Below are 288,358 nucleotides of genomic sequence, written 5' to 3' on the forward strand. Positions count from 1 at the left end.
CTGTTCTTGTGTCAGAACACCCACTTCTGATTTCTGTGAAGGAAAAATGTTGCCAAATCTAGTTGAGTAATACAGAACAAGAAGAAAAATGTAGGAGGAAGGAGTTGGGAATGTAATGGCAACAGGGAGCTTGCTTTGTCTTAGTAACTGTGTAGGTAGAGAGTGACTCTAGATGTTAGTGGTAATGAAGGAGTATGGAGCAAAGGAATAACCTTATTAATGTACTAGTACGTCCTTTTGTACTAATATCGTTCATGGCTCATGGTTATTCATGAGCCGTGAACAATATTAGGTACAATTCCAGTGGTGTTAAAATCCTCGCCGAACTTCTGCAGGCTATTCCATTCATCAAATAATTTCTCTCACTTAAATGTGAGCAGTATTTTGCAGAATCAGGGGACAAGTTCTGTGTCTGAAAGTCAAGATACTTGACACAGTCAGTACTATGAGCCAGTATAAGTTTGTTGTGCTTCAGTATTTCATTTGCCAAAAAAGAAAAAGCCCTAAATCTATGGAATTTTAATAAGTGAAAAGATATCTGTAAATGTCGACTGTTACAATTTACCTGTGCAAACCACTGCTGAAAATCTCTATGAATCACACTGGAAATTGGTTTCCAGCTCCTTTTGCTGCCTACCTATATCCTCCCACATTCAGCTGAAATTAGAAAAGTTATTATTCATGTTCCCTTTGTTAGGTGCTGTTGCTACTGCATATTTACTTTAACAGTGGCTTTACTTCCACTTAAGATTAAGCAACTCCCTTCTGCATTTTCTGCAAAGCAGCTCACTAATGCTTTTGGATTGCAATTTTGTGTTGTATAAATGTTGTTTATGTAAATGCTTTCCGCAAAAAACTCCTCCTTCACGCTAATACAACAAAACATGATTAATCAAAAATCTTTCTTTATGAACTGAGCCTCTTATTCTATTAGAAATGAATCTATTAAGACAAGCATGGCAAAAAACCCTCTAATGTGACAAAAATCTCTGGAAGAAAAGCCTCCTTTGTGCCAAAGTGATTCTAAAATAGCGTGCTAATGATCTGGAATTGATCTACATTATTTTTAATAGTACTGTCTGAAACTGCTGTCATTTAAGTAGAACACTTCTGTTGTTATCACTGGTATCAGTGATACATGGCCTTTAATTGTCATCTGGCAAAGAGTGGAATTTGCCCCTTGAGATAGTAAAAGCACTTGACCCTGCTTTCAAAGCAGCCTTACTGATCCAGCAAGTGGCCACACCATCTTCCTTAAAAGCAGAGGAGAGCTGCCTGTCACAAGCAGCCTGAAAGACCCTTCTAGAGAAGCAAAGATCTGTGTAATTAGTCCCCGGCTGAATCAGTGCAGGAAGCAGAAGCCACATTAAAATTAAATCACTTGGTTCACATTACGTCCTGCACTGCTCATTAGCTAATGCAGTGTCAGAACGGAAGACCAATAAAACAAAGATATCCCTAAGTTAGTAGGAGGCACACAAAGCTCTTCTATAAAAAGAGTCTCTGTTCATCTGGAGAGGATTTAGGAAAGGACTATTCACAAGAGTTAACTTTTGTCCTCTTCCAAGTTCTCTTAAAATTTTCAGTTCTCTGGAACATCAGTATGGAGGCATTTTCAGATTTTACCTAGAATCCAAGTAGAAGCTGGCTGTAGACAGACCCAGAAATTGTGCAGAGAGAGAAAGAAGGAGCTTCATTTGCTCACTTCTGTTAGAGAAGCCATGGGTTTTGTCCTTGCCATGAGGACTGCAACAGTTCAGTCTTGAATGGGGCCCTGGTATAAGCTGACTACTTGGGTTTTGGAAACATGTTGTGGAGGAGTATTATTAGTAGCCAGCTCACTGTCTTGCATGTACTCCTTAAAGTTCCAGGAACTCTTGGAGCATATTACTTTTTAGAATTTCTTCAGCTCTGAAATAGCTCTGAACCTCATAACATGACCCAATGTCTTATTTCCCTGTCTTTTATCTAGGCTAGGATGTAAGTGCCCTGCTGGGAACTAGAAATAGTTCCCAGTGCTTAGTGCTAGGTACTCTATTAGAAGTGCTGTTTATAGGCCATTTAGGATACCTGAGAGTGATTGATTACATGCATTACCTTTTTACTTTAATAAATATAATACCTCACTCCCCATTCTCTTCTAATGTCAGCAGATAGCATGAATTGCTGTGCTGATAAAAAAATAGCAAAGGGCTAATTTTTAATGTTTAATCCATTTCTCTCACAGAGAACCTTCTACAGAATTGGCAACTGAAATCGCAAGAGTTTAAAAGTGGCTTTCAAGCATATACCGAGAATTCATTGTTTCAGCACTGGGTCAGCTTAATCATTTGAACTTGCATTGCTGAGTGCTGTGCAGAAAACTGGATGAATTCACATGAGTTTGAGAAACCATTGTTATAAACAATTCCCACATCTGGTCAAAATATTCTCACTCCTGTCTGCTGATGGCGTTAAAGGCCTTCTCCTCTTCACCCACCCAAAGGGGGAACTTCAGGGAAAAATTTTTCTTGAAAGGGAAAACCTTTATGCCCACCTACTATGAAACTTGGCCACTTTTTTTGGAGTACAGTTCTACTGTTCACTGTAACATACAAAAAAATGATTAGTATTGCCAATTGTAAGTTACAGTAAGAGCTAGTAAGTCATCTGGGCATGACCTACAAAAAAACCTAGGAATAAATGAAGAGCCTGTGTGTGAACATTTCCAGCTTCTGTGCTCTTTGAATTTTGCATCCAAATTTTGCATCCTGGGCTTCTCTCCAAGTTTGACAAATGTTAATTAGAAAAAGAAGGAGTTGGTTGATGCTGTGCTGCCACGCTGGCCGCGTGCCCGTGCGGGGATGTCAATGCTGCAGTGTACCCCCACAAGGCAGCTGCACGTGCATGCGCACAGGCCTGTGTGCACGCTGGCCTCTCCCGGGGCTGGCACCAGCAGCAGAACAACATGCCTGTGAAAACCCCGGCCTACTTCCTGCAGCCTCACTGCTTTCCCTTTGCTTGTGGATGGATTCATGTTTTAGGAAACGGTTGGGTGATACCTGGAAAAGATGTGAAATAAAGCTCAGGAAAAGTTAATCAGTATCCATGAGAGTAAAGTAAACAGAGGATATGAGTGCTGGCTTTTCTGCATGAATACTGCTTATAGGTAGGGACTTTCCACAGAAGGCTTGGAGATAGCAAAGGTTATTTTCATCTGCCATTTCCTCCCTTTCATGTATTTTTTCATTGAGCAAATGCCATTACCAGGGCTTTCTCATGTATAGGCTCATACTTAGCTATTGCTCCAGGGCTTGGTGTTGCTGGAAATGTCTGTCTTTCAGCTTCCTAGTAACAGCCCTACCATTTCACAATTATTCCCACGCAACACTGGAATGTGCAGGGTTGAGAGTAAGTAATGATTTGAATAATGCTAGTCTTTCACTAACTGCTTAGTTTTACTCTGTTCTTTTTCATTCCTGGTCTTAGCAGTTAGGATTGGATGTATTTCAGTACTCCATCCCAGAAGTAGCTGAGATACTCACATGCATCCTGTTGTAAAAATCAACAGAGGTGAATATTTTTAGGTCAGAACAGAATAATTATTTCTAATAATATTCCTCTTAATAATGCACTAATTGCAGTTGTTAATTCAGAAATATTTCCTGGTTTTGTGGTTTTCAAAGGATGACAATTCTTCAAATGACACCTTAGTGTTATTCAGTAGTAACACAAAGAAGTGCGTTAATTAAACTGTGAAGTGTAGGCATCCCCTGGACAAAAAGTTTCCCACCCCTCCTGTAGTTTTAGGGCAGAAGTTTCTTGTTGTATCTTGGTAGGGGGGGGCTCTTGTAAGGTTTTAGAGAGTTCTCCCTATCCTTCTTCAGCATGGCTTGTCCATGAGCATTTTGCTTCTCTTCAAAGAATCCATTTGGGAAAGAATAGAAGCCATTGGTCAGACCAAAAGGGACAGGCTGTTTGTGAAATTTTCCTGGAAATTAGTGCCAAAAAATGGTGCAGAAGGTTTCGAAAGGTCTGACAGCATCTGTTGAACATAATTTCCTTTGTTACAGGAGGTGTTCAAGTTCCTGATATGATGGCAGGAAGGATTTCTGCTGAGTTTATCAAATTCTGTCTAACAACAGTAAAAACAATGAAAACTGTGATCTTAAAAGCGTCTCATTATTTTGTAGTAATTTGTCCAGCAGCCATTTCACCACAGCTTTCTGTAGAGTGCCTGTAAACTCAAGTAAAACATTCTTGAAGATTTTCATCATCTTCAGTTATATAATATTGACAACGAAGAATAAAAAATACTGTTCTGAGAACACTTTTCCTGGGACAGATGATTATACTCTATGGCAAGGCGTGGCAAGTTTGGAGGGTTTTTTCTACAAGTAGTCCAGTCTGCTGATTTTTGTTTGAATAAGGACATCCCTGTTAATATGTTCAGGTTTGTGAGAACTCTTACTGAGAAAAGGAATTGCAGGTAACTCTATTAGAGAAGATAAACAACTGAAAGCCAGTTCAGTTTTCTCTCAGTTGTGAACAGGATTGATAAACAGGTAACAAATTAATGTGGACAGAATGAAAGAGCTTCTTTTAAAAAGCTCTTCTATACTATCTTGGTTTAAATGTACAAAACATGCCTTCGCTTAGTTTTATTCCATTTGCTGCTACTAGTTATCCTCATTTCTGAAGTGCACAGTGTACTCCTCTCTGATGACACTTCCTCCAAATAATGGGAAGTTTGACAACATGACCTGAACGTCAGTCTATCTGAGCATCTGCTAAGCTGGGTGGAGCTAACTTGGTGTGTCTCTGTAGAGTGCCACCTGTGAGCAGCTACGGCTGACACTGATCCAGTGTGGGTGTCAGGAGATAAGAAACAGGAAGCTGGTCCCACTTCCTGTCAGAGAAACCGCAGCCTCTAGGGTGCTTGTCTCCTATAAGAGACTGCAGAAGGTTGGACAGACTGAATTTGCTAGTACAGCTACATACAGAGCGAAGGTGAACACCATGGTGCTTGTCACCCTTCTGCTAAAAGCCACTAACCAAAACTCAGTGTCCCACTGATTGCTCTAATCAGGGGAGAAGGAAGTGGTGAAGAAGCCAAGTGATAACTTTTGTGCCTAGAATGAATCAAACAAACAGCAGAAAATAAGACACAGACCCTGCTCACAAATACATGTATTCTTCTATTGATCTCTTAACTAGTTTCTGGGGTCAGGCTAAACATTCTGAGTAAGGATAGGCTTTCCTACCTCACCTGTGTTTTTTCAGATCTTCACCACCTCTCTCTTTTATATGTGCAATAACTTTTATGCCTGAAGCCTCAGAATTTAGGCTGGATCATTTATCTCTGTCTGGTGGACAGACATTTTTATGTTGCACCTTTCAAAACCATCTGCATCTGGAAAAAAGCTTCCTTTTTATCTGCACCACAAAGAGTTGTATTGATACCCAGAGTTTCAAAGCAGTTTAACTTGACCTCTACCAGCATAAGGTAGGAGAAGAAAAGCTTTCATTTGTGAGAAAAAGTTGTTCTGTTCAGTGGTGGAAGAAAAGAAGAAATGGAAAAAGATATGGCCAGACAATGTATCTTCTAGAAAGCTGTAATATTTCCTGCAGCACCCAGATTTTTATGCTGTGCCAACATACTTTGTCTCTAACACCTGAATTTGCCATCCCTAATTTTAGCAGAAGGATCCCAATATAAAGCTTAAAGAATATAGCAATGAGCAAGACCCATGGCATACAGCAAGATCTTTCAGTGTTCAACAGTAACTAAGTCTGCATTTGAGATGAAGCATGTAATTTATTTTTTAGACACTCTGAATACAAAATACCAGTTTATAAGTGTAAGGGACCTTCTGACAAGCACCAGATAAAGCTTTACTGTGATGAAAGGTTAAGTCTTTTTATGACAATCCATCCTATATTTCATCCCAGAAAATGCTGATAGCTCCTTTTCACCATGTCTTAAGTGTGCCAGCTCTATTATACAGATCCCAATCTTTAAACCATGCTTTGGCAAATGTATCCTTTGTGGCACTTGTGTGATCAATTATGCTTTACTCAGTGCTGTGATTGTTTACAACACACCACAGTCTTCCACTGCATGTGAAGACACATTTATTACAGACAATGGTGCCAGTGCTGATCTGTTCTTATTGGCCATTTCAAAACAAAAGCCAGACAAAAAGGCATCTGTTTTCAGTGGCTGGTCAGGTTAGTACTGAAAGTCTCTTCCTGGTGCTTTTCACCCTATGTTGGAATACAGCTGTCAGTGCTCAGGGACCCCTTTCACTGAGGGCCTAGAAGAGCTGCTGTGGACTCAGACTAATTCTAGCACTGACCTGCCTTTCACAAGCTGTTCAGGCAAATCTTCACACTGAGTCATTAGAGCCCTACAAATGGTATACAGTTAAAACATCCAAGAGTGTCAAAATGAGTCATATTTTTCAAGTGACAGTTGCTAATTTGAGTGACTGTTTTGCATTACACTTACCAGGACATGCAGGAAACAACACCATTTAAGCTTTCCTGCTGCTTGTGGTTCCTAGCACGTGACCAGCCAGGGCAGTTATATCACTGAGCCACACCTTGCTCTTACCCAGAAATCATATTCCCAGGCATACATACCACTTTATCAGAAGGAAGTGACTCTGGACTTCTACAAAAAGTTGTTTCAGGCAAAGAAGGGGCTTGCTTTCAGTAGCCAGCCTGACTTGCAGACAGTACACCCTCTGCCTTGGGGACAGGTGAAAATGAACTGAGACTCTACAGGTATCCGCAACACTACCAGCATGTAGAGGGAAGAAGGGCAGAGTTAAGGACATGGTAGAAATGACCATTCCCATGAATTACAGACTTGGAAGACAAAAGCTGGGGAACATGAAGAAACAGTTGGACATGCCCATGCAGAAAAACAACCCCAAAAAGGAAATGGTAAGGTTGCAACATGGGAAGAGTCATCAGTAGGTGGAGGAGTATGTCTCTGTCATGAAGAAGGGCAGAAGGGATTTCTGATTTGCAGAGAAAAGCCAGCAAGGAAGAAGATAGCACTGGAATGAGCATATTTGCAGTGAGAGTGAAAAGTGAGAGAAAAGCACACAATCAAAAAAAGGTACAGATCATTGAAGGAGGTGAAAAGAGGTATTGAGGGTGAGGAGGACAGACTGATAAGAAATGAAAGTTCTCTACAGCGTTAAGGTAAACTAACACAAGCCATGGGACATTCCCACCAGGCTGTGCACACAGACAAACACCACAAACAAACAAACAAACCTGTTTGCCACAGCTACCTTTGGTGTCCAAAAGCCACAAGAAGAAATTAAATAAGGAGAGGAGAAAAAACAGAGGAGTTAAAAGGTTAGGTGAGGACAAGAGTCTAAGCCACTTCAGAAACAGATACACAAGCAAAGGACATTCTAAACGGAAGAAGAGAAAAGGGGGAGGAGGAGGAAGACAGAAACCAGTGAGCTGAGTATGTGGGAATAGTGCTGGTTTCCTCATAAACCTCCTTTGTTAGCAGCTCTTCCAGTTCTGGTCTCTGAATAGCTGGAGCAGTTCCCACTGTTCTGCAGGGAGATACTGCATTTTTTTGCTGCAGCCACAATGAAACAGTTAAACGCTGTGTAACTCTTGCAGTAGTACAAGTAAGGCCCTACCCATAACAGCTACAAGCCTGTTTTGTTACAGCCTTGAGGACGAGGGGGAAAAATTCTTAAAGTAACCCTTTCCAGGGCACTGTCTTCCCTCTTGCTTTTTTTTCTTTCATTATGGAGATGAGCTGCATTGAACTCCTGCTAATTGCTAGATAAACAGGATTTAACTATTTAATGTTGCATGTTTGGTATAATTTTCACAAGTCATAAGGGAAATTTCAAACAAAACTAAAGCTGTTTTACAGATTTTTTCAGTTGACCTGTGGTACCTCCAGTGAAGTTCCTGTTGGAACACTTCCCTTTTTATTCTTGTTTGCAAGTTCAAATTTGGTGTCAAAGGGAGAACCAACAATTATCACTTCAGGCAGGTTTAAAGACAGTTATAGTTAAACAAAACTTAGTTGAAAAAAGCATCTGTTGGAGACCTGCTCTTTGAGGAGAGCCATAAGCTAAATTTAAAATTGCTTCCTGTAACTCAGAAAATCAATTTCATCCTTGTTTCTTCTTTGTCCCTACTCCAAACTGAAGACTTGTGATGACAAGTTGGTTGAAAATACTCATGGATAGCTAAACTCAGGTGGAAAAATGTCCACATGGGGAGGCCAAAATACTGTACAAACCAGAGTGTTCCAGCAGAGTTCCAGCTAGGGTTCAGCTGGAACACTGTCTGTCCCTGGCATCCTGCCCCAGAGCCACAGACCAACCATATGTCTGTGTGCCCTGGGCCTGGGCCAATCTGCCTGGGAAGACTCCTGGCCCCACAGGGATCACCAGGCTGGAGATGGCAGTGCCTTGTGCACTGGCTTTGAAGGCCTCGGCAGCCCCAGCTCTTTAGAGCCACTCAGGCAGGTGTTGATGAAGCCGGTCGAGAGATGGAGCACTCTGCCGGGCAGTTACAGTGGGGAAAAGCAAACATGGCCTGGGACTCAAGCTTTCTTGCTGGGATAAGCTGAGCAAACAAAAAGCTGCTGTGGGTGTGTTCAGCTGCCCATTTTGTTTCCTCATCTGCACGTTTCTATCACTTCTCTGCACGAGTTGCCAATGCACAGCAGTGTGATGAGCCCGAAGAGCTCACAGATCAGGCTGTAAACTAATCTGGTATGAGCCCTCTCTGCCCCCCACCCTATGCAGTCAGCTCAGCAGCCCCTGGAGAAGACAAAGAATGGGAAACAGAGGCAAGGAAGGCATTGGGGAATTTTCTGTTGGGAATGCACAACCAGCTTCACAACCAGCTTGCACTGGTGGTCTAGCTGCCACCTGCAATGCCAGTCTGTGATTCTCCATTAGCCGTTATTGGGTCCTACCAGTACTGAAAAGTTTCACCATACAGACAGGCAAACATAATAACTAAAACTAAAATACCCTGCTAATTATCCCAGTAATTCATTTTTCTTTTATTTGAATTTATTCTTGAGAGGTTTTGTCAGAGAAACGAATAAATGATCCTACCTCCACCTCACAAAAGCTTTTACTTTCAAGACAGAATAGATTCCTTGCTGGTCACTCCTCTCTGGACTCTCATGAATATAATTTTGAAAGACCTTCACGGCTAAATAAAATATTGGGGAAAAGAATGGCAGAATGCCAGCCACTTTATCTCATACTATTATAATAATAAAGATCATATGTAATATTATTACCCTTTTATACTCATTTTGGCCTTTTCCCTGTTGTCTTGGAGCATCTGCTTTGTCATTCATTGATTTTATTCTTAATAATAGCATTGCATTGAAGCACAGGGTAGGCTGAGGCTCATGCACATAACCATACAAGAAGTCAGAACAATCACATTCATCCACAATGGTTTTCAGTGTGGTATCTGTTGTCTTCAGTACAAGTTGCATCTCCTCTCTCTCTCCATTGTGGGCTCTAATACATGCAGAAAACAGGAGCTCAAGGAGTCTGAGCTAAAATAGTCTGGACATTGAGGACCCAAGAAAGTAAGGACTATTGCATATTTGCCCTTGTCCCCAGGCACCCACATCCGGGCACTGTCACTACAGAACACGGGGCCAAACTGCTTTTAGGGCAGACCCAGCACAGACAGTTCATATATTCTACAGCACCTGAATTTGGCCCAGGTCTCACAGAGTTCTTGCCATTGACTGAAACTTTGTGGCTAGCAAACTACACATCATCACAAATCATGTTGCACAGTCACTGGGGAAACATTCCTCAGTCAGTCTCCCTGTTCAAACATCTTCATGTGCTACTCATAATGCTCTATAGAAGTAGCATAGATGACATTACATGTACATAAAAAGTCTCTAAAAATTAAACACTTGCTAATCTTGTGCTGAAAGGGGTGTATCCATCAAAAGAAAACCAATTCCATTTCATGCAAGCTTATCAAGAAAACATATACAATATGCAACCATTTCACAGCTGCCAAAAGAGATCAGTCTAATTTCTTTTTTTAGCTAGAAGGGGAAATTTAACCAGGCAAAGCTGTTGGAAGCCAAGAAGACTATTTTAAAAAAAAGTAGAAACCATCCACAATGTCATCCAAAGGCAGAAGAGTTTGTCTGTGAAATCAAACATTTGGCCAAGTGACATAGTTGTGACATTAATGTGGCTCCACGTGAGGTATGTCAATTAGTGAATTTATTGGTGGACTGTCTGTAATCCTGAGAACTAAACCTAGAGAAAACATTTTGTACAGTTCTGTTTCTGGTATTTCTCTATCCTTATCTCTCCCAACCTCCCTCCTCTCTATTCCCTTCTCATCCCTCTTCCATACAACAACTGGTTGCATGCTAACAATATTTTCCTTTGTGTCTCTGCAAATACCAATAGATCCAAGCATGTCTTATGGAATTTGAGGCCATCATCTGTTCATATGTATTGGGTAGTCAGCAACTTCCACAAGACAACCATTCTCCTCACCCAGATTTCATTTGCTTAAAAACATCTCAGGAATTCTTACGAATTATTTAACTGTTTCAAATTAGCACCAAAAGAAGCCCACCCACTTGCCTCCACAATTGCACCCAACCTGTATTTGGATGCATTAAGAATAAAATCAATGAATGCCAACCCGCATGCGATTAGAAACCATTCAGGCCAAAGAGACGCCAGATGTTAAAATTTGCCAAAAATAACTACTGAAAAAATAAGACTTTGTAGGGTGGCTGGATTATCCTGCCCAGTTGGAGACTGGAGAGCTGCTGAACCAAGATAGAGGGAGGATAAGGCTGAGAGTGTTGGGGTTGTCCAGCCTAGAGAAAAGAAGGCTCCAGGGAGCTGTTAGAGCAGCCTCCCAGAACCTAAAGGGACCTGCAAGAGAGCTGGAGAGGGACTACTGACAAGGGCAAGTAGTGATAGGACAAGGAGGAATGGCTTTAAATTGAAAGAAGGATTTACATTAGATGTTAGGAAGAAATTATTCGCTGTGAGGGTGGTGAAACACTGGAACAGGCTGCCCAGAGAAGCTGTGGATGTGCCATCCCTGGAATGGTTGAAGGCCAGGTTGGATGGGATTTTGAGCAACATGGTCTAGTGGAAGCTGTCCTTGCATGTGGCAGGGGTGTGATGGGAATTGGAACTAGATGATCTTTAAGGTCCCTTCCAACCCAAATCATTCTGTGATTCTAAGAGCTGCACAGTCCTTGCCTGGGCTCCTCTAAGATGCTTAGTGAAGATGGCACAGACTACTCCTGGGGATGGCATGTGAACTGCCACAGGAAAAGTGGTTCCAGGAGAAGTGATCCGTGTCCAGTAGTGGATCCCTATGCAAGTAGTCCTTATAGACACTATGTGAATATGCTTACATTTTTCTGTGTTTGTGGTGCAGTCACTCTTCAGGTCCTTGTGGCTTAATTATCCTCTTGGGACTTCAGTTACTGCCTCTGAGGGGGCTGATATGTCCCTGTCTAGGTATTCCTCAGATGAAAGCAGCGATGTTATTATTACTACAGTATCATCATGCTGCAAATGGACTGCTTGTGCTTGGTTACCTACCACAGATTTAATCCATGGGCATAACAGTCTTTTCTTTGTGTTTTCACAGCCTGGCTCTTCAAAGGAAGACCTTTTGTTTCCATCCAGGATGATAAATGGGTTTTAGCTTGATTTTCTCAGAGGGAAGCTTATGTGATTGTACTGTCTGTCATCTGTCTACACCGATAAGTTTTTAGCTGCTGCAGCCAATTATAATTATTTCCAAAGAAAAAACTGCCAGAGGCAGACATCTTCATGATAATTCTATTTCTATGGATTTTGTGAAAGCAGCAGACTGGGTTGGGGCTAAGGAGGAGGAGGAGGGAGAGGACAAAGCACAAGACCACACTGAAATTGTGCCATGTCAAGGAAGTCTAGGAGGCCTCAGCTGATCTTCAGCCCATCCTGGCTGAAGGCAGCCAGCCAGCCAGTCTGCAGCCCTGGAGAGTCAGTGGGCACGCGTGTCTCTGCAGACATCTCACAAAATGTACCGTTCTTGTCCATGGGTGTGACTTCATAGGGGACATCACTGTGGCTGTGGCAGCGGTGCTGAGCAAGAGCAGGCACAGCCGTTTTTTCTGCTGGCTGTGATGCAGGGATCTTGTTGTGCTGATGCAGGCAGTGGCACTGTGTTGCCCTGGGCCTGTATTTGTAGGCTGTAGAACCTGGGTGGTGGCTGGGCTGGGCTGCTAGGTGCCCCCAGGCAGGACAGACAGGCAAAGTGCAAGGCACGGTCAGCATATGCTCCATGCTGTGACTAATTGAACATAATGGGTGCACTACTAACAAAGACTCACTAGTGTGGAGGACAGTGTGTTCTCTGTGCTCAGAGATCTGCCAGCCACTAATGAAAGCTGCTAAGGCCAGCTTTGAAAATGCATTTAGGTGACTGAGCCAGATTTGAGGACAGGTAGAACCTAACTCTCTCTGACATCAAAAGGGACTCTGACTTGCACTGCATGGAAGTCATGTCTTTAAACAGCTTCAAAGCTGTGAACATTTCTCCTTAAATTGAAGAATAGAAGAATTGACCCTCTCTCTGAGTGAATCTGGTGTGAAATGAGAGGTTTTTAGAACCCTTGAGAACCAAGTAACTTAGCTGAACCTTTCCCTGGAATGAGACATACTGCTTCACCATTACAGGATGTTCTTGGAAGGAGCAAAATGCCTAAGATGAAAGCAGATCACCATCTTCACTGCCTAGCTACTGTGACATGTAATTCCTCTTGGCTTGTCAATAACCTGATCCAGTTCTCCACGTCTTATGTAAGTGGAGGACAGCAGCAGGTAACCCCCAGGTTGTCTGCCTGGCTGTCTCAGCTGCAGTCTGCAGCAGGAGTTCAGTGACCTGGAACAGAAATCTGCTTTCAGAAGCCCTCATGGCAGGAGAGTTTCACAGGCTGGAGTTTCGCCCCCCTTATCTCGCTGTTAGCTGAACCTTTCCCAGAGCGCTTTCTGTTGAGCAAGAGTGAACAGGATTTCTTGTCTCCCACATCCCCCATTAAGTCACTAATGTCACTAAGTTGCCTGATGAATCCCAGCAGCTACAGCAGCAGCTGAAGAAAGGAAATTGCAAAAAAAATGCATTCAAATATACAACAAGAGTAGAAAGACAATAAGCGAAGAAGGGGGAAGGGGAGGGTTGGGAGCATGAAAGAAGCACTGTTTCCCTAAAACAGTTTGTTTTTAAATGGAGGACAAATGACTGCATTTTAGCCCTACCAAACATCTGTGAAAGGTTAACATTTCTTCACAGCATTGCTTTATTTTTGCCTAAGTCTTCAGCAAGTATTACTCAAAGTTAATTCAGGCTTTGGCCCTTGGGAACTTATTTAATGTGCTAGTGCTTAGAAGTCCATTAATATTTATAAATGTCACTTGAATTCCATTTTTACCTTCTTATTCAAGCAGGAGCACTTGTAAAAAGATTTTTTTTCCTGTGTTTTTGTTGGGTTTGGTTTTGGTTTGGGCTTTTTTTTTTTTTTTCAGAACCATAGTAAGCTTAGAGTTGAGCCTGTTCTAAAAATGTCATATTCTATACAGCTGTGATACACAGTTTTGCTAGCCTGCCTGTGCCCCGAAGAAGGGCCTGAGAGTTAGATGTTAGGCCTGAATAAATGGAGATGGTGTCTATTCTCAGCTCTGCCACTGGCTAATTATGCAACCTTAGTCAGTTCATTTAACCTCAGCACGCTTATGTTTCCAGATCAGAAAGGAAAGGGATAAAAGGCTGCTCTGTGAATCCTTTGTGGAGCCTTAGGGAGAACAAGGTATTACCCATCACATTGTTGCCTGGTGAGCTCTGGGTGTGGGTGGTTACTTTGTTAGGGTAGGGTACCTGTGGTGAGTGAGTCCGGTGGAGGCCTGGCCACTGCATTTCTTGCCAAGGGAGACAGCCCTCACAGTCGGTTTGACAAGTCACAGCTACTGACACCCTTTGCTTTAGGCACTCAGGCTTTTATGTCACTCTTCAGCAGCTTCCTGCCAGCCACAGCAGCTACTGCCTCCCGTACATTGGCTTTTGTATGTGACTCGTGCCTGTTACAGCTTGCTGACCCCAGAGAGTGATCAATGGCATTCCAAAGAGCTGTAAAACAGTATAAAATGGCAGATCTGTGCCTAGTAGTGGTAATAAAATAAGTTGCCTAATTTAAAGACCAGAAGTGTGCCTTGAAAGTCATAAATGAGAGACTCAGACAGTTTTCAAAATATATGACCTCTCACTTTTGGAGCACTTGGATTTAAACACGGCGTTGCGACAGCAACTGTGCTTTTCACAGCTGCTGAGTTGTGTTTCTCTGTGAGCCTCTACAGCATGTACTGCTGGGCAAAACAAGAGTGATGTTAGAAAGTGGTTAAAAGCATGCAGCTCTCGTATTACAGCAGGGGTTGCTCTGTGTTCCTGGTTCAGAACAGAAAGCAGAGCTGTCCAACCTTTGCTTCAGTGGGCATCTGAATTGTCTTGTTCTGCACGGTCCTGCTGCCCAAAACCATCAGCAAGCAGAGGCATTGCAGACGTTTCTCAGCAGCAGAAGGCAGAGCATTACAAGACAAATTATTTCAGGTGCACACTTAGCTGGATGGCACAGCAACCTCCAACACAATCAGGGAAACTGCGTGTAAAGAGTTATCTTTCAGGGATTTATGAGACTTGGCTCGGTAGTACAGGAGGCAGCAGCACCTGAGAGAGCAGTGCTCTCCCACGCAAGGCTCCTGGCCCTCCGAAATTTCCCATGTGTGCTGTTTTGCTTCTAGGCCAGTGTGGGTGTGATATGTGTTACCTTAGCAACAGGGACAAGTGTGTGCTGCAGCTGTAGCCTTCTCTTTGCAGCAGGAGAGTATCCCTGGTTTTCTTAGAGAAAATGCTGCACAGCTCCCCACAAAGGGGACCCCGGTGCCCGTGGCTATCAACGTGCTGGCACGCAGGCCAGTTACAGATATGAGCTATGGCTGACGCAGACATGTCTTCCCTGCTACCCACTGCTCCAGCTTGTCTCTTCGGGCCTCCAGAGAACATCATCTGAGTCAGTCTGGCAGGAGCAGGATCAGCAGCTTTGTGCCAGCCCCCTCCATCACTTCTCAAGTCAGATGGCTCCCACACCTCAAGGCTTTTTACTAAACTTGAATGCTGGAGGATGTCTGAGTGCTTTATGAATATCTGGAGGAAACAAACGCGGCAGCCAAGGCATCAGTACCCATTAATCACTTTGGGGGTGATTAATTCGCCAGGGGAGAATTTAAGGGAATAGAGACTTAGGAAGCAGGGGGGTGTTTGTGGGGTAGACCCACCCAATAAAGCCAATATAAATGTTGCAAAACCCCATAAATGCAGTAAATCTGCATGAGACATAAAACCTGTGGAAACTCAGTTTCTCACAGAATTTTGATTCTGCCCTTGCTTTCATCCTCTGTTGAACTTTGGGACTTGTAACAACATTGTAAATATAAACATATCTATAAATGTACATACAGGTGTGTTCCCCAAATATATTTAACAGTCCTTTTTTTAATGCCTCACCAACACGTATGTTTGAGAACAAAGTATGCTTAGATTCAAAATTTTAAGGTAACTCTACATTAAAAGTTCTAAGAAGAGCTACTCCTGGAAAAAAAAAATCTCGCTGAAACATTTGCTGAAATAGCTAAATGTATGTATTATTGCAAACATAAGAAAAAGGAGCATTTATCCTCGCTTTTAAATTAGTTCAACAACCGATCACTTACAAGTCCTTCAGTGTTTTTGAACACTGTGTGTTTCACTTGCACTTAGTGCATATGGCTACAGCCAGGAGCAAACGTACCCCTGGCAAAGCTGGTCTCCCACAGGCTTTTAGCGATAAGGAGGACGCCCTCAGCCCCCGGCGTCAGCTGACTAAGGGGAAGGGACGGGGCAAACGAAAGCGCTCCCTCCGTCTCCTCCCGCCCTCGCCGGGCCGCGGCCCTGCCCACCCCAACGGGGTTTTTGCCCTTCAAAAAAATCAAGATGTTTCGTAATCAACAAAGCGGTGGAAGAGTCACTCTGTCAACGCTTCCCCTTTTATTGGAGCCGGCATCTTCCCCTGGCAGCCATTTTAAGCGGCCCCGAACGCCACGCTGTGCGTGCGGGGAAACGCGATCCAAAATACCGCGGCTCCGGAGCTCAGGCGGGCATGGGATATATGTCCTGCTAATCACTTTAAAAAGACACGAAACACCACCAAAAACAAGTCTTATCGCAGCGCAACTCCCGCGGGCTGCTGCGGAGTACCGGGGGCGGGGGGGAAGCGCGGCTGCCCGTGAAGGCGGCCCCGCCCCCCGCGCCAGAAGCGTAGCCAATCAGCGGTGCGAGAGCCCCCCCACCCCCATCCTCCGCCGCCCGCCCGCTGCGGCTCTGCTCGAGCTGCCGCTGTGCCGGGCCGCGCTACCGCCGCCGCTCCGCCATGTGGGTGCTGGCCGCTTCCGTGCTGCTCGGTGCCCTGCGCGCAGGTGAGTGCCCGCCGCGCCCGCCCTCCTGCCTTTCTCTCCCCTTCCTTCGTCGTCCCGACTGCTCCGACCGCGGCCGCAGCGATCGCCCCGAGGCGCATCCCGTGCAGTCCCGGCGCGAGTACCGCGGCGGTGTCTCTGGCGAGGCCGCCGGAGTGCGAGGCGGGTGCGAGGGAAGGGCTGAGCCGCCCTTCGAGCGCGGGAAGGGGAGGCTAGGCTGGCGGTGGCGGCGGACGGGGGCCGGTCCCGGGGCCAGCGGGGCGGAGCGGCCGCCGCCCGTCCTCTGCCGCTCGGTGAGGGGACATGCGGCGCTCCTGCCCGGAACTCCCGGCTGTTCCTGCTGGCAGTCGGCGCGTGTGGGACCGCGGGTCCGCAGTGGCAGGTCGCCATCCTTTGAGAAGGAGCGGGGACACACACACACGCCCGCAACACACGCTGTTATCCTGCCCCCGCCGCTCCCCGCATTGTCCCCGGCGCCGGCGGTGGGCTGCTCCCCCCAGAAGTTGCGGGGGAGAGGAGAGACAGCGTGCCCAGAGCTTTGCTCCTCACCTCCCTGTGCATTAGGGCAGCTCAGCTCCCTGTGCTTTCCTAAACTGGCACGCTGGTCCCCCGCTGCACAGGGTCTAGGGTTAGCGGCGTTTCTTGATCTCTAGTAGGTTTGTGTGCCATCGAAGTGCAGTTGGCATTGCACAGTCTTAAATTCTTATTTCTCTGCCTTGAGAAGAAACTCGGTGGGGGGACAGAGCTAAAAAGATTTCAGCGAGGTGCAGGTGCTGTAGTGTTGTTCTGTCAGTAAGCAACACATCGAAACTTGCTTGTTTAAACCTCATGTCGAAATCCCAGTCTGGGTTCCGGGGTTAGCCGTAGACTGGTTTAAATGTCAAGTGCCCCAGCGTGGTTTGCATGAGGAGCTGAGAAGGGCCGGCTCCCATCAGGTGCAGTGACCACACTTAACCAGTTCTACCAACTGTGTGCAGCAGTTCTGAATTTGCTCTGCATGTGCAGAGCCTTTCTGTGGCAGCTTCGCAACTGCAAGTTCTTCAGAAGCCCCCACGCTGCGTAGTGTAAGGCTCTAAAATTGCCACCTTCATGTGACACCTCTAAGATGATAATCTACCAGAAAGTTGGAGGCGAAGAGCCCACCCAGTAATCCACTGCCTGCAGGATATGGTAACTGGTGGGAGAGGGTTCTCTTGGTTTCCTCTTAGCACCAGAATTGTTGGGAAGTCGGTCGTGGAAGTACCATCTGCAGGAAGCCGTGGGACTCCCTTTGGTGGGAGAGCAGCCACACAACCTCTTCCGTCTAAGCAGCCGGGTCGCAGAGGACTGAGCCCGCGAAAATGTAAATGTGCTGGCTCTGAAAAAGAAGAAAAATTCCAACAGTTATTATCATGATTTAGTGTGAAACAGATGTGAAATTTATTTCACAAAGAACCATTAAAGGTTTTAATTGTATATGTTTGATTTTTATTAGGGCATAGGTTGAGGTTTGTGTATGGCTCCTTTGTCCTGCCTTTGTTACTTTTATTAGTTTAAAAATGCAACACAATGAGTAAACCAGAGAATACTTCTTCCTCATTGTGAAATACCGTCATGCATAATATATACAGAGCCAGTTTATTTTAAGCTTTTGTTATTCAGTAGTAATCCAGGAAATAGTGTTAGAATATTAAAGCAATATTTAAAACAGGAGTGGTTTTTTTAGAATGTGATCTGAGACTCTTGATTTGAGGGGAAAAAAAATTAAAGAGCTATTGCAAATAGTGACATAACTTTTTTTTCCTCTCCTTTTTTTTTTTTTTTCTTTCTCCCCTTGCCCTTATTAAGTTTAGTCATTAAATACATATCATCATTCTGAGCTGGTTTTATACATATGAGTATAAGTAGTTTCCCTGAAGTCCCTGGAGCTATTCCAGTTCTTAAGTGTCAGTGCTTACTGACTTAAGTATTAGGGGATTGTCATATCCTTTCCCATATTTGGTTTTATCAGATGGATGTAGTAAAGCATTTTGAATTATTAATGGCTCTGGGACTTTGGGGAGCAATTACTATGAAGAAAGCTATTAAACTTTGTTATGATTTCATACAAACAAGGAAAAATAGAGAAAATAGAATATTCAAAGCCCTCATAGCTTACATCCAAGCTAGTTTAATTAACCTATTTTTTCTGGTTTCTGATGTAATTTATATACTGCTGTTACAATTTTTGATATTCTTAAGAGCTAGTGAATAAATCTTCATTTCTAATGAAATCTTGGCATAGGGCTGAGGTCTGTCTTGAAACAGTTGTCAGTCAGTACTACTGTTTTAGAACTGTGGTGCCATGTGGGAGGGAGATGGGAAATCCCAGCAATGGTAACGTAATCCTTTGAGTTGTTTATTTTTCCTCACCTGCATTGAATGTGATTGTTAGAGACATTAGTCATGGTGATTTGTAGTACAGGTAGGTGATTTTTACAAATTCTCCATTTTCCATTTTGTTGTCTATGCAGTCAAATACTAGGTAGTAATCACAGGTAGGTGATTTTTACAAATTCTCCATTTTCCATTTTGTTGTGTATGCAGTCAAATACTAGGTAGTAATCTTATTTAATATATGGTATTGCATGTGCATGTTCTCCACTGGAAAGGAAAAGAGAATTTGCAAGAAGTGATCTAAACCTATGGGTATTTGGCTCCACCTTCAGAGATAAGAGGGAACAAGTGATAAAGCTTTCTTGATTAAGCTGCCCTGCCTGCCTTTCCTCAGAAGTGTAATAATGAGACTTTCTTCCCTGTGTCCTTAATGAGATGTAAAGGGAGCTTGGGTGGAGCTGATGGCTGGACCTCAGTTTATATTGTGTGATCAGCAGCAAAAAACTGAACATCAGTGGCACAGTCTATGGTTAATGTTATCTGTATGTTTTGCAGAAACCAGACGGTATTTGCTCATGTGAAATAGAAGTGTCCAAGTAAATAAATGGCAACCCAAATTTTTTTTTCAAGTGTATGATGGGTTAACATATCTATATATTAAATTATGGTGAGAATGGCTTGAGTTTGTGTAGAATTAGAATTGTGTAGTAAGTAGAATTATAATAATGTCTTTTTTTTCATCTTCTGTTGATCCCTTAAAGCGTGATTCTCTTTTTGTGGTTTCATGGGAGAGTTTGTTTTGTTTTCCCAATTCACTTGTTGTAATTATTTCTTCTTTGTTTTTGAGTATTAAGAAATAATTCTGAATGTGTCCATTTTCATTTTTCTTTGTAGGTTCTGCCCAGTTGACGCTTTCTGGGATGAGTATTGTAGAAAAAAATGACTGTAATGAAACCGTAGTTTTACCTTGTTACGTGACTAATCTAATCCAGAACAATGAAAATGTCATGTTTGTTACATGGACAAGGCAAGGAGTTATAATTTTTTCCTATCATGGAGGAACCAAGATTGTTAATACTCATCCCTCATTTTCGTCTGCAAGACTTCTATCGCCGTCGGAATTAATCAAGGGTGTGGCCTCGCTGGTGCTTGATAGTGCGCAAGCAACTGTTGGAAATTACAGCTGTAAAGTAACAGAATCAAACAGAGAAGGAAAAATAAAAATGCAACTTATAACCAGCTCAGGTGAGTTGCCTGCTATTGTTTCAGAACCTATTGGAAGGGGAAAGCAAACAAATCTTAAGGGAAAGAGAAAATAACGAACATGGCAATGTGATCCTTTAAAGTGAAATATAAAATATGTAGCACCCAGGCCTTCTAACTTGTAAGGTAATATGGCTTATTTAGGTTTAAGTTAGAGGGGAGTGCTTCCATGGGAAAGATCTGAACACATTTTTTCATTCTGTAATAATGTCTGAGCATCATTTAGGTCCCATATAGGAAAATTTATGTTTTCCCACATATTTTTGATTATGAAGATGCTGATATATTCAGCAGTCTCAAATTATTGTGTGACATATTTCTGATCAACTTCATAATACTGGAATGTATACATCCATCACAGTGTCTGCAGAGATCTTTTCTTGGAAGAATTGCTTCTTGCAACCTTTAACTCTGCTGGAAAACTACAGGTAGAACTAATAGAAATTCTGTTTTAAGAGCTCTAAAGCTCAGTCTGAAAGTAGGCAGTTTTCTAGCAGGGTTGAAAATGCTACTGCTAGATGGCAGCTTGTTGTGGTTTTCTAGCATTAAATGTCATCTTCAAAAGATGGTGTTTAAAGTGATGTTAAAATGAATGAGATTCACTAAATGAATTTCTCATCTAGTGAGCTGTTTTACTTTATCTTGCCAGTCCCAGCCCATGTTCTCCAGCACCTCAGCTGTTGGATAATGGGTTCTGCTGTACCTGTGTTGTCTGTCCAGTGCCATCTGTCCAGATGTGACAGTTTCACGGGACATAGGTGTGCCCTGTTCATCTGTTTTGCACAAGACTTCCTCTGGAGAGCTGCTCAGAAGCACTGAATATGTTGCATATATGTAGCACACGGAGCCTTACCCACGCACTCCAGAATTTTTTTTGGTTTTGCTATTAGTTTTTGCACTTTACAATAAAATATTTGTGAAGCTCAAACAGATGTTGTTTGTGTCCTCCTGCAGGCATTTGTGTAATTCTCATTTGGATCTAGTTGTTGAGTTAACCATATAACCTGCATAGCAAACGTGATCCTGAAATTGAGAAGGGCACAGCCACTGAAAGGGAAGATGCTAGAATATCATTCTTTTCTTAGAATGCTGCAAAAACAGGGAAGAGGTATACACGGTTTCTGTTTCCTTCATTCTCTTACAGCTTATTCAGACTTTTTTGACTGTTTATGCAATTCAGTGTTACTCTCCAGAAGAGGAAGCAAGGCTTGAGAATGTAGGAGAATCAAGTCCCATTTGCAAGTTTTATTTTCTTTGTGTTTATAATTAAGAAATCGGTATAACGACAACAGAGCAGGAAACTGATATAATTTTTCTAATTTCATTTTCTAGTTGTCAGTTGCGGCGATGAAACATCAAAGGAGAAATATGGTTAGTGAAAAACTCTTAGTTTTGAGGTTGCATTAGGTTTGAGAGTATATGCTAGAAAATGTAAAACTTAGGTTTGAGGGTGAAGGAAAACACAGTTGCTTGCTCTCTCTCTCAGTTCTTCTGCACAACTTTTTGTTGCTTGCTCCTCCTCAGTCTTCTAGAGAAACTCCTGAGACAATAAGTTAATCGAAGAAAGTTTAGTGAGTGAGTTTTGAAAAGGGTTAGTGGATAATGGAAATCCTGTACCAGTCTTCACTGTGTCATTTCTGAGCAATGAATTCATGCTGTCACTACTAGCATGTTCCAATTGATGCTTTAACAAAGATAGTCATACAAGAGGCAGCTATCCTCCATCTCTCTTAAAGAATTCCTGGATTCACCTAGGCAGTGGGTAAGAGCGTGAGCACGATTTCTGTGCAAGTGCCCTTGTCTTTGTGCACAGACACACTTTCCTGATCAGGAGAATGACTGTCAAGTTTTCTGTTTCATTTTCTTTTTCCTCTCTTCATCATCTTTCATCTTTTTTCTTGCTGCTTTTTTGCTTCTCTTCTTTCATCGTCCTTCTTGTTTCTTTTCTTCCTTGCCTTTTTCCCCTGTTTTCTTTCCCTTTACTCTTCTCTTCACTCTTCTTTTCCCAGTCTGGAAGTCTCTCTTCTTAGCTTGGAACTGACTGCCCTAAATTGGCTCTCAAAACACTGCTTTATGCCAGGAATTCAGTTGATTACTATGAAGCACCAGAGTAAGGGAAGTATATTTCCAGGAAAATGCTTTCAGCAGTTCCTCTTCCTTGCATGTTGCGTGTGTCTGCAGTATTGCAAACTCTTCTGTACAGGAAATTCTTTCAGACTCCAGGACCACACATGATTCTGTGTTGCATGCTGAAGCTCCAGCAGATAGCAGGCTTCTTGGTTGCTTTCTCTTTACGCTGGATGGTGTCAGCTGGAAATGCGGCAGAGGAAGTGAAGTGGCTCTGAGTCTCTGCTTGCAGTTACTTAAATTATTTTCAGTTGCATCAAACAACATTACTGGGATTTGGCTTATCTAGGGAGCGGCCACTGTGCATTACAAGTTACTGTTCAATATTAGTTGCTTTTTCAATATTGCAAATAAAGCAAAAAGCCTTGCATTAAACAATTCAGTGAATCAACCTTGTTTTGGTGAGTGTCATGGTTTGACGCTGGCACAATGCCAGTGCCCCCATGAATAGATACTCTTCCTGGTGTCTACTGTGAGATGTAATCAGAAATAGAGCAAAGCAGGCTCCAGCTTAGAAATAAAGAAAAAAAAAACTTTATTAACTGACAACTATATGTAAAAAGAAACACACATGGAACTCAGAATGAAAACCTTCCAAAAACATTCCTCCTTCCCCCACCAAATTTCCAATACATCACAGTAGGACAAAACCTTGGATTCTCAATTCAGTTACCAGCCTCAGATCACAAACTCTCAGTCCATCACCACCCTTTAGATAATCAATTCTCAGTTCATCAAGGACAGAGGAGTCCCTCTTGTGCCATAGGCTTCCCCTGGAAACACAGTTGAAACCTCTTATGTTTCCATGTCACACGTGGCACTGCCCGGAGGTCATTTGCCATCGTGACATCTTCCTTCCATGCCCAGTGCTTTCACCACTGTGCATGGACCAGAGCTGCTTCTAGGGTTCCCCTTTTAAGGATGCTTTGTCCAGTTCCAAAAAAGCACAGTCTCTCACTTTTGGGGCACCTGTCCCCTCACAAATTCACCCCCTGGGGCTGAGGGGTCTCGAGAACAGAGATCTTCTTCCCTGAAGATGGAGGGCACCACCATCACCCTCCTCACCCACTGTCTCTGTTCACGCACTCCTTCACATCACATCACTGCACTCTCTCAGCTCCAAGCCATTGCCTCCCCCCTAAATGCAGTCTATGTGTAACAGGAAAAATAAATAATTCTGCCCATGGCTATACAAGAAAAGTCCAGCCAAAGGCCACTCCATCACCTCCTCCCAGCTAGGATTCTTCTCCACCTCTTCTGACATCTTTCACTTGCACAAACTTCCATCACACTTGCCCATTTCCTTCTATTTCATCTCTATCTCTCTTGGATCAGCATTTGTAAGGTTTCCATCCAAGAAAAGGGTTAAAATCTTGGACTCTGCCTGTCCAGAACTCTCATGACTACCCTGCCGGGCACCTTCTTGCCGCCTCCCCCCCCCACCTTCAAGCTTTCAAGCTCTCTCTCTCTCTCCCTCCCTCCCTCTCCCTCTTTCTCTTTCTGGGCCTTCACCTCCCTTCTCTGTCCAAGGCCCTGGCCTACCTCACCCGGCCGCATGGCTGCCCCTCTCCCGCCCAACCCTCAGGTGGGCAGGGGAGCTCTGACCTCTTTCACCCAGCAGAACCAAGAGAAAGTTTTCCTGGGAGTTCTCTGCTTTTAACCCCCTGTGTTCTCAGAGGTGTATCCGTGTCCTCAGTGGCCACACCAGGTGCGAATATTCAAATCCATTGGTTTGACCACCAAACTCCAAAAAATCTCACTTCTTTTTCAAAGCAGGACAGTGAGTTATAAGTTAGAAGCAATTTCTCCATTTTCTTGCCTTCAGCTTAATGTTTGCCTTGTATTTCTGTTGTATGCGCTATATCTACCTTCTGTGACCTCTTGTGGGAGGAGGGGAGGGAAAGAGGGAAATTTGTGAACTTAGAAGCTGCCCTCAGGGTATTTAATTGGCATTTAAAATTGTGAGGTATTGCTGCATAATTACATGTTTCTGGAGCAACACAGATACAACTTCTATGTATGGAGAAAAATGCAACTAATGCATCTTAATAAAGACTAGAAATTTCTTTGGAAGCAAATGTGCAGGCAGAGGAATGGTGGAAAGTATAATGTAAGAAATGGAGACTTTGGATTCCACTGAGTGAGCCTAAATAAATATATGAGCAGAGATGCAAGAATTAACTGCATTTTCTAGTTCAGTGGAGATATTTTCAGAATTTTATGTTGGAAGGTGGCTTACAGGGTCTTAAAGCATGGCTGACTGAACAGCCTGTGGCATCCAAAATGCAGGGGGAAAAAATCTAGATGGATGATGTTGGGCGGACTTAAAATTGTTTCCCTCTCATTTGGCTAGCTCCTGTATTCCTTACCACACATCCAGATTTCTTCTGGAGTTACTGCCATTGAAAGTAGAATAGAATGGCTGAGGAGGCATCAGATCAGACCTTTCATATCTTCTCTGCTTAGCCTAAATACTGTTTTTTTTTTCTGATTTACAGAGATTTTTGTCATTCCACAAGTTCAGTAGCTTGTAGTGCCACAAATTAGCACCAGCATATTCTCTGCTCCAGTGGAAGTTAAAAGTTCCAGTTTGGAAAATACTGGGATGTCTGGAAGTGCTGAAAAAGTAGGTTGTCACACAGAAAAATACAAAAGTAGAGGACGTAGGTTTCTTAGCCTATTATAATTCTTAATGCTGAATTACATATAGTATTGGGCAATCTACAGCACAGCCTAAGAGGAATGATAAATACAGAGCAAATAGGCTCAGTTTTTGTTCTCTTCCTACTATTTTTCTTTGTTTATTTACTAGGATCATGGTTCCTTCTAGTGGAGAGGGCTGTCATCATATCATTGATGTGCTTACTTGTTATTTTATGTGCAGCTCAGTTAACTGTTATTGGTAAGTATTTACTCTTTAATTCTTTGCAATTGCTGATTTGTCCTGAAATCACTTCCATGCATAAAGGCATCCATGTAAAATGAAAGGTGATACTCACATCTAAAAGATGTGTGGAAATTGATCCACATAATACAGAGATGTGGTATGTGTGAAGCTTTTCTTCACAGTTGATTCACCATGACATTATTGAATAATTAAAAAATGTTTCATTATATGGCCATAAAATCAATATGATAGAAGGATGGCGTGCTCTCTTTTTAATGTAACTCTTTTCATTAGTCTTTTAGCACTGGCTTAGTTATAATTTAACACTGACATTGGTGCTTTTGTTAAATGTTTTTAGAGGCAGTACATCAATTTACCAGTGACAGACATCCTTAGATGTTCTTTATACTCTGTCGTCCAACATCTGTGCAATGCAGAGTGTGCTTTATGGTCTGGTCTTTCAGATGGTGCAATTTGTTACCTCAGTCTTTGAGGTTTTTCAGCCTTTTTCAATTTTTAGACCTCTACAAAGTAAACAAATTAAAAAAAAGAAACATTTCAGCTAAGAGCCAATTCAGTAAGAAATGGAAAGTAATTGCACTCAGAGTGATTTGTAATAATCACATACATATTCAGCTATCTATGTATAACTTCCTTTATTACTTTCTCATGAATCTCTGGAAGTGTTTGTTACTCTTCAAAGGTCTATCCATGGTCCAAGGTTGAAAAAAAAATTATTTTATCTCTGTATTATTATATTCCTGATTTTCATATTTTATAATGGTATAGGAGCTCTGATCTGTTCAGAACTTGTCATTGCCCTGCTTTCATAGCAGAACTTACAACATTTTTAGGAAAATAATAATTTCATGGAGAAGCACTGTCATTTTATAAGAGTAATTTTAGCATGTTTGGATGTTTTTGTACCTGGGCAATTCATTGAAAAGTCTTGGCTTCTGTGGGGAAATGAGGTGTCCTATCTCTAACTTTATAAATATGGGTGTACTTATTGCTTGTTGGGATTTTTTTTTGTGTTGGTGCATTTTTTTTCTTTAAATTTTACTCTTTTAGGTAACCTGGGAATCCACCAATGGTACTTTATGCCTTTAATTAGGTTTTTAAATTTGGCATTATTCTTCTGTGTACTATTCGTGAATGTTTGTTTTCTTGGTTTTGTGCGTTGGAGGGTGTTGTATTGGTTTGTTTGAGGTGGGTTTTTGGGACTTTTGTTTACATGATTGGCTTTTAGAATTTAAGTTCCTTTGGGGACAGAGGTGATGTGATGTGTCTGAGCTCACACAGTGTCATAAAGAAGAGAATGAAACCTGGAATTTCTAATCCCTCTCTTGACATCCACCCGAGTAACAAATTTACTGTAACATTTAAATATCAGCAGTGCATCTACCTGAATTAACCTGTACCATGTCCCAGAGTTATTCTGATAACATATCAGCTGAATTGCATGAAAGGAGAAAGTAAGAATTTGACTAGAACCCTGATGCCAGGTGTCATTTTTCTGAGTAAGCCATATTAACCATATCAATTAATAAAAACAAATTAAATCTTGGGAGTGGATATGGTTGTAAAATTTTAGGAATTTGAGTTTCTTTATTTAGGGATAGTCCAAGTCATAAATCTGTATTTCAGTGAGAGAATCTGTGTGTCTGATTGTTTTCCTCTCTGTCTCTTTAAGGATTAAAATATGAAATTGAATCTCAGAAGAAAGTGTGCATTATTGTAGCACTTGTCATCTTTGCAGTTGTAGCTGGTGTAGGTGCTGCTCTCTTTATCCAAGGTAAGTGATTAAAATTGCTCTCAATTTAAGGGAATAAGAGCGGAAAAGAATGTCTTCAAATCTGTAGTATGGAAGTTAATACCACCTATTAATTGCCATCTACTAAATTTTTAAATAAAAAGAATATACAGACTACAGCAGAAACAGCATTGGAGTTGTCAGGCCCTCAAGTGATCATAGGAAGATACTGACTCAAAATTTATGTATATTTTCTATCCTACTGCCTTGGGTGAATATTAGGGACTAGAGAGTGACTTCTGGTTCATTCAGTGGGAAATTTGGTGATGCCAATGATTTATGTTTGTTGCTTTATGCGTTTATCCAGCTAACAATTTTGGTTTTACTGATTCCCACATAAATGTTTGCAGATGGCTATACTGCACAGAATCAGGCTGGTCTTGGCCTCATTGTAATCCCTGCTGTGATTTTGGTACCGCTTCAGTACGTCATGTTTGGAATTGGTGAGTATTTTTTTACTCACTAACACATGGATTGAAGCAAACTGAGCTACTCCCATAATCTACAAAATATTCTAATTTTTATAAACAGGTGCTACAATAGCATGCTGGGTTCATCACATTTATAATATCTTGAAACAAAATGTTTAGCCTGTGTTTGTTGGGCTGAGTTGCTTCACAGAAGATGTAGGAACAGTGAATTTAGGGTAGCACATCTGAGTGATTTCTGCTCACCCTTCTTGGGTTTAGGGAGTGGGTTGGATAATTGGCTGTGAGAATGTGGGTTCCATTTTTTCTAATTGTGGTTTGTTTATTATGTTTTATATGTATATATATATATATATATATATATATATATATATATATATATATATATATATAAAATTGTATGTATACATACAGGAGCCTTGACTTGCAATGACTTGTTGACTTGTTACCATGCTGGTTGGCTGAGCTTAGAATTTAGGAGAATCTGATTTTTACCTTTATGCAATTATGCATAAAGATGTATTTGCAATTATGCAAATAGATGTATTTTACATCTCTGTAGTTAAATTTTATAATTTTTTTTCTTTTTTCCCCAGTTTTTGACAGTCTATTGCAGGCAACATTGGCTCTGATAGGTTTAAAACTTCTTGGATTTATAATTGCTGTAGTTGGTTTTGCACTGTGCGTCCCAGGTAAGCGCTTAAGTCTTCTGTGAAAGTTTGCCTTTTACTCTTGTTTACACCTGATGTTTGTTTATTTCTAACACTAAAACTTTGTGAAAATGGCTTTACTACATGGAATGTTAGCTAGTAACTTCTGTAAATGTAGTTTAGGACTACTGTGCTAATACTTTTATGTGGTGAAAGAATAATAGCCTAAAGGAAGTATTACATACATCAGTTTCATGACTGCATTCTGTGAGCATCTGCTTTAAAAAAAAAGTTAATTGTTTTAATTTTGCATGTTAGTGTTGATTTTGGGTGACTATTACTGTTATTCCTACTGGGGCCTAGGGTATTTAGAAATTAAATAATAATAATTTTCACATGTTAAGTGATTAAATCAGACATTCCTTGCTAAACTGAGTCCATTAATATTTCAATGAATACCATTAAAACACATTAAGAAGGTAAATGTAGAAACAGTAAACCTGGATTTGTTCTCAGGCTGTTGTAAGCGGGGTTGTGGCTGACCCTCTGTTTCATCACTGAACAAACTGTCACTGTGGTGAGGGAACCGCCACACACAGTGATGTCTCTTATCCCTGCCTCTGGCCTCCCTTTGTTGCCTCCCTGCCTTCCCCTGTGCCACCAGAGAACCCCACAGCAGAGAAAAGGGTCAATTTAGGACTAGTTGTCCTTGGCAATATATTTAGTAGGAGAATGCAAGAATGCATATTCGTGTTCCTTGTAGGCACTTTATGTTCCTGATTTATTGTTTTGTGCAGATACTCTTCATTTTAGTAATTGGTTTGGGGATTTAAGACCTATTTCTCCTTGAAGTGATTTCTAAAGATTTGTTCAATCTGGGTGAAATGACAGCCCTTTCAGTAGAGTTTTGATTTGAATTTTATGCTTTTTGTTTAGTATTTACGGAAGTATTTGTAAGTTCTGTAAGTTATAATAGTAAAATAAACTGATGGGAGATTTCTGGTAAAGCATTAATACAAGGATTTTTTTGAGGATGTTTTATAATGCTTGTAAATGCAAAGTGTCCCTAGTTTTTTTCAGGGTGTTCTTCGCCAATACATGCATTGTACTGTTACCTGTATCTCTGAGGAGTTCAGCTCAGTGACCCTGAACTGTCAGAAGAATCAGCTCCTCCTGGGTTGAGCTGACAGATTGTTGTAACAACAACAGTATTGTATTCTGTCATGTAATACAATTACAGGCCAAAACAGTTGGGATTGAAGATGTATCAGCTAAGCAGGATAAATCAGTAAATGCCTCTGTATCATTAAAGAATGTATACAAAAAAAGAAATATGCAGGAGTAGTTCTGGGCTAGCTTTGAAAGTGAAATTAAACATATGCCTGTCTGTATCAGGTTTATTTATTTTACTAAGCAGTTATATCTGAAAATAAGTGTTTGTGCTTTTTTTGTGTCAGTTGACACAGTTCTTTTACTGTGTTTTCCCAGCCTGTCCTCCGTTACATGGGTCTGTTCTGATTGCTGGCTCAGCTATTATGGCTATTGCAAGTTTGCTTAGTCTGGCTTACGTGTTTATTATGGGTAAGTAGCACCTAATATTCTGCATTATTTTCCTTTCAAGTAGACATAATTTATCTGAGCACAAGGTGTGATTTCATAGTTACGTAGTTTTAAAAATTACTGAGAAGTTCTCTGTATGTGTTGGCTTTGTTTCATAAAGTGTGTGGGGAATCTTGAGTTAAGAAACCCACAGTTTATCATCATAAACTGTTTCGAGATCAACACAGCCAGGTTTCTTAAGTAAGAGTGTTTCAGTTGTAGGAGGGATGTTGCTGTTTCAGTTCTGCATTTGCACAGTTGGCCAGCTGGATCTTAGAATGAAGAGAGCAAAAGGGTGTAAAGGATTCTGTGGAGTGGGTTGTGGGATGGTGGTGACAAAAGCTTATCAAAACATGGATTTAAAGAAGCAAAAATCTGCCTACTGATTTGCACTAGTTAGAGGTAGGTTAAAAGAAGAGCAATTTGAAGGCACACTTTCATTTTAGTGAACCCTGGTTTTCCTCCTGCTTAATTTTAAAACCCAGGAGAAAAGAATAGCAAGGCGTTGTTTCAGAAACTGATCTGTTCATCAGATCTCAAAAAGATGAGAGATTTAAAGATGTGCTAAATAAGCAAAACCCAGCAATGCTGTGTGATTGGAATCCTGGCACACCACAGCATAACATTGCATGGACTCTACAGCTTGGGTCAGAGTGGCTTTGGTTTCAAGCTGTGCACAGGCTCTTCAAACACCTCGTTGTTGTCCACCCTCTGTGGACAGAGAACTGTGCAACTGAGGATATGTTGCTTCCAGGTTGCTGAAGTGTTTGCAGTGAGTGCAGTCACAAGTCTGCCCTGAACCATGCAGTCTCCCAGGTTAATGTGTGCACACCATGTGTGGGCATGGCCAGAAATAGACCCTGAGACAGGGAGAATCTCCAGTAGAGAAGAAATTAAGGCAGAGTGCCTAATATTTGATATCCAGGTTAAATGAAGATGAGTCAAAAATATGGCAGATGTGAATCAAGCCTTTTAATAACAACAATAAATTTATATTTTATTGGCTTTGGTTTACTTTGATAAACTTGTATAGTATTCAGTGCTGTGTGCTCATGGTCTGCATAAATGTTGCATTTCTGGTTTGATTTTGCTGGATGAAGAAGTCAAATGTGACTGTTGGGGTAGATTCTAGCATGCCAAAATAAGCACAATGAATAGTGAGTAACCTAATTCACCTTTAGAGCTGAGTGCATGAGTGGAGCAATTCAGATGCTGTATATAATAAGATTATTTGTTTCCTAAACAGAAGAGTGCTTAGAGGCTCTAAGATTTCCAGATCATAGAATTAAGTACCTTTGGACAGGGAAGCTGCAATTCTGTGTGTTACAACTCTGTTGTAAGTTTTATCCGTAGACAATACCTTTTCCAAGGTAACAAGTGACAAGATGAGAGGAAATGGCCTCAAGTTGTGCTGGGGAAGGTTTAGATTGGATATTAGGAAAATTTTTTTCTTTTTTTCTCTGGAAGGGTGGTCAAAGATTGAAACAGGCTGCCCAGGACATGGTGAAATCACGGTCACTGGAAGTGATGTTTAGCCCCTTGGGGGACATGGGTTAGTGGTGGTGATGTTGCTTGGGTTGGGCTTGCTGGTTGCTTGGGCTTGATGTTCTGGGAGGTCTTCTTCAACCTTAACAATTCTATGGTTCTGTGTTTTTATTTGGTTAATTGCAACATTTATTCATCTGCTTGGTCACTTTTTTGTAATTATTTTAGGTTCCAGAATGAAAGATCATCCTCGTCCGGGGGTAAGCTTAAAATTAATAAATTTGGGGTGACTAGATGGCTCAGGGGATTGTAGTGAGATACTGAACCTTTCTTCACTAGTTCGAATTCAGACCAGGTTGGTAGCAAGCAACAGTTCTGGCTGTGTAACGGATGTCTAATGTTGAGTGAGTTGGTGGTCTCCATTGTCCCTATTGAATGTGTCTGTAGTACTGTAATTGCCGCCCTGACATAGGGTTACTCTGAATGTTGTGCCCAGATGGAGTTTCCATTGCTGTCACTGAAAGGTGGTGGAAGTTTGATGTTCTTTTACAATGCACTCTTCCACCTGAATATTTAAAAGCCATTTTGCTCACCTTATTAAAAAGCTTTTTCATTAACATGAGTGTAAAACATCCAGGTGGCTTGTAAGAAAGACTTAAAAAGTTTTTTTCTGTGGTCTTGTACACCAGAAACCTTTGGTATTCCCTTCAGTTCCTGGCTATACAGATGGCATAACCTTGAACTTTTTTCTGATTTTCCTATAATGCCCCATAATTTGATGAGACCTTCTGGAAAGAAAGTGTCTGTCTTTAGGTAACACAGAACAAATTGAAAAATACCTTGTCTTTTTTCTTAAAGAAGGTTTTTCAGTTGGTAGTTTTGAATTGTAGAATAATAATATTCAAAACCGTAATTTTCACAGACTTACACAGTGCTTTTGAGTGATCCATGAATGTGAACTGCCTGATTTCTGGTGTTTTCCAGAAGCAAGGAAAGAGGCGCAGCTGTAGAATACCAGTAAAACTTCTTGCAGCAGGGGAATCTGGCAAATACTAACTCATCCCACCTCCTGGATGTCAGCCATCATTTGAGACACATTTTCAGGTCTCCAGTCTAAAGCTTGAGACTCAGCTGTTGAAGGAAGGTGGTTTCTAACAGCGAGAGCTGACTGCCATTAGGACAAGAGATTTTTAGGGTTTTTTTTTTATTATTCCCTTTTGCTCATCCATTTTCATTGTAAGGAATAGTATTTCAGAGGATTAGTCTTTCTTTATGGAAGGAATATAGGTGCACAGAGCTTGAAAAAATGGAAGGAAAAGAGGTTAAGAGATGTTATAAAAATGAGCTTAGAAGTGAATTGAAAGTTTGCTTCATTCAAAATGAAATCTTGCCTTTATCTAACATCCTTGTGCTGGTAGAATGGAAGTGAACAGGGCAAGAGGAGGGTGGGGTTTCTTTCCTTAACTTAGTTTTGCTTGTAAATAAACTTTGCTTGTAAATAAAAGCATACAAAATAATCCTTTGATGGGAACTCTGTTCTCTTTATGAGCTGCTCTCCTCACAAGGTGGTCTTCCATGGCAGCAAAGAATTGAGAAATAAATAGCCACAGCAGCACAGGAATGAACATCATGTTACTCTCTGAATTTGGGACAGGAATGAAATCAAAAGAAGTTTTTAAAACTTAGATGTCATTGGAAACCTCAGCTAGTACAAATATATGCTTTGCAGCTGCAGATAGGTGAGGGCTAGATACAGAGGAATTCAAGTGATATAATTTGTGTTTGTGAACTTAGGGCTGCTAGGGAAATTCCTGGTGGAAACTGGAGTGTGTTAACATGCTGCTTGTTTCCATCAAGGGCTCTTCAGCCTATATTGCTGTGCTTTGAGGCAGTAAATAGGTTTGAAATAATTTTAAGAATACACTTTGATTCTGTGTCATCTAATGACTATGGAAAACTTAATATTGGTGAAGGGCATAATTTTGACACTGGGGCACGCTTAAAAAATTATTATTGAGATTTTCCTGAGTTGGAGGGCGAAAAGGTGTGTTTTTGAAATCTGCCATCTTAACCAAGTACTGATTTTTTTTTAGCATTTCTGTAGGTTGCATGTGTTGTTTCTGATGATTGTCTACCAGACTAAATGCACAACTGTCATGTATTTCTTGCTGAGGAGATTCCACTTGATTTGCTTGGCTACTAATTTTCTTTTCTTTTTTAGTTGTGCTGCTTTGTTACTAACCATTGATCAAATGACAGAAATTATCAGTTAGGTTTTAGAGATTAAAAGTAGTATCTGCATGGCTTCCGCTGTCACCTAGGGGTATCTAATCTGGGTAAACATTACAGTAAGGGAAAACTACTTGGAGAATGCAGCTATTGACTGATAATTTTTTTCCAGACCTTTAGTCATTAATTTGATTAACATTAAGCTTTCTTCATTTTTATAGAATCACTACTTACTGTATATGTCAATTAGAGTAATTTAACTGTGTCCAGCCAGAAATAAACATGAAGGCTTTTTATACATATATATATTTTTAAATGTTTTGCAGAAAGCTGTAGAAGAACCACTAAATGGTAGGTGATATTCAAGGTTTATCTTCTCATTAAGGGATTAATTATGGATAAAGATAGTTTTAGTTCCCACTACCACTGCACTAAGATGGCAGATCAGTGTGGCAACTTACGTGGCTCTGTGAGTCAGTAAGAGCTTGATGTCTCAATAAAAGGTTGCCTGCAGCTCCAGACTCCCTGTTTTATGCCACCATGCTTACTAGCCAGAGGCACTGTTTGACTGTTTTAGGACAAATTATCTCACTATTCTATGCTCACCCTCTTTGCTTTGCAAAATGTCCAGCTTTTAAGGGAAGAAGAGGGACCCGTATTGAAAACTGATGTTAATTGATAAAGATTTATTTGGGTGAAATACTTAATGATCACAGCAAAATCTATCCTTACCACTCTATTCTTTCTGTATTTCCTTGGGTTGGGGCAACTCTCATGGTGTTGAGAGACTGATAGCACTTAAGGTGAGGGAAATTTACAGTGAAAAAGGGATGACTTTGAATTTTTTTTTTTTTGCTATTGGCATGCTGAGTAGTAGCAAGTTCTAACCTGAATTTTAGAACTAACATGAATATTAACCTGTAAAGCATTTATTTCTGTTTCACTCATTACTAATCCATCTTCTTGACTTTTAAAGATGCAAAAGGAGTGATGTTAGAATGATGGTAAGTCTAACAGATGCTTGTTTTAATGGCTAAGCATTTGAGGGTTTTGATGTTTAGAGTAACCCAGTGCTATTTCAGTGAAATTTGGAGGACAGGTTTCAGGGCAGATGCTGTTCTTATTCAAGTAGTATTTAATTGTAAAGAAAGAATACATATATCCTATATCAAACATAGGGGAAGAATGTGTGTTCCTAAACAGTGAAGAGGATGAGTCAGTGAGAGAGCTGTGCAATAGTGTGTTTGTGATCAAGTGTGGAAAGTCAAATAGCTTTATGTTTCCTTTTTGCTCGTGGAATATTTAAGATGCATGGAATGGTGGTGGGTTGTTCTGTTTGGGTGTGGTTTGGGGTTTTTGGTTGTAGTTTGTTTTGGGGTTTTTGTTGGTGTTTTTGTTTGGTTTTTTGTTTTGTTTGTTTGTTTGTTTTATTGTTGTTGATATGACTAAGCTTTCTCTCTGCATTTTAATTGGTGATCCTCAGTGGATGACCACAGGAAAGTGGTTTAAAATTAACTTTCTCTCCCTCTCCCCCTCTTTAGATGTTACTTGAATTCTCTGGGTTTTGTTAGATTGTATTCCAATCAGATTTCACTCAATGTATTATTTTTCAGATTGCTCTCATTGAAGAGCTTAAATTTTAGGCTAGATGATAAGGTTTGAAAATGAAAACAGTACTATTGAGTCTTTTCTATTCAGCAGCTGTACTTTTCATGGGAATAGGATAAAAAAAAGCACTTGTTGATGCTGTTGTTATTTAGGTTTCTCCCTGAATACTGAGCAAGCTTGTCATGAGGTATCACTAGACCTTAGCCTAGTATTTCTGCATTAAATTACAACATTTTGCTACTTGGAAGGAAGGGTAAACTCACTCCAAATCTGTTAGCTCACTTGAAATACTTTTATATCATGCCATTTCTAGGAGGCGTGAATTGACAACAAGCAAATAAATGAGATACTAGTTAGCTGTAATTGGAAAAAGGTGTACAAGTTTTAGAAACAGGTTTCCTTGCAAATACCATGTGCTGTTCAATTTGTGTTACTTATGACTACTACATTTGGTTCATCCAAATATCCCATCTAATTATTTTCTAAACTAATAGGATTACACTTCTACAGTACAAAGGACAAGTGCATTGGTGTCTCATAAACACATTGGTAAATGTATACCAGTTAGTGTAATCTCAGGTGGATGGAGTGGAAGGCAGGGCCTGCTCCAGACTGGTTACTGCTTATTCTTGACAGAGTTGAGACCAGGAAACAAGTAGATATTTGCCAGTCCATTGCATTCAGAGCAGACCAGAAGGGAGATCAGGATGGGCTCTCTGCAGTTACCTCATCCTGCTGAAAAACAAGGCAGAATTTTGCTTGGAGATCAGTTTTAAATAAGTTGCCTGGTTTTTCTTGGGTTTCATTTAGGTTATGAAAACCTACCCTCTAGTGTTGAGCTGGAGCTTCCAAAAGCACAGAGATTGTCAACTACCTATTTATTTTTAGGGTAGAGGTAGAAGTCTGTCTGGTTTTTCTGCTCTGAAAGATGGCTCCTAACCAGTGACAGAAGGTTTTACAGATGGAAGGCAAATGCTCTGACTCACACGCTGGAGGCAGTAACCTATTGAGCTTTACCTGCTTCTATGTTAACCTTCCCTGGAAAATTCACACACAGACTGAAGCAGGGATGAATCAGATGCTGAAGCTGACCAGCTTACAAAATAGCATGTGAAAGTAAACTAGCATTAGAATATATGGACAGGGTGGGTCAGGCAGCTGAGCCTGTGAGCCACTTCAGCTTATTCAAATTCACGAGTGAAAGCTCCAAAACAGTGTCCACCTTTCTTTTGTGGAGAGGCTGAAACATCACTTGCTGTTAGTAACATCTTTTTCCACTATGTGAATGCTAAATGTGCTTTCAATTTTGAAATGAAAAAAAAATAAATCTGTAAGCTGTGACTTGCATAGCATTGCTGTTTTTCCCAAACAATATTTCTTTTTCTTTCTTTTTAAATTCCCAGAACTGCAGAGTTATGTGATGCGTATATAAAAAGTACACCGTTGTTGATACACCGTGGCCTTGAAGATGCACTACTCATCGAGAAGAAATTCAGGACTCTAGTTGTTTTGCATGTGTGGCAAAAGTGCTTTTGATATAAATGACATAATTTTATAGTCACAGCAGCTGTAGCAAGGAACATGTGTGTTTGCCCACATGTGATCTTTATTTTCTTTTGTTATGGTGTATATGGGATGGTTGAGGGTGAGACTATAAAAAGCACTATTTGCCCAGTACAGATTCTCCCTGCAGTAATCCTTAGTGGTATTATTTTCAAAAACTATCATTAGTCACTGCTTTGATAATGGGCTTGCTGAACCCAGAAATTGCAATACCATTTAGACTATTGTTTACTTTATTTGTGTGCATGGACAAAGTATGGTTTATTTGTATGATACAAGCAGGAAGTAGAGATTGTACAAATACATCTTTTCTGACATTCAGCAAATTTTTATTAAAGAAATACAAAGTTAGTCACAAAGTTGCATAAGTACAAAGTTTATTCCCAGCTCTCTTGAAATTACTAACAAAGTTCTAATTCCACGAGATGTTAGTATTCCTCTCTGTGGACAGTAGTCATGTGTGCTCTGGTGGCTGATATTTTTGTCCAGTGAGAGGGCTCTCTGTGCCTCCTCTGTATCCTTTGATGAGAAACTGCTCAGCTGTTGGAGCCTAATTCAGCACTGGAATTACAGAGCACAGGAGCTGGTAATCTTAATGCTGAATGTGGTTCTTGTGTGTGTTCATGTTGTGCAGTGTGTGGAATTGGAAGCAATTTCAGGCTTTCTTAACTCAGTGAATTTGTGAAAGTTGCAGATGCTTCATAAAAACAGAAGTTTCCTATTTAGTATATTTTTGACAGTTTAAAACCTTGTTTTCTTGAATGGAAAAGAGCTATATCGTTTCTGGCCCAGGTTTGTGTTGCTGCCATTACATCACAAATACATAAAATAAAAAATTGGAGGAGCTGATGAGGAGTGAGGAAGCTCAGTTTCTGTATATATGTAATGATATGGTTAAAAATCAGTTTACTAGGACTTGCACATTCCATGAGATTCTGCTATGTTTTACAGCTATTTTGAGAGTTGTTCCAATATAGTTGGCTGCTCTTGGACTTTGCGTATGCTTTGTAGAAATCTTGACACTGTTTCCTGTTTGTACTAAGGTACTGTATTTCAAAGGCACACACGGTTTTCTCCTTCTAACAATTTAAAACTTGGTTTGGAAAGCTGTTGCCAAACAGTCACATAATAAAATCCATGTTTTTAAAGATCCTGAGTAATTTGGCAGTTCTCAGAATTGAATGTTACAAACCAAGGTTCATATCCATTTTGTGGGTGCATGTTGCAGGGATTTGGGTCTCTGCACGTCGAACTCCGAGTCGCATTAAGAATTTAACAAAACAAAATTGAGGTGTCGTATTTTACAGTAGGTGCTGTCCTAATCGTCCCTCTCGCCAAGACTACAGGATTGAGCCATTTAAAGCAAGCTATGGGCCAGCCCTCACTGGGATCAGTGGAACTGGACACAGGGAAGAGGGTCACCCATGCGATAAAATATGGGAGAAACATGTATGGCTCTCATTTACTTTGCCAGTGGGAGTATTCACGTAAGGTTTGAGCTCTAACAGATGAATCTTTTGGTGCAGGTTTTTCTATAATCTCAGTGATACCGAACTAAAGATGGGAGATGGTTCTCCATTGCAATTCAATATAAAAATGTTTCTAATTTAGTATTGTGCAGTGCTCCCTGTTTATAACTAGTGATTCCCTCTGTCAAGTTGAAAGTCTTAGCAGCAGAGGAATAAAAAGCCAAATTACCTGGAATTCTGTTGAGGTATTCTGCCTTATAAAAACAATTATGTATAATAGCTTTATGTTAATTTCTCTAAAGCAAACTGCAGCAGAACCCCGCTGTGTCACCATGGGATCAGGCGGAGCTGTTCCTAGGAATTGTCGAAACCTGAGGAGCTCAGTGGCTGGCTGTGTGCTGCAGAATCGTGGCCCCAGAAATGGGAGAAACCCACCATCCTGTTGCATTAAGGGCTGGATTTCTTGTAGGTGGGAATTTAAAAGTGAGTGTTCAAAAAGTCATTGGTACACCTAGCCAGCCCTTTCCCACCAGTAATTTAAACCAAAGTTGTTCATAACTGTATGCTTTCCTTTGTGTGTGTACATATGTGTGTATATATAAATATATAGACATTTTAAATATCTATAGATCTATAGTCTTTACCCAAGAAACTGTTTTTATTTATGAAATATAAAATTATTTTGTAAATATTGTGCTAATATTCTTAAAAAATAAAGTCATTTTAAGTTGTTTTTGCAGGAGATTTTCTTGTTGCTAGCACATTGAACTTCTGTAGCTGCTTCCATAATTTCATAGTCATAGCTGCTCTTCTCCCTGTCTTTATGTATTCCTGGATCTACAGGAATGTTATCAGGGTTTCATAGGCTGCAGGAGATGATTTTGGGTGTGTTTCTTCTTAGAAAGGTCCAGATGGTGAAGTGAGTGTGTAGGCTGCCTTGTAATGACTTCAATTGTGCTCTCCAACATCAGCCATCAAGTGCTGTCGCCCCAGTGTGCTATGGGAGGAAATGAGGAGTAACAAGCTGCTGCTGCCACTAACTTCAGAAACAGCAGTGCAGCACCTCTCTTCAGTCTGTCTTCATAGCCCTGCAATGGTATTTCTGTGAGAAGAGGATCCCTTGTGTTACTGCTGAAGCACTGCTGGATGAGTTTTGTATTTCCTGAAGTTGTCTTTAATGTTCATTCGACTGCGGAGAGAGGGAGCTGCAAGTTGTGCCTGGTAGGCTTTCCACTCACACATCCTCTTCAGTGCAGCTAAGCTGATGGGAACAGTGGAAATTATTGGTAATTCCCTTGTTTGTTCAGGGTGACTTTTAACTGTGGCTGTTGAACTTCAGTGTCTCTACAGAAATGTTTTGTGACTTCTCTAGACACACTTTCCTCTCTAAAGGAGCCATGAACCACAATTTGAGCTATTAAAACAGAATTTTAACAGTTCTAGACTTTTCTGTGCAGGGACCCAACTGCAGCGTGAACTGCAAGCTCAGGAAAACTGGTCTTGAAGCTCAGGAAAGCTGCATGCTTGAATTTTGGGATGAGAGAAATTGTGCTCATCTAAATGTATGCGACTGGAGAATATCTCAACACAGAACCATCAGTGACGCTCAGTACCTGTGATCCAGACTGCTCCAGTCAGTTCAACCAGGAGAACCAACCCAGATGTGGGCTTCCAGTCCAGAAGCCTTCTGAAAGTGCTTGATCAGAGCTCCACAATTCAGCAGTTGCTACCGAGTTACCTGCCTAAGAGTAGAGGTGGACAGACAGCCTCTGGTTCATTTCCACTTTGCAGAAGAATTTATATTTATTTCCTATGGAAAATAATGTTTTTGTGCTCTAGTGCTCTGTGCCTTTGTCATAGATGCAGCCAATACTGTCTTGGACTTCAGTACCTCCTTGCTTCCTGTATCCTTGAGCATTCTTGCAAAGCTTTCAGGATGAAAAAGTGTGAGCTGGGCTTCCTCTAGTTTCTGTGTTGCTTCCCTACTGTGCCTGCGGCAGAAGCACAGCAGGGGTAGGGCATGGCCTGGGAGGTGCACCCCAAACCCTTCACTCTGCAGCTGGGCTGTGGGAAAAGGACAAGGAGTACTCAAAAAGTACAAGAGAAGGGCAGAACCAGACTATTTTTCAATGAAATGATGAATTGGCAAAAAAAATTTAATACACAAATGTAAATAGCACGGAGATAAGGATCATCTGCTCTGGGGGAGGAAAGATGCAGTGTTGAAACAAATTTTGGTTTCTTCTGTTCTTTTGCTTTTTTTAAGGACTACAGACAGGAGGCTTTTGAAATTGTTGGGCTGGAGAGTGGGTGCTGTGAAGGGAAGAGAGAGTCTGCCATGAATGCAAGTTTGGTGGGAGAATTAAAGAGCATAGGAACTTCAAGTTTGTCAGAAGAGTGTGAACAGTTTCTCCTAACATTGCTAAAATTGGTACTTTTGGACCCTCCAGAGTTATGGGAATAATTTTGTTTCTTCACTGAAAGGGTTGTCAAGCACTGGAACAGGCTCCCCAGGGCAGTGGTGGTCATTGGATGTGGCACTCACTGATACAGTTTTGTTGACAGGGTGGTGTTCAGTTAAAACTTGGCCTTGATGATCTTGGAGGTCTTTTCTGACCTTAATAATTCCATTATTCTGTATAGTGCTGCTGTCTGCATGTGACCAAGCAGCTGAGCACGTGGAGGTCCTTGGGGATGTGCAGTTGTCACATGAAGTCAGACTCTACCTCCACACCTCAGTGATGTCCCCTGGGTACAGCAGCTGCTTTGTGCAGAGTAAGGTCTGGCACACCTTCAACTTGAATTAAAGTACTGAATTTTACTGTCATTCACAATTTATGTACCTGCAGATTGTGAAAGATTTTGAAACTCCTCTAGTAATTAGTCTTCCCCCTTTCCTACCCCATCCCACACCCTCCCTGCCTTTCTTTTAAGGCTTCACAATAGGTGGGTGCAGGTTAAACTTGGAATGGTTACCAGACCTGGGGAAAAACAAAGGATACAACATTTTTGAGAATTTGGCTTGAGGGTACTTGTATTTGTTTGCATTAATCTAACTTTCCTTTTTTTCTTCCACAAGTGCTGCAGGAATTGCTTTTAGAGCAAGAACATTTGGTTGTATTTTTTTCTGTGTGAGAGCAGTATTCTTTAATAAACTAGGTACATGGGAAAGAGGGAAAAAAACCCAACCCAACAAATCAATGGAAATCCACTGTGCTGTTAAACAGAAGGGTGATCCAAGGACAAATGGAAGTTCACACAGCAGTAAGGAGAAAAGGGACCTTTAAGATGTATTCATTGCAATTAATTTCATCTAAGTTTGAGCATAGCCAAACTTAGTTTCCCTGAAGAAAAAGGTGATCAGGTTTCTCTGGCATTTCATACTAATTCATGTCAATGAAAAAGAAAATTCACCTATTGAAGATTAAGTAAAGGCACTGTGTTGTGTGCAGAGCTCTGCCAGGTATGGGAGTTAGCCTAAGTAGAACTTGGAAGCTTTGATTTGTCCCACATCAAGAAACACTGAGAATTTAAGGATCATAATAAAATTATATAAATTGTAATTAAAGGAGCCCAGCATGGAAATAGATTCCTTTGTATCCTGCACTGTAATTACAAAACAGGTTTTCAGAAAAAGTCACTCTCTTCCTGGAGTTAAGAATGAATATGGAGCCAGGCACTTACTGTTCTAGGAAGTTTGTGAGGTTTTGGCTGGCACAGATAAACAGGTACCACTGTAGGAACCTAAAATGTCCTCCCTTGCCTGGTCTGTAGGTAGGAAAAAAGGGTTTTTTAATAGAGTGAGCAAGCTGAAAATTACTGTGATGTTATTTAATGTGACAGTGTAAAGGCGTGTGGGTTTAAAAGGTGGTTATGGGGAGGAGGGCAATTGTTTTGTCTGTACAGTACCCCTTACCTGCCCTGTCCTCTGATGCTGTGGCCACTGGACAACCTCATCCCAGCAGGAGATTGGGCAGGGAGCACTGGGGCCCTGCTGCCTTTGCCTCCTGTTCCACCCTGGGTGCCTCCTCCACTGCTGCCACAGCAGCAGCATGGCCACTCCTCCCAGGCTGCAGGGAGAGGGGGACATGCAGCTCCTCTCCTGCCTCCAGCAGGGGCGAAAGAAGCTTCCACGAACAGGATGAGTGGGAAGAGGGGAATGGGTGCTCAGCAGAGCCTTGGAGCAGGGTATTAGATGTGGCACTGGCACCCTACCACCCTTAGAGCTCTGTTTATTTAACAAAGGTGATGCCTTGATGCTACCTAACTCTGTTAGGTTGCCCTTCACACTGCCCTTTATTCCTCATACCAGTTCTCTGGGAATGATGTAAACCAAATAGTAATGGGCAACTGGGGAATAGAATCACCATTTCCTGAACCATGAGGTAGCTGTTGGCATTTGCAGTGGTGGTACACCAGAACACTAAAGCATAAACAGCTTTAAATGTCTTACTGAACAGGAAACAAAGCTGGTTACAGCATCAATGAGGAAGTTCAAGTAATGTGAGATAAAATACGTCATGACTCTGGCAGTCACAGGGAAAGTGACAGAGGAGAATGTGGTTCCTGTCCCCCAAGGCCAGCTAAAGGAGCTACACCTATTTCATTGGTGACAGTGTGAGCTCTTGACATGCTCTGTGGGTGCACTAATAGCACAGTGCATGTCAAAGGCAAGGAGGGAAAAGATGCTAAAACAAAACAATTGGCACAAGAGAAAAGCCCTATGCTGAAAGGTACAAGTCACTACTTATTTATTTACCCACCATAGAAAACAGCCCATTTACCATGTGCACTTGGTGAGGGACTGGTCCATGCCCTGAGCCTGCTCTTAATCCAGATTGCAGCCTGGGGCTCTGAAACCTGAACAAAACAACCTCAGTGCATAGCAGGAACTTCCAGGCCAAGGGCTGGGGAGCAAAGAGAAAGTTCTGGGAGCTCACAAAGCTCACTAGTGAAGAGCAGGGACTGGCAAAAGGGAGGAAGACAGAGAGGCTGCAGCAGTATTTTCTCCATGCTGAGCTGGTTGTGGGGGTGTCACAGCAGTAGCTGTAGCTGGTACAGTTCACCAAATTGTGGGAAAGGCCTTCCCTTGCCTACATGCCGCTCCAACACCTTTAACTTCCCTGGCACTGTTCCAGCAAGATGCCTTTGGTGAGGCAAACCTCTGTCTTACTTTGATATTTAACCCCTGTTGTGTGCCATCTCCAGTTCAGCTCAGGTTGATTTCAGCCATCCTGAAGAGGAGAAGTGAGACCAGGTTTTTTGTTGAGCTCCTTCTTAGTATAAATGCCTTCATTTGGAAAGTTCCCCGTCCTCCCAGTGAGTGACATGGCAAGTGAGGCAGGGCCCATTGCAAGGCTTGTGCTTCACTTGAATCCCACGGAACTAGAGAGATGCTAAACCCGCAGGACAAAAGGGACTGCCCAGACTGCAAGCTCTGAAAGCATTGCCCTAGGATGGTCATACAAGTTTGAAGACCTGTGAACCTTTTGCTGGAATAGTTCCTAAAGGGAGCTACTTTCTGGATTTATTTTTTAATTTATTTTTTACCTTTGCAAGCCCAGTCAATCTGTGCTAGAATTTATTTTTTAGTAAAGCAAATGCATTTGCTGTTGTCAGCATGTCTTTAGCGTAACATTCCTCAACATGGTGATCTCACAGGTCTGAAAAGAAGCCCAGTGAAAGAGTAGCTTTGTCAAGGGAAATACTTTTACAACCATACATGTAGGTGACAGTCATACCCCACTGGACTCTGAACATCCTGAGGTGCCAAAGTTCCCTCAGTGCCCAAGAGGAACTGATGACACTTGAGGTCTGCATCATCTACTATCTGGATGTCTTGGAGAGAGCTCTGTGGCCATCTCTTACTGTCTGGATTCCTGAAGGTGTTCTGGTGACCCCAAAGGAAGCAAATCCCAGTTTTGCCAGCAAAGGTCTGAAGATGAGAGGAGGGCTGAGTGTTGTCATTGTGCAGTGACACAAGGGGTGTGGAGGGTGGCAGGGAGCAGAGCTCCACATCCTTCATCTTATTCATGGCTCCCCACACCTGCCACAAGAGGGGTCTTAACAAACTATAATAATGGCCTATCTGATGCAGTAAAAAGTGGCTTTTTGCCACAGCACTAAGGACCTCTCCTTTATAGTGGTGGATCATGCTTCCCTTGTCTGATTATACCAAAGTGGCCTTCTTTTAACTCTGGTGTGTGATCAGGTCACCCAAAATAAATAAAGAAGACCAGTGGAAGGGGTGGGGAAGACAACTGCTTTGAAGGTAGTGCCACTGGGTCATGTGGGTGGTTCAAGGCCAGTGCTCATTCCAGGCTTCTCAGTCCAAGAGAACACCTGGCAAAAGAGGCAGTCCCTCTTCCTGGTTCTGCAGAGTTAATCATTAGTAGATTTCTCTGCATTCTGGCCTAAAATAGTTAGGCTGGGGGGAGTGCTTTCCCCCCTTCCCTTGGGTGCCCCTGCACACAATCATGAGCCTCCAAGGGGTGACTGGTGGATCAGGTTCCTGATTTAGATTTTACTCCCCTCCAGTGGTGTAGTCCCAGACATGTTGTGATTTTGGGATCAGTTAGTGCTTTTGAGTCTGAAGTGAACTGTGGAGCCACAGAGAGAGAAAGTCACAAGTTGCATGGAGGAAAAGGAAGAAAAAAGGAATGTGCCAATGGAGGCCCCAGGCCACAGCTGGGTTTTTGGACCTCTTTGTTTCAGGGCATCCAGGGGTGCCCAGGATAAAAATGACCCTAAGTCCAGGAAAACATGGTCTTGGAGGAAGGACTGGAACTAACAAGTTAATTAAAAAAAAAAAAAAAAAAAGAAAAAAAGAAAAAAAGAAAAAAAGAAAAAAAGAAAAAAAGAAAAAAAAAAAAAAGAAAAAAAGAAAAAAAAAAAAACTGTGGCAGGGCATGAAAGGTGCAAGAATCACTTCCCCAGACCTGCAGCAGAGCAGACAAAAAGCTGACTCTACACAGGGATGGAGAGACAAGACCAGACACTTTTAAAACTCCTTTTGTCGGTGCTCATGTTAATGTTTCAACAGCTCAAGAAGAGCAACCAAGGAAAAATTTTCCACCATGGTGGTTTCTTCCCATCCATCTGCACAGGGAGCTGCTGCCACAAGCAGTGCTGTACACACAGGGAGGGACTGAAGCACAAGGGTGGGATGGACTGAACTCCTCACTCAGCAGGCCAGCGCAGCAGAAGGGGCTCCCACACATGCACAGCTCTGGTGACGCAGGACTCAGGGCTGCACTGATGCACCTCTCCATCCCAATGCCACGCTGCAACCCCATGACTTTATCTCAGCCTGCAGCAGGTCAGAGACATCTGTAAAAATGGTAATCAGACTGCCAGGATGGATGCTGCTGTTCTGGGAGCTAGGCTGCAGGAAAAACCTCCTGTCAAGATGGGATGGACATGACTACAGCTGGGGAAGTGTGTGAGAAAGGATGCAGTGATAGTCTGAAATAAGGTTTCATGGAAAGGGAAAAAGGCCAAACCACTTGTGATTCCTGGTATGGACAAGGTGTGCTTTTGGCTGGAAGAAGACTGGGGACTTGAGGACCCATACATGAGGCCAGATAGCGTTCTGGGTCATGAGAGATCATGGTGATAGTGGTTTGTGGCTCCTTTTCTTGGGTCCAGCCTGCAGCTCACAAAAACGCTGTTGTTTCCTGGGAAGCTCTGAAATTCTGTGTGTGTCCTGTGCCAAATGCCAAAAAGGCCAACAGCCATCCTGTGAGGAGGTTAGCATTACATTTTAATGACCAGTCCATGCATTTGGGAGAGCAGGGCCCATCTTGCCTCCAGAGGCTGTTTGTCTTGAATGCTCTTCAAACTGGCATGAATTCTTCTAGTGCACGGCATTGTATCTACTAAAATAAAGCTAGAAGAGTGCAATTGGGGAAAAATGTCATGATTATTCATAAAGACCCATTAGAAACTGTCTTTAGTGGTTTAATTCTCCCTTAGTGAGTGTGATTGTTGGGTCCATGCTTTGTTTTGATTCAGATGGTATCTGCATCAGAGTGAATCATTTGAACAGAAGCCCCGAGCTTTTGAAATTCTGCCATTTCTTTATGCAAGCAGAAAAATAGAGCCAAAATTTAAATTCAGATGATTAAAATAAGCAGTTTAAAAACACCTGCTTCAAATTTCTTATTTATTTTAACTTATTAAAGCAAAAAATGCTGAGTAACCAATCAATTCCTGATCTGTCCCATACCCCATCATTGCACATACGCACTACCAAGCTGGTGCTAGACTGGAGAAATGATCCAGATAAACCTTTTTAATTTTTAAGTGGAACATGTGAGTGCTTTTTTTTCCCCCTCCATGTTTCCTAGATAGGCTCTGCACCACGCTGTGTCATTTTTCCTAAATGGCAAACCATGGTTCTTTTACAGCTGGCTTGTAGCAGGGGGAGTATTTTGTCTGAGTCACCAGAGCCATCTGGTCTAGGCAAATATTTTAGTGAATGATCTCTCTTTCTTACTTAGACTGCTTTTATTCTTCTGTTTATGTGAAGACAAAGGCAGGGCGGTTTCTCACTGACTCGCTCACCCTCCCTCCACGAGCTGGCATTAAACCATGGCCTCATCCAGCTTCAACACCAGCAAACATTACAATGTCTGTGGGCAGATTTTCAAGCTGTGCTTGAACTATGAATTAAAATTTTAAAAGAAATGTTTTTTGCTTCCTGGGCATTTGCAAACAATTCTCTTCAGTTCCCTGCAGATTGCCCAGGGTGTAAGTACATCATGTGGGGGTGGGGGTTCCTCAAAACATTAACCAGTGTGTGCTTCCTGCAGCACTTGGCTATCACTCCAGGTTACAACTAGTTTCCTTGAAACAGCAAGTTCCTTCCCTCATTGCAATGGGGTTTGGGTGGCTTCAGTTTTGTCTCCTTCCCTTGGCTCTCAAATGATGTTTGCCGGTGCTGGTTCGGGGTGGTGTTAGACACTGGCTCTTCACCACCAGCCCTGCCATTCTCACACAACAAATACTTGATGTGATATAAATACCTGATCTGATCTGATAAAAACCTTCCATGGAAACAGCATGAGAAAGCCATAGAGCAGTTAGTTGCAAATAACATTTCTGAGCAGCAGTAGACTGGCTGCTGGAAAAGCAGCTGTTCCAGAGACTGCTGCATTTATTGAGTTAGCAGTGCTGGAGACCCCATGTGTGCTGATGCTGTGTGGATGCAGCAGGAAAAGAGAGCCCAGACTTGCAGCTGAAGACCACTCAGTGACATGGTGCCAGTGGAGACACCACTGCTGCTGGTTTTGCTCAGCCCTTGCGACCTGAGCACACAGACCCAGCCAGGGCCTCTGTCCCTGCTTGCACAGCAGCCACCAGACCCCAGCACACGGAGATGGGAGGGCTCTGGGAATGGGACGGAGAAAATGCTGCTTTTATTTTTATGGGCTGGTGTCTGCCCACAGTTTTATCACTGCTCAAAGCCAGCTCTGCACACAGAGTTTTGGTTTCCCCTTTCTGCGGCACAACCTGCACTTAAAAGCTGGGATGTGTTCATGTGTGCACCTGCTGAAGGGTGGCAAGGTTGGACTTTCACCTGTGCTTGCACTCCTTTGCACCCATGGATGACTGACACTGCTCTGGTGGCCCTCCTGGACAGGCCCTGAGCCCAGGCTGGCTCTCCCTAAGGTCCCTCTTCCTCCCTCTCAGCCAGCAAGGCAAAGCAGCATGACAAGGTTACACATGGGTGATTTTTCAAATGACTCATTAGCAAATAATTTCCTGCAATGGACTAAAACAAGAAAGCTGAGTCACTGCCTCTATCGAGGTTTCAGGGGTTTTACACACCACTGGGTGTAGCCTGTCTGTCTGTCCCCATGCACATGCACAGAAGGCTGGAAGATGCCCAAAGGAGGATCCTGTATGTCCTTCTTAGAGCTGGCTTGTGGTTGGTGCATGTCCAGCCTGGAGCTGCCAGCTCATTCCATGCCAGAAAAAAATTAATGCACATGCACCACCATCCCCCTGCCAGGAGGATCCAACATGAGCCTAAGCATTACTGAGTGCACCAGTTTTGTAGCAAATCTGGCACAATTTGATGGTTGCAAGGGGTCCCTTGGGTCTGAATGGGATTTGTCCCCCTTGCTGGGTGTTTTGGGTCAGGTCCACTTGCCTGTGATATAAACTGAATAATATCTGGTGTGGACATCAGGATAGAGCTGCTTGTGGCTTAGCTTGCAACAGCACCCAGTCAGTGTAGATTGTGGATACAGGTAGCTCTGACACTGCAATGTGAGTGTATTCACACAAGTATGTACTGTGCTACATGAAAAGCATCACTGGCTTGCCTGGGTCTGCAGAAGACTGATAACCTATGGGCACACAGTTTGAGAACCACTGAATTTCCTAAATAATTAAAATTAAGAGAAAGCTTTGGATTGGGCTGCATTATTTTTCATGATTCTGCACTGATTTTAGTGTTTCTGGAAGTTGCTCAATAGCATTTCTCTCTCCCACCAACACCAGGGTGCCTCCAGGAGTGTCACACCTGGTGTTTGATTCTGCTCTCAGAAGCATGACCCCTAAATCTTGACTGCAGTGTCAAAAAGTGATGAAACTACAGCTGAGCCTCAGAGCTTGGGTTCTTTATGCTGCACATACACTTCAAGTGTTTCGCTCGGGAGAAGCTCCACTTGCACCACCCTTCCTCCACAGGGCTGCTGTGGATATTTGCATTGCCACCAAATGCTGTAGCTGAACTCTGCCTGTACCAGCCAGCCAAAGCCTTTTCATGTTCAGCAGGGGTTCAGCCTGGATCACCTCACTGGCTGAAATAAGTCTGGGGAATAGCGATGAGGGTGAAATAAACTGGTTTACATTAACATAAATGGTGCCAGCTTAACAGCTCTTGAGAGCTGGAGCAACATAGGTGAGACCTGAGAAATATCCAGCATCTCCCTGGGTTTATGGCAATTTAAACTGACTCTGATAAAAGTTTGATGAGCCAGGTGGAAAGGGTGTGTCACTGCCTTCCTCCCTCCAGTGCTCCGGGTAGAGGAGAGAAATGATTTACCTTTAATGGCTAGTTATAAAAAAGGAAAAATAAAAGAAAAAGCTGCCTCAAAATTAGATATATTTTGGGAAATGTTTTGCTTGGCAAAGGGAAACCACTGGAGGTGCTCCTAAAGTCAAATGTTTTGGGGAGTGACAGTCCTCTGCAGGGACAGAGCCAGGAACTGGGTTAAACCTCTGCAATAAGATACATCTCCAGGCAGGCAGTAGCAAAGCATGGAAAGGGTAAAATAAAAAAAAAATAGCAATAATTAGTTAATTGGGATTATGCCTTTCAGTAACCCATTTACTGACTTGATAGGACGTGTTGGGTTTTATTTCATTAGACCATGAATATTCTCCCTGCTCCAGGTAGGGGATGTGGTTCCTCAGCCAATGTCAATTGAATTGAATTTGCACAGCACAGAAAAGCAGGAGAGCTTTCCAGAAAACTACTCACAGACCCCTTTTTGACCTGATCTGGGAGAAGATTGTGGGGCCAAGAGCATGTGCCCGGGAGCAGGGAAAAGCAAGCAGCATTGTCCTTCATCCTAAGTGGCTCAGTCAGGAGATCAGTCCTGCTCTACAAGACGCCAGACCTTGCCAGTGCTCACACAGACACCTGGAAAATAGGGATAAGGCTTGGAGCAGAGGCTGGCAGGGGGGGAGGGGAGGGTGGCAACACCCTGCAAGGGTGGGGATTCACACCCAGTGCAGCTCTGCAGTCCCAGCCTTTGAAGGCATGAACCTTCCATCAGGATTACTGAACTCCCACCAGGGATATTTCCCCTTTTCCCCTTCCCTCTTCCTTTTTTTTTTTCCACTCAGGCAGACACTTCCACTGTGCTGCAGGGGATCTCCAAAGTCAATCTTCTTCATCACTGGTGTTTTCTCAGAGCTGCTGGCCCAGCCCTGGTGCTTCTGGAAGAAGAAAGCAAAGCACATGGGAAATGGGTGGCAGCCCAGGCTGTCAGCCCTGGGGGGCAGTGGGGTGGCTGCTGGCTTCAGCCTTTGCATCCCTGTGCTCTGCAGCTTCTCTAAGGAAAACACTGAGATTTTTCAGACATTTCAGAGGTATTAGCAAGTCCAACTCCTATTAAAATCAACAGGAACTAGACATGCAGCCAGCTGGGGGAAGAAGAAAAGAAAAAGGGCATTAAACAGCCAGCTAAAACTGTAGTGATGAATCAACCGTACTGCAGCCCCCAAAGGATGAATCAAGTATATCACTAATCCACACTTTTCAGACAACTAAAATTTGCCTTAAAAGTCCATGAGTTATGAATACACTGGGTTTTTTTCAGTAACATGCAAAGCAAGGGAATAATTCAATTACACACAAATACATAGGAATATTTTCTGTTGGCCTTTAAAGGACCTGCTTGTAAAAATATCTTTTCTGACTGTCATTTACTTATACCAAGGATCTGGAGATTAAGAAAGCAGGGGCCAGGCCAGGCCAATTTCTCATGTGGTGAAACTCCACTGAGTACAAGTGCATTTAGGGTAGGGCAGTGAAAGCATCCCTCCCAGGAAAAACAGGAGTAAGAAATGCCTGGTAGAATTAAATCCCTCTGAGGGCTGCCTGGTGTGCTGCCTTCTGCCACATGGCTGAGGCTTTTCCACCAATCCTGCCATCTCCTTTATGGTGCCTGTTGAAAAGACCCCACAGCTAATAAAGGAGCAGCAGCTCACTGTTGGACAATGAGATGTGCATGCCATAAATCCAGAGCTCCCGACAGATGGCTGGATTTCTGTCACTCTGCTTTCACAGAGGGGTGCTCCAGACCCCTGGCAAAGTGATTCATGGGCTCTGGGTTGAAGGCAGCTCTGGCTTCCTGCAAATCACAGATCTCTGAGTGGATGGTGGAGATGTAGTGTGGGCCAAAACTGGCCTCTGAGCAACAGGGACACCAGGAGAGAAGAGCACCAGCGTGCTGCTACCACCCTGCCACACCACCATGACTTGCTTACATGTCCTGGGAGCTTGGCACAGTTAAATCTCATTCACTAAAAGCAGTATAAACACAGTAAGAAACTGCAGAGCTCCCCATCCCTCCTGCTGTGCACAATTGCTGGAGATCCTGGGAGAAAAATCTTCTTCCCAGGCTTCTTCTAGATTTCCCTTCCAAGGGAAGGCTAGCACTGAAAATATTTGGTTTTCCTTTCACATTTGGTTTTCCTTCCCCAAGTCTACCTGAATAAAAAATAATTGCTGAAAATTTACAGGCAAATTTCCTCTCACATGGTATTTTAAATCTCATGGTGTGCCATCAGAACAGGCTCTGTATCAACCATTTACAGCATAGAATGCTCAAGGGAGTACAATGAGTAAGACATATTAGTGACAAAACCCCTTCTAGTTAGCTAGAGAGAAGTAAGGACCAGAAAAGGTGGAGCACTTTGGTTAAGATTTTTCATCTATGAGAACCACTGACACAGAGGGTTCCTCTCTGTGCCTTGTAGTATCAGGCTTCTAATTAATTTAATTGTCCTTATGATGGGCAATTAAGTTCCAGCCCAAGTGTGTCCTCCACTCTATCTAAATGAAGAGGAAGCTGATGATATACAGTAAGGGGGGGCAGGAGGATGATGATTCCAGCCCCAAATGGCTCATGGTGCCCAGCTTTATTTATTTAATTTTTTTTTTTGAAATGACACAGATTTGAAGCTTCCCTTCACAGCCAGAATTTCAACACCAACCCCCCCTGGAGGATCTGACTGCTCATTCCTGGCTGGTCAGGAATGAGCCCCTGCCTCAAATGGTCTTGTTCAACCCAGCCCCTGTGCAGCAGATGGAAACCCATGAGCTGTCAGGATGCTCACACAGTTGAGCCCCAGGACTTGCAGGTGGAAACAGCGCCCATTTTTTGCCCTAAACCAGTTGTTTTAATTGAAGGACCTCTCCATAACCCTGCCAGTCAGATGTCCTGAGACTGCTGAGCTGATAACCAACGCTATTTCCTGAATCCACTGGGTTGGGGCAGCCTGGTGGGTCATCCCCTGCCTCACTCTGCTTTCACCCAAACCAAGTAGCTCCTCACTGCCATTTGTCAGACTTTGTCACTCGAAAGCATTTCTTCGTTCTCTGGGGTGCAAGATCTTGGCTTTGGCAAGCTGGCTCAAACTGTTCACCAAATGGTGCAACAAATGACAGAAGAGCTCCAGTCTATGGCTGAAGATGTGGGGTTTACCAAACCACAGCCCTGGAGGAGCCTGGAGCACACCCAAACCTTCCCTCCACAAACCTGGGAGCACCTGCTGCCCTGGGCTTCCTCTGAGGACACCAGGCCCAGCACAAACACAAACAGTTTGTGTGATTTGTACAGTACACAAACTGTACAAACAGTTCCTGTGATTACCAGCTGGACTAATGTGGAGAGAAAGGCATTTACCTTCCCCAAGTACCTGCAGTAGCCCTTCTTTTTGCTCATCTCATTTGTGCTGGCAAAAAAAATCCTTTGAGCATCCAATTTGCCCTATGGAAAACAAAAAACCAACACCCAAACTGTCAGTCATAAATATGCCCTAATTAGCAATTTTAAAAGGGAAAAAATATACAATACAGACACATGCATATAAAATATGCTTCATAATTGAGACTTCTCCAGTGCTCATTAGTTGCTGAATATAGATGTTGTGGGCTGCTGTACCCACTCAGAGCCACCAGCTTTGCTGCTGCCTACTTCACCAACTGATTTCTCCAGGTGGGATGTGAAAATGAGGCCAATTCCTGGCACAGGCATCTAAGGACATAAGAAGATTATTTGAGGGGGTCAAGGTCCAAGGGAGAAGCCTCACTGCTTAGAAGTGGGAGTGATCTTTTCCCCCATCATGCAGAAAGCACAGCAAGATGATGCCAGGCCATTGCCTGGATGCAAGTCTCTGGTTCATCTTCTCTGCTGATGCAAAAAAAAAAGAAAAAAAATTTTAAAAACCCATAGATACTTATAAAAAGCACATTTTTTTCCCCAGCAGGAGAGGTGCAGATGGTAAGGGACCAAACTGGAGGTTTGTACTTTTCAAGGGGTCATGTGCAGCAGCCTGTGCCTGTCCCCTCTCTCCAAGAAACCCAGCTTGTGATGCAGGGACCAGAGGTGCATAGGCAGGAGCTTGAGCAGGGCTGCACAAATACAAAACTGCAAAAATACTGTCATGTTCACAACTGCCACCATCTAGAACACAAGTACCCAGGGAAGATTCCATTATTTTAAATTATGAGTAAAGATGGACCAAGGTGTACTTATATGTAGCATGCACACATACAGCCACACAAAAAGCAGCAAAATATGTGAAGGTCAGAACTGAAACAAAAAAAAAATTATTTTGACTTACAAATGAGAGGTTTATACTGGTTTTGGGAAGCTTTTCTGTACAGGCAGTGCCACCATTTAGACTTTTGCTTCAGGGTGGAATGGGGCAAAACCAGCACCAGAAAATGATGCTGACTGATAAAGGCTGAGTTTTTTAGCAGCTTCATTTCCCCAGATGCTGAAGCTGTTTGTTTCTTAGGATCTTTACTGGGAGGTGGGTTTACTCTGCTCCCCCTGTCCCCTGAGCTGCTGCACAGGAGCAGGGCCATGCACCCACATCCCAGCTGCTGGAGAAGAGCTGGCTTGGTCAGGTGAGTGGCCTGACTGAAGCCCCTTGTGCTGCACTAGGGCTGTTGAGGGCAGGATAAAGCACAGGGTAGTGCTCTGTGTCCCCTTGGGGGGTGACACAGCACTAAGGTGGCCTCTGAGCAGCCACAGCTGAGGAAGGGAACGCAGCAGAGAAGGATGTGCTCCTCCTGCAAACACACCAAGGGTGCACCCCCACCAGTTGCATCTGGCTGTGAAGTTTTTGAACCACAGAAAAAAATCTGCCAGATGTCAGGAGGGAGGAACTGCCATGCAGAACTTGGTTCCCCATTCAAAGCAAAGCAAACCAAAGTAATGCAGACCCAAACAAGCAGATCAGGTCCGTCTGGGGTGCGAGTGTGTTGCCTGGAGCAGTGTTTCAGCACACACTGCCTGGCTGTGCAGCTGCTGGGCATGGAGGATGCACTGTGTAGGAGAGCACAGAGTGCCCCTGCTGTTACAGGACCTGAGCCTGGCATGAGCATGGAGCTCTGCTGATGTCCATTCCCAGAGGTGAAAACCCAGCAGCATGAGGCTGTCAAGAGAGGCAGAAGCTGCCAGTGACAGTGACAATACTTGCCACTGCTGCTGCTGTCCATGCCAGAGATGTAAAAAGGGTGGTTATGAGTTTAGAAGATATGCAGTGACTCTTCTGTGTCCACACGGGCTCCTCAAGGCTCTGAGGGCTCCTGGCTGCACTCCCTCCTGTGGGGCAGAAACTGCCAGGCTGCTGTCCCGGTGCCCGCCTGGGCCTTGGCTTCTCCAGCAGCAGAGGTGCCAGCTGTGCCCGCAGCAGCCCCGGCTCCCTGCGGTGCACGAGTAAGGAGCACACCACTTGGCTTCAAAACATACAATATACTTTATTGCCTGCTAGATAATCAAAGTGAGGAGTAAACACCATAGCTGGAAAAAGCAGAAAAGGACCAGGAGAAGGAAAAGAATATCCAGTCACCAAACAAGTTATCAGGCAATAAACCATACACAATATAAATAATCTGTTTCTCAAACAACTAAATCTTTATTTTGCTAATGGCCATTAATGGTTAATTATCAGTAGTAAAATCTCTGGATTTCCTTTTCTACACAGCATTAGTAGTAAGAAATATATAAGGGACTCTGCAGAAAGCAATACAAAGGAGTTATATACACAGGCACCTTCTGTGGAGCAAGAACAGAACCTCATCTAATAAGGAAGGGCTATCTACAAACCAGAAGACCATGGTAATACAATATTAGCTCAGACTTAGTTTAGCTGCAGCCTTTCCACAAGGTAGGCTAGCAAACTTATGTATACATATATATTTTAATATAGATATATATAGAGATTTATTATTTTAAAAATAATGTGAACTACCTGTAGTTCCTAGACTAATTTTAAAGAGGCAGTGTACCTTTCTGAAGCTTCATTTCAGGAAGTATATTAAAAATGGTATATAAAAGACTAGCAGACCCAAGCTCACATATCGAGTCCTGATATCTTCCCTCCGACTTCTTTGTCTAATGTTATAGCTGCCACCTGCATTGACAGCAATGCCTTTAGTCATCTGGATTGCTATTTATGTTGCTGTAATTGCTACCACTAAATTTACTGGATTATAGTGTTAGTAATTGTCGATTATAAATAGCAATAATGCTGCAGTACACTGTCAAAGCCTGCCGCGTTACGAAGATCTAGTCTGTATGTGCATGCAGAAATTTGTTGTTTAATCTAAAAGAACATTTCTAGTCAAAGTGCTTCCCCTGTCAATCCCACCATGCTTTTCAACCACATGGCAAGGGCTCCTCTCTCTTAAGGAGGATGTGATGCCTCTCACCCCACACCAAGCTCTCAGCAGCCCTTCACACGGCACCCATTCATCTGACTTTGCTTTCAGGACATAACCCTTTCCCTTTCACACAGCCAGTGCCCTTAAGGCTAAATATGACTTATTAAAATTAAAACTGACTATTTGAGGAAATACTTTTAACACGTTTTGGTCAAATCTCCAACTGGGCCATGTGAGCCTTGTGCTCCCCACAGCAGGCAGGGAGCAGAGCGCTGTGTGCTGCTGCTGCTGCCCAAGAGCCAAGCCCAAACCGCCAGCAGGGGAGGAGGAAGGGAGAGACATTTGCAGGGAGCACCATAAAGGCCCAGTAAGGCCTTGAGTGCCTTTTGTTCCACCCTTTTCCAATCTGCTCCCTGTTTGCGTCTTGGGGTCCACTTGCAAAGGCAAAGTGGGAGCACACACATGCAGACAGGCAGTGCCCCCTCCAATGGATTTGCTCCTAAAAACAGGGATGGGGAGGTGAGGCCCCTCTTCTAAGTGGTATCACTTTGCTCTCAGCCCAACCCTCACTGCTCACACGAGATGCCTCATCACTTTTGTTCATGACACAGATGTCACTTAACACACTCCTTGCCTGAGGGTTTCTAGAAGCCTCTTCCCAAATCAGTGACCACACCCTGACGCGCAGTTGCTCTGCCTCAGGTACCACACCAGTGTTGAGGGTATCCCCCACAGCCTGCTGCATTTCCTGCCAAACCAGGATCCTACCCGTGTGACTCAGCATAGTCCCACCTGCACAAGTGACCACTCTGTTCCCCTGGGCCCCCCAGCCAGGCAGAAACAACCTCCAGAGCAAGCTCCAACATCTGGACAAAAGCACACACTCAACAGGAGCCATCTTTGATACAGCACAAGAGATATATCAAGTAATGTGTAGCAATAAACAAATAGTTTCCCCTAATAATTCTGACATTTTGATAGGGGAGCTTAAAAATATGTATTTGAAAGAAGGATGCCCTGATGGAACAGGATGTTTTGCAGTGTGAGGGAAGGAAGGATGGTCTGATGCATCTTTGATTACAAAACAGTGAAGACAGAAAGTTCCTGACTGGGATTTCAAGCGAACTCAGAAGCAATCTTGGCTATCTGAGCAGCAGGTATCCTTCTTTGTCTCATCCAGGTACCCACTGGGAGCAGGCAGGAAAGTACCACAAGAAGAGGAGTGCACACAAAAGCTGGAAACTGAGCTTTATGGCTATATCAGGAGAGACACTGTTTAAAACTCAGTCACTTCAGTCTCTGCATCACCACAGAGCATCACTTCACCTTATTTATGCCCTTAGACTTTGCTTTGCCATTGACACTGTGCAAGCACAACACAAGAGAAATGCTTTTTTGTTTTTTTTTGTATTTTGCTAAGAATTTTGTGCATGCAAGGATCAGAGTTATTTTTCAGTTCTGTTAGAAATTCCTCTCCAGTTCTACAGGACTCAAATCACATGCTGATACTCAAGAGCAGGGAAAATGCGGGAAGCATGTTGTTATGCTGGGAGAAAGGGGAAAAAAAGGGCAAATTTTAAGTGAGAAGCAATTACAGTGTAAAATCAGGTGAATATTCATCTGTACTGGCTGGTCTTGTGTTTTTCACTACTGAGTAACAGGGTATAATTTGGAAATCATACCCTAGTTGACTCTGGTAGATCTGCTGTAAAGTCCAACTGTTTTTTTGTCACTTTTGTCTCCACTGTAACTTGTTTTTGCTTATTCCAGGTAGGGTTCCCAGGGCTGAGCAGCACTGAGAAAATCAAGGGGAGCACAAAGGATTAAGGGTCTACGAGAGCAGGACAAAAACTGTGAAACATGGAGGAAAACACTTTTCCTTCTCCAGGCATCACTAAAGACTACATTGATGGTGAAAGCAAGGACTACTGAACGTACTGGTTAATTTGCAACTGAAGTGCAGCCTGATAGGCATGTACCATATTTCACAGGAGCAAAAACTCCTAGCTCTAAGCCAGGGTGATTATTGGGCTGGGGGAAAATTAATTTCATCCCTCCCACAAGTTTGGCTCCCCCTTTTATAGTGCCAGTTCTTTCAATCACAAACTTGTTGAAGAAATTGCATTTTCTAAACTGCTCAATTTCTCCCTTTTCCTTTTTAAGCCATTAAATATTTTCTCTCTCAGCGCTTGGAGACTGCCACCTTCTGCAGGAGGTTGTCTGTGGAGATACTGCCCTTCAAAGTCAGTCTTTGGTCAGTACAGGGATTTCATCAAAGGCTCATCCTGGAACTGAACAGACCCGGGTGCCCCATCCATCCAAGCTCCTTGCCATATCCATGCCCCTAACTGGGGCCAGATGTCACCTGGAGCAAACATCTATAGGAAGCCTCAGCTTTGTGTCCTGCCAGTGGGACCACTTGTTTCAGCTCTTCAACACAGCCCACAATCCCTGTGCTACTTTGCTGTGACTCCCTGGGTGTCAGTGCCCAGCTCTGTGACACCACATGGAGCAGCTCAGTGGGACCTTGGGGTACCACAGTAGACAAGAGGCAATGAATGCCTCTGGCAGCAGGGCCCCCTCTGCACTGCCTGCAGCTGCTCCTGCCGAGGCCATGGGGCCATGGCTGTGCAGGGCTGGTGCTCGCAGCCTTGGCAGCCCTGGGGAGCGTTGCTGGCCCTGACCACAGCACTGTGGGGCTACAAAGGGCTGCTGCTGTGCACTGCAGGAGGCACCAGTGCCGGCTGCCATGGGGACCAGGGGGCTTTGCCATTGCCTTCTCCCCCTTGAGCTTCTTGTGGCCACGCAGAAGAGCAGGACTGTGGGGTCCCAGCACATGCCAGCATGGCTGGGGTGATCTCTGCCTGATGCCTGGACCAGGAGAGTGTAAGAGATTTGCCAACCCATTTCTTGCAAGCCTGCAACTTCTGGTGAACACGGCAAAGCCCTGGCACCAGGCACAGGGCACCAGGCACAGCGACCAGGAGTCCAGGCTGAGAGCCTCCTGATGAACCACAACAGGCAGAAAGGAAGGCAACTGCCCAGCTTGAGGGACATGCTCTACCCTTTGCTTCCCCACTGGGTGCCTATTTCCAGTAATGGGTTCTCAGCATGGACTGTCACCCAGAGACTCCTCAATAAACTGTGTCAATGCCCCGGCTAAACTGGTGCAGAAGTAACAGGGGAGTGCACAGCTCTTGTAACACACTGGCCCTGCTCCATTAGTCTCCAAACTGTTTCAAAATTATTCCACTAGTTCTAGTTTGGAGCTGGAGAGAGTATTGCAGGCACAGCATGGCTCCCTGTTTTAAAGCAGAGACCCGGGCATGTCATGGTTCCTGCACTGCCAACACCACTGCACGCAGCTTTTCCCACGTCTTAGGGAGAGGCTGCATCAGACCCCGGGCAGGGACCTTGCTGCAAGCACAGGTGATGCCTTGCCAGCAGCATCTCACCCGAGGACAGTAAGGAAAAAGGCTGTTTCCAAGGCAGGAGGCAACAGGGAGAGGACAGCTGTAGGCCAAGGCCATGCTGGCTCTTTTGGTCTGGCCTTTTGCTGTGGCTGGCACAAGCACTGCCTAAAGTAATGGATTATGCTCTCCTTTGGTTTCCTCCTTGTAATATGGCTTTACTGATGGCCTTGTAGTATCTGAAAAGGGTAGCAAGGAAAAAGGATGGCAAGCTGGGTTGGTTTGGGGCTGGGGATTTTTTGGTTTGGCTTTCTGTTTTTTCACTGTCTGAACTCTGTAAAAAAAAATTGAAGGCAACTACTGGATAGAAAACACAGCATGAGGAGAAAGGTCTCTTTGAACCTTTCTGATATGGCTATTAACCATCAACCTGACACACCATTTGAAGAAAGAGTTTTCTAAAGGCATGGAGGAGTCCTGTAGTGAGCAAATTTGGGCTGGTGCTCCTTGAAAATCTTGTCTCAGATTTTATCTGACCATTATTTTTTAGGTTGCATTTATAAAAACAGCTGAAATGCTCCTCAATCTAATGTCATTTGAGGGCACTGTCTTTTTCTCCTATACCCTAAAATTTTGTACTCTAGGCACTGGGGGAATAAACCACCCTCAAAAAGACAGTGAAACACTGGAAAAAACAGCATGGGAAATTGCTGATTCTCCACTATTAGAGGCTTTCAAGGACAAGTTCAACACTCACCCATCCACCCATCAGGTCTGTGCTAAGTATAGCTTAATCTGCCTTGGAAAATGTCTAGCTGATGTCTCCAAGTCCCTTCTGGCCCTGTGACTCTGCACCAAGTAAATAATGCCAAGATCTCATCCTGCCACAACCCGGGATGTGTTTAATATCCTGTCTGGCTGTTTGGTTTTCTGCCTTAGCTTGCTGTTAGTCCAGGAACACACACAAGCACTTCAGACATCCTGTTAAGAGTCAGCTTACACTTTCCTCACTCACCACCAAAACCCTGTCTAATTCTATAATCACTCTGAAAAAAGATGGAAATGGGGAGCAGCAAACGAAGAAGAATATACAGAAATGTCCACCCTGACATTCAAAAGCTGTCACAGAAAGCCCTCCTTCAGCCTTTTTCCATCTTTAAAAATGTTGACCTATCTTCTGACAAGCTGATAATGAACAAGAAAACCCCACACTGACAAGAACCACTGCCTCTTTAAAATACCCTTCACTGGCTCTTGCCCATGGATTGCATGGCTTGGGCATTCAAGGAGCATCTGGTTTCTAAAATCTGCTACAAGTAGCCCAAATAATTATGTGGTTTGCATGAAACATAATTCTGTCTTGAAAAAAAAAAGGAAGAAAATTAAAAAAAAGTCAAGCTAGGAGCCTGGGCATTTTAAAACAGGTGCTCACAAACATCAAGATGAAAGACCTTTAGGAAATACCAACACTACTGTGATGATGATGTGTGACGCTGTGTTTCACGTAACATGATTGCTCAAAGCTGACCTTCCACCCCCAGCTCCTCTCAGCTGGCTTATGGTGCACAATCAATGCAGCAATGTAACAGCAGTCAACCTACAAGGAGTGAAAGGATGTGAACAAACAGCAGCAGCCACACTGGTCTGCCATGCTCACCTACGGATGGCAGTGGGAATCCATCTGTTCACCATTTCTGCAGTAAGCAATTCCTTTAGCAACTTAGAAACACAAGCAGAAAATGCAGAATTTGATTTTTGGAGGTGCTGGTCTTTCCTTACAGGCCTGTCTGCACCCTGAGTTAATCCGCCCACCCCTATGTATAAATTTCACATGGATGAAAAAAGATCATCTAGGGACAGATTTAATTGTCAAAATCTGTGGCATCCTTCCCCAGTTCGTGTTTCTTGATGAAAGCAGTGCTCAGTAACAATAACAGGAGGGTAAAAAATGTCTTTACATCAGCAATTACGCCATGTGCACAGAGCCTTGAGACAACCACCATCACAACAGTATTTCAAGGAGATGGATGACGTTTACAACAGCAAGTATCTGGTGCTTCCACTGCCAATCTCTGCCTGTAACAACTCAAACCTGCAGGGAACTGTGCTGCCAACACAACCTCTGCCATGCAAAGTGCCTAGAACAGCTTTCAAACACAAGCAGGTGAAAGACAGAGAAATCAAAAGCAACATTTTACAAACTGACAAAACATGCAAGGCAAGAGCCCTTGGCTATGTGAACCCCGCAGGGGCAACTCGAACTGCAGTTGTCTGCAGCACCTGGCAGCTGGCATCCCTTATCCCAACCTTTGGATGCAGTGGGGCTGCTGCACAGCTTTCTGATGGCCAGGGTGCCTTCACTGGAGGGAAAGCCATAATGCTGCATGTCTGATCCCACAGGCTGCCTCCACATGTGCCTGCTGCCTTAGGTGAGGCTGTATGAGCAAAGTAACTGGAAAAACCAATATTAGGTTTATTTGAAGATTTCTTCTGTAATTATGGAGAAAAAAGTGTAATTGTCTGGGTGCTGCCTTTTCCTCCTGTAATAAAGAAATTTAGAAATGTGTTGAGTTTTATTTTGCAAGTTAAGGCTTAGAATGAGTTCTTTTGAATGTTTTATGTCTAATAGGCACTACTGAAGGGGGTTCGGTTTGGCTTAAAAAAAAAAAAAAAAGTGAACTTAAGCCATGCACTAAAAAATGAACCAGGCCAAATTCCCATAAACTGTGAATCTACTCTCACAATAAATTGCTAGGAGGAGGAAATAATTTATCAGGTTTCAAAAACCTGCTGGGTACCTGGCTCTGGCACTGGTGGTGTGCTTTCCCACAGTGCCAGAGGCACAAGAAAGGTCTGGGGAGCCCAGCTTTGCTGCTCTATCCACTTCCCAGCAGGATCCCACCCCCTCTGCCTATCTTTTTGCAGAAGCTGTGTTTGATGCACAGCTATAGCTCAGGAAAACTGTTGTTAAAATACTAATTAAAAAACCACTGCAGGTTTTTCAGAGTTATGCTTGGGAAGGTGTGGGATACTGTCCATCCCACTGAAAATCTGTGGTATGTTTTGCTACTGATGTCTACCAAGTGTTCAGCCTCTCAAAAAAAGAGAGGAGAGAAAGGCAAGATAATTGAAAAGCAAGGTGAAAGATTTGCAAGTGAAGCTTGGTGTTCCCAACTTCCTCCAACAACATAAAGAAAACCATCCAAGGAAGAGATCTCTCTCTACCAAATATAAAACATTTTCAGTGGGACAAAAGACCCAAGCAGTTCTTTTTAAACAGCTTTTATGCTGTTCATGTCCCTGGTATCTTGATGGAAATGGATTTCCAGCAGCTGAGATTTGTGGGATGGTGGTTTACTGCTGGATACAAATGAACATTCCAGGCACGCCACCACATCCTCCCACAAGGACTGTCAGGTGTGACAAGCCAGCACTGCTGAGGGACTCCCATCTATATCCGAGGCATCTAAAAAATTCCATTTGTCACTTTCTATTTATCTTAAGACTGTTGAAATAGCTATATTTGTGGTTTTATTTATCAAAAGTACTAAAAAATTGCTCTTCTTGCAAAGCACACTGAATATTTTCTGAGTGGTCTAAAAGCCCAGAAATTCCTATTTAAGAATACATTTTTATCTCATCATTAAAGATGCTTTTAAATCCCTGCTGGCAACCCTTGGCCTTTAACTAGAGAACCACCATGTCAAGGTGGAACAGGAAATATCTATTTTTTGGTCTAGGTTCTTTAAATTAGTTGTAGATTATCAGAATCCAGGAATATGAAACTAATGCTTTTATACCGACTCTTGTGTATTATGCTGTTTTCAAGGTTCTCACCCATGAAACATACCATGAGTAAAATCCTCATAAATTAGTTATTTCAAAAATGCAACCCTTCATCCCTAAGTGACTTCCTTGCTGGCATGGTTTTCTGCATGAGAAATAAGTAATTACCTTCACTTTGAAAGATCTCAGAGTTCAATTAACTATGTCCTAAATCTGGTGCACTACAGACAATTACTAGCAAAGATGTTTGGAAAAAAAATTACGTATCAAGATTTAACAGTCACAAAGCAAATCCTTCCCTCCATTACTTTCCAGTGTACAACTATGCCTTGTGCCAGCCAAGCACAGTGTATTTACTTAGGACAGCAAGAAGAATTTTCTGAATTACTGATTCAAATAAAGATGAGCACTTGATATTATTTATGATGCACTTGCAGGGAAGCACTCGTTAGCAACACTTACACCACGTGCCAAATACATCTGTCATCTGGGAGTAATGGGATGGTTTCAAACTGCATCACCCCTTAAGCAGCTCACACATTACTTCTAACTGAAGTAATGAAAAGTTACTGCTACAGTCACTCGAGCAAAACACAGCATCCATTCCAAGACACAGACTTAAACTGTAATTTCTGCTTTTTTTTGACCACTTGGCAAATCTTGCTCTTGAAATTGGAACCTCTTGAAGACAATGAATTGTCCATCTGTTGTGATGGTAACTTCCCTACCACCTTAGTTCTGCTAGAAAACTCTTCTCTTCAAAACAAAAGCAAACACAGCCTTGTTGCCACAACCTGTCAATCTCTGTACTGCCTACTGAAACCTGGAAACTCATGAAGGTCCAACTTCATCATTGAGTTCCCAACTGGGTTTGTTTCACTTTGTATTATAAAAATCTATCTCAGCAGCTGCAGGCAAGCACAGAGCCCACAAAAAGTTGCCGAGGCACTGACAAAGTTTTTGCCATCCTGGAGAGGCTTGTAGCAAAAGAGCCTCCCCCTGCCAGAGCCCACCTTCATGACAAACACCACAGCTGGGAGTCCCAAACCAGATGAATCACAAATGTAAAAGGGAATCATCTGTCAAGAGAGAGATGTGCAGTGAATTTGCTTCAAATGACATCACTCTGACTGATGCCAATGGCAATGGCGTGCTGCAGGCTGCCTGAATCAATGACATTGGATTTGCAAGACTGAAAACACACAAACTCCAAAGCCATTACAAAAGTCATTACTGGACATCAAAACCAAAATTATGTATCCTAAACTATTGACAGATTGGCACTATCTGATTTCCAAATTCTCCTTAACTCCTAAAAACAGCAGAGTGTTTTAATAACCCAGTTGTGCTGACCAGGTATTAAGGGAACCCACCCTTAATAGGAAGGAAGGAAATTGATGCTCAGATTGTTCTGACTGAAGCCTGATGGTCTGCTGTAACTGGGAAGCCTTTGGTGGGCCATATATGAAACTTGTACTCCAAAGATGTACTCCAAAAACTTATTTTGGACTGGAATGACACCTCCCAGGACCTCAGGTTTTCCCTTTCCCACCCTTTTTGTTTTCTTAAATTGGATGTTGTTTGATAGCAACCTGCCTTCTCTTAGTGTGCTGCAATGCTAAGCATGTCATTCTGACTCAACTGGCTTGACTTTTGGGTCTATTTCAATCAGTTCCTCTTGTTTCACAGAATGACAAATAAACTAAAGTGCTGCTCTATATGGACTACATGTTTTGTATTTTGTACTTCATATAGGCTGGATTTTCAACTGGAATTTCAGCTGGGCTTGCAGCAGTGACACTGTGGGCCAGTGCATTTCTGCTGAACATCTAATAATTCTCCAATCAGAAGACAACCAATAAAGCCTTGATGAAATTTCAAGTATATTTTAAATACAACTGTATTAGAGCTCAATTTCTTACTGTTGCTGTGGTAAGAAAAGTCCACCAAAAAAAAAAAAAAAAAAGAATTTGACACTGGATAGATGGTAGATGTTGTATCTTACAGGTTTTATTTCAGAAAACAAAACAAAACAGAACTTTGCAGCAGAGATAGGAACGCATCTCATATTTTGTTACAAAGTGCTAGTGTCCTACTGGAGAACTGACAGCCACGTGAGCTGGTGTATAGCATGGCTACTGCATGCCCAGGTATACTGTGTGTCTCACTCCATGTTGTCACATTGTAGGAAAAAAAAAGTCTCTCTGAAAGCAGGGTTAGCTGTACATTAAAAAACTCCAGAATGAACAATGAAAGGGACCCAACAATGGTATCGAGGGGAGAATAGCAGTGTCTAGCAAAGCATGGTGCTTGAGTTGGATGATGCCTTTCCATCCTGTGTTTTTCCAGAAGTATTAGTTGAAATTTACCTTACCTGACACTTAAGAGTCAGTGGAAATGCCATGCAGTTGGAAAAAGCAACCTGAGTGAGAGCTGGGTAACAAATCAGATCTAGATGCACTGAGAATTAGCTGAATTCAGCAGGTTTTTAGTTGGAAGAACCAAATGAAAACAGAGGAGAAAAGATGGGACTTCAAGGAATGAAGACAACTGTTTTAAGGTAATTTAGTAATAAAAAAAGGTGAATAGTGATTTCAAGGTCCCTGACAGGGCATTGGATACTGACAGAAGATGCATTTCTTAAAATTTCTTCCACTTTTTTTGCTCACTGAATCAGAACTTTCCTTCCCCTTTCCCATGACTTTTACATGGCCTTTAAGGCTGAAGCTTTTCCATTTCTGGTGTTTTTTTGCAGAGATACTGACGCATACCCAGTAAAGGCAGTGCAAAATTGCATACGTTTCTTCTTTCCTGAGTAAATAGCACATAGATAAAAAAACCCCTAAATGTTCCCCTTCTTCTGCTTTTGACTCAGAGACAGATCTGCTCCCACGTGAACAGCCAGTGTCTATTGGCTTCATGAAGTCTGTTCTGGGGTCTTCTGCGATCAAAAAATACATGGCAATCAAGGAGGTTTCAGGCATCCAAAGACAGAAAAAGAGAAGATCTCAAACGGTCTAATTTTCAAGCCTCAAGACTGTAAAATATATGGGCAGAGCAGACTCCTGGTTTAAACAAGTTTCCAAAGTAGTGGGAACCTACTACCTTTAGGTTTAGGCATTGATGCTTGCTACTTATTTCTAAAAGATAAACCATTATTAAGTTCTCTTATGTCCAAAGACTGAAATCATAGCAAGGGCTTCTTCTGTAGGATGACTTCTCTTTTATCTCTGTTATCTCTGTTGACTATAAACAAGCTTCCCAACTGTGCAAAGATAACAAAATCCATAAAAACGAAGTAGATACCTAGGAAGCTCAGAAGAAAAGGCAAGCTTTTCTTCAAAAGCCTAACTGCACTGAGTCCCGGCTCTCTCTCTCCCACAATCTCCAGTTTCATGCAATGTAAGTCCGCAGAATTCTAGGGCACCTGAATGGATCTGTGGATCTTCTAAGCAATGTCAACAGTGCTGAGCCAGGCTCAGAAGTTTTAAATAATAAAATGGAAGCTCCCAGTACAGACACATGTATGGAAGAACAACTGGGCAGAAGTTCTTTGCAAAGTAAATGACATCTTCACAGTCATTGTGTAGAAGCTGAGTGGATGATCTGACAGAAAACTACAGCATACAGTTCTGAGGATCCATCCCTGGGTTTTGGCATCTTCCATTTTCTGGTGAAAATGAGCTTGTTTAAATATAAACAACCCAACAAGTTTGTACTGTAGCTAAAAACAAATTCTGCAAATACTGCTAACTCAGCCATATGTTAAAGTAAACAATCATTTGATGGTAAAGCAGGTGAAGTATCAAAGAAGCTCATTTGAATAGTATTTATTTGCAAACATTAGTTTTAAACGGGAAACTGTTAACAGGCACACGCTAGATAACCAAAATAGAATGAACATAAAGAAATCTATTTAAAGGTCTTTATCAAATATTTCAAATATTTTATTAAATCTTTAATTCAGCTTCATTATCACAGTTTGATGTACTTTAGCATGTTATACACATGACTTAACATGTGCACTTAGAAGTATCAAATTAGAGGTTTTTGAGTAAAGTATGACATTCTATAAATGTGCTTACTGACTTAACTACACACAACTAAGAAGGCAGTAACTCTGCTATACCATTGATGGAGATGAACCATTGTAAGGCATGTTTACACCAAACTTTGGAAAGAATAAAACTATATACTAAGTCAAAATTCAGTGGAAATACATGTGAGAATAGAAGTTGAAGGATTGGGCTCCAAGAAAAAAGATCATAGCAAATCAGTTGTGTTGAAACTGTCAACAGATACTGGTTATTAAAAGCAAGCACTGCTGAGAAAGACGGTTTTTGTAGATCCAGGTCAGCAGGTTCTGTGCTTTTTTCAGATGTGACTTTTGAAATTCACACCTTATGCTGTTTAATGTGAAGAAAAGATACTAAAATCTAGCAAGGAAGTTGGAAAACTATCGTCTGAAAAACTTCAAAGTTGTTTGTTTTATGAGCAAACACAGGAACACTTTAGCACAGAGTACATGCTGGAAGTCACTGCACTCCACTGTGTGTGTGAGTGTATGTACACACACATGCAGACACATGCAAGTACATGCCTCTCCTGCTTTTGTTGCCCTCAAAGACCCAACCACTGATTGAAGTACAGCAGTACTGAGGGGCAAACAAGGTTTCAGCTTGGAACTGAAAAGAGCAGAGGAGCATTACATTTGGGAGCCCAGTCAGTTTTCCTGAACAGATGTGGTTTTTCCAGTGGAGTACAGTGCAGGTCTCCTAGTATATGCTAAACAGCCAAGATTCAGAAACTACAATATAATTCTTTGGAAGAACTCCATAGATGTTAAGCTATTTGCAGTAGTTTTAAAATTCCACCTCAATGAAGGCCCTAGGTCATGATGACATGCTTCCCCCAGGAACACCATGCAAGCCCAAGCTTAAATCCAAAAGCATAGTGGTCTGTGATCAGGGCTCCCACACTGTCACAATGACAACAACAATGCTGCCCCTTAAGAGGGGTTTCCAGCCTACACCTGGGTGTGTTGCTAAGTGGAGATCTCATGTCAAGTCTTCCTAGATTTCGGCCATCAAAGAATTAGTGGGGGAACATGAAATAGACATTCATCTTATAAGCTTCTTCAAAGTTGTCAATTCAGTACAGAATACTGAGTATATAAATGACTATGGTAGTACTTCGGTGAGACCATAAACCTCACTGTGCCTTTTTCTTGGGGAATTCAGGGGAGGAGGCAAGTAACCCTTTCACAGCCTAAATATGTACTTGTTCATGGCACTCAGTGTCCTGAAGGGCCTCAGCATCCTGGCAGCTGTAGTTGACAGTTCAAAAATACATACAGGGTAGGGAGAATGCCACGAGTATTGCAAAACATGGCAAAGGAGCTCTACAACCCATCAAACAAGCACAGCAAACAAACGGCATCTAATGAATAATGTAGGGTATACAACACCCAAGTTGTACAGTTATGCTTCCTTGCAAAATCAGGACTGTGAATGTAAACTCCAGAAGCTGTTTCAAGAGCAGCATGTAGCTTACTCGACACCTCTGGAAACATCACAAGTCCACCACCCTTCAAGCACTGCATCTTCTGCTCTTACAGAAACTGATCTCACTGAACCAAGCAGAGCTAGTGGGTCCTGCAACCCATAGGACTGTGGCAGAGGCTAAACAAAAATGCTCCAGCAACATAGTTTGGCTACTACTGTATATTCAGCCTTTATGGTGTCTGCGCTATATAAATGTTGCTCTTGGAAAATAAAGCACACAGCGATATACAAATGGTATCAATGGCCAAAAAGATTACATGATCATGCCTAAAAGCAAATGGAAGTTAACAAAAGTAGTCTTTTAGGAGAGGTAGCCATATTAGACTCAGCATTCAAAAAAAAAAGGAGTGCACTCAAAAGGGTCAACATACATTATAGTGTCTTGTAGACCCATCATGTTTCTGGTTTCCTACATCATTTTTTTGCAGAATGTACACACCCAGGCGCACACAGGTACACGCACACACACACACGCACACACACACACACCCACACCTATATATACACATCTAAATTCTTTTCTAATTCTCCTTTGTTGCCATAATGTTGCCATACTGAGAATAAAGGACAGCTTTCCTTACATGCTCTTAGCTGCCCCATGTCTATAACTTGCTTTCAGTTGGTTCAGTATCTGTACAGTAGCTAAACAGGCAGTGAAAATTAAAATTGTTTCAATTAATATCCTGTTGCAAAAGACAGCATCCAAACTATAAGGCATTCCCTTGTACTGACGTGACTTGCAACTCTCTACTTGATACAAACTACAGAATACTCTTCAGCCTTGTGCTACAAAGGCAGCTTTCACCCAAATAATACAGACCAAAGCTGGAATTTAAACACCACAAATCCACACACTTCTACCAGTCCCTTGTTCTTGGTGCCCCTTTCCAACAACGCTTATCACTTTAATTTCAAAGGTCATGCACCAGTGCTATAAAATAGAAACCCAAACTACCAAGAAATCTCTTGCTCCTGACTTTGGGATACCATATTAGTATAAAAGAGCATTCAGAGAGCTTAAATAAATATATTCTTTTCTGAAATCACAGCACATTCAAGGGGTACTTACTGCCAGAAGCAGAGCATTAAGTAATCTCCATAAATATTTTCAGAATAATTTAGTCAGAAAAGACCTGTAAGATATGAAGTTTTGATTGATTTGGTCTAATACCTGGAAAATAGCCTACTGTGGGGATAAGAATCTGCATCTCAAATGTTCTGCAGAACATAGTTCCCATATTTGTATACAGTACTAGAACAATTAAGAAGACATTACAGTAATTTTCTCCCAGCTTCTTAGATCTGTAGCTTCGGCTATGACAATGCATTTCGTATGCCTCAGAACTATGAAATACTGAAGATGACGAAATAAATAAAAGCCAAGTAAAACTGGGACAGTACTGCATTTTACACTTGAGACAAGATTCCCGCCTCCCATGGATAAGTCAGAGAGGACAACTACAGTAAATGCTTGTCTTTTTTTTTTTCAAAGAAAGATTTATACACAGGTTCAGATCCAGAAAATAATGTGAAATGCATAAATATTGATAGCTTTAGCTAAGTTAAAATGGGTTCAGTAAAGTATGATACAACATATTCAGAATAAACAAAGCAGAAAAGCATCATATTTTGGTTTGCTTGAGATATACATAAGGTGCAACAATTTCTTCTCTAGAGGCATTTGTGGACAATGTGTTAACAGGTAACAGTGTTTGCTGGTATACTGAAGTACACACAATAGCAGTAAGATTTTCCAAAATGAAAGCAGCTGAAATTAATAAAAATTAAAACAAAACAAACAAGGAAAAAAACCCAACCCAAATACAGTAAGATATTGGTCTGAAGTTTTTGTTGTGCTAACAGACTTTGTTACCTGAAAATACTGATACCCCTTCTAGTAGATTCAGGGAAAATTCTAGCTACTCAAATCAAGACATCACTCATAGAACCAACAAAGGCAAATGCCTAGTGAACTATAAAGCTTTGCAGGATTTCTGCTACTCTCAGTGCCTAATCGCTTAAAAATTAAGCATATCTACAAAAAGGTTTGTAAGTATCTGAAAACAGTCATATCCAGTAAACTGACCCAACCCTACCCCCTCTCTAAGGGAAAGTCAAGGAAAAGCAGATCAAGTAAGATATTAATTAATATAGAAAAAAGTAATTTTCTGTTTCTTTTAAAAAAGGTACCATTAATATACAGAAATATCTCCAGGAACAATATTGAAATTTAAATCGAGGAAGGATGGGGTGCTTTGACAAAAATATATCTACTCTAAAGGTTTCTAGAGAAATAAGTTAGTACCATTGTCAACGTGAACGGCCTGCACTGTAACATATTTGGATTTCAGCTAATTATAAAGTGGTCCAAAACTCCAAAAGCCACCCTGCTGTGACCCACAAGTTTTAAGTCTTTTAAATTTTTCCTGTCTTGTTAAAATAACTTATAAAACTTTAATAAAATCTTATTTAAAATACCACCATAAGCTGCAATAGCATTCTAGGGGCTCTTAGACATTTAGTCACCTGAATTTTTAAAAAAGCCTTTTCACTGACTCATTGGTTTGTAAATTTTGTTGTTCTTCTCTTGTTCCCTTCTTTCACCACATGCATCCTCAATGTTGCTGTTTCAGTGACACTTCCCCAGCTATGTGCCTTTTGTCAGACCTCTAATCCTTTCTTAAAACTCTTGGGGTACACTGTATGTTGTTTCCTGACACTGAACCAGAGACTTTCACTTAACTACAACAATGAAAGGCTAAACCTAGCAAGCATTAATAATTACTGTCCATATGGCTATTACATCAAATTAGTTACAAAATAACCTCAAAACACATTATCAATTCAGTCAAGTATAAATAAGAATGCCTGATAGAATGATGTAAACTTGCATCATTTAAAGACTTAATTCAAAGAACTTCAAACTCAATCTAATACTATCAAAAGTTCAGCCGGTATGACGAAGACTAATAGAAAATTATTGCTGGAGTCCAATTTGGTAAATTGTTGTGCTACAATGCAAAAAGTAGGGAAACATCTTGTGCTATAGAAGAAGTACCCTGTTGAATTTGTAGCTTTAGATCAATTACTAGTGATCATTTTGCATCTATTTGTAGGAATCAATGCTTGGTTAAACAATAGTGTAAGTCAGAATAGTGAAGGTAACAGGCCAAGTGATACACTTGGCCTGCTTTTGGGATGTATTTATGACAGCAAAACACAAAAATTCAACACAAGCAGAGACAGAAACTGGCAGATGGATCTGTTTTGTAGTCTGAATTCAGTCAAACGCTACTCTTCAGTTGTAGTTTAACTGTATACAGCTTTCCACTTTACCAACACAAACTGTAGTTGGCCCTTTATGCAAACTCTGAAGCCGATTTGGACTGTGCATAGTAACTACAACAATGCCAGTGTCTGTAAAATGCAAAAGGTATGTGTATTGGTGTACACTATATCGAAACGTCATGGTTTTAAGTTATTCAGAACTGTGAAATAATACTAAGGTCACTTTTGAAAAACGCATTTGCAGTACTTTTTGTTTACAGGAAAGTTTCACCTTGTCACTCAGATATCTATGCAAAAATAAAGGAACCCTCCAAGGCATGAAAGACAAGTCAATTATCTGCAATATTTTCTTTTCCATACACCACACCTTTTTCTAATGCACATCATCCTGGTTATTCAAAGCTAAATTAAAAAGAAACAAACCCAAACGTAGCCTGTCAGAACTTTTCCCAGTAAACTCTACCACTCCGGTGGCAAATATAAAAGTGCAGAACATCTGGACCACGTGGCTGCCCAAACACCGCTAACAATGGTACATCTGTCCAGGCTGCCTTGAGTTCTCTGGAACAGGTTTTAAATTCGTTCTACAATATAAACGTAGGCATAACCTATTAATATAAACCATCTTAGAACTTAAATCTTCATGTACAAAAATGACTAAGAATATCTAATAGTAACTAGTGCAGTGCGTCAGTGTTTTTGTTGGTTTTTTTTTTTTTCTTTTTCATTTAGAATAACTAGATATTATATGAAACTAGTTGTCGTACTCTCTGGTTGGTAAAAGAGATGCTGTGTGAGCTAACAGTAAAGGCAGCCTTTTTCACACCAACCACCCGTTTACTGTTTAAAAGCCTTCAATAGAAAGCAAGCTCTGGGATCATTCCACTCCATTTCAGTTCATTAATAGACAGTATCACCCTCCTACATACTGGGTTCCAATTTGAGGACCTGGCCCAAGTTGCTAATGTCTGGCTTCCAGTGAATTCTGGGCCACTCAGAGCAATAAGTACTTTATTGCAGTCTCTAGTTCCATCATATGGACTGACTAGCTTCCCTTGGTAAAGACAAGGCTAGGATATTAGGTAAAGCACAATGTTTTACAATAAAGTGGAGCTTCACTGGTCAGCGCAGGAAATAAGCACTGGAGCCTGAGACATTTCATTTGGCTGTCCATCATGTGGGAGAGGTGTGGCCCTCTGACTTCTGCAAAAGAAGAGAAGAAAAGCCACCCATCAATACTTAGAGCACAGGAGGTGCTGTTATCAGACCAGAAAAGACAGGAAGCAGCAGTTCCAGGGTTCAGCACCCGACACAGACACACAGTAACTCCTCACTGCTGCAGGTGCTCACATACTCTGGTTACACCTGCTTTCAGAGGAGTCCCTACAACAGTAATACATACAACAGGACAACCTACATCACAATGAAAAGGCAGGAAAAACCAGATGTGATGGTATTTGACTACACAAAGCAAAATCCAGAGCATGAGAGTAAGTTAAGAGCACACAAGTGCTGTGACTCATTTTGTAAGGGAGCTGCTGCAGCCCTCAGAAGCAGAGCAGATAGCATGTGTGGCAAAAGGTAAATGCACAGAGGCACAGATCATGTTAGTGTGAGTCAACAGACAGCTTTTAAGCAATATGGAAATATACTCATCAGCAGAGTTGCACTGGGATTCCTCCACGTTACCTGACTACATCAGCCTAGCACAACTCTTTTATTACTACAGCAGTGTTAATTTAAAAATGATCCCTTGGCACAGGGTATTGTAAAAATAAACTGTACCAGAATTATGTGCTGGAAATCAACATCAGTCATGGTATCAAATGGACTTGGGAGAATTCCTTTGCAGCTTGCCTTTTAAAAATACATACACCAAGCATGTCACTGCCTGTTATTTACTCTCACAGGTGAGGTTCTATTTTTGTTACAGTATTTGTCATTGGTAGCAATGAAAATCTGGGGCCTGCTTCTTATTTACACCAGGGACACTTTACCTCACTCTGGCCAAACTAAGATCCCCAGCAGAAACCCCCAGCAGAGGTACTCATGTGCTTCACACAAGGGAAGTGCAATGAAGTGGCCCTGGCAGAAAATACAGCTCAGACTCACAGTGCTTAATCAGGGCATGCACAAGGTAAATGAAGATAAGCAGAAGACTTCAAATGAAAACCAGGCTGCCAGAAGGACTCCATGTCCCAAGGCTCTATGAAACTATTAAAAAAAATACATTCAGACACTGAAGAAACACATCAAGCAAACCTCCAATTCTTTTCTTCACATTTCTGGATATTTGCAAATAAAGTGAGTTACAAAAAGTAACAACAGTTGGCAGAGTAGAAAACAGAGAAGCATCTAGCCTGTAAGATTTAGGTTTCTGTTTTGACTTCCATTTGCCAAGTCAGTGAGAGATGTGGCTAACTTTCTACTGGAAGAGTCCTCCCCCGTTGTCATTTCACATTCCTCAGGATGATTACCAAATGGCATTTTCAACAGTTGTGGGATATTTGCCCATTTGGTATTTTCAGGCCTTATGAAAGGTGCTGCATTGCCAAATCTACATAATGACATGACAAAAGATGGCATTCAAAGAGAAAGACCCAAGCACAAAGCTCTGCAAAACATTAGCTCACTTCAACAAGGACAAGCGGAGGACAAGAACTTTAAAGAGGCACAAGGAAGAAAAACCACAGCAGAGCAAATCCTGTTGCTTTTGTGCATTTCTGGTCAGTGTTAATGGCAGTCAATGAAACCACAATGGTGTGAGTGAGAGCAGAGCTTAGCACAGCACTTCCACAAGTTCCATTATGTGGCTTATGATGACAGACAGACTGACTGCAGTGTGAAATAATTTCTCACCCAACACTGCTTAAGCAAGACAACACCTTCTGCAGCGAGGAACCAGCAGATCTATTTCTTTTAGGGTTCCTGAGCTTCCAAAAAGCCTTTGAGCATTTGATGTGCAGCCAGAACACAAAGGACTGGGTTCATCAATGGGGCCCATGAGAGGAACAGTTAATTGAGGTTGTGAATGGTTTAATGAACTGCTGCCTTGAGGAGCAGCAATCATTAGGCAGCCAGCAATCTGTCAAATGGCATCTGCAGAGGCTGTGATGATTTCAAACCGGCCCAATGCTCCCTCAACAAGTTTTCATTGCAGGAGAGGACGGGGTTTCATATCCAGTAAGTTCCATGAAAGAACAACACTGGATAATCAAGAGCCAAGGAGGACCTGCTGTAATTTATTTACTCCCATCACAGGTCTGACCATTCCGTACCGATTCATAAGTAAGTAATTCTCCACCTGATCTGTATGGATGGCCTACTCAATAACTGAGAGGACCAACCTAAGCTACCATGGCTTTCCATCAGCCAGAGTTGTTCTACCCCATGCAATTTTGCAGATGCTTTGCCTTTTACACAGCAAAGCACAGGAGTAAGAATAACTAGTTAGCTTCCCTCAGCCATGTTCAGCACAAAAAAATTAATCTCAAAATGTATTAAATTTTCTCCACCATCTTAGGTTTTAGGCAACTGGAAAATGCGAATCATCATGCAGTAGCTATTTAAATCTGCTATTATCTCACACATAGCATCTGATAATTCTCAATCATTAGGATCTTAAGGAGCATTTGAACCTGTTTACATACAAAAATTGGTACGTAAGCTTACTGAGAAGGATCATTTTACTAACTGCTAAACAGATTACACTGTCATTTAGGTGAAGACTTAATAATACTAAGCAAGTGGGGCAAAGCAGACATTCATAGAAAGCTGTGGAAGGGGAAACGCAGGCCAAATTAAACAGTCTGCTATTCACATGCTTTCTGAACAAGCTGTCAGCCACATGCTATTTACTTAAGACAGCAAGAAGAAAAGAAATCCATACCTGTGTACGTTTTCCATGGCTGCTACTTCTGCCAGAGCAGCTAAGCTAAAGAATGCAGACACTGCTGGCATATCTGATGTAATACTATGATTTTCTTCTGTCTCTGTGTTTCTGGAGCATTCACTGTTGCAGTCTGCTTCTGCACTTGATGATTTTTGAAGAGTACTTTGTGGCAGCTCTTTTGGCTTCTCCTCTGCAAAGAAAGAAAGTTAAGTATGCAGACATAGTCCATAAATCCACTGCAGCTATTGATATGCTGACTAGTCTGGCTTTAACAGAACCTGTACCTTCAGGATTTTGATTCTGCCAGTGTCATTGGATTCATGCTGTAACCTCTTCTGAATCAAGCTACTGGGTCAGAAGCACAGTACTAAGGTTTATGAAGCAGTTTACTGATTTTGCATTCAACTGAATTTCATCTTTTCGCTCAGGCAAGAGAGCTTTTGTGTATGTTTTAGATACAGCAGTCCTGAAAGATTATCTTACTGGAGAACTCCAGCAGGGACTCTGGCATTACTGGAAACAAATTTTGAAAGGTAACTATTCTCCATTTCTCTCTGCATCAGTTCACAGTTCTTAGAGTGAAATACCCGGGGAGAAAAGATAAATTTGGTCATTCAAATAAAAGAAGTTGGCCATTATGGACTCAGTGGTTGATAGCTGTATATTAAATAATGACCATTCTAAGCAGGTAAGAAAACAAGTTAATTAAAAAATACTGCCCTGATAGGTTGCTTGTACCCTCAAACCTTCTCCAACCACTCAGTTTTAATGAAATTTTAACTCCAATTTCCTTACCCAGTGTCCCTGCTGCTGGTGACACTCGTCCATCTGCTGTTCGGACAAGATGTGTGATCTTAGTTTTCCTTGCTTTCCTTTTCTGGCTGCCAACTAAAGGCTCGTGCATCATTGCTGGCTCTGGAGTGTTTAGGGCAGATATAGAAATTTTATTCTTCCAGGCACTCTCACTGGAATTTCTGTCTTCTAATAGTATGGCTGCAAGAGAATAAAAACGCAACTTTAGATGTAGAATAATTCAGCCACTAGCTATGCTCATTTTGCATCTATCTGCATAAAACTGTTCCTCACAGGTACTCAAGAGCATAACCCATGCCAAGACATGATCTGAATGCCACAGATGTTTGCAGTGAAGTAACAGAATCCATCTTAAATACAATACTGAATGTTCGAGTTTCTAATATTTGCCAAGAAAACTGTGAGATTGGCAGCGGCACTTGAGTGAGAGCAGGGTATTGCTCTGTATAAAACATTCTGCAACAGAAGATGCCAGCAAGCGGCTAAGAGACAAAATGTATTTAAGGACCAACAACAAGGGTCCTCACATAAGCTTATCTTAGCTCACAGACGGACTGACAAGCAGAATTCAGCAATTCCTGACTAAAACCTAGTGTTACCTTTTTAGTCACTCTACATCAACTCCTCTAAGAAAGAGAAATACTGCCTTTTACAAAATAACAAACCTTAAAAAACACCCCAAAGGCTGCAAATAAAAAAGCATAACTGGATCACAGCTGAAGACAAGCATGCTAAAAAATAGAAGTAAGCATGGGATAGAATACCATGATAGAAATACTGCCCATATAAACTCAGAGAATGAGAAAGGAACAGCTTAAATCTTTCTCAGCAGCTCCAGTGTTGATGTTCCGAAGTAGTTTTTCACCCCAAACTGGAACATGATCCCAAATTTTCACTCAAGTAAAGAGTTTATTTTAATCTTGTTCAAAAAGAAATTGGTCAGATAGCAATCACAAAACATATTTAAACTTCCAAAGTCTGAGCTCAGTGCCTAGTAGTCAACTGTTTGTAATTTGCATTGAGTCAATAAGCCATTCTGCTGATCCCACAGGGCATCACTAGTACATAAAGGCAATCTGTGACATCCTTTTCCCTCCTGTGATAAAGTGCTATGAAGCCTGCCCCATCTGTGATCACTGTCAGCTAGGGTTAGAAAGAGGCTACAGGTAGCAAATGCTCAGGTAATTTTTTACAGGTGCCTGTCCAACCTGTTTTGAAATTGGGAATACTCATGATACCTGCATCAAGTTCTTGAGGTATTTTTTCCCAGTACATTGCCATCCTGAATGATAACGTATTTTTTCCTAATGCCTGCACTTCATCCCTCCTGCTGTATTTTCAACTCATTTTCTTTACTCTCTGTCAGGTTATACCCCATCTCTTTGCAACAGTCCTTGATATATTTTCTACAGCTCTTACTGTGTCTACAGCTATCTTACTCTTCCCTCCAGTTTCTTTTAATCTTTCTCCCTGTTTTAAAGACTTTTTAAATACACATCTGTCACTTTTTGGGTGGTTTGACCAGCAAAAATTACACTCACAGAACTGAAGCCAGAGTGCAAACAACTGCTCTTTAAGAAGGGCTAAGAACTGAACAATTCCAATCTCCTGCACTGAGACTGGTGGTGTCACACAGGAGCATCCAGCCCCAGAAACTTGCACAACAGCCTAACTGTTGGCCTAAGTCTGCATGGCCTTTGCCTTTCACATTAGTTTGAAACTATTTATTGTTAGTTTTGTAGATTTAATGAACTTTCTATATATTTTGCTGGCTTTTTAAACTGTTCATTGTGTGAGAATGTGGACTAGATGAAGAGAATAGCTGTAACACATTTCATCTTGTTAGCAGTTGCCCTTTGCTCTTCTGTTTGAATGGGAAGGACCTTTTAATGTTTTATTGTCTAAGAATACAATCAGATCTAGTACATACATGCACAGACATTTGAAATTTTCCAAACTTTAATCTGTTTATGATTTTAATTCACCTATGTTCTCCTGTAAAATATTTTTGAACTTGTTCATGTTGTTTATTTGGGAAAAAAGCACACAGTTTTAATTAGCATTTTGAAGTGCTTGGCTCTAGCTGCCAACCTCTCCAGAGCATAGCTTTGCCGTAAAACTGATTTTTTTGTAGAGAGTGCTCAAAAGAAAGCACAGGCAAAGATCCACCCTGTAACAATCTAATTAAGTAGAAGCACCAATGGACCACAAATGTGACTTTCAAGTAACTCAGCTGGGCCAACAGTGAGATTGTGCATCGAGACCAGGATGTTAATTGGAATGTATAATTAAATAGGCAGCCTTCTCTCCAGATTTCTTATTTGGGAATTCATAAAGTGTCGATTATATTTTAATGTAATGGTCTGGTTGTAGTCCAACACTATCTGTTAATTCTGATTTGCTCTAATTAGCACTTTGACACTGCTGTCTACTTCTAGCTTGAGTTTATAATGCTTTTAATCTTAGTACTACAAGCCACTATTTTATTTTTTTTACATTTAATAAAAACATTAAGACATGATTTCAAACAATGAACAACATACGATTAAAGGAGACTTGATTTGGTATGCATTTAATTAGATGTGTTGTATGTCAGGTCACTAGAAATTAACTTGATTGATCACTACAGTTGAGGTTCCCTTTTATATTTTTCTTTCTTATATTGTATGTGTCAAAAAATAAAGAGAAAAAAACCCTTGAAAGGTAAAATAGGGAATAGTGGAAGACATAAGGAGTATATGATGTTGGCATGTTTGACTAAGAAACAGAAGAAAACAGCAGAAGGTGGCTGTAAAAGCTCAGATGCAGTAAGCATATTCCCTCTCCATGTTTTTATATTGTTTTATATTCCCTCTCCCAGGTTTTTATTTTAATCTTTGAAATGAGACTTGAAAGTCATCTACTTTTCTTTTTTCCTCTAGCTCTAAAAGAAGCTCTTTATCACTTCAATATAACATTGCTGCCATACAGTCTTGAAGAAGGAAGGATTGAAGGTGAACAATGAGTATTTTGTGTGTGTGGGCACAGGGTGAATGTTGAAGGGAAGAGCATCTTTTTCTCTTCTCTAGCAGTCTTAGTGGACACTGGGTTTAGAAATCATTTCACTGACTTTTTTATAGAGTATTATTCAAGTAGACATAAAACCTGACTTGGAGATCACACAAAGGCTTGACTGGCAAGACCCTTTGCGCTGACCTCTAGAGGAGAAAGGAGTCCATGTTTCAACAACTCTACATCTAAACTATGTGCTCCTGCACCTTCTTCAAGAGGAACAGCATCCCACTGTTTCAAGTGACAAAGGTATATCCATACAGAAGTTCCAAATCAGGACCTGGTTTTGTTCCGCAGGAAGGATAGGACTAGCCAGGTTTAATTCCCTGTAGTTTTCTTTAATCCATTTGATATCCATTCTGCTTCCACACTGTCCTGCATTCAAGAACTGTCCCAAGAGGAACTCAGCTAATTTTCAGGGGAACATTGTCTAGACATGAAATGAGGTTCTGCAGTTACTGTGCAGTCCTGCCAACACGTCTCCATGACAGTGGCATGGACAGAACTACTATGCTATCTTTACAAGCAGAGTTGAGAATATGCCATGAAGGTATGGGCCTTCAGGCATGCCTACACCACGGTGGCAGAAATGACTCTGAGAGAGACATATCCAGAAGTCAATGCCAGACGGTTTCCTCAGCTAGGTTTGTTAAAGGTTTGCACAGACAGTTTATCCTATTCTGCAGGCATGCAGAGGACATGTAGTCTTATTTCCCCCCTATCTTTATGAACAAGAAAAACAAAGTCAATTGAACTGACTCACCACACCACAGCTTTTCAGATGAGCTTTCCAGACCAAGCTCCAACAAAACACAGACTTTAAGGAATTTCTTTAGTGATGCCTGTTATATGAAAGAGCTGCAGAAGTTTAACCACACTTAGTGGAGAACAAACGCTCTGTGGGTCTAAACATGCTGGTATCAAGGAAGAAAGGTGGGCTTAAAAGATTTAATTATCTTTATGAAGATAAACAGTGAAAATCTAGGCAGACAGAACATTGCTTCAAGTCATCAGTGTCTACAGAACCACTTTACCAAGGAAGTGATGCCAGACTGACCTGGCAGAAATTCCAGCTCTTCTCACAAGAGGAAACTGCACAATACTGCTTTGGGGCCAGGCAGCACACAGAGATGCAGCAAGGTCTGGGGACTAACAACAGGGATACAAAGCAGCAGATGGTCAAACCAGGTGTAAGAGAGAGCGGCCTGGGTGGGAAGCTCCGCTGCAGGAGCCTGTCCTGATCCAGCCCTCCTCCAACCAGAGTGGTTGCCAAAGGCATAGAGCTACTGGTTTCCTCTGGGCTGCAAGTGCCACAAAACAGGGCTCTGATGTGTGTGGGAGAGCTGCTGTAGGAGCAGGCACAGCGACAGGGCTGCTTCACGTGTGAGCTGGTGTTGAGACCAGTGCATGTGTTCATCCTCTCTTCTCCTCTTCCTGTGCCAAGGCCAATGTTACAGCTGGCTGCTACACAGACCATGCAAGAGCCTCAGCACAGCTCACTAAGTGTACCTGCAAAGATGCAATCACTGTGACTCGTTATTTTAAGTACTGCGTCCTATTGAAAAGCCTTTCTGGTGTGGAAGAAAAATAAAACTCCCAGATGAGTGTTAACTTTCCCAAACAGGCATGGGTCCAGCTGTGCTTCTGTCAGCCTTCCTAAGGAAGAGATGTATCTATTGACAAATTGTATTACTCTGTGCTCTCTGTAGCATTTCACTGGGGTTTAACTGGGCTGTACCCTGCTCTATGAACAGCTGCAAATTCTTAACATGGTGACGTGCACTGGTGCTGCTGTGTACAGTGTGGTCAAAATTCACTCAGATTTTCATATCAGAGACACATGGACAACACAACACAACACAATCACATTAAATCTGCCTCTACTGCACTTACTTTCCTTCATTCCTAACAGATGCACACAGGCACACACACTTTTCAAGATAAAAAAACATGAAGCCAGCATGACCTCTGCTGACAGCAATCCTTCCAAGTGTCTCCTCTGCAGCTATACAAACATACAAGCTCCGTCTTTCTGCAAAATTAACTTCATAAAAACCAAAACTGCACATTAGTTAGACTTGTGACGCACCACAAGTACAGACTAACCACAGAAAAGAGTGGAAGTTTTCATTTATTGTTTGATTCACAAAATGCTCAAATAAATATTATCTGAATTGAAATGAAGATTCTGGGATTCCCATCTTGAATGCTGCAGAATATGAGACAGCTCAGCCACACAGTTAGGGCCTGTTGCCTAGGAACTCTTGGATAAAGGATGAAGATCTGTAGGCAGCATATGAGAGACAGGCTGTCCAGCACTTGCTGAGGCCATGCCCATACTGCCCTTTGCTGATCAACATTTTGGTTTCAGTCTCTAACAGTACATTTCAAAGTAGGCAAGACTCCAAATTTTTCTCCCCTCTGTAATTCAGGGGAAAATGCAGTTCCCCATCAATATACAGACATCCATTGTCTTTCCTCTGATGATTATATGTGGGCTGTGTAAGGCTCCTAAGTTCATGTCTTTGCTTTAGTATGGGGAGGAACTTAGCAAGCTGGCTCTGCCCCAGCAAATGCACAGACACATCTTTAATGTTTAGAAACTATGACATTATTCACATGCTTAACTTCCAAGGACATGCCTCTGTGCTGTGCTGGAACGAGGCCAGGGTACTCAACACTTGCCAGGGTTGAATCTTTGATCATAGTGCACACTTCACTTTGTATCAAAACAGGCTGGCTTCTTTTAAACAAATGCAGGGTTTGACATTTTGTTTACTCACATTTTTATCTGCAAATTTTAAGGTATTTATATTTTTTACTCTTAATCACCTATTAAATGCTTTCTGTTTCTTTTCCACTAGGAGACTTTAAACACCCATTTTTCTTAATAATTTGTCTATTTCTCTGTAATTTGTCTATTAATAATTCAGGAACAAAATCTGAATGACGCCAAATAAAAATTATGCTAATATATGATGCCTTTTTTACACCAACATGGAAGCAAGATAGTTACATATCATAAGCAACTGCCACAACATATTCGTTGTGCAAACACAACATGACAGAGCAAGTAATTTCGAATTATTTGTACCATGGAATGCAGATGAGCAGGCAGAGCCTATGTGGGAAAATAGCACATGTGCAACAAAGATGACAGAAAACACAGCACCAGGAAAGGAGAGGAAATTACATGGCAAAGTATTAGGAAAAGATATTAACCATTAAGGTAGCTGGGGAAACTGGAGATTAGAACAACAATTTTATTATCTTAGAGATGAACATGGGTGGGGAAGAAACCAGACAAAATTAATGGAGTTAAGAAAGCAGAACTGGAGAGGTTTTTCCTACATTACAGGAACAATGCAGGAGAGAACACCACTGTGGAACAGACGAACAGCCTGGGCATGACTTAAATAGTGTGGGCAACATGATAATAAAAGAAAAAGCACCCAGGGAAGCAGGCTAAGCTATAATCCTGTACATACTGTACACTCAAAAATGCCCCTCAAGAGTTGTGAGTTCCTAGTGTGCAGGATTATTATACTGTAACAAGAAAAATATTTTAGAGAGCTAACAGTGGATAGCAGGCAGACAAGGTCCAGAACATAACTTAAAAAGCTGCAGAAGGTATTTTCAGTATGAAGCAAACAGAAAGCTGGTTTAAGATTTCTACAGAGGCAGGGTTGGATGCTGGTATTATTGAGATCTGGTGCAGAAACAAGCGCCTTACATCCTGACCAGGCTCTTACACCTTGACCAGCTGCAGTCTGCAAAGTTCCAGACAGCAAGAAATCACAGGAATAGTAGATAGGGACATGCAAAAATGCTCTGGCAAAATAATATGGTCACTGATACAGAAGAATGCAGATAAGAGCAACCTAAGGACTACAGAGCTGTGAGCTGTAGAAGATGGAAGTTTTTGAGGCCAACTGCAGAATTGCCCTTGCTTTGTCAGCTCTGCTGCATGGCATCTGGAACAGGGAAACTGTAATTAAAGGGACATGCCAAGTAAAAACAAAACAGCATCATACTGGAGTAAAGCAATATCAACTGGAGCCAGAAGGCAATGGAATCACAGCAGACAGGGAAAATAAGGAACCAAAGCAGTCAAAGACTAGATAGCTGAGGTGTCTCTGCCTAGAAGCATTTCCCCAAGACTGAATTGAGAAAGAAGGAAGCTGAAAACCTTAATTAAGAATGCACCAGTACCTGCGTCCGGAACATTAAGCTTCTTTCTTTGCTTAAATTTGCTGACAATTTTGTGGAATAAGTTCTTTTTCTGAGACTGGAATGAACCTACAGACAACATTAATAATACATACTTTTAATCAGAAGCTTGAAAAAGAGTACAACAGTCACACTATGTACTGCACAACCTCCCCTTCCTATAATACAAGTTGCCATTTGACAGGGAAACACAAAACCTGACCTTCTGCCTGAAGGGACTGTGGAGGCTTTCAGCAAGCTGTAGTTCAATCCACCACCTCCTCCCCATGTTTAAGTGCATACAATGCATTTTGGGGAATGAAACCCTTAGGAAAGCCTAGCCATACAATAAAACAGGGGGTTTTCTTGCTTACTTAAAGATATACTCTCTTTTGCATGTATACTGGGCTTGGCTGGCAGGGAGTAAACTTAACAGCGCTGGAAACACACCCATGGTTTAGTTACTGCTGAGCAGTGTTTACAGATCATCAAGATCTCTCTCATTCTGGCACTCCAGGAATTAGGCTGAAGGTGCTCAAGAGGCTGGGAGGGGACATAATTGGAACAGCTGACCCACATGGGCCAAGAGGCATTTTGCACCATACTCAGCACAAAACTGTGTTGGGGAAAGTATTTTTTAAAGTTGTCCATTGCTCAGGTTCTGGCTGGACATCAGTTTGCTAGTAGTGAGTGCTGGCTTTGGCATTACTTGTTTCCTCCCTCCAACTTATGAAACTGTCTTCTTCTTGATCCAGTGTAATAGTTTTGCAAAACTACTACACCCATGAAGTAGTTTTCCTTGTTTTTGCCCTTCCTATTATCTTCCATATCCCACTGTAGGAGGGAGCAACAGGGTGGAAACATACTTACCAGTCAGGACCAACCCACCACAGGATGCAAGAGCTACAACTGCCTTTCTGGTGACCAGAAATGAGATATACTAAGTGCAAAAGTTAAAGCCTCCAGAGGAAGGAGGTGAGGTTAAGTCCAGCTCATGGTATCATTCCTACTTTGTCCGTGGAGTCTTTACTAGGAGCAGTCAGAAGACATCTTGTGTGACATTGGACCACAAAATATGCCACTATCAGATGTCATCAAGAAGTTAGCCTTTGCTGCATTAGGGAAGCAGTCAGTGATATAACAGCAACACAGGCATAAGAGATGCATAATCTCCACAATGCAAAGCAAATTTTAGGGAGTTTACAGAAACTGAACTTCAAAAACTTATTTCCAAAGATGCAGTGGACAAGCAATTCTTCAGACTAGTTCAGAACAGACCAGCCCAAACAGAAATGAGATGCTATGCACATGACATGATTTGCAGCCTAACAAGCAGGTGTCCTTCCCATCTCTAGCTCACCTGTAACAAGATTCTACCCACCACAAATACTGGCCTTTTCCACTCCTCCTCATCCTTAAAAGTAACCAGACACACACACTGGCTACTGGGACACAACTGCAACAGTACAGGAAATGTGCAATCAGGGTAAATCTACTTATAGATCTGCAATTTGCCATCTTAGACTCCATATGCAAAGAAAAAAAACCAGTTAAGTGTGTAGCACATGGAAGAAGTATTTAGTCTTATGAAGTGAAAGCCATTCACAGATACTAGGCTGTCTCATTGTCCTAGGTTACAATACAGAGATGTATTCTCTTCTCATCCTCAAAAGCTGTTGAAATCAGGAGCATTGTTTTTCCTTATCTCCTGCTAATGGGCCCATCAATGCCTTTCCACATGACTCAGAGATAACTCCCTCCAGGAGCCATTTCTGTTTAATGGACCCACCACATGACTCATAGAACAATATCAGCCCATTGTGAGATGCTCCACCCAGTGGGGAGGAGCTAAGCATCCCCACCTGGATATAATCTGGGGTTTGGGACAGAGCAGTCACTCCACTGGATTCCCAGAGGAACAGCCATCTTTTCCACTGGATCTTCAGAGGAAGACTACATCCTTTCTACAGGATCACTACTCCAAAAGAACCACATCTGCCACTCCAGGAGGACTGCAGCCACCAATCCAACTGGACTGCTACCAACACCCTGGCCAACAGGGTGTCTGTCAGGTTGTATTCTGACTTTGTAAGTGTTTTTTTTTCTTTTCTATTTTTGCATGTATTATGGTTTTCCTTTTCCTAATAAATTGTATTTCTGACTTAGAGTCTCTCACTGGTTTCGATTTCAAACCAGAACATTGATAAATACTGAAAATTACTGAGAGAAAGCTAAAATCCAGACAGAGGCAGGCATAGAAACTTTAGCATCTTGCCCTTGTTGGATTTGTGGCTCACTGCTACTTCTTTTTCAATATAGAAGAAATTAAAACTTTGGAGAAAGATTAATAAACTTCCAAAAATCTAGAAGCCAAACAACAAACCAAATAAAGTCCAAGCAAGAGATCATCTTGGGCAACATCACCTTGAACGTGAACAGCCTTACTAGAAACTGTATAGGTAACACTTGAAAGTACAATAGAAGAGGCCATATTCACTCAAACTTACTGAAGTGTTGTTCTGTAAGTTTTACAATAGTTTCCTGAGTATCGCAGAGGACTAGTCTAGTGTCAGAGCAACAAAAATGTAAAACAAGGAATGAAAAAGCTCGGAGAGCTTGAGCAAAAGCCTAAGTGAAAGAACTAAGCTCTTCTTGATACCAAGCTTAGATACTTCATCCACATCAACAGAAACAAGTCTTTCCACCAGTTCCACAAGAAGACAGAGGTACATAACTACATGATCCTTGTGACATTTCTGTTATTATTATTCTTTACTTAGCTGATCAGTGATTTTTTTCAGATGCTTGGAAGAAGCAATACGTTACATATCACCCATGTCTCAATTTCTACAGCTCAACCTGCACCATACAAACCACTTCAATCACTATGACAGACAGTGAGCCAGTGTCAGCAACTCTAAGCAGAATAACTGAGATGAAAAACTCAGAAGATGACAAGCACTGCACACAGGGGGAAACCTGTGTCTTCCATCTCTTTTTTTCCCCACATCAAAGGCACCTTTGTCATCAGCCTGTATCTGCAAAATGCCATTTTCCCATATGGAAAATCCAAGGAATTTAGTAGAGTCAAAAGAAAATCTGCCCTTCAGTAAGGAAACCTTCTATTTCCTTCCCTTTTAGCTCATGTGAGCTCATGCCCAGTGACAGTGAGACAGTGCCCAGTGACACTTAGAATATCCTTTGGCCATAAACGCATTGAAAGAGAAGATGGGCTAATAGCTAAATAAGTCAACAGTTCATACTTGGACTTAACAATGTAAATCTGACTCCACAAGAAACTTTATCCACACCCTTTGCCTTAACAGTCACCATGCTGGAGTTGACAGGATGCCTGGCTGGGCTACACCTGTTTCATGGGGACAACAGGCAAGTATTCCAAGACTTTGAACAAATGCCACTTGTGAACATTCAATCCAGAGAAAACCCATGACTGAAAAAACTAACCTAAAAGTCTTGCTGTTAGGCAATGGACCCTGGATGTGCCTTGCTATAGAAAGCTGAAAAAAACCTTTTTATTTTAGTTTACTTGACATTGTTGTACAGCCATCAACTAATATTGCTCTGTTGGAAATGTTCTATACAGTTATTCCTCTCCCTAGCACTTCAGAAATTGCCACAGGATTTAATCCCTGGCTTGTCCATAGAGCTCACTGAGGCCAATAGGGATTCTTCCTGGGAATACTTGTTATGGCCAGTGTCAGCTGCCTGGGGAAGCAGCAGGCAAGAAAATGAACCATAACTGCACTTCCTCCAAATTTCTTGGCATAGGCCCTCTTTGCTGTCATAAACTTCCCTGTTTTAAAGGATCTGATCAAATAGAGGACGCTTCAATAAGATCCTAACAAAATCAGGACAAACAGTTTGTGCATTTCTGCATCTCTCAGAGGAAGGCACTGTATTTTTAGGTCATGATCCTTGGAACATTACAGCACAAAATCTCCAAGCATCTGAATGCTTTGAACCAAGCCAAAAAAACCCCAGAGCTAAGACCAAGAGGAATGCCACAAAGCAGCATCCGTTTTAAGCTGATGTTTTATTTCTAGTCCTAGTGGCCACAGACAAAAAAGACAAAAAAAAAAAAGTAGACAATCTCTTCCCCAAATAAAAGCACACTGTGCATTCCCCTCTTTGCCTTCCCAAAATGAAAGCTTTAGTGCAGTGCTTGGTGTATAAGTGAGCATTTCTTCAAAGTACAAAGCAGAAATAATGACTCTGCCTGTTGCTCACTTTTGCATACAAGCATATTAGTGACTCACTGCAGACAGCTGACTTCTGCACAGTGGGATGTTTTGGCACATTTGCCATTGGAAAGAAGGAAAAAAAAAGGAAACAGTCACAGCTCCAGTAAATGTCGGAGCAGGCCATCTGCATGGATTCAGTAGAGCTGTATTCTTCAGCCATTTTGTGGCATTATTATTGTATGTGCACATTCCCAGTTCAGAACACTGGATGTGGATTTTAACAAAGCTTTATAGCTGGTTCAGTCCTATTTCAATTGAAGAAAGACCCCCAGTCTGAATTCTGCTCAGTGGGAGCAGAATTTAGACAATTTGGAAACTCTGGGGAAAAAAAAGTGCCTCTCATTCAAGAAAAGGTTCAAATTCTCCTTCATACATGTGGATGGGAAACAGCTTTCATGTTACAGGGTTCCTCACATGTTTTTATGTGAAGGAACTGGCTGAAGTGTGGACTGGACATGACAAGCACAACAGAAGTAGTCAGTGGGCACTGCCCTACTGATTTTCCAGAGCAGGAAAACATCCTGACAAATCTGGCTGTGTGGTTAGGTAGCAGATCAAGCCTGTTGCAGGTATAGGCTAGTGACATTTGATAGAGAATCAATCCAGCACAAAATAAAAGTTAAAGCATACAGTTACATTCGGGGGTGGGGTGTGGGTGCAGAGAAACACCTCAAACCCAACAAACAAAAACATTTCTCTGTTTTTATTCACCCAACATCCTGAGGAAGGTTTATAGTGCAGCACTCTAACATATTTTCTAAATTTTACATGTTCAGTAGACACTGTAGACTTCAAAAAATTAAGTAGTTATCTGTGCTGAGTGAAAATGAGTAGATAGTTTATGATCCTGCACACAGTCCTTCAGAAAAAGCAGCATATCATCTCAAGGAGTGTTTACTTAAACATATCCCTACTGATTTTTATTTGTTATTTGGAAACACCCAGAGGCTGAAAACACTTGTAGACACTATTTGTGCTGATCAACTCTTCTAATTACCTGGCAGAGACATACCCAAGGTAAAGCCTCACAGCAGAAACAGCTGCAGACAACACAGTAGTGCAGAGAAGTGTGAAGCTAAGGTCTCCCACATCCACACACAGTCACACCCGTAAGATTATATTGACCCTTCATGGTTCATGCCCATTGCATAAAAATGCTTCTTTTGTTTGATTCTAATGGTGTAAAAAAGCAGGACAATTTAAAAGACCCATAACCACACCAAACCAAGCTCTATTATTTTGTATGATATGCCAGTTTCATTTCCTGCAGTACTTGCAGTAGCCTAGCACACACATCTGCTTGTGCTATACTTTTGGAGACCAGGGTTCTCTAAGAGTCTTTATATTCATCCCACTTCACCAGACAACAGCACAACGGGACTGTCAGCACATCACAAATTAAATTGAGGACTCAGCTTAATAAATGTTTGCCTCAACTGGAACAAACCTTACTTACTAAGCTAGTAAGCTCACCTATATTCACTTTTAGGTCAGATAATTTCAAATCCACAACTCACATCCTAGTTTTACACATCCTAAGAAAATAAAACACATTTAAAATTGACCTACTGCCATCAAATATTTACTTTTTAGCAATCCCTCTTTTCCTGAAGAAAAATGGTTTGCTGGGAAGTTTTTCAACTATCTCTTGAGAGCTGACTCAATCTTGCTTTTCAGGGACTCGGAATGACTGCCACAAAACTGTCAGCTTGCCCAGCTTAAGTGTGTGAATTCAACATTCACTGGAATTAGGAGCAGGTATCACTAGCTCTGTCTGGATTTAAGTTTGGGGCTGTGGTTAGATGTTCACTACAGAAGGAGCAGTGTTACTATCCAATATTCCTGCCCTGGGGCTGCTTGTTGCAACCCCACAGCTCAGTTGGTGGAAAAGTTCATGTGACTGTTTACCATCTGCTCAGTGCAAAGTCAGCTGGCTTAATTTAAAGAGCCCTTATTGTCAGCCAGAGGCAAATGCTCCATGACTGTCTCTGCAGGGCTGTGCCAAAGCTACTCATATCAGGCTTGTAACCAGCCTGCAGTTATGTTTTTGACCTTCCCTTGAGACAAGGCTGAATATATTCCAAAGCTCTTTAAGTGATGCTAACAAAGATAAAAACTAAACTCTCCTTTGGGTATGAGCCTACCCAAAAGCAGAATGCAGTTCTGGACTACCTGGCTTGAGGCAGAATTCTAGCTCACCTTTCCCAAACAACACAGGGCCTGCAGAATTTTTAAATATACAGACACCTGAACAGGTAAATACTGTAGTGAGAAATCCAGTGAGCTGCTACTACAACTTCAGTTGCTAGATCACTGCAGTTGAGGAGGTTTTCTTCTCAACAGATCTTGCTTAATTACCAGTGTGTTATCATGCTGTAAAGTAATTAATTCATGCTCATTTAAGAAGTTCTGTCAAATACTTATCATAAAACAAAATTAAAGGCAGCTGAAGTCAGAACTAGCTTGGTATTAGCACAAGTCTAATTTTGCAAAGTGGCTGTTCCACATCTAATTACAAAAATCAATACCAAAACTGGCATGCACTAGAAAAGAACAGCTGTTCAATCCTGCACACTGTAATGTGATTATTTGTGAAGCATTCAAAAGGCACAGATCTAATCCAGGGTCACCTGGCTAAAACAGCCATATTAGATCTTAAAACCTGTCACTCAGTGGAACTACCATTGTTGCAGAAAAGAAAACCAACTTCACATTGCAAACTGTGCCTGATGAGGATCCTTTTGAGCATCCTTTTGTCTTGTGGAATTACTGGTATATAATTCCTTCATTTTGTGATGCTTCTATACTGTATATTTGCATCAGTATTTCTGCCACAGTATAAAAGTAGTTTTACCCTACCACACTGTCACTTCTCTACCACCTCTGTGTCACAGGTTTCCTGTATTAAAAAAATAGCCAAGTGTGTCAGGAGTTTCTCCCTCCATGAGCCTCAGCAGTGGAGCTGGGTATGGAATTGTTTTTCATGTCCTCTAACTTTTTTTTAATCACATCAGGACATTTTTGCTCAAAACTTATGACAGAACTATAATCTTGATAGAAGAAAAATTCCAGACGTTTCATTCAAACATCTCTGATATCTTATGTTTTAATTTACAGACACTAAAATTACAGTGAAATTAAAACTAGGCTTAGAAAATATAACCTTTGATCATATGCCCTTTTTTCCCCATTTTCTCCTGGGAAAACTTGTCAAATTCACTTACCTCACAAATACTCATGTTTTTGAAAACCTTTCTTGCTATGAGAAATACCTTTAGTGTACAAACTCTACCCAGTTCTACTTATCATGAAAACCGGGAATCAAGATTGAAAGCAATCAGCCTGAAAAACTAAACCAGATGAGAACCAACTAACTTCAGTGCTAGGTAATTCTTTGACTTCAGACTTTCCATAGGTAACAGTGAAGTAAGAATGCATAAATTCCTGAGCTTGTAACCGCACTGCCATTGCTTAAGAACTTCCTGCACTTGGCAACTTACCTTTGTTGGATTTTGGTAGTTCACATGAGCCACTTCCAATCTTTCGCTTTTTCCTCGAAACAGATGAATTTTTCCTGTCAAAGGTAATAGGACTGTATTGAGGAAGGCTGTTGAATTTCTTTGCAAATTCTTCTTCCAATTTTGCTAAGCTAAATGGGAAACAAAACCATTCAAATTAAATGTAACTTTCTGGAGAAAAAATATATTGTTTAAGAGCATGTCTGTATACACACACACCTTTCTACACAGAGAAAGGGGAAAATCAGGTAAATTCACACACTGTAAAACACCAAACCAGTATATATTAATCCAGCTTTGGAATGAGAATGTACATTTCTGCTTCTGCATTTGTAACAGTGCAAATTGATTACCTTAGGAGCATATGTTAAAATTAGAAAAAAAATAATCAATGTCATACTGGTGACATTTAGCTCTGTTTGCTGCACAGATTTGTAGATTTGTCTGTTCTGTGAGGGGAGTGAACAAAGACATTAAAACCAATAAATAAACCAATGAAATAACTTCACATAAAAGTTCTTACACCAGAATGAAAACAGCATTTCAAACCAGAAGCAGAATGTCAAACTAATCAATCTCCTGTGGATATTCTGAAACATGAAGCATTGGGGTGGGAATTAGTTTTGTATTTGTTCTGCGTGATTAGATCTTCTCCCCTCGTATTTCATTTGCTGTGAGATGAAAAATGTTACTAGCTTATGCTTTCATGAAAGCCAACACGCCTCATACTGCAGCCTAACCTGAATGACTGTCAGCAGATTAACTACAACTGAAGAAATCCACAGACAAGGTATGATTGTTCCTAATAGCCAGAAGAAAACAAAGCACTCAAAAGAGGATGGCACAGCATTTCCAGCTGTAATGACTACACTGGCTTGCATAAGCACTCTGTTCCTGCCAGTTTTTCCAGCCAGGCAGAAGTAGAAACTGTGTTTTAGTAAAAGGCAAGCACACAGTTAGGCAGGTTATAAATAGCACTGTCAATGACAGAGGAACAATGACATCTTCCACTTGTTTTTAATTCTCCTTGCTATGAAAAACCTCAACTTGACAGAAGTTGGCATGACTGTTGGAAGGATGGCCCTTTATACACTTGGAAGTATCACAAGAAACATGGTACTTCTCTGTGCTTTCTGAAGCAGCACTTCAAACAAATTGCATTCTGAAAGTTTTGGGACACATGAAGACACCTCATTTTTTCTCTGTAATTATTACTTCTCTCAGGAAGCAATTTTCCATCTTAAAATACAGCCTTGGCTCTTTGCAGACCAGGTGCATGGTGGGATTTGTTTGTTTGTGTACATGTTTTATTTTGGTTTTAAATCACAAAGGTCTCTTACGTCAGTAGTGCTTGGTACTGCTACCTTTTTCTCTTCCACACGGATGTTCCCTGAACCAAAAAACCATCTGATTTTCTGCTCTGACTCAGCTCCTCTCCCACTGTCTGTTCCCACCTGCCTCAGCTCCTGCCCTGAGGGCATGAGGGGCTGCAGCTCTAATTGGGAAGGCCAAACCTCATTTGACAGTGGATGAGCTGCCATCCTTGCTAGTAATCTATAACTTCTGTGACATGCAGGCAGGCAATGGGGAGTGCTGCTATCTCTATGTCAGCGATTAATTATTTAAAGAAATAAAAAATAATCCACACCGTCGTGAATTTTAAGAGCCTCTCAGAAGCCTGGTTAGACATGTGTAGCTGAGCTGAGGTGTTCATGCTGCACAGCCTAGTTCTGCCAGGAGACATAGGCAGGTAGAGCCCTGATTGGCAAAGGAGTGGGGAAAGCACATCTGACCCAGACCATCAGGGAAATATGGGAAGCTACTGATGGGGAAGGTAGGACACAGGGAAAATTATGAAAATGATGTCATTCTGAAGGGGTGAGGACCCTTTCACCAATGCATGTGAAAAATGAGGCTGAAATGTGATGCTGAAGGGAGCAGAGGGAGTTAAGTGGAGCAGGCAGAGGTAAAACCAGCTCTTCAAGTAGCCAGAAGATCAGGTAATGCAATGAAAAGGGATACTGGATACCTTCTCCAGCACTTATGCTTCACACATTCTTAATTCTGCCTTTACAGAATTCACTAAATAATATTCATTAATGATGCAACTGAATAAAGATGACAGATTGAAAAATACGTATTTTCTCATCCAGCCAGCTAATGAGGGTAGTGTTGAATGAATGATTTAGACAATTTTCCTAGGTACTTTTTGAATAAATAATTTACAACTACTTTTTTTAAGCTAAAAGATGTGACGAGCTTTCCCACCATTATGTGGGAAAATTTTTCAATCTTTCAACTTAAAATATATCCAAAACTTATACAAAACTCTAAAAATACAAAGTGTTCCATTTTTTCTTAACTAATTTTTCTTGACTATTCCAATAAACAAGACTTGGGGATTCCCACTGATTTAATATCTTTGCTGAAAGTGAGCTGCAATTAGATGTCACATAAACTAGGTTGTGAAAAGGGTACTGCAAACCTGCAAAACCAAACATATTATAATTTTAAGCAAGCAACATGGAAAACCTCCCCCTTTTAAATACATTTTCTCATCTGCAAGATTTGCAAGCATGAATGGCAACCCAGATTTAACTACTACCCCTGCAACTAAATAAATCTGCAATACTCTGACAAAAATCATTACTTGTATACTAGAAAAGTAATTCTGTGCAGCCTTGCTAAATTTTAATGCATCTATACTCATTAATTGTTTTTAAGATATATTTAATTTCATCATGGTGGACATAAACAGTTTAAATATCTTTTCTCTACAATAGAAAAATGACATTATTTACCATAATTATTTGCCAATATAAGAACATTGTTTACTATTCCTCTGTAAGCAATCTCTCCAAGTGGGCAAAGAGATCTATTCTTTCTAGTCTAATCTGGGTTATGATGATTGAACACCTACACAGAACTTTAAATAGTGCTTGCAAAGTACTCGGAAAAATCTAAGTAACCCTCTTCACTACTTTTTGAGCAGGTAAATACTGTGTGGTTTGTTTAGAACTGAGCAAATAACACCATTCAAATTCACTTACAGTGGTGTAAACCTGGAAAGATCTCAAAGGAATTACTTTGCTATATAAACGACAGGTATTTAGAGTATGACTCAGTTCCACAGAGTTTTTCATTTTTGGAATTGTGATTATTTGTGTGTTAGATGCAGGTCACTTAGCTGCAGTGAGGAGGACTCACTTTTAAATTATTAGGCTGACCTAACTAAAACATCAGTGTTAAGCCACAACTTACCCAAAAACAAACTCTTCCTTTGGCTTAGTCTTTTTCAGTTTTTTGTTCCCACTTGTCCCACTTGGGGAAAAGGCCCAGATTTCTTCATTCCAGCATCCTTCATGATCTGAGGAGTTACCTTTTCCTGAGCTTCTTTTTCCTGTGATGAAGGCAGAAAATTGTTTCTCATCTTTAGAAAAATGTTCCAAAACAAAGTAAATGCAAAAGAAACTTGTGTACCCAGGCAGTATGGCAACTTATGAAGCCTGACCTTCTTTAAGGCAGTTACAAAACATTTTTCATTTTAAACTGGGCAATGATGATATTGACAACTATTCTGCATCCCCTCTCCTGTCTTTTCCTGGACTATCTCAAAAGTCAGGATCTCTTAAGGTATAAAGAAGAAAGAGATGAAGAGATATACAGTAATAAGCTTCCCTAAATTACAAACTACTTTTTTCTTTTCTGACTGTTCTAATTACACATATAAATCTACGAGTTGGAAAAATACACTTCCAGACATTTCACTGAAAGCTTCCAGATATTATCTCAAATTTGTCCTTCCACAGGATAAAGAGTTCTCACTTACTGCCTACAGCAAATCTAACAACCAAAGCAAAACCAGAACACATTTGCTTCTTGCAGGATTGAGAACTATGCTCACAACCACAAGAGTTGTTTATATAGAAACAAGGTAATGGTTCGGGGTTACATACATGACAAGTCCTGCACACATCTATCAGAAGGCTGACAAATTAAACAACAAAGGCTTCAGCCAAGAATTTAAAACTCAGATCACGAAAGATGAAAATAGAGCAGTTATGAGTCTGTGAGGTAAGCAGGAACACAGATTACAGAAAAGACCTGCCCTGGAACAGGGAGCCCAGCCACTCCACCTGTCCCTAGCATCGCAGGTGGCCAGACACAATATTCCCACTGCACACTGCTCAAACTCCAGCTTAAACATGGATTTTTGCTTTTCCTCCCAATCCAGGCAGGCTTTTGCAGTTCACGCTGTAAACAAAACACTCAAAGCCACCCACCTCTGTCCACATTAGCGCGCAGAGATGTGAGCATGCCCTCTGACACCAGAGTTTTATAAAGAGCACCTTTGCAAGATCTCTCTGATTTCCTGGAGCCACAAGTTTCTATCTTTTTAACACAGTCACTGTCCTCAGTTTTGATCTGTTCTGGTAAGCTCTGGGGTACCACCTCCTCTGTTGGGGTCAGTGGTTCCACTTTAATGTTATCAGGAGCCTCACATGGTACTTCCTTGCTGGCTTCAATACTAAGGAAATTGGGAGGCTTGGATTCTTTGGTGGTCTCCATTGGTTTGTCCTTTGATGTTTTCTTTTCTTTTGATTTCACTTTTTTCTTTGGTGATTTTGTATCCAACATGCTTCCCTTCACATTTGAGACAGGGCGGTTTTTTTTGCGGGGAGTATCTGCAAGTCTCTCAGCACCCCAGTCCCCCTTGGCCACGGCTTCAATTGTGTACATTACACTTTCAATGTCCGACTCGGAGGACTGCCTCTTTTTACAAGATTTTTTGGGGGTGGATTTTTCATTTGTGTGCCGGTCCAACTTATTTTTTTTCTTTTTCTTCTTTATCTTTTCTGGCTTTAGCCCAAGGATAGTCATGTCACTCATGAAAAGCTCTGGAGAACGGCACATGTGATCCTTTGTGTTATCCTTTCTCTCAAAAGGACTGTTTTCCATTGCAAGACTAGTAAAATCTCTGCATTTTGCAGTTTCTGATTCCTCAGCTTTTGTTTCATCTGGGTTTTGCAATTTTTCTATCTCTGATTGTTCTACTTTTCTATTACTGGAGTCTTTTACTGTTGTTTTCTCCAGTTCTACTTCCATGTCCTCTGAAACTTCCCCTTCCTCATCTTCCAGTGCTTCCACTTTTGTTTTCCCAGGTTCTTTCACTTTTACTCCTTCTGAAGCAAGGCACATCTAAAATAAGTTTAAAAACAGTCCCATGAAATAAGCATCAACTGTTAACATTACTTACTTATACTAGCAGGAGCATTTAACAGGGAATCTCTCTGGCATATTAGTCTAGGAAAGCAAACTGTGCTACAGGACAGTACTGAAAAACAGGCTGAAGACATGCTGAAACTGATGCAATGGGATGAGGGCTAAGTGCTGGAATAAGGCTGGTAGGTTCATTGCTCTAATAGAAAAAGAGTCCCAACTGATCTCAGTGGTGTTTCCTTTAAAGCTCTTTATATCATCTGGAAATCCACTGCTAGACAGATTTTCAGAATATCTGAAATGCAACAGAACAGAGTTATCTCTGACTACTGCCACAGACAATCTACTTGGAATCTCACATCCGTTCCCCTTTCAACTTTCAAATGTCCCTAATACAATTCCTTTCTCCATTTTGTAAATGGCCTTGAAGAAGTAAGGGAAAAAATGTTTACTGAATCTCCCTGAGGTTATTTTCTTTTACTTGAATGTGAGAAATTATTTGGAAGGTAGTAAAAAAGCCTTCTGAATCTTTCTTCTCATGTCACAGACTTATTTTGCAAAAAACTGCAAAGCAGCGGTGGTTGCCATGGTTATCTCCTCCTGGAGATAACACTAATGGAAACCAAAATCCTTATACTATCTGAGGAACATCGATATTCAGAAAAAGAACCATTAGAAGGTCCTCAAACTGCCATGTTCCTGCAGCACTGACTTAGGAGATCCTCTCTGTTTTGTATCACCTGCAAGCTATGCAGACACATCTACAGAAGGTAGTCCTTCATGGCACCAACCAACAGCCCTTGGGAAGACATGCTTTGTTCTTACTGTCCTCTCTCAAAGCCCCCAAGCTGAATTCCCAGTGCAGTTTTGTTTTTAGAACAAATGTCAACCAGTCACCTGGAGCAAAACCAGATGGAGGAGGCTTGCTTTGAACCAGACATCAGAAGGTTCCCGCAGCTTAGCCCACAGGCCATGTGGTCAGTATGGATATACCTCCCCAAGACACATGGGTTCTCTTTAGGTTCATTTTAGATTTCTCAAATTGGCAAGGCTTTTCTTCCTTGCAAACTAAAAAAGTCTCTCATACCAATTTATGTAAGAATATAACACCAATGATTGGGATGTTTTTGTAGCAGGTTTCCAAAATTCTTGCTGCACAAGGTAGAAATTACTGATCTGGTTCAGGACAAGCTGAGCTGAGCACTGTAAAGCACCAGAGCTTGGGCAACTCACAGTGTCTATTGGGAAGCAGGTTAGACTAGGCAAAGGAGAACTCCACAACTGTGCTGATGTGGGCTCTTGGTACAAAGGTATTTCTGTGACTTTTTTACGACACTGAAATGTTAAGCACAGCCTGTGATTTTCAAAAGCTAAAGTTCAATCTTTAGGATGGAGCTCGCTGGACTAAGACTATTTTGTCAATTCAACATACATTGCATAGCCAATGGATTTTTTTCCTTTTATACATTTGCTTCTTCTGCAGTAGCCAGTAGTACAGAGCTACAGATGTGGCTACAAAAGAAGTGACGTCTGTCTTGTCAGCAAATAAACTTCTAATTAAACAATCTTCAAGACTGGGAAAGCTTAAAAAAATGTTTAGAAACAAAAAAAGGCAAAATTTCAATAAAGTGCCATTGGTTTTAACTGCTCCCAGAAGGAAGATCTGCTGAGAGTACCACAGCAGAACTTCTATGTAAGTTACTGACCTGTTAGTTCTCCTGAAAAATAAAATGGGCATGAAAAGCAAAAAGAAATGAAAGCTCATAACCATTAACATGAATTTGTAATGGCAATGTCTGAATTTTATAACACAGTCATCCAGTCCTCTCTCTCAACTATTTGTGTTCCTCAGCTAAGCCCTAAAGACCTCAAAGCGTAAACTAAGAAACCTTGCAGACTTTGGCAATCAATAGCTTTAACTTCTCCATCCCACTGCACCTGGGGCAATTAGTCACCAGTATTTTAGTATTACCTCTGCCAGCTGAAATAATGCTGATGTTCCACACTGTTTCGTTAAATCAGAAGGTCCTGAATGGGATGTACTTGAAGAAATCTATGGAGAGAAAAATCAATACAAATAAAACATTCTTTGATCACTACCAATTCTTTCATGTTTATGACACAGCTTTTCAACAGATTGTTTCCCCTCTTCCCAAAATTCATTAATAAGATTATATACTAAAATAGAAGTGTAGACCTGTGCATGCTGGTACGAATAAAAACCCACTCCAACACTGCTCTGGTGGACAACGCCACTGTACACTAAATGATACTTGCATATTTGGGTTTTTTTTGTCAGGACTCCCTTTGAGGAACAGGATGAACTGAAACACATGCTCTCTCACACAGGAACAGACTCCAGCAGTTAAACAACAATCTACACCAGCATGCAGCCCAGCTGGTGGTGTTTTTAAAGGCTTAGCGGGACACCGTATTCCAAAATTTTTAATTATTTCATTATCACAGGTTAAGGAGGCTATTTCTTTCAGGTTATGATATTACCTTCTGGTGTCCTATAGGACTCATATAAAAGAGATGCTCTGAACCCAAATTCAAGTAAAAGCCCTCAAGCCTTTGGTAATCTTTAGTATTCCTCAGAATAAAAGAAGGCTGTCATGATGATTATCCTCCAAGAAACCTTTTCCTGCATCAGGCCATGATCCTCTTCAGTACTTTAGAGTATTTTGTGTCAGTTTTGAAATAGGTGCAAAGAAATTATCTTTTTCTAAACAACTTTAAAGTATCAGTATCAGGATTGGCCACTAGTTTGAAGAAAATGTTGTATTTTTAAGGACATATCCCATCATCTCAGACCAGGCTTATGGGCTTCTTATACCTCCTTCTTTAGGCTGCACAAGAATGTGGAGTTATAAGGGACTGGGGAACCAAAATATTTACACCCTTTTGTCTCTCCCTGAGCCCACAAACTCAGTTTTCATTGCTCTCAATCAACATGGGCCTACGAAGTCAATTGCAGAATTTGGCCTGTCACTGCCATAAAGGAAATAAACAAAAACCAACACTGTCTCTACATCTCCTGGAAGGTGCAGCTCTTCACAGCGCCTCCCAAGCTCTGATCATCAGAGCTCAGGCCTCCACATGCTGCTGACAGCCAGGTGCTGTTAGTGCTCTGCAGTGGCCTTCTTGCCTTGGTGAGGTGATGCTCCACTCCTGCACTGCCTCCCTTACTCTCATGCCTCTGCACTGAAGGCTAAACACAGCAAGGGACTCAAAAGAGTTGAAGAGCAACAACCTCCCAAGCTTCAAATGCAGAGTGGCTCCAACCATTTGTAGAAACTTAGAAATCATCAGAAGTTTTAGAAAATAATTAAACCCCCTTCTGCATTTTATTTTAATCACCATCTGTGAAATATTGTGAAATATCAAAAAGGAAGGGATAGGGAAGAGGGAGGGAAAAAAAAGAAGATAAAATTGTTTAATCTACATAGCAAAGAGATGAAGGAGGAGCAGAGCAGTGTGGTATGCTGAAGAAGACAGGCTCCCACGCACCAGACACTTGCCATGCCAGCAGCATGAAAACAGTAGTCCCCTCCAGTGCACAACATCTGCAGTTTGGAGTTACAGCAAGCTGTCTGCCAAATCCACTTGCAAACCTAAGACACCCTTGAGGTGATTATAAAATGGTTTATTTGGGATGCTTCATACCAGGGACTGAACTGCATCTGAAAATTCAAGCTGAATCTCTCACATATCATTCATTCAACTATGATCCAACATTAGAGATCTCCAAAACTGGGGAAAAAATAAGAAAAAAATCAATAGCACTGATGTCCTACAAGAGCTAGAGACATGGAGGATGTGCCTAGCACATCTGCTGTGTTTTTCCCTGTTTGAATCAGAGCCTTTAACGTCCATTTTGTGTATTAAATTAGGCTTGCAGGACACCATCTGAGCAATCACTGAGAGATCACGGAAACCTATCCAACACACAATGTCATGCTGCCAGACTTAGCTTCGCTTTTTCTGCCACCTGCAGTACAAACTGTGCACTCCTGTGGACAAGCATCTGTCCTTCTACTAAATTAGGGCTTCACAAGCTTCATGGTCGCATCACAACTTCCAATGCTGACTTCTAAAGATCAGGCTGCACACGGCAATAATCCTTACTCCAGAACAGCACTACTCAGCCTGCTGCTGTCCTGTTAGAGGCCATGTTAGAAACTTCTGGTGTCCCTGAGTAAATACTACCAGCTCTTCTGCTGGCCCAGAGCTGCAACAGCCAAATACCCTTATGGATCACTGATCACAGTTGGGTGTAATCACCCTTGCACAGGCACTGCTGGCAATAGAGCACATAGCCACAAACTCTGCTACTGCCAGAGACTGCCTGTACAGTAAGGCAGATTTTCTTCCACTCACATAAATTCCTATAAAGCCACAGTCTTGCAAGACTAGAACAAGACATGAAATACTTTCATTTCAATGCTTCCAACCTCTGCCTTTTTCCTGAGAGGGACTGATCTCACCAGCAAGAATATAGGGCTGTCTGCAACTAGAGAGGATCCAGAGAACCATTTTCTTTACTGAAACAGGATGTGAATTTGAAACAAAACTAAAACACCACAACAAAAACCAACAAAAGAAGTGTACAAGTAACATGCAAACATACTTCCTTATTTGTCTGGAATACAGCATGTATCTTCATCTTTCAATCATCACAAAGAATAGCATCTGCACATCAAACCTCAGAGATTTTTGAGTGAATCATCCATATCAAAGAGAAGACCTCTACAAGGCTATATTTAAGACTCACAGAGAATTTCTAGGACCTTGAGGAAACCTGACCCAGCATTCTTGATTACTGCTGACAGCTGCCAATTTCAGAATTTAATACACTGCATCAACTTCCAACTCTTCATACAGATTCCTGATGACCTTTCCCTATTCTCAGTCCTCAATTAAGCAATGTACCTTCCAATCATCATAACTAAAGCTTTGGTTTTTTAATCCTGGTATCCAGCTCCTCATTAAGAATACTGTTATCTCCTATTTTTGCTGTTCTCCTGAGCATCGTTTTTATTACTGTTATAAAGCAAACTTTCCCAAAAAGAAGTGCAACTTTCTGTGCTGTCTCTAAGAAAATAAGCACATTCACAAGTGTCTAAAAGACTAGGTCCCTGGGACCATAGCCACTGCCTACTTCTCTTGGTATGTCATTATTTACTTATTTATGTTTCTGGAAACACGAAATTTGATACTAGAGCAAAACTTAAACAATTCATACTTTTTTGTGGAAAAGTTATACACATCCTCCCCTTCTGACACTAGTGGGTATAACTTTACCTCTGCCAACTGGAAGAGTGCCGACTTCCCACAGTGCTTTACTGGCTCAGGACTTGGCAACTGGGAAGTGTTTGATGAGATCTAGGTTACAAATGAAGAGAGGAGAAAATATTTCAGTGGCACACGGGAAAGACAGAAAGGGAGGGGAAAAAAGAATGGAAAATAAGAGATTAGTTAAATTTTAGCTCTTTCTGGCAAAAGGCCCTACTTCAGACAGGCAACCCCACCCAAGAAACACTTAACAGATATGTAGAAAACAGAAGAACACAAGCAAATACCACATTCCTTCCTTAGATTATGTTCACGGATACTCGATGTTTATAACTGTCCAGGGCTAATATTCTGTCATGCTGTGTGTTTTACATAAGTTTTATGTGACAAAGTGAACAAATCATACCTGTGGCTTGAAAATATGCCCTATTAGTTGTTAAGGTTAAATTAAATTCTCCCAGAAGGTCTGGGCAGTATTTCCCATTATTTAGACATAGAAGAGGACCATCTGTCCTCACAGGCAGTTCTTGTTTCACTTTCTTTAGTTATGAAAAAGGCAATAAGACCTATATCTGGAGATTAAATCTAGCCTCCCAAAGAGCTGCTGGTGTGCCAGCACCTTTGATAAGTAAATAACTACCATTACCACTTTAGGGAATTGCTTTTACAGCCAATTTTTTTCAGACCTGCTTTCCAGTGCAGCATTATGAATTCAGAAATGCAAGAAATTTCTGATATGTGACCTTTTTTGGCATAGCATTGCATAGTAGTATTTGACTTAGAAGTCTTTAAAAGCCTTGGGACAAAATCATCCATGTTTCTATGGTATCTCCCTCACTACAAAATCACATTTAGGACCATGATTACGCAGGTAGTGACAGGACAAGGCCAATGGTTTTAAAGTGAAAGAGGGCAGGTTTATGGAAGATGTTACAAAAAATTCTTAACTCAGAGGGTGGTGAGGCACTGGAACAGGTGGCCCAGAGAAGCTGGTGTTCAAGGCCAGGCTGGATGGGGCTTTGAGAAACCTCATGGAGTGGAAGGTGTCCCTGCATGCGGCAGGGGGGCTGGAACAAGATGAGCTTTATGGTCCCTTCCAATTCAAACCATCCTATGGTTCTATGATCTTCCAGATGCAAAAATTATCATGTTTGCCTTTCTCCTTGTAATAAATTCTCTCTTTTGAACTAGGTTATTTGAAGAATTTATCTTTCAATTACCTGTCAAAGAATTTATATTACACTCCTCACCACATCCTCCTCCACCAAAATCCAGGACATCCATTTCACTTAAAGCTATTTAAGTACAGTGAATAATACTCAAATGTGCACCAACAGTAATTTTTAATATTGAACTGAAATATTTCAACATCCTAGTTTTGCTTTGAGACAGTTCAGTGAACCTGCTCAGGACCCCCCTTGACTAAGTGATCTTGTACACTGCACTTCAACTTTTTTATCTTTCTATTTTAACAAATGCTCATCTCAATGATTTTTTTTCTGCATAACATGAATGGCAGAAAAAGGATAGAACAACACCCACACGCACTGAATTATAACTTGAGAATATACAGGCATATCTTGCCTCCTGATGCAGAAAGTGAGGAAACAGTAAAGAAATTTTGACAAGACAATAGGTGCTCCTAACAAAATGTGATATCTTAAGAGTACTAAAAGAAAGAGAGGAAGGAGACACTTCATCTCAGAAAAAAAACCCAAAAACCTTTAAAAAGCTAAGAAAACAAACAGCAAGTGACAGAAGCATGTAACTCATTCTGATGAAGTTACTGGCCAAACATCAGAAGGAAAAGAATGGCTGATCAATCAGCTCTCAGTGAGGTTACAGATCCCATTCCCTGTCTTAAGGACATCTCCCAGATTTAAAAATAATCAGAATCCCCAGTACTACAACCACAAACAGCCCTTTACTGATGTAGAGTTTTAACTGGAGGATCATTAGGATCAAGTTACTATCTTTTATTACAAGACAGGTGGGACTTTAACTATTATATTACATTTTAGTTTGCAAAAGTAGCTGGAACTACTTTTTCATATTCCTTCTAGAACAGGCATTTCATTCCAACACAAACATTTAATAATTTCAGTATGTGGGCAAACAGCAAATACATTTTTCTTTACCTGGGAAGATTACAGCTTTACATATGGAAGTTGGAAGAGAAAACACTCACTAGCTTTTACACTCCAAATTTCAAGGCATTTTGATCAAAAGTTTTGGATTCAAACTTCCTGTTCTGCACAGAAATAAACATAGAGCAAACCTTCTCAAAGTGAGCATGTGAGAATGCAGCACGGACAAAATCCTCCTGAGTCATGCTTTTTATCTTAAATGAAAATAACATGCTGGACTAGCAAAAAAAAAAAAATCCACCTTGTTGCATACTGCACATGACTGGTTTTGTTTTTTTCTTTTTAATTACATCACTTTAAGAAAAAATTTAGAAAAGCTGCTGAAAGCAAAGAGTTTGGTGGTTGTGGATTCATTTTTATTTTAAAGATGGTTCAACTAGCAATTCTTTTGCTTCCATACCCCAGAAGCCTTTTCTGTAATAATGAATAAGAGTTTAGGAAAGTAAATCCAAGAGGTACTCATCTTTCAAGGAAGCAATCACCACCATCTGTTCACATTTGCCAAACACAGATGCAGTAAGACCATGAGAGCAAGGGGTCCCGTCTGCTCTGCTTCCCTCTCATGGCAAGGAAAGGGACAGTGACCAGTCCCTGTGAGCAGACAGCCTGCAAACAGTCACTGCCCTAAGGAACACAGCCCATTGCTCAGAAATCACAGCCTTTCCATACAGGTTCAAATGAGAAGGACAAAAGTAGGGCCAACTACTCGCAAGGTCAGAAGCATGAGAAAGCCAAAAGCATAGCTTGACAACAATCCAAACTTCAAAAAGCTCTTATGAGGATGTCACATCATCTTTGAAGACCTCCAAGGCATTTGCCTGTGCACCCACAGAACCGAATGAAGTCTTGCTTCCAGGATTTTCATCATCTGTTGTGGCAAGTCACTGGGCAGGCCTCATTAGGCATATCCTGAACAGCTTTAATTGACAACTACAGCACTTGGGCTAGACAACCAGATGAAAGACTAATTTAGGCTATAAAGACAAAAAGAATCCCATGCTACTCTACACATAATGAGCTGTTTCTGAGTGACAGGGCACTTGTACTCCTGGGGTAAAGGTGTCTGTTTTAAATGACAAACCTACTCAATGGGATCACTGTCTTCACAAAGAAGCACTTTTACTCACCCTGCTGCAAGGGCGGTGAAGAGAAAGGCAACATATGAGGAACACCCAGCCAGAACCAAAACTGAGCTGGGATGGCTGCCAGAAGTCTCCAGGCACATCAGACCAGAGCACACTTCACATTTCTTCACAGGTCTACTTGGCTACTGGTTAAATAACTACTTTCTCTTCTTCTCTTTTTTCTTTTGTAGCACTGTACATTGCTGACAGCAGTCCACTGCAAATTGCTTGCCATAATTTTGTTCTCGAAATGCAGTAATGCATTCATATAGACAAGATGCAATAAGAAGTGGCACAGTAAGGAATAGGACTTTTGCCAAATTTCACAAAGACAGCCTGTGCAAATGAAAGCCCTTATAGCTGAAAGAGCACAAGCAGCTTTAATAGCAGGGGAGAAAGCTTAAAGAGGTTCTGTAACATGCTCAATACTTTCCCCAGGAGCAACCTAAATTAAATCATCAGTCTACAAGCTAAGAAAAAACACAATTTCTCTACTGCTATAGATAAAAAATGATGTTCATCGCTGTCATTAAGGTTTTGCAGGAAGAATAACCATGGCTAACAAGATGGGTTTTTAAATTTTTTTCTTTTTTTTTCTCTTGACCAGATTTCTGTCTCCTATTTCCAGCCACAGAACAAAACCAACACCTCCAGACTGCACACACATTTAAATATTTTTACAAGAAAAAGAGATTAACCCGGACTCTAAAACTGTCCTCAGTAAATCCTGATTAACTTTCTAAGCACCTCTTCTACCTAATATTTGATGATTCATATGTGTACTCCAATGTGCCAAAGCTCACTCAACATACTGGAATGCAACTAAACACACTATCACATCAGTATGACAATTTCCAGGTTTGTCATTTTGTTTGTTCAGTTAGGAGAGGAAATGATTTTAGGTTCTGTGAAATTCTGAGAGTATGGCTAAGCCAGGTTTTATGTGACAATTTAGGAATGTTGTACTAAATGCAATACATACTCTGTTCAACTCTGCAGATACCCAGAATGACTGAGATTTTTGCAACTAAGTTAGCAGATTCACTTACAGTATTATTCCAGTATTTTGCAATAAAATTAACACGAAATGTTCTCCAGTTTGTATCTTTTAACTTGATTTAAAAGTCTAGCTTCAGCACATAGTTTCATCCTGCTCAATTTTAATTTTCTCGAAAGAGCTTTGCAAATTGACTTCTAACTTTCAAAACTGTGGTTTACAATCATGAAAACACTTCATGATTAGAGTTATTAACTGTATTGTATCTTTTATAGGAGTGTTTGTAGCCAGGTATTTTCGGGCACCTGAATTAGTAAATTGGTTTGTCTTCCTTAGCCCTCCTAAGAAAAACACCAAGGCCCATTCCAGCCAAGCTAAAAAAACACAGTAGACAATTAGCTCAACATTACACAGAAGGAAGTGTGTGACATACAGAATAACAATCAGGGTATCTTTCAATCCCTTTATGCTCCTCTGCAATAGCACCAGCTCCAATCCCAGCCTTTTCAGGCACACACAAAATGCACCTGTGCCTTAAATGATTCTGCAAGCAGTATCAGACTCCCCCAAATGGGCAAGATGAGTAAATGTGTGAAAGTCAATTCACAGAGGCACATTCAACACATGGGAGAAGAAATTCCTAAAAGCAGCATTTCACAAACTCTCAATCTTCAATATGTGGAGGAAGTCGGAAAAGCTACGTACTTATGGGAACTGATAGGCTTGGTAAGTCGCCACTTAACTGATGCTGTTAAATATCCTTGTGGCTGCTGTGATAAGCCTTCTTTGACCTGCAAGGATTCTCCAAATGATTCCTGCCTCTAGGGCAATCACCATTCTGCCCTGCTGCAGCCTCTTTCACAGACAGTGCAGCGTCATTTCAGAATGTCTTTTAATTGCTGTTTTCCTAGATGTAAATTAAAAGGCCATTTGGATAGTAAGTCTGTAGTGGTTCTTTGGGTATGGAAGGCTAGGTAATGTTCACAAGCCCAATACCTCTCAGCTGGTAGAACTGGCCAACATCTCATCCAGTCACTGGTAATTCACCCCACGGTTTTCTTAACACAATACTGTCAGGAAGATATACATCTCCTGATGGGAATCTCTGATAAGACAGGGTGCTCAGCCATTCACTGGCAACTCTTACCGGTTCCTTGCTTCCTCCCATCCTCCCCCACCACATTCAGCCATTGTACCTCAGCAAACTGAAACAATGCAGACTCCTCCGTTTGTTTTACTGCCCCCAGGACTCCAGGCTGTGAGGTGTTGGAAGAGATCTGTCAGGAAAACAATTATGCTTGTATTACCTAACTGTTCAGTTTCAGTATCACACTTCAACATGCTAAATTTATAATCTGTCATAAAAAGATTCCTGGTACTCCAGAGCATGCAAACAAGTTCCAACACACCCTTAGAACAAACAGTATCTGCTTTCCAGGAAACACATAAACAGGTGATCTGTGAAATGGTAATCTTGAATTACTTTTCAGAAGGAAAATCCTTCCTAGAATCTACAAAATAAGCTTTTTTTGAAGGGCTTTTTTTCTGCCTGCTGATATATCAAAGAAGGGCTAACAACAAATACTTAACACTGTATTGTATTTCACAGTTCAGTGGAAGACCTGAGCCTGCAGAATGGTGGTGATGACAGAGCACAAATTGCTACTTAGTACAGAAGGTAAGCGCGGACAGAAACACAATGTGCGCAGGTATTTTGTGTTACCAGATCTATCCCCCACACTAAGGTAACTGCATTTCATAGTTTAACTTGTGTCAATTAGTTTTGCTGCAAATGACACCTCTGATTAATGTCGGACTTCACTACAAGTATCAATTATTTTGCCACTGACACTCATACCTACCATGCACTGGTTAGGTGCACCCTCTCTACAGGATGTTTAACATCCTTGAAAAATAAGACTAGCTGATTTGCATTTCTAATTACTGATCATCAGTAGGCTACTTCTAAACCACATGCTTTAGCAGTGCAGGTGAGCTTGTTTCCTGGCACCCACTAAAAATTTTCTTCAATGGGTAAGGAAAAGCCTGAGGTCAGAAACCCTTAGCAAGGGCACATCTGGCAGCACACAATTCCTGCCTACTACCACATGAGTCTGGCACTTCCCTTCTTCAGCACTGTAAAATGAACTGAAACAATTAGGTGAGCTGGTATTTGTCTTACTCTTTAAAAGATTCAGCAGTGAAATTCAATACAAGACATTACTCTACTGACAGTATAAGCACACAGAAGCATCTCAGAAATATGGGAAGATGGATGTTGAATCATTACCACAAAAGTGTCATAAGTGATACTGGAATTAACCAATTCTAAGAAGCATCTAAGTATTGCTTTTCATTGCTGGCACACCAGGCATTTCCTCTTCCTAACAAGAAAAGCCAGCAGGCTGTTTAAGAGCCTAATTACAGGTTATCTACTTCGCTCTGGCCATTATCTTTAATCAGAAATAAAGGATCAGTGCTCCAATTTACTTCTAATATATTTGAAAGACTCAGATCTTAAGCTGGAATTCAAGGGCTTGTGCACTGATATTAAAATATCCAACTGAAAAAGAAGTCCCATTTCTTGTGTGCTAGGATTGCAATGTATCTGCTCCCAAAGTGATGATCTTTTAGGGAGGAGTATGAAAGTGCACAAGGCAATGGGTAATAAAGACACACAAGTCAAATTCACAGCTGGTGTGAATACAGGTAATAAAAAGCCCTCACTATGACAAAATTTCTTTCCATATACACTTACTTAAAAACTACCCAGTGTCTTGTAAAATCAGTATCTATACAACTAAATATTTCTGTGTCATGTATTATGATTCTTTCAAGAAACAACTGATGCTTGCAGAGGGCTAGAGTTCCTTGCAATTTCATTTTTGTCATGTTATTTACATCTATGAAACCCATTAAGACTTGGATGAAACTCTTCAAAGAAAAAGAGCAATAACACACACACCACAGTTACACTTCTAGCAATAACTGGAGTATGTTGACAAAAATATTGTACACTGCAAAATCAAAGCACACTTGCATAGAGCTGTTTGGTGGTTCTAGAAGAAAATTTTGGAGAGTCAAGAACTAGAATGATTTTTGATGGAGCCAATGACTAAAGCAGCCACACTAGATTAGAAACATCCAAATACAAGTTAAAACCTTAGTTAATAAGTCTCTAGTTTAAAACGAAGTGCAGGAATGACATATCTCCAAATTATAGCTTAAACCAGGTGCTCCATTATTGCACCTGGGTTTCTACCAGGGTCCCAAACACACTCTCTTGCACTTCAAGTCTTGCCAACCTGAAAAATGATTCAACAGCATAAACCCAAAAATGAGGGAACAAATAAAAACATCAATTTTAGTTAAAGACATTTGATTTTTCTTTCAGCTGGACATCAGATGCTTCTTAAAAGGATACACTTAGGAAAAAAAACCCTTTTAAAGAAACTCACCTCTGCAAACTGAAACAATGATGACTTCTGACAGGCTTCTGTAGAATTAGATGTATCAGACTGGCAAGTACTGGAGGAAACCTGAAAAAAGGAGAGTGCAGGGTAAGACGTCAAAGGTGCTTCCCTCAAGCTAAAAACAACAGTGAGCAAAAGAAACCATTTAAGAGAAGAAGGGCAAGCTAATGTTTCACAGTCCTGGAAAGATTAAATCATATTACAGATGAAAACATTGTTTAGCACCCATTATAATGCATTTGAAAACTGTCTTAGAAAAGAAGACCACAAAAATACCAGGCTTTTCTTCTCCTTTTATGATTCTGAACTTGTCAGAATAGTTTTATACACTAGAATACTCAATGGATTATACTGGACTACACACATAACCATCTTGTATTGGTGATGCTATCAACACTGCTATATCTGTAATTTGTGCTATAATTCAGAGTAAGATTACATAGAAGGTAAAAAAATATTTTGAAGACACAGTTGATGACAGAAATACTAATTAGAAAAATAATCTCCAATCATAACAGCATGAAAATAAGTAGATAAGGGTAGCACAAGCCTAAAATTTCTCTAATCATGTACCTAAACATACATTTTAGGGGTGCTTTTGAGAAGCAGTGCAAGAAAGTCATTATAACTGAAAACAAAATACAAACAAATGACTGTTGAAAACCAAAAGCCTTATTTGAATTAACACATCTTAGCCATGGTATTCTTATTAGCTAGAAATGTGTTAATCAAGCATTATTCTGTAAAGGAATTCTATCAAATATGATACATTCATTAAGTGTCACATTTGAGTGTAAAAGATTTACATGTGTAACTCCTAGGAGAATGAAGTACTGTTAGTATAAAAAAAGGTATATAACATGGCTTATAAGAAACAGAAAAAAAGGAAAGAAGCTTTGTGAGATTTTATAAAAAATAACAGGATGGAAATTTTTTCCCTAACAACTTTTTTCCCCTCAAAATTTCAGTTTACTTAACAAATTCAAAAATAAATGTGGGGCTTTTTCTTATTCATTACCTAAGCAAGTAAATCAACAGCTTTTATTGGTGAAAGCACATGAGATTTAGCTACTGACTGCACCTGCTGGTAGTAAGCACAAAGCCCCACAGCTCACGCAGCTTGCCCTGCTGCTGTTTGTCTGAGATCCTGAAGCACTGCAATAGCAACAGCAGCATTTGCCTTCAGGAATCTGCTACCCACGCTCCCCTAGAAACACAAAATCCAAGCGTAGCAACCCAGAGGACAAGGGGAAATTCACCATTGTGACAATTTGCTTACATATACAAACAAACTTACTTCTTCCCTGCCATAAACCTCATCAGCAACAGTGACTCCTGTTAAACACTGAGCAGGATGTTTCATCGGTGTACTATGGGAGCACAGCAATCCAAAGGGCTCCGAAGAATGTAATTCTAATGTCTGTCTTCTGCCTTTTTAGTAGGTTGTGCTACTGTTTTCACTGATGTAATGGTTATTACTGACTTTTATCATGTTTCTGTATAGTCTGTTTAAAACATCTGTGCCTCAACAGTAGTCTGGACTACTACCAGAAAAATATCTGGCTACTTTTGAGAGACCCATCTCCAAAGATCTGAGATTCTGCAAAGGTGCAAATATGTAAGGTTGCTGCTTGCACATCTGAGCATTCATTTGGTTATTTTAGGCCACTGCACTGGTGGGATTCTTAAAAGAATAACCAAATTTTGGACTTGTTTCCCATATTTTCTACAGTTCAACCAGCTCTTTTATGCCGCTTAGCTCTGAGTTTGAAGCCATTGAGCCATGGACCCCAGGAGCAACATGCTGGAGTGGAAGACCCCTTCCAAGAGGGGCTATCTGGGCTCAGCCCCCACAACACAGGTGCTGTCAGACACCCAGGATGAGCCTTCTCGCTGCTTCGGAGGGCATGTGCTGTGGGCTGGGCACAGCTTGTACACCTGGTGGTACCAGAACCACTTGCTGTGGGAAGTGTGAAGCCCAGTTTTCTACGGGTTTGTGTGTAGAGGACAGATTGCTGGTGCTCAGTAACTCAGTGGAGGTTTTGTGGTTGGAACCACTATGTTTTTCCTATCAATTTCTGCTACTCCTTAAAAAGTCAATGCTGTTGCTTTTACTTGGCAGAGCACTAATTGGACCTTGTTTCTTCTACTCTGCTGCTCCCCAAACACTCTTGACCTGTGGGAAACTTCTTATCTCCACGACTTCTACCATTTGCCAGGCTGAACCCGATCAAAGCATTAAAATAATTACCAGAAGAGCAGATGCACAGATAGTGCCATTTTGTACATCCCATTTCCTGCTCTAATAAAATGTCCTCAACATCCCATTTCTTCCTCCAAGTCTTCTCTTGAGCTGCGCTGAGAGATTTTTCACTTCTGATTCACACTTTGCACAGACCCTGCATCACATGTAAGATAGCCTTTTGCTCTCAAAAAGAAGGAAACCACAGGCCTTCCTTTCCCTGCAGGTTACCACAACCTGCTCTGAAACGATCACACGGAACAAGGGTGGAAATCCCTGGGCCGGCCGCGCCCTGACCGCTGCGAGGCGTTAGCGCCGGCAGACAGGCAGGCTTTGGAGGCCGCTCCGGATGTCGGGATTCCTGGGCAGTAACCTACCGAGAGCCCACTAGGTGCTGCTGTAAGGCAAGGAAAGGGCCTGACGGACGAGTACGGGCGATGTGCAGGGAGGCGAACGGGCAAGCAAGGAGCGCTGCTCACCCGGCTTCAGCCTTGCTGCCAATAACCTGCGGCGAGGACTGGGCTTTGCCTGGCACAACCACAGCAGCTGGAGATGATCCGTCAGGCATCTCTGCTCAGGTGTTCAGTAAAATACGCTCACACACCACTATCTTGTGTAACTGATGAAAGCATTCAAAATGCAGGGGGAAACTCAGTGCATATCCATGTCCTTTGCCTGTAAGGTCTGTAGCTTCTCTTGCCTATCTGCTTAGTAACGCCAGCTGCTGCCTAGAAATCAATCACCCACCACCACTGGATTCTGTCACCAGAAGAGAAACTCTCTAGTCTATTACAAAAATTTGCAAAACCAGGAACAAACTGGCCACATACAGAGATTGCAACTGAAGCCTCAAAACAATTTTGTAAATATCACTGTTGTGCCTCTTCCCATCCTCCTGCTGGCTGGTCACTTGGTTACCTGACATCTGGGCTTCTGACAACTTGAAGATTAAACTCCTCACTTGAAAAACCCCTATCCATTCATTTAGCATACACTTGCCAGAACATCAGCAGATGTTGAATACTTTTCATTGGATTAGCAGACCTCTAAGTACAATGTCCTTCATCCTCTCTCAAGTGCTGAGCAAAACTGTGCCAGTGTTGCCCTTCCCTCTGTTAACAACTTTAAAGTTGTAGGAGTATGTAAGACTTATGCTTACAAGGCCACCCGAGGCTGCATAATCATACATACCCACAGCAGTCAATATGCATGTGACAGCTAATCCTGTGTCTGGCAGATCCCCAGTTTAAGAATCATATATGTGTACATGTATCTTAAGTGTATACACACACTTTCATGATAATTTAGACTACATGTTATAATTTAGACCATTCTTTGAAATATGACAGTGTCTGTCCTTTTCTAAAAATTGAAATTGCCAAGGCTTTAGATGTACAATATAAATATATAAATATATATATATAAGTATATAAATATATACTCACGAGCATATAAAAACAATACATACATTCTCCATAATAAAGCAACTTCTGAACCTCTTTCACTAACCATACCTCTGTAGTCACCTTAGTACACCATATTCTCTCCCATATGAACACCAACTCTAATACAACATAACTGACTCCTCCTCTCCCCTCAAGAGCAAAGCAGCTTCCCAGCTCTACAATGAATTTTTGAGCTGCTTTCTGAGTCTGTCATACCACCTCCTAGCATGTCCTGCTAACCTCCCAGATGCTGGTTTAAGTGTGAGATCATAAGCATGGAAATCCAACCACAGATTCTCCTAAAGGCATGCTAAGATGACCATCTTACATCTCCTCTGTCTACAGGGTGGGAAGACAGAAGAGTTGTTCAGTTACCCGAGTCTAAACAGATTTAGGATCATTACTGCATTTGAGAAACACATGCCTAAGAAATATTTGTTCTGTATTGATTCACCACTGAAACATAAGAGAATAAAGGACAAATGGAAGACACACCAGGGCTGCCACACTAAAGAAACCAAGAAAGTCTCTCAGCACCTGGACACACAGCTGGAGACTTAACTCCTGCAAACACACAATGAGGAGGACTGAACTTTGTTCATTTGCGTCTCTTAAAGAATACCAATCTCCCCAATTGATCTGGAGGAGGTATTTTACAAAGGGGACCCTCAAAAAGAATCAGATGTGTGCAGTTTCCTGGGAAAGTGCTCTGTCCCTTAACCACTTCTCAGGTAGGGCAGGACAATTAAAATACGGTAATTCATTACTAAGTATGGGCTACATTATGGCTCATCTCAACTCTAGCAATCCCCCAACTAGTTTTGTCTGGGCTGTATTTATGACAATTATTTTCCTCTACATTTTTGGGGAAAGCAGATTACACAGCTTGCTTCTTTGATGTGGAGGGCCAGGTTTCAAAAGAAGACTACAGGCCCAGAAGAGTAGAGTGTAGTTTATACATAAAGTGAATATTTCATCACAAGTTGTATTGCACACTTCTATTGGGAAAACCAGGATTTATTGAGGCACACTGGAAACATGTCTTTTGCTCAAAATAAGAAAGTTCTGATTAAAAGAACTTTTATGCACTAAAACAATCACACAACATGCTTTTTGATTTGACTCTAAATCTACATGTGGATTTTGTTCCTACACTGCCATCTGAAATCATATTACTGAGGCTCTTGTAGAATCAAGTCACCTCAGCTCTCAAGGTCATAGCAAAGACCTTTTTTAAAGGAATGCAATATCTGTGACTACAATATACCTTCCCTCACATTTAAACATAACAGCATAGTAAAAGCAGCTTGTATGCTCCAAGCTGAGAGACTACAAGTTTGAGAAGGACAGTATAATTTTAGCACAAAATAATGTATTTCTTTTCACTTCTCTGTCAACTTGGCTTGAATGTTTCTTATTTTTCATGCTGCAGCACAGAAGGCCAGCACCCACACAGCACAAAACTTCCATGGCTAAAACTGGTGTGCAAAGCATTGAGGAGTCCTGGCAGTACAGAAGCAATACATCTCAAATGCACTACACATATAGATTAAGTTAATTATTACTTTTCCTCCCAATAAAACCAACAACAACAACAAAAGAGAGTTCCTTCCTAGAGCTAGAGATTTATGGCAGTACTACTTACTATATCCAACAAAGAAGCCACCTTTTGAACAATTTTCAAAGTTGGCCTAAAAAGCAGATTATATTAATAATCAGTCTAAAGAAGGACCAGAGATCTCTGCACTACTGGAGATATACACAAACACTTACTAGATTCCTTTGTAAAAACACGTTTGGGATGACAACTGAACTACAAACTTCTTTTTAGACATAATGATTTAGTGAATAGGAGCAGACTGCAATACTTCAATTACCTGTTAGCACTTGCAGGGTTTCAGAATGTATATACAATGATGCTGACTTTGTAGGAAATTACTTGTTTATTCATCTGTTAGTGACAAGGCCACAGTTGTGTCAGGCTTGCACAAGCATATAGAATCCTTGCCCAGAAAAGCTTGCAAACCAACTGTTTGTTAACACAGTATTTCAACCCTTTTACCTCTCTTCATAGGCCAGGCTTGACTGGTATGTTCAAGTATCAGCAGAGTTAATACTAAATTATGCTCAACCCACATTCACAGCTGGGATACAAGACACACATTTCATTCCCAGTTGAAGTTACCTGAGGTGTGTCCTAAACTTTTAATTCCTTACTGGTCAAATATTCCACTTACAAGCTCTTTAGACTGAGAGCTCATGGTAAGGGAGAGAAGAGAGTTCCTTACCTCTTGTGCAGTAAGTGCATGTTCCCCTGCTAGAAGCAGCATACTCAGGCCTCCCATTTGTGTAGGATCTGTTAGAAGAATAAACGAAGTCTTAAGTTGATTCATTTGCTTTTTGAAAAACCTACCACTTGCACCACCAAAGACCCAGAAGACTATTTGTCACAGACACTCTCAGCAAGCTGCCATAAAAGGCAGTTCAAGAGAATCACAAATAACCATTTCTGTACCCTCTGGGAAAGCTTTCAAAGCTGTTTGAAGGATTTAATTGGATTTGTGTGCTTAACACCCCATTGCATGGATTTACAATTCTACTGCCAAAGGTTTTATGTACTACAGAGATGAATATCTTTAAAACAGCAACTGTAATGATCTCACACATAAATATACACAAAGATGCTCTAATAATGCTCAGGTTTGTAAGTTGGTGGATGCTCCTACCAAGGAAGCGGTTCCTTCCTTGGCAACTGAACAAATAAAAGGATGGAACAAAACAACACAATCAAGCTCTGAAGCAAAATTTCTATTTTCATTTGTCTATAATTTAGAGCTGTATTTAGTGGTGAAAAGTGCCAGCCTGACAGCTCTGAAGCATGAAGCCAGAACAGCACAAGCACTGGCCAGGCAAGCTGCCTGCCTACTTGTTGCCCTGCCAATACAATACATAATTGAGGAATGTAAAATGGAGATATAAATGTTCTTTCTCCAAGTATTTGGTACTGACAGCTTTTTCCCTCTAGCCTTCCTGCACCTCAGGAGCTCAGAAAATGACAAGAAGTGAAAGCAATAAACTCTGACAGTGCATTACTCATGGAGTAGCTTTTCCACTCAGAACAGTGGTTGCTCTTCATCACTATGAAGACTAATTGTCTGATTTTGGGAGAATGCCTTGGGAGCAATGCAGGCGCCTGATTTAACACTGTCATGTAGAGACAGGGAGACACAGTGGCCAAATGTCTCATGCAACAGCCACAATGTGAGTGGATTTTTTTAATCTTTTCAGCTGACATGGGCCAAACCTGTACCTGTAAACCTCCAAATAGTTTAGGGCTACAGATGATCACAGTCCAATTCATGGGAATACTCATCAATGCTGTTTAATTCAATATCACAGATGCTGCCCAAAGTTTTCCTGCACACAACATCTCTCACTAACATTCCCAAGGTAAGTTTTTCCAATAGTCTTTTAGAAGGGTATTAAATAGAAACAGAGGAAAACAATGTAAATTAACCAGGGTCATTCACTACCTCATGGATAGAAGAGTGGCATATTATTAAACAGTATATTAAACAGGCATCCTAAATAGCACCTAGCTTCAAACCCAATATTCAACTGGAATTAACTTTTTCCTTCACCACAATAAACACATAGAACACATGTGTTTTAGAGGTTTTAGGTTTTTTGAAGAAGTTTGCCTTTTTAAATTAAAAAGGAAAAAAACCCCACACTTCTATGAAAAGACAAGGCACTATCAGAAGTGTAGGATCTAGTAAGAGGAAGAGACACAGAAAATGAGAAAATGTGAAGGGCCAGTAAGTTCTAAACACAATTCATAAGTGAAGTGATCCTATCAGCTACAATACTTTTTGCCATCCAAGCAGCTGATCAGAAACCATTCAGTCCTTCAAACCAGAAGACATCAGAGCAATTAGGAAGTGAAAAGTTAACACATATCTTGAAAGATAATGCCTAAGCAGGCAGTTGACTTGGAGGAGGGAGAGACTGGAAGAGATCTCCAGGTCCTCCATAAACATACTGAGCCCCATATTAAACAGTAAGGCCTTGGCTGGCTGTTTTCTATTTCTTTACTCCCTTTGGAAGATGTTTGCAGGATAAAAATCTTCTAAGCATTAAGGGCTTTCTTCCAGGTTTTAGCTTAAATATCCTCAAGGCCAGGTAGAACATGTTTTTCTGGTACTCGCATCTCTAAGATTAGTAACCGTTTCCCTAAATGGTATCTCTCTTTTCTGCATTTACAGGACTTTTCCTACTCTTCTTCCACTTGTTTTCTTGGTCTAAACAATTCAAGATCTCCCAATGTCATAAAGCACATCCATCGCCCATAATTTCAGCAATTCCTACAGCTCTCCTCTGCAGTTATCGCAGGTGCAGCTTGTCTTTCTTGTATATGGATGACCAGCAGTGCAACCACATCAGATGAGGGGGGTCCTGAAAACACTGCCTGACAAACTGCAATATAGCACTTTCTCATGCCTGCATCACCCTGATGACTCCCAGCTGCTCTTTTGTGTTTTATTATCCTTACATGTTGGTCCTTTTCCCCCTCCCCAGCTTTGGCCATCTCAAGAACAGCCAGTTTACAACTGGAAAATTATTGCATTTCTTCTAAATATCTTCTTGGTAGTTTTGGCTTTCTGCCTTTCAATTAAGTAGCTTATCATAAAAGAATAAAGATGGAAGTGTGGTTTAGTGTTTTTCTCCCTAAGTAAGCAAATACTTAAACTGTTTATTTAAATATAAAAATTAGGGGAAGGAAAAAATGACAGATGAATTAGAAACAAAAGTTTAATGTGATGCTTAAACAACTTGAACACTTAAGCTGCAGCTGTAGCAGAGGGTTGGTGCTTAGATGTCTGTTCATGATAAAAACAAAAATCTTTCGACTAAGTTTTTCAATTACAAAATAACTTCACCTAAGGGAAGACAAAATGTACATATCCAAACACTGCCTTTTGCTTATAGTGCCTTCTCAGCACAATAATATTCTCTTCTGGCACTAGGAGCTTACTGGTATGTAGAAGAATTTTAAGGGGTATTTTACAGAATTTATTCTTAAATCAACAGTACTGGGAAAATAGCACACACATTTGACTTGCAGAATGGCAGGCGATTCATGACTTTCTCAACAGCTTTTAATATTGATGAAACTTAAAACCATCTCTCTGTTTGGGAATGACATACTTTGTTAGTACTGGGCTGGTTACAGACTCAGCAGGCTGGCTTGTTCATCATTTCTCTGTCAGAGGAAACAACAAACTGCGGAAGTACTAAGCAGGAAGAAGGCCAGCAGAAACTAGCTTTAACCAACTTTCACCTGGGTGCATAATTGAGCTTCTTTCTGAAAAACAAACTGTGTTTCTATAGGGATATAGCCTACTCTAAAAGTGTCTTTCTTCCAGCCTTTGCCTCACTAAAAAGCATTTTGGCATGGATGGTTGTCTTCTGAAGCAAAAATATGCAAGTACTGCAAATATCACACATTTGTATGGCAAAGCTTTTGCAAACAGCGGTGCTCTTTGCCCCATATCCTACACAGGTGAGCCATATCATGAGAAAAACATGCTCAATTACAGCTTCCCAGCTGGATGATCAAGGACACCACTAGTGGGTCTGCAGGTCAGAAGCCCAATGCTGATGCCATACCTCAGCTTCTTGATAAAATGTAGGTCAGCATAACAAACTTAAATGTGGCATATATTGGTTATTCTTGTAAAGCCAAAAAAAGGACAGAAACAGCTTGTATGGGAGTTACAAAAACAAAGTAAGATCTTACTGTCTACATATTATATTTTCCAAAGTAAAATATAGTACACAAAAAGCAATCAAGACATGATTAGCAATGACCAACAAACGAAACAGATTTCTGGGCATGATTCTAGACTCGTATAAACCCTGTCTTGAGGAAGTTACCTGCCTTGAAGATACAAGTGAATCAGTGGCATTTCAAAGGTAAAAGTGTTTTTGAGGTGGTTCAGCTACATTTAAGTTCATCAGATAGTATACAGCGCGGATTTTAAAGAGATTGTACTGGGGAGAAGAGTGAGAGTTGAATTGAACTATCATCTGAAGTCAAGCAGAGAAGAGCCCAATAAACATATATGGCATGAACTGGTACATAGTTGACAAAGCAGTAATCCATTTGGCATGGCACACTTGTCATGATGTGGATGCTGCTAACATCTCTGTCAGAAGCTGTCTTTATTTTATAAGGTATTCTTATACCCAAGATATTGCCAACCTTCACTGGCATGAGGATTGGAGCAAGATCCTATGAATTACTATGCTCATTGACTCAGCCTGCAGGGAAAAAAAACCAAACAAACTATCGCAGGTAGCACTAAAGGACTTTTTCAGATATAAATGGCTCTATAAATAGAACAATGGATTAGTTTCTAATTAATTCTTAATTTCTCTGTCCCCTACTCTGACAGGTGTTGATTCAAGACCTCTGTGTGCAAAAACCTGGGATATAAAAACATTAGGATAGCCCAGCAGGACCACTGGGGGATGGATGAGAGGTAGATTAAGGCTTGTTACTTGTTCTTTGTGTTAAGTCAATAAATATTTAAGGAGCATAGAAATGACTCCTCTAAAAGCAAAAGCAGAATGGTCTGAAGGGGCTTGTGATTTTTCGAACTGCTCTCCCATATATCAGAACTATGCAGCATGAAACACTTATTTTGATCACATTTCACAGTTCCTTAAGAGCCAGAAGAATTTCATTACAGGCATTTTCATAGCACTATACTAAGATATACATGCCTCTTTATTCCTTTTCATTCTTTTAAACTTGCTCCATAAAGCCATTTTCTACTCTCCAGCTCACAACCTCTCTAAGCAGAGAAGTCCTATCTGCTACACACCTGTCATAAACCAGGTAGGATATGACACAGTTTCTAATTTTATAACTACTGATGCATCTGAAACTTTAAACAAGCAAAAAAATAAACCAACCAACCAACCAAACAAAAAAGACCTCAAAACACAAAAAACCCCAAGGGAAACAAAAGGAAAAAACAATGGCAGGGATTTTTTTATTTTTTAACATTGACTGCTAGGTTCTTAAGCTTCCAGTATTTAACATTAATGTCCCTGTATTTCAAGGTCATGATTACAACAGTTCTGCTATTTATGGATATCACTGAGAGATTATCTGCTTTTCATCAGCTCAGGCACTCCACCTATACTTCTTCACATATTTATTTTTTTATTTTTTTTTCAAATGTTTAGAAGTTTAGAATTTGCTCCTCTGAGATATAATGGGCAAAAGAGCACATTTAAGTGAAATTAAATTATGCTTCTCTTGATGAAAATACAAAAGTGTTAGTCCCACTAAAACATTAATCTACAAGATTATCATATATAACTTGAGACACCCATCATTTTTTTTTTTGCAAAGAGTAAATTACTTAAAAGAGTACAGCATTCTATGACAGAGAAACAGAATGCACACAATTGGCACTTTCCTTTTTAACCAGAGTAACCAGAGAATGGAAGTCTCTGACAGCAGATAAACTGGAATAAAAAAATCAATCAAAGCTGGGCCCTACAGGTGTAAGAGTTAGGATGCTTCACATCTTGAAAATAAATCATGCACTACAGAAAATTTTAGAAAACTGATACACAGAGATTTAACTACAGTTTTGGCAACCTAATCTGGGACACTACAGGACCATGTGTAGTAAAGAAATCAGGTATCCCAATTCAGTTTCAATACCACATCCCCAGAGCTGCAGCTGAGTACTATGGATGGGAATCTCACCTGCCATCCCAAAGTTAAGTTGTGGCATTTCTTCACTTTTGGTTACTTTCCTTGGGCTAGGTAAGTCTTTTGCAGAGTCTGATGCAATGGCCCATAGCTTTTTCCTGTTTGTAACACTGGATGCCTGGGTTTTCACAGGTTTGTTGGTTGTGGGGCACCACTTGTACCCTGGGTTTGCTTTCATAAATGCATCCTTGTACTAGAAAAGAAAAGAGAAATTACCAGTCATTACATTATACTCTACACAGGGCAACCAGAGCACAATGCATGTAAGAGGATTTAATACAGTAACTAATCCTTAAATATCTTGATTTTTTAACAGTTTAATCACATGCTTAGAGTCCAACCACCAACACAATTTGCTAAGAAGAAGTATTAAGATAAGGAGAGTTGTATCTAAAAAGTGGGTTTTCTCTTTCCTCTCCTGAGGGTTTATTACTCAGAGCAGGCTGAAGTTCTGATCCTGCCAACTGCTCCCCAGTGCTTGTATGCTCATGCTCTGAGAAACAGGTACTTGAATTCTTTGCAGGTTTTCTTTCTACTTTGAATTAAATAAAAACCCACATTTAGCAATAAATGCAGCATGATGCCTTAACTTGCACTAATTCCTCTTGAATAGTTCTGTATTTTAGAATATGAGTATATGCTTTCCCAAACCAGGCACCAAAAACATATTGCAACCAGTATAATGTCATATTCAGTATCTTGTGATAACACCATCCCAGTGTTCCTTCCAAAATGTACCGCGCTGTATTGGCTGCATAAAACAAACTGTGACCATCTAAAACACTCTTTGGCCTTGAGCACCCAGCACACATCTCAGTTGTTTGCTGTGTTTTTAGTAGGAGGCAGCAAAACAAAGGAAGCCAAACTACACATGGGCAGTGGGAGAAAGGGTTTGGATCCCACAGTTTGGGAGGTGGGGGAAAGGACCAGGATCTATTTTATTCACAAAACACCAAACATTAAACCAAGATTTTTGAACGTTAACAGTAAAAAAAAGACCGCATTTCAGTATTTTACATGTGCTGCTATGCAAGGTTGAGAACTGGCAAATCAGAGGAACATGCCACACATTCCAGCTGCAGATGTTTGCCTAACAACTGATAGGGGTGTACAGCACTTGCTGCTGTGGGAGCCTACCCAGCCAGTACCAGTGCTCAGCACAGGGAGAAGGAACCCAACACCCCTTCATGACTGGGCAGCTCCCAGGGGCAGCACAAGACCAAAAGAGCGGCTTTGTGCTTGGAAGCACATGGCAGGGCAGATGCAGGAAGTTTGTTCTGTGATTACACACTCCCACCCACACAGCTGCCATCAGTCCCGGTCATGGCATAGAGAAGCACCTATGTTTCATGCACATGCATGCACAGAAACATAGAGAGGAAAAAAAGTCCCTTGGGCATCAGATACAGAAATAGCACTGAAAGCCTTGTCCTCTGCTAGAGCCACTACAGTGTTTTCTGAGCTGAACAGTCTGCCTTGTGGCAGGGTCACCACTGCACGTTTACTGCTTTTTTCATTTCTATCTTCACCTTTGAGCTGGCACTTGCTACCTCCAGACTGTAGCAGAGATAAAAACGTTTTAGTTTACAAGAAACATGGCACTGTGTGAACCCTGCTGTGGGAAGTCCTGTATTATAGGAATGGCTATAAATAATAAAAATCTGCACGGATCACTGACCCACATACATGCTGTATTTTCTGAATAGGGTGTATGTATTAAATCTGCAAAGTAAGGACTGCGACACTGCTCGCCTCACTCCTTTTCCCTTTCCCTCGGTTTGCTTTGGGAGCTCAGTACACCACAAAAATAGCCTGGTGGAGAGAAGGGATAGGAAGGGGAGGGTAAGGGAAGAGGAGGAAAGGAAATACACGACAAAGCAGCTTTGCCTTCCATTGTTAAAGCCACAGCCCACTCACAAATCATGTTACCAGCCTGCAGAGTGAAAAGCATAGAGTCGCTAGCAATGAGCTACATAAGCTCTTCCTATCAGCAATGCTGCTTTGAGTAATTGAATTATTCTATTGAGTAATTTGACAAGCCAACAGGCTGCCCATCAAATGAGAACTAGGACGCATGCCATTTGTGAGATGAGGCTGCAATAAGCTTTTAATCAGTTTTCAACAAGAGTAATTCAAGTGAGCTGGTCTATTAATGTCTTTTTTTTTCTCTGCAAAGCCAAGAAGTGAACATTAACTGCAGTTTCTGAAGGCAAAGGAGCAAACTGAGGGAGGACAACTCATTGGAACTGTTCAGTTTCAACACATAAAATAAAAAAAAGAGACTATTTAAAAAGTTAAACAATGGCCAAGAAGTACTTTACATAAATGCATACAGGGGCCTGATCTAAATCTTAAAAACCCTCTTGGTATTGACTTTTGTGACTACTAGACCAAGGCCCAAAACAAACAGATAGATTTTGCTTACCAGGTCATGAGAAGATAAATTAAATGAGCTACAAAGTCACAAGAAAAAGTCAAAGGCAATAGTGTAATCTACTGCTTTCCTCCCTTTCACCAACTGTGCAACTTAACACAGCAGTCTAAGCAGATGTCTAAAATTGATTAAAAAAGCCCCAAAACCCAAGCAAACCAAACCAACCAAAGAAAACTACAGAAAAACCCAACCCAAACATAAGTACCTAACCTGGAATGAAAGACACCACCTTGCTTTCCACAGCAAATGGCAGGGACCGCCCAGCAGTCATGTTCTGAAGTTTCAGGTAAGAAATAGAACAAGAAGTGTTTGTGGGATTGGTCTGATGCCTTATTTCTGTTTTGTGAAAGCCTGGAGAATGTTATGTTATGCAGCAGGACTGGTGCCCCTTCAGAACTGAGGTTAAAACTCCCCAAGATGCTTTCATCACCAAATAAAAAAAGATTTGCTTCCTCTATTTGTGGTAGGAACAGGAGCTCACAAGTGGATTTCAGCTACACCTCAGGCTAGCTGTTAGCACGTGTTTAATTTTAAATGCATGTTATTAAATGTCACATGAATCCCAGAGACCTAACATTAAAAAAAAACTCCCTAGAAAATACAGCAGTTCATTTTTCACTCCTGAAGGATGCAGGGTTTGCATTACACATGTTATAGTCCATACATCAGCCACTGGCCTTGCCGAACTCCAGCCAGCAAGCCAGGACAATTGTCCCCTCCTACCCTGAGGAGCTGCCAAAGCAGTGGCACCACAAGGCCAGCAAGCTCCCAGTGTGGCTGACTGGACCTGAGACACCACTGGCCAAGGACCAGCAGGGAGAAGTGTTCAGCTCAGCCACTGAATGGCAGCAGGATCACACAATCAGCAAGGTTGGAAAAGACCTCTGAGATCACTGAGTTCAGCCTACAGACCAACACGCTGTGCCAGCTACACCACAGCACTCAGAGCCATGTCCAGCCTTTCCTTAAACACTTTCAGGGCTGGTGACTCCACCACCCTCTGGGTCAGTCCACTCCAATGTCCAATCACATTTATCAGGCTGCTCCCTACGGGAAACAACCCTGACTACCTGGATCTTGCTGGTGCAAAGACATATTTAAAAACGAAGTGTCTTCTAGCAAGGGAATAGGGCTTGAACAGTTACAATCTCATCAGATACTTCCTAAGGCAGCTGAACACTCCCAGGAAGTCCTGTAAGAGTTAACAGAAGAACACTACCCTTATTACCGAGTGAATAAAAATGCTGGTGCATATTTATGAGTGGCCAGATTAATTTCTCTCAGTGAAGGAAAATGCTAAAACATACAGCAATACTTCTGGTTCCCCTTTTGAGTATGTATCAACTACTGGGCTTATATCCTAGACAGTGAAACTTTCAAATTTAAGCTTATCTAGGAAGCCTGCAGGATAGAAATAGAAAGACTACTAATAAAGTAACACTAGCAAAAGCAGACATCAAGCTCTGCGGGTGCAGCACCAGGTCTCCAGGGCAGTTGTTGCTAAAAGAGACCAGAAACCACAAGATGGAAAATAGAGGGAATACGGGGCCAGTTTTTCCTGATAATGAAGGTAACCCAAGGTACCTTACCTACTAGGAAACTTCTCATAATTCCAGCCAGCAAAAAGTTTGGGTGCCTCACTATCTCCCAAAATGATGCATCTTGCATACAGCTACACATATATAAGTAAATATACAAGTGCCTTTACATGCATACTGCTGAGGTAATATCACTGCTAGTCTTAAGCAGGCAAGAAACTGAAAGCTTCCTGCATGGCACATGATCTAACCTAAATGATTTTGGGAGCTATAGCAGCAAGTAGTAAAAAAACATTCTAGAGACTGTAGAAGAGCAGGGACTGTAGCCACTGCAGGAAGGACCACTTCTGTAAGGCCCACATGTATCTCTGCAGGAGTGGGCCTTACAGAAGTGGTTTGGATGCTCAGGGTATACAAGAAACATTGTAGGGTTAGCAGACATGACAGAGGGTTCCCTGGAAGATGTGCATCCAGCCAGGACAGTGGCTACAGGCTGTGCAGTGAAAGTCAAAGGACACTGAAAAGCTACATTTAAGCAACAGAAGATTACTCACTGTATCTTAAATCTCAGTGAGCTTATACAGGTACTCAAACAGAAGACCACTGGTACAATGGTATTTTTATTTTCTTTCAAAGACACTCACCTTGATTTTTAAATAAATTCTCTTTAGGAAAAAGCAAAGTACCAACAGGTGGTTCTCACTACAGTTGACATTAACCTCTTTTTGACAGTCTCAGCAGTAAGCCTACCTATAGGTGAACTTGTTCAACCTGCTCTATGTAAACCTGCTTGAGCAGTGGGTTGGACAAGATGATCTCCAGAAGCCCCCCTTCCAACCCCAACCATTCTGTGGTTCTGTGAAAAGCAAGTGTTACAATAAAAGTACCAATCCTGGCACACAGAATAGGCTTGTTGGTGAAGAAGGCCCAAATGGATTCAACAGCACATTATAGCTGCTCATTATTGCTGTAACATACACTGTTTAAAGAATAAAAATTATATGCTATCTCTCTTCTAGTTCGTAGTCTTAGTACTATGTTCATAGTCTTAGTACTAATGATGTAAACTACGTAGATTTATTGTTCTGCTTTGATGTTGAATATTCAATTTGTTCTTCATGCCAAAAAAAAAATCACTACAAGAACAATGATTTCTATAACAAAATGATTAATGGTTTCAGATCTGTCACTTCATACAGAAGTTCTGCAATTATTTTCCTTCTTAATGAACAAGTTTCCTTCAGCAAGACAAAAGGCTAAGAAAAACAGTCACATTGGGTTTGTTTCTTCCAAAAATTATTTCTTTATTCTCATCTTTCCTTTCTCTGCATTTGTACTGAATCTTCTAATTGCCCTTTCTCCAGACATTTAGAGAAATATCGCTAATTCGTAAGCAGGGAATGCAGAATGAAACTGGAATAGTTGGACAAAGCTGAGAGTCAAGTGTTTCTATACTGTGCCCCAGATGAGAAACTACAGAGGTCCTACAGACCCTGCTTAAAAAGGACCTGCCATGCTAAACACTTTGTTTTTCTTGTGGACATTTCCACGTTTACTGAATGAGTTACTGAACAATCAGACCTAACAGCCTGTTAACAGTAGCAGACACTTCAGATCCCAGGGCAGGCATGGGTAATATCAATAATTTCACAGCCATCTATACTTCCCACAGTGTGTTAGCAAAAAGATACTCAAAAAAAGGAGAGAGATTTTTTTCCTTCTCACTGCTGTTCCTTTATTTTTATTAAGATTGAATTCAAAGGTTACCCACAATCTGCATCATACAGGTAGTCACAGGGATCTGTTTTGGGGTCAGGTTATCAGCCTAATTAATTGGCTGTGTTTTTCTCACTCTACTATCAATAACCACAGCCTTCTTGGCAACAGCTTATCAAGAAAGCTATTTCTTAAAAAGGCTCATTTGAATTTTAAGTTGACATAGAGATACTTTGTGAAATACAGGGATAAATCTCCTTTCCTTGCTCCTGGTTAACGTACTCTGATTAGGCACTGCTCTCTGACTTGGTATTGGGCTCACTAAATCTTGCTTAATCAGAAATTGGTTAATGGAGAATGTACTTAAAGAAACACTAGTAATTTTTTAATTCATTAGCATCAAACGTAAAAAGGGACTACATTTCTTGACTGTGCCATTGGTTTGGTCCACCAGTAGCTGGCATCACCGACTGAGAATGCACAGGTAAGTATCACTAGTCAGCTGACATGGAACTGTATGTTAGTGTTTACAATGGTCACTATCCTTGTGTTAATGCTTGTACTGCAGAAATTATCAGGCCATACAATCACAAAGTCCATATAATTGTAACAATGACTACTGGAACCAGGTTAGTTTGTGTAAACAGAGCAATTGCTTTCCCTTCTGGTCCAAAGGATCAAGTGAATTAAAGCAAGAAAAGGAGCTGCTCTGGGCACCATAATCCTATGGTGAAGCTGAGGAACAGAGAGAAGAGAAAGATCCCACAGAAAACATTCAATACACAGAGAAAAAGAAGACAATACGTAATGAACTCCCTTTACATCGACCATTCAGACAGAACATACCTCCTTGGCCATGTCAGTGTATTTCTGTTTTTCTTTTGGATCTAGAACAGACCACCAATCTGCCAAGATCTTGGTTGCGCCACGATTATCGAGGCGAGGATGTTCTTTCCGCACAAGAGAGCGGTGGCGTTTGCAGAACAAGAGAAACGCATTCATTGGTCGGCGAGCTCGTTGCTCTGAGGACTCGTCATCTTCAGTCTCATCAGCATCCTGCTCTAAACCATCAGGGCCAAGGAGCGGCACCTGGCAGAACCGAAAGGGAAGGGGTGTAAGCTCAGTTATCCGCGTTTTGCACAAAGACTGAGACTGTGTGCGCTGCATGGGAGTGAGGGAGAGGCACATGGATGCACACAGCTGTCTCCAAAGGCCATCCGTTGCATCCAGATAGTGAGTGCAGAGTTCCACATCAAACCTCCTCACCTGATGGTCCCAGGTTCATTCATGCTCTTTGCAAGACTTAACGCCAACTTCCAAGTGGAAAAATTTCTAAGCTGAGGACCATTCTCTACTAACAGTGCTAAAGGGGTTGGAGGGACAAGATCCTTCCTACTCTCCTTCTGACAACCTAGAAATCATCTAAGTGGGATGAGGCAACCAGAGCTACCTTGGACCTTGATTATTCATGTTCACAACTACAGAGCACACAAGGAGAAACACGTTAACAGTTTGTTAGTTTGTCCATTGTTTTTCCCCATCTCCTGCTGCTTACTGCTCAACCTGCGAGCAGCACAGCAGTGCAGCCACCACAAAGCTGTCCAGCAGAGGCAGAAGGCACATCTCAAGAGAGCGCTGCCAAAACGTGCTTTCTCCACTTACAGGCCAGCTTAGTATTCCTACAAGGGAGGAGCCATAGAACTTACTGCATGAGACAAAAAACCACCTCCTACCTAACGGCGACGCTGCTGTTTTATACCATGTGTGAAAGGACCTGTAAGATCAACAGAAAGCACCATCAGAGAATCAGGCTCTTGTTTACCCTTGTCAAGGTCACCCTCTCTGTGTATGGCTCAAGGCAGTCTCCTCAACACTGATCTTTCCATTCCTGCCTTAGGAAGGCACCAAGGAGATACAGATATGAATGCCATCCACATGATGGAATCATCACGTCTGCATAAACAGTTCCCACTTCTTGTTACAGAGAATGACTCTAACTGGAAAAGTGTGAGGTGCCAAATGGCATTAAAAAAGGGTAAGGTCAGTGTCATTGAACAATACCAAAATACCAAGTGTCAAACCAGAGACAGATTACTTCCACTGTGCACTCAGTACTCTGGAGGATAAATTGAATTTCACATGCAAAGATAGTAAAAATTGTAGACAGCTTTCTCCTTCTTTTTCCCTTTTTAATCTTTGCAGTTTTAATCTTAAACAAAGAAGAATGAAAACTTTTAGTTTGGTATGCTCTTTAGAGCCACCAGATACCAGGCACAAGCCAAAGTCATGTCTAAAATAAGCAATTAAAAAAAAAAAAAGAACATCAAAAACCCACTTTGAGCAATCAAGATTAGGATGTGCAACACATTATTAAAACAAAGCCAATAAAACTATTCCAATCTACAAAAATTTGTCCACTATTTTAAAGGCATGATTAACAACTCACTTTCTCGCCTTTACAACCTTACGGGCACCGCATTGCATCACTTTTTATTGGCTGTTTCTTCACAGAAGAGAACAAGACAACACAAAATATAGAACACAGCTAGGGAGAATCTGATCCACCATTAACCATCTTGGGTGAAAGCATCCAATTAAATCTACCTTATCAATATCTTCCTCTTCTTCTTCCTCTTCTTCCTCTTCAGAGAAGTCAAGGAGTTTCTTGGCCAGCAGGGGATGCCACTGAAGACACTTCCTTTTTGGTCGCTTCCCAGTTCCTTCACCTTCTGTTGAGTGATCCTTATTCCTACTACTGCCTTTCATTACTGTGACCTGTCATGCAAAAATATTGATAAATTCACAACAAACCCTCAGGCATAAATGACCATCAAACCAGTGGCAAATATATGAGGCACCCATGCAAGACTCTCAGAATTTTCTGGCAAGATATTAGATAGAGATTTATTCCAATTATTGATATAAGCATGGATGTACTTTATGCATTCTTAACACTTCCACGTAATGCCTAGAGTAACTACCAATACACAATTTAAGAGCATGAAGTAAGGATGTCAGCTAAGCCAGCTCTCAAATGTGCCCCTGTCTGAAGGATGGCAGAGAAGTCCTTCACTAGCCAAGTGAGTGACTCCACAGCTCTCTCACACATATATCCATTGCAGCTTTTCATATTTTGCCACTACAAATGTCAACGTCAGGACATCCCTCTTTCTCACAGTGGAACATATGACCAACCACTCACATGTTAATGCACTTATATACACCAGTATTGATACAGAGCCCCACGATACTATGAGCTAAGGATTTGTCCAGTGCCATTAAAAGGTGCAATAGGGAAATCTGAGTCCCTAAGATAAGTGAATTTTAATAAACAGATTTGAAGCAAACAACCAGAGATAGTTATGCTGACATTTTCAAAGTACTGCACAGGAAACAAAAACCATGTGCTGAGCCAAGTGCATGCAGAAGACAACTCATATTTAGTTGTGGGTGTGTCCATATCTAAAAAATACCTCAGAACTACCTCTTAATAAAAATTCATGCTTAACGCATGCAAAGTATCAGTTTAAGGGTTGACTTAAGAGATGTGCTACCCAACTAAAGGACAAATTAATATATATAAACAAATAAAACCAGCACATTACATCAAAGTAATGAAGCACACAGCAAGTGCTGCTAGCACAGAGCCTGGTCCCTTGTAGCCTTCTGTTAGCATAGTGCAGTATCAGTGGCAATCCTGACAGGAGCATGGCTAGCTTTCCAAGAAAATAACACAAACATCAAAACATACTTAAGAGTGGTTAGCCAGATACATCTTATCCAACAAAGCCAATAAATTTGATGTAGTCTTACATGAGTTTCTCACCATCAGGATAAAGCACCAGCATAAGCCCTGGTCCCATAGGCAAAGCCAGAAGAGGCTGTGTTGCTGACCCTCAGGAAAAGGGCACAGAAAGAATCAAACCTTCTAATTGCAAGGCCACAGTGCATTTTAGGATGCTGCTTTCTGTAAGATGCCTGGTGCAACACTAATGTTTCAGCCTGCAGGGCCACACAAGAAAGCTGCCACACCGGCACTTAGACCAGCTGCCCGAGCCACTGTACCACCTCTGGGGAAAATGCCCCCCAAGAACCATCTTGCACCGCTCCAGCCACATTCCTACATTTAGTGAGCACTAGTTCTGGTTTTGGATGATCTCTTCCAGGTGTTTCTTGTTGGTTAACTTCACCGGCATTTTGGCAATGTGTCCTTGCTAGCACCAGAAACGTCCATAAGCGGCTGCTTCCCCTGCAGACTTCAGGAGTGCAGAAAGCTAAAGGACCTTCAGACACTACTTACTGTGTCTGAAGTAAGCAGATGTGCTTACTGGAGGAACAACTGAAGCCTGAAGGGAGGAGGTTCACAAATTTTAACCTACATTTTAAAATAGCATTTTCCTGGACGTATATTGAAGTTTGTTAGATCTTCCCCACTTGTCAGCACTATCTGCCCCCCTACTCATTAGGGAAACGCTGTAACTTTGTATTAACTTTGTCCCATTAAGTGACATACTTTGGTATCCACATCTGCCTAGAAAAACATTTAAACTTTGATTTCGTCTCACGCAATCTTCTGTTCATCTTCTGTAACCAGCTTCTGTAGGTTACAGGGCGTTTTATACAGCACATAACCATGCACCATTTTACCTAAATTTTCATCCATGACTTGCAAAAAACAGATCCAAATACATGAACCATTTTGTCTTAAAAAACCCCATTAAAGTGTGGAAAATGAAGCCACAATCCAGTATCAGGAAATGTGTGTTTGAAATTGTTTTTATCCCACTGTGACCTCTGCAATGTACCACACTGCACTGTGCTCTCCATCTGTCTCTCTTCCTAAAGTGCTGAACCACCATTTGCTTTTGTTTGGGGTATTTTCACACACAAATCATGAGTTAATGTTCAAGCAGGAACTTCAGCTCCTGTGGGCAGCAGAGATTCGTTCAGAGATTGTTAAGTGATACAGATCTGCCTATTACTGCAGTCAATAAAGCATGTGGCCTATTTCTGAGCAGGATAAATACACTACAGTACTACAGGGAGAGCTACTCCAGCCCTCACCACTCATGTACTCATGTACATGAGCTAATCCTAAGTATGATGAGTACTACTAGTAGCCTTCTACCTTGTTAGTGTGAAACTAAATTAACATTTGAGAAGTGCTCCATGATCCTTCTTTACAAAGCTCATCTGAAGTCTCAGGGCTATTTCAACAACAGTACCACCTTTAGAGCTGGCACCTCTCTGCCTGCTGCCCTTAAAAGGATGAGTAGGGGAAGACTTCACAGGACTTAGGTGTATTTTACATGTGCTCTCCATCACCCCGAGACCCTGCCTATGCTCTGTGCTGCGTTTGGCGAGGCAGCACAGAGCCAAGCACCGGTCACCTTGCAAATTCCTACCTTACACCTCTTCACCCCAGCTGAGCTCACAAATAATTTTTGTTTTCCTTGCATGAAGGCTAGGTATTAAACTCTCATCACTAAAATTAATTGATCAAAGCTCATTAGTACTAAAATAAAAATGTATACTCAGCTTCAGGAATTCAAGGGATGTTCATTAGGTTGTTTTAATAAATTGTGAATCATTTTACAAGACAAGAGTCATTTAAATCCTAGCTGTCATGCAAGCACTATTTACCACAGAAAAATAGTCACTCTTTCTGCTTAGGAAAGAATCTCTGCAATGATCAACAACAAAACCTCTCCTGATTTTGACACCACTGATGGAAGGACTGAGACAACAGATAGACTTCAAACTTTATGTTTACATCATGGCCTGGAAGTCCCTCACTTCTTAAGTATGTCAAGCTATATACTCTACCCTCTATGCCTGCTCTTCTTTCCTCTAAGTAGGAAGTAATTCATAACAAACACATAGAATAATTTCCTTCCCTTTAAGGTGGGTCATATTCTATTTTTACATACTTTTGCATTTCCAAATCCTCTTTCCCCATATCTATTTATTCAGGTCCCCGTAAGTTCTGACCTACATTCCAGGGAGAGAGAGATTTCAGAGACTTCTCAGAGACTTTTTTTGGTGCACTTCTTGCTGATGCCCCTCAGTCAAATATAGGATTGGCATAATGAAAAATGTTCTAATTCTTTATTACATCACATGTGACTTTTCCTGTTAAAAATGGATGCCAACATAGTGTATAAACTTGTTTTCTCTGGATTGCTTCACCTTTTACTTTACTATGCCTGCACTTCATGGGCATTTGTCTCCTAACTGTTGATATATTAACATACTCACATAATTAGAGAGAAATCCATAAAAGAATCCAGGCAAATGCAAATTACAGCTAACATGGACATTTTCCTTTTGGCAAGATGTAGCAGAATGCGTGTATGATTATGATTAAACGACAGTGAAAGTTTTACTGGATTTATTTACTTCGTGAATGGCAAAACATCAATGGAATCCAGTTACCTGACTCTTAAGATTCTATTTATTTATCTGATTTTTTTTTTCCCCTTGACACATCATCAATAGCATGTTAGCTGCTTGTTTTACATGATAGACTGGAAGCTGGCAAACAGAAGCAAGCAAAAATACCACCTGTTTCTCTTTCAGGGATCCTCAAGTGCTGGCAAGCATCTCTACCAGCATGTTTTTAAAAAAAAAAAAGCTAGACTTGGGCCCTACAAGAACTAAAGCACACATTTAAGCTTGGCAATTGAGAAGGTCCATAGAAAGTCACACAATAAGCCATGTGCAGTCACAGAATAAGCCAAATCTTTGAGAGATTTGGGCTTAAAAGTAGAGAAAATACACAACACCTGATGTGAAAAGTTTGCAATAATTGGAATTTATGAACAAGAACACAAAAAAAAAGAGTAATTTCTTCTACAGATATCAGTAAAAATATAATGTATCTTTTAAGGCAGATGTAATGGCTTTTATAAGTTTGCAAGGGTAAAAATTATTAAAACCAGGCAACAAGATTTTACAAGTTACTTCTCAGCTTAAGGATGACAAAAATGAAGTGACAGCCACTAGGGAGAAAGTAGGAATATTTCAACAAGACAAGACAAAGGTATGGACAGCTTTCCTTAAAATAAGCCACATATGCTTTATAATGTCACCAGAGGATACCTGTCAAGGCTGACATTCATGATCCATTGACAGCAAGATACCTTCAGGGTGACATTCTACATTTACTTTTAGTGCATATACAGATCAAACATTACAGAAATATTACATCAGTACAAAAAAGTTAAGAATTTTCTTTTGTGTGTGCGTGTGTGTGCTGGCTGTCCTTCTGGTCCTAGAAACATTAATCAAAGAATCACACTCTTCTTGGATGTCTTATAAATATGTATAGCTAATACAGCTTCAGAGGAAAAAAAATATTCTTTAAGAAAAGAGTTGGATGGAGGGAAGGCAGAGAAGAAAACATTTAGCTTTTACTGCCTCTGTTTCTATTACAAAAACATAACTGTTTACAAGTCTTAATTTTTTAAAATGTTCATAAATAACAAGCATTTGATTACATTTGGTAATACTAAGTTTTGTTTTTCTGCTATCTTCCTCTGTTATTTATAAAAGCTTATATACACAGGTGACCAAGTACTAATTCAGCAATACGAATTTTGGGACTATCTCATCCCAGTGTTGATCAGCCACTGGAATGCTGCATGTGCTAAATAAGCTACACTTGATAAATTACATTCATAAACACCAAAATCCTTATAAAGGTCTTCAAAAGCAGCCAAATGCTCTAAGGCACATGTTGTAATACAGGTTAGAAAGAAATGCAAGACCTGCAAAAGCAGAACCCCATGGATTGTGACTATGATATGTTCCCTGTTGGAAGATTCTCCATAGAACAACATCTGAGCTTCAGCAACTTTCACTTCCATGAGGACAGTGGAAACAAATTTCAGATTTCCTGTTATCTTAAAAAAACCCCCACATTTCCTGGAGGCCAGCTGGGCTCTCGGTTGACTCAATGAAGATTACTGGTACAAAGGAGCAAAGGCAGAGTTTCAAGTGGATTTTCCACACTTTCTGCTCTGTTTTACACTATCTAAGTTCTCTACTACATGATAAAAACAAATGTTAATAAGAAAAGAGAGGAGAGGACTATGACACTAATAGCTTGTTGTTTTGGGGACTACTGAGTCAGTGACTTGAACTGTTTCAATAAAGAAGCAGGAGACTGGGAAATGAGTTCATGTTCTCAGCAGTCTAGTGGGCTGAAGAGGTATTTGAATTTTCACATGAAAGCAAAACGAGATTGTGGCTGGAAAATACACCTACACAAATAGAAAGTGTGCTTTTTTTTTTTTTTTAATAAGTTTCTTTTAGCTCTGGAATAAATCAACCAGAATATTTCTATAATGTAAGACAAAAACTAGTTGGCACTAATTGCTGACCATTCAGTGAATATACTCTTTATTGCTTCACAGCAGAAAGCCATTAATGAGCTTTCTAATTTTCAGAGATGTGATGGTTTAATGGGGGACATGCTGAGACTCAATGGGGTCCTGTTTGCCAGTGGAGGTTTGGGAGAGACTGTCACCACATGAAACACTTAGCAACACAGCTACAAGTGTTAGTTAATTTTTAATGACATACTCTTCCATCTTCAGAAATTATTTGAAACTGTTCCTTATTCTCAATCTCAGATTTCAGTTGCTTGCTTTCTTTGTTCTCTAATACAAAAAATAAAACCCCAAGATCACAGAAAAATGTCAACAGCATTTTTTTTAATTTTGGGGGGTTTTTTAAGTATCCATTTCATACCTGCCAAAGAGGAAGAAAAGCAACATATTACCCAAGTCAATAGAGTTTGTTTAAACTTCAACTCTACTCTTTCTCTTTTCCTTCAGACATGCGAAAAAAGAAATATTTTCTTTGGCATTTTTTAATGCAAAGAAATCAGGCAAGCTTTGTCTAGTATGAAAAACACTCTATGTTAAACAACTGCACTCATTGTAGCACCTTTTGCCTCTGTGAAGTGGCTCACTGGTGCAAGGGAAAGAAGGGAAAGAATCGATGGAAGAGCTTGCCTTGCAGAAAAAAGTCTGGGGCTGCAAATCACTAACATCTTTACTCAAACAGAAGCATATTAACAGGAGCCTAGAGTCACTTAGGTAAAAGCAGCTGTCTGAAGACTCAGGTCTTAACCATAACAGGACTTTTTGTTGTCTTCAATTTAAGTTACAGTAGGACATTTGGTATTGTAGGACTCATTTCAGACTTCAGCAACTGTAGAGGCAGGAACACAAGAACCAGAAACCCAGTAAGTCACAGGCTACAGCTATGCTTACTTCACCAAGCAAGGCTCCAGTGACACACTGCTAGCTGAAATGTCTGGGTCACGAAGTGCAGAAGACAAGCACTTGTTATGGTAACATCCACCTTTCTGAACACCAGGTGCTAACCACCCTGCATGCCAAAGGATCACCAGCAGGTCTGCCTACAACTCTGTCCATCTGCTGGAACAAGGCACCTGGATTATTAGCCTAATAACTTCCTTTGCCTGGAGCTCCTGGAGAGCAGGTAGGGGGTTCTCTCCTTGCATGCTCTGTGCAGTGCTAATGCAAAGGAACCACAAACCAGGGAGCAGGGCAAGGCCTCCTGCACATGTAGGTGAAGTCACTCACCCAGAAGAGGGACACACTGGCTCACCTGCACTACTAAACTTGGCTCTGCTCCTAGATGAAGGAGAGGCAACCCACAGAGCCTGCATATTTTGGCAATCCTTTTGCTCCAAAGTAACATTTCTTTTTGTTTCTACATTTGCTGCCACAACAGGTGAGAGCACCAAGGAACCTGGGAAGGTGAACAGAATAAATGCCTGAAATTCAAAACACAGAGGCAGCAGAGCCCAACCTACTTTGCAATACTTCCTCCCACAAGAGAGGAGATAATAACAATAACCGCTTCAGAGCCCTCTACTGATACCAGAGTAATTTATCAGCAGAGCACTTTTCACAGAATAGACTGTAAAGAGCAACCACCTCTCAGACAAGAGATGAGTGCTTGTCTGCAGAGCACCACAGACCATAGCAACAGCACAATCAAAAAAAACACTGACTTTCAGCAAGTTTGAGCTGCGAGAGCACACCATGAAAAATTTGCTTTGTGTTCCTGTCTAAGCAAGACTACCTGGGCCTGCATGGGGAGCTGCTTTTCTAGAAAGACAGCTGTCATTCCTGCATTCCCCATTATTTCAATGTTGCAAAATGAAAATCCTTGTGATTTGTCACCTGGATCACCAGGAGTTCTAGCTCCCTAGCTTTTGCAAGTCACTAAATGCTTAATCTCAGCATAAAGAGTTTTTAGAGCCAGTGAACTCACAGGCAAAATGGTCATACAAAGCACTTAATGAATTTCAGTGCATGGACATTCTCATCAGATCATTCCCAGGAGGGCATCTGCAGTTCAGCAACAGCTTCCTCACTGAAGGGCCTATCAGGTAAGAAATCAAAGTCAAATTGGAATTTTATGTGAAGCAGAATGGTGGCCTGGAGTTCTGCTCACAGCCTTTGGAGGATGAGACCCTATGAATGAAAGAAAAAAAAGTAAAAAAGTACATGTTCTAGACTTGCCACTCCCAAAGCTCTGTTTTTATCTGTGATTAGCAGGCATACATATTGCTGTAGGTTGCAATCATGGCAGAAACACAGCCAAGTGCTTTTGTGCAGTGCAGAGCAGCACAAAGAGGAGACGTTCCTGCAGCAGACATCGCGGGGGGGGCTGAATGGTAAAATTGTTCAACTCTCCTTTTCACCTCTTGTTGATTGTGTCCCAGTATCTTCTACAAAACCAGGACAGTGCAGCTGTGTCCATCACTACTGTAACCCATTCTAAGTTTTACCATGTGCCTAACGGAGCTTTCATAATAAAATTCACTCATAATTACCACCAGTGTCAGGGGAACCATATACAGCTGTATGAGCAAATGAAAGAATTACTCCCTTAATACATATTTAATAGGCCATAAAATATCCCTGCACAACCCCATATTATATTTTGTCTACTTCTGCTGTCTTCAATTCAAGTGCAATAGGCTAAGGCAGTTACCTAAACATTCCCTTGTACAGCTACTATCCACTACTCCTATGGAAAAAGAATCAAATTAATGGCTACAGAAAGTATTTACTCAGCTTCGTGTATCTCCAATATAAAGCCCATAAATCATGATAATGTAACTCTTATGCATCTCAGAAACAACCATAAAGACACACAAGAATTTCAAATAAAAGGGCCTTGTGCCATGTTCATTAACAGAAATACCGCAAGACTGACTTGATAATAAATTCTAGGCTACTAAAATATTTTATTCACTATCAAATTGTCACAATGACCTTTCATCCTCTTCCCTTACCAAGGGAGTAAAGTGTGTAAAGCCAAAAATGAGAAGTGAACCTTTGCGAGTCTGCTTCCTCTGTGAACCCCTCCCTACCAAACTCTGAATTAATGTCCAAGCTATTGACCGGATTTAAACCAGCAACACTTTGTTAAAATACATTGTATCTCACATTAGGCATAACCCACAGTAGGCATAACCCATAATGCCAAGAAGAGCGGAATTTTGCTAAAACAAATGGCTACAAATCTCTTCTCACAAACAAGAGGAAATGGCCTCAAGTTTAGATTGGATATAAGGAAAAACTTTCCCATCAAAAGGGTTGTCAAGCATTGGAACAGGCTGCTCAGAGATCTGGTTGAGTCAGCACCCCAGGAGGTCTTTTAAAAGACACGTAGATGTGACATTTAGGGACATGGCTTAATGGTGGATGTCAATGATTTTCAAGGTTTTTTCCTACTTAAGCAATTCTGTGATTCCTTTAAAAGTAAGTGGAAATCAAACTAATTTGCACACATTTATCAGTTATGTTTGTATTTATCATCTTGCTAAAGGCAGCATTTTAAGACTCAGGAATGAGCTTTTAATTCAGACTAGATTCCTTAATGCAGTGGTTTAGTCTGATCACAGAAAAAGATGCTAAAGAAACTTTAATTCTAGTTTCAGAAGTATCACTGTCTCTCAGAACTATGCAATACACATGAAAATGCTTTGGGTCTATGAACACTTGTAATGATTTTGAAAGCAAATGTATTATATTAATACGCAATTTTCAAGTGCCATCTAGTGGTTATTTTTTATTTCACGTTGGAATTTAAAAATAAACCTTCCCTTTTTCTTATCCTTAAAATTTTTAAAAAGTTCACTATTTCTATTACTTCCTGTTATTTTATAATGTGACTCTTGACCGTGCAATGGTAAATAGATGCTTGAATTAAGCCTAAGTTTGAGCATTCTGATGAACTGAATTTGGGCCAGAAAACAGCTGATTTCAGAACTAAAGGATTGCAAGAGAAAGGGGAAAAAAACCCCAACCTTATCCCTCTTACCCATGGAAACAAGGTACAAATGTCAGTTCATTATATAGAGCTTTTTCAGTACAACTCAATGACTTCTTATCATGAGAAAATTCTGACTTGTTAGAAGTCTGTAAATAACTAGGGTGAAAAATCAATTCTGATTGATTTGATTCTAAACACACAAGAAAATCCTGGAGAAAATGCATGTTCTAAGCATTCCTTACACTGGATAAAGCAAAAAATCCACAGTACCATATCAAAAAGTTTCTGCTTTACACTCAACCCAACCTGTGATATTATACAGGCCCAAAACTTAAAATACTCAGCAAAATCTGACTACTTAACATAGTAGTCTCACAATGGGAACAATTACTTCATGTCTTCTGTGTCCCATCTCAAATATCCTCTTATTCTCCAAGTATAAGGAATCGGGCTCACCAGCTATCTCTAAAAATGGCTAAATGTGCACATGCAGTAGTGTGCCCAAGACAGCATCAAACCACCCATGTGTACCATGCAGACAACCTGTGTGAAACACGCAGAGCATATCAAATCCTGAATTTAGTATGTCTGGAAAGACACCCGTATGTGCTTCCATTCCACCTGGAAAATTGTGGAACACTGTGTCAAGGTAGCCAACCAATCAAGGAAAGTATTTGGGCTTCTTCACAATGAACCTCTGAGAGCCTAAAAATAAGATGGTTCTATTTCTGTAATATACTTTCGCAGAGCTACAGTAACACACATATAATTTTGTGCTCACCTATGGCTATAGAAAAAGTATTAGAATTCAGAGTCTGAGATAGAGCCAAAGTTAAAAACCTATCATAACCAAACATCATCTTTGTTATTATTCTACTGAAAGACTTGTTAGCTGTGGCAGAAACAAATTCTCTGGGGAAAAAAAAGTAAAAATGCTTCAATCTTATTAATTCTGTCTTGAATTCAAAGCACTTTAATAAAAGGTGTGAACATTGCTATCTTCCTGACTTTTGCAGTTTGGAAAGATTCTAACAGAGACGAAAAATCTTAGACAAAAGGTCAGAAACAAATTCATGGAAAAAGAACTTTTCCAGTTCCCTGCTCCCTTCTGCTGTCTCTCCCTTCCAGAAAACAAATAAATTGAAAAGAAAACTTTCACATTCAGCAACCTTTTTGTGTGCTTGTTCCATGGGTAATCGCAGAGACATTACACCTGCCCAGCAAGGCCCACTTTGGATGCAGCTCCAGGCAGGTGTTCCCAGAGCCATGGAGCTCAGAGGATGCAGTGGAGTGACAGGCAGCTCATGCACCTGGCAGGGCCACCCTGCTGCCTCTGCACCCCACAGTCTCTGCTCAGCAGCCTCATCGAGCCAGCAGTGTCATCCCACCATGGCAATGACAGCAAGGAGCTTGCTGGGCAACCCCATCTGCTTGTGCGAGCTGGCACTCCAATGCACAGCCCTGGGAGCACCTCACTCGAGATCCCAGCCCTGGCTCCCACTCCTCAAAGTGCACACAACCCCTTACACACACTGCTGAACCTCTCTGATCCAGGGCTCATCCAACAGCCTCAGTGTAATAACCCACCTACAGGCCTTGGAAAATTTACAGAATAGACCAACTACCCCTGGGCAAATGGATAAGAAGCAACACAAAGATCTGGAGATGCAGGAAATCACAAAGCTGCCCCTGAACACAAGAACAGGACATACATATGCAATGGCTGAAACAGTAAAAAAAAAATCACATAACACACAGATGAAAGGAATAAACAATGTTACTTAAAAAGCCCTCAGAAGGTAGAATGTTATCTTATTCCATGTATAACCTCAATAAAGCAGCCCCAGCTATTTAGCACATTAAACTCCCCTTTAAACACCTATCAAAATAATCAAAATAATTTAAAGTTCTATAGTTCCATTATCCCATTGCCTAAATCAATGTACTCAGCTAATTCAGTTAATCCATTAAAAGGGCATGGAAATTTTGGCCTACACTGCTCCAGGTTCTTTCTAGGATGAGAGTACTTTGTGTATTCCCCCAGGTGTGTCCCACCTAAGAGCCCATGTGTTAAAATGATACAAGCTAAGTTAGCAAAGCAGTTCCCCCAGGATGCTACACACCATCAGTAAGTCTACTGCTCTTTTTGCTGGTGAAATGTGAGCTGAAATTCTGCATGGAGATTTACAGTACTTTTTTACAGAAAAGGTCTAAAGATCAAATCCACACAACTTATAAATTTTTAAACAAGTAGTTTTACTTTCATACCATAATTTTTAAAATTGCTTTAATTCAGAGCTACATATATACCAATATGAGCTAGAAAGCCCTATATAATGGAAAACAATGTCTAAGTGTGTAACTGAGCAGGCCTGAATTTCACTGATGGCAATTCACTGTAGCTTTATGGCCATATTCTCCTGAAGCTATGTGGATGTTGAGTATGAATGATTTCAAATTCCTGAAGAAAACAAGATACCAAGACAATGTGTTCTTTGCCAGGGAGGTAGCTTGATGCTAGAAGACATTTGAGAGTTTTTCCCTAACAATCTTGCAAATAAGCTTTGAACTAAACCATCAAAAGTAAGCAGGGCTGTAGACAATGCTCCCATTCTCAAGCATATGCATGCTCATATGCAAAAATGCATCACCACCTCGAGTTCTGCTGAACATAACAGTCTCTTTTAAGGAGAAAGAGACTTGGCTTATTTTTAATTCATAGAAAAGACAATCACAGGATTCAGCAACGTCCACTTCTGAAGATCTAAAGCTAGAAATGTGACATAAGCTGCATGTGAAAGATTTAGGAACAAAAATACTTTTGCATTGTTCCTCTTAAAATACCATAATACAGTTATTAATTCAAGAAAAGCACTATTATTTCAAGAAAAGGGTAATATTAAATACTAAATTCAGCAGCTGGGGGTTTCTAGTCCTGCTCAAGGCAGACCTAGCTTCAAAGCTGAACCACAGTGCTCGGGACCTCACTCAGGGATAGAAATTCCACCACCTCTTTTTCACCACTCTCACAATGGAGGGTATTTTTCCTCATTTTTCCTTATGCTTAACCCAAACTTCCCCACCTGAAACTTCTGACAATTACCTCATGCCTGTCCTTTCACTAGACATCTCTAAAAGGAATCAAACTTCTGCTTCTTCATTATGATCCTACAGGGAGTTGGAGTCAACTGGAGTATCCCCTCAGCCTTCTCAGGTGGAACACAAGGAGCTCTCACAGCCTCTCCTGGTATGTCACATGCTCTGACCCAACCCCCTGAGTGGTCCTCGACAGTGCTCCCTGCAGTCACTCTGTACGGGAATTCAGTCTCAGGAGCTCAGAGCAGGAAAACCCTTCTCTCAACCTGCTGTCTACACTCCTGCTCATACAGCCCAGCCTACAGTTTGCTTTTGTGGCTACAGGGTCTTGCTGCTCAATTCTAGTCAACTTACAGCCCATTATGATCACCAGATCTTCTCTGCAAAGCTGTTTTCTGCCTTTCTTTTTGTTAAACTTCTTGGGTTCCTGCTAGCCCACATCAACTTTCTCAAGTTCCTCTGAATGGCAGCTCCTGTAATCCACTACTTCCACCAATTTGGTGTCATCTTTGATTTGCTGAGAGTGCACGCCAACTTGTCATTTGTACCACCAATGAAAATATTAAGCACTGGCACCAGTATCAGCCCCCAAGGAACACCGCAAATAACTCTCTGCCAGTTCAATGCTGGCACAGCTAGTTTTTCCACACACTGCTGTCTATCCAACAATCCATCTAGGGAGAATTCATTTGGCTCCAGGGATGCTAATGAAAGTGTCAAAAAACTTGGTACCATCAAAGTAAACAAGGTCCTCTGCTCCTCCTTTGCCAACATCTTTCTCTCTCCACCACTTCTTCACACTCAGGAAGAATTTGCCCACAGTAAACTCATGTTTAGCTGTTTCCTGTCCTATTCTTGCTCTTCATGTATCTGGAAACGACTTCCAGGAGGACCAGTGCTGCAGTCCTCTCAGTCACCAGGCTGAGGTCAGTCAGCCTGCTGTTTCCCAGATGTTTCTTAGTGCCTAGAGCACAATGAAACACCTCAGAGTCTGATTTCTTCTGCCTGCATGATCCACAAGAATGATAACTCTGTTTCATTTGACCTGCGGTGACCTGAGACTACAACCATGCAACCTGTTTGCTAGCAATTCCAAATGCAGAAGAGCTGGAAATACTGGTATCTGGAGAACAAGCAGCACAGCTAGTTTGTCTCAACCCTTCCTGTTCCTTTCAAGAAGCTACCCAATACTACAAACTGAAGCTTGCAAACACCTCTGGCCCACTTAAAAAAATTTAAAAATCCATGAAATCTAAACACAGCAAGGCATTTTAATTGTGTTTGAAAATACAAGTCCAATTTAGTCCAAGCTTTCCTCTACATTCTAAAGCTTTAAAAAGCTTGGTTTTCAATAGGGGGAAGCACAAGAAGTTACTGTGATTCTAAGGCAAGCTCTAAAAAAACCTCAGCAAGCAAGATAAGAAGAAGCAAGTGAGCTTCCTCATCAAATAATGTGTGGCACCTAATGAACAAAACCTAAAATCCAGATGTTTGCCATCCTGGGAGGTCTGCAATGGACTGGTTATTCACAAGTCTATTGTTCTAGCCTCAAGTGTTTAAACACAAACAAGTTTTCCCTGAAAGTCTAGGTCCCTGACGAGCTGGTAAGCAACTGGACGAACAACCACATATAATTTGCTCACAAAACCTTACCAGAATCAGTGAAGATTCCAAATTATGTCAATAAGCTTGGATAGAACTTTCCAATCTAATTTTTAAAATAACTTGCTCTGTTGGCCACAGTTTGCAGGTTGGGAGAAAACAGGTGGAAGGCCTTTGCAATACTCTAGAATTGCCATAGGATACATTAATTTGGGAGCCATCTCTGGGATGCATGGGTCTTTCACAAGCCTTGAATGGTGACACAAAGAATCTCACTGCAAGAGACTCGTCAGCCCACTCAAGAATCAAACAGTGGAAATCACCTGAGACAGTTCCTACTATGAGTAGTCTAGGTCTGCACTGAAACCTCCGCAGGAAGCAGGGAGAGATTTTTATTTTCTTTTTAAAGAGATTTTAACTGGAGAGGCACTTTGGAACAGAAAAAGCTCTCAAACATGGCTGTGGATCCTTGCTTATTAAAGGCTGGGCCTTAATGAAGCCCTTTCAGAATGGGTGGATTTCATGCGTATGTGAACTTGAACACATACCCGTCATCAAGCAGCAACACAGAAACACTTTGTCTTCATCTCCTGATGCCCATTCACAATGTAATACTACTCACATTGCTGGACCCTTTTTGTCATTTAATAAACAAACTGAAAAAAAACCAAACCTCATTAATAAAAAGTTTTTTAAATATGAGCCAACAAACCACAACCCGTTTAGGCTCTCATCACTCTCAAAAAATTATCTCCATGTGTATCCAACATTTTCAAAAGACTGGGGAAACAGACGGGTTTCTCCTGAATACTCTGGGTATCAATGGCAGGCTTCTGTACACAAGCAAATACTTGTTATGCAGTTTACTATTCCTTGTGCTCTTGGAACGAGTACATCCTATCACCTATGGTCATTATCTGTGATCCGAGTTCCTCTGCTGACATAAATTGCAATGATGTGGTGAAGGAAAGAAGCAGACTTATCTGTGGATATGCCAGGTTATTTGATCAACCCTACCTTCTTCACACTACTATATGAACTCAGAAGAGAGACTCCTTTAGCTCAGTGGCTCAGTGGGTTTTAAGGACCTATTTTTCCATGATCAATGTTAACACTATCCTGAATTCTTGATGTTTGGGATGTTCATGAAGTTACAAACTAACACTGCAGAGAGCTTAAAAATTTCCTCCAGATAGGAAAATTTTTTCTCTGGAACATGAAAAATGGAAGATGAACTCACATGTCTGTGCTTCAACATCTTTTCTGTTTTCATTGCATCAGATTAAATGACTTATCCCTAAAACCAGATTTGTGAAAACTGGCTCTTGGTAACTCTTCCTGATGTTGGCATTAAATACCTCAATTTGCTTTATATCACAGTTAAATTGTAACAAGTCAAACATTTGGCTAAAGGTTAGGAAGTGCAAATGAGTTCTCATCACTGTAAACATTCTTAGTACAAGGGCAAAGTCAGCTCAGAGGAAAAAGTACACCACTTCCACAGTCAATTATCTTTAATTCACACTTCCAGCACACAGGCCTATCCCTGCAGGAGAAATCCAGAGACAGCAAAGGCAGATTCCCAAAACGTAAAGGCAAAGTATTCAATATAAAACATTTACAGGCTGAAAGAAAAAGAAGGATGCCTCAGGACCACCCACGGCAGCAACAGCAACTTCCAGTACAACACAACCAGCCAGAGGGATGATTTAAGGAAAAAAAGCAAAAGAAAAAGAACTGTAGAAAAACATTTGACGTAGGCATTCCTAAGAAACACTGAGGTCTGGAAGGAGAGCACTAACACATAAAACACAGGTTCCCTCTGCTGCCAAGTCCCATAGTCTGTGATTCAGCTCTTTGAGTGCATATGAAGATGTGTGAGTGAATATGAAAAGTGTGGAAAACATCTGTCTTTTAATTTGGGGATTTGTTGTTGTCAGTTATTCATTTTTAATAATGCCTTGTATACCTCAAAAATACTGAGTAAAACTGTAAACCAAAGAGCAGTAGTCAAAAACAATGTTGCCACAACTAGAGGATATTGGCTTGTATTCTTTCGTTAGATCTCCTTTTGGCAAGATTTTCTGGAGAACCCCCAAGAAAGTACCAGAGGCCCATAAAAACTGAAAGGAGAAGTTCTTTTAGTAAAATGGATTATTTAAACTTTGGGTTCTCATTTTGTTTTTATTATTACCTATTTAAAACTCACATTTCTTAACCAACAGTCAAAGAAAAAGTGGCTTCATGAAAAAAACTCCAACATTCTGGCTGCAGCTGAGTGGTGAAAACTGCTCCTGTAGTTCTCCAGCAGAGAAAAACCAAAACAATAAACTTCCAGCCAACATAAAAAAGCCACTTCACAAGTAAGACACACCTCAAACAAGATTGGATAGTTAAGATTACAGGTAGGCTTTATGGGTTTTATCTTCCTATCTTTATAACCACAGAGAAACAAAGATGGAAATACTGTTTTTCTTAGTTCTTTTGATCACTACTGGGAATCTTTGCTGATTGAATAACACATATAGAATGCAGTACTTGTGAATGCCTCCAAACTTTCAATGAGCTTTACAAACTGTATTATTATGCTTATGCAGATATTCCTAGATGGAAATACAGATATAAGTTTAGACAAGACATATCTACATCTAAATATGTATACATGTCAGGTCATAAACCCAAGGTTTTCCATCCAGCTGCTCTTCTATAGGAGAAGTGGCAGCTGTGCCCGCAGACAAGACAAAATATAGTTTACTGAAATAGAACTATCAATACAAAACTGTTCATGTAAAAAGAGTAATTGCTGATGAAATCCTTCCTCTACATTTAAGGAATTAATCTCTTTGAATAGAGAAGAATTTTCCATTTTTTTCTGTTGAGGGGTACAGCAATGTCATTGAGGTTTATCTTTTTAATAATGATTTGCTGTACAGTCAGTTTTCAATGAAGGAATTGATCATGTCCAAGTAATTGTAAATGATACAATGAAGTCAAAGATCACAGGATAGCTCTTATTTGCCGTAAATTTGGTTTACTCAAATGTGGCAAATATGCTTTCAGTTTTTCTTGAAAGCTGATCAGACTCCCTTTTCTTTTTGCATTAGGAACCACAGCAGAGAGATTTAAACTACAGAGCAGAACAGTAACAGCCACCTTCCACCTTTTCACTTTCCTGCAGTGAACTCACTTGTTGCAGAAGGAAAACTATTTGCCCATCAACCCTCCCTCCAACCTTGCCTTGCTCAGAACATTCACCCACCGCCTAGAACAGAGGGGAGCAGAAGCCAGATGGACATGGCACTGACCATCCAGTGCTGATGAATAAAGAATACTGAGCAGCCCACAATGCACCCAAACACTAACAGCCAAGTCTCCTTACTCCTGCTGTGACTTTATGAAGGCAGCTTTCTTTGAAAACACCCTGGTTAAGCAGCAGCTGCCATCTCAGCATTCCTTCGGTCACACTACCCCATGGCAGGTGAGTGGCTTTGTCACCCACATCTCTGCCTGCAGCTACCACGGGACAAACACCCTGTTAGAGAACCAGGAGAGCTGAACAGCATCTTGGGCCCTTCCCTTCCCTTCCCTGCATGAGGGACTGCAGGAAGCCGAGTGTGGGCAAACCTCCAACGTCCAAGAGGGACATCTGTGCAGCAGGGCTGACAAGTGCTTCCAGCTACAGCATCAACCTCGAGGCACTGCGGTTTTTTATGCTGCAGATTCCTTTCCTCACTACATAACTCAGTGCTCTTCCTACGTCACTGAAGTCAGCAGAGATTTCACTTGAAAAAGACTCAGCTGCCTGCAGAGCAATGCCAAGCTTGGGGCCATACATGGCCCTGTTTCCTCCACAATGCCCACTCTCAGTGCACTGCCAGCCTCCTCTCCCCAGCTTAAAGCTAGGGCCTCTGCACACCTTCCCATCTGCAAGGCTCACATCTGCAACAGTGGTGAACTGACTCCAAAGCAGCCTAAAATCATCAGGAGAGAAGATGCATAATAAATAAGCAAAAAAATCCAAAAAAAACCCCACCCCCAAACAAAAAAGGCCTTAAAGCCTAACTCCTTCCAGTTATTATTTAGATGCTTGCTCTGAGACTGATACACGAGTGTCTGTGGAGAGGGGGGATGTGACAGCAGCTATACTGGACAGCATGGACAAGATTATAAACAAGCTGAGTGTGGTAATCATCACACACAAAAACCCAGACCCACAAAACCATTTCTCTGGAGAAGAAAAGCAATCAAACCAAACAAAAATCCCAGGTTACTTTTCTACCTCTCTGTCTTGTTTTGCTAAGAAAGCCCAAAAGTCTCTATTATGATACCAGAAAAACTATATACAAATATATATTACACCAAGCTTAGACTCAAAGCTAATTTAAATCAGCATGCATGAGAGGTAGGAATACAGACCATTACTGAACTACTGACACCTTTGTATTCAAAGGGTTTTCTTATTCAACCTCAGACAACTGGAGACTGTGCCTTCTGTGCTTCATGGAAAAGCACCCTTCACAATGCAGATAATGACCTACAATACCTATACCAGGTTATGGAAATAAAATTTTATAGAAGGAGAAAGATCCAGAAAGAGGAAAAGCAAACTGACAGCTTACATAATGTTTGAAAACCTCTACTGAATGACTCCATGCCTTCATTCTGGAGCAGCTAGCTCTTCACCACAAAGAGTCACCAGCAAAGCCAAAGATAAATAAAATAGGTAAGTCAAGATAAATAAAATAAACACATTCAGGTTTGTAATTTCACATTTTGTAGACTCTACTGAGCATCCTGTATGCACTGTTATCACTTTGAATGGATGTTCAATAAAGAAAGACTGACTTCGCTGGTTTTTTAAGTGCTATCCGAAAAAGTTCTAATGCAGTTCTTATTGCTTTGCACAATAAAAGCATACTGAAATGCAGTGTTTTAAAATGGTCTCACTGGAGAAAGTATAAAATAAGTAATTAGCCAGAAATCAGACTTTCTACTCTGTTGTATTATACATACAGTGAAATTACTAAATTGGAACAGCTGGGATACAGTTTAACATGTACAACTTTTGCATTTTCTACCTCTATCAAATTTGGTTTTTTTTACTGTATACACATATTTACAAGAGCCAGGAGAGGGGAATTTCACCCTTGGAGAGAGAGACTCTTCTGAATTATGAATTGCTTTATGACATTAAATCCTAACAAGATGCATCTCAGAAGACCACTTATCCTGGAGCCTGCTAGAGCTCAGTGTTAAGACGCACTATATGCAAGTTCTGTATCAGATTAGAAAGCAATTACATCACTCAGTGAGTGTTTGTTATTTGACATTTTGTTTTCTCTGGACTACCTGTGTCACATATCTTTTCAAACACCATTACAAAACTTCACATCAGCAAAGAGAATTTTCTACTTTTTAGGCTATGGAAGTTATCTTACATATACAACAACAAGCCCTTATTTACACAGGAACAGTTAACTAAAATTAACTCACATGTTTTCAGTTCTTACTTCAGGCAGACTTGTTTACTCTCAGATAGCTTAGGCTTGTTCCTCAATACCACAAAGCTCAGAGGATGCCAGGGAAATACAGCTGTACCAAATGTTGGAATTTACATCCATGGCATGTGACTGTCAGTGTCTCACAAAAACCAGGCTGATTTCTGATCAAAGAGTCCACAAAGCTGAAGCCTCATAAGACAAATAATTTAGAGAGTTCACTACTTTGATTCAGGTTAAATGGATTTATGAGCTTAGAAACAGGACTAAGTTACTGTAATTTGAGCAGCTGAGCCGTGTAGCTGACTATACATGCGCACTTTGGCCTTCAGCAAAAGCCAGGTCAAGCACATTTTTCCCTTATGAAAGTCAAATGATAGGAGATTTGAATGGAGAAAATTCCAAGAAAGGGGATTTATGGAGTCTACTCACTTCACCTCACCACTGGGACAACAGCACTCCCAGCAGAAGCTGCAGACACCCAATCAACAAAACATCCCTATCCTGCAATCTGCTGCAAGGTCCATCCCATGGGAGCACCAGACTGGTGTTCACACCGTAACATTCACCAGGTGTCCACATTCCAGAGAGCACTGACCATCTGGAATTCTCCAAATGTGAAAACTCTGCATGGTGTGTCCCACCACATGCCTGGCCACGTACCTAACACAACAGCTAGCTCTTAATGCATCTCTCATGATGACACAAAGAGGGACACAGCAGCACCTGCTAAGTGACTGCAGTGGGCTGCTCACTGCCATAGGAACAGACAGCTCTCCTACTACAGCTGGAGCTTGAGATACAGGGCTGCAGATCAGCGACACGTTACACAGCCTGCTTGTTCATGACTGAATGCATTGTTAAAAGGCTCAGACACATCATCAAATGGTGGCCAGATACTAGTGATCCATCTCATCCTAACTCAACAAAGTTGTTGCCAGTAGTCAAAAGCAAACAAGGATTATCTGGAATTCTGTGTGTGCCCTGCACACCTCAATTTATGTTAAAGGAGAATGGTGCAATACTGGATTGGCTGAGATTTAAATTAAGACAATATTAAGATAAAAGTTACAAGCTTGAGTTGGAGGAAAATGGGGAAGCAGGCCTCTTCCTGAACAGAGAGACAGTATTAGATGCCATAACTAACCAGCACAATCTTGAATCTTGTTAACTATTTTAAGTCACAGGCCACAACCCCAGCAAGGCCACCTTCTTCAGCCGACTACACCGATTCACAGTACCTACAGGATCTAGGAACTAGGAGATCTAAGTTATCAATGAACTCCTTGTGCCCCCTGAGCTCTAAAACCATTACCTCTGGCTTGACAGGAGTGAAATTTACCCATCTTCTTCCCCCATCAGGAAACTTGGATGAATGGCAACTGCTGCTAAATCCGATCCATCAATCTCTAGCAAAGAGATTATTCCTGGGGAAGACATTATAGTCTGGAAATGCTGCAAGCTAGAGATGCCTGCTCAAGTCTGGAGCCAAGGGCTCAGAAGTCTCCCAGGACCCAAGCAGGCACCTTCCCCATGGGAAACAGAAGTGCCACAGAGACACAAGTAACTGTGAACTGCACGGCCACTCCCAAGGCTCATCAGGATGCTCCTCACCTGTTTGCTTAGCCTGAAAGCAATGACCAAGCCTGCTAGTGCTTCAAAGTAGATCAAGTTTGAGAAATGCCATCAAACATGTGGGAACTGCAAGCAGACCTACCCTGCTAGGTATCCCTGTAGCTCACCACAGCCACAGAAGAGGCTCAGGTTCATGTACTGGCTCACTAAGAGCCACTGGTGCATCAACATAATCCCAGGAAAAAGCTTTTGTCAGGAGAGAGTTGTACAATAACAAAACTTCCTATGTTTCACATATGGTCTTCAAATACTCAAGCAACAAAATCCTTGACCTAAGCATCTCACAGCTTAAAAAGAGTATCTGACACAGAAGCCAATCTCCAACTGGAAAATGTTCTCAAAGAAACCAGAGATCTGAGAACTATCTTGACTCAGCACAGTATGTTTTATGATATTAGGAATAGCTCAGCATTACACAAACCAGAAAATGCAGTTCCCCCAAACTCTTAGGGGCTTATCCACATGTCTGAAAATCAAACACAGAGTATATAATTAAGGAAAGTGAAATGCTCTTCACCATCACCCCCCTCCCCCTCAATGGATCCCAAGCCTTGCCTGCTAACTCCTAAGATACTTTAAATCTAAGAGGGTGAGGGATAAAAAAGAAAAAAAAAGGCAAAAAAGGAGAAGTAACAAAGGCATAGCAACACATCTGAATATCTACTGACATGTTCATGGATCTATCAGAATTAGGACAGATTGTTGCTACCTGCTTTACACTACACCAAGAAAAAGAGTGAGAAAGGACTGAGAAGAAAGTGGGTTTATCCCGAGTTTCAAAAGAAATCTTTCCTCCTTTCTCCACAGCTTCTCCCTTTGGGGAGAACATGATCATTAATGAAAAAGCTGCTCAGATACCTAATTGATAATGAATTTCAAAAGAAAAACCTTGAGCTTCATAGGTTAACTCTCTCATGAAATAGAATTTCTCTTTAAAGCAAAGCTTGGCATAAGGGATACTAATTCCTAATATTATCCATATAACCAGAAGTTATTTTTGCTTGCAGGTTGATATAGCTCGGACATGTTTACAAACACAGCCGTGAAACGGAAGTTGAAAAACCACTCATATTTCCATATGTGTATTCTGGGTTCTTTCAGACTATTCTCAACTCCTGGGCCCAGTCTCTTTGCTCTGCCAAATTTCCCCAAGCCAGCCTATGGAGCTGCTCCCAGAGATGCAGGACTCTTGCAGTTGACACTGCACAAGTCTGCCTGTACACTGGGCATAACAGAGCCACAGAATCAAGCCATTCCCTTAGGTGTTGGACTTGATGATTCTTGTGGGTCCCTCCCAGCCCAGAATGCTCAGGGCAAAGTTTGACAGAACCACGAAGATACAAAGAGAAAAACATTGGAAAGAGCTCAGATTTTACTTCCATAAGCTCAGCGCCTGGAAGGGAAATTTTCAAGCCTCCTATTTAATATGCAAGATGAAAAATATATATAGTAAAAACCTTCATATATGTGTTATCTTATATATATATACACACACACAAACATATAACCCTGAACAAACAAGAGACCACAAAAGAAGGAAATGTAAGCTTTCTGTGAAATCTTTCATACTCCTACTTTATACTTCACAAGATGCATTTTCTTGTTAAATTTTCCTTCTTATTTGCAACAGCAACCTACATGTTATTAAAATATACATATATATATTCAGCATGGACACACATATACCCTTTTATAATTTTGAACCATTTCAAAATCTCACCTGGATTTATTTAACTACATACAGTCAGCGGAATGTTCCAAAATAAAAATTCTGCATTGACAACCTGCTATTTACTAATAAATAGAGTAAGTGTATGAACACAAAACTGCATTAGGAGAAAACATCCTTTCCCTCAATAGGCACTCCCAGAAGTAGTGATGCAAACCTGACATTTCCTGACTCAGTAGACAGGCTCCCTGTCAGCGCTGTGTTTAAGGACAGAAAGAGTCCTGTTAGCTGCCAGTGCTATTCCCGAGCCCGAGCCAGCAGAACAACAAGCGGATAAACAGATCACAGCCCCAGCTCTGATCACCAAAGCTGCCCACCAGGTTTTGTCTGCAAGACCAGTTTCTGCGCATGTGACCCATTTCCCTTTCTCCCACACTGAGCCCAACAGGATAGCAGAGCTGCCAGACAAGGCAGAATCAGGCCTAAAATTAACTTTATCAATCACAGTAAAACCATAGGAAGAACCCAATTAACTCTGCTCCCCCAGGCTGAATTGTGCAGGACAAACAATGCACATTCCTACCATTCTTCCAGCTTTTGCATTCAGCAGCTTTGTCACAGAAACCCTATAACCAGCCCGCAGCCAAACCTGGTTGTTGTTTTTTTTTTTAAACACCATTTTTGCCAGGAATTCCTGAACATTCTCTTCCACCTCCCACCAGTATACTTCTGTAGTTACTACTAGCCACCTTCAAGCCACATTTCTAGTTTTGCAGAAGCATTTTGGTGGAATGGACAGACAGGTGTCCAAAACCACTGCAGCATTCCTATGTCTGGAACTTTAACCACAGCATTTAATAGCCTAAAGTAACTGTGATTCCAGGTAGTTATTGCTTGGGAGTACAATATATCTTTCAAGGTCTGCCATGTTCATCTCAATGGGACTCTTATCTTGATCTGATTTTCTTTTAATGCCAAAAATAAATTGGAAATTAATACACTCTCATAACAGAAAGAAAAAAAACAACACTATAAATCTTCTCCATTGTTTTGTTTTAAAATAATCTTACAGATTTCAGTATTAAAAAATTAAAGCTCTTTTACAAAAGACTGGGAAACAGTACAGTGAAGAGAAAAATGATGACTATTAATTCATCTTAATCCTACAGAACACTATTAGATACTGAATGATGATGCATGAGGAGAAGGAAAGAAACATAAAAAATGTTAAAATTTCTCTGAACAAAATATTGAAGCAAAAAGCAAACAACATCCAGAACACCAAATCAGAAAACCCCCACTCCAAAAACCGCAGCACAGCAAAATACTCAACACTAAAATACATTTTTTCTGAATTGCCCTGTCAGCTTTTAAAATCAACTAGAATGGCTACATCTATTTTCACACCTTGTGATTAACCAAATTATAAAAGGTAATCTAAATAATGGGCACGGGGTATTAAAAATATCTATGTTTATAAAACATCTATATCCAGCCACCTTCCATTTAGCATTAATAAATTATTTTACCCCCAAATATGCTGTTCCAGTATCAGTCAACAGCTTTGCAGTCTCTTCTTTAATGGTGTACAAAAATAAAATCTCAGAACTATTTTCCTAAGAAGTTATCTTCAACTTTTATTGGATTGACTCCCAACAGAAGTCCTAAAGTAGAAAAAAATGTGAAAAACCTACACCCTAGGCACTTGAGAATCTGGAAAAGCACAGAAATGTGTACAAATATAAGGCAGAAAAAATATTTTACTAGTTAGTGCAGATAAGACTTGTTTTAAAGAAGTTCTACACTTATCCAAATTATTGTGTGCATTTTAGAAGACTTTATGCATACCCTCTATCAGGCTTTCCATTAAAGCCATCCACACTGAGAGCAGCAGGATTAACCCGTACAGAAAGGTTACAATCAACGTAAATGACAAGAAAAGAAAACAATTCTTCCCCAAATGTACCTGGTACATTTGTATCCATATACATTTTCAGTGTCTCAGCTCTGGCAGAGTCAATAGTCATATTAAAAAACACCACCTGAGTGAGATTTCTCTTTCAAACTAATTGGAAGGAACAAAGGGACTCTCACAGTAAGGCTGCATTTTTCACAACCCCTGCTCCAGTCCAATTTTGTTTCAAAATGGGAAGCACTGCATTTAAATTCAAGAAATTAAAGATATACTAGGTATGATTGCAAGTCCACAAAGATGTATTTGAAACTAGACTTACAAGAGCTGGTTTCAGGTAAAAATAATCCCAGCTGGTTTGGTTGCTTTATCTCAGGAATACATCATTAAAAGTATACTATGGTACCAAGTTTTACAAATAGATTACATAAACTTGCTATAAATGTGTAGATTTGTGATGCTTTTGGATATTTGATAATTTTGATCGGAGTGTGCCTTCAGTACATTTACATTCCTATCCTGCTTCTTCAGATTCATGGAAATTATGTAGAAGAGGCAAAAGCAAGGTAGCTCTCATATAAATTTGGGTGCAACAACAAGGAAGTGTGCTAGGATGGGAGCTTCATCCTTCTGTGGATCAGGTAGCAGTTTGCTGGCAAGAAGACAGGTAGCCCATATGCCTACATAGGACCTCATGGCTTTCCCAAAAGCTATTAACTACCCTGTGAAGAGTCACAATAATGCAGTATACAAGAAGCATTAGGTGTCAGGTAGGGATTACTATTCCCCAGTGCCAAGTCATATATTTGTTTCTGTACTATACAGCAGAAAGCAGCTTTAAATTCACTGTAGAAACAGCTGTTTATGATGTAAAAAATTCATCGCTTAGGTACTCAAAATTAGTTGCACCATAACAGTCAGTGACCAATTACAAACCACTTGAAAACAAATCAAACTTACAAAGGGTGAAAAACAGCCTTGTTTTTTTTTATGAAGTGCTGATGTCTTAGGTGCCTACTTGCTTTGTGCAATCACTTAGAGGTGCAAGTATTTATATTAATATGTGGTAACTGAAAGCATCTGTAAGAGTATGTAAGTACTTTCTCCCCACCTCATAAAAGGCATTTACAGATGCCACAGAGCTGTTTTTTAAACAACATTATTACCGGGAATGCTGACAGAAAACCAAAGCCACCTGAAACGGCTGAAGCACAGCATTGCTTCCCCCTCCATCAAGAAGACACAGACCAACTCAACCATTATCATCCATCAGCCCTGCATCTATTCCTCAGTGTGAGTTCCAACACCACGAGCATCCCAAGTGTATTAAAGAAAACAGAATAATCATGACTGCCTTGAGAGATTGATGCAGCAGCTGGTCATGACCCTGGCCAATGACTTCAGTCATTACTGCTTCTTTATTAAGAGTTTCAAAAAAGTTACTTTTACTCTAAAATAGAGTCAAGCTACTTAGGAATTGATGCTGTTTCCTAAAATCTGTCCTTCAGTACTTGTGAGCATGTAAGAAGGACTGGAGTACCTGTGATGTCTTCATGGGGTGGCAAATATGCCAGTGGAGCCCCAGAAGATGCCCATCCTTCTGGAGCAATATCTGGACAGTAGTCAGACCACCAGGATGGGCACCTGATAGCCAAGGAAAGGAAAGTGAATGCCACCCTTCCCAGCAGTGCATTTACACCCTGCCTCCCCACTTCCTGTTATCACCAACTCGTGAGCATTAATATTTGGGCTCCATTTCAAATACACAAGTCAGCCCTGAGGTCAACAGAAGGAAGTTCTGGTGGAGAAGCTATGCCTACATGTAAATATTCTCAAGATCAAGACTTAAGAGCTGTGGCCTCTGACCTCCCACTTGCTGCAGCACTCCTGCAGACCTTGTGAAATTTTCATGACTGGGATGCACATGGAAGTCCCTTGTCATACAAGCTGACTTTTTTATAGAATCTGACTTTCAGCAAAAGGTGCAAGCCAAAAATAGTAAGTATTATTAGTAGCAATATTATAAAAAGGAAAAGACCATAGGATGAAGAGCAGATTAATTTTGTCTTGAAAAAAAAAATCTGGAAAGCAACCTTTTTTTCCCCTGACACAGCCTCTGATTAAGGGTAGAAAGTAAGGGAAAACTGGCTGTAAAAATCCTGATTTCATAGAGGTTGCTCCAGAGGAGTAGAGTCAGAGGGGAACACAGCACACTCTTAAATATCACATCTTGGTGTGCAGCCAGAAGATAGATATGCAGAAGCCAAAACATAGCATGCTAGGAGTTGCCTAAAGGCAGCTCTAACAGGGATGAGTTTCAAAGTGCTTCCAAAGTGCTTTTCCTTTAGGAGAAACTACCTTTGCTCTATGGGCCAATCACAGGTAGCAAACCACACAGCTGGGCAAGCTGTTATCCCTGCAGCCCAAATGGAAATTGATTAACTTTTCTTTAGGGGTGCTCACTGAAGAATACAAGCCTGCACGTTAAGACCAGGCAGGGCTGCGAAGGCTCTTTGGTGGTTTTTGTAGTGAAGAACGGCATTTCTGTCCTAACATGAGGTGGTAATACCCAAATCCTTTTCCTAAAGCACATGTGTTCCGAGCACATTGCATGTCAACGTGCTTGTATCATCTCATAATTAACTGTAATTAATATACAATCATTTCCAGACTTAAATGTAGTTAACCATTAACTTGTATTTGTAGACTGTATTTGCTGAACAGCATGATATTTTCCTTCATTCCTCAATGCTATGTAATCATGGAGTTACAGACCTTATCAGAATGCTCAACTAAAACAGCTTTTGTGGGGGTGGAAAGAAAAGCCACAAATATCTTGTTATTATTTAAACTTTTAAAAATAAAAACGACAGTTTTAAATAAAATTTTACCAGGAAATGAAATAATTCAATATGGGACTACTTACTTACTCCAAACCCCAGTTTCAGTCCTTGTGCCTACACCTGCATAGGAAAAAGTGACATCAAGGCAACTCTTCAAGTTTCCACCTGGATTTCCTTACTATGCCTGATCTGTGTACGTACATGCCTATTAGACAAAATAAGAGCATACTTTGAGTCTCCAACTTAGCATAAATGTAATTAAGTTGGTTCTTACGTAATAGAAACGTATTGTTATCGTATTTTAAAGCCTTTGCAGTAATATTCAGTTGTGAAAAAAGGAAAATACAACAATAATACAATGTAAAGAACACTATTTAGTATTTTTACCCATTCTAGCAGTGCAGATAGTCAACAGCAGAACATCAAGGATGATTGGAAAACCATTGTATTGACAAAATTATGCATATTCAATCGCTGGCTGTTTGGGCGGATTTTGGGGGGGGGAAGGGTTGGTTTTCTGGTGCTAGGCTCTTTTTAGGTTTAGGTTAGGGTCTAATAAAAAATTTGTAATTAAGAGCACCTAACAGGTTTCTACAATCACATCTATAGATGTTGCTCTGTAGTCTATCCCAAAGTGAAGTGCTACAGATCTCTATCAAAGTAAGTGCCTGATGCAGAAATATACCACAAGATAAATAGAGACAGCCCATCAATCACCTAGATGGGAGAGCTATTAAAAACAAATAAATATCTAGCACTGCATTAGATGTCTGGTTTCCTGCTTCTTTACAACTGAGAGGGAAAAACAGTAACACTTCCAAAATCCAGAATAAGTTTCAACTATTTACCATCTGCATCCCACTTTCAGATGGGATCTGCCCATCTCAGGCTGTGAAACCTCTGACACAGATAGTCCATCTCTATGGAGACTTGATCTACAACTTTCATCTGCCCAAGAAGGGCTTGGCCAGTGTGAGGTGTTACTTTTATGTCTCTGATACCATCTCATGTAGAGTTTCTGCCACAACTCAGTTAGGGAATCAAGCCTTATTAAATTAATACAAATTCTTTATCCCCTCCTTAATTCACATGCAAAAAATTATGTGGTATCTTATCCAGTGTGATACATTGGCACAAGCCATAAATTACCTGGAAATACAAGGCTGGAAAGGAGACAGACTGAGATTATGACTGACTTCTCAGGAGTCCAAATAAACCAGTGAAATTAGCACTGGTATCATCCTAAAATGAGGTATTAGTACTAATAGCTGCAATTTAAGCATTTCAGCAGTCTTTTTCCATAGGTTTCCCACTGTGAGCTAGGAAGTGTAAAGAAGATGGCAGGAGTTTGGTCACCATGGCTGGGGAGAATACTTGTGCACCGTCGGGTGCCCTACGCAGCTGGTACACAATGCACTGGAACAGGCTTTGACGCCAAATCCAATTCTCAGCAGTACAAAAAGCATTCTCCTCAAAGCAGCTTTGGGAGGATGAGGAAATCTAATCCTAGAGGGAACCCTGGTGCCCATGTACAATAGAAATCCCACCCACAACAAAACAATTTTCTGGATGCACATCAAAGAATATACCCTCTTCAGAGTGAACACTAAATAAACTCAAATCACAACTGAGTCAATATTGACACTAGAAAATGAAACCTGACTTCTAAAACTGATGCTGGGAAAGACTCCAGGTGACAGAAACTTCATGAGAGCACTAGTGCAATGTTCCCTGTGCTTCACATGATGGTAATTCAGGTATAAAACTTTGCAAAATACAATGTTAGGGTATGAAGATATCCCGAGGTTTTGCAGGACAAATTGAAAGTTTTAGGAGGTCTTGTTTTAAGACTCATTCATTTTAGAGTTATGTAATTCAATGCATGAATGAAAAAGACAAACTTTCTGCAAACAGTCCTCAACAGTATTTCAAGTTCCCAGTTAAATCTTGCTTCATAATCAAATGCTTGTATTTGAGGAGAAAATAGGAACAGGTAAGAAATATATGAAGCTTTCCTTCTTAACCCTAAATGTAGTTAGTTGCTTAATTAGAACTGCTACACAACTTGGCTTCAAACAAAATTCTCTTCTTTTAGAAGTTTCTCAGACGCTGAAAGAGTTTGTTTTGAGTTTAGGTTTTCTTTTTTTTTTCTTCCCTTCCCTAAATAAACACAGTGCAATGCTCATTATCTGTGATGGTCTCAGTCCAGAGAATGGTCTCAGCCTGACCATTCTCAGGACTCCCTTCCTGGAGTCTTTCTACAACAAGACATAACATTACAAAGCATATTGCCTATTAACCATTCTGAACACTGACTATGCTAAGGGCTGGGACAAAAAAATATCAAAGGGACTGGCTATTCCATCACCAGATCACAGTCAGTGCATAGGGCAGGCAGGCAAGCACACTAACAGTCTTCAGGGAAACATCAGTGCCTTGCTCAGCGTTTTCCCTGATGCTTGACTCAGCTCAGCCACTTCAGGGAGGAAGCTGAACATAAAATATGCCACCATCCCTTGTGCTCCCAACTGCTGCAGCAGCCCAGCTAATTCCTGAGATGCCTTATGTGCTCAGAACTGATAACCTGTACATCCCAGCATGTCACTTGGGGCCCGGAGAACGAGAAGAGGGACAAGGCAGAGGCTGGGGGAGATAGGACCCATACACATGCACACACATGAATGCCTCTCCCTTTACACAGCACTAAATAAAATTAAGCCGCTCGTGTCATTTCCACTGCCAGCTTAGCTCAAGCATGGTAAATTTCCAATTCAGCTCATTCACCTCACTTTGATCCATGCTACACATGCTGCCTTCTATTCATATCTGCAACCATCACTGACAGCAGCAGAAAAAGCATAAATCCAACAATAAAACACTTTTCAGAGTGAATCTAGTGGGAAATACAGGATTAGGTATTTTTTTCCTTTAATTTTTTTATTTACATTTTATTAGCCTGATCTTAACATGGTGCATGCAGCACAGTTTTATTTCTCTTGCAGCACATAAGAGATCAGTGCACTAAACACACCCAAACCAAGTAAGCTTAAATAGATGGCCATTAGCTTTGCTCCTGACCTTGCCCCTAAATCTTCCTCCTTGGCCTTTCAATTAAACTACACAAGGCATCTCCTTAGAACAACAGCTTTTAAGTAAACAGATAAAAACATGGAAATCTCAGAAAGCAAGTTAAACAGAACACTTAGCGTAACAAAATAATGACACAGCAACAAGACAGATGGAAATTATTTAAGCAAATGCCAAAACCCAGTTTCTTTTTTCAATATTTCTCCTCTTCAATTCTGTCAAAGTTTATTTACAAATGATTAGTGTAAATTACAGGTTATGCTGTTTCCCTTTAGACCAGTACAAAATTTACAAAAGCTTTTAAACACAATCTCAAAAACAGGGTCTTGGGGCAGAAAACAAGGTAGGGAGGAAAGGAAGAATGCCTGTGTGTATGTGTCAAGGTATGCATATTTGGAAAGCAAGAGACAAGGGATGTTTGCATATATTCATACAAAGAACTGTATTACATACATATCCTACAAGCATAAATAGAAAGAAACTGAAAATCTCATCCAACGGCTGCTTTTATATCATGTCTTTTTGAAACATCCAACTCCAATATGCCACTGGGTAAACATAACCCTCAAAAGAAACATGGTTTGGGTCAAGAAAATTCTAGTCCTGCTTTGCAAAGACTCAATCCAGAATTGCATTTTTGGAAGCTAATTCAGAAGAAGTTTTGGACTTACCAACAGGTCTTCTGCATTTAAGAGAGAAAAAACTTTAGCTGAAGAAAACTTCCGAACATGACACTCTTACTGTGCATTAAGTTTAAAAACAAAATTAGCTTACCACAAACACTGAAGCACTCAGACTTCACAGCTTCAAAGAATACTATAATACCTTCACAGATCAAGCCCTAGATGAGGACCAAGTCTTATTGCTATGAGATTCTTGGCTTAAAAAAACAGCTTTGAATTTTAAAAAATCAGCCAGGAGCACTATTGTTTTAGTCAGCACATACTTTGCACCAGGAACTGGTCACATTTGATGGCAACTAGTGATTCATTATTACATCTCAGAAATAAAAACAGGTGTGAGGAAACACACAGAGAAACATCAGAACCACCTCACCCCCTAATTACCTTGATAAAGGGACTATACACTTACTACAGACACTGGCAGATAGATGTTTATGCAACTCTCTCTAAATGACAGGAAGATTAAATAATCCTGAGCATCATAAGGTGAGTGGACCCTCTACATATGCAACAAAATTTGTAGCGAGTTTGTGGGAATTCTGTCTAGGCCTTAACTGCAGTAGAGTCTATTTACATTTTTCCCAGCCTAACAGGATTTGTCTTGCCCATCTACAAGATGCAAAGAAGTGGAAAAGACATTATGTTGCTGCTGGTTTGCGTAGAGTGTTCAGTGAGTTTTCTTTCCATGAAAGCTTGCAAAGTAAGAGCCAGAGCTCCTCACAAACCCAGGTGTCACTTCCAGTCTAGTCAACAAGTAATACCCCTTGTAAAATTATCTTCTTCACATGTTTACTGCCTCAGTGAATCCAGCCTGACCTTATGGAATTTAGGAACCTTGTTTTGAAAATGCAAACTTAATTAACAAACATGCCAAATTAGTGATCGTAGAGTTTTATTACCCTGAACTACTTCAACTCAAACTAAAAACCACATTAACAGTTCCAGTTGGGAGATACATAACCCGTTAATTTTGATGCAACTCTCTCAGACAGGACCCAGAAGAGCCCCTCCTTCCTGCACCAGCTCTTCAGACTTCTTTTCAGCTCTGAGTTTATCCACCAGCAGGCTGAAGGAGTCATCTAGTGGCCACAAACAATTCCTGCAGCCTCACCAGCTTCTGTAGTCCAGCTGCCAGGGCAAGACAAGGTTTTTTACTACTTAAAGCACAAAAGCACAGACAAGAGACCACTGCAGGTCCAGTATCTGAACCATGGCATGGTCCTTGCAGCCTTGCTCATGATGTTCCCTGTTGATGTTCCTTAGAGCGCTCTAGATGCTAGTTTCCCACCTCCAGCCCATGTCAGGGCCAAAACCAAGTTCTCTCCTTATGCTTGGGAGGAGAATGGCTGTATTATTTCTAATCCTTGTGCAGCCGCCCGTTCCTCTTCAGGGGTGGGCAAACCTTTTCTGAGTAAAGTTGCTACCCCTGGGAAACACTAGTTCACGTGACATGGATTAAACTGCTAAGCAGCAGCAGGGCAAGCCAAAGGATCTTCCTTGGCCCACATCCCTCCCCTGCCAGAAACCCACTGTGTAGGCTTGGACAAAGCACATGGGTACTTAGCTAGGGTCTCTCAGCCATAGGAAAACCAGTTATCTAGTAACATGCAAAATAAAGAACCATAATAGATTAAAGAGGTATCTGAAGTATGAGTTAAAATAACACTTGGATAAACAGTATTAACATCTATAAAAATCTTACTAAGCTTCATAAATATTTGTAATGTGCTATCAGTTCTCTGTACAACCCCTCCAGCCAGGTACGCTACAGAAATTTAAGAGTAGAATTTTTTATGAAAACATCAAATATTCATTCTTCAAATGAATGGCCATTTCAACTACGTAAGAAAGTGAAAAACTGGCACTGATTTTTCATAACAACACCTTGGTTTCAAAACAAACTCAGATCCATTTCTTTTACTCTGTGTTAATCTGCGTTACCTGTTGAATGACTGAATTGCAGACACCTAAACACACCTTAGGCAGAATTGTCTTATGCTTTTTTTTGTTCCTGGAAATCTTTTTTGCTGCCACACTAATGCCAGACCTCTGGAAGAACATGTTGCTACTCTTCCTTCACAGACAACGAGCTGCTATTTGCATACTGTCTCTTGGGATGTTTGCACTGTTGATCAGAGGTGAATCTGATACAGTGAGCATCAAGTGCTAATCATCACACACAACTTTCACACCATTTTATAATATGCCCCTTACACCCTGCCATGCGGTTTAACATCCTATAACTTAATCCCAGCAGCAGCAGCTTCCCCTCCCCACCCCCAAAAAAGGAACCACAGATTCTCCAAACCTTTCAAGGAAGCCAAAAGGCTTCCTTAAATTCATACTTAACCTTCCTGTGAGTCAGAGCTTCCACCTGCCTCAATCACCTCAGTCACAAAGGTGTCACCTAGCTTCTTCCATCAATCCTATGCAACAATCAGGTACAACAAGTGAAAAATGCTATAAAATATGAATTATCATTCTGGTATGGTTAAGGAGCCCCAACCTACTTCAATCCGCAGTTGAAGATGGAAAACAGTGGTACCACACTATACAAAGATGTGAAAGAAAAAAAATTATCCTTGCAAGCCTTAATGTCAGAATTAAAGAGAGAAGATTCCTTCAAAATGGTGAGGGCATGAGCAGCAGCTAAGTGATGATTAAAGCTCTGATCCCACCAGGCAAAACCTTCACCTTGCTTTACATGTCTAACAAGTGTTGGTCAGATTCACCCTATGTGGAGGACCTGCAGAAAGATGGACTCTAAATCATATTTATTTCTCCAAGATGGGGGACATCTTATCCTTTTAGGTCAGTAAATCACCAAGAGCTATTTCTTGCTACTCACTGCTCAGCAGTCCAGTCACAGAGGTAGCTGAAAGTGAGAAAACAGTTCTGCAGCACTCAGAGGTTTGTACAGACACTACCCAGATTCATTTCTCTAGTTAAACAGGCCTAAATTGTATTATCAACAAAAGTAATATCAATATTTTTTAGCCTTAATTAGCCAGAATCATATGACAGATAAGGCCACTTTTAAGACATTGACTTTAATTGGATTTTTACTTAGACACAAATTTAATTCACTTCAAGTTTATTTCTTTATGTATTTTAAAAATAAGATACTCTTTGGTAACAACAGTGAAAGTGTGGGTTCACTACTGGTCTAACACAGCATGCCAAAAAATGTCACTGATGAAATCAGTCGCAGACAGTACCAGAGGTCTACTGATGTCTACTGTGTTAGGCCAAGTCTCATTGCCTTGTCTCATGTTTTCAGTAAACTGCAAGAGTGAATAGGGATCAGGAAGAGCCACCAAAGCTCATTCTGTCCCGTTACCACAGCAAAGATGCACATACTTTTTCTATTACATACATATTCATACCTAAGTGTCTACAAGTGTAGGTATGTGTACACACTTTTTTGCAGGTACATGCAAGATAAAAGTGAACACCACACAGTAGGCCTGTACTGTGCAAAGGTGATGTGCAGAAAACAAAATTACTGGCAGACTTGGAAATGCAAGAAATTGCAAAATACCACAGCTACTCTTTAAGCCCCTCACTCTGTGCATTAACATTAAAATGGGAAGCTCCTTCTGAACCTTTTACTACTTCTTAATATTCGGATCAGCCAAAGCATGGTACTTTGTACAAAACTTTGTTAGTGCTGCAAATACAGACTTTGGCATACCTCCTTTTGATAAATGGTTTATGATATTGACCAGGCTTCTACCACCCCAAAAGACAGCCATAATATGCCTTTTCTAGAGGTCTTACCACACACAGACTACCTGGGAACTTTGGTGAGCTGGGTAGCTGCCTGCCCCCTTGCTCCTCACCAGGTTTGACAAAGGGAGCACATTATACTCCTTAATCATGTTCAAGAGATGGCACAATGTTCAAGAATTAATTTTTTCTAGGTATAAATCAAGGAGGCTGACCATCTTAAAACAAACACACTATTGACTGAAGCCTAAGCATCTCCACAGCCTCTATTTCCACCTTAATTACTCAGCAGAAATGTGTTAAAGAGTTATCAGTCAACTGAAGATGTCTTTCTCTAAGGACCTGCAGGACAAGCTGAAATACCTCTTAGAACTGCCAAGAGCAAAGGATTTATCTGCTTTTATGTGCATTTGTCAACTCATACTGCAGAAAATGTAGTCACAAGCAACAGTGTAAATTGATGAAATATTTAGAGTATATTCACTTCTTATGAAAGCTCACCCGGAAAGTACCTACTTTTCCTCTGCCTAACCACCACCTCAACACATTAATTTGGATTCCTTGTCTCACTAGAGGGCCACCAAAAGCAGATGTCAGTACCTGCAGCAAACATCTCCAGGTGCAGCTTCAGAATTCACAGAGCAGGGACTCCAGTCAGACATTCAGTGAAAACTCAGCATCTAATTCAGAAAACCTCTACCAGAGTCTTATTCCTGTGATCATTTTGAATAAACCATGAGCCCCGCTACAGATGGGAAGGCCTCAGCCGTGTTGTTCGAATATACCATTGTTTTTTTGCAAATGGGGCCTGGCTAGCTGCCTGCCTTACTGGAGCCTTGAAGGGAGAAAGAAATACCTGAAATCTAGTAACACTTTGCTGCTCCTGACTAGCAAGAACCTGCTTCTTGAGTGAGTTGCACCAAATTCTGTCTACTGAGATTTTGTCCATGCAAAATGGGCCCATGTGGAATTTGCCTGCATTTTTACCCAAAAAACTTCCAGGTGTTTACACACCTGATTGCTACTTCCAAGTTACTCCATACATTAACAAGCATAAGTTACAAAAATAAAGTTATTTAGTTACATATGGAACAGTTACAGCTACATTAGTACAATTTTAAATTTAAAACACCCTTATATATTCTGTAGCTAGCAGGGAACAGGAAAACTCAAATTATTTTCATTTCTACAGACAGTTTAATTTTTAAATTAGTTTGAGAAAAATATTTTGTTTGAATATCTGCATAAAGCTATCCTTTTAATTTGAAAGTATTTTGACCTCCTGATATCATAAAAAGCACTTTACTGTGCAGTAGTGAGTTAACAGATAAAAAAGGGGTGGACACATTTTGAGTAACTTTCCCCTGCAGCAAATCCTCCTCCTCTTCAGGTGAAATGCACAGGTTTTTCTGGTAGCACCTTCTGTGGCTGCTTTTGAGAAAAGAAGCAATCTGTAGAGCATTACAAAAGCCATGCCCTTCCACACTCAAGTTTCACATCTAAAGAATCTCAGATGCTGCCATGGTTTCAATTCAGGCTAGCTGGCCATCAGGGAAGACTGTCCCAAAGCAGCACATGACCCCAGCTCCCTGCAAAGTCCCTCCACTGCTGTGCCCGTGCTTCCCAGCGAGGCTCTCCCAGCATCGTCCCGCACAGAAGTCCAAGGAGAAGGGTCCAAGCTGCTGCTGTTACACCACGTCCATGAGGAGGGTGGACACAGCACTGTGAGAAGGTGCTGCAGCAGGTGCAGTGCCTCTGAAAGTGCACAGAAGCTGTGTACTTACAGATGATGGCCCAGCTGCATCAATTCTAGAGTATTTAAAGTGCCTTGTATTGTGCCATAACTTGGCTACCAAAGAAAGCATTATTTTTGTGGTTTACTCTTCATACTCTTTACTCACAACAAAAAGTGAGAATCTTATTTTTCCCTCTGAAAGAAAGATATAACCAAACCAAGTAGCCAATTTTATAATTTTTTGTTGTGTTTGCATTTCTAGGTCATCATTTCAGTGCTTTTGGCTTTATAAAAGCTGTGCAAGCTTGACAGGGATATTAAAGTAAGTTTTCTTTCTCATCCTAAAACTATCATTCCGCTTGTTACTTTCCGACAATTATAATTTTTGGTTTGTACAAAGTTTTCAATTAACAGTGTAATTTTTCAGCTTAAGGTACCCCAAAATTCTACTTAAAAATCTGAACACTTAATATGCCACATTTTTCTAAGGCTTTCAGTTTACTTTCATAAGGCAAGGGAAGGAGCAGAGACAACATTTTCAACTGTAAACTCTACCATCTGAGCAATTTCCAAGCAAAGTAAACATTCATCCTTTTATCCCTTGTCAAAATCCACTATCATGGATTTCTGTACTTGCATGAAGTCTCCCAGAAAGTAACAAGACCCCAAACAAAATGCATGCGTACACATTAGCAAATCTCAGAACAGGAACTTTACCTTGGCATATAACATTCAACTTCCCTCGCCAAAACACAGCCCCAGTGAATGAATGCTGAATACCTGTTGTTGGTTTTGCCAGCACCCGACACATGACAAAAGCTTGAAAGCTACTAACAAAAACTTCCTGTATGCCACAAATAATGTCTGAGCAACTAATATCACCCTGCCACTTAAAAAACAAACAAAAAATATCAGAATATCAGCCAGAGAAATGTACACTTTTTACAGGCCACTTGAGTATCTGCTCTCTTCAGGTAGTTCACCACAATTGAAAATCTCAAGAGTAACTGATGAAATTAACACATTACAGCATCAACTTCAGAAAGGATCACAGGAGAAAGATAAAACCAGCATCACAATTAAGACATGTTATCTTCAGCATCACTAACTAACTGATGCTATCTGCTCTGGAAACTATCCAGACTGCAAAATCATGTTTAGAAGATACATATAAGTCCCTAGTAGAAGAAATAGACAGTAGTGCCCTATTTCTGGAGATATATCCTCCTCCTCCTGCACTTTACTTAGCCTGCCCTTAAGGCTCTAGCTTGACAAGCAGCAAGCATAGGCCAGCTCTGAAACCAAACTGAGTCGTGTCCCCTGTCCTGCTTTTCTACTACACACTCTGGGACCCCTTTTTAGGGGGCAACAGAACTGTTCAGTTCTTAAGTCTGATTCACAATACATTAGCTGATCTACCAAGTAGTGGTCAGTTCTATCTTTAGGTAGAAAAAGTTAAGCTAATAAAAACATTAATTTTAGCTATGACCATTCCTCCAGTCCAGTTCATTATACAACAAAAACACTAGCATGGCCCCAAGATGCAAGGACTGTTTCTTTCAGTAATAGTGCTGCCATTTAAATATGTTGACTTACTATTACTTCTGTAAAATATGTTTTATTCCACTTCTTTGTCAGGGAGCTGTAATTCAAATAATGTCTGTATCTTCTATCTATGATGAAGATGGTGGTCAATGTTACACATGCTGAAGGTGAAAAAAAAATACTCTGGGAGCTATTCCCTTCACTCTTCATGCCTACAAATACAGAGCACTTATTAGTACCCTTGTGATCTCTCCAATGAGGAAGTACCTGGCTTGAAGACACAACTTCTTATCCCCCTTTGATGGATTCCAAAATACATTAACCAATTTCTACAAGCCAAGAGAAAACTAGGTTGCCGAAGTATGACAGAGAAGCAGCAAATGCTTTGACTCTAGCTGTCTGAAGCAGAAAAATCAGTTTTAAGAACCAAATGTAGAGCCACTGGTAGGAACCCTTAATTGATACAGGTCGGATTTTTTATAGCAGCCTCCTATCAATTATAACTGAGATGCTGAAAATAGGTACAAACTAAATAAAACAGCAAAAAGGTCCAATAGCTGTTGTGCTTGATGCTTCACATTATGCTGAGGTACTCAGTGCTACAGAGTTTCTTTACTGGCAGAATGCAAGTAAAAAGGCAATAACTTTGGCAAGTAAGGGTTGATACTTGGACCCACAATGGAAATGGAAATCTACAGCATAAGCACATTTACCACACATTTCTTGTTAAGTCATTAGCATGTAGAATTATCTTCAGATTCAACACACTGAAACAAACGGGCTTGTGTTGTCTTTTTAATACCCTGATAAAATGTGCACAGCACATAAAATGTCTTTAGCTACTATTTTATCCCTCAGAGTAATGATGTAACACAGGGTTAATTTCTTGAGCACAAGTCTAAACCAAGTAGTAGATTTAGCAGCAATGAATTTAGAGATTGCAAAGAGGCAAAACCATGTGGTGCAGTATACCCAGCACATGAAAACAAATATAAAACATGCAAGGCCACACAAGACTAGAAATTTTATTATTACCTCTATACAATGCTCCTCCACCAATACTCAAGTGGAAGCCAGAGACTGGGCTATAAAAGTGATTTGTTGCTTTCATTTTGGCCTTACACCTTTACCCACAAAGCTGTTCAACTGCAAGCAGTAAGTGTGAGCCAGTAATACAACACCCTTATGACTTCTACTTGCTCTGAAACTTGAAGAATCACAGAAGCATACAATCACAGAACCATTGGGGCTGGAAAGGACCTTGAAGATCATCTGGCTCCAACCCCTCTGCCACAGGCAGGGATACCTTCTAGTTGAAGGTGTTCCTAAGAGCTCCATTCCACGTGCTCTTGAACACCTCCAGGGATAGGTTAACATCTCAGGGCAACCTGTGCCAGTGCCTCACCACCCTCACAGTGAAAAATTTCTTCCTAATATCTAGTCCAAACCTAACCTTCTTTAGCTTAAGGCCATGCTCCCTTGTTCTATCACTACATTCCCTTTTAAAAAGTCTCTCTCCAGCCTTCTTTAAAGACCCCTTAAAGTATAAGGCTGCTGGTAAGAAGCAGAGCAAACTTCCACCAAGGAAAAATGGCAAGTTAGTCATCATCAAGAATATTGCCATAAATCAACCCCCAATTTCTGATTTACTGTACCTCTCTCATTTTTCAATGCATCAAACTTTAAACACATGCTTCTCCAGAATGGCTTTCAGCAAGGCTACTGGAGAACTTCACTGTAAGATCTAATAAAGGGTTCCATGTCTTTCATTTTATAGGACAATCAATAAATTAAAACTTCTCAGAACAGAAAACAGCTACTCAAATCACACACCCTTGTCTTTGATTTGTTACTACTGTCCCGTCATCTGGGGAGCAGCTCAGACCTTGAGACAGTGCCCTGTAGCTGTGGTGGCATCATCCAGCATCAGGCTGGCCCACCACAGCTGCGTGTTTGAGTGGCTTCCCATGAGGAGTCCTCTGCGAAATCACTCAGAGCATCATGGCCAGAGCAAACAAAGTCATCCCATTAATCTGTTAACAGGCAGTAGTAAAAAAAAACACAGCAAAAGCAGAATATGACAATACAAAGTATTTGTCTAACCTACCACCAGTTACAGATTAGCAATTTTAGAACTTATATTTGGGGGAATACAGAGAATGATGCTCATCTGTTTGAAAAGCTGAAATTTAATTAATGAACCTGTGATATTTACATTCTCCATTCTGTAAAGAAAAATATTTTTAAAAATCCAATGCAACAATGTAAGAAGATACCTTTCCATAGAAATTGTCCACCTGCTGCATCTGAGATCATTACAAACACTTTTCTCTAAACCAACCTGGCTTCCTTTCTGAAGGATGCTTGGTAACTGTAAAAAGTATTTTTTCTTTTTTGCTCTTTATAATTTTATTTCCATGTTGTAACGTCACATCACTCCCTCAAATACATCACACTGTTCTAAATCCACAGTTATTACTAAACCACTGTAAGGTCTCTTCTCTTGCATTACTCAATCCATCCAGAAGTTCTGAAATAACGTAAGTGGGTTTTTAAAGTTGTTTAGAGTAAACTTTACCTTTATCATCTGTCCTTTATGGCTGTATTTGTGTCATACCTATTCATACTTTTCAATGACAAAAACCAGATACTTACAAACTATGAACTTTTATTGACTACAGATCTTTGCTACAGCAGAATACATCATTTCCTGAGTATACTCCATTACAGCATTAGTAGGAGTAAAACCATCTAATTGGAGACGGTAACAACATAATTGCTCGTCTCTTGTTATTGACCCGGGCTAGGTTGTGACTTTTGGTTCCTCCTTCAACAACTGCCGGGACCCACGCGAGGTAGGAGCGGCACTCACCTCCTCTGCCGTCCCGCTCACAGAGCTGGCACAGCAGTGTTCGCGGCGCAGCGCTCTGCCATCCTGCCCACTGCCCTGGCGCTCGGCAACACAGCACGACCACCGCGACACACCGCTCCTCCAGCCCGGCGTTCGCCTGTCACAAACAGAGCCCGCAGCCACACTCAGACATTAACTCCAGCCCGATGAAAATAACTCTTTCGGGGGAGGAGTAACAGCGCTGTTCCGAGGGAAACGAAAAGCAGGAAGCTGATCTCACAGCGCGGGGAGCACGGACGGGGCGGAGCGGAGGCACGGAGCGAGGAAAAGTGGAGCAAAGACTCGCTGCTTATAGCTTGGCTTTGGCAGTATGACCAACCAGCACCGCATTACTGAAATACCAGCGCCGGGGCTGACACGGACGCCAGCACCCCCTCGCCAGGAGCGCAGGCCCGCGGCAGCCCCGCGCAGCGCACTCGCCGCACAGGTACCGGCCCTGCGCAAGCGGGCCCCACACGCCGCCCGCCCTGCTGCCCCACAGCCCCCGCCCCGCAGAGGCCCTGGATGCCTCCCTGCTCGCCCCGGGTGCTTCCCTGCTCGCCCCGGCCTGGGTGAGGGCTGCCGTGGGCGCCGAGCCCGCTATCACGCGTGAGCCGGTTTGAAAGGGCACGTCCTGCGGGACGGACTCAACGCTCCTGCTCTGCAACTGCGGGAACTCCTCCGGCGTGCTAAAAGCAACAGATTATGGCTTCTTCTGAAAGACTGAAGTGCCGCGTCTAGCGCGTAAATAACTTCTTCTGATGAAGTTTAAAGAAAAAGGTAGGGATTCTTTAGGAAAACAGCTTCAAGAACTGAGAGGCTTTTCATTCTAAAACTCAAACTGACTCCAAGCAGGGCTTAACCTCGACAGCATCTCCCACCCTTTAAGAGCTTTCTCTACCTCCACGGGGCTCCCGTTCCCACGGGAAGGCAGCCCACGGAAGCTCACTCCCTGCGGGAGCTGGCAACCCCGGGAAGGCTGGTGCTGCCGTCCTGGCCTGTGCCAGAGTCGGGCTGCTTCTGCTGCTTGCCTGACCCCCACATTCCTCAGCAGTAAGGCTGGTTTGGGTTATTAGGACAGCGTTACAAAATCCCCGCAGAAAACAGTGATATATAGCATTCTAAATAAACGTGAGCTTGGAAAACAAAAGCAAAAAAAACCACAAGGGAGGGTTAACTGACTACCGTGAGAGCCATCAGCAAATGTTTCAAAGTAATAATTAAAATTCGTAACAGGAAACAGCATGGCAGTGGATGTTTGTAACACTCGCACAGCTAGGATCTGACCTATACCTCTCAGCCAAAAGGAGACAATCCCCATGCATTTAGGGCTTTTCTAAATGAGGCTGTGGAGGTAAGCAGGGACACTGCATGGTTTTTATTTGTCTTGCCCTCTTTCAAGTCTTAATGTTTTGTCCCTTTAGCTCTAAAGGGACAAAAGCTCTATGGCAAGATGCAGGGTGTTTTGGACTGGTAGGTACAGAGCAGATACAGGGCCAAAATGAAACAGTAAATCAGTTTAAGTGAAATTCTTACACTTGCAAAAATCACATCTGATGGGATTATATTATAATACATGATACTATATATTATATACAACATTATACTGACAGGAAAACAGAAAACAGAGGCAAGGTGACCAACCAATTTTATTTTTACCACTTCTTTCATGTATTTTCTCTAGTCTGCTCAGTATAGGAACCTGTAGCATGTCTAACTCCCATTTGGAAGATTCCATTCCAGATTATGAAACTCAACAACTTCTAAGAAAGTATTTAATGACTCCTTTTAAATTCACTGAGGCTTGTTCACTTTTTGACACTGTTTCAAAGTTATGTCCTATACTCAGTCTGTAGACAAATCCATACTGAGCTAGAAGCACAATCACACCTCTCTCCTGGCCTCTCTCCAAAGCCTGTGGCCTTCATTTCCAGGAGTGGACAGACAGGACCTGTGCCTTTGTCCCAAGGCTACCCAGATCACAGCCTGCCTGTGGTGACTGCAGTTACACTGAATCCTCAGGCTGTAAGCTGAAGGTCACTGATGCAGACATACATCCCCATCTCCAGGCTCCTCCGATGGAGCAGTCAGCTCCGACCGAGCGGATGCAAAGCCTCATTGGAGCGGGATCTTCAGGTGCTGCAGCAACATCACAACAGCCACAAGGAGACTAAAGGCAGCCTCAATCTCGGCATGCAGGCTAGGCTAGCCAGCAGATAAGCAGCAACAAACCACATCCTATCCACCTTAATATCAATGCCATTTCTGCACTAGTGTCCCTGTAGTTTGGCAGCTTTAACCCTTTTCAATCATAAACTGAGACACTAGTGCTACTCCCGTGAGTACTTAATGATTCTTTTTGGGGGAAACTATTAGCACTGGAGAGATATACAGCTGCTTCCTTACTAAGGAAATATACATCTTAAAGCCAGAACTGTATCAAAACTGCAAATGTGATTTACACACCCAGCAAAACAGATTTAATGAGCATTTAAGCCAAGAAACCACAAAACCTGCATGGAATATTGTTCTGCGGTGGTATTTGGACCAACAGGAGACAAGGTGAAAATACAGGTAAGAGCTCTTATTAGTAAACAAGAGAAACAGTAAAGATACTCCCAAAGTATCTGTATTTTCTGATACAATTATTGTTACATAAATACCTGGGTTTCTCTTCAAATCAAAACCAACAATTGTACCGCATTACTCACAGCACTGGGAGTCCAGAACACTTGAGATAAATGAGCTCACAAGCCCACCACCAATCTCAGAGTTATTCTGTGTATTTCAGAGAAGCTGTTTCCCACCTGCTGTATAGAAGAGATGCTACCGCAATGCGCACTGCTTTCCCTCTGCTTCTCAATTTGATGCTTAGTTTTGAAAGGGCACTTCTTAGTCCTCACCAACACTGGTCAGGTAAGTGTTGCTACAGTGTACAGTACAGCCTCCTTCCTCCCCTCTACTTTTTCACCTCAGGTACACAGGTACACCTGAAAGTAATTGACTAGATACAGACGAGCAGTCTCTGGCACTCCTGACATGACAAACACGGACAATTTATTTCAGCAACCTCAAAAGCAACAGAAGCATCTTTTTTTTCCCCCTAAAAGAAGTACTTCTAGTAGCAAATAAATATAATTGACCATTGTTATGAGGTTAACTAACAGATCACTTAAGGCATATCTTTAAAAACTAAGGTACATATTCAGTCTATCTTTACTTGGTAACAAAATAAAACTTTCTCACATCTTTTTAAGTAACCCGCTATTTATTTTGCACATGACTTTAAACTATTCTGAAAGACCCTCCTCTACCAGCCCACTTCAGTCTTTTATTATTAAAGGCACTTCATCCTTAAGATGACAGGTCATACAAAGAAAAAGCTGGAAAAACAGGCTAAAGTATTGCATTGTTTTCAGTACAAAAAGCTCCATTTCTTTAACCCTGCCTTTCTATGCAAGAAACTTCCTTGAGAAACAAGAGTAGCATCTGCTTGTACTTCGAGTAATTACTCTCTGCTCATTTGTCTCTTCTAAGTTTCCTTGACTGAGGTCAAGAAAAGAACAAGTACATTTTAAAATCAAAGTTTACCATTTCAGTATGATTTCACAGCCAGGACTCTTAAAAGTCATGTTATGCCACCATTGTTTCCAAAGCAAAACAGTTTGTGCTTAACAGTACCAAACAGTTAGACTTCTGTCATTATCTTTGCTGACTAGTGTTATTACCCTGTCCAGAGGTCTCCCACTGCAGCACAGATACAGCAGTACATGAGAAGGTTTTAACACTGCACTCATTACTTCCTACAGGTCTGCCAAAGAAACTAAGAAGATGAGTCTGTTGGTAGGCTTACATTCATTGTTTCAGGCATCCATATATCTACAGGACAATGTTTTAATGTCTTTAAAGCAATTTTGGAAAAGATGAAAACCCACTAAATTGTGTCAGCTTTTTTCTTGCAGGGAGATCCAAATTTTTTTAAAGCTTGAAAATGGTCAAATGGAACCATCCTTTAGCTACTAGATAAAAATCTACCTCACAAGAAGGCATAAGAAAGGAAGAAGCAAGCACTAAATGTGTGGGTATGAACACACTTAGAAGTCCAAGCACCTTCAGTTAACTGCTTTAAAACTAACTTGATGCTTTGTATTGCTTAAATTACAGCTGTCAAAATAAATTTCTATGTGACGATTTCTCACCTCTCATTCCCTACATTAATGACAGGTGGAGATTAGGCACCAAACTGTGTCCAGATTTATTTAAAACAAGACGAGCCAGAGGTAGTTTGATCACACATTTATTCCATCAGTTTATCTATCTTGTCCTGAACTGACATGACAACTTCTCCTGGCTTGTTGCTTGGGTACCTATTGAGCATTAAAATCACTTACTAGTGACCAGGATGGAGAAGATTTGGTCAAAGATAGAAAAAGTAACACTGATTAATCTTGCCTGGGTGAAGGCTTTCCCCTGCTATATAGCAAGGAAATACTGCAGCTCACACCTGTGTTGTGAGCAGCAAACAACGAAAGTAATGAAACAAATATATATCTTGAGAGTATACTTAATACACTCCAACTTAACCTGGAAGTGACTATCAGTGAAGACATCCAAACAATTCTCCAAACAAATCTGCAATTTCAGTCTACTATTGTAAGCCCACCTCCAGTAAAATTCAGATCTGAACTGTGCTCACATACACATAGAGAATATTGCAGCAATACTAATAAAGTAGCATCTCCACTGAAGCTCCACATTTTATTCCAATTCCATGAAGAAATACAATTTTAATTACTAAATTTAAAACAAAGTAACTATTCACCTCAAAAGAGATGCAATCTCCCAATCCAATGTTTATATAATACTGAAATACCACACAATTAACATAACACTAAACAGACACATTAATTGATAAAACATTCCAGAAAACAATTTGTGTATTCAGAAATAGCAGAATCACCATTTTTATGATTCCTGGATCTCAGCACTTCTAAGAAGTTGTATCCAGTATTTTCACATATGCACATGGACACGGTGGTGCTTTCTGAGCTATGCAGTATATTAACAGCACATTTCCATCATAGAAGCCACTGCCCTGTTACCTACTGCACGTACCCACATATCTCAAACGTCAGAAAAACTTCAGGTACAAACATCATATCTAAATAATGCACAAAATACCCAAGCCAAAAATCCTGCCAACAAGCAGCATGCTGTCTCTTCTTATCCCTCCCCCACACTGTTATCCTGAGAAGTTAAATCCCAGGTCTTCTCTGCTATAGGTGGAAGGTACTCAGATACTACATACAGTGTGGCAGAATAAAATCCTATTACTGTTGCCCCCTTTTTAGAATTATGAGAACAAGTTACTGACAAATTTACAGATGCAGAAGTTTACTTCTCACAATGTAAATTCACATATTACTTGCAGCAAAAAACCACCAACACATTACCAGTACCAAAATTTCTTAAAATTAGGAGGGTTTTGTCTAGTTTTGAATTTAAGAATAATGACAGCTGTTCTCCATGAGGTTAAAATGCAATCCCAAGTTTCAAAAAGAAACTTCCATTAGTATAATCTTCTCTATTTTCTAGTTCTATCAGAAACAATTTATTAGGACATACACTTCTGATTTCCAAAACAACCCAGTTTTCTTCTTAGATGTACTGCTGCAATATTTTCTAAACATATGCTTAAAAGAAGTATGCAAAGACTCAAAGAGCAGTTGAAAAGAAAACTATTTCACTCTGCTAATTTACATCAAGTTTTATAGTTCCTATCCTCCCTCCTAAATGGAAAACTAATTGTGGTAAAACATCAAGCCCAATTAGAAACAGCCACTACTCACAACTATTTATTTGAAATTTCCTTTAGAGTATGTATAATTGCTTTTACAGAATCCTCCAGTATTTGGGCCAAATCTTGTCATCTTTTCTGCAGAGGAAAAAAAGCCCCACACTCCCTCCACTTTCACATATCATTCATTAAGTACTTCACTGAATTCAAATCCTAATATATATAAAAATCAATCTTTCAAATTTAACTTACTTTAATGAAATGCTGAAAATCCCTTACAAAAGCTTGAGTTCTGCTTTCAGGATATATTTGCAATTTTCTTCAGGTTTCAATATTATCTTGCACATTAGAAAGGCCAAGTTGGGCATCCATTTGTATATTAAGACAGTGACCAAGTGCCATGTGAAACCTGAACACCAGAACTACAGCTCAGATTTTTGGAGCTTGATCCCACTGGTGTCACTTCTGTCAGAATTCTGAAGTTTAGCTTTGTTTGGGGATGTAATCTGTGACCTTTAGATTTCCTTTTACATTCAAGGCCCAACAACCCGACAGACCTCTGTAGGCACTGGAAAAAGTTGGAGAACAAAGTGGGCAAGATTCAGAAAACAGGGAAGTGACTTAAAGAAATATATTTTGTCTGCATCTGTGGACAGCTGGCAGCTGCGCCAGCCATGGCAGGAGATGAGATCAGTCTCTGTGGCAGCACTGAGTGAGAGGGAGCAAGCATGGAGGAGAGGTCAGGTCCCTGCAGGTGGGTTGCCATCCCATTCCTGGCATATTCAGGTTATATTTTCCTCCATAAACATGCTTGCTGGAAAAGTGAGCAGGGCAGCAAAAGCAGCAGGGAAATAATTTTCATTCAGTTTTACTTAAGAGCAAACCCTGCCTGACCTTTAGCTGTCCTTATGCTGCTTTAACCTACGGCTGCTCTCCCATCTCCACAGCCTCCCCTGCCACCCCTGCCCTCTGGCAGAAAGAGCCGACCCTGCCCCAGGGTGCCTGCAGGGGTACATCAGCACACAAGATGGTTTTGGAAACAGCTGGCCTGGCACAGCCATCCCTGGGAAACAGAGCTGCAGGAGGATGGTTGGCCCCAGCCAAGGCCACACAGCTGTGAGCAAGGACAGGGGACTCCTCTCTGGAAACATGAGGAAGAGGGGGTTATGCCAGCATGAATGCACCATATCAATGCACCATATGAATGCACCATATGAATACAGTAACCAACATGAAAATCCAGCAAAAAAAGAAAAATTTTCAACTATCCCTAGGAATTTCTGCTGCTTATTGTTTCTTATACCAGAGCAAAATATCTGCTGTAACATCCCTTGTGATGATGTCTGCTCTTGTCTAACAACCTGACACCGAAGCCAGATGTGAATCCGTGACTATTAAATGGTCTCCTCTAAAAGCTTCTCTATGTTTTGTCCGCATACCATCTAAAACTAAATGAGAAATTCTTCTCATTCAATTAAAAAAAAGGTGTTATTTTATCCTCTGGTCCATGGTTTTCTCCACAGTGTTTGTGTGGGACTCAGGGTTAAAAGAAGTTTTTACTACACAACACTTCAAGAAAATACAAAAATACAGATTACCAAAAGTAAAAATTTGTATTTTACTTCAAAAATGCAACTCCCCCCCTAAAAAAATTCCCCCAACCAATTTATTTTTCTACATTCTAGCTTCACTCACCAGAAGTTAATGAAGTATGCAAAGTGATATTGCGCATAGAAATACAACAGATCTCTTCATCAAGAAAAATCATACAGGATGCTTGCACTGAAGTCTAAAATACATGTGTGGAACACCACAGAAGAGGGTGGGTCTCTTCCTGCCACTCCAGCATGGATGCAAGGAACACAGATTCCAATCTACATGTTAGATAGCTGCCCATATAAATACAATACAGTAACAGCATTAACATATACAAGCACAAGGTTTTTGGGTTTTTTTTTTTTGTTTTTAACTTTGACAGGAAGAAAAGGTTTAAGATAGGCTACTCTTTAGCAAAGGAGCTTTACAGACCCCAACCCAACATATGTCCTTGTTCTATGTGCAGAAAAGCCACTATACTTTTCAAGGTACAACATTGACAGTCATACACACTGTCCTATTCCTGCACTTGTCCAGCACTCCTTAAATTAAACACAGGTTCACAGTAAGAGCTTTTTATACAAAAAAATCATGCTGTCAAGTGCAGTTGCTGCAGAGACCCACTGATACTTTTCCACCACTGCACTTTGAACTGCAACAGAGCAGTACAATGGCCCATAGGAGACCAAAAAACTCCAAGATGCTGTTCTTAAACTCTAGAGAAGTCATCAGCTGCATCCCTGCATCTCTCAACTAGCTGATCACCATTGCTGCTCTTTGGGACCCTGGTACAGCCCAGGAAAAGGCAGGAGAACAAAAGCAACTGTTAGCTTTGGTGCTGAAAACACCTGAGCAAGGGTAAGTGTGCTCCTCTAGAAGCAAGAGACTGTAGTAACAAGTGATTTGGTGTACTTCAACATCTTCTCCAACATTTACATTTATATTAAAGTGATTCCAGTATTACAATTTCATCTTTTGCTTGGGTGAACATGTGACCTGTGAATTTAACAGCATCACTTGTAAACCAATGCACAAAGATTAACTCCTTATCAACAGATACCTATGCAAATCTCCAGCACACTAATTGTTCTATCATTTTTTTAATGTTACTTTTTCTACCAGAGAGTGGAGGGAGGGTTGGGGAGAATGTTAAACACAGCCTTGATACTAAATGGGTTGGTAAACACTAGGTACTTTAGAGAAACAGAGGTAACTTGGTCTCAGCGCTGAGGCCTTAGCGCTTACTTCTGTATTTCCCATACATTACCAAGGACTCCAGTTTTCAATAACAGCTTCTTTACAGAAGGGCAGAAAAACAGGGCAAAAATTCTACCCCAAGCACTAAAGGCAGTAAGCTCATCCTCCCCTGCTTCCCTCACTCCTATAAAACCCAAGAACAATCCCTCTAATAAGCAGATCTTACCCCCAACTAGTTTTCACTTTCAACAACAACATAACTTATTATCCAAATAAATACCCAGTTAATTGAATAATCATTTCCCAAGAGAAAGTACTGTTTTCAACATCCAGTGCTCTAAAAGAAATCCACAAACAGGATTTGCAACCTCCTAGCACCGGGATAGTTGCTATCAAAGCCTAACCAGATCTTGCCTCTTGAAGCAATGTCCAGGACATGTCCTTGTCTCATCAGCACCAATTGTCAGTGACTGGCCCCAGAGACTCAGTAGTTTGGTAGCTCCTAGAAACAGCAACCTGATTTAAACCAACAAATCAAGTACCAGGAACTCCAAGCGCAGCAGCACAGCCCCACTCCGCATGATCTAACCTCCCCTTCCTTACTCAATGCAAGTTCAACTAGCACATAACAGAGCTCCATGCTATCACTGCCAAACCACTGCCAAACCCCTACTGATACTTGTTCTGCCTTATTGAAAGAACCCTTGGGTGACCACAAAACCACGTAGAGACATACTCTTAAGATTTGACATGACGCTGGGTTTTATCAACATGTATTTTTAAATGCTACATTTGAGCAAGGTGTTCCCAAAAATTTCATAATGAAGACTCTCTCCACTTTTTCTTCATAAGACCCTGCATGCTGCACAGCCAACTCTCTAGACCTCAAATCAGACTTGGGAGGGATGCATAGAACTCTTGGCTTAGTTACTAAACAGGCAGTATATATTTGCCCATTTGTCTGGCTAGACTCTTTCTTGAGCTGGGCATTTACCAGAGGCAAGTGATACCCTGCATTCCCCAGCTGGTCACAGAGAACAGAGGGCACTCAGCACTTCAGCAGGGAATCTGGCAGATGGGGCAACTCCAATTGTCCCTGAATTAACCAAACTCAACAAACAGTTGAGGCATTTAAGACAGGATTTGGCAGATAAGGAGGGAAGACCCTGGGTTCCCTGGAAGAAGATACCTATGTTGGAGGGACACATGCCCTGTTCAGTCCTCTTCATCTCCCACCTGTTTCTCTAGTAATACTGCAATTAATTTGGAGTTATACAGCAATTGCCATCAATTGCCAAATTATTCAATAACCTTTACTAAGCCTCCCAGTTCAGTATAACAATTTTAAGTACACCACAAAGCAGGTATCTCTCATTATCATTTATTTGCCACTGCTGAGAAACGCCGTCCCCCAGAACCACTGTTCTCTGGAAAGCTACTCCTCTGCCCAAAAAGACATATGACACTATACACTCCAGAGCCTTTTTCTGTATTGACTGTGTGGTTAAACTAAAATTAGTTGCTTGCACTACTCTTTCTAACCCTGGGTTAGAAAATCCTTATCATGATCGCTGACTTTTTGTGCATAAAGAAATGTAAGAATCCAACTTTACCCTGCCACAGTAGTCTGAAGAGGCAGCAGTAGCAAACTCTGCAAGGCACATTAACATCCACGTTTGCAGCGTACTGGAACTACACCTAACACCGTTGAACACAGACACCACAGTAATACATGATCTTCCATCTTAAAGTCTGAAACTGATTTTTTCATCATATTTACATACAGGTATGTAGGGTTTTTTCCAAGTATTTCACATCAGTATAAGTGACCCACTGCTTCTGAGTTGCAATGGAAGTGAGGCATCTACCTCACTTGTGTGACTGAAAATTTCAAACAGAAGAAATGACAGATATAGCCAGGCTCGTTTCAATAAGGAACAATTACTTAATAATCTGCAGCTGAGAGTCCTGATCCTACTGGTACATTACTCTGTGAATCATGCACCTTTTCAACTGCATTGAACAACTTTCACTAGTACATCCATCAAATGCTGAATCCTTGGTAATTATTTACTTTCTAATCACTATTTGAAGATTTTTATGTAAAAACTAGGCTTTCTTTCAAATTAGAGGCAAATGAAAGGTGTAACAATTGAAAATCACAGAATTTTCACTTGAAACTATAAGTATCATCTGACTGCAGCCACTAAAATTACTCATGTTAGCTCTAAACCCAAAGGTTTTTCTAAATTTCAAGCATTCCTGCAAATAGGGTTATAAAAATAAATGTTCCTGAAGCTCACGTATTTTGGCAGGACAATGGTTTATGCTATGTCTTTGTGGCAGCTGCTGAGAATACTCATCTCTATCTCATCCCATCCCCCCTGTCACTAGTGAGGTATAGGTATTTTACGGGACAACACACTAGTGCAATAGGTCTGTAAGTGAAAAACATTTAAAATCAATTGTGTAGCAAGTTCCTTTCATTAATACTATTTCATATCAGGCATGGAAGGATTTTCACTTCATTGACCTTATACGGCTACTACAGATATCCCCATAACACAGGTTTAGAAACTTTCTCTACAGCATAATGACAAGCAATTGACATGGAGTGGCATGGAATTTTAAATTTCTTATGAGAGTTGAATTATCTGTAGTAGTATCTGTCTGCTGATTAAGAAAGCTACCTAATTTTAGGTAGCTGTTTCACCTAGTCCTACTGAACTGCACTGTTTCTGTTGAATCTGTTGATTTGCATTTTTTCTGTTGAATGTTTCGTCTTAGTCCTACTGAATTGCACTGTCTGTCCACATAAGCAGCACTGTTCACATTCCCAAAAATAACCTGGTTAATGTACATATTTGTCCTCTCGCTCAAAAAAACCCCAAAAATGGACATCAGCTGATAAAAAATAAAATCTCTAAACACAAATCACGAGATTCACAAGTCTCAAACCAACACTTTGTGGTCCACTCAATCAGAGATAACCACTTCATCTTACTACTGTTTCTTTCAGTGTTACTTCTGCCAACTAAAACCCTCCAGTCCATGGATTTCTAAGGCAGTACAAAGAGGTTTTTTAAAAACAAGACTTGGAACTCAAAGTGCAAGGTTAAGCAAGCATGGGGATATAACCACAGGTCTTAAATCATGCTTTTGAGGAGATATACTTGATTAACCCCCTTGCTCTTTTTGCTGTGCTTTACATCCTGATCACAGAATGTTTCAGGAAAGTGCTGGCCCATCAACAGGTATATGGAAATAAAAGCGAGAAAAGCAGAATAAGAATTCCAGCAGCCTAAATAAAGATTGGGGCACTGGGAAAAGAAAAACAAAATTTCTGCCTTATGTCCTATATACTAGCCAATACTGTCTCACTAGTTACGATAAGCTATTATTGCCAATAATCCCCTAACTCTAACACTTTTAGTGACATTTTGATTCTTCAGTTTCCAAAGTAAAATATCTCTGCAGCCTCACTGAAGCAGCAGAGAATTCTTTTGCTTCTGCAGTTCCTCAGCCCTTTGTCCCACCTCATGATCAGCATTCCTACAGTGTCAATGTGAATGTGTAAGTTGGAGATGCTCACTGCCAATTTGTTAAACTGGGAATGTCAATTATCACCAAGTTCCTGAATGGATTCACCCATTCTCCATTTACAGTGACAATGCACGTTATAAGCAAATTACCACCACTTACTGAAAATAAAGTTCCTGTTTTGTTGACCAAGTAAGAATGCTTGAATTTTCTGTCTGGAAGTAAGATTCTTGAGGACAGAATCTTATTCATTTGTCAAAAATATTCACAAGTATAAGAAGCACAAAGGTGGAGTTTTGAAATGTTGGCCTAACCGGCTTATGATCTGAATGCATGCCACTAGCAAAACGAGTTTATTATCTTTCTTTTCCTTTAGGTCTAGTATATGGTCTATTATAGAACAGTTAGCTCCTGCCACCTTGTGGGACTTCATGGGTTTCCCTGAAAGTTTGGATCATCAGTAAACTAGTGAGCTAAAACAAATAAACGTTTGGGAGTTACTTTTCTTGCGATTCAACCTGGTGAATGTTGAAATAAGAGAGAAATATTTATGTAGAGGGTATGCCATTTTGAATATTTCCGGTTCATTATCCCTAGCATTGTTTATATAGTTGAACTGCTGGATTTAGTAATCTTATAGAGGGTGTTTTAAATATTTAAATATCTGTCAAGAGTCCTAAGTTTTGGAAGCTGATGTGCACAAGTTTAAAATAACATTATGATCAAATACTTGTCACCACTAGCAAATTTCACATATTCAAAATAGATTCCACACAGAAATAATACAAATTTAGACCGAAAATCCTTGCATTCAGGTGCAATTTTGAAACCAAATAACAACCTCAGTCTTATGAAGAATTACATATATGCTTAACTTTTTATATGGTGATAACATGTCTAGTTCTCCCGAAAGACCCTATTCCATGTATTGACTTTTTAATTGCAATTTGGCTTCCTGTTTTACGTTTTTCCTCTCCTCGTCCAGCCACCTCTATCATACATGGCCAACTTAATGAATGAGTCAAGTTCTCCAAAGAAGAATAAGACAGTTGGAATAGAAAGACTTTTCCACCACAGTAACAAGAAGGTGAAGATGCATGGATCCTCATCCTCGCATCTCACATGTTGCCTTCTGCCCCTCTGACAGGCAATTTCTCACACCTACTTTGTGGAGATGCAAAAGACAACAGCAGCTGCAGTCACTGGGAAGGGATGAGTTTCTCTTTTTATTTAAGCCAAACCTCTGCTATCCCAAATAGCTAAACTGAAAGAGCACAGAGGATTGCAGATGATGTGACTCCATGAACCTAATCAACAACCTCAAAAAACCTGTTCCTGTCTGTTCTTGTAGTCAAGTGATTTGTTACAGATGAACAAGAATGTAAGACCAGTTGGGGAGCACTTCTTCCCCCCTACCATCCCACAACTGCTTTAGTGAACTTGGGAGATCTATCATGCTGCGTACTTGAGGCTAACTGTAGCAAACTTAGCTCCTTGGAACTTCCTTCTGCTAGAGAAAAACTGTCAACAGACTTGAAACAGGAACAGTTCTTCCTCACGTCAAAAGCAAATCATGTCTACTAAAGGCCTTCAGTAGTTCATAAATGGACTCAAGAACAGTAATTACAGATCCACAGCAAAAGGAAATGCAGCAAGAGTATCTTTTTTAACCCATAAACAGAACGAATTTTTGCTCAAGATTGAAACAATAACAAAATGTCAGGCTATAAATCAACTGGCACAGCATACCTGAAGAACATAAATTGTATGTTCTAAACAAAAAGTTTCAGAATCTCGCTAGCTTCCCTGGTAACTTCAGAAGTGAGGTTGTCTCTGACAGCCATCATATCCCCTCACACACAACCCCTTACTCTTATATATTTTTAAGGTCCTAGTAACAACATAATTAACTTACAAGGCAAAGCTCATAGGTGTTCACAACAATCTCTGACCACACCTCTGCTCCAACACTGAGAATCTTTCCCAGACTGAGGTATGTCAGTGTCCTGACTGTCTGGAAGGCACCAAAATGCTCCTCTCACAGCTGTCCTTACCCATCCCAATCTCCACTACAGGAAATTCAGACAGACAAACTGGTAAGGAGCTCTAGAAGAGTCATCAATCTGGATGACAAGGGAATTAGAACCACAGAGCATATTCTACCTAACCCCAACACAGCCAGCACCTTGCAAGGACAGGACAGGCATCACTATTCTCTACCTCACTGTGAACGTTAGGAATACAGACACCTCCTTATCCAGAGCTTATTTGCTTCAGATTTTTCCCTGCTCTGGAGCACCCTGATGTTATGCCAGTCTCACTGTAACCCCAGACATGTATCTAAGAGCCACCTTCAGTCCCTGGCTACAGAGAAAAAGAAAAAGCATGCTCTAGCAACATAGTGGATCAGATCCAACACTCACTGCAGGTCTCAATAACACCGTAGTGCAAAAGAAGTAAATACTAGGACCTTGTAAGAAATTTCATTTTGATGCAAGTGAATCATATTCTGACACATCCTTGTATTTTCATTTTATTTCTCACGAGTCCTATATTCTGCAATGCTACTAGTCCAGCAGGAAGAACCCTGAGCTAACTTTCTGCATGTCTGCAAGCCCATGGCAGTCTAACTGGAGTACCAGAGAGTCGAGCTAGTACCTTATTCTTCAGGACGCTTTGAAACCAGTGGAAGCATAAACACACTTCTCATACTCTGACTAGACATACTCCCCTTGCTAAGTGTAAGTCAGTTGGACCTGACAATACAGGACTCCCAAGTAGCAGCAGACTGAAAAGTACTGTTTTTCAGAACTTCCTGAAAGTATTGCACAGTATTCTGAACACCAGCAGCAAAAACTGACCAGCATCAACTTCACTTAAAGTTGTGAGTTCTCCAAGGAGACAGAAACATCTGCTCCAGGTCAAGGAAGAGTCACGACACGGCTTGAGCCTGGTTCCCATCTGAAGCACTATTGCCTAGCTGTCAGGATAAGATTTGTTTTACATTTTCTCAGAATATTTATTTTTCTACAAAAACATTATTTGGCTTTTGCAAACTTTTATTGAGGGAACTTTCCAAGAAGTTACATAAATTAATTACTTTATTCATGTACTTAATGGAGAAAGAAGTATTTAAAAACAAACAAAAACCCACAAAACAAACCAAACACTACTGGGCCACTTGCTCCTTCTGTTTTTTATTTTACGTATATTCTTATTGATCTACTTTCCCTGTCAACTGTTTAGCTTTACATTTCAAGGACAAAAGAAGAAAGATCTGAATCTAATTATCTTATTTCTTGAGAAAAATCACCCAGGTTACAGACTTTAACAACTTCTGCACATAGCCTGCTTTATGAGATTTCCAAGAGGAACCTCACTGCTACATAAACTGGAATACACAATGAGATCCATCTACACCATTGCTTAATTGATACCAAGCCACAAGAGCTTACCCAGAACTGTGCACGTGCCCAAGGATCTGTGCCAAAAGGTCTCAGAGCAGGATCAGGCCCCTGTAAGATTAGCTGCATGTGCAGCTTCAATCCTGCAACTGCAATAGCTCAAGGAGACTGCTATGACAGAGGCATTGCAGGATTGGGCCCTAAAATAATCAAGTATATAAAGATCTTTGTGCTCTCCACAACTGAAGCACAATTCTTAAAAATGAATGGACAAAAAACTTTTGTATGTGTGAAATAAAAATCAATTCTTTGGACAACAAGCAGGACCAGCATTCTTCAGGACAAGCTCCTTAAAATCTATAGGCTGTTTTCCCATATTTTGTTTTGTTGGGTTTTTTTTTTTTTAGAATTTGTTTTTCAGTTGTTTCGGGTTTTTTTTCTTGCAGACAGAATTACTAGAATAATGCTGCAAGGCCCTTATCCTAAACATAAACCCAAGAGATGAAAAGACTCAGTCCAAAAGATGCAAATTTGATCACATTTAAAAAAAAAGGTGAGTAGTTAAAAAACCTGATAGCACTAGCTGGAACTGTAGAACAAGGATGGGAGATAACTTCCTTGGGATCTACAGATTCACAGTATAGCATACAGATAGTTAAATTTGAAATCAGAAGGTGAACAAGATATTAAGAGTTTTCTGTAAATCAGATTCTGGTATGCTCAAGACTGTCTACCAACTGAGAAAACAGACCCTAGGTGCACACAAGTCCACAGTTCTGAACTGTACTAGCCTAAGAAATGAAAGCACAAGATCCATGGATTCTCAGTTGTTAACTGTTTTGAAAGACACTAGATGTGCTTGTTACTGACCCAATACTAAGCTATAAGTTCAAACTTGGCACCTGAATTACAAAGTACGCTGCAAAACCCCACACTGCCACAATGCTGATTTCATTCAGTCTAAGTTCACAAGTACTCAACCAGGAAGCTAGATATCAACATGTAACACTTCATCACCATTTTTTCACCAACCAACAGAGGAAAGTAATATGCACAGGGCAGATATTTTAGTAATAAAGAGGTAGTCGGTGCAGTAAGTTTAACAGTCATGTAAGAACTTGCAGGAAGTTTAGGAATTCCATACTTCATTCTACCACCAGTCATCTTGGTCTCACCTGAATATCCCTGAGTCTACTCTGCAGACTGCAAAATGGGGGTGGGTAGCACTGGTTCTGAAATGTTTTTAAAATGCAGTTAGTTGATGCCTACAAAAGCACACAATAGAAGAATAAAATGTTATTACACCCTAAAAACATGCTGTTTAATGGAATACCTAATATATAAATGACAACACTACCTGTGTTCTAGAGTACACACTCTTAAAAGGTTTGTTATATACCTGCTTAGAAAGTGAATTGTTTTGATTCTCTGGTAGGGTGGACCTGAAGTCTATCTCTCCAGAGGAAGAAGCAGAGAAAGATCTTTTTCTAGATCTTCACAATCAACAAGCCTCAGTGTAAAATTTTCCCCAAGTATTATCACACAACTACAATTAATGCAACTGCCATTTTATCCTGACAGAGCTAACAAAAAAAAAACAAAAACCAACCAACAAAGGTGGACAACTCTTCTCAACTTTCTGCCCTGCTACTCACTAACTAGTTCTTCTTTCAGGAACTGGACAACACTTGACACGGGCAGAAGCTATCACCACCCCACATTTGCAAATGATGAAACTGCTTTATTTGGTCTCCATAGCTGAAAAGGCTATAGTGGCATACTCTACCTTTATTCTAAGGCTACTATATACTTTCAATCACATTTGTAAAACTGGAAAATTCATGCCAATCACCAGATTTACCAGACACTGGTAGAGTACACATGATCCTTTAAGATCTCAATGAGATCCACAAATTCTGACTTTTAAGAAAATCTTTATTTCCACTGAAGTCTGTAACAAAGTTCTCACTGAACTCAGCATGACAGTGCTTACACCTAATGGGGTGCAGCTCCTGGGCAACAGCACAGCTCTTTTTTGGATGGGAGATGGATGAAATCAAACATATGGTAAGCTGCCCCCATCACTTTTGGTGTGTGGGAGAAGTACTAGGGGAAGCAACAGAATCTGTTTTGCAGACAGTGCACAACATGTATGATACTTTGCAAAGGACATTCCTCTGCAGTTCACCTTACACAAACTTGAAGTGCTCAGGCTAAGACAGTGCACCTGTTTTTCCACTCCTCTGTGCTTGGCTACAGCCACCACAAAAGCAGACTGCTAGGCAGAGACTACTTTGGTTCAGCACTTGCAGAAATGCTTCTGGTTCCTCAGTTTAAGATTGTTCCAAAAAAAAGACTGGCCCATCATCTAAATATGGCCTGCTGGTTGATTATTTCACTAGGTTCATCCATCTAACTCTCAAAAGAAAAAGGCAAAAAGTGAGTTTTGATTGTCACCATCACCATTACCCACTGCCACCTCTTCCCCTGGCCCTCAGTAAAAAGTACAAAGGAGTGAGGGTGTCTCATTCTTCTGATCAAGTGCTACTGATGTAGTTTCAGCAATGTTTTAAACACACACGTCTCTTCACTGGTTTTGCCACAATCCCCCAGACTAACACAACCAAATTCTGTTCAGCAGCCTCAGTGGAATTGCACAAGCTCATATCAACTCTGATTTCAGACCAAACTGAATTTTATACCCAGATTTTGTAGCCTGACCAGTAGCCCATTCCAGTGTAACCTAGCAGGAGAACACTGCTAAGCACATGCAGATTAACAGGTTTCTCTGAGACATTTCAGACAGAACACTGTCAAAGATACAAATTCTCCTGATAAAATCTTGGCTCCAATATTTATTTTCTGAAAGGAATGAAAGCCTCAACATTTCATGCGTCTATAAGGGGAGGGGAGGAAGAAGCAAGTCAGGACAAGAATAATTCAATCCTATGAAAATGCAGTAATTATAAAATCAGCCACATTGTAGAATCACAGAATGGTTTGGGTTGGAAGGGACCTTAAAGGTCATCTAATTCCAACTCCCCAACCATGGGCAGGACATCTTCATCTAGACCAGGTTGCTCAAGCCCCATCCAGCCTGGCCTTGAACAATGAGGGATGGGGAAGCCAGTGCAGTCATCCCATCACAGTAAAGAATTTCTTCCTAATATGTAATCTAAATCTACTCTTTTTCAGTTTGAAGCCATTCCCCCTTGTCCTGTCACAATCTGCTCTCATGAGAAGTCCCTCTCCATATCTCTCTCATAGGTCACATGAGGTACTGGAAAGCTGCTACAAGGTCTTCCTGGAGCCATGTCTTCCTCAAGTCAAAAAATCCCAACTCTCCCTGCCTGTTCTCATAGGAAAGGTGCTGCAGCCCTCTGATCAAATGCATACCCCTCCTCTGGACTTGCTCCAACAGGTCCATGACTTTATTATACTGGGGATCCCAGAGCTGGATGCAGTTCTCCAGGTGGAGTGCCACAAGAACAGCATGGTGGGTGAGAAGTAAAAAAAGCATTTTGTTGGAACACTTATGTTAAAAAAAAGCTAATTGTTTTAGAGCAGTTAAAAACATGAAGGCTTCAGTAATAAACAGCTCCTATCAAAAAAGTTACCTAAATATATGACTATGCTATTTTCTAACAGATCTTGAATCAAATGTATGTGAAAATGAAAATGACGACCCTTTCAGGATGAGTGATTCATCTTACTTTGCCTTGTTCTCTTAAGAGTAAGAAATAGTCAGTAATTTTCCTGTTTTAATTTTTTAAGGAATGCTTTCTTTTTATTTCTTTATAAAAACTGACCATTTTAAATGTTTGCAACTTGCAATAGCATTTTGACCTTTGCTCCAATTTTCCTCTGATTTCTATTCAGCTTTCTAATCTTATCATATTTAGTTCTACTAGACCACAATAACTGCTGAGACTTTGAATACCCTATACATTGATACAAAAGAAAATAGAAAACCAGGACAAAGACAGGATCATGAAACCTATGTTTCCACCAGAGAGTGAAGGCCATAAAACCACTTCTTGAAGTGTGTAATTCCTCCTTTTTGGGAGGCAAGGGCAAAACTGCATTTGTACACAGTTTGTGTAACTGCACTACCAGGCCTCAGGCCCACTGCATTTCTGAGCACACCTCTTCTCTTACCGGAGGTCTAACTCTGCATTCCTTAATGGTCACAAATACTGCTACACAGTTCCCCTGCTGCAGAATCAGAGCAGAGTCAATACACGTTATCAAGCTTTTTGACTGCACGGATGCTATTAATATTTTGGTAGGGTGGGGGGTAGAATTCGTGTCAGCCACAGAGCTGCTATGGCATATATACCAATTTCTTTTTCCTTATTTCTTTTCCCTCTAACACATTAGCAATACATGCAGCATCCAGTAACAACCTGGTTTCATGTTTTGCTTTCTCTGACCAGCAATGCTAGATTCCTTCCTGCATGTTGTAAAGTGCCACCTCAACCATTAAAGTCACAATCACATACCACATAGTCAAATGGAAAGCTTGTAACAGCAATTTAAAAATAATTAATTTTTTAATATTAAGTACGTATCTGTGTAAACAGAGATCTGTTGATCTCTATCTTTTAGAAGCTACAGAGGGGTCTAGCATGCACAACAACAACAACAAAATATGACCACAGTGTTACCTAGTGAGCTACTCTGCATTCCTTAATGGCAGAAGATACTGCCCAAGGCATCTGCTATTACAAACAGGAACCAGATAATAGATGCTAAAGTCAACTAAAAAAATATATTCTGCTTAACAGAAACAGATACTGTTACAAATGAACTCTTTCTGAACAAAGAAATCATATCAGCATTTCAGATGTTATTGTTGCTAGATGTAATTTAACAAAAAAATACTAATTGCAATTTGCCTTTAAATTACAAACCAATGCTAAATTCCACTGTAATATTATGTAACTCAATTCATATTAAAATAAATTGCAAATGTTTGATGCCAAAACTGTAAACAAAGTTCAAACACTCAACAGGTAAGTCTTCCTTGAAGTACCAAGAGCAAGTATTAGGTTTAGAACTAAGTTACCTGAAACTAATACTTTCCATTGCATCTGCAGAGTCTTTGCTCCATAAGTCACTTAATGGCACTTCCTGTAAAGCCGGGAAACTAACTGCAAATTGAAAGAGTAAGATTATTTGTTTTCCTTCTCTTCTGAGAAAACAAAGAAGTTTGAGTTCTGTTAGTTCTTAAAGCTTGCATTCACTTAAGCAGAATTAGTTACCTTACTAGGGATAATATTTTAGTTTTATTTTAAGTGCAAAATCTATTTACATTTATTTGTGTGTTTGTGCATGAGTGTAATTTTATTAGGTAGGACATTTTTAAAGGCCACAATCAAAAAAAGGCATAATTTGTCATGTCCTAAATAAAAACTTTCTTAACAGTTCCAATCTAGATAAATGCACACAGGCCATGAAATCACTTAGAAACTGTGTAGAGGAATACAGTGCATGCTCTGAAATAACAAAAAAAAAGTAGTGCCTAATTTAGTGTAAAGGATAAATTGGGCAACATATTTTAATGGCGTCTACCAATGGAGACTGCTCCTGAAAAAACAAAAATACCAAAGCAAAATGAGATGACAAGCACCAATTTAACCCACGTGTTCATTGAGCACAATCCTGATTTAAATCAGTTCAGTAGGTATAACTGGAATGTCAAGGCAGCAGACACGGGAGTGTACGTAGAGAGGGGCTCACAATGGCCAAGAATAGGAGGCATGAAACCTCCCCTGCTTTCAGTGTGCCTGCCCCCACTCTCTCCTTCAGCCCTACTCAGTCTCTGCAAAGCCTGTTAGAGCTCCACAAAACACCATCCCCCACTCAAAGATATTTTTTTCCCCTCTAGGATCCTTGAATAAGAGAACACATACTGTCCCCACTGTAGATCTGAACTGTGCCCTTCTCTCATGTAACCCAATGCACGTCTGTGATGACAACCTCACCTCCCATTTTGATTTCCTTCTTTCTGCGAAGAGTAACAGCAAACGTCAAATGCAGCCCTGTGGGTCCATCCAGAAAAGCAAGGCTGCACACAGAAACCAGATCAGCCGCGGCAGAGAAACCAGCAGAACACTTAGACAAAACACAGTATCTGGTCAGTTTTCCCAGGTGCTTCCCTCAGTGCACTGCAGCATCCTCTCACTCACTTCGGCCCCGTCAGCACATGGCGCAGCGAAACAGAAAGCTTGACAGGGACATCCTCGAGAGTCCACTTCACTATATAAATAAATAATCCATTTCCTCTAGACATCTCTCTCAGGAGGGCAGGATCTTCCTTTGCTGATTAAAAACCAGGAAGACGTCGCAGGCGCACAGACCCAAAAGCTTTGTTTGGAGCTCCCACCTGAGCAACAGGCCCACCCTGAGTAGCAGCAAACAAAGTGATTTCAAAATCGGTAACTGAGTATCCAGATCCCTTCAACAGCTTCCTCCAAAGGACTCTGAAGGACCAAACTATGGCAAGGGCGCTCACACTGTGGCAGATTTTACCGGGGTCACTTTCAGCCATGGACTTTATTTACCCTCTGCTGCTTTGGTACACCGTGCTGAGGCGAGACAGATAAACACAAGCACATACAAGAGATGCAAGGGAAATACTCAACACTCAAAAATTATTTAACACACACACACAAATGGGCAATTTTCTCATATTAATGGACATCTCATGGGAATAAGAAATGGACAAATTCCACCATTACACTTAGTTATCTGTAATTTACTTTCCTTATTTAAGGTCTTCCACACTAAGAAATAAAGTTAAAAACTTCCTTTCCTTGCTCTACTTCTGACACTTGTGCATTTTATTTAGTCCAACCATTTTAGAAGAATGGCACTGGAGCTTCTGTTTACTCTGTCAGCACTAAAACACATTTTTAATCAATACAACAGAGGAAGTAAATTGTGAATAATTGTCTGCATTAATATATTTGCTACCAGCTTTGTCATTCTTTAATTTGCAGACACCAAATTTTCCCCTATAAACACCTCTGTTTCTCCAAAAGCAGCTGGAAATTAATTATGCTGGTTTTATTTTCTTATTAATTCATATGCTATAGTTCTGTAATCAGTGCAGGATCATGCTGCAATTTTGCATACTTGTTTCAAAATACATTACGAGCATTTGATGATTGATGTTTAACACAATGTATGAAAGAGCATCTCAAACAAATCAGAGGGAATACAAATAAAGAAACTTAAATAAGAAAAAGAATTACACATATATTCAAACAAAAGCTAAACCCTGGAACTCAGAAGTTTGCAGCATGGAACACTGACTGATTAGAACTGAGCTAGGTAAGAAGTTTACACTACTCCACATGAAATTTGGATATAAAGAAACCTTTTGGAAAGAGAAAGAACAGCTGAAATTAGTTTTACCAAAGAAGTGGAGGTGAAAATGGTACTTCTTTCCAAATCTATCATCTCTGCTCATTGATTTGAAGTACATCAGAATGCTTTCTTTCCCTAGACAGACAGCCAACTTGTGAAGCAAACATACTTGAACAAAATGGCTTACATGCCAGAAGACTTATCATCTACCAAATAGCATTCTCACACTTCATGCTCTTCCACTCTCTTCTCATTTACAGGAACTCTGCATGTTTCAGCAATGTCTCTCTCTATTCCCAGCTCACCATCAGGTCAGGGATGGCCTATAAGTTTGTGAGTACAACAGGTGCCAGTCCCTGGCAGGACTATCTGCACATCAATAACTAAGGATAATGTGAAATCTGCATCTTTCCTGAGGAATTACAGGCCACCAGAACTTCAGCCAGCAAACCTGCAAAAGGGTGCACATTGCTGATGATGCAGGTCTGGTTCTGGCTTTTTGTTCAGGAATTCACCTGTACAATTGTAACTGCAGGATCAGGCTCTTCAGCCATGAGGTTCAGAGAAATTGATGCTCCTGTACTTCCCCCATAAGTCAGCATGATGTTGCCGACTGTAGTTCACTGTAGGCAGGATGTGGCTCAAAGACCACCACTTAAGGAAAGCAAACCCAAACACAGCCACCCACAAAAATGAAATGAAGTAAGAAATCAAGTCCTCCCTCAGTCCTTCCATTCTCATCTAATGTTTTCTTTATCCAGCTTCACCTTCAAATTTCTCTTGAAGTCTCTCTTAAGCATTGCTTTGCCAACCACAAAACAATGCATTCTCTCACATACACAAACAAAAACTTATAATTATTTGTTTCATAGAAAAACACACAGGCTGCAGAGGGAAGATGTACCATTCTACTGCAAGAGACGTAATCCTAACTATTACTGTGTGACATGCTTTCCCCACTCCCATTGCTGGGTACCTCTTGACTGTGCAAGGCATGAGTACAAATGAAAAACAAAATATTCAAAACAAAAAGATGGACAACTTCTAACAAGATTTAAGTTTAAAAGTCCTTATGTAGCCAGCAGAAAAAACATATTGGGGAATGAAGTGAAAGGTATTGATTGAAAGCCATCAAACACTGAAACATTGCCTGACACTCTGCAGCACAGTACAGTCACCAATCCTTTACCCAGCTCACCAGTGCACAGGGCCAGGCTTAAGACTTCCTCACTTGAATCCTGCAACAGGCCAGCTCAGTTCTCAGGAACAGAACCGAGTACCAGGCCTTCAATGCATGTGCCTAATCCTGCCTTGGGGACCCTGGGGTTTCAGAAGCACAGGACAAAGCCCCTCCCAGGAGTGAGGGTGGCAGAAATCTTCCTGTTCCTACACCTGTGTAAGAAGAGAGCAATCCCACAGCCAGGAAGCAGTTAGGGGCATTCCACAATGTCTCAAAGCAGACAATTTGCTACACACATAATGCCTTTCAGAAAGAAAACATGATAAACCCTCAAACAAAACACCACACAGCCAGAGAGAAGACACCTTCCCACTTTCCCTCAGAAAGGGAAGGTGTAGACAGGACTTGATAAGCTTCTTGTCAAGAGAGCTTCCACTTGCATTAAGTTCCATAGATCCTATGTTGTGCTAGTCCACTGAATTATTTTTATCTTTGCTGAATGAGGCTCTGTGACATTAAGGGTCAATAAAATGCTGCTTCTTACTTTCAGCATTTGCTACATTTTATAAAATGTCTTATTTAGAGACACCCACGTGAAAGATTTCTGACCATAAAAATTCCATGCTTCCTAAGCAACTGATTTTCTTAGTGTAGCCTCATAAAATCCTGTTAACTTTCCTTTCCCTCGCTAAAAATTGAAATGTTGTTGTACTAGGTTTCTTTGTACTCAGATATGCCTGAAGCCAGTTTATTTTCACATGCTGAATTGTCCACGCTCATAAGGACTTGCTATTACATTATGCATTTGTGTGCTATAAAGGAAAAACACCAACACTGGAAAGTGTCAAAACCATGTTTTTCCTCTTTGTTGATTCATTTTTTAGGTAATTAAATTTATTAGAAATAATAAAACACTGCTACCATTGTGAAAACACTACAAATAGGTCTACACCCAGGCATTAAGTAAAGTGTGCTTTACTCCTCAAATACACCTCCAATTTTTACATCAAATTTTTATTTTGAGTAACAAAACACCGGTAAACAGCAAACGTGAAAATCTTACATATGTTTACCATCTCTAGAAATAAAAGTACAGTAAGTAAGTTACTCTACCACAATACTGCCAGAGTGCCAAAGTAGTTGCTTCTGTCAATTCCATGTTTTATAAGAAAATCAGTTGTCATTTTACATTAGATTATGAATATGAAAAAATAATTTAATTGTGAAGAACTATTTCACATTAATCACATTTTAAAAACATCACTATGAAGAATCATTTTCTTCCTTGCATTAACTTTACCAAGTTAGTATTAAATAAATAGGGGTAATAAATACTGCAATAAACAGCAGTTTAAATACCATGTTTACTGGCAAAGGCTCTTAAGTAAGCTCTCCTCCTACTTTACACTGTCTTGTCAATAAATATAACCAAATTGTAAGTCAGTAACTTCACAACATTCTGAAGGTGGGATTTTTTTAAACAGCATTATGAATGAAAGTGGAGTATTGGCAGAAGATGTCCAAGTGGCACAGAATTCAGTGAGTCTACTCACACCTCAAGAGAAGCACTTATCAGAAAAGTTTCAGAGCAAGGGAAAGGACACAAAACTAAGGAGTCAGATGCAGATTTTATTCTATTCCCTGCTACTGCTAACCTGCTAAGTGACTGCAGGAAAGCCTACGCTCCTTCGCAGCTTTTTATCTCAGATGTCTAAAACTGGGAAAAAAATAATTGTTCCTGATCTTGAGGTGTGTGATTACAGTATGGCTTGTGTACTTCATCAAACAGGACAGAAGTACATAAATAAGGCAAGGCCTACAATTGCCAATTATTAATAATATCACTATTCTTGAGAAAATAACGTGCTTTTTTTCTTTTTCAAGCAATGCAAAACAGCAGCCCATCAAGCCATTTTTAAATTCAGAGTAATCCTTAGGCTGGTTCAGATATTACCCTTTCCAAAACTACCCAAAATGGTAGGAGTCTTTTGTGAAATTCCCATGTCCACCAGGACCACATTCACCCCATTACTCTCAGACAGAAACACTGTATCATTAGTGATCTTAAAAAAAACCAAAACCAAAATAATAAAAAGGAAGTAAGTCCTAATAATCTTTTGACATGAAACTGAAGAAAAAGGCTTCTGGCAATAATACTCCAGGAAAGGGATGGTACAAGGAAAAGAAATAACACTACAGAAGTTAGAAAGATGACTTTAACCTATTTCTTTTCAAGAATATTTTGAAATACATATGATAATAAGTTCAATCCAGCTTTACAGACCCCTAAATAATAATGAAAACATAAATTTTAAAGTTTACAGTAAGCTACAACAGTATCTATACTGCTTTGAAAAACTTTAATCACTCATGAAAACTGTTCCAAGATAGAGGTGCCATATGATTTAATGATACGGGGAAGTACTGTCACTCTCCATTTAGAAGTGACCAAGGGACAGAAGGCTATGCTTCTAAAAGTAAAAATCTTGGAAGCCATCAGCAGGCCAAAGCTGTGCTGCTGATTCCACTGGTGGCCACAGCAGGCCATCATCATGACAGGGCACAGGAAGTCCAACTTGGGTCCAAAATTTGGAAAGCAGCTTCTGGTTTTGACTACATCACTTGCCAGAGCTCACAGAGACACCCTGCAACACACTCAAAAAATAAAATGAGAGTTTTACTTCAGCTCCTATTTTAATTTATAGTACCTTCCTCCACCAAGGAACCGCCTTCGGATGAAGAGGGGGATCTGAGCACTACACAAGCCATGTACTGTTGAAAGAGAAGCAGCGTCCCACCTCCCAGGCATCCAAATTTCACTGCAGGTGTATTTACAAACTTCACATCACAGCAGTGCCTTGCACACCACAGGTCTCATCAACCTTACCTGCACCTTTTCCACCACCACATGCGGTGGAAGAGCACCTCAGCCCAGCTCATTCAGTCAAGTTCTCCTCTGTTCACACCACTCTTTCCCCAACTCTGTGCCAGAGGACTGCCCTGCCTAATGCCATGTTCATGAGCTCCAGAGACACTGCGCATCCTCAGCCCCTAGACCATGAGTGGCAGCAACCTGGAAGAACTTTAAGCTCTGAATGTGGGCAATCATACCAGTGAATTTAACAAGACTTGTCATCTGCTTCAAGATATTCACATGCTTACAGGACTGCCAATTACAGAACCACTAATTTACGAACAAAGTGTATTAAGAGCGTTCCGGATGAACAGGAAAAACATTAGTTATAAAATAATGGCATGATTACCTCTGATATTTTATGTGGAAAACTGACATTTAATGTCTTTAATTATTCACACAACAGCTATGAAAGAGAAAGGTTTTCTTCCTTGAAGGGAAAAATAAACATGGACAAATTCCTCTCACCATCACTCCTACACTCCTTTCCTAAATAAACCTCCTGCAGAAGCCAATGGAAGTTTTGCAGGCAATAAGCTTACAGCAAGCAGCCCCCAAAAAACTCCAAAGGGTCAAGGGCAAGCGTCTTAAATACTCCACACAGTTTACCTCCACACAGAAACCAGCTACGTTTCCGCTAAATTACATGCCTGCTTGACATGGTTTAGCAGCTTGCTGTGTCAAGAGGGACAGTAGTGTGCAACAAACTTTTGAGAGCTTGGGCAAATTTTTGAAACATCCACAAGGCCCCCTGCAAAGCAGCTCATCACCTTCTATCTTGTGACACACACCAGCCCTGCAATGGCACTCACCAAGCAAACCAGTACTCCTGTATGTCAGGACTGAATGACTAAAATCCAGCCATGAACAGTTACTTTAGTGAGAATGTGTAACAAAAGAAATCTTCCCTTTCACCAAAATAAAAACTCCCTAAAGTAAAGAGAGATTTCTAGTCATGGACAAACCTAACAACACCTCTATTCTCACCTTAACTAGGCACATTATTTTCATTGCCTTTTTTTTAAGCTACAAGGAAATGTATTTCTTCTCTTCCTCTAAAGCTCCTATTATGCTTTTTTGGTAAAAATGATATGATACCTTACCCTTTTCTTTGTTCAAGCCAGTTCAACATCAGGTGAGACATACATTTAGCACGATGCACAAAACCAAGGTCCCCCAAGTGTGGGAAGATTATGATCACCACTTCACTGCCAGATCAACATTCCATGCACCCAAAAGACTTCATAACAAAACTAAAACCAGATAATGACTCAAGACCTGAGTCAAGGTCTCTGAGCTATTCTTGTTCAGTATCCTTTACTATTACTTGAAATAAATAAAATGTCCATAGCACTTACAGCACTCTCAAGTGACTCTTAACTGAAAACACAGAAAATTAAGCTCAGAAATCAGAACATTTGTATTCAGCCCTGATCAACATTTTGAAGCCTATCTGCCAGTTTTGAATTTCCACAAGCATTTTTACTTAGAAAAAAACTTGCAAAAATTACTCTTCACAGAACACAATCCTTGTCAGTAATACTATAAAACCAAAAGCAATATTCTCCTATGCAACTAGTCTGTCACAAAAAAATTCAGTAATTGAATTTGGTGTTTATACTCTGAGACCTGCACATACTAACCACATCGCATACAAAATCCAAAAACCTGAAATTTGAGTGTAAATCTGCAGGAACTGGAGAACAGCAGAATTCTCCCTTCAAACCAACTGCCCACAGTGGTTACCCCAGCCTTAACACTAGCTTTGTGGTTATAATATCATACCAGAACAGCTGCTCCCAACAGCCCCCTTCAAGTCAGCATGTTTGGGACCGTCACTTATCCTATGTCTGCTATACACTGCCTGCAAAAGGTCAGGAGTATGTTGTTAATCATTTGCATTTATGAGTACTAAGCTTACCCCAAATACATGTCCTGTCTTGTTTTTAATTATGTGCAGAATAGTACCAAGAAGATATGCTACCTCCCACTTCCCATTTTGGGCCAAATGCAGGTCAGTGACAGCATGGGCAATTGTATGAGAAGTGCTCCAAATGCCACTCATTTCATGCCATTTTTAAATGTGACCCCAAAAATTTAGAACCTCTTCTTTAAACTACCACTTCTACTTCAGCTTAAAAGGTGTCAAACCCTTCAAAAGTTATCATAACTTTTCCCAGCATGCAGATTAAAAAAAAAAATTGCTGTGTACCTGAAAATGTGGGAATACTAGTAAATTAGTCACTAAGATACATATTTTAAATTGATTGGTATCTGCATTCATCAATGCCAGAAGTAAAAACAGTGACACAGAATGAGCATGGATGGAACTCTAATTAGCTCTCAGTTTACATGTTAAAATTGAACAAACTCCTGTTGCATCAGCATCACAGTTCTGGTAAACTTGTCATTGATTCTTGACCTTCAGAGTTTTCTAATTACCTATTCAGTTTACATTCTCAAACTTTTCTATCACTGAATTTTAAAAGGACTTTACATGCTCATTACATTTTCGACCTGTGTGTTACACTTTGCATATTCTAATGTCACTTTGGTCTAAAACTTTTGCCCTAAGTCAATCAGCTGGTTGTCTTTAGAAAGTTTAAGGGAAAAAACCACCACTAAAAAAAAAATAAGCAAAGAGAGCTCTAAATATGCACAACCTTTTAATTTCCAGGTTACTTGGAGGAACTCCTACATACAAACTTTGTATTCTAGCAGTAGCTATTAGCACCTGGAGAAGACATGTTTTCTGAGGTGCTAAAACCAGAACAAGCATCTTCCTCATATAAAGTGGCAGCACGAGGACCTCTATCTTATCAACAACAACCAAGTTCTTTTTTCATGTGTACAGCTCACATACTTACCCAGAAAGGCAAATGGAAATTACAGACAGACGAAGATGAAGCTGTCTCAAAGTCTTTGTCATGTGATAGTGACCTATAAAGTATCAAATAAAGGCACATCATCAGCACACCATGATTTTACAATATTGCAACTCACCACATCGCCAACAAGAGGAGAGATCCCAGAACTTGAAACTTGCTTCCTCCTCACCCCCATCCCAGCTAAGCTGTCATTAAAACAAGATGACAGTCGCAGGAAACCGTAAGGAGCAAACAAAAGATGCACCGTGTCTTTAGAGGGCATTAGGAGTGGGCAAATGGAGCAAATCATCTGAGTGTGCATCAGCAGGGTGGGTTGTTCTTCCTCTGTCTCTCTCTCTCTCTCACACGGATGCATGTTTATGAGCGCGCACAGACCCACATACATACACAGAGATGCATCACGTAATTATTTACACGCACACACAGTGATACTCGCATGTACTATCAAAATAAAAGGCAGAAAGTTGACCACCATCTGCAAGGAGGCATACATAACAATAACCCCCGGGAACTTACACAAGTGAGCGATCAATCCCCGCGCGTGGATAAGCCAAACAACGCAAAAATTACCAAGAAGAATAAGCCGTCAGACCGCAGGTACGAGAACGACCAGGGGAAAGAGACAGACAGACCGAGCGACGGACGAAGGCTGCAAGGCTGGAGCACAGTTTCAGGTAATGCCCGCTGCCCCCCGGCAGAGCCCAGCCGAGCCGCCCGGAGTGCTGCGGCCGCCCAGCCGCCCCTCCGCCACCGCAGCCCGCGGGGAGCGACCCCCGGCCGCCGCGGGGGGAGCGGCGCTCGCAGCCGCCGCCCGCCCTCCGCCCACCCTCGCCCGTGCAAAGTGTAGGGCCACCGGAATCCGGGCTCCGGGGTGGGGTGGAAAGAAAAGGTATTAAATATGGAGAAAGACCGCCGTGACCCAGGGTTTTCCCATCTCCCCTCCTCGCCCCCCGCCCCCGGTCACCATCAAGTTTGCATCCTAGTTACAAAATGTCGATCTTGAAGGCTGACAAGACACAGGGAGAGGGGGAGAGAACGAGAGAGAGGGAGAGAGTGAGTGAGAGAGAGAGACGAGAGAGTCCATCTTGCTTTGAGGGGGGAGGAGAGGAGCAATAATGCAGCGCATAAATCTCACCCTCCCGGGGGAAAAGTCTGCACAACACCTTTGGGGGCGGGCGGGCGCGCAGGGAAGGGGCGGCGGCGCGGGGGGCTCCCCGGCCCTCCCAGCTGCCCTCCCCGGCGGGCTCCGGCGAGGCAGGCTGGCAGCAAACACCTCCCTGCTGCTCCCCTCCTCCTCCCCGCGGGCCCGGGCGATGATCCCGCTGCTGCCGCCGCCGCTGCCACCGGGGAGGAGGTGCCGCCGCCGGGAGAGCCCACATGGAGACCGGCACCCCGTCCCTGCCCCGGCGGCCGAGCCGGGCCCCTCCGCCGCCCCGCCGGGTTGCGGGACTTGGACGTGTCACCAGCAGGACGGGCAATGGTTTCGGCGCCCCAGGCCCGAGTGACCACCGCCGGCCTGGCGGCGCCCCGGCCTCCCCGCACACACTCACCTCCGCAGAAAACTTTTAACCGCGGGCCTTCCCCGGAAAAAGTGGCGAATCCGCCCCGCACACGGTTAAAGCCCCGCGGCCCCCCGGCTCGGCTGGCGGCGAGCGGGGGAGACCCGGGCACGGTCCTTCCCCGCCCCGGCGGGGAGGGAGGGAGGAGGCAGCAGGCAGGGAGGGAGGGGGCGGGCAGCCGCCTGCCGGTGCCTCTCGCCCCGCCGCCGTGCATGTCGCCTCGGCGGCTCTCGCATCGCTTCGTTATACCTTCCTCATTCAGCGGCGGCAGCGGGCTGCCACCGATATTCCTAACGCAAACCTGCTGCCGTGCGGCGCCCGGGATTAACGCGACTGCCTCCTTCTCCCCTGCCTCCAACCCTTCCTTCCCCGTCCTCCTCCTCCTCCTCGCAAACCCACACTGGATCGGCTGTCCTCACATCCATGCAAGTTTCATACATTGCAAATAAACCCGAGAGGAGGAAGAGCGAAGCGCCTGGCGGGGAGCGGGGGAGGAGGAGGAGGAGGGCTGCTTTCTGTAATTTACCAGCGACCCGATCTCGCAGCAGCAAATAACAGCCGAGCACCCATCCGGCTCCCGGCGGCCGAGAGAGACCCCCCCGAGGCAGCCGCCCCCTCCCCAAGGCGCCCCTCGCCAAGTTTTCTGTCATCGCGACCACCCAATGTCACAACTTACCTTCAGAAATAGGACTTCGCGCGGCCGAGGCCTGCCGCCACCTCCCCCCGGCCCCCGCCCGCCTTCCTCCCTCCCTCTCTCCCTTCCTCCCTCTCCACCTTAAACTTATTGACACAACATAATCCCGCATCCACGCGAAACTCCGGCAGGGCCGCCCGCCAGCCCGCCCCCCCGCTGCCCACCGGGGCCGCCGCCGCCCCGGGTGCATCGCCGATGACTACCGGAAAACGCACAGCCCAACTCTCCGGCCGAGCCCGGCCGCCGCTGTTGTTGTCGGGGTCGGCGCCGGGGTTTTTCCTCCCGCTCCCCGTGCGGCCGCTGGATCGGCTGCTTCCCCCTCTCCGGTTTTATATCCCCCCCGCCCTTTCTCCCGGCGGCGCGGAGCCCCCCAGGCCGGCGGCAGCCGATACCGATCCGCGCACTCTCCCCCGCGCCTCGCCGCCCCTCGGGATGAAGTTTCGTTTCTGTCTGCCGCGATTTCCCTGTCAAGTCCCCCCGGAGGAACGCACCGAGCGGCGGCCGGTGGCCATCCCTCCTCCTCCTCGCCCTCCTTCCCCTTCCTCTCTCCGCCGCTGCTCTTGCCTCTCTCTGTGGCGGCGAGAGGTGCCTGGTTTCAAACGCAGCCTGGCACTGGCTGGCCTACCCCCGCCGCCTCTCGGGCTCAGCTCGCTGGTGTTTTAAATGCCCTGCGCTGTACCGCGATCCACTTGGCCCCCTCCCCGTCACATACCCCCGGTCACCCCTACCCTGCCGGCCGGGCGGAGGGCTGGCGGCACCAACCCACCCGTCCTCCGCTGCCCAAACTTTCAAAACGAAGGCAGGGCTGGCAAGAGGGAGGAAAAGTGACTGGGAGCCGCGGCAGCCGCCGCGCCGGGCAGGGGAAGCTCCGCGCCTCCCTCCCGTCCGCCAGCGCCGCAGGAGGGGTGCGGGGGGCTGCTCCGCCACTGGGGCGCGGAGCGTAAAGCGTGGGGCGAGGGCACCCCTTTCCCTATCTCTCCCTCCCTGCCGCTGCCCATCTCCGCCCGCCTGCCCGGTGCGGGTCTGCCGGCGGGGGCACTCACCTCGGCGGGGTGCGCACCGCGCCGCTGGGCCGGACGCGGCTCGCAGCGCAGCCCCTCCGCCTCGGCGCCCGCGGAACGCGGCTCCACACAGAGCCATGCAACCCGGGCAGCGCCACAACACTCCCCGCGATATAAGGCTCCCCGCCATTGGCCGGCGCGCTGAGCGACGGGCCCGCCGGCCACTCAGCGCTGCCGTTACACCCGCGGCCCGCGAGGGAGCCGCCGGCGCACACACTCCCCGCACACACACACAAAGATCGCCGCGCTGCCCCTCGCAGGGTTCGCGGAGCCCCCGGCGGTGGTGCCGCAGCGGGGTAGGGAGCGGGGGCCGCCTGGGGCAGCGCGGAGCCGTGGCGGCCACAGCGCCGGCAGCCACTGTCCATTGGCCGCTCGGGCAGCGCCGCGAGAGTAAACTACGTCTGCCCTGGGCAGTGCCGCGGGGTAGCGGGGTGCGGGCTCGGCCCGGCCCGGCGCACCCCGAGCAGCCTCCCGATAACTTACTCGGCTGAGTTGGGCGAGTTTCATTCAGAGGCCACGGCACGGCGAGCCAGAAGTTGCGGGAGGCAGCAGCGCATCCGCGCAGCCCCTGCTGGGGCAGTAAACACGGGCAGGCACCCCCGCGGCCCGCGGGCGGACGGGCCGGGCCGGCGCTGCCCCCTGACCCGGCGAGGGGGATTCAGGCAGCGGCGCCGCGCGGGGATACGGCGGAGCTCCGGGCGGTGCCCCCTGCCGTAGGAATCCTCGCCCAGGCGTGGCGGAGAGGCCCTCACCGGGCCAGCATCGACAGCACGGCCGGCTTCCCATAGAGATCGCTCTGTTGGCAGAACTAGCCGAGTATAACACTGGGGTCCGCGCCACGCTCCGTGTCTTGCCCGGTCCTCTGCCCTGCACTCGCGGACCGTGCCTAACACATGGATGTGAAATTCATTTGAGAATTTCTGTGGCTGACGGGCTGATATGCACAAAGCGACAGTGTGAGGCCAGGAGCTTTTGTGTGGCTGCATGGCGATTGTGCTGATGGCTGTTGGAAGTGTAGTCCAACTTTCTGGGAGAAGCTCCTTACCATCACAGAAATGAAACACAGTGTGGAAGCATACAGCGTACACTGACCCTGTGTATTAAAGTTCGCGAGGGCTTGAATATATGCAACGTGAGACCCTCATGGTTTTTACACAGAAGACACATGGCATTTATTCTTAGAGTTAGGAAGAACTAATTTTTTTTGTGTGGCTCTGTCTCTAGGCAGGATGCTGACTTCCAGTCAGCAATTGTGATATTAAAAAAAATAGTTCTAATAAGAAAATAATAGTTAAGTTTATTTAATAATAAGTTAAGAAATAATAGTTTATTTAATAATAAATTAAGAAATAATAGTCATAATAACAACGGAAATGTAGTCATTTTTTTTTCCAATAGGAAAGCAATGTTTGTGTTTCATTTTGACTACACATCCAAGGATGTTGCAGAGTTTATTCCATATGTTCTCAGTCCTGAGCTTTTTTCCAATGTAATATGGTTAATTTCAGCATCTTTCCATGGCTTGTCTATTCTTCTGTCCTTCCCCAACCCCTTTTCTCAGTATGGCAGAATTATGTTAAATAACCGTGAAATAATATTTCTTATGTCTGAATAATGCAGTGCAGTAAAGTATAAGCTCATATTAGAAAACTAAATTGTATCCATGTTTCTGAGAAAGCATTTTAAATTAGCCTGCACATTTTTTCTTAAGATGTGACAAAAGTATTGTAAATGCCCCACCCTCTTGTTTATTGTAAGCAGGGGTGTGTTTGTCAGTGCCTGAATAATATAAAAATAACAGCATAAACATATTCTTGTAATTAATGCATTCTACTTCAGTATTTCATTTTCATTGCTAAGAAGGCAGATCTGACCATCTATCCACTGGAAGTCAGGTGCATGTCAGGTGTCAGAGGCTGGGACACTGGCAAGTGAAGGCACACACATTTCATTAGTCACATATAAAAAGGTTGGCCTAATTTTTAGGCAGAGCTTCCTCCTATCATTTCCAGATTGTGCAGTACTTTGCAGTAGTGGGTAAGCAGCATCTTTTCTGTATGCATAAACAGTTGCTGGCAAGAGTAAGAGGCCTAATGCAGATAGTTAAAACTTCCATGGTGTAGTTTCTTACATGTCAGTATTAGTGCTATTAGTGTCCTGGATTCTTTTAGCCATATTAATAACACCGCACCATGGAGCCTCTCATACCTCTTCATTGCTAAAATCCTGTCAAAGCAGGTAATTACTGAGCAATATAAGTGATGTAGGTACTTGACAGTATACATGAACCTCATTTTAAAGGTTGTTTTATTTTGTTGTTAACAGATCTCTCTATTACACTTGATACCTTTGCTGGCTCTTTCAGAAAAGAGGCCAAGATAAGGACACCTTGCATGTAATGTAGTTTTTTACAGCTGTACAAAATGGATATACAATGATCCTAAGTAGAACAATTGTGTTTTGTGTCTGCTTCATACAGTTACAAATGGCTTGTGAGTTGGTTGCATGGCAGGCCACCTATTAGGTCCGTAGAAGCACAAGGATTTTTTCACCCTCTAAGAGAGATGAGTAAGCTGAGGTATGCTAGTATGTTCAGAAAACAGAATGTTTGCATTTCCACTGCCTTTGATTTATTCTGTCCATAGTGAAAGAGAGAACTGTATTTTCTTGGGTTGTCAATACAGAACCTTTTGCCAACACTGAAGTCATGAAGAGAAGAGAGGGAGAGGATAGTAAATATTTCTGGGTTTCTATTTTTTTTTGTATATGATTTCAAGCAAATTAATCTCTTTTTATGCCCACTTGGAGATACTTCTGGCTTTCATCAGCCACTGTTATCAAGAGTTTTGAGGTGTTAGCAAGTGTCTCTGAGGAATTTTTCAAGGGACAGCAAGACAGCAAGTGCTGAAATTTTTTTAGTTGCTTGCTGATTAGTATTTTAGAACTCCACACAAGTTGCATTTCTAGATTTTTCTGCAAAAACTTGTGTCATGAGATGGGACTTTTCTGTCACTTGTGTGTAATTCGTATTAGTTTTTGAGAGTGATGCCCTGACCCTACCTTGTGGCAGGCTCACATAGGCTGCTGTGCACAGCCAGCCTGCACTAAAGTCGGTGCAGTTCAGCTCACATAAAGCATTTGCTCTGTTGCATGCACAGTGGGATTTGGGACAAGTTGCACGTCCATGGAATTTGTGTGAGTTCATCTGGGTTTGCCTGCTTTGCGCTCAACTGGCAGCAGAGTATCTCCCTCTCAACTGCATGTCCCCTCCTAATTAACCCATGGCACACCATGAAAGACGTGTCTGTGGTCTATCAAGAGAGAAAAAATATTTCCATTCACTTTGTTCTTATTTAGGGATAACAGGAAAAAATAGTAGTATTAAAATAAATAATAGTAATTTATACCATATATATATATTTTTAACTCCCCTCCTTTGTGACCTGCCATGGAGCTCAGTAGTGTTGGGGAGGGAACCGAGTTGGATCCTTAATTACCATCTTCTCTTCTTCTCCTGCCCAGGGCAGAATCTACCTGCTGCCTGTGGAACTGACCTGTCCACCTGTAGCTCTTCTGGACTGAGGTAGATGTGTGTTCCATGGCCAGTGTAAATTTATTCCCATAATAAAAAGGAAGCTTGGACTAGCCAGCTGCAGCCTGAGCCTGCAGGCCCTGGATCCCTTTGAGCTGCTACCATGGCTGACTACAAGTGACGGTTGTCATGTGAGCAGGGAAGGAAGGCCATAAGGCAACTCTGGGAGCATATGCTTTATCTGCGTTAAGCTTTGCACACAGCCCGGGGAGAAGCATGGGGAAGAAAGGGTGAGGCAGATGCAGCCTTATGGAGCATGTCCCACCTCTGTTGTTTTTTTCTTGTGGCCTATGCCCACCCACAGTCCATGGAATAGCATGGCATCCTCCAGGTTAAAAAACACTGGAGAAGGACAATGCATTAGTGGGCCTATTTTCCTTCCCAATGCACTTGTATAACATGGTAACATTAATAGCAATTTATGTGCAAGCAGTGAAGGGAGGAAGCATTTTAGCTGAACTAAAGCTGCAGAATATTCACTGCAGAGTAGGAACAGAGCCACAGGATCAGTGCAGGACAGCCATTCTTCAAGAAGCACACTTCTAGGAAGTCTATTGTTCCAACCTCAGCTCCACTTTCAGTTTCTTGAGAACTCAACAGAAGTTTGTTGCAGTCAAAGAAAGGGCCAACTTGTTCTGTTGGTTTCTCTGTACGAGGACAGTTATACTCTGACTATATTTCTTTGTTCCTATTCCTTACCTCTGTTCTTTCACAACATTAAAATAATCAGGGTACTTTCTTCATAATTTTGAGATTCTGCTTCTGAGTGTTGTTTTTCTATACTAGTGCATCTAGTTATCTAATTCCTACTGTCTCCTATCAAGTGGTTTGTTTGGGTTTTTTTAATGCCTCTTTTTACTGGAGGAGCATTAGTAACTGCAACCCTTTAACAGAACCAGACATTAAGAGCATTAGATCCTACAAGCAACCTCTGGCCTAAGCTGCTACCACTTTCATTTGACAAATTAGACACAAGAGTAGGAAGGGGAACAGACAGGTGAATGACCTACCAGGAGTTGCACACTTTGGAAGCAGCAAAGTCAAAAATCAAATCTGAGCTTCTAAATTCCAGTGCATTGTTGCATCCATTTCTTTCTCTGCTGGTCTGAGATTTCTTTCATAGTGCCTCCCTTTATTAGAAAAATATAACTACAACTTGAGGAACAATTTACCATTTTTTCCTGTTTCAGAAGGAATGAATAATAGGCTAGCCAGAACATCCACATCCATTTGAGTCTATCATCTCTGTAAAAACCTCCATCTGACCCTGGAAGACATATAGGTATATGTTAAAATAATATATATTAGCTAACCATTTTAGTGTACATGAAGTATACAATGTCGAGAATAGTGAAGCAATTGTCTGCTAATTGCTAAACTCAGTAGATTTTTCTTGTCTTTATACAAGTATACTGCAGTACAAAAATATGTAAATCAGGTCAGACCTGCCTGCCTGATGTTGTGTAGCCTTTTGAGTTAGTCTAGTGCAAGCAAGTCAGTTTCCATAGCCAATGACATACGAAAGCAGTGGGTCTGTCATTCACACTCAGTAACATGGGTTTCCTTCCCTGTTAAAAGTGCGGCCAAGGCATAGCAGCTTTCCCACAATGCCACACTTCCAATTTCAACAATTCTGCTTTAATCCTCATGTAAACTGCAATAATATTTAACTGCTTTGAGCATAAAATGTAATTGGAACTCATATTTCAATTTTAGATTGTTTGCCCCTTATTACATTTTAGTGCCATCAAGTAGGTTTTTTCCTCTTCCACCCATGGGTCTCTTTTTCATATTTCTGCTTCTGGTATTATTCAAATATTTATTGGTTTTGCTTATTATTCCTTTTCTAAAAATGTTCATGGTGTTTTAAAGAAACTACAGCTCTGTTCTAGTGTCTTTCTTCAACCTCCAGAGTACCTCCAGAGACCTCAACGCTACCTTACAAATATGTATTTACTTCTGTCTAGAAGAATGAGGACAATCAAGGAGCAAAAACTTCTTAGCCTGGTAGCGCCACTGCTTAGCTGAAGAGGATGTTTTTGAGTCTGTGCTTGACAAGTGCCAAGTGCCTGTAGTGATTCAAGTGAATGAGTAGCACCCACTAGGTCCGAGCATGAATCCTTGTAGCTTGGTGAGCTTCCCAGACGCATGTCTCACTGCCCCCCTGCCACGCCTGGAGTTATGTTCATTCTGAGACCACAGCATGCTTTTTTGGCCACACAGTGTTGCTACCATTTGTAAAGTAAACAAAGCAAGTGACCATTTGACCCTGAATAACAAGAGCATGCATTAGTCATTGTACTACTCAAAGACAAGATATTTGACTCTTGTTATATCTAGGGAAATACAGAGCACCGCAAATGTAGCATTATGGATCTTGTTCATCTCTGCAAGAGAGAGGAAAGAGGCAGAGATCAAAATTTTATTCCTTCAGGTGGTGGCTATGTGACACAGTGAAGACAGTGGACACCGTGAAGAAGTCCTGGCTCAGCTCCTAACAAAGAGAAAAAATCACCCAATCCAGAGGAATGCAAAGACAGAGATCCACATCTGGTGTTTCCTTTTAGAAGCATTGCTTTTGGAATTAAAATTTTCAGCTTTAAAGAAAGATGTTGGGTGGAGGGCAAAACTGGATGGATCTTGAGGCCTTCTAGAGAAAAAAAAAGGAAGGAATAAAAATTCATGTCTTGGACTAGTGACACCTACTATAAATATTCTTACAGGATCAAGGCTGTGCCCTGCTTCAGTGCATCCAGGTGAGAGGCCTTGTGAGAGGAAATTAAATCAGAACGTTGCATTATTTCTGTCCCACTAGGTTCAAATGGAGAAGAAGGTGAAACTTTAGAAGGGCACTTTCTCCTGCTCCTCCCTGTTCCAACATGAGAATTGTTGGCAGACCAGCCTGTAAGAACTAGCTCTTTTGGAAATATATGATGTGCCTTCCTGTGTGCCTTCTTAATGGGGCTGTTTCCTGAAGTCAGCAGGTTCCTGTAGCTTTCCCCAGTGCCAAGTGCTGCAGTAAGGAAGATACTTTACTCTAGAAAGCAGGCAAATTCCACACTGTCTTTCTGTCAGCCCTACTTGGTTTAGCCCTCAAACACTGGTGCTAGATATGCATTTCCCCCATTCTGATTGTCTGCAACTCTAGCTTAAGTGCTTGATTGTGTTGAAATCTCTGTATCACTAAGAAGTTAAATCCTTCACTGGTTGTAATGCTGTGTCTCTTTATAATTTTGTAAATGTAAGTGGAGCTGATCCATATGTTAAATTTTAACTCCATCAGCAAAAAACCAGTTTGATAGTACTAGGCCATTTCTTTTCAAATTGTGAGTTTTGTAAGTTGCTGGTTTGGAGGGGTTATATTTATGTCTGTGAAGGGAAGGGGAGGTAGAAGTACCTATATCTGCATGCAAAAGTTTAAATTTTCAAATGATTTCAAATTTAGGCATTTTCATGTTTCAAATTTTAAAAAAATCCTTAAAAATGCTCCAACCAGAAACATAGCATTTTCATGGCCTTCAATGTCAATTTTCAACAAAAAATTTTGAAAAATAATCAGTCCAGGATATCACAAGTGATCTGTTGTCTTTTTTTTTTTAACTTCTAGCACTTTGAAAAATCAGTGGTTTTTGTTGCCATGTCTGCATTTTTTTCAAACTGAAAATTTGAAAATTTGCCTAGTGGAAGGCATGCAGAGATCTATGGTGAGATTTCTGGTCTGTGATGAACTGGGTGTTCATAAAGAAACCTTAAATCTGTGCCTCTATTGAAGTCCTACTGAGAAGAACTCAAGTCATGCATGCTCAGCAGTGCTCAGATTAATAATTTTTTCCCCTTCATTCTTAAATTTCCACATGACCGTTGCTTCCACTCCACTTTTTCTGCACATATTAAAACCTTATTTTTAAAAGTACTAGAGCTCCTTACGTTAAAACCTAGGTCCCGGGTAAAGGGAGGTTTATATATCTTCTGTTGACTTTGAGGGAAATGTTCATGCATATGGGCTTAAGCCTATGCATGATCTTGGTTCTTCCAAAAAGACCTGCCCAGAAACAAGTGACTTTGACCTCAAAGGTCTGTCACTTCTTCATCTTTGTTGTGAAGCTGGAGCTTTGTGTTGCGACACACTTCTTGCTTCAAAACTTTACAGCTGGTGAGCAAAATCCTGGCAGTGTGAAAAGCAGTGATAGAGCTCATTCACTACTGCAGAATCTTCTCTTGCTATCATGAGTTTGTAAATACTTGCCAGGATCTCTTATTTTGCAATACAGATGGCAACAGCTAGAGAGAAGACCTGGTCTGAGATTTCTCATTCAGCCAGTGTTACATACCAAATTTTTGTTCATGGAAAGAATTGGAGATTTAGTTTGTGTAACATTTGCTTATATAGCTTTAAGTTTATTATAATTTTTCTCGTTGTGCTTCTGAGTGCTTGTATGCAGTGCTCTCTTTGCTTTCACTATTTTATAAATAAGCCAGAAATAAGATGCTGAATTGTCCACAAAGGTGAAGCCTCTCCCTGGCTGCCCCCAGAAACTCAAAGGCAAAGAAGCAATGCTGTGTGAACCCATTCTAAGAGGGCTGCTGTACTAAACCCTGAAAAAGTTCTTGGAAAGGATCACATTCATGTCAATCAATGCAGAGCAGTCCTCAAACTCTGCCCTTCTGCTGGCATTGGTACAATTTAGAACTCAGCATCTTTGTATCCTCACATGCAGGTGTAACAGGCATGTGTAGATGAGTGGAGCAGAAGCTGTGACCATGCACCCTCTTCTGTTTCCTTTTCTTACCACACAGAGTGTTGACTGCTGTGGGAAGTGTTAGTTCCTTAAGGAAAAATCCTGCTTGTATTTTATATCATACTTGACAGGAACCCCTGCACCTTACAATTTCATTAGAAATTTTTCTTATTTCTTATGCAACATGTGCCAAGCAGAACGTTTATCTTTGTTGAATTGTTTGAATTTGCTATCAAAATAAGTAAATAAAAACATTAAGTGTAAATGACATTTCCCTATGGACATTCTCATAAAAACAAACAAACAAACAAACAAATGTGCAAACAAACAAAAAGCAAATAAAACCCAAGCAGCTGTCTGGCAAGAGGAAAATTGTATGGGTAAAAATATCTGCTTGCTTGATTCCGCATGCAGCTGTTTTTCAGGGAATGGAAATGCTTCATTGTGGAGGCCTCTAACCTCATACAGGCAGAACCTGATTACACGAGGCTGGATTGTGGAGCTGTAATATGTGTTGGCAAGCACTTTCTCAGCAGGTACAATGACATAAGTAAATGCCCACCAGCACAGAAAAGGTCCTCACAGTTCCACCTGCCTGTTGATATACTTACAGAGCTAATACTGGACTGAACTCCATTGTACACACAAGTGAACAAGTAGAAAGAGCTAAATACATGGAAATGGGGTAAGCATGCAGGTCTGAATACAGATTATTGCTGGGGTAAATTCAGTTACACAAAACATACATTCTTCCAGCATGTTTGTCGGGTTCATCCCATGCACACAGGGCTGAACATGACCAAAATAAAACAGTTTTTTGTAATTTTGTGCCTTTCAAAATAGGAAAGTGCATGGATTAAAACCAAATATGTCCCTGAGGATTCAAACATTTTATTGGCAAACCTATTTCCAGAATGTTTTATCATGTTTTTGAAATGGGGCAGGGAAAACAAAGACACCATTAAGATATGGTGTACACAAACAGAAATGTGGACTGAAACTATTGGACACCAGTTATGGTTGGAAAAAAACTTACTGGGAGCTAGGACAAGAATAACTTCAGCTATCTGCTAGTTTTATAATTTGAGATGTCTTACAATAATGAATTCTTGAATGGAGTATCGCCAATCCAAATGAACTGGCAGCAATGGCCTCAAATCAGTGCCAGGTGGGAGAGCCTTGTTCCACGGGTGCCTCCCTGACCTGCTTTGAATGTCAGTGCCTCTACATGGTTCAGCCCCAGGGTACAGCACATACCTGGGAGGCTTGGGCTTGCATGGCCCTTGCTAGCAGAATGGCTGGAGAATAAGACCTCTCCTAACATTCAGGTTAGGCCAAGTCTGTCTGTAGTCCTGTAAGAAAGTAGCTTTTAGGAAAATGAGAGTGCAAGGGCCACCATATGTCAAAACCCTGTTATTGAAGTAAGTAGTTCGTTGCTAGGTTTTTTTATAGTTCTTCTTTTGCAAGTGTTGCCTCTGTATTAACTTGGTTTGATTTCTGATCAGAAGCATTGCCCTCCAAAGGAAAAAGTCTTGCTGACTGTTGATATGTTGTGCTTTCTGCTGAGTTGTTCCATCACGGTAGGAAAGGCTGGAACGCCCCTTGTCCTCCAAGACACATTCAGGTAGGAATATGGGGCACACTCTTGTATTATTGTATCAAATTTTATTATTTTCACCACCTTCACTTCCCTATCTTTTCTCTGCATTGGTTTTTTACCATGGTCATGCTTGGGTGGAAATTGTACATTGTTGTTCCCACATATTTGTTTTATTGCTTTCCTTATTTCAGAATCTCTCTTTATGCCAAGCACAGCCTCTGCCATGCTTTCAATCAAGGAAAAATGAGTTTATTCACATTTATACTCCTTTATGATTTGGGGCCATTAACAGATAGAGAATCCTTCCTCAAAAGTAGCTTTTATATAATCAACTGCGATGGTTTAATGAAAAGGCCCAAAAACTTTTTAGGCATTTTCCTGTTACTGTGAATAGTGGTGCACTTTCTGTGAGGGTAGTATTAGATTTTGGCTAAAAAATTGCATGGTTGTTACCTTCCCTGTTACTGTTCATCACCTTCCCAAAAAAAGGCCTAGCTGGTAAAATCTTGTTGTTTTTGTTGGAATACAACCTCTCATTTAAAATATTGCTTTGACCTCTTGTTGTCCAGCTTTGTTTAGAGCTTTTACAATGTCACTGAAGAAAGTCCAGAGTGTGATTTTGTCAGATTGTTATCCCTGCAAAGACATCTGTAGGGGTAGCCTGCTTTCCTTGTGGCAGTAACCAAATACATATGTTGACAAAGGAACTAATTTCTTTCTTTTTCAGAACTTCTGTGTGCTTTGAGAAATTTTGTGTATCGCTTGCTAATCAATTTTATGGTGAACAGATATGCGTGTTTGTGTGAAAAAAGAGGGGAATAACATCCCACAGTATTCAAAAGTTTCAGTATAGTAACTGTCCTAAACCACTTTTGGACTCCTTAATGTATGATGTAATATTTTAGCATTATAATAAGACAACGGCCAATTTCTTTAGGTGTTCTTTTAGAAGCCCTCATTTTCTCGCTGTCCATGGATTCAGAGATAATACAAACAAGGATGCTAGCACAGACTGTTTCACCACTTAGCCTTTCACAGCACATGGCACTTGATAATAGCATCCTGTTGATCTTTGTCCTCTGTATTAGGCTCTGTAAAAAGCTGTTAGGAAACAGTTTTAGTGCTGGGGACTGATGAAGGCATAGGATGCTGCTGTGTCTTTGTTTCAACCACAGATTTTATGGAAGTATTAAAGGATTATTTCTTATCTCTGGCTAAATATAAGGTTTCATTCCCCAATGCTAACAAAATAACACCTTTCTTTAGTATAATACATACATGCCTTCACAAATATTTTAAAAACAGTCATCCATCATGTGTTGTAACAGAAAACTAACCATCAAGAAACAGACTTCCTAGCTTATTCTCCGAGGCTGGAATTTAATTATGCAGAGGAACCAAACAAGGTTTATGTACCATCCTAGTACATAAGGATGTATGTTTGTGCTGACTTTTTACACACGGGTAAACTCTACCACAAAGAAACAATTTTTGGAGTACCATAGTCAATTAAATTTTGTCTGTAGGAACCCTGTCAGTATTATGTATGGAAGATAGAAGATTTGCAGAGTGGATTTTTATGCCCACTGGGCCTGGCTGATGCCCAGCTGAAGTCAGGGGAACTTTTGCAACTCCTTCCAAAATCAACAGAATGGCTCCTTCACTCACTCCCTATTTCTCTTGCTAAGCCAGTTTTCTAATATTTTCAGGCACTCATACTCTCCAGCTTGCAATCCCCACAAGGTTGGGTTTCATAACAAAAGGCATCCCTCATTCTTTTAAATCTGAATAGACAGAAGAGAGCAAGGTGAGTAATATTTTTTTCCTTGCTAATCTTTTTGGGATGCTGAAGGTATGCCAAAGATTACTTGAGGTTTCCATGGATAAGGTGTGAATGAAGACTGCAGCAGTTTGAAGTGGTGTGAAGCAAAGCAGTGTGTTGGTTTTGTAGGTTTTCCTTCTTAATTCACTGGAAAGCAGCATTACCCTAGTACCACTCCCTCAGTTATTTGCATTTTAGCAGTGAGTGTCACCTACTTAAAAATACTTAATATTGTCCTCAGTAAATGACCTCTTGTAGTCCAAAGCAATGTGTTGTTCCAGAAAGGTTCCTATCTCCTTATAGAGAGCTTACAGCACTTTGCAGACCCGACACAGAGCCCTTGAAGTAAACAGGAAGTCTCCCAGTTACCTCAAGGGTTTAGATAGGGCATCCTGTGGACTGGACAAGACAGGTAACACCATCAAAAGCACCTAACTACTGACAGTCAGTAGGTCTTCATCTCCAAATCACTTGGATGACTCTGAAAATATTTATCCCAGGGCTGGCTGCATTCTCAGCAGTACAAAACAAATAAATGGTACTCAATGATAAGCATAAAAATTCTTCTAAGTACAAAAATATTTCTGTTTAGGATAATTATAATTTTATGCTTTTCCTTTTTTTTTTTTGGTCAATATCTTTGTAAGCATCCCTTTAGTCATAGTATTTTTGTAAAGTACCAATATGTACTATGTGTCAAAATAAAATATTTATTGAATACATTTACTTTGTGTCTGTTGAGTTATGAGAGGACTCTGAAGTGCTTCTTTGTTGCACCTGTTGAGGCCATTTTACATTCTCTCTTGGCTGGAGACAATGAAAATTTGAAGCCTCACAGTTCTGCAAAAAGAAATCCTTGAAGAGAACTTGAATTGAAATTGAACACAAGCATTCACTGTTGCTGGCACTCCAGGAACAAGAACAGAACCACTTAAATCCTCAAGGTGTGGACAGTTGTCTCTACCAGACCCAGCCCTCATTTGTGTGTGGGATGATATGAAACAGTACTGCAGACTGATGGGTCAGCTTGTCCAAAGATGCCCCAGGTGATCTATGGCTTTCCTGATGCCCCCAGAGGAGCCAAAGCCCAGGGATTGGTTTCTTTGCTTCTCTCTTTCTTGCAAGGAGAAAGAGTGTGAGACAGTGGAGGATGGAGACTCTCACACCATGACCTGCATCTCCCAAACACTAGAATGTTTTTTTAGATGACTGTGACATTACTGAAGGTATGGCCCCCTATGACCTCTGAGAAGAAAAGGGAATGTACCTTTCCCCAGCTTTCAGGAAGCTTGCATGGTAGCTAAGAAACTGAAGAAAATTCAGGCATTGGCAGAAGTTCAAAAAATCAGCCTTCAGTCCCCACAACTGGTCCTTTCTGTCAGAGAAATTTACTCTGGGGCAAGGAGCTGGTCTGCAGACACGGACAGCAGCAGATACTCATACTGGGTTTATTTCATAGACAGTGGTAGGTTGATGACAGCTCATCAGAAAGCAGGCGAGGGACCCTCCCAGAGCCTCAATGTCCAAGTAAGCACCACCATAGTGGACGTGGGCATTGGAAGCTCAGACCTTAGCTTCATGTGCAACTCCCCCTTGAGATGCCTGGTGCTGCAGCTATTGCCATCTTCTGGGGCTGCTTCACAAGATTATCCCATCCTCACTCCATGGCTTTCCCTGAGTATCTGTTAAAAGAGGTGAAGGACAAACAAAGGCATTGTTATCCAGTTATGTGCTGTAATTCACATAAAAATGTTGAACTTTGGGCACAGTTTTTTGAGGAGAATCTATGAATGACTAACTAGGCCTGTGTACAGATTCATAACTAAAGGATTTGTGAATGGAGAGATTAAGTTGCATTGTAGCTCTCTTTGTTAAGTGATTGGGTCCTTTAAATACATAAGCAGTAGATTATAAGGCCTAGAACAAATAAAATTAGGTGGTGATTCACTTTAGGCTAGATATCCTTCAGCTCTTGCTATAAGTGGTGAAGAGACCTACAGGCTCCCCTTGGACCTGCACCCACTCTGGATTTCTTTTGGTGGTTGCTCAGCTCCCCTTACTGTCTACATACAGAATCTGATGAGAGTGTCTTTTGTCAGAGTCATGTACGTGCTTGAAGTGAGTGGTGTCACAGTTCCATTTAGCTTTCCTGTATGAAGATTTAGAAGAACAGAGAACCTAAAAAATGCTAATTTCCTGCCTACCATATTTAAATTTCCTATCTACTGGATTTAAATTAAGCATACAGGGATGACTGCCTCAAATAATCTAATTTATACAGTACAAGCACATTCTTCAACCCAAGACCTAATTCAACAACTATTTTATTTCCTCACCCTGTTACAATCATTGCAACCATCAATACAATGCAATTATGCTAAATCCAACACAGGACACTAGTTACTTTTACTGATACAGTGGGATATTGACTGCCAGAGAATAGGAGTGAAGGTCTATCAAACAGAAGAGAGCAAATAACAACTGGTCCTTCAAATTATAATTCTAATTTTTGAAAAAAAAAAAAGAAATATCAACCCTTTCTTTTATCTTTTTGTATCATATCAAACAGAAAGAGGTCTTGACATTCTTTGAAAGCTGCTCTGAAGCTTCCACATGAGTTATGCAAAAAGAGATGCAGCTGACACATAAAAATTCTTTAAAAACAATTCTGCAACTGTGGCTAGATCCATTGGGATTGAATAAGGCAGTCTTTAATTATAGCACCCCTGAAAAGCTATGGATAGGCAGAATGTTTCCAGAGTTTGGCTGGACCTTGAAAGCTCTTTGTGAAGACAACCCTTTCATGTGTTTTAAGTGGGATTTAGCCTGTTACAGGGATGAGCTTATGCAGTTGCCTGTATGATCAGAACCAAAGTCCCTGCGTGGTTGATTTTGAAAAGATTTAACGTATGCGCACACTTTGCAGGCAGAGACCTAATATTGAAATAAATAAATCTCTGTGAGGTGTAAGCTCAAGTTAAGCTTGTCCACAAGCTTTTGCAAGAAGGGTCTGATGCTGTGAATATGTGCAGGAAATCTGTTTAGTACCTCCTCAGTTTACTTCAATCAGGAACCATGTTAAAAAGTCTATCTGCATTGCTGTAGAATTATACTGTAAGCTGTATAAAAAATAATATTTTCTGGCAAAAAAATTCCTGTTGTTTTAGCAGATTCTTTTTCCTTGACAGAAAATGTATTGATCTGATCCTGGTAAAGTGAATGTAGTACTCAACAGAACAGTTCCTGCCATATAATTTTGATGCTCATAAGGTTGTGTCATATTTCATATGAAAAGACTCTGTCAACTTCCACTGAATGTTGAATCTTAAAATGATTCATCCACACAAATATATTTTTCAGGAAAGCTTCTGAAGCAGAAAACTGATTTCATTGCAAAATAACTATTTAATTAAACATATGTTTATTTTAGAAGTATGTACATCTCTATATATGTTTATTTTCTCTTTTTTAATTTTTGTGGCTCCTATGGAAATACAATGTTTAACATAATATGGAAAAAGAAATTGACTGGAAATAATATATTTTGAAGAATAAACTTGTAAAAGCATATATTTCTTTATTGTAACTTTACTGTTTACTTATAACTAAAGAAAGTTATTATGTGAAATAGTTATAATTGTCAACATTTCTCACTTCTGAATCATTCAAACTTTATATTTCCAATAATCTCAGATAAGTTTTATCTTCAGATTTTCATCTCAGAATACCTGAATCGTTTTGCCAGCCAGATTTCCCATGTACCAATGTAAAATTTGATTTCTATTCCTGCCTTTTACAATTTCTCTTGCTCTTCATGGGAGGAACCATCCATAATAAACTCGGAGGGAAGAGACTGGTTCCACTGCCAGCAAATAAAGTTTTTCCAGTTAGTTCCATGAAGTTAGAGGTTTCAGCTTCAAGACATAATTACAGGTAAGGATGGCTGTGTTGAGAGGTTGTTGGTGTTAGGCCATTGGCTTCAGTGGGGACACATTTCTTCCTCAAATGTTCAATTTCAGCAATGTTTTAAAGTATTTGTGTGATTAGATGTATACAGACATGCACACACAAGAGGTTCCTCTCACTCATGTTTAATATGGAAGAACGCTCGGTATGCCCAAAGTAAGAGTGCATGAAGATGGTATTCCTTGGTTGTTTTTGTATTTCTAAATACAGATATAACTTGCAATGAAATCTTCACCTTTTTTCACACAGATTAAAAAAAAAAAAAACAAATTAAAACCTTTTTCACAAAGCAAAAGAGTTTCCCCAGCTTGTCTCTGACTGTGTTGTCAGGACCACTGTCTCACTCATGTGTGATGTTATATTTTCCCATGAAGCTTGATAGGATCTAAACATAGAAACTTTAATTCATTTCTTAGTCCTACACCAGTCAGTATTTTAGAAACTTACGGTCAAAATTACTATTGAGTGTTACAAAGGTCATTGTTTCATAAAGCCGCAATTTCTCTAGAATAGTTTTATTGCTATTTTAAAATCTTCTAGCTATTAAGCCAAGCTTACAATTTGGTGACCTGCTGCATGTTCACATGTTGTAGTACTCAATTTAAAACCTGTGCAGACTGGAGATGAGTGCAATTCTAATGTGCCAATCCAAGTGAGACCAATTTGGAAAACTTTTCCTAGAAAAACCAAAATCATAGAATAACTCAGTTTGGGAGTGACCTCAAAAAATGTAGGCATGTTTTTATGTCTGCTCTTAAAGAACAAAAGAAGGCCCAGCACAAGTATTGTATGTCACTTAAATATCTTGACATTGTTAAATTGGATTTAAAGTGGTGTAGAGACCTTGAAACAATCTGATTGACTTCACCTTTGCTGACACTGACACTGAGCTATGGATTTTCAAAATGAAGCATCATAAACATCTGCAAAGCATGAAGACCTGAAAAATTTAGCAGACATTTTCCATTAAATGTATGCAGATTGAGACAAAAAATATCCTGTAATTATTGGTGCACAGACAGTCTAATGGTGATGCAGTAGGTGGATGAAACTAGACCCACCACATTGATATGGATTCTAATCAATAATAAGATGGAACAGAGAAATATATCCCAATACTGACTGAGCCCTTCACTGTATCATTTTGGTTGCCATTTAGAGTCCATGATAAAGAATTTCAGTTCATAGATACAAAAACCTTTCAAGAGAGTGATGCTACAAATGAGACACCTCAGAAGCACTGACATAAAAAAAGATACTCCTCCCCTAGATATAACTTTTGAGGTTTCTTCCTTGTTTAAGGGCTATTTTCCCTGCCATCATTCTAATTAGTGCCGAGCAAAAGTGCTCTGTTGCCCAAGAGGAAGGCAGTAGCTTTTTGCTGAGTGCAGTTGTTGTAAGCAGCTTCCGGTCCCATTGAGTAGTTACATGTTGTCTCCACAGACTTGCTAGGTCGTGGATGCTCTTTGACTATGTTCTTTTATTTTCAGTTGCTAAATCAGTTAAAAGAAGGAATGATATAACACTGTCCTAAGATCACTATTCCAAGTGAGCAATTGCTGCTGTAGTTGCCATAGGGACACTGAATGAATGCAGATGAGGTAGGAGATATCCAGAAGGCTCTGTGAACATGAGTTTCCCTTCAGCAGCCCAGTGTGACCAAAGGATGGGAGATTTCTGCAATTCCATAACACTGGGCTGAAATGGCCCTCTGGCTGTCAATGTGCTCCTTTGGCCAGAGACGTGGTCACCTTGCTCACCATTAATAGTGGAACTTGGCCTCTTAGGTGGTTTTGAAAACATTACCACAAGCTTCCTAGGAGCGATACTTAGAAATCATTCCTAGGAGTGATACTCTTCACTTACTTGCTGTGAAGACTAAAATACCACCAATACTGCATTCGTAATAAATCCACCAAGGAGAAGAGTGGAAGCTGCATACATATGAGACCAAGTGGTGTATTTGGAGACCAATAGAATCTAATTTTAATAAACTAATATTTGCAGAGCAATAGCTGCTCAACAGAGGAAGGAGCTATTGCATAGAAGGTGTTCAACACTATGACAGAGACAAACTATCTTTCCATGCATAAGAACTGATAAGTGAGCTGCCTCTCAGTTCAACTTATTGATGGCAAGGGGTGAAAGTGGTCAGCTGCATACACAATGGTGATAATTTTTAGTGTAGCTGTGTATTTGCTTCTATTCCAATTAGGACTGAATCAAGGCACTAGTTATTATGAAAATAGCCTGTAAATGCAATTACTGACTTGCCTAAATAACCTCAGAAAACACTGGTGAACTTACATGATAACTTCATGACACACACTGGCACTCACAAACTCTACCTTTGGAGCACCATTTGCTCCCCACCTGCTCATGGAAAGAGATGGATCTTACAGCCTTGGGCTCCTCAGATCTATGCTTTCCACTGGAAGCTGCAGAGGAAGACTGATGATATTTATGATGAAAAGAATCAACTCTGCCCTCAGGTGCATATTCACAGTTGTATGTAAGGTCTGAGTTAAGTACTACATTAGTTGGTTAAAAATACACAAATAAATACAGACTCAGATTGTACATTTTTGACATGGACACAGGTCTTAATTATTATGGCATGACTAGAGCCTTGGCTATTCTGAATGGATGTATTTCAGTTGTCTCCAGAGAAATTGTAGTGGTTTGCTTCAGGTCACTTAGACTATCAGCTCAGACTTTCAGCTCCCAAAATGCAAATTTGTGCTGGGAAAAAAACACTCTGGCTGGGTATAGGCTGCAAATCTAATGCTATTTCAAAGTGGTGTTATCCCAAGCACTGTGCATTGGATGTATTAACAGAGTAAGATACTCTTGAAAGGATTATCTCTTGATGGTATACCCAAGTTTGAGCCAGGATAATTAATTTGAAAAAATGAAAGGTAGAAATGGGATTTTATGAGAACAGGTGTAAACATTCCCCTACTAAATGGAATGAATAAGCAGCCAAAGGGTAATCAGAAGATATGTGGTTCACTGATAAATACACAAAATCTAACATGTCTTGCTCAAGAGTGAACTAGATGGCAGTAGTTTCTCTATTCCCACTCACCAAAATACTGTCTGTCCCTCCTATTCACAGCACCTCTAAGCTTAAAGCTCTGCAACTTCTAAAATGTCCTCCCCTTCCTCATTTTTAGGTATTTTATGGTATTATTAACACTATGAATTAGTACCTTTCAAAGCTGTCTGATGGAGGTTAATTAATCCCTTTTAAACCGCTCAAGACTTAATTGAAAGAAACAAACATTATCATATCTATCTTCCAGCCGAAGGAAATGAATCACAGAAAAGTTAAGTTGCTTCTAAAGTCATAAAACAAGTAGTAGGCAAATCAGGAGGAGAGGTAAGCAGCCCTGGACTTCAAGACTCCCACTGTAATGATTACATTAGCCTGACTTCCTAGAACCAGTATGTCTGAATGAGATAATTTTATTCAAAAGAGTTCTCAATTATAGTCACATTTAGGCTTGATTCCAGTATTGCTGTAGCCAGTGGGGAAACAGCAGCAGAAGATTTTGGTGCTAATGTATCCTTTTCAGTGAAAGGGAAGACTACTGTGAGACAGTGTGGGTGAAATAATTTTCCTAATGGGGTATTTTTTAATGTTAGCAGGTGTTAGTATTATAAGCTTGCAAGAAAAGCCAGGTGCTGTCTTCCAGTCTGATCTCACCTTCCTTGTAAACGAGCCTTTAACGTAGCTCTGATTTCCGAGGTCAGGCACAGCTCCCTCCAGCCACTCTCTGGGCTGCCCAGCCCGGCTGCATCCATGGACATGCAGAACAGACCGGATGCAAGAAGGGTCACTTGGCCCTTCCTTGCTGTTGCTGCGGAGCCTCCCCTGCTTCCCAGTGCTTGGTGAAGCCAGGCGGGTCACAGAGGAGAGCTGCTGTCACACATGGGTGATGATGCAGCTCCTGCCTAGGAACTGATGGAGGGGAGAAGGTCTCCGAGATCCGGTGGTTGTTGCAAGTGACCCCAGCCAGCAGCAAGCAGTGCGTGCTGCAGGTTCTTCAGGGACAGTGGCCTCTGCAGGATTTAGGCAGAGTATCTAGGCTCAAACCAACCTTGGGGCTCCACAATAAACTGAAATAACATGGGCAACAGCTTTCTGAGAGATGCTGAACATACCCTCCATCACCCCAAGGAACAAAACCACACCAAGGCAGGTCTACCAGGCCTTCCTCCTGCTCTCTCCCTGAGGCAATGGGATAACCATCTGTGCACGTCTCTGATATGTCAGCACTAAACACCCAGTTTGTACATGACACCCAGTTTGTAAATGGCTTTATCTGCCATTCTGTACACAGCCTATTGACACATGACAGTGGCAGCAGGACCGCAGTGACTTTCCTGATTTCTCCTGTGTATTCCTGGTTTCCACTGGCACAAGAGAAATGGATCATTGCTAGGCAGCTTTTTACAGAGTGACTGGACCAGCAGTGGAAGGGGAAAGAGCTCACATTTAATTTCTGCTTGAAAAACATCAGTGATAAAAAGGCCTTGTGCTAAACTTCTGTGATGGTAGACTTTCAGCCTGCTGAGAGTAGTTCAGACCAGACAATTGAATAACTCTTACTATTAAGAGCAGATTTAAAATTTCTTAATCAATGCAATCATACACACAAAAATTTCAGTGTAGCTGTAATCCTCATTAGCACATGACACCATGCCTAATTTCACCTGCAATTACGTGGATAGACCATGTAATTACACCACATAATTACTTGTGCATTTTACAAATGAAGTTGTGTGTCTGCAGCTCAAGATGATGCAGCTCTTTCATGTCAACCAAAGTCTTCTGGTGTATTTTCTACCATATATGTGTTCTTGTTATTTAAAAGAAGTTGAAAAAAGTCAACCAAGAGTGCAAGAAAAAAAAATAAACTTTTTGGTTTAGGCAGTGAATTTTGCTTTAGGAAGTTAGGATCAATTGATGGAATTTATTGGCAGAAGCTTGTTTAGAATCTGTAAACTATTATAAATTAAACTTGTTGTGGTTGATATCTATCAAACCTCTTAATATGCTCTAGGCTCTCACTGAAGGCATAAAGAGATGAACAAATAGGAAATTCCCAGGCAGGAAAGAAAGCCAGGCCATGTTCTCAACTGTATCTAAATCTACTCAGTGTAGCAAATAGCAGGAATTACACTGGTGTCAGTTATAATTCCCAAATACATTGTGATAAACTGTTTCAGTCGCCACATAGGTTTACAATAGAGACCTTATCATAGTTTACACTATGGAAAAGCAAGACTACCTCTAGAGGCCAGCTGTGTCAACTCTGGCTGCTGGACTCCTGCCCAAGTTGTATAGGCAGTGCAGATATCACCCATATGGACAAAAGGCCTGTTAGGCCATTGCCTTGTATCTTACCCTGCCCTCTAATAGTATTTGTTCAAACAGAAGCGGGTATAAAATGCCACAGGTCTGACTGCACTGGTTGGCAGTCCCATGTAGGGAGTGAGAGGAGAGCCTTACTGGTGCTGCATTAATTTTTCATTTAAAAAAAAATAAAAATCTCAAAGAGAACTATATTAAAAATATATTTCATATGACCTCACTCAAAAAGTTTTATTCTGGGTTAGCATATTTTAATCATCTTATTGTTTCTTCAACAAGAAGAAAGCAGTTTTATAACAAAAGCAGTTAGAGAAAAGAATTCTGTTGGAATAAAACCTGCCAAGAAGAAATGCAGTCATTCAGTAATGCCATGAAACAAAGTCAAATTCACACCATGTTTTCCTCATCCCAAACACAAAGTATGTGCCAAAACAAATTTAGGTGCTTAATATGCTCACCAGTAGTGCCAGGTCAGCTTTATTTTTAGTTAGTAACATAGCCATTAAGTTCCTACAAAACAAAGCCCGTTGCAGCAAGTGCAAGCTCAGCCCTAAACACATGGGACAAAAGGTAAGGTAAATGGAGAGGGAAGCCACCTACAGATCTCTAATCCCAATGACTGCCTCAGCCTTTAGAAAATTAGGCAGTTCTAATGGGTGCACTTTCCCTGGAAGGTGTGAGTAGCCCAGTTGTTCCTTCTAATGGTTGCAGGTAGCTGCATCTTGCTCTCTATTGGGGGTGAGGATATTTGGACAAGATAAAGAGAGAAAATATACAAAGGAAATGCCCAGAGACAGAAATTGCAATACCTTGTCTATACGCTGTGACAGTTAATGTCAGTCTAGAAATCTTAATATTTGGCTTTGTGTATGGGGTCTTGGTAGCCCATTAAAGAAGAATGAAGAAAGGTGAACCACCATCATTAGTTTTCTCTTGGGTGCTAAATCAGACCAGAGTCAGCTGAAACCAAAACTTCTTTTATTAAAAGGATGTTGTGGGAGTCTTAACTAGTCAGTACATTCTCAAAAATATTGGTAACATATTTGTAGAGACATAAAAATCTTAGGCAAAGTATTTTGCCATTTTTTGGTGAACTTATGCTTATGAATTTATACTTATGCTTCAGAATTACTGTGTAATTTTGCTCCTAATTTCAATTGCAATTTGCTTTTTTTTAATAGCCAAGGCTGATATTTTAAAAGGCATTTGAAGTGTTTACTTCTTAAACAGCTTCTAAAACATATCCAAGCTCCTGTTTTTTCTTGTAGAAATAAGAGTTTTCAGTATCATACTAGATAAAGTTTACTGGATTTAAAGTTTAAGTCTCCTGTCACTAAATCTGTGGCAAAGTGACAAGATCTATTTCATGCAGTAATTTAAATTTGTAGATCTCAAAGCCCTTGAAGAAAGGGGCTGTAATCATCAACACTGATGATCACTGCTGATGGGAACCTCAAGAGATAAAGGGATTCAGTGAAGGTCATCCAGCATGCCAAGACCTGAACTGCACCCAGCTCTGCTTGGAGCTAGGCCAGCACTCGATCCCATGGGTGCTGCTGCTTTCACAAGCTGATATATATATATTTTTTGCTTCAGGTAGTTTGGAGCTAAGAGTGCAAATTCAGTCAGAGTGCATGCACATCCTCCCACCCTGTCCCATGCTGTCTTTTTTCCTCTCCTCCCGTTTACTGTGTCTGTGATAATTTTTTTTTACAAGGATTTGCTGGAAGCGGTGGTTGCTAATGGAAAGTACTCTGAAGACTGTAACAAACAAAAGCCATCATTTGAGTTTAACTGATGTATTCATCACCTTGCTTTGCATAGAAATCCTTGTGTCTAGCTTTCTTCTATCATGGGCAAACAGGTCATACCATCTCTTTTATAAATGTATCACTTTACTAGATAATTTTCCTTTCCTCATCTTCCTCCTGGAGGGTTCCTCCAGAGCCTTTCTGATGCAGGAGGTACAAACTGTCTGTTGTCAGCTTACTCATAGCTGACAAAAATCCAAAACTAGACCTCGTGTTTCCATGCCAGCATTACCCTTTGGGTTAAACATGCTCCTAAGTTATATGTATCTCTGAATATATGCTCCCCACAAGCCTAAGTTTGCTATACTGGGAAAGAGGAGATATATAATGTGTTAGTCTAATGAATGCAGGGCAAAAACCTAATTTCCTTCTGCTTCCTTTATATCTAGCTAAATACTATTTAGATGGCTTAAGTGAGATATAGCTATGTAGTGGTGGCTCTGTTGTGCTGTGCATGGACTGCTTAGATCTCCATGAGAGATGGCAAAAGGGAGATGTTGCAGGAGTTTGGGATTATCATGATTGTCATCCTACTCTCTGATTAGGATTTTTTCAGGCTGAATCGGTGTCCTTCCTACACCACTCTGACACAAGAATGGATCCCTGTCTCCCCTGGATTGCCCTCTGTGGGTCATCACAGTAGTTAAATGCCACAGCCCCTTTTATAGGCTGCTCAGTGGAGGCTCTCTGAAGCTAACTTGGAGATCCTGCTGCCTTGAGATGCTCCAGATGCATTCTGAGAATAATCTCCAGTCATTTCTCTCTCCTTTTTCTCTGGATGGCCTAAGAGCCTGTGAAGCTATCTGCTATGCCATTTTTTACAAATTCAGTGTATCTTATTAGATATAGTATTTTCTTTGAGAAATTTGCTTTTGAAGTTATTTTTTTTCTGTCTATGCCTTTGATGGATTTCTAGCTCTCTTTCTTCTTCTGCACTGAGATTGAGGTAAATTTTGCACCGAGTGTCTGCAATTCTGCATTGGAGAACTGTATACTTTTTCCTGACCACATTCTATGCAAACAGGTGAATATATCTTCCTTATTTCTTATTCCACTGGACATTTCCTTGACATTGCAATGCTGACGATGTGATTTACTTCTTGTATTCCTTCTGCCTTCTAATAGCATGTCTGAGTCACAAGGGAAGGAGTCTCCAGTCTGCTCTTTGAAATAACTGGCTATTCACCTCATGGTGTTGCTGAGCTCTCCTCCCATCTTCTTTGGACTCCGCCATCAATTCAGTTTGGATACTGCAAAGCACAAGTATTGAACTACAGAGTCCATGACTATATGAGCTCTGTCCCAGCAAATTGTTAAGAAGTTACAGATAAACAGAAAATTTTGCTAAATTAGAATTTGCCTAAAGAGAAATTCAGAATTCACAAAATGGTGAATCACAGGAAAACATAGATAGGCCTGCCTTCTTCTTCTGAAGAGGCTGGGAATTATTAAAGAGCAAATGTATTTTAGAATTTTTATGCTTTCCAGCATAAATTCCTTCCACCTAGTATACAAATCCAAGCCATCATTTGTCCGACTAACCTATCATCAGATCCTTGGTAGATGGAGATTTGTTTTTGCTCTTTATTTTCAATTTATTTTTTAGCAGCATTACTAAGAGGAAGAATGAAAAAAGAAAAAAAAGGTAAAAGGAAAAACACATGTAAGAAGCAATTTTAAAAATACCTCCAACCATCAAAAGATACATGTTGCTCTTAACAGTAAAGAATACATGGGGATCAATAAAAAAAGTTTTTGGAAAGCCACACTGCTGTTATGACAAGGTTATCAATCTGAGGGAGGACCTATCTAATATTATATAGATATCTGTGGTGTAGGTATCTCAGCTGTAGGTATCCACAGCTTAATAAGTCATTCCAGGCTTCCTCTGAGTCCACAGAGGGCAAAACAAGCACACTGAGGCTGTGATTCATTGCATCTACTGTAGGTCTAAAATAGGTGATATAAATCACATCTTGTAAGTACCTGATTCCTTCCACTGACTGTAGAGAAAAACTAGTCTAGATGTAGGGATCTATATCTTGTAGGCCTTTGAAGATACATGGAGTGGGTGTCAGGTCAGACTCACAATGTGTTTAAGTACAAGGAGATTCAAAAAGAAAATCTGGGGGCAAGAAAAGCAATCAAATACAGGCAAGAAATGTTAGAACAGGTAGCTGAAGACATGATCAGGTTGATCACAGATTAGTCAGAAAAAACACATAAGTTGCAAGGCATTGCAGCTTGGACCATCTGACTGTACAAAATGAGTATGATGGACATACTGAAGAGACAGAAGAAGAGAGTTAGTAAAAGACTACAAAACAAGCATCTCCCTAATTTAGTCCATGTCCATACATTCCTTCATACCTACAGCCATACTTTTAGCTCGTTGTTTTTGTGTTTAGCAAGAATTAACTAGTCTGAATTTGATCCTTTAGGACTAAATTTTGTATCTCCACTGAATCCGCAGCTGATCCACTGCAAGTTAAACCACCTCACATCTAAATGGATTTAAAATGTTCTGATGTTAGTGAAGACACAGTTTTTGATCTGTGTAAATGCCCCATGGTCAATTTTTGCCTTGACATAGGTTCTTTCCTCATTTGTTCTCCAAAAGTGGTTCTGCTTCTCTTAGGGTGGTGGAACCAGAGAGGTCCCTTTGGAAGGGAGACCAGCAAGAAGGTGTTGATGTATGTGTCACACGGTCATAGAGTTCACCACTGAATTTAGCCCCGAGTCTGAACAAAGAAATGGGTTATTAACTATGGAATTGTCTTGCAATTTACTATTTCACAGATAATAACCTTAGCAGGGTTCTGGAAATATTAATGCAAACTACCAGACTGTTTTTAAATGTCTTCAGATCATCTGCACAGATGTCATGTAACATACAAGTTCAAGGAAGCTTGCATTTATCTTGAGATTTAACTTGGTTTTGCCCAAAAAGTAAAAGCAGTCACAATTTTAGTCAAGATTTAGTCAAGATTTTTTTCAAGAAAATAATAAACTCAGTCTTAATTTGTGTTTCTGTTTGGACTGATGCCTGTTTATTGTGTGTTATTTTCTTTAAAACCTCTCAAGGAATTTCATAATTCCAGAATGGCTTTTTTTATTGACACCCATTTTCCCAGACTACTCTTTTCTTCATTATTTGGCTCCAGTTCTACATAATTTATTTTTATTGACAGTGAGACTACTCCATTTGTTTGACTTTTTCAAACATTAGCTGCTATATATGTTGTTTAAACTGTCAGTGTTTCCTCATATTCTCATTAAATCATCCCATTCACCTCTCTAGGAAAAGGCAAGTCAGATCTGGCATTTGTTGCTCTCAAGGAGAAAAAGAGGGGAAATGGTAGCTTCACCTCACTGGAATTGCTTTTTCTGACTTACAGCTGTGAGTACTGGGGATTCAGGGAAGACGGGCAAGGGCACCCACCCTCCATGTTATTGTTCAAGGCTTCTTACAGAAAAATAATGATGTAACCTTTAATAAAAATTATTTCTTACCAGTCTTTTCCATGATTTGCCATTGAGCTACAGTAGAACACTGTCAAGCTTTGGGCATCTTCTAGAGCATTTGTGATTCAAGGATTTCCAAGCAAGGAAATCCTGAGGAAAAGCAAGGTATTCTGAGGACGTGGGATAAGCAGCCAGTGACAACAGATGAATGGCTGCCTGTGATTTTGGTGGATGGGATTTGGTGTCCACAATGGTTCCCTCTTTCTCAAACTCAAACCTCTAGTTGGAATCCAGAAAATTGGATCTGGCTCCTCAGGGAAGAAGGAAGGGCAGCTTTAGAAAAACAGGGTAGGTTTATCAGCTGTAGATAACAGTGATTTTTTTCTTTTATTTTTCAACATTCTTGTTCATGAGGCCACCACAAGCTCTTATTAGGCACAGACCAGTGGGCATGGGACAATTAATTAAGAGTCTCAGAAAGTTCACCTCATCCCATTTACCAACCACTCTGATCACCACACATAGCTTTCTACTGGGGAAAAGCTGTAAATTATTAAAAATGAAGAAAACAGTTGAGTTTTGAGGTTTTATCACTAGAAATTAGATTGCATTTTTCTTTAGTTAAAAGTTACTGAAAATAATAATTGGTTTTATGTTGCTCAGATACTTACTACCAAGAGAATTGTTTCTTGCAGATAAGGTATCAATTACTTGATGATTTTTGCTCCTTTTAAATCAGCAACTGATAAGCATATTAGATGCAGAATCAGAGGAAGCCTTAAAGGGCTTCCATCTATATCCTATACACCTGCGCCTTACCCAAATAGAGAAAATAAAAAAAAAATCCCAAGAAAAGAATATGCACAATGAGAAATAAGATCTATATTTTACTGTCTGTTTTATGTCTCTGTTATCTTGATTAGTTTGAGGAACTAGAGCTACCATGATTCCTCTTGTGTTTTCTATATTTTTTTCTATTCTCCATCTGAGAATGATGCACTGGGAATGCAGCCTGGACCTACATTTCATGCAAATTAATATAGCTCACTGAAATCAACAGAGCTAGAATGCTCTAAGCTGCTAAGGATCTTTTCATACATCTTATTTATATATTTTCAGGACAGACATAATATTTTAGTTCATATTAAAGTGTAGAGTTCATCATAGCACTAATCTCTAAGACACAGGCCTGCCTATCTTCTGTGATAAAGGAATTACATTTCTTCTGTTGTGATGATAAAAATCTACTGTTCCCAGGAAGATGACTTGCTGGAACCTAAATAAATTGATCATACCCTACTCTACGGTAGGAATTGAAGTGATGTGACTACTGACCTAACCAGCGAAAGAGATCTCTTGGTGTTACTGCAGTTAAGATAGCAAGACTGCTGGTGCCACTTGGTGGATAGTGTTGGTTTATTATGTGTGTGTGGGATTGATCCTGGCTGGGTGCCAGATGCCCACCAAAGCACTATCAGTCCCCTCCTGAACAGGGGAAAGAAAATAAAAGGAAGGGCTCATGGGTCAAGATAGGGACAGGGTGAGATCACTTAGCTCTTACCATCATGGGTAAAACAGACTAGACTTGTGGAAAATCAAACCTTAAGATACCTTCCCCCTAGCCCTCCTTTCTTCCCAGCCTCAACTTCACTCTTGATTTTCTATACCTATAGCTCCCCCTCTACCAAAATATTGCCCCACAAACCCAATACAATGCTGTGATGGAAAAAAAAAGAATTACAATTTTGTTATTGTTATTGTGGCCATGAAAAATATGTGGGTCAAGTATGGGGTACCAATAAATTGCCACAATATGTATTGTAAAAAAATGTAATAATTTCCAGTAGACAGAGTTCAGCCCTGTCACAAGATTTAACCCAGTCCACTGTCTGCTCCTGATTTTTCCTGAAGCCTGTCAAACATGGAGAGGGAACAAACAATGTTCCCAGCTCAGAGGTTTGGTATCTCTCAGCCTTCTTCCTTCTACCGTCTTTCTCAGGGACCTCAAACTGTATTAACAAGGCACAGATATGCTAAGTGACCAAAACAGAGGTGTTGCCTTATTCATGTGGTTGACTGTGGAGCTATGCCAAATTGCTTGTTGGGGACTGTATGACATGCTCCTCAAGTGTTGGGAAAGCACGGGATCAGGAACACTGGACAGAATTTCTGCTTATTTGATGGAAGAGTGAGGTATGATCTGTTGAGGTCAAAAGACTGAAGAATGTTGATGCAAAGAAGTGGTTCTCAGGCAGTGGCTTACAGGCATCATTGTGCCTTAAAACTGGGACTAAGCAAAGTATAAATTGCCTGTGGCACATCACCTACTCAGCAGTTTTACCCGTGGCCAAGTCACAGGTCTCTGGCTTAACCAGTAAATATTCAGCCTCTTTTGAAAAGGCTGTGAACATAATTTATGAAATTATCACTTTTCAAATAAATATTTATTTCTTTTTAGGCTCCTGAGTGCACTTTCTCTTTTTATTGATATTACTTCACACTTCTAATGTGTGAAATATTTCCAGCTGTAATTACAAAGTGGAACATTTCTTTGTTTTTCTGTCAGAGTTTTATGGTCTGGATAGCATTTAGCTGTAGCGAGTGTCTGCCATTTCTGTTTGTTATTTACTGTGTATGTTACAACAGGAGAGTGTGAGAACTGGACAGCTAATACATCAGATGGATTTGCCAGAAGGGCACGTAAAAAGCTTTGCTCCAGGTGATTGTTGAGGACTTCTCCAAGTCATTGCTGCCAGGAGCAAAGTCAGGATCCCTGAGTGCACAGTGCAAGCTGCCATGGATAGAGCCACATCATTGAGCAGGGAGGTGAAAGCACCGGCAACAGGCTGCTAGAAAGGTGGAGGAAGAGGGACTCTGAAATAATTTAGGGTTTTCTTGCTAAGCCATACTTTGAGAAATACAGAGTCAGAAATGTTGCTTTGCCCTGCAGGGCAATCCTGAGGGACAGCTATGGAAAAGGGACTTGGAGAAGGTCACACAGGTAAATTGTTTTGCCTGGCATGAACCTACATTTACCAGTAGAAGTGGGAATGAAATGTAGCTCCTCATATTCTTAGCTCAGCACATTACTCAATGACACTGTCCTATTTGATCAGCTTTCCAAAATGGCTGTGCTCACCCCACCGTCCCCAGCCCCCAATGAAGTAACAAGCCACCTACGATATTTTTTCTGCCCTAGTTTCTTTAAAAAAAAAATCACAACACCGCCAACCACTTTTGCACAGCAGTCTCGGTCGTCTTTCACTACGCTGGTCTATCCAGCCTGTTATTTAAGTTCTCCCTGAAAAAAATCCCACCACTTTCTTCCACAGTGCCCACACAAAGTGAGTCAATGTTCTTTCCCATTCATCTCAGAGAGACCAGGATTGCATCCAACATATTTTCTCAAAAAAAAGACAAAAAGGAAGAAGCATGGGTAAAACCACCAGGACATTCATATAAATCAGCTGAATAGTTGCACAACTGTGTTTCTACAACCCTTAATCTTCCACATTCACACCCCCCCCCACTATCAAACATACCATGTGGACCAGGATCGTAACTATTAACTAACTCTGTGCATAACAGAATATTCAAAATCCCAAACATAGTAGCAACTTTTTTACCCATGGTGATTATGCTTCTCTTCCTGAGACAGGTTACCCAGTTAGAGTAAGAAAGTTCCCCTCTCCATTTCTATAGAACTCTATGTCCTGGGTGGAGATTCCATCTCTGCACAGCTGTCAGAGTACAGGCCTCATGGACTCAGGCAGCAACACAAAAGCTTAATTTCTGTGATACAGATCTCATTTCTTTCTGTATTGTGCTTTCTGGATGTTGCATGTCAGCAAGTTTCAGACCTCAGCCAGACTTTAACAGCCCTGGTGCGTCTTCATGGGGTTTCTGAAACGTAGAAGCAGCAGTTATCCCTCTTCTACACCTAGGATGTTCTTTGTGCCTCTTCCTTCAGAAAACCAGAAGAAAAAGCAGGAGCATCTTTGTAACATGGCATGGGAAGACTGAGGAGTAGCTTCTGTGAGCCCCAGGGCCAGTGCTCCATGGTTGGCAGCAGGATGCTGGTTGTGGGGAGCATCTATGTGGAGTGTGACCTGCCTGGTGTCGTGGCTCCAAGTCCTGGAGGGGGAAAGGCATCTGTGCTGTGCCCAGCACAAGAGGGAGCTTGGCACATACTGTTTGGCACACTACAGCTCTCTAACCTCCTCAGCACATAGCTGCTGGCTGAATAGCATTTCTGAAAAAAAAGGCCCAAAACAAACAAAAAAAAAAAAAACCAAAAAAACAAACAAAAAAAAAAAACCCAAAAAAAAAAAAAAAAAGAAAGCAAACCACACCCAATGACCCAACAGGCTGTTTATTTATAAGTTTATAAAATTAATGAATTTCAGGTATCCAACTTTTCTTATAAAATACATTCAGATTAAAAGGAATGTCAGTGTAAACATGGAGATGACAAAGTAGGCTGTTTCCCATCACACTGTTCAGAAAACTTACATTCCATTAAATTCTGCAAAACCCTTTCTGTAGAAAGCCCCTGTGAAGATGTGAAGATGTTGTTTCTTCCAGTTTCTGAGTAATTATGGTTGGTAATAAATTTCAGCTTCTCTGAAAATAAGTTAAATTGCACAAGTGATTTCAGTGAGACTGAGATTTGGACTCATGGTCTGGACAGCACTGGTTTTGACAGACATAGCTTTCCTGGTATTCCAAGAACAGTGTTGTTGTTGAGGTTTTCACAATTCAGAATAATATAATGTCAATTGCTTAAAAAAAGCTTAAAGCTGAAAATGATTTGCTATTTTTAAAACAAATACTCTGACCACTTGCCTTTGTATTAAGTCATAAAGACAAAATAAATGTGAACCATTCTTCGACTGTCAACAGTTAGAGAAACTGTATCTGAATATGCGTAAAGTTATACCAAGGTACAAGATATGCTCATGAAAACACAGAATGCAAAAATATTATGCTAACTGATCATTTCTGCAGTTAAGGACATATTGTTGGATTTTCAGAGTCAATGTGCATGTGTTAAACGAATCAATGTACCACTGCTCTGTAAAATTCACCTCTGTGCAGAGGGCCCCATGCAACACTTCTGGTGTGTTTTAGTCTTGCAGAGGTCTCCAACTGAGCAGGAAGGAAGATTTCATCCTCTCCCAGAAGAGACTTTAGGAGTGATCACCAATAAAAGAGTGAGAAAACTCACTTTATGTAGTATCTAGCCCTACAGCAAGCCAGGGAAGAAATTGTTTAAGATTAAACAGGTCAGATTTTAGCTCCTCTGAACTGCCAGCTGGCTTCACCCACTGGAGTACTCCGAGCTTTGCACTGGATCTGTACATTGGGTTAGCAGCGAAGTGTGAGTGAATCACAGGGAAATGATAAGCCACAACTTAAAAACAGAAGGAAGGAGTCCTGCCAAACAGGAATAATTGGCTGCAGGCATCAGCTTTCCCCAGTCTCCGGCTCATTCATTTCTGCAGAATGGCTCTACAAAAGCATCAACATAAATTTGACATTCGTATTGAAAACCACCTCTAGGTGGAAGTGTTGACCCTGCAGACAGAGATGAGATCATAAATATCTATGTGGCAGGAGTGATGGCAACATTTTTTTTAGAACTACTTCCTCTGATATTTTGCTTGAAACTGTAATTAGATGAGGTGCCTTGAGATCTATACACCTGTGAGCAGGTTGCAAAGCTCACTGAAGCCAGGAATTCTTTTCTCTCTGGGCCCTGATCCAGTGACTATGGTTCAAAGAAGCACTTCAAAGGACATTAGCCTGGGTGAATGCAGCAGCAAAGGTGCATTTTTGGTTTTGAACACATGCTTATGTGCAGTCCCCAGACTCTGTGCTTGCCATCTTGATCATGTTTTGATTGACATTGCAGCCTAAACCTGTGCTTCTCAGCTTATTCAGTGCCACAGAAAGTTTTGATTTTACCTGGACAAAACAAGAATATAGTTCCTACTTTCTCTTTCCCTCTTTAGAGAACAAATTGCAAACTCCTGACTCCATATTTGAGTAAGTCATTCAAAGCATGAGTCTTGTACTTCAACTGCTGCAGATTTTAAGTGCTATGTAAGACTAGATGCTGTTTCTATTACTGCTTTGTAGAGTGAAGGTATGATTCCGAAGGGATCAGAAACCATCCTTCTCAGACTGATTTCTGCACAGATCTGAGAGTAAGATGGACTGTTCAGTTCACTTTTCCAGGTGATTGTGACACTTCTTCCTTTCTTTTCAGATACCCCACCTGCCCCTTGCCCTCTTAATGCTTTAATAATGGTAAATAATTTCAGAAATGTTTCATATTCTTTATTTATCTTTCTGTTTCTGTTTTATACTGAATTCTGATAAAGGCTTCTTTTGGGTTGGGCCAACATTTTCATAAACAGCCAAATGACACTGGAGTACAGCTAAGCACTCTTTATCCATAGGTATATTTTATTTACTGTCAAACCCAGTGTTTATATCAACTGTACATGTCTCATTTACCATTTATCATGCAGCAAAGAGTCTGGAAGGGAGATGAGACTATTGCTGGTACATCTTAGAACTCTGTGATCACAGCTTGTACCTACCTACAGGGACAGTGCTTCAGCTCCACTTTCTACCTGAGTGAATTTGCTTGTGTCTCTTACCCATCTGATGAGTGGCATAAATGCTGTACTACCAGGTAACCTAAGTGCAGCCTTAGTGCTCACTACTGGTAGCTCTGTTCCTCACTGTCTGAAATAATCCTTCTAATTGGAGAGCAAGGTTAAGCTGAGAGCAAGGCTAAACTGAAAGTGAAATACCAACAGAATAACTTTGGATGTGCATTCATGGCCAGCTAGTAAAGCTTGTGCCAAATGCTTTGAGCGTTGCCTGAGCCTCTAGGAAGGGCTGTGCCATTAATGTAGCACGTAATGCAGTTACTAGTTACTAGTACTTGTTACTGCACACTAATGCAGTAACTAGTGCTTCCACAGCTACTCCTCACCAGCATAGTTACTCCTCACTAGCTTCTAGTGAAGGATGGTTTAGTTTTCTCATCATCACCATCAGGTCATGTCCTAAAACAAGCTTCCCAAATGCCATTGAGTTGTCCTGTAAAGGTGTTTGTGTGCATGCAAACAACCAAGTCAATGAGAGAATTTACTTCCTTCCACACTGAAATGAGGCCTTAATTAATTTGTTCTTTGGAGGGAAGTGGCCAAAAGAGGAAGAGAGAGAGCTAAGCCAGAAAACAGATGTTCTCAGAGACTGGTCAGCTCTCCAAAGAGAGATGGGAGTTGCTGGACCCAAAATAAATATTCTGTAGCCCACCAGTAAAGAGGGATATATAATGATTATGTATTTTATATCTTTATATCTATTCTTATGTATGCATAGATAAGTGTGTAAGTATACTCACTGTGTATCTCTCTCTCTCTCTCTCTCTCTCTGGATTGGCACAAACATAAAGCTTATTTCCTTAGTCAATATAAGCCCAGATCTATTACAAAGCCTCAGCCATTTCATGAACAGCTTTATACTTTCCATGATAATATAACCAGCTGTGATGGTTCGTGGGACAGGGAGATTGTGTTATTTGACTGAGCTCAGCTCTCTCTGCCAGGAGAAACGAGGAAAGTTCATGATTGGTGAACTCCACATACCAGCTTGTCCCAGTGAACTTCTCACTGAGATTGCCCACTGGTCCTGTTAGAGTCAAATGTGGATGCCTCACACAAGAATGGAGCTAGGAAAGAATTTTTATCACCTCCACTACAAAGAAAACTAACAATGTTTAATAGAGGCACTTATTTTTAAGAAATTAAGAACTAGATGACCAGTAGAAAAATAAAGTTCTTCTTAATAATGGGTTGTGCATATAACCTTTCCTTCCAGGCACAAGCCTTTGCACTCTGTTTTATACAAAACATGTCATTTTCTCATAATTTCCTCAAGTATCAAGTACAAGGAAATGGCTTTTTGTTCATAGGGTAGCTCACTGATTGATTATGTGTTCATACAGGGTCAAAGTCTCATCTTCTTTATACCACTGTAAATTGCATGAATTGCCAAAATCTTTATTGAGGAATTTCACTTCACTTTACTGTTAATCTTTGCTATCATTAAAATATTTGGACTAGTCACCACAGATTTCTTGTAGTTAGTCTGGAAATTTCAACCTTCTTTTTATCTGGTTAGCTAAATGGTCAAGAAAGAAGCTCAAAGATGCAGCTGCACACTTGGGTTTGTGCTTTGGATGCCGGTGTCTTTTTGCACACTCTCTTTATTAGGGAAAAAAATCTAAATGGCAGAGCACTGTATCCTGCAAGCATTTCATTCCACCCACACAGTTCTTTTTCTTTAAAACAGTGGCTTATTCCCAACTGGAAAGGCAGCAGTCTAGCTAGAAGACAGGTTATGTTCAAGAGAGAAAGGAAGGAGGTAGCTGAATCATAGCAATTTAGCTCCGGCTGGGTAGATGTAAATCCAGCCACTGGTTGCTGCTATCACAGGCATAGTATGATTTTGGATACAGGGAATGGCATATTGTTCTGGGTAATGAAGGCTAGAGGTCAGAGCAGGCTATGCATTTGCCTTTATTGCTAGCACTCCAGCAGGTGCAATATTCATTGCCTCTGTTCCGTGCACAGCCATCTCTAGCATTACTAATGAAATGTCAAATCATATTTTTATTTACTTCCTTTCTTCATCACCTGCAAATAGCCACATTGACAATCCCCAAACCAATCATTTGCGGGTTTCTAAGGATGCCATCAGTAAAAGTCAGTCATCAGTAAGGAGCAACGCTTTCTGGAAATAAAATAAATAGGTTCATTTAAGGCTTTTCATAAAACAAATGTTGCAACAAAATTAATTTGTCCAGCATTAGTCATCACCCTTTCAGCATGTTAATACTGTTTCTTCTGGAAGAAACCGGATTTTTGAGGGGTTGAAAATATCCTCTGTTACGCTCAGCACTCACAAAGGGCAGAAAAGGCACACTTCTGAATGTGTCATATTAACATGCTTCACTGTCCTGCATGTCCAAGTCATGCAGGCTGGTTCTGGTCATAGATCAGTTGTTATTATTTTCCCATGAGTACCTACTTACACCTACTGTCTTGTCAGAATCTTGGCTGCAACAGGCAGGAGGATGGCTCTTTTTTGTGTTGATCTGCCCCAGAACCAGGCAGCTTCTAAGGAACATAAACCATCTAAGAAGAATGGTAATCATGGTGGGTGACTCCCTTCTGAGGGGAACAGAGGGCCCCATATGCTGACCAGACCCACCCCACAGGGAGGTCTGCTGCCTCCCTGGGGCCTAGGTATGGGATATCACTGAGAGACTGCCTGGGCTGATTCAGATTATTACCCACTGCTGATACTCCAGGCTGGCAGTGATGAGATTGGAAAGAGGAGTGTCGGGACAATTAAAAGGGACTTTAGGGCACTGGATCAAGTGGTTGATAGGGCAGGAGCCCAGTCCTCAGTCCCTTTGGTGGCTGAGAAAAACTGTGAAAAGAATAGGAGAGCCCACATTATCAACAAGTGGCTCAAGGCTTGGTGTCATCAGCAGAATTTTGGATTCTTCAATCAAGGAGCAACTTTTATGGCACCTGGCCTGCTGGAACTGGATGGGCTCCATCTTTCTGTAAGGGCAAAAGGTTTTTAGCTCATGAACTGGCAGAACTTGTTGAGAGGGCTTTAAATGAGATTTGAAGGGGGAAGGGGATGCAGCTGGGCTGTCTGGAAGCAGGCCCAAGGGTGGTAAGCCAGAGTCAGGGGTGAAGTCAGCAGCCCAGCTGAGTTGCATGTACACTGATGCACACAGCATGGGTAACGAACAAGAAGAGCTGGAGGCCATGGTGCAGCAGCAAAACTGTGATGTAGTTGCCACCACAGAAATGTGGTGGGATGGCTCACATGGCTGGAGTGCTGCACTGGATTGCTACAAGCTCTTCAGGAGAGACAGAGGAGAGAGAAGAGGTATAGGGGTGGTCTCTATGTTAGGGAGACCTTGGATGCCGTAGCTATTGAAACTACTGATGATGAAGCTGAGTGTCTATGGGTGAGAATTAAGGGGAAGGCTAAAAAGGCTGATATCTTACTGGGAGTCTGTTATTGTCCACCCAGCCAGGAAGAAGAGGTGGACAACTCATTCTATAAGCAACTGGAGAATGTTTCAGGATCATCAGCCTTTGTTCTGGTAGGTGATTTTAACCTGCTGGACATTTGCTGGGAACTTAATACAGATGAAAAAAGGCAGTCCAAGAAATTTTTAGAGTGTGTGGAGGACATCTTTTTGTCACAGCTGGTGAGCGAGCCTGCCAGGGGAGGGACTATGTTGGATCTGTTGTTTGCAAATAGAGATGGGCTGGTGGGAGATGTGGTGGTTGGAGGTCGCTTGGGACACAGTGATCATGAAATTGTAGATTTCTTGTTATTTGGTGAAATCAGGAGGAACATCAATAATACTCTTACATTGGACTTCCACAGGGCAGACTTTGGCCTATTCAGGAAACTTATTCAGAGAGTTCCTTAAGAAGCAGCCCTTAAAAGCAAAGGAGTTCAGGAAAGGTGGGCACGCTTCACAACAGAGGTCTTGAGGGCACAGAAACAGACTGTCCCTGTGTGCTGAAAAGACAAGTCAATGAGGCAAATGTCCAGCCTAGATGGGCAAGGAGGTTTTGAAAGAACTTAGGAATAAAAAGATGATGTATCATCTTTGGAAGGAGGGTCAGGTCTCTCGGGAAGTATTTAAGATGACTACTAGAGCATGTAGGAAAAAGGGAGGCCAAAGCTCAGTTTGAACTTAAAATGGTGACTTTTGTAAAGGATAATAAAAAATGTTTTTACAAATATACTAATGGTAAAAATCAGGGTAAGACTAACCTTTGCTCTTTATTAGATGCAGAAGGGAACTTAGTAATTGCAGATGAGGAGAAGGCAGAAGTCCTTAACACCTTCTTAGCCTCAGTTTTTAGTGGGAAGATGACTTGCCTTCAGGACAACTGTCCTCTTGGGTTGGTTGATGGTATCAGGGAGCAGAATGGTCCCCTGTTATCCAGGAGGAGGCAGTCAGAGAACTGCTGAGTTGTTTGGATATTCATAAATCTATGGGACCAGATAGGATCCATCCCAGGGTGAGGAAGGAGCTGGCAGATGAGCTTGTGAGACATCACTGTTCATCATTTACCAACAGTCCTGGCTCACTGGTGAGGTTCCAGATGACTGGATGCTGGCCAATGTGACACCCATTCACAAAAAGGGTGGGAAGGAGAATCCTGGTAATTATAGGCCAGTCAGCCTGACCTCAGTACCCAGTAAGGTTATGGAACAGTTTGTACTGAGTGTCATCATGCAGGATGGCCAGGATATCAGACCCAGTCAACATGGGTTTAGGAGGGGTAGGTCATGTTTGACCAACCTGGTCTCCTTTCATGACCAGATCACCTGCCTGGTGGATGCAGGAAAGGCTGTGGATGTTGTGTACCTGGACTTCAGCAAGGCCTTTGACACTGTCTCCCACAGCACACTCCTGGAAAAGCTGGCAGCCCATGGCTTGGACAGGAGCGCTCTGTGCTGGGTTAGGAACTGGCTGGATGGCCGGGCCTAGAGAGTGATGGTGAATGGTGCTGCATCCAGCTGGTGGCAGCCAGCAGGGGTGTCCCTCAGGGGTCTGTGCTGGGGCCAGTTCTGTTTAATATCTTTATTGACAACATGGATGAAGGTGTTGAGCCTTTCATTAGTAGATTTGTAGATGACACTAAGTGGGGAGCATGTGTTGATCTGTAGGAAGGTAGGAGGGCTCTGCAGAGAGACTTGGCATGGTTGAAGGGATGGGCAAAGTCCAACAGGATGAAGTTTAGTAAGTCCAAGCGCTGAGTCCTGCATTTTGACCACAAAAACCTCCTGCAATGTTATAGGCTGGGGGGGATGGTATGGCTGGACAGTGCCCAGGCAGAAAGGGACCTGGGGGTACTGGCTGACATGAACATGAGCCAGCAGTGTGCCCAGGTGGCCAAGAAGGCCAATGGCATCCTGGCCTGTATCGGAACAGTGTGGCCAGCAGGAGCAGGGAGGTCATCCTTCCCCTGGACTTGGCACTGGTGGGGCCACACCTTGAGTGCTGTGTCCAGTTCTGGCCCCTCAGTTTAGGAAGGACCTTGAGATGCTTGAGCGCATCCGGAGGAGGCAACGAGGCTGGTGAGGGGCTTGGAACACAAACCCTGTGAGGAGGGACTGAGGGAGCTGGGGGTGTTTAGCCTGGAGAAAAGGAGACTCAGATGTGACCTTATCACTCTCAACAACTTCCTGAAAGGTGGGTGTGGGGGTTGGTCTCTTCCACCAGGCAGCAATTGACAGAACCAGAGGACCCAGTCTCAAGCTGCATCAAGGGAAATATAGTTTAGATATTAGGAAAAAGTTTTTTACAGAAAAAGTGATAAAGTACTGGAATGGCCTGCCTGGGGGAGGAGGTGGAGTCACCACCCCTGGATGTTTACAAAAGGACTGAGCATGGCACTTGGTGCCATGGTTTGGTTGAGGTGTTAGAGCATGGGTTGGACTTGATGATCTTGTAGGTCTCTTCCAACCTTGTCGTTCTGAGATCCATGTGTGCCTCTTCAAGAAGGTGGTGGAGCCCCCATCACCGGAGTTTTTCAAGATGTGACAGCTCAGAGTGCTAGATAATCCTATTTATGCTCCCTTTCCCTCAAAAGACTGGACCAGATGACCTTTCAGGGTCCCTTCCAACTTGGGCTGTTCTGTAATTCTGGGATTGTGACATTTGGTCCAAGTGTACCATTGCACCAGAAACCTTCCAAGAGAAGCAGTATTTGGTCAGTTTCATACCCAGACTAAGTTTCTTGTGTGATGCAGGCTGTGCTAACGTAGGTGTGGAAATGGATAAACACAGGAATCTCCTCTAGGCTTATTGCCTCAGACTCCTTCCTTCTGTTCCTTTCCTCTGGAGTTTGGCTTTTGCTTTTCATGTTGAGAGGTTTTTAGGGAAGAGAGTGTTTTGATTGCAGAGAGTTGCTTGGGAGGCAGAAATTGCTGGTTTAGGGCTCTTGGTTACTCCATGGGAGCGCTAGGTTTGTGCTGTCTATGGGTAGCAGCAAACTCACCAGTAATCTCCAGTAGCTGAGACATGGTCTTCTTGACATTGAATCATGTGTACTCATAGGGATGGAAGTTTACTTTGAGCTCTTGGGTAGGACATGTTGTTTTTCCCATAATTTTGCCCCAAATGTACATTTTCCAACAGACTCATCACAATGGGTGGTGTTTGGGGCTCTTGTTTCCTTTGCAGATATGGGACATGAGAAAGGCAATGTTTGCTCCCATGATGAAAGCAATCTGTCTGTGCCTACAAGTCTCTCTTTGATTACAATTAATTAATCACAAGTACATGTTAGAATTGTGCCAAGAATGCTCTGATCAGAGAAGCACCCAGTCAAAGGACAGAAACGTAGAGAAAATTTAGAGGAAAGCCAGTCATTATGTTACACTTTGTGGAGGAGCTGTTGCAAGAGCAAATAATATCTTGATCTTCTCAGGGGGCATATTTTTGGAAGCCTACAGAGAATGTCCACCAGGATTAGAAAAGTGCTTCATAGTTTCTGCTGAAGAGGATATTTGTCCTCCCAGCTTTTTCTTCAACACCTGTTGTTTTCCCAACCTATGCCAATCTAGCTCCTGATCAGAATTAATGTGGTAGGTAGGAGAGAAACAACAACTTTCTGTCAAAGTATGCTGAGGAAGTTCACCTCAGTTATATTTCAAAGCGTCTCAAATTTTTGAATGAAGTACTGGTTCCTTAAAAGCGTTTAGACACATCTATGTTTTGGATTTTTTCATTCTGTTCAAGAACATGTAGAACATGGATAATGTTGGATGCTTGTATTCCTCTGGTCTTTCAGTTTCGCTGTCCTGGAAATAGAGTTTTGCTAGGTGGACACGTGAGGAAGGGGAAGCAAAACTTTGATTAATAACCCACTTCATTGTGACTGGTTGGAGAAGGATGGTTTGGGGCTTGCCTACAGCTCCAGCTCAGAAGAAATGTGTTCTCTTTGAGATCAAAGCATTAGTCTCATAGCTGATAATTTTAAATTTAGTCTTGTGAGGGCTTTAAAGATTTATATAGATTATCTGTATGTCCTTACAGATTATCTGTATGTCCTTTTGGGCACAAAATTTCACAATCATTGACCTAAACTGCCTTCAAAGTCACTATGCTGTTCCTCAGCACTGCAGAGACATTTTATGAGCTCTGAGTTGTCCTCTGATTGGCACATCCAGGTTTGCTTAGGAAGAGACTTAGCTACAATAGAGACTTAAGCACTTATGCCCAAGTGCAGACCTGTAACTGCCTGCCCTTGCTCTGAGTACCTGTCCTGGAAAGTTATCAGCAATAGCAACCTCTCACAAAGTCCCTGAGATTCTTCTGAACATGGAAACTCTTCTTCTAAGAAGGATTGGAAAAGGTCATGGTGCACTTTTCAGAGAGAAAGAAGGTCAGTAAACTGATATTTGGCAAGTTGCAATTTCTGTGGAAATGTGACACCTAAAACACATTGCATGGTGTTTCAAGACTTTTTTCTTCCAATGATTTTACTCTTCATTAGACAGCTAAACAAATTTCAGTCTCTGTATCCTAGCACATTAAATAGTTACTAAGAAGAAACACAATAGGAAACACTAACATACCTGACAAATGCACTTACTGTGCAAGTTCCTGTATCTGTGTGCTCAGATTCATCCAAAATCTGGATCCTCTTTGTACAGACCTCAAGGCTTTATTGATGGACTGCAGCTAACCTGTTAGCTCACAGAGACAATCAGCATCAATGTCTACAATGCACTTGCTCCCCTTTGAGAAGTGTCTTGCCTAAAGCTTAAAAAACTGAACAAGTGACATCAACTGACCTTACTTTCTCCAAGTCAGAAGTTTCATGTCCTACACATCCCATGGATGGAAAATGAAATAGAATGATAAAACATTAGAGTGACGACCTTTTCATGACAGAAATACTGAAGTTTGAAGTTGGTCTTTTTCTACAATCAAAGGACCAGAATGAATTTCAAACTCTTACATTAAAACAAATATCAGTGTTTGAGACGGTATTTAAATCTTCTGGTTATCTTAGAAAGAAAAATAAAAAAAGGAAATTTATTTTTCCTCAAAGTGCTTGTATGCAGCTCCATTCCTAACATATGATTCCATCAAATTTCAACAGCATAGCATGATGGGAAAGTGGAAATCAGTTGTCAGTCATTCCTCCTGATGAATACAACTGTATTACCTTACACTGGACTTCTTAAGTGACAAAACTTTGGTGGCTCAAAGGATTGCTTGCTGTGTGGGAGACAACAAAAAAGTCAACATTGCAGTTCTACTTCGATGCATTATTTGATACTAAGGACTCTATTGCAGAGAGTGTCTCCCTCTTGGGACAGTGGGGAGGGAAGCTTTTCTTTCATGCTTCTTCTCAGGAGAACCAGTTTGGTTGGAACAGCTGCTAAAATTATTAATCCACCAACTGACAGGTCATATGATTTCAGAGACTGGTTATTATTCATGTGCAATGTGCTGTTTTTTCTTTCTCTATGCATATCTGACATCAGTACTGCAGCTGTATTACACTGAATGCTTTATATTTTAAGGCCTCACTTCAAATTACTGAAAAAAAAAGAGATCTCTCTCACGTATGTTGGAAAGGGAGAAAGGCTGTGGCCCGATATCAGCTCTGATGAGGTTTTACCTGTTATTCAGGCTCCCTATGCTCTGGTCAGCAGCAGACTGCTTATACATTATCCACTGTATTTTTATCTATCAGATTAGTGCAACCCTTTATTCCAAGGACCCAAGAATTTCAAGGTGTTCCACAGACTAGCCATGGTTGGACACATCCACTCTATGGCTGCCTGTCTTGAATGGAACTGAGATGTTCATGTCTTCAGTATCATGAAATGCAGAGATTCTGTAACACTGGTCAGGGTAACACTCTCTGGACGTGTGGTGTCTGGAGATGGCCGTCCTTCTTCCTTGGGGGTCGTGAGTACAGTAGTGCTGGGTCTGACAGGATGGTTGAGGAAGGCAAGACAATGGCATATTAACCACCCCAACAAAAGGGACAAAGAGCTTTCCTGAGCACCAAGGGGAGATGTGAGTACATCGCATTGACAGTGCAGTCTTTGCACGAGGATTTTGGTACTTTTGGCTAGGAATTCTGGGAATTTTCAGAGGCAGGCTTGGTCTGTGCTAATTTATAAATCTGGATAGTATAGAGAGGAGACAGATTGATATTTGTTTGTACCATTTATATTCTGGTCATTACAGGGCTCAAAAATCCTCTTCCTCGGCATGAGTGACAGAGGCAGTCAGGAATGCATAGCTTGTTCTGTAGTACAATGTTGACCACCTGACAGGTTGAAATGTGGGGGAATGTCTACTCTTTTCCTAGAGCACATAACCGGAGCCACTGTGGGAGACATGTGCTGGGCTGGATGCATCACCGGGCTGTTCTACATGGGCAGCTGTGGTCTCCCTCTGAGAGGCGGCATGCACTGCAGTCTGCCATTCAGTGTCCCCTCCTTCCTTCCTCTGGGAACATCTTCACAGCCTGTCACAAGGGTGACCAAGAGAAAACCAGATGAATCACTAAAGAGACCTCTGAGTTCTTTAAAAAGAAGTGGCTTTTAAAAATACTGAGCTATTAAGTAGCCGTACCCTATGCATTTCAGGCAGAGTTCAACTTTTAACCATTCCAAGATAGCCCTGCAAGGCAAACACAACACTATTTCCTCCATACTTCACAAGGAAGGAAATTACAGCACAAGTGACATAGCTGAAGTTTTAAGCTAGGTGTATATCAGAGGAGGGATTAGTATTTATGCTCCTAACTACCAAAACTAGTGTTTTGCTCATCAGGCAACAATGCCTCCAAGGCTTTGTGTTGCAGAATGAACAAAGCTAATGCAACTTTAATAATGTGTATGTATATTTTATGCCTTCGCCATAAGGACATGGGTTCCTTAGGCTATATGATTTTGACATATAGTTGAAAGTAGTGCAGATGTAATGCAATGAGATGGTCATGTCATAAAAACTGTAACAGAGGAGTTTTTCCCTCACAGTGCATCTGATTCCTTTCTTAGCATCTAGTGCCTGGATTTGGGGTGGGGATGTTCTTATTTACCTGGATCTGAATTTCTTGAGCTTAAACAAATGTTGATTTTGCTGCCATGCTAGTTTGTTCCCATTTTTTATATCAAAGGTCCTGACTTCTGAACAAATTATACATACTGAAATATGCTAGTCCCTCCTGCTCTGTAACTCTAAGTAAATATGTTTACAATGGATACAATGGATACAATGGACTGGGTTTTTTGTTTGTTTGGTTTGGTTTTGGTTTGGTTTTTTTTTTTTTTTTTTTTTTTTTTTTTTTTTCTGGGAAGTGGGGGGGGGGGGGGCGGTTTTTTTTTTTTTTTTCTTCCTGGCCTGATTGGGGCACAAAGAGGAACTTACATATATTATTTTTATCTTCTGAGAAAAATGTAGCTTGAGATTTTTTGAGAAGAGGTTATTCTTTCCCCTTCAATGCATGGAGGGAGTTAGGTATCAAAGAGTGTGTGTACATAGATATAAAAGGGGATGTACCCTAATTTCTGCTGCCAGTGTGGGTCAGACCTGCTTAACACTGGATGTAAAAATGTGTAATGGCTAGAGAAATATCAACGGTGGGTAAAATAATCTGTGTGCAGTAAAAACAGGGGAGTTGCCTTTAAATTCAGGAGCCGAGTTTCCAAATACAGTTTGCTGGAAAAACACCATCCGATTTGGCACTGGTTCCCCAGTGGAGAGCTGTATGTGAAATGGGAGGTACAGCAGGGCTCGGGAGCCATGCCTGTCTCTCTACCTAGATACAGAGAATGAGATTTCCAAAACGGAGCCCTCAGCGGTGCCGGGGTAGGGCAGAAGGTTTGTCAGCCCGCAGAGCTTTTTGCCGGCGTGGGATCGCCCTGTCGCTAGCATTACATGCGGGGAAGAAATTTTCCTTTCCCTGACTCATGGGTAGGGATAGGGGCCATCTAGTGGGGAGAGAAATTCACAGCTGAGAGTTATCTCCCATTTCAGTTCCCGGTCTCGCTGCCTCCCTAGTACAGCCTCTGCGTGCCGGCACAAGAGTTAGAGGTAAATAATTCTCCTCTATTTCAGGAAGGAACAGTAAAAGTCAAGTCAGTGCAAAATAACCAGCGATACTTACACTAACGGCATTCAGATTGCACTAGTATCAGGACACCTTCGCAGAGATCATGAACTGGTTTTGTTCCTTTGCTTCAGACGAAGTGCCCTGATGATGTGAAAATAAAGCCAGATTATTATGTGTGCCCCTTCAATATTTCTGTGTCACATCACTTCAGTAAACTACTTGCATTTAGTCCAGGACCTAAAGTGTCAGCTTAGCTTATAAAAGCTGTTTCCTAAGTTTACAAATGGGTTTATGCTGAGTTGTCCTTAAGAGGTACAGGGAACTAACATACATCACATAAAGATATGCATTTGTTTTTTATCAAAGCCTGAGTCTTTACTTCTATTTCTTTTTAAGTCTGAAGGTGCCTAGAAGGCTGCTCTATGCTAAATATGAGTTCATTTTCAATTTCTAAAATAGCTTGTCTCCACCTAGCACCCTCTACCCCTCCATTTGATGAGCTCCTATAATAAACTCACTGAAACTTGTTCCAAAAGGCAGTGCTTTCATAGGAACAGTACTCAGTCTCATGCAACAAAGATCTATATTAAGATCCATAGATTGAATCTAGATAAAATGCAGTCACTGTAACTGCTGACAGCAAGAAGATCTCCCCTGCCTTGCTGAGATGAGACACCCATTGCAGGTGGATCCATGTCCCAGGTGCTTTGCCTTGAATACAGTTGTATGGAAGAAAAAGTGCTGCTGGGAGGCAGGGAAGGAGGGCATTTCTGTTTCAGGTGCCACACAGTAAAAAAATCTGCTACAATTTATTTGCACAAATAGTTATTTTCTCCCCTCCAGTTGCTATGATCATTAGTGTGCATAATCAGCTTTCATGACTGGGCCCTGCTGCTGGAGTACAGGGCTGACATTGGCCACAGTCTGAGGCCTTAGAAGGGGGCAGTTGTAGCTTTGCTGCCAGTGTAAAGCTAGTCCCAAAATGTGCATTCCTCCACCTCCATCATCTGTCTTCCTACCTGCTCCTAGGTAGGAGAGGGTGAGAAGCATCTCTGAGAAGCTCCTTCAAGTACAGGAGCCCAGGGTCAAAATATCCTGTTTCCTGGAGCTGGAGAGAACTCATCATCCAGGGGAAGCAAAGCCCTGGCAGTCTGGATCTTGGGCCTGCTTGGGTCGTGGAGAAACTTTCCTTGGACTGCTAAGAGAATAAAACTACTCACATAGGGTGGTGGGAGATACCTGAATTAATGTTATCCCTGGAAGGGTAAAATAATTTTTGGTTGTGCTCCTGAGACTCTGGTAGGGTGTGTGGGCTTCCCACGCAGTGGGCAGCCTCCTGTGTGCTGGTTTGACACTCCAGCATGCAATGAATGCAATCTGTAGCATCAAGGTCACCTTGGAGAAAATAATAGAGCTGGACAGATGAGGATGTACCCTGACAACACGAATGTATCGGGCGGTGATCCCATTTCTAAGAAAAGTCTTGTCCAGCTCTTGCTTTCCACTGAACACTGAAGCCATATAGGATTTGAATAAGGCTCTTGAGCATTTCCCCACTGGCATTGTCCCAGCAGTGCTCTGAAGTAGGAGCAAAATCCAACATGAGCCACCAGGTGAGCAGTTTTGATAAGACTTGATTGAGCCTACCAAATCCCCCCAAAAGGAATTAACTTTTGATAGCACAGTTTTTCTCCCACGATACTTGATTCTTATGGCAATTAATGCTGCTGATTATATGGCATGATTATATGTATGATGTAAATATATGCTTCGAAGTACCAGATTTTGAGATAATATTTCCTAATTAATTTTACTGTTCATGAGGGGGTATGGAATGTAGTGAAAACTAAGGAAGCTGGTATTTGATGCCCTGCTGTTATCACAGTCTTTCACAGTTTCAGAGACAGTGTCAGACCATTTAGATCAGTGAGCTCTGCTGCATGGGAAGTCCCCTGTGAACTGGTTCCCTCACAGCCTCTCTCACATTCATGGCTCACTGGGGTTCTAGCGAACATAAGCCCTGTCTAACAGGGTCGTGTATTCAGAAACTTTCCAAGTGAATTCCTGAAAAGTATCTACTAGATGTGTTATACTTGTCTGTATATTAGCTTGACCTTATTGCTTATTTCTGACTTCACAATATTTCCTGAATATATTCAGCAAATCAAATTATGCAAAGTGCTGGAAATGAAAGCAAATCTGAATGAACTACAATCCCTGGTTTCAAAAATTCATAAATTACTTAAGAGCTTGTGTAATACAAAATATGTGTGTGTCAATCCCTTAGGCTACAATATATTTGCCTAGACTTTGGTGCATTTATGTTTCTGGAAGTGGAACAGTGATTTTCTGCTGTAGAAATGACCACACAGCCTTTAAATGCATCACTTGCATCTCACTAGACACTAGACTCACATTCTGATGGACTAACATCTCTTTTAGGAGCTAAACTGCATGTCCAAGTTACTCATGCGGGAGTTGTAGTTCCTGTGAGAAAATAACAACTTTTCCCTCTTGACTGCATTGACATCAATGGCCTGCCCCCCAGGAAGCTTCGACAAAGCATCCTCTGGGACAGCAGAAAGGAGGCAGGAGATGCTCTTTCACCTTCAGCTGTCCCCAAAGCTGTGTGATACAGCTGCAGCCAGTGCAGCACAGTTTCCCAGGATGGAGGCAGAGGGAGTTGTGGCTGTGGAGATGGTGACAGCAGCAGATGAGACCTGTCCTGCTGGCAGCTGCAGGACCCGTGCTGCTGAGGGGTGCAGGCAGGGCCTTGGGGCCTTGCTGGGCTTCCACAGACGTCCTGCCTTAGGTGAAGGTCCTAAGGCCATGGCGGGGACCAGAGCTGGCCGAGGGCACCGGCCTGGCCTACTGCTGCATTCATTGCTTCCCAAGAGGCCGTGCCACCCACAGCCCACCAGCCAGGCCCCACAGCTGCCCCCGCCTCAATGGATCCTGGGCAGCCCGTGCCCCCCGCCATGCGCCCGCGGCCCGGCCTTGTAACTCCATTACCTCACTGTGCCGCAGGGCTTGAATGCTGCAATTGTTCCCATCTCGCAAAGGCGGCATCAAAAACAAGGAATTTAACAGGGAAGGCCTGGGCCAAGTTTAGTTTTTATAACTCCAGTTCAATTTTTCCTTTTTTTTTTTTTTAATTAAGATTTTATTGAAATGCTCAGAGAGGCAGGAAAGCCATTTCTGGGCTTTGCATAAAACCCTGACCACCTCCCTTGTCAGGGTTTGGTCAAGATACCTCACTGATTTTCTCAATCTCTCTGCCTGCATGCTTTAGTTGGTGCAAAAGTGAAATTGTCATTGTTTTTACCATGTCATTGTTTTTACCATGCCATGTTAAAAAACGGCCCAATAAACTGGTGGAGGGAATCCTAATTATGCTGGCATGAGCATAATTTAATTCAGATTGCTATAACAACAACCAGTGTCCATGCTCTCTGTAATCATGTTAAGGCCTATACACAAAATAATTAGCATCTTTATGTTTGGTAAATAGAGGTCCACTCTAGGTCAGCCTCAATGAGGACATGGCATTGTTAGCAGGCTAGGCCTTTTACAGCTTGTGCAGAATGGGCATTTGCAAATAAAATGCTGCTTGAAGGGACAAAAGGAGGGCTTGATTATCCAGGAAGCACCTCCATTTGCCTCTTACCCGGTTTTTATTCCTCCTTCAGAGGAAAAATAATAATTCCTTTATTCAAGCTCAGGATTCAAAGGAAACTGCATATAATAGACACACTCACTGCTCAGTTTCCTTTTCTCAGACAAGCTTGATCCAACAGGCTATTGGAAAGAAAATCCAAGGCTGTATTCCTGCAGCCCTGAATCTGACAAAAGGCAGGGGTGTTTGTTTATTTATTAAAAGTTTCTATGGTCTTTTGGCCTGGAACAGACCTGCTAGAATTTCAAGTGGTTCAGAAAAGTCAGAGGACGATTCCACAGGTAAGCAAGAGTTTTGGTCCAAAGTACCCCAGCCATTTCTGTATTTATATTTCTAGTGAGTTTGTATGGATAGGTTTTGGTAGCAGGGGGGCTACAGGGGTGGCTCCTGTGAGAAGCTGCCAGAAGCTTCCTCCCTGTCCAGCAGAGCCAATCCCTGATGGCTCTGAGACAGATGTGCCCCTGGCCAGGGCTGGGCCAATTAGAAATAGTGGTAACACCTCTGTGATAAAAGATCTGAGAGCAAGAAGAAAAAGTTACTGCACAGAAGTACTTGTGACCAGGGAAGAGCAGAGTGAGAATATGTGAGAGGAACAACAGACCCCAAGGTCAGTGCAGAAGGAGGGGCAGGAGGGACTCCAGGCACTGGAACTGGGATTCCCCTGCAGCCCCTGGTGCAGCCCATGGTGAGGCAGCTGTGTCCTGCAGCCCATGGGGATCCACAGGGATGCAGAGATCCACCTGCAGCTTGGGAAGGAGACCCAGGCCAGAGCAAGTGGATGCCTGAGAGAGGGCTGTGGGTCCGTGGGAGACCCAGGCTGGAACAGGGTCCTGGCAGGTACCTGCAGGCCTGTGAAGAGAGGAACCCACACTAGAGCAGGTTTCCTGGTAGGACTTGTGCCCAGTGGGGGACCCAAGCTGGAGCAGGCTGTGCCTGAAAGATTGCACCCATGGAAGAGTGACCCATGCAGCAGCAGTTTGGGGAGGACTGTTGCCTGTGAGAAGGACCCCCTGGAGGAGGGGAAGGACTCCTCTCCCTTAGCAGCAGCAGAAATATGTGATGAACTGACCATAACCCCCATTCCCTGTCTCTCTGTGCTGCAGGTGGGGAGGAGTTAGACCTGGGAAGGAGGGAGGTATGGAGTGAAAGTGTTTTTAAGATTTATTTCACTTCTCATTACCCTACTCTGATTTTGTTAGTAACAAATTCAATTAATATCCCCAAGCTGAGTTTGTTTTGTCCAGACTGATTTGGTGAATGATCTCTCTCTGTCCTTATCTCAACCCATGAACTCTGTGTTATATTTGGTCTTGCCTGTCCAGTTGCAGAGGGGAGTGACAGAGAGGCTTTGGTCGGTGCCTGGTGTCCATTGTTGTTATTTACATCTATTTATTTAGAAGCAATTGGCGCTTTCCAATGAAAAATGACCCTACTTTATATTTGTACAAAAAGGAGTTACTGCACTTCACTTTTCCAGTATTTTGTAACAGTGCCACAAAAATGCTTATCCTTCTAGCTTGACTCCAAAGTTGAGATAGCATCTCAAACATTTTACCTTGCAGTTTTTTACAAGCAGAAAATGTTAGCTAATAACATTAAGAAAGTGTAATCAATTAAATTGCTTGAAGTTCTCTGGAAACCCTCACAGAAACCTACACTGAGGTCCATTAGACATATTATTGAAATTTCTGCTGTGTCTAATCAGTCTGCTATGCATGTGGGTTTCAGTGCAACAAATTTGGTCTGCTCCAAATTAAGAGACAACTCATTCAGTCAGATGGAATTATATGTGTTTACATCAACAACCTGTAGATCAGCCTGGCATGTGGACACTGTTGAGTGTAGAGCTCAGGATATTTTAACAGCATTTACTATGGGTTTCTCTAGATCATGGAAAAAGCTCTTTTCCTTTAGGAAGGACAAGTGCACTTCACCCCACACAGGTTCTTTCTCTTTCCTGTGCCATGTTCCTGAAGCAGTGAAGTTCCTTGGGAAATTTTAAGCATACTCCCCTTATCATTAGGCTTTATACCTCTTTGTTTTATTTTTTAAATATTTTAAAATTTTAATAATATTTAAAAATATTTTATTTTTTTAAATTATTAGTATTTTTTGGAGTAGTTAGTCTCTAGTCTCCTATTGTTGGTAATTTCACCCTAAGTATAATACTGAATGCAGTCAGAGGCATTATGATGGCTGGGCAGAGCTTACTTCCTCTAGGGACACTCTTTCTATAGAACAACCTTAAGAAACCTCCCTATGAAACTATGCCTGTCCAACCAGCACTGTGTTCCTTTGCTGCTTTCTGAAAGTTAGTGAAAGCCAGCATGTCAAGGGAGGTGACCCTGCCCCTGCACTGAGCCCTAGTGAGGCCACACCTGGAGTGCTGTGCCCAGTTCTGAGCTTCTCAGGACAAGAGAGAAAAGGAGCTCCTGGAGAGAGTCCAGCAGAGGACATAAAGATTATTTGGGGTCTGGAGCATCTCTTATGAGGACAGACTGCAGGAGCTGGGCCTGTTTAATCCAGTGAAGAGGAGGCTGAGAGGGGATTTCAATAACACATGTAAATATCCCAAAGGTGGGTGTCAGGAGGGTGGTGCCAGACTCCTTTGAGTGGTGCTCAGTGACAGGACAAGGAGCAATGGCCACAAACTGAAAAACAAGAAGTTTCACCTCAGCATGGGAAAGAACTTTTTGTTGAGAGCGGCAGAACACTGGAACTAGTTGTCCAGGGAAATCATTGAGTCTCCCTCTCTGGAGACATTCAAAACTCACCTAGACAAGTTCCTCTGTAACCTGCTCTAGGGGGAGGGGAGTGGACAGGATTATTTCCAGAGATCCCTTCCATCACTAAAAATTCTGTGGTTCTGTGAAAGTTTTTGGACAAATGTAAACTTTTTAAAGTGTGTGTAAAATAATCATTTGGGGCATTTCCATGCAAGATGGGACAATGCTTCCTCAACCAAATTAGAAAAGGCTCAAATTTCACTTTCAAGTTACACTGCATAAAAAAAACCCCCAAACTCAACCACAAAAAAACCCCAAAAGAAAACCAAACCCCCCAAAAAAAAAAAAAACCAAAACCAACCAAAAACTAGAAGAGGCTACAAAAAAAATGTGCTTTGTTTTGCCAGATTATACTCTTTTTTTTTTTTTTATCTTATCTCAATTTGTTTTGAATGCAAAAGGCTTCCCTTTGGAGTTCTCAGAAAAAAATTCTTTTCCTGATTTGTTTTTTCTTTGCTATGAAACAAACCCCAACAAACCCTAGTTATTCATTCACTCCCCGGTCCGAAGTTTGTCCCGTGCGCGCTCCCGGTAGCGGCGCTGCTGTGAACGCGCAGCGCAGCCCAGCGCCGCAGGTGCCGCGGCGGCCGCCAGAGGGCAGCGCGGGCGCGGCGCTGGGCCGGGCCTTGAGCAGCGCCGGCCGGAGAAATCCCGCGGTGGGGAATGCGGTCCGGCTCCGAGCCGCGATCCCCGCCGGGGCTGCCTCGCATCCCGCTCGGATGCGGGCATGCCCAGGCAACAGCCCGTGGTTGGCAGAATTCCGGTAAAACCCTCCGAGGAAAAGCGCCCGTGGGACTGAGGGGGTTAAGTGCGGGGCACTGCCGCACCTGCAGAAGTCAGGGTTTGAAATTTGGGTGTGCGAATGGATCTCCCCGATTGCTGTCTCTCTGAAAGAGGAGGATTGCAGGTGGTGGAATACACTTACCAGGAGCAAATCTGACATGATTGGTGCTATTTCCCTTTTTGTGGCTGGAATGCTTCTGTAACATTTAAACTGACAAACTAAAGAGGAAGTAGATTTTTTTTTTTTTAAATTTGATTCTTTCTTCTAGTTATATGTAATTTCAGAGTCCACATCTCTTCTTGACCTCCCACCCTGCAGAGATGTCCTTGACTCCTTGGGGCTGCTGATAGCAGTGACAAAAGCGCTGTGCCAAGACCGGGGGGTTTTCCCAGACCTGCTTTCATGCCTGTAGGGTTTTGCAGATCAAATTAATTCAGAAGAGTGAAGTCAGAACGAAAGTCACCCCTACACAAACCCGTTGCTTACTGGTTGCTTCAAAAATCCCATTCTGCAATATTTGGTGATTTACTCACAACATCCAGAGGTGGGGATGAGCCAGATCTGAAAGACAGATGTTGTGGAAGAGGCACTATCCCAGGGGAATTACTATGAAGCTTCCTATAGGCATTGCTTTGTAATTTTTTAGGAATGTGGTCAAGTGTCCTTGTTCACCACTCTGTGGTGTGGTCAGGACTCATATTATTACCAACTATACTCCTGTGGTCCTTCCCACTCTGCTGTATAGCAATCAGACCTGCTGTTGTTCTTGTTGTACTGTACTGGGCCTGAAAGTCACACCTTTTTTGGGTTACAGCTAGCTACCACTCTTTTGTGGAAATGCAAATGTGTCACAGTTTAGTGAAGGCTTAGTGAAGTGGAAGGTTTTTGTCAGTGCCGCATGCTGCAGTGTCTTCCAGGTTTCAGCAGGAAGGGGTTTATCACATGTGGGACTCCCCAGGCAGGACTGCCTGGGGCGGGAGGATGATGCATGAGGGATGGCATCCAGCACTTCAGCTGAAAACCAGAGATGCTCTGAAAACAACCTACTGAAAAATGTCCATTTCACAAAGGAATACTTGGAGACTTGCTTTGGCTACAAGTGAGAATGTGTGCAAATCTGGAGAGTTGTCATGTCCTTACTCTGTCCCCATGACTCTCTGGAGCCTGTGACACCAGGCCTGGTGCAGAGAAAGGGCAATCCTGCCTTCTCTGCCTGCTGGGGACCTGAGGTAGCATGACAGAAGGGTGGGAGAGCAGCACTTCACAGCTCCTCTCTACCTGGCAGAGTGGCAGGATTTCTGCTGATGATTTGTTCTGTGTGTCACCATGAAAAACTATTTGCAGCTCTCCTTACACTTCCTTACATCTTCCAACAGAATAAGCATTCTTCTACTTTCCTGTAATGCTCAAAACTGCAGGCAGCAGTGGCTGAAGTAGTTCACCCCTATCCTCCTGCAAAACGCAGGAATGCAAATTACATGTACAAGTCTGGTCAGAAAAGAGCCCGTCAGCCTGGCTTAGATGTCAGTGATCACTTTTGTACCATTTACCGATAATCTGCTTTCAGAAATGTTATCATACTGACTCTTACTGCTCCTCTATTTATTATCTTTTCCCCTGAATGACTAAAATAAACATTTCAGAAAAAGGTGTAAAAAGATCTATTGTGGAGAATTACTCCTTTTGCTTTAGTTGCCATTTGAAGAACTTTCTTTACAATGACTGAAAGTTACAGGAATGTATATGACTTCAGAAGGGATTTGCCTCTTTTTATGTATATTTTTTCTTTTCTTATGTAGGAAAAGTTTGTTGAAGCTCTGCTGAAATTCTTTATTTCATTCTATCTCCAGCTCTCACCGTGTCCCATAGGCAAATCAAGAAAAAGCTTTGCCAGGCTCATTTCACAGATGCTCTCCCATTTTTCTGTTGCAAGAATTAAAGACAAAACTGCTCACTCTTCCCTTAATCATTTACTGTTTTCTGCAGCTGTCACACTGCCTCCAGCTTAGCGGTCCTACTGCCAAGATCTCCATGTGGGAAACTCACAGCGATCCTTTACTCATTCTCACGGTTTGCCTTCAGACTTCACCCGCAGGAGGAGCAGGGGCCGGTGCAGGGCTCGCAGAGGCAGAGCTGCATGTGGCACAGGGCTTGTCCCCGGAGAAGGGCACGGCAGCGCCAGAGCCCCGGGCCATGCGGGAGCGCAGCCTGCCGGGAAGCGCAGCCTGCTGCTCGGCGGGACGCGGCTCTCCCGGCTTGGCTCTCCCGTGCTCGCAGAGGTGGAGATTATCCTATTTTAAAGCAGGAGAGGATGTTTTTCGTCCTGTACAAATCATGCCTGAGGACACATGGCAAAGCCGTTCGTTGTCCACCCTCCCCCACTTCCTCAGACGCCAGTCGTGAGGTGTCTTCTCCTGTGTAATTAGGTTAAGTAGCTCTTGCAGAATGAGTTAAGAGCAGATACAGAGCTGGAGCATGGAGACACCTAAGGTTGGTTAAGGTTATTAAGCTCCAGCAGCGTTGCTGCAGGAGAAATGCTTCCCTCATATTTTTTCCCAGCAAATCCTTGTGGATTGCCTTTAAAGACAGAAAATTTTGTGTTAGAGGAGCGAGAAAGCTGCTTTCAGGAATCAGCAGACTCTCTTTGTTGCTCAGAGGAGAGAGTGATGTTTCCCTGCAGGTCTGTGTTCTGGTTCTCCTGCCTAATACAGTTCCTTTCCTTTAATTTATGTGCTTGCAAATGTGCCTTACTGCAGCTTCAAAACAAAAATCTCTTTACAGTGCGTATGTATATGTGCACAAACATGCATGCACTTCAGTGACACATTGCCTGCTTCTAGTGCATATATATGGAACAATTCCAAAAAGACAGGCATTCCTCTCTTTGGAAAAAACCTCCTGAAAGCTTGTTTTAGATGATACTGATCTCAGTTTTTTAATTGATGAGCTCTGAGCAGAAAGTGCTGCTAATGTGGCACTGGCTGGGTTGCCAGGATGTAAATTCCTCACTATCATGGTGCTTGTTGGCAGCTGAACAGGGCAACTCTAAAATACAGCATTGAGCAGATCAGGCTCCAGAAGCAAGGTCCCTGGTGATTTCTTCCACTTGTAGTAGAATGAACATTTTGCCTTTCTGCAGAGATCCCCTTCAGGCTCTGTCTCACGTGTCTGAGTGAGAATGTGATTCCCAGCTGCAGCCAGTACAGTGTGAGAGAAAGAACAACAGAACTGCACACTCAGAATAAACCTGTGTCCAGTGATTTCAACCCCTGCTTCATCCCACAGGGCATTCAAACAGTCTTGTGGCTGGCTGTTTGAAGGGGGAAACATGTTTGCTTTGGGTTGAAATGTATTCCCCAAGAAGTCATGTGCCTAAAGATGTTCCTGCCAGATGTTAATCTGAGATGTTACTCAGGTATTAGTGACTATAACCAATTGGGGGTACAATAAAGCCCATGAAAGACCCAGTCTGTACTGGGAGGAAAGTCTCTCTGTTTAGTGAGGGCACACTCCTGGGGCAGAAGAGGCTGGTATATCTTAGGGGCACTTCATAAAATACCCTGATGCTCTCTACAACTGAGCAATGAGCTGCAATAATGTTTTACCAGGACTTGAGAATTTCCATGCTGGCTCCTCTGCCCTCCCATTTTGACAACCAAACGAGATTAAAAGTTCACTCATGAATTTCAATGATGAGCCCACCCATCTCATTTTGAAGAGGTTACAGTGAATTAGATTACCAGAGGGACAAGGTAAAGAGAGGCTTACAACTGTAATTAAGTGAACAAGGAACTTAAAAAAGGAAGGTTATGGGAGGTTTGTGTTTGAGTAGAAATAGGCCATGACTGCTGATGCAGCACCACACTTCATGCTTTACATTCAGGAGAGTCAACCTCAGCTGGCACCTTTTGTGTCACCACACTGAGCCTAATCATTTGTCCAAAGCTTAAAACTGGCCAATCCTTTTGGTGCTTTATGGTGGACATGCCATGGAGCTGGCAAGGGGAAATACTGAGCTGTGTGAAAGGGCAGAAGTGGAGGCTTTGGAAAGTCTAATAGTGTTTAAGAAGAACTGGCAGTGGGAAAGTATTTTCTGCACTGGGGATACTGAGCAATACTTCCTGCTGGTTGCAGCTCAGTATTTGAATAAATAGATTAATTTCAATTTTTTTCTGTATGAGCACATGGTTATCAGTAAAGCATGGGGAGGAGGGAATGAAAACTCTCCCATGGAAAGTGAATGCATTGGTTGCTTTCATATTCAAAGTGTTTAAAAACAGTATCCTTAAGCTTTCTAAATATCTGAGAATCAACATAGCATAAAAAAATCTCTGCATACTTTGATTAAAAATCATAAAGTTGAAAGCATGTAGGCAAGAAAGAAGATAAACAATGAGAAGTGGGCAATGAAAGCAAAAGAGTGACAGGATGGAGCGAAGGGTAAAAGACAGGCCAAGTGTTGGAGCTGGTTCTGTAACAAAAGTCCAGTTTCTGAAATAATGAGCTAATACTTAGGTCTTTTCTGCTTGGGAGCTTCTGTTTCTCTTAGTTTGGAAACATTTAAATAGCTGTGGCATAGTCATGAAAATGTTTATAAATCCAAAGCTTCATAAGTCTACAGGAGATGTAAGTCATTTGTCATCTGCTATTTGCTAGTCTCTTATAAAAATGTCAGTCATCCAAGCAGGGTTTGGCTGGGACAGCCAAATTCAGATAGGAAAAACTTAATAGGGACGAATTCAGGAGCTGACAGCCAAGACAATCTGCTTTCTTTGAACACATGCTTTTTCTTAAGAGAGGCCAGGGTGACCTAATGTCTGGCCATTATAGATCTCAGTGACATGGCAAGAGGCCTCCCTTGACTTAAACAGGGTTTACCATACCTTGCAGTGTGTCTGGAGCTCCTACCTTGTCTTGCTGCTGCTTTGGCCCTTTTCTTCAAAGTGCACCTGGGCAATGGCAAAATGTTCCTTAGGGAGAAAAAAGGCAAAACAGCAATTCCTTTATCTCATGAGTGAAAATAGTGATACAACACTCTCTCCTCTCCCTGCTGCCTTCACCTCTCATGTGATGCTTTTTGCAGCAAAATCTCCTTTGAAAAAAACTACGAAGGGCATTTTCGTCCTTCACAGTGTGTTTGAAACCAAAGTCAAAGCCAGGGTACCACTTTGTTTGGAGCACATGGAGCTTGGCCAGCAGCATTCCAGCACAGCACAGGGGCACATGGTGCCAGCCTGGTAACTCTGCTGGGCCATGGGGCTTGGGTATGCCTTGTGCCTGTCACCAGCCACATCCACAGCAGTCACACACGGCACTGCAGTGTCTCAGACCTGGCCAGAGTGCACTTGTTCACATCCCATACACCACCTCGGGCTCCTGCAGTCCCAGGACAGGACACATGGAATCCATTAGGATGGAAAAAGAAAATGTTGAGTTGTGAGCTGTAATACCACCAAAGATACATTGTCTTTTCAGAGCTGTTGTTGGGTTTTGTTAGTCTGTAAATAATTTAAAGCAACAGGAGCTCAGCATGACAGCTGATGGACTCCAGTACTTCCTCTCTGCTTTACACATGGGATCTTTCTGACACAAATGCAGGTGCTACCCCAGTGGTCTTGCTTTCCAGCACAAATTCCATTTTTGACTGATTGAGTTACATGCTGTGGTTTATCCAGGTTTCAGAAGGTGGGGCATGGGTGGAGGATAAGGTGGAAGGTCTCAGGAACCCTTTTGCTTTATTATAGAGAAAGTCTAGTATCTTACTTTCACAGCTCAGTGTGGGTTCCCACAGCAACACTTTCAATAATACTTACAAATCCCTGCGTCCTCGTAGTCAAGCAAAATTTACATTATAATATTTTGCCATGGAAGTATACTAGCAGTAATTGCTGTTAAATGAGGTGGGAACATTTAAAAATAATTATTTCTGTGGGGTGAAAAATCCAAGCAAAAAGATCTTTTTGTGGCCTAAGACCTTGCACAGTATGGAGAAATGCTCTAAATAATAAGCTGACAGAGATGTTAATCTGTTACCGAGCTATTCTCCTTTCCCCAGCTGCAAACCCATGTGTGTGAGACTCTGAGGAGCAGCATGAGTTACCAATGCCTGGCTGATGCTCTCTGTGCAGGGATGAGAGTAAAGTATTGTGATAAAAACCACTGTAGACAAGATAAATTACTAAACACTTCTTATGGTCCTACCTTCTCAGTGAGTATTTTTGAGAATTTCTTGCTGACTGTAGAAAAATATATAGAAAGTAATTCTCATTTTGTACTAATTTTAATTGCACTGCTTATTTGGAAAAAGACAATCAGATTTTTTTCTTTAAAGATCACTAGTAGTGGTTTTTAGCACCAGACAGTTACACTTGTACATCAGGACCACAGCACATTAAGTCTGGGGTGACCTGATTCCAATGGTGTGGTCCAGGCTATAAAGAGCAACAGACTTTGCTGGGAGGCCACATGTGGTATGAGTTTTGTAGAAACTGAATTTCCTCATTCACACTAACTTGGAGTAAAAGTACATAATGTTCTGGCTAGACAACATGGGAAGAAAAATAACTAACAATTGTCTTCTCTTGGATGGCCAATTTACTACCTTTAGGAATGACACAAACAAACAAACAAACAAACAAACAAACAAACAAATGTGTTTGGTACTTTCCTCAGTACCATTCTTGGACTTCTGCCTGAATCCTCCCAGTCTGGATAGCTCCTGCTGGCACTCCAGGAAGTATTTGCCCATGTGGTGCATCTGAATTGCTGCTGATGAGATGTTGAGATAAGATATGCAGCAATATCCCCAAGAGATTAGAAATAACTTTGCTCTACTGCTACTTAATCACCCTTGAATTCTTCTTATGTGAGGCATAATGAAATAAACTAATTTTTGAAGGAGATTAAGCATTATAAAAGCAAAATTATCCATTTGTGTGTGTTTGTAAACATGAAAGTAGATCACTTTCATTTGCCATTTTTCAGTGATAAGATCTGTGGTAGTTGGAGCATTAAAGCACCACAGGTAATATGATCACAGGAAATTATCTATTCCCTACTCACCCAGGTCAGAATGTCATTCCTAGCAGATAGTTTGCCTACAGACCTGCAAAAACTTGATTTTGAGACTTCAAAGCTCTTTCAGGCAGCTTCTTCACATCTTTCATAATCTCCACCAGTTACTCCACCAGTCAAAGAGAACAAGAAATGTTTTTCTCATGCCACAAATATTTGGGAGATGTGGTGGGTTGACTTCAGCCAAACAAATCAGCAACCACTTGTACACCCTCCCCACTGGGAAGGGGAGAAAACAAGGAAGAATGAGAGTGATAAAATGTGTAGGTTGAGGCCAAGATAGGGAGATCACTTGTTGCCTGCAGTTACTGTTACAGGCAGAAGAAGCAGGACTTGGGAAATTAATTTATTGCCAATTAACATAAACATTAAATTACTTTTCCAGGTGCCACGAAACAAAGCAGTCAGATATTTCAATAGTTTGGGGAAAGGCTTTTCCTTTGTTTCTCCAGTCTCACCTTCACTCCAGACACCTCTTTCATTTCTTGTCTTCATTCCCTTTGCTATTGCTGCAGGTTACACTCACTCCCTTTCATGAGGCAATACAGGAGCTTGGGTCTGAGCACAATAGTTTCTTTCTGCCATTCATTGTTTCTCATTCTTTTCTTCTCCTGCTCCTTCCTTATTATGCTTTTATTATCCTCCAAAAGGGTGCTTCATGGGCTACAGTACCTGCTGTGCCATGAATTATCCATGGGCCGCAGTCACTTTTGGGGGGTGTTACCAGCTCTGTCATGCAGTGCCTGAGACTTCTCTGCCTTGTTCTTCCATCTTTCTCAGCTTTTACCAGCCTTCATTAAACATGCTTTCACAGAAGTGCCTTGGTCAGTTCAGAGGAGCCACCCTTGGGCCCTGCGGTGGTACCACAGTCAGACCTGGCTGCTCCTCACTGGAGCTGCCCCTCAAGCTGCCAACAGCTTGCAGAGCACACCCAAGAGAGATGAGTTCAATGGTTTCGCACTCCCAGACTGAATGAAGTAGACTTTGATGTTTTGGTGCACAAGACAGCAGAAAGTGAGACTCACTCATGCTGAAACTGCCAAGAACAGGTTGGCTGCTGTCACAGAGCAGAGATGCCCACTTGAGTGTCTCAATTCTCAAACATCTTAACCTGCAGGCTACCTATGCTTGGGCTCTTGGGGTGGAAAAAGGTGCTGGAGACAGGAGTGATTTTTATCTTTTGATCACAGGTCATCACTGCTAATATATCAACATTTTCCAAAGGAAAATATCTTTTTCAAAAAATCCTGGTCCATTTTCTGAGCATGTTTTTGAAGGAATCAACATAGCAATTCCCACAGGACAATGTTGCTGATCTATCTCCACTGATGAAGGACAGGGCAAGTGAATCATGAGACAAGAGTGCCACTTCAGTCTCAAGGTCTGCCTACAAGCAGTAGGGATGATGGCAGAACTTTGTTAAGGCTTTTCAGGATGATTGAAGGATTTTGATTTGCATTGCTTTATTGGAATGGTGAAGAACAGTTCTTACCCCATGAAAGCATATTCCTGATGACATACTCCTCTCAAGGGCTTTTTGGCAGTTTTAAACACACATATTCTGGCCCTTAGCTGGTGTACATTGGTGTAGGCCCACTGCAGCCAGACATCTCTATGAAGACATGAACTGTGTGTTATAAGTGGAAATAATGCTAAAATAAAATTGTTTTAATGGCTCTGATACTCATCTAAAGGCATGCAGATTTTTTTTGACATAAGTACTCTAATTTTACTGGAGTTGTTACAGTAAGAGGACCTCAGTCTCACATCTTGTACTTGTAGGTAGAAGTGGCATTTGATTACATGTATTGTAATGATGGATGAAGCAAATACATGCCAATTTCAATCCCCAGGGTAATATATTACTCTTGGGAAAGCAATGCAATATTAGAAAAGTATGATTTTTATAAGCCTATAATTACATTTTTGCACAGCTCTATTTCCCCAGGGTTGAATTCACATTTATTGGATTACCAAAGTAATTCAGAGCAATGTCACAGTTATGGGATAAATTCCAGGTGGCCAAGGCTACTTCAGGAGAGGGAACTATTTGATTATCTGCTTTGAACCCCCAGAAACTTTAGAAAGACTCCAAAGTTGAAGTACCAACTTTTTTATTTCCCTTTACTTGAATAGGTCCTCACTGTGATACTATAAGCAGACTGTACAAAAAGTTTGCCATTTCATGAAAAGAAATCTTCAAAGTATCAGAAGTTCAACAGTGAGTCCTTTATGGCTTAAAAATCTTTATAGATTCATCACAAAGTTCTAGGAAATATGGGATTGGTATTTTTGCTTTCTCCCTCTAAGTCTTATAAGGTTTATGTGAATTGGCCTCAACTTCTGATATGCTCTACCTTATTTTTCTTACTTCAAATCTCTTTCTTATCTAGGTCTGTGGTTTGATATCAATACAGAATTAAATCCAAAGGACACATTTTCCAAACTCCCAAAATGTTTAAACACCACAATATTCAAACATCATATCTGTGAAAGTGTATCTTTATCTTAGGAACCAGAAAGCTGCATTGCTCAGCAGCACACCCTGAGATACTGAGGATGCTGTAAAGAAATAAATCTGCATCTCTAGATTGTGTAAACATAACTCTATCCTTACTGCTATACAATTCTTTGAAATTTAATTTGCAGTCATCCACAGAATACCCAATGATCCAAATTAATTTGTCTATAGATCATTGTGAAAGAGACACCAGTGCTTGATGCAGTTCAGCACACAAAATGAGATGCCTCAAAAAGCTGGCAGTTAGAAATACAAAGGAAGTAGCTGAGAAGCTGGAAGGACTGACTGTTTTGTTTTCTTTTTTAGTGTCTTTTTTTCTCTTTTTAATTGATGGCATTAGCTTGCATCTCAAAGGAGTCACAGCCCAGATGAGTCATTGGCAAAAGGAGGGAATGGTACAGTGGAGAAATGAGTCTGCCTTTCCAGCAGATATTGCAGGCTACAGTAAACTAGTGGGTGAGATCATTCACTGGTTAAAGGGCTGTCCACAGAATGAACATGCAACAGGGCATGTCATTGGAAGAACACAGGCTGTGCTACAGCTCTCAGGAGGCTTTCCTGCTGCCCCCTACAAGGTGAGCATTCCTGCAGGCACAGGTGGAGAGCCAGGGATGCAGTCTGCAGCTAGGATGTTGGAGAGTGCTGGGAGGGACATATTGCACTGGGACCTCTAGAGAGCATGCCCTGTGTCCAGCAACCCAGAGGGGAAAGCAGGGGATGTCTGGAGGGCAGGAGCTTGTGGGAGTTAAAAGCAGCCATCAGCCTGGAGTGGAAGGCAGGGAGTGTGAGTGTAGTGAGGGCAGAGGAGAAGAAAACATGGGTCGGTGCTAAACATGCATGGCTGCCAGCAGTGCTGCAATGCTCATGTTGCTGAGCACATTCAGGATAAGCAACATCTCGTAAGGTTCTGCAAGTTTCTGCTCCAGGAGGAGGAGAACATATCCCAACCCATTACATAAATCTCTTCAGAATGTCAGGCACAGAGATTGTGAGCAATATACACAATTTGACCTTGAAACTGCTACCACATCCTCTAACTAAAGCATACTCCTGACAGTTAGCTGCAGTGAGACCTGAAGTTAGATCAACGCCTTAAGGATGATGCAGATGCTCACACAACACACTGACAAGGTGCATCTCATTACCATTGAAGTGCCAACAGTAAATACCTGTATTTCTGCTGCTAAAAGGATGCCCTCCTGCATTTCTTATCACTTATTTGAATGACTGTAGTTATATTCTAAGACGCTATCCCAGTGTCATGTTGTAAAAAGTCAGCTGCCTTTGGAATAAAAGAAGAGTGACAGTTTGCATTACTGTCATTATTAAAGCAGGGATACAAGCAAAACGACAGACTGGAAGGGTAGTTAAGGCCTCTCCAAATGGCCTTGGAGGCAGATAAAAAGGCTTTAAAATAGATCCCTGGGGAACTGTGCTTGTATACAACAGAAAAGGAAAACTGTACAGATCTAGTCTCATGACATAATACCACAACTTTGCCCTGAAATAGTCATCTCAAAATCTCCAGTTCAATTCATGCAAAGCTGTGTGTGAAAAGCTCTATAATGCAAACAATTACTGTGTTCTGTGAGATCTTCCCTTTTCACCCAGGGAAGTCAAAGCTGAATGAATCATGAACAAAATCTGGAAATTCCCTAAGTATATGTATCATCAGCAGGCCCAGTCACAAACCATCTGGACACTGTTGATGATTAACCCTCTCTGGTCAGGAAGCACTCTCCTCGAGTCAGCTCCTGGTGTTCCTTTGGTAAGACTTCATGAGTCTGAAACCCTGAATCTAAGGAAAGATGCATCCAAAATATTGTTTGCAGCCTGTCTCAGAGAAGAGCATTGATTTGTCCTGCAGGTATGAAGAGGGATGGAAGGATTTGGCCACTTCAGCAAAGTGATGGAGAACTGTAGAGGGAAGTAGAGCTGAAGAGCTGTAGAGAAAGGAAAAAGGAAAATGGAAAAGGGCTGTTTAAGCTGGAGAGCAGTGCTGGGATGAGGACAAATAGATACCTGTAATGTAGCTGTACCTAGACCAGGAACTGGAAGATACCTAACTTTCTTTGCTCTCTGCTGCTAGTTACTCTGAAGTTATAATCTGATACTCTGGGAAGGGCATTACAGGAGTTTTTGCTCATTACTGCAGGGGACTACTCTGCCCTTTGCTACTAATCCTATCTGCTGTGTCAAAATATCTACATTTGAAAAAGATGGTGATTGAAATAATGATGCAGACTTCTGAGTTTCTACAAGAAACCTGGGACTTTCTTGGGTGTGCCCATGTCTTGTAACACACAGAAGTAAGCTGGTGAGCAAAGGAGAGAAATGCTAGTTTGAAGCACTGCACTGCATGTATTTGACTTATGAAGAAATTTTTATTTTGATGATGTACTTACCGTTGAGGTCTCACCTTACCTTACTTCCAGGACAGAAGCAAAATTATTATCTGCTGTTCCTGGAAATCTGCACTTAGAGGATCAGGACAGTGATTAAAGAAAGTGAAATTTAGCAATAACACCCCAACTGATGGTCAGCATATCAGTTTTCATAACCTCTCAGGATAGTTGGACAAATGTCTCTGTCTGGCTGCAGTTGCTGGGTCTTCCTCCAATGTGTGTTTTGACCAAGGACAAGCAGCAGCTCAAAATCTCACTTTTGACAGGTAAAGGGCAGCCCATAAATTTAAGCCTGGGAAATGTGAATAAAATTGCTTCTGGTCTGCAACTTTGACTGAAAATGAGGTGTTGTTTCAGCTCTTGTTTCTTGGTCTGAAAGTGTCTGCAATCTATGGCGGATTCCAGGGTTATAATGAGGCTACAAAATCATCCTGGCAACAGCCCCTGTCCATTTTAGAGGAAAGCATTTTAATGAGACAGATCTGAATATTTTTTTTTCAGGGAACACTTGCTGACTGGCCAGCTGCAGAAATCATGAAACAATAAGCATTGGCATCATGACCACAACCTTCTCCCCCTCTGCTGAAACACAGAGCTATAAATGTCACCCCTGTGGAGTTGTCCTTACCAGTCTGTGTGAGAAACGGGTCCCTAAGGAGCAGCATTGCTGTTCACCTATGTAAATTCTCACAGGCAAAAGCGAGGGATGCTGGCTGTGTGACACTGTACCATAGTCACTGGCAGGCTCAGAAGGCTTTGGAAGCACTGTGTTTTCACAGGAAACTCTATTTTTCTTTTCACAGGCTGTTTGAACAAAAATAGAATTAACTTATGGCCTCCAATTTTTTCCCACATCTAGGAAAAGCAGCGTCAGGCTTCCTAGAGGAGCATGCGCAGCCTGCAAATGTCACAACTCCTTTCATAAAACAGGGAGGTTGCTTTCCTGTCTTCCATATGTCTTTATTAATGCAAAGAGGAGGTGCATTCAGCAAGTTAAACTGAAAAAGAAGAGTCACTATCCCAGACTACTGTAATGTGTGGAATTGCTTTTTAAGAGCCTATGCAGCCATAGAGTTTGATTCAAAGAACACTTCTGACTTTGAAGACCATTGAACAGGGACCATAAAGGTAGAATTATAGAAGTCCTTCAAACAAGAATATCAAGTTGTCCTCTTTGAGTATTGGATGGTATCTAAGAGTTTTCCCTCCTTTTTCTCTCCCCAGGCATTTTCATGAGTCTAGCAAAAATAGGTTTGTGCATTGGTGTGCAAAAGGCAAACTTCCCAGTAACATAAATCCAAATCCAAATGGATGACAAAGTTGTGGCTGTAAAAATTTAACAGAGTTTATAAAAGTGCCATAACAGAAGGCATAATTTCTGCTCTCAGTCTTTCATTGGGGAATCCAAGCTGGATGCAGGGCGTTGGATTGTGAATTGCCTTCAGGCCTTGCTAAGAGCAATGTTGGCTGAAGCAGAAGAGCCTGGTTGTCAGGATTAGGAGATGTGCATGTCCAGGCCAAGGTGGACAAAGCATGCAGGTGGCTAAACCCAGCTGCAGAAAAGCCTCCAGTAAGCTGCAGCCACTGGAGAGCTTCCACTTTCCATTGCAGCAGTACTCCACAGAAGTTACACCACCAGCAGCTGTGACTTTGCAGCATTAATGGCATGGAAAGAAAACTCCCTCAAAAAGCATGGGGTCCATATGTGACAGGCCCCATAGTACAAGCAAAGATATGCTTATAGATTCTCTGTGCAGGGTCAAAGTACCTGTGAGCTCCAAAAGCTGATTTATTTCATGAGCTAATCTTATAGACCATATTACCCCTACCTACCAACCTTGCTTTTTTAATATCCTTTTATCACTGCTAATACAACATGTCTAATAACAGGCTACCTTTAAGAAACCTAGGCATATTATGGTTTGGGGCCTTCCAGTGAAGTCTGTTCTTTTTCTGTATTACCAGCAACACATGCCATTCAGCACAGCTGAATTTCCTTTTTCAGTTATTCAGTCAGGAAGTAATACAATAACAAGTGATGTATAGGATAATTTCTGTGTGCTTGAACTAAACAAATTGTAAACATCTAATTAATGGGGAATTATTCTCTCTATCAATACCAAAGCCTGGAAAGGGCCAGGGTAATGTCCTCTCTCTTACTCTTATTTCCTTAACCTTTTCTTAAAATTCTGGGCATATTAATTTCCTAAAGGAAGATGTATGAGAAAATGGGACGTTTGTGAAAATTCCAGTTTACAAACCCCCCCAAAAGAGCAAGATTCTGCCTTGATTCAGGTAATGTTTTTCATTCTGTTTCCCTTCCCAGATTTCCTCCACTTGAGAAGTGTTTCAATTATTAAAAGAAAAAAAAAAAAAGAAAAAAAAAAAAAGAAGGAGAATTTCCCGCTGAAAAGTCTGGCTGGGAAAAGATGCTAGAGGCATTTCAAACTGAACCACTGAACCACAAATAGGTAGCTAGGAAAAAGCAAAGGCAACATTCCAGCAATTTACAGAATGAGGAAAAAGTCTCATAGAGAGAGACTAATCTCTCACTGATAGAGAGATGGGCTATGCTCTTTTGGGAGGTGTATTGCAGTAACTGTATTTAAAAATATGCTCCATACGGAACACAGGAAGACTTACTAATGTGATCTGCTGCCCAGCTAACAAGCAAACAACCTGAGGATGGATACTTCAGTTAAGGGTTGATTTTTCTGCCTTCGGAAGGGAATGGGATTATCTACAGTCTTGAAATTACACACGTGCAGAAGGGCTTTTCCACACGCGGTGGGGACGCAACAGCTGAAGCCACCTGGAATGACAAACACTTCCAACAGCGCCTTGCTTTGTCAAGCACAGCTCCAGAAAGCCCGAATGACAGCACGGTAACAAAGAGAGCCAGCAGGCTGAGAGGTGAGCTGCACGCCGAGAGGAAGGTACAAATTCTGGGGGGGACATCCGCATCCTCCCGGCCGCTGTTCCACGGGCCCTCCGGCCCTCCCGGCCCCGGCAGGCTCGGGCTCCCCCCGCCTCACTCCGCGGTCGGGGTCCGGCAGCGGCGGGGGAGGCTCCGCTGGCCCCGCCGAGCCCGAGGAAAACTGCCCAGCGCCCCGCCCGGACCGCGACCGCCACCGGCAGCAGCGACACAGCCGGGGCTGGGTGTCCCCAGCCGGGGCAGCCGGGCACAAACCTCCGAGAATGGGATTAGGGACGGCGAGTGCAACCAAAATGGGTACGGGGTGCTGCTTCCCTCTAGGGGTGATGCATCCAGCCCACTACAAAGCATAATGTAATGTCCTTAGGGAGCTGAGGTTTCTATAGCAGAAATCTACGACATTTAAAAGAAAATAAAAGTTTTCCAGATTTAATGCCTTGTTGGGAATAAGCGGCATCGATATTATGACTTTCTGTGAGGAGGAAACTCACAGAAAGTGTAACTTTGTGTAACTTTGCAAACACCTTACAAAGGGGACAGTTATGCTCCTTTCATGTGTCAAAAAAGATAATCAAAGTCAGGAAAAGTAGACTAAAAATCTGCTGACTTCTTAATTTCATTCTTATTATACATGGAAACATATTTATACATTGGATAACAGATGTCCAGAACTTATTTCATTGCTTCATTCATCTTTGCCTTTGCTAATACAACTGGCTTTGATGGTGTTTGCCCAAGTTCTGCCAGCCCCCTCAGGTGGCACAGCAAGCTCACACTGGGACCAGCACTGTTGCTGTTGCAAGACACAACATCAAGCCCCAGTTGTGCCAGGGATTTTATTGAAATCTAGCAGGGGACAAACTGTGAGACAGCTTTGCTTTTCTAGCTGAATTTGAATTTTTTTTTTAATTATGTGCCTGGTTGACATGTTTTTCCTTATGAAGTTCTCCAGAAGCCAAACTTTACTTTCTCCAGATTGCTCACCAGATTGCTCATCCTCTTTCAAGCCTTGTACTTCTGCATGACCTTGACAGGAAAATTTTGCGCCACACTTCTAGAAAAAATAATTTGATCTTTAAGAGATTTAAGTTTCCTGTCTCTTTTCTGCACATCTTTCTAGCTATCATCAAGTTGTTAACTAATTACATGAATTTTAACGGTGTTTCATCCTACTTCCCTAATGGTTTGAGCTGCTCTATTAAATCAGCTCATCCCTGTAGACTTTGCCTCTGTTGCAGAAAACCTTAGTGCTTTGTACAGCCTTGCCTTGCTAAATGGGCATCCCTTGGTCGTGTTTGCCCCATTGCTACAAACATCCCCTCAGTGGCCTGGGACAGGCCATTGATTCACAGGGAATTCATCACTTCCCTCCCAAAGCAAACCAGAATTTGCTGACCACTCACCTGACATCAAACCAGCTCTTTCCAGGCAAGCAGCTTCCTGAGACACCCCTGGGAATAAGGAGGAGGAATGGCCATGGGGTGCAGCATTCCAGGCTGAACCTGTCACCCCTCCTGCCTTCTGGGAGCCCTGACCCAAAATGAACTAAACCCACAATTCCCCCCAGCATGCAGAAAGAGGTTTGGCTGCTTAGGGTCACAGTGGGTGCCTGGAATGATTTGGGGGGTGTGGGGGAAGAGTTGGAGCTCTTGAAAAATAAATAAATGTCAAAGCCAGGAAGAATGGAGCGATCCAGAAAGGAAATGGGAAGCTGTTACCTGATGGGCTGAAGATGTTGAACAGCAATGAGATGATTCACCCATGGTCAGGGTGGTATGGGGGGTATGTGAGGTGCTGGTGTGGCAGCAGTTCCGAATTTGGGGCGACAGTGCTTTACCAGCTAAACCACACAACTCTGTGCAGCTCATCTAAGTACCGTGTGTTAATTTTCCCCTGCCTACAAAATAAGGGTGATATTGTATGGAATGATTACATTGAAAAAAAAATGAAAGAGAAGATATGCAGACATCTGTTGCCTGGAATAGAGCAAATGTGGGAGAAAATAACCTTAGAGAAATATGAGGGAGGGCTGCCTGCCTCAGTGGGACCTGAAAGGGGGACAGCATCAAAGCAGGAAAATGCTGTCCCTGCTGTCCCTACATTTGCCATCTGATTTTTAAAAGTGCAGGTATTTTTTAAAGGACATGGTGAAGAGAGGACAGGGGAAAGCTTTAGACTCCAGTGAAACATTGTTAAGAACTTCAGCTGTTTACAAATAATGAATTCAGTGTAAAAACAAATAAAATGAACTTTTTAAAATTGTTGTTGTTGACAGACTTTACTGCAGCTTTACTGTAAGGCTGAAAAAACATTGTTCTGAAGCACTCTGGCTTTATGCTTATTTTATACAACTGCAGATGTTTTACAGACACCTTGGCCATTTTACAACTGATCTGTACAGACACTGAAAGATGAACATGTTAAGCATTAAAAAGAGTTTGGAGTTCAAGTCTTGTTTAGAGTCCATGATCTGAGCTTTCAGAAAATGAGTGCACAAGCACGAGGAGGGTGAGCATGAAATTGTGCTGAATTACCTTTTAGCAAGCTGATCTTGTGTTCCCCTGAAATTGATTCCCTAATGCTGGATGCATTGCATACCATGTGGACTGAATATGCAACATCAGTCTTGGGATTCTCATGATCTATGGATAATTTTGGGTGTCTGTCAGCTTTGACTTTAGTGCAAAATGAGCAAGAAACTACTGCAGAGACAATCCAAGAAAGGAAGGGACAAGTGTGTACATGAACAGGGGAGAAGTTACCTACCCAGTGCGATTGGCTTCACAGGGAGATGCATGGGAGGACTGGAGAGCCATAAAATTTACATTTGAAAAAAATTCTGTGAGCTTTTTACATGCACAAGGAAGGAAAATGGCAGCACCTGAAATGCAGGTGTCAGGAAATGAAAAGATGTGCACAATGCCACATCTGATAATGGTATCTTTTTATCAATATGGTCCCCAAATGACAGTAAAGAGGTTATTCCACTGGAGAGTGCAATAAGATCAGAGGGACCCTATGTAAGGGGAGATCTAATGGGAAAAATGAGGCTCTAGCTCTTGGTCACATCATTAACTGTGGCAAACATTGAAGAAAAGCCAAGAGGTAATATCTATTTAAAAAAGAGCAAAAAATAAAAAGAACTCAGGCACAGAATATGCAGAAAGCAGAGGCATTACCAAATCATCTTACAAGAAGCACTAAGAATGAGACTAGTTTGCTCTGGAAACTAGGATATATTGGAAACGTGGACCCAGGGGCCAAATGGTACTGCAGCTGTCAAAGATGAATGGATGCGCAAAGGCTGCATCTTAGATGCATCAGATGCTTTCATCTCAAAAGCAAGATTGTCAAACCTAGGAAGAGAGCAGAACACACCAGCTCAGTCTCCTCACAGGCTCAGCAGTCAGTGTGCATTGGAAACCAGGGGTATGGAAAGTAATTGCTGGATAGGACTAAGAACTAATAGCAGGGTTATAAAGTGAATTGCAGATTTCTCTTTGGTAATTGCAAGCGTTGCTGAATAAATAAAAACTCTGCATGGAAAACAACGCTGTTGAGGCATAGGCATTAGCTGTTCTTGATTTATTTTTCCTGCTTCACTGTAACAAACAGTCTTTTGATTTAAAGACAATCCTTTTCATCTTGCATCCTGTTTTTGATGGTGGTCAAAAACTAAAAGTGAGAGTAAAGCCTGAGAGTCAAATCCTCTTCTGGTGAGAGGATATGTCTTCTAGTTCTGAGAAATGGGGTATGACTTCTGGTTCTAAGAAAGGAAACCTCGCCACAGAGTTTATAATCAGCCTGTTGGAAAAATGCACTGCAGCACCAGAAACTGACATCAGCAGGTAATGGCAGAATCTGTTCTGGATCTTTAGATGCATGACGGTGACAGAGAGAGTGGTCATCCCTCCCTCCTTCTTTAAATAACTTATTTCTTCTACGGAAGCTGAGTCAGCCAGTCCAGAAATATGACAGAGACTAATCACATCAAACCACTGCTAGCAAAGACAGACTGAAATAAGTGACGAGGAAAACCTCATCCAAAATCGAAAAGCTTTTTTACAAGATTGATGGGCTGTATGTAAAACTTGTCATATGAAAAAACAGTTTATCTTCCAACTTCCCTGTCCTGTAAACAGGTAGTATTCTGTTAACTTTCTTCAGTAGCAGGGATGAATGATGAATGGAACAGGAAAACCCTGTATGTAACTATGTAACCAATAAGTGCCTTAAGGATTGGTGCCATTAGCACAATTTTGGTTTTTTTGAACATGGGGCAATTTTTACAGCACCAGATCTGCTAGACTCTTATCCTTCATCTCTCTTGCAAGAGCAAAAGGATTCTCACCCCCGAGGTGGCAAGGCTGGTCGAGATGGCTTTAAAGGGGGAATGGGATGAAACCAGGCCCTCCAGAGATGAGCCCAATGGTGGTAAGTCAGGGGTGAAATCAGTGGCCCAGGTGAAGTGCATGTACACTGATGCACACAGCATGGGTAACAAACAAGAGGAGCTGGAAGGCATTGTACAGCAGGAAAGCCATGACACCATCACTGTCATGGAAACATGGTGGGATGACTCACATGGCTGGAGCGCTGCGCTGGATGTCTACAAGAGACAGGAGAGGGAGAAGAGGTGGAGGGGTGGCTCTTTGTGTTAGGGAGGCTCTCAACACCATGGAAATTGAGGTTAATGATGATAAAGTTGGTGCCTATGGGCAAGAATCAGGGGGAAGGCCAACAAGGTGACAACCTGGTGAAAGTCTGTTATAGACAACCCAGGTCTGTAGGATGAAGGGGTGGATGTATTATTATTCTATAAGAAGCTGGAGGATATTTCAAGGTCACCAGCCCTTGTTCTTGTAGGTGACTTCAACCTGCCAGATATCTGCGGGGAACTTAACACAGCAGAGAAGAGGCAGTCCAGAAGGTTCTTAGAGTGTGTGGAGAACAACTTCTTGTGACAGCTGGTGAGCGAGCCTGCCAGGGAGGGACTATGCACACCTGCTGTTTGCAAAGAGATGGGCTAGTGGGAGATGTGGAGTTGGAGGCCCTCTGGGGCACAGTGATAGAGTTCTCAATATTTGGTGAAGCAAGGAGGGGTATCAATAAATCTTTCACACTGGACTTCCGGGGAGCAGACTTTGACCTATTCAAGAGACTTATTTGGAGAGTTCCTTGGGAAGCAGCCCTTTAAAACAAAGGGGTCCAGGAAGGATGAACGTGCTTCAAAACAGAAATCATGAAGGTGCAGGAAGAGACTGTCCCTATGTTTTGGAAGGTGAGCTGGTGGGGAAAATGACCAGGCTGTAGGAGCTCAGCGTAAAAACGAGAGTGCATCACATTAGGGAAATGGGGCAGGCAATTCAGGAAGTGTTTAAGGATGTCATTAGGTCATGAAGAAAGAAAATTAGAAAGGTGAAAGCATAATTAGAACTTAACCTGGCAACTTCTGTAAAGGAGAATGAAAAATGTTTTAAAAAATATATTAAGGGCCAAAGAAAGGGCAAATAAAACCTCCATTCTTTATTGGACATGGGGGGAAATATAATTACTAGAGATGTGGAAAAGGCAGAGATACTTAACACCTTTCCCTCAGTTTTCAACAAAAAGATGTTATCCTCAGGACAGCTGTCCTCCTGAGCTGGTAGATGGTGTCAGGGAGCAGAGTAGCCCTGCTGTTATCCAGAAGGAAGCAGTCAGAGACCTGCTGAGCCACTTAGATGCTCTCAAATCTATGGGACCAGATGGGATCCATCCCAGGGTGATGAGGAAGCTGGAAGATGAGCTTGCAAAGCCATTCTCCATCATTTACCATCAGTCCTGGCTCACTGGGGAGGTCCCAGTGAGTGGAAGCTCACTGGATGACTGGAAGCTGGCTAATGTGACACCCACCCACAAGAAGGGCCAGTAGGAGCATCTGGGAAACCCTAGGATTGTTAGCCTGACCCCAGTGCCTGACAAGGTTATGGGACAGGTCATCTTTAGTATGATCACACAGCACCTACAGGGCTCAGACCAGCCAGAATGAATTTTGGGGCAGGTCCTGTGGCATAGGTAAATAGCTGTGACCTGTGCTGTCTCTCTGGCCTTGGTTTGGTGGTAGGATTGCTAATTCTGCAACATATTCATTTGTACAGTTGATACAAGGTACCTCATATTCTTCCTTACTTTTTAGTAGGAAACTTTTTACCGTTTCATAGCCTGGTGCAAAATCTCGTCAACTTTTCCTCTGAAAAATGAGCAAAATTCTCCAAAGCAGAAAGATTTCCTTTTCATAAGCCTCACAACCAAAGAAACAAAACTCCAGCCTCAGTTTTTCAGGGTCTTGTCTTTTCACTCAGAACATCCGTTTCTAGGTTGCAAATTGCCCCTTCTAAAATATGCAATAGACAGCAGGGAAGGAGGCTGCAGCCATGGCCTCTCCAGGGCAGGGAACTGTAAGTGAGCAGTGGTTTATTCTTGTATGTTACCTTTTATGCTTGCTTTTCATTAAGCTGAACAATACTTCTCCATTATTGGGATAGCACATAGGACACATCCACTTTCATGCAAATACATTTCTAGGTGTAAAATGTCAAGTAGAAACTTGTGTGCTCTTGTAATTTCTGCAAGAAATCCTTTACTGAGTATTTTTGATAAAGAGCATATTTCTCTCACTGGAGATAGGACCAGTAAATAGCAAACCCTCTACTTTCCTTCTCTTCAATGCCTTCAAAGTCCTTTTTCCCCCACCTTTATTAGCTAAAAGCCTTCCTTTTGTCAGGGATCATTAAACCAGCTGAAGCCATTAAGTCAGTTCTGCACACATACAAACCTTGGTGATGGCATCACGGTTTGCAGAGGCCCAGTGGGTTATCTTGATGCAGCAAAAGCCATTGGTATAGGCAAGCAATTTTCTTCATATCCTGCAACAACTTTCCTGTAGTAGTGTGAGATGTCAGTGTCAGGTGGCTGATATAATTACAGAAGGTTACTGTGGGCTGCTGAGGCTAAGCTTTCCTCCCATGTAGTTAAAAGACACTTTCCCCCTTCTTCCCTGCAAAAGGGAGAGCTCTCCTTCAGTTAATGGGAGGTTGGATGTCTTGAGGGGAGATACATCTCCCATCTCTTGTGCAGCATTAAGTCTGACAAGCAGACTGGGGTGCTGAAATAAGGGAAGCACGTGCTGCTCTTTTCTGAATTTGAAGAGAGCATGCGGGAATACAGAAAATAAACTTATAAATAGCACTTGACAGCACAAGGGGAAAAAATAATCAAGATCTTTCATTCTTTAAGATGCCACTGTACATATTCAGAAGGGACCAAACATATATTTTAAATTATGAAGAAGATCATCAGGGTTACTTTATGGTAGAATTAAGCTAGCTCAGTAGTTAGCAATAAATAAGGTGAAGAAAGTCTTAATCGCTTTTCATGTGAAAATCACCATTTGTAATCAGTTTTGTATTTCACAGAAAGAAGATGGTGCTGGTGTGCAATGAGCTGTATGAGCTGGAGATTTCAGTTTGACAGGTAGAGTGGCTACTTAAATTACAGGAAGGGAGAAATTCTCTAGACTTGGGAACCCAGTGGTAGTGCTCCTGTGTGGGCCATTTTCAAAGCAACAGATATGGCCTCAAGCACAGAATAATGACAGCAGTCAGAGAGCTCCTTCCCACCCCCAGCTAGTCCTGTATGTCACTATGCTGTTTGCTAACAACCTCAAACCTTTTCTGTTAAGGATCCCTTTCTCCACTTCATTACTTCTGTTCTCAGGTTATATTCCCTAAGCACTAACCTATTACACAATCTCTAGCTCCCTGAAACATGTTACTTTAAATACCTGAGCGCATTCAAGGAGAAGGGAAAGGAGAAACTTATATTCTTTTTGGCTATATTTTAATGTATTCTTAGGTAGATTTTATCCCACCCTGGGTAGCACTCCTGACCATCATCACTTCTTTTATACTAAATTTCCTTTTATCACTGCTGCCTGGGGCAACTCAGTTTGGCTTCTGCCTTGATTGGGTGGTATGACTGCAGGGTTAACCAAGCTTGGTAGACCAGATCCTGCCCTTGAACCTCTTCCTTGAAAGTTCAGACAGTTAAAGTAAAATAAAAGGTCAGTGTGTGAGTTTGCAGATGTCAAGTCAAAGGCAACAGGGATGACATGGGATTTACTCACTTCCTTTCAAGTGGTACTGTGAAGGCAGTGGTGGAAGGATGTGTGTGGGTCCAGCCCTCCTGACAAATTGTGTGACCCAGGCTCCAGAAGCAGCTTTTTCATTTATTCAATACTTGTGTAAACTATAGACATAGTGTAGGGAGCAAAACCAAGCAGGGTCTCCTCTCCCTTCTCATCTGAATATCCTAACTGATAGGTTGGAATGTCACATTTCCCTTTGTGCTGCCTTTTTTCTGAATCCACTCAGGATTCTCTGGGGTACAGGCAGGATCCTATTTAACATCGCTGTGAAACAACAGCCTATTTCACATCATTTTGCATCAGCATAATAACCAGAAAAAGACTCCTGTGAGTTCTAAAGAACCTTAAAAGCATGATTTAAAAAAAAAAATGTATCTTAGCATCTGATGATGGAGATCATCAGATCTGCACTCCACTTAGCTACATTTTCATACCTTGATTTCTCCTCCTGCAGTAGGTGCCATGCAATATGGGAAAAAATGGTGTGGTGGAAGAGCTAAGGACTGGGTTCAGGCTGCATTTGAGAGGCCTTACAGCCTTGTGCCCCAGAATCATACTGCCTGTGTTTGCACAGTGGTGCCTTGCTTGTAGGAACCAGTGTCATGGCTGTGTTTGTGGCTGTACTCACAGGTGGTGGGTCTGACCTTAAAGACACATCCATCAAGGCTCCATAGAGCTGTGCACACCTGGGTTGGATTTTCAGGCCACCTGAGTGCCTAATGGGCCAGGTGCACAGCTCCTGTGGATCTCTTTGGATGCATGTACACAAATGACTGAATGCATGCAGCAGTGAGGGAGCACAGCAAGATCTGAGGTAAAATAGGAGAAAAGGAGACAGGGGATGTCTGAGGTGGTGTTATGGCATTCATTAAAGCAGAAGAGCTCAGAGGAAAAAATGTCCCGAAAAACCTAGAACTTGAGTTTGACCTCACTAGTGAGCCTAAATAGTGTGCTGTTTTCCTCCAGAGAGATTTGCTGTCATCTATACCAGTTGGAAGCATAAATTTCATAAATTTCTCATCCTCAAACACTGCCAAGTACACTGAAAAAAATGTCCTGGCAGCTGGAAAAAGATTTCCAAAAAGAAACAATGTTTTCTTCTAAATATCCTCATTTTAAAGGGGTTTGTCACAGCAACCAACTTCCATCACCCTCCACTACTATTTTGTAGCTGCTAAGTGCCACCAAGGCCACCAAGGCATGGGCCAGGAGGGGAGAGACAAGAAAGTGATGACCAAAGGCAAGGGCAGCTGTGTGTCCCCAAGGCCCTTCAGAACACAGGGACAGTTGGACAGCTGAAGCTGCCTCCTCACAGACACTGCTGAAACTGCTCTGAGGTCTTCGTGTCCTGCCTCATGCTGCTGGTGTGGTAGAATGGGTGGCAATGAATCTCAGATGAGTTTACACTGTGATTGCAGATTTGGCTAGAGCGGAAGAATTAATCTCCACATATAGGAAATTTGCTTTATTTTTCCCTTTCTCATCCCAGTTTTCTCTTTCTCCCCTTGTCCTGCCACAAGCCTGCAGTGCTGAACTGGCAACATCTCCTGTCTTCCCCCTGCAGTGAATCACCATCTCTCAAACACAACAACGGATGCTGACTCCTCTGCCTGATTGTTTAGGGAAGACGCTGTACTTGGAGATAAAAGACTCATCTCCACCTGGAGAGGTGCAAAAGCCCTTCTGAAGGGATGATGAAGAGCAGTGCCTGGGATCAGTGGCATAGGGTGCTGTCACAAACAAGTCAGTTGCCTTCAAAATGTTGTAAAAAATAACCCCAAATTGAGCATCTGTTTGAGCTGACGAATCAGATCGGCACTTGGATGACAGATGTGGTTATTGCCATGGGCCTCTGGTCCTCTTTTCTTTCTCTCCTGAATTTACAACCAGTCCCACTGATGTGGTAGAGTGGTGAGTGATAGAAATCAAACTGTTCCTTCAAGTGGTTTGTGCCAGGTTGAAGTGGGGTTGGGGCCATGATGGTTACAGGGATTCAGAGCCTCACACCTTTAACATCCTTTGCAGATGCCTGTATTTGCATGTACTAATCTGATGCAGCATATCAGAAGCTTAGACAAAAAACTGAACAGTGTGGCCATGACTCACACCTGAGGTAAAAACAGGATAGGCATGCAAAATATCTGCATAAATTTACCTTTGAAAATTCATGCAACTGTCTTTTGAAGCATTTACAGGAGCTGACTGTCTCAAAGTGTGTTTGTAATTGGTTTTTTCGGGACATAGATACTTCTTAACCTCAATGCCCTGAAAACAGAGCAGCACAAGTAATTTCTGGGGCTGTTGTTTTTCCTTGATGGTCCCCAGGGTACATGAAAGAACCTGTGTGTTATTTTCCCTCAAGCTAGTGGCAGACATTAGAAAATTGAATTTAACAATCCAATATGCCAGGCATAAATATGCTTTGCATATCTCACACCAAACCTAAATGAAAGGAAGTTCTGAGTAGGCAGATAGCTATTTTTCAATTATATGGGACAAATGTGCCATTTCTGATAGCTTTGTCAGTAAAAAGCAAGAGCTGGAAATGCCAAGCTGTTTAGTGAAGCAGGATCAACATTCCTAATACTTCACGGGATCACTAATAGCTTTTGCATCTTTCAAGACAATCAGCCTTGATTGTTCCTCTGGATGGATTCCTCCAAAATTCATCCTACTAATTGCAGTATTTCAGAGCTGATATGTGTAAATAATAGCAAAGACTGTAAGCCTAGGGACTTTGAAAAGATCGTCCTGTTACCTTAGTGTTGTCAGATTTTTTGTGGCAAAGCTGTTTACAAAATATACAAGCTACAAATCAAAGGAATGTGATGTACTCTTATTCAGGAAACTTAGTATGAAAAAGATGAAAATATGTTTGTGAAGTTTACTATCCAAGGTGATGAGATAATGTGTACATGATGGTGAATATTCTAGAGACAATTTTTTGCATCTGTGAAACAGTTTTTCAGAGCCCCAAGAGTAATATTCCACCTTCAGAAATTTACAGGCAGATGAAAAAAAAGCAGAGGTTGTCTATTGCAGACATGCCTTAGAATGCTGCACACAGAAATTTTTCTTTCTGTATTTAACTTTCCCTTCAGTGATTTAACATTGCAAATAAAAGCAGTTAAAGATCTTGTGCAAACACAGTCAGTGTTCTCACAGAAAAGGACCAGCACTATAATGAAGTGATCTCTCCAAGGAGTTAAACAGCAAGAATACTAAGTTACTTTTTTCAAGAAATTTTTCTGTTTGCATGTGCTTCATTTAAGACAGCTGGAAAGTGTGTCAGATTCAGTACCTGGGACTTGGGACATAAAAAGAAATTGGCACATTTTAAACTTGTTTTCAAATTATTCTAGATAAGTATTGGTTTGTTCTTATTAGGAAAGGATTGAGTTTTTAAAATCACAGTTGTTCTTTATTTAGCAGCACAAGAAATAAAATATAGAAATGATAAGAGCAATCAAGCACAAAGTTGTATTTCTGCTGCAGTTTCCCCAGTACCTTGTACCAGTGTTCATGTTGAAGTTTAGTTATTTTGGGAGAGTCAGGATCCTTCTGGGAGATCCAGGGTCTGTTCCTGAACTCTGGAGGCCTTCCAGCCCAGCCATGGCTGGCCAGTAGCATCTCTACTGCCCCAGCATTGGAAAGTCTGAGAGTATCCCTGATGATGCCTTCTTCCTCTCTCCTGACATGCTCCCTAGCTCTTTGTGTGAAGCTACATATCACCACCTCAATGCCTTTGTTTGTTGCCAGCTCTCTAATCCATAGACAGAAAAGAAAAAAGATTTGTGCCACAATTCTGCTGTTGGAATACAGTTGCAAAGACAAACGTTGTTGCATCTGGGACAGCCAAGACATACTTTTGTTAGCAACTACATGAAGAAAATATAGCTGCTTCCTTATTTACCAGCCTAATTTACCAGCCACTATCTTTGCGTTGTCCTTGCTCAGATTTGCAAAGACTCCCAGCAGATTCCTTCTGCTGAAAGGTCCTACTCCAAACAAATTAAACACGCACCCGGTTTTACACTATCTGACTAAGGTATTACAAGGAATAGTGTAGTGTTTACAGTGTAAGTTTTGATGGCTTCACCAAAAAAAAAAAAAAAAAAAAGCACCCTGCACAATATCTTTAAGATTTTAAACAACAAAACCCTTGCCCCTGGAAGTGTCTTTGCATATGGATCTCAAGTATCATACAAATAAAAAATTTCACCTCTTTTTGAGAATTTTTCCTTGTAGAAAGAAAGCAGAGAGGTGAGACAGTGATGTGCCAAGCTAAGCAACCACTAGACAATATCCTGATCATACAGAAAACGAATACAGTGAGAGTGATTGTCCCAGTGTCATTCTGTCCCTGGAGAGACATGACTGTAGGCTGCACTGATTGAAAGCTGCAGCCACACTGCTGTTGTAGACAGGTCCTTATAAAGTTTGCAGAGGAAATCTCACAAAGACATGGTCCCCTGGCAAACATGCCCAGCACCACCCACCACTCTTCCTGCCTCCCTAACTTGTCACTTAAAATCCCAAAACTGGCCCACCAGAGCTCCCCATTCCCCTCTGGTTTACTGAAATTTGTTAGGACCTGGTCTTGGTGTACCATGGAACGACATGATACCCCAAAAGCCATTAGGTTAACCTAAAAAAGAATGATTTTTCCCAGATATAAAGTTATTCTTCACGGTCTTTTGGAAAATAAAGTCATGTCTGAAATAGGCATTGCTCCATGCCACCTTTCTTTATGACAAGCTGCAATTACTTCATATTCCTCCTTGGTATCTGAACAGCAGCTAGAATCACTGACTCTCCTCAACTTACTCCCACAGAAAATGTCAGCAGGATCTAATTATCAGAATGAAATGAATTTGCACTGATGCCTGCTTTCTTATCTGCATAATAGTTGAGCTAGGCATTCTTATTATCTCAGTTATGAGTTTGCACATTTTGTTATCTCCCTGGAAAAGGTGTTCAGATGTATGTACCCCATGTTTGACTAAACTTAAAGAAATCAAGCCTTAGGTGAAAACACTGAGGAACATGTTGGTATGGAGTGAAGGACTTCTTGTGATTCCTCATTTTTTTAAAGGATTTCTTCTTCATCTGAAACATGACAGGTTCTGGTTCTGCAACTCTTTGAGCAGGCATCCAGTGCCCCTATGAACTTCAGCTTTGTCTTACATATTTCTGTGGGAATGGCCTAATGTTCTGTATCTGAAAGAAATGTGGTTGTCTGATTGTGCTGCAAAGGTATGCAGGACACAGAGAACCATCAACCCAAAGTGCACATCAATCAGTTTCCTACACTTGGGCAGGGTCAGTTCTCTGTTTGGAAGGTCCAGAACATATGAAGTAACTTTTATACATCCTCTGTTAATGCCACTGCTGAGCACGGAGTTTAATGAGTGCCTGTGGCAAAGATATCTAAAAAGAGCTTAAAGTAGCTGCTGAGTCAAAGACCACCAGAGAACCCAAAAATGTACAGGAAAGAAAATGTCAGAATAGTCTTAAGAGGATGGAGAGTTCCTTCATGCCTAAAACAATTGCAACAGGATTGATCAGGCACTAATTTCAAGGTAGCAGTTGGCCTGAGCTGAGCTCAGCCTGTTCTGTCTGTCCTGCTCATAATGATGAGCATACGTTTTAGCCCTCTGACCTGCACCTTGTTCAGAGATTTTAAGCTGAAAACAGATTGACACTGTGACCATTCATTCTTTATAACTCCAACCAGAAAGCCTCTCCCTCCCAACCCACTGCCAGCCCCCAAGAGCAGCAATATTAACAAATTTGGATGGAACTCTGTTGATCCAGACTAAGAATTGGGATGTGAATGGCTCCTTTCCACCATTTATCTGACTCTCTTAGACTTCAGGTTGAATAAGAACCTGAAGCTCTCCTTTTCCAGTGCTGAGGTTACCAAGTATCCATAATCTCTTCCTTGCCAGGAGGAGACAGCTCCCTGTCTCAGGACAGAAGGAAAACCAGCCTCATTCTGCTGGCACTGACCGAGGAATATTGCAGAATGAGAACCAGGTTCATGTCACCAACCCCAGTTTTTCACCAGTGCCACGCATTCCTCTCTCTGTCTATGTCCTGGCACAGCCTGGAGAACAATAGTTGAATCTTCTAAATACTCATGTGAGTTTTCAACTCCCTTTGGTTCATAGATGTGTGTAACCACTGAGGGGGAGGGTTTGTGACCTACCTATATCTCAGACCTAGGCAGAAGTGAGGAACAAAAAGGCATGTTTAGTGTAAGAAATGATCTGGGGAAAAAATACCAGCTCAATAGCACTTGGAAAACAGCAAAGTATATAAATAACTTGACAATTCAGGTGTCTGTTTCCTCTAAATAAATCTGTATCTGCCGTGAAAACATACTTCATGCTAAGCCAAAAAATTGATGAAAACACAAATCTTGCAGGGCTTAAAGTTAGATAGAGGCACTGAAGATCACTATCAATTTTAGCATTCATAGCAAATGCACAGAAGATGCTGATTTTGAATATTGTGGCTTCATTCTGCAGATTCACTTCAAATGGATTATCAGTAGTTGTATAAGCACATGTAAGTGCCTGGAGTTCAGATATTAGACAATAGCTGTATTGTGTAGTGAAGTTACATTATTTTATTGGAGTTTTTGTCTAGCATTTCATTTAGCCAGAGAATTACTGACTGATTCTTTGTACCTAACAGTTCTTTGGATGCAAAAGGATGCTTCAAAAAATCTGACAATTTATACTGTACGCCAAATATCAAAGATCAAGGAGTTATATATTATATCAAGTGATTAAATACAGCAGATGAGAAAGTTAAATATTAAATTCTCCCCCACTCAATTGCCTGTGACTTCCCTCAGCTGGTACAACTCTTCAAATAAGCTGCATTTTTTTCTTCAGCACCAACACCATTGTTTTATATCCAATATTGAACTACTTAACATAATATACAGTCCTTGATCTTTGATACTTGTTCTGAGAAGTACCAATGGAAGTACTAGTGAATTCGATGAGGCGAGATGTGTTGCAGTCAGCTCCTAAGAAGCAGTTTGTCAGAGCAGCTGTGGTGTATGGGACTATAAGCCAGACAACTGAAATGTAACAACTTGCCAAGCACAGTGCTCTACCTAACAGCTTAAAGTACCTATGTGTTGTGCAGTGTGGTATTACTTTCCCTCCTCCAAGAACTTGGATAGATTACAAAGTTGTTATTTGTTCCAGCTACCAATTACTTTCTGTCACTGTTTAATTCTGAAACAGGAACTGTGTTAAATGCTTATCTCAATTTTCCCTAAGAGGAGAAGAAAAAGCCCAGCTCCTGCTGTGGACACTAGACATTACAGGAGTAGGCACTAGGAGTGTGCTGCATTTTTGGGCACCAGGAGTGTGCTGGGAATTCCACCTGGCCTGGGTGGGCGGGCCATGGGCACTCTCTAACCTAAGCCATCCATGATCCTGTCCCTGTGTACAGGTGGCTGGAGTTGGAGCCAGGGCTTAGAGATGGATAAGGAGGTGAACAGATTGGTTTTTCTGTTTGATTTTTATTAAAGTGGCATCACAGCATTTCCTTTGCACATAGAGAAAGAGAGTAGCTGGGCAGCCTTCCAGGACATGAATGGATGTTATAAGGCAGCTGGAGAAGGACACGCAGTGATAGAACAAGGGGTATGGCTTCAAGTGGAAAAAGGGTAGGTTTAGATAGATATTAGGAAGAAATTATTTACTGTGAGGGTGGTGAGACACTGGAAAAGGTTGCCCAGGAAGGTTGTGGCTATGCCATCCTCGGAAATGTTCAAGGCCAAGCTGAAAGGGACTATGGGGTTGGAACTACATGATCTTTAATATGCCTTTCTATCCAAACCATTCTGCGATTCAACAGCGACATCCCACTCTGTCGGATGCGGGCTTAGCTCTTTTCCCTCTCAGGAATGCCCCCAGAAGGGACTCCCACCTTGGTCCCTGAAATCTGTGCTACCGAGTAACTCTCCAGCAAGCGACTCCCGGCATTCGGGGCCAGCTCTGAGCCCCGGCACCCGAGAGGGCGCAGCGCTGCTGCACTGTCCCCGTGTGCCGGCCCTGGGTCGCTGCTCCGCCGCCCGGAGCGCCGCGCGGCTGCGCTGCCATCCCCGCCGCGCCCGCCAGGTGGCAGCGTCCGCCCGCGCACGGGGCCGGCTCCGTGCGGCGCCCGCGGGACAGCGCGGCCGGGCCAGGATGGAGCGGGGACAGCGCGGCCGGGCGGGGATGGAGCGGGGACAGCGCGGCCGGGCCGGGATGGAGCGGGAACAGCGCGGCCGGGCCGGGATGGAGCGGGGACAGCGCGGCCGGGCCGGGATGGAGCGGGGACAGAGCGGCCGGGCGGGGATGGAGCGGGGACAGCCGGGCCGGGATGGAGCGGGGACAGAGCGGCCGGGCCGGGATGGAGCGGGGACAGCGCGGCCGAGCCGGGATGGAGTGGGGACAGAGCGGCCGGGCCGGGATGGAGCGGGGACAGAGCGGCCGGGCCGGGATGGAGCGGGAACAGCGCGGCCGGGCCGGGATGGAGCGGGGACAGCGCGGCCGGGCCGGGATGGAGCGGGAACAGCGCGGCCGGGCCGCCACGGCCGCCAGGTGCGGAGGGCAGCTTCCTTGTCAAAGTGCCGTGCCCGAGGTCAGCAGCTGTGGAGGTATTGACCGCCCAGAAAATAGCTTTAGTTTTTCAACCACAGCATCTGGTATCGGGATCATGACCATTTTAAGCCACGTGATTCCCATTCCCACGAGCAGCAACCAAAGGAGAAGGCAGGACAGGAAAGGGGGCTGGGGGGAAATGCTTCTTTAGTTTCTTACCCCCTTAACTCCCCTTCATTTTGTCTCCAAAATTTCTGAAACTGCCTTCTCACCTCAAACATTTTTATGTAATTATTTGTTCATTCATTGTCGTCTTTAAATTCCAGGGTATTTTGAAAGATTCAGAGTTTTCTGCTGAGAACTAGTCCTTATTAGAATGAACGATAGGGAATCAGGAAAATCGTTACAAAACAAGGAGGAAAACCTGACAGTTTTCCTTACCTACTTGTGCTCTCCCTCATTTCATCCTGTTAGAGCAGAGCTCTGTCTGTTAGAGAGAGGCCCTTGGGTAGAGCATGCCAGAATGCTAAATGGGGGACCCACAGCTGTGGGGGTCAGACAAATTTTACCTCAAAACTGTTTTCTAAATGAAGATTTGTAGCAAAAAAAGCAATGCTCAGATATTGAGTCTTTCACTTCAAAGGAAAATTCTGAAGTAAGTA

The 288,358-nt window shown here is 41.6% G+C and overlaps 2 protein-coding genes across 9 annotated transcripts; one reads left to right on the forward strand and one right to left on the reverse strand.

Moving 5' to 3' along the window:
* Positions 1-16,443: 16,443 nt before the first annotated feature.
* Positions 16,444-38,759, forward strand: CD47 (CD47 molecule). 4 transcript variants are annotated; one of them, XR_004981287.2, is made up of 12 exons: positions 16,444-16,553; positions 19,800-20,150; positions 21,501-21,539; positions 25,108-25,197; positions 26,876-26,977; positions 27,346-27,438; positions 28,020-28,115; positions 29,562-29,654; positions 31,386-31,417; positions 33,608-33,737; positions 34,363-34,390; positions 36,398-38,759. XR_004981287.2 is itself a non-coding variant. In XM_036394319.2 (12 exons), exons 1-11 carry the CDS (start codon positions 16,508-16,510, stop codon positions 34,386-34,388), a joined length of 993 nt encoding a protein of 330 aa, XP_036250212.1. In that variant the 5' UTR covers positions 16,444-16,507; the 3' UTR covers positions 34,389-34,390; positions 36,398-38,759. The 4 variants fall into 4 exon arrangements, 3 of the variants coding, with proteins under 3 accessions (XP_036250212.1, XP_036250226.1, XP_036250217.1); XM_036394319.2 differs by having other exon boundaries at positions 33,713-33,737; XM_036394333.2 differs by lacking the exon at positions 21,501-21,539 and having other exon boundaries at positions 33,713-33,737.
* A 25,872-nt stretch (positions 38,760-64,631) lies between these two features.
* On the reverse strand, positions 64,632-204,207 carry BBX (BBX high mobility group box domain containing). Of its 5 annotated transcripts, none has more exons than XM_054518632.1 (16): positions 204,102-204,207; positions 200,785-200,857; positions 129,269-129,439; positions 127,511-127,753; positions 120,971-121,169; positions 115,470-115,537; positions 109,480-109,560; positions 107,218-107,298; positions 101,763-101,843; positions 98,431-98,511; positions 95,522-96,437; positions 94,500-94,638; positions 91,221-91,294; positions 76,181-76,378; positions 75,383-75,575; positions 64,632-72,696 (listed from the first exon to the last, which is right to left on the reverse strand). In XM_054518632.1, the coding sequence occupies exons 3-16, from the start codon at positions 129,428-129,430 to the stop codon at positions 72,609-72,611; spliced, it is 2,604 nt and encodes an 867-aa protein (XP_054374607.1). In that variant the 5' UTR covers positions 129,431-129,439; positions 200,785-200,857; positions 204,102-204,207; the 3' UTR covers positions 64,632-72,608. The 5 variants fall into 5 exon arrangements, with proteins under 5 accessions (XP_054374607.1, XP_036237931.1, XP_036237916.1 ...); XM_036382038.2 differs by having other exon boundaries at positions 91,221-91,369; XM_036382023.2 differs by lacking the exon at positions 204,102-204,207 and adding an exon at positions 203,550-203,632 and having other exon boundaries at positions 91,221-91,369.
* Positions 204,208-288,358: the final 84,151 nt, after the last annotated feature.

Source organism: Molothrus ater, chromosome 2, assembly GCF_012460135.2.
Source record: "Molothrus ater isolate BHLD 08-10-18 breed brown headed cowbird chromosome 2, BPBGC_Mater_1.1, whole genome shotgun sequence".
NCBI classification, from domain to species: Eukaryota; Metazoa; Chordata; class Aves; order Passeriformes; family Icteridae; genus Molothrus; species Molothrus ater.

Bases quoted from the DNA above. Each gene is read 5' to 3' on its own strand.
- CD47 (XM_036394319.2), top strand. From the start codon at position 16,508: ATGTGGGTGCTGGCCGCTTCCGTGCTGCTCGGTGCCCTGCGCGCAG. The intron at 29,655-31,385 runs GTAAGTAGCACC...TAATTATTTTAG, and splicing joins GGCTTACGTGTTTATTATGG to GTTCCAGAATGAAAGATCAT. The intron at 33,738-34,362 runs GTAGGTGATATT...TGACTTTTAAAG, and splicing joins TGTAGAAGAACCACTAAATG to ATGCAAAAGGAGTGATGTTA.
- BBX (XM_036382038.2), bottom strand. From the start codon at position 129,430: ATGAAAGGCAGTAGTAGGAATAAGGATCACTCAACAGAAGGTGAAGGA. The intron at 121,170-127,510 runs GTATGTTCTGTC...TTTCTTTTCTAG, and splicing joins ACACTGACATGGCCAAGGAG to TACAAGGATGCATTTATGAA. The intron at 76,379-91,220 runs GTAAGTTGCCAA...ATTCTCTTGCAG, and splicing joins ACTACCAAAATCCAACAAAG to CCATACTATTAGAAGACAGA.